This window comes from Dermochelys coriacea, chromosome 3 (assembly GCF_009764565.3).
Source record: "Dermochelys coriacea isolate rDerCor1 chromosome 3, rDerCor1.pri.v4, whole genome shotgun sequence".
NCBI classification, from domain to species: domain Eukaryota; kingdom Metazoa; phylum Chordata; order Testudines; family Dermochelyidae; genus Dermochelys; species Dermochelys coriacea.
This window is the reverse complement of record NC_050070.1, coordinates 179604867-179853240: the sequence shown is the minus strand read 5'-3', so window position 1 is coordinate 179853240 and position 248374 is coordinate 179604867. Positions and strand designations below refer to the sequence as shown.

Genomic DNA, 248374 nt, shown 5'->3' with positions numbered 1-248374 from the left:
TGCTGTCAAAATAGTTGGCCCCCAGATTCTCCACCGTTCCTTTCCCCTCCACCAATATAGAAAAAGATATATCACAAATCAAGAGCTCCAACAATCGTTTATAACAAGATGTAAATTTAAGCAGACATAGTTATACCAGTATATCCCTGTGTGGACACACATTCCCTTAGAAGTACCTTTCTTCAATTTAGCTTATATCATTTGGGAAGGGGCTCAAACTAAACCAAAAAAAGCCACTCATTCTGAAATAAGAATTTCCGCTGATGAGGTTATTCCTGTATAACTGGTAGAACTTTCCTTTGTAAACAGGGCTGGAAGCATGCATGTCACACTGCCATCCTCAGCTTCACACGCTTGCTGGTTCTGTTTATCTGAGTTTGCTGCAGATTAAATTTGACAAGAATGCTGTGATTAAACAAAATAGATCACAAGATTCTCCTAAATTTCAATCCCTTCCCAGCTAACTGGAGTTAACAGGGAAGTGGAGAAATGACACTGACATATCAAGTACACATCTACATCCACTACACCTAGAAACCAAGCTCAAAGTCATTGCTGGTGTAACTCCACTGAAATCAGTTGTTACATCAGGATTGAATTTGTCTCTCCAAATTGGGGGGGGGGGGTAATAGACTTCCTGACTATTAGCTGTGATTTAAAAAGTGAAATTCTCTCAGAAGATAGATCAGAACTTGATTCTGATACTGTGCTCGCTCGCTCTCTCCATTCATGAACCTCCCAGAGATCATCACTAGGAAATTTTTTTGCCTAGAGAGACAAAATATGAGAGCTGAGCCCCCCAGGTGAGTTTTGCTGCTGAATTTTTGCCAATATAACTGCTGCCACCACTGACATTATAGCTGCTGATTTTAAAAATCACATATGTTCCTCTGATATAAAATAAGCCCTCCAAGTTTAGGGAAAGAGGTGTCACATTTTTTAGCTTTTCAGCACTGAGAGGTTGGTTGCCTTTATGTCCCATCCGCTTGCCAGACAGAAAGCAGCTGCTGGAAAGCATGTGATGGAAAGGACCTTGCCAAGGCCAATTCTAGGGATTCTGCTGTGCTAGGAAATCCAGGAAATATAGTCACTTCTCAGCCTGCTGTCACTCACATAAAAAATTATCATTAAATATTTTGCTGTTTCATGCAACTGCTCTTTTTTGCCAATAAAGTAGAATTGGCTGTGGACCTGTCCAACCTTAATTGCATGGCTAACTACAGCACTCTCTCTCTCTCTCTCTCTCTCTCCACCCCCCACAAGCAATGTATGCCAGACCTTTACAGGCAGTTCTCCCTTCCCTAGTTTGTGTATTTGCTCATCTTCCAACTACCTACAATACGACTCCTTTAGCACTTCAGTAAACAAAGCTCCAACTACCTTCCAGAAGGATTATTTACACACCGCAGCTAACTTGAAACTATTAGAAGCCAAATTGTGAAATCCTTGATATTAGGCCTGTCAAGCGATTAAAAAAAATTAGTTGTGTTTAATCATGCTGTTAAATAATAATAGAATACCATTTATTTAAATATTTTTGATGTTTTCTACATTTTCAAATATATTGATTTCAGTTATAACACAGAATACAAAATGTACAGTGCTCACTTTATATTTATTTTTATTACAAATATTTACACTGTAAAAAAACCAAAAGAAATAGCATTTTTCAATTCACCTAATACAAGGACTGTAGTGCAATCTCTTTATCATGAAAGTTGAACTTACACATGTAGAATTAGGTACAAAAAATAAGTGCACTCAAAAACAAACCATGTAAAACTTTAGAGCCTACAAGTCCACTCAGTCCTACTTCTTGTTCAGCCATTCGCTAAGACATGTAAGTTTGTTTACATTAGCAGGAGATAATGCTGTTCACTTCTTGTTTACGTCACCTGAAGCGTACGATCAACAGGTTATCCCAAGAGGAGAAGGCGGGTGGTGGTGGTCGGGGACTCTCTCCTCCGGGGGACTGAGTCATCTATCTGCCGCCCTGACCGGGAAAACCGAGAAGTCTGCTGCTTGCCAGGGGCTAAGATTCGTGATGTGACGGAGAGACTGCCGAGACTCATCAAGCCCTCGGATCGCTACCCCTTCCTGCTTCTCCACGTGGGCACCAATGATACTGCCAAGAATGACCTTGAGCGGATCACTGCGGACTACGTGGCTCTGGGAAGAAGGATAAAGGAGTTGGAGGCGCAAGTGGTGTTCTCGTCCATCCTCCCCGTGGAAGGAAAAGGCCTGGGTAGGGACCGTCGAATCGTGGAGGTCAACGAATGGCTACGCAGGTGGTGTCGGAGAGAAGGCTTTGGATTCTTTGACCATGGGATGGTGTTCCATGAAGGAGGAGTGCTGGGCAGAGACGGGCTCCATCTTACGAAGAGAGGGAAGAACATCTTTGCCAGCAGGCTGGCTAACCTAGTGAGGAGGGCTTTAAACTAGGTTCACCGGGGGAAGGAGACCAAAGCCCTGAGGTAAGTGGGAAAGCGGGATACCGGGAGGAAGCACAGGCAGGAATGTCTGTGAGGGGAGGGCTCCTGCCTCATACTGGGAATGAGGGACGATCAACAGGTTATCTCAAGTGCTTATATACAAATGCACAAAGCCTTGGAAACAAGCAGGGAGAACTGGAGGTCCTGGTGATGTCAAGGAATTATGACGTGATTGGAATAACAGAGACTTGGTGGGATAACTCACATGACTGGAGTACAGTCATGGATGGTTATAAACTGTTCAGGAAGGACAGGCAGGGCAGAAAAGGTGGGGGAGTAGCACTGTATGTAAGGGAGCAGTATGACTGCTCAGAGCTCCGGTACGAAACTGTGGAAAAACCTGAGTGTCTCTGGATTAAGTTTAGAAGTGTGTGCAACAAGAGTGATGTCATGGTGGGAGTCTGCTATAGACCACCGGACCAGGGGGATGAGGTGGATGAGGCTTTCTTCCGGCAACTCACGGAAGCTACTAGATCGCATGCCCTGATTCTCATGGGTGACTTTAATTTTCCTGATATCTGCTGGGAGAGCAATACAGCGGTGCATAGACAATCCAGGAAGTTTTTGGAAAGCGTAGGGGACAATTTCCTGGTGCAAGTGCTAGGGGAACCAACTAGGGGGAGCGCTTTTCTTGACCTGCTGCTCACAAACCGGGTAGAATTAGTGGGGGAAGCAAAAGTGGATGGGAATCTGGGAGGCAGTGACCATGAGTTGGTTGAGTTCAGGATCCTGACGCAGGGAAGAAAGGTAAGCAGCAGGATACGGACCCTGGACTTCAGGAAAGCAGACTTTGACTCCCTCAGGGAACAGATGGCCAGGATCCCCTGGGGGACTAACATGAAAGGGAAGGGAGTCCAGGAGAGCTGGCTGTATTTCAAGGAATCCCTGTTGAGGTTACAGGGACAAACCATCCCGATGAGTCGAAAGAATAGTAAATATGGCAGGCGACCAGCTTGGCTTAATGGCGAAATCCTAGCGGATCTTAAACATAAAAAAGAAGCTTACAAGAAGTGGAAGGTTGGACATATGACCAGGGAAGAGTATAAAAATATTGCTCGGGCATGTAGGAAAGATATCAGGAGGGCCAAATCGCACCTGGAGCTGCAGCTAGCAAGAGATGTCAAGAGTAACAAGAAGGGTTTCTTCAGGTATGTTGGCAACAAGAAGAAAGCCAAGGAAAGTGTGGGCCCCTTACTGAATGAGGGAGGCAAGCTAGTGACAGAGGATGTGGAAAAAGCTAATGTACTCAATGCTTTTTTTGCCTCTGTTTTCACTAACAAGGTCAGCTCCCAGACTGCTGTGCTGGGCATCACAAAATGGGGAAGAGATGGCCAGCCCTCTGTAGAGATAGAGGTGGTTAGGGACTATTTAGAAAAGCTGGACGTGCACAAGTCCATGGGGCCGGACGAATTGCATCCGAGAGTGCTGAAGGAATTGGCGGCTGTGATTGCAGAGCCCTTGGCCATTATCTTTGAAAACTCGTGGCGAACGGGGGAAGTCCCGGATGACTGGAAAAAGGCTAATGTAGTGCCCATCTTTAAAAAAGGGAAGAAGGAGGATCCTGGGAACTACAGGCCGGTCAGCCTCACCTCAGTCCCTGGAAAAATCATGGAGCAGGTCCTCAAAGAATCAATCCTGAAGCACTTAGAGGAGAGGAAAGTGATCAGGAACAGTCAGCATGGATTCACCAAGGGAAGGTCATGCCTGACTAATCTAATCGCCTTTTATGATGAGATTACTGGTTCTGTGGATGAAGGGAAAGCAGTGGATGTATTGTTTCTTGACTTTAGCAAAGCTTTTGACACGGTCTCCCACAGCATTCTTGTCAGCAAGTTAAGGAAGTATGGGCTGGATGAATGCACTATAAGGTGGGTAGAAAGCTGGCTAGATTGTCGGGCTCAACGGGTAGTGATCAATGGCTCCATGTCTAGTTGGCAGCCGGTGTCAAGTGGAGTGCCCCAGGGGTCGGTCCTGAGGCCCGTTTTGTTCAATATCTTCATAAATGATCTGGAGGATGGTGTGGATTGCACTCTCAGCAAATTTGCGGATGATACTAAACTGGGAGGAGTGGTAGATACGCTGGAGGGGAGGGATAGGATACAGAAGGACCTAGACAAATTGGAGGATTGGGCCAAAAGAAATCTAATGAGGTTCAATAAGGATAAGTGCAGGGTCCTGCACTTAGGATGGAAGAATCCAATGCACCGCTACAGACTAGGGACCGAACGGCTCGGCAGCAGTTCTGCGGAAAAGGACCTAGGGGTGACAGTGGACGAGAAGCTGGATATGAGTCAGCAGTGTGCCCTTGTTGCCAAGAAGGCCAATGGCATTTTGGGATGTATAAGTAGGGGCATAGCGAGCAGATCGAGGGACGTGATCGTTCCCCTCTATTCGACACTGGTGAGGCCTCATCTGGAGTACTGTGTCCAGTTTTGGGCCCCACACTACAAGAAGGATGTGGATAAATTGGAAAGAGTACAGCGAAGGGCAACAAAAATGATTGGGGGTCTAGAGCACATGACTTATGAGGAGAGGCTGAGGGAGCTGGGATTGTTTAGTCTGCAGAAGAGAAGAATGAGGGGGGATTTGATAGCTGCTTTCAACTACCTGAAAGGGGGTTTCAAAGAGGATGGCTCTAGACTGTTCTCAATGGTAGCAGATGACAGAACGAGGAGTAATGGTCTCAAGTTGCAATGGGGGAGGTTTAGATTGGATATTAGGAAAAACTTTTTCACTAAGAGGGTGGTGAAACACTGGAATGCGTTACCTAGGGAGGTGGTAGAATCTCCTTCCTTAGAGGTTTTTAAGGTCAGGCTTGACAAAGCCCTGGCTAGGATGATTTAACTGGGACTTGGTCCTGCTTTGAGCAGGGAGTTGGACTAGATGACCTTCTGGGGTCCCTTCCAACCCTGATATTCTATGATTCTATGAAGGTGAGAACTGGTGTTCACATGGCACTGTTGCATCTGGCACCGCAAGATACTTACATGCCAGATGCGGTAAAGATTCATATGTCCCTTCATGTTTCAACCACCATTCCAGAGGACATGCGTCCATTCTGATGACAAGTTCTGCTACATAACGATCCAAAGCAGAGTGGATCGACACATGTTCATTTTCAGCATCTGAGTCAGATGCCATCAGCAGATGGTTGATTTTCTTTTTTGGTGGTTTGGGTTCTGTAGTTTCCGCACTGGAGTATTGCTCTTTTAAGATTTCTGAAAGAATGTTTCACACCTCATTCCTCTCACATTTTGGAAGGCACTTTAAATTCTTAAATCTTGAGTCAAGTACTGTAGCTATTTTTAGAAATCTCACATTGGTACCTTCTTTCCATTTTGCCAAATTTGCAGTGAAACGAATAACATGTGCTGTGTCATCATCCAAGATTGCTATAACATGTAATATATGGCAGAATGTGGGTAAAATAGAGCCATACAGTTCTCCCCCAAGCTGTTCAGTCACAAATTATCTAACACATTTTTTTCTAATGAGTGTCATCAGCATGGAAGCATGTCCTCTGGAGTGGTGGCCAAAGCATGAAGGGGCATATAAATGTTTAGCTTATCTGGCATGTAAATACCTTGCAATGCTGTCTACAAAAGCACCATGCAAACGCCTGTTCTTATTTTCAGGTGACACTGTACATAAGAAGCAGGCTTAACAAGAGTGGACTTGTTGACTCTAAAGTTTTACATTCTTTTGTTTTTGAGTCCAGTTATGTAACAAAAAGAAATCTACATTTGTAAGTTGCACTTTCATAATAAAGAGCTTGCACTACAGTATTGGTATGAAGTGAACTGAAAAAAACATGCCTCTTTCAGAGGGTTGGCTGACTTTGAATATCAGCTGCTGTTATTTTTAATTGGCTCAGCCCTGTTGTGGGCTGGCCTTGGTAGCACCTTCAGTTCATGAATAGGGAATCTGCTAAATGCACATGCAGTTGGGTTGTAATTGCTTCTGTTCTTGTGGTGGGAAACTCTCAGACATCTTGAAAGGTAGAGTTTAACTCTTCTATCCATTCTGTTTTCTGAGATATCCCTTTTGTTTCATCAGGGTTCAACAGGAGCGGAAATTCTGTTTCAAATGAGTCCACACACTTCTATTTTCTCTGAAGGTCCTTCAGCTTTCAAAATAGTCTTTTTAAACTCAAAATATTTTTAAAGTCTTTACACTTAAGTGATCATCAAAGAAGCTATCGTCTTTTTTCTTTTTAGTAATCTTTGGACAGTTCTTCTTGGCTTGCTGAGTTTGGTGAGGGGTTGCTTAGGCATTGCCAGATAACTAATGAATTTCGATATTTTTACACTCAAATGTCTTCTTACATTAGTAACCAGTTTAGAATCAAATGATCTTGCTATATTTGGACATCAAACATCTTACTATTCATATAACAATGAGGCAATTCTTATATGAAGGCTTTCATTTAGATATAAAATATTTGCAAATATCCATCTCAAAAGAAGCTATATCATTGTAAGCATTTGAGGGACAACAAAAGCTTTCACTTTTAAGTGGAAACATGAATTAGAAGTGTCGTCTACAAAACATTCCCTGACCAAAAATGTTCCCCTTAACCTTTGAAGAATAAAGTCTTTTAGAGGGTTTATCAGTTTCAATAAGGATATTTCCAGAATTCTTTGTGTGGGTTTAAACTAGTGGTTTTTCTCTTTGCTAAGAGAGCAGGGGTAAAAGAATCCCATTTTTAAGACTTTATATTAGTTGATAGCTCTGGTAGCATATCTTAAGCATCACTCCTCTTTAAAGTATCCTGAAAAAAACAGCCTCACATTTATGTTTTAGAAAGAGTTCTTGTTGTGTAAAAGAATATCTTACAAAGTCTCTTTTCTTGAGATAAAGACCATATCTATACCAAACTGGTATCTTATAGAAGAGGGATGTGTCCTGTTCTTTGATAAAAACACTTCTGTTGGTTTATGTGCCTTTTGATCAAAGGGTTCCTAGATTTGCCATACATTTACCATTTGCAACAAAGGCTCTTAGTTATTGTGCTTTGTGTAGTATATTTAATAACACTTAGATATATCTTCTAAAACATAGTACAGAAAAAATAGTATAGAATGTTAAAGCAAAATAGAAGTTATAAATCTGTATTTCAGTGTCCCCTTCTTTGACATGTTTCGTCCTTTTCACTGGTTGACAGAAAGCAGATTTCCTAAAAGTTTTCCTTAATTGAACATTTAATATGATTAAATAAGCAATTAAAACAATAATAATAATAATAATTAATAATAATCTCCAAAGAACATGTATATGAAAATATACGAATCCCTTAAAATTCAGTAACAGCACAAGCAAGTTTTGTAATAACCTAACATTACAATAGCAAATTAGAATTTTATTAATAATCATTTTTGCATCTGTAGTGAGATTTATCCCCCACACAACCTATAAAGGGAATCAGTGTCTAAAGAAGACTCTGATATATTTATTTTCAAATCTCAGCCTATCCAGACTCTATGATAAAGATGATTTGCAGTAAACTAACCAATTTCAATTTTACATCTTGCAAGATTTGTAATATAAGCAATCCTATATTTTATGGGCTATCTACTCAGACTCCAGTTGGCAAAAACAGACTTGGTGACTCAATGAATAGTTACAGGTTTGATAAGTCTGAAGGTTTTTGTTCATATATGAATGATAAGCAGCTTGGAGAAGCATAGAAAGCTTTATCAAGATGTTTAAAATCCTCAGTTCGTTTAGTGCTAAAATGTTAACCCTGTTTTTTTTTATGTAGCTAGGCCACCTGGACTGTGTTGTACCTGGGCATATTAACAACCTAACTGTGCACAGATGATTTACCAGAGGAGATGATTTGGGCATGTAGCAGGGAACCTGAGTACTCAATATGGCTGCTTCAAATCAGGGGAATTTTTAAATGTGAAGATGGGCAGTGCTGGAGTTTTCAAAACTTGACCTGCTCTGAGGACTCAGGCTGCCAGGGTATTGTCACTCTAGCTCCATGCTCAACCATTGGACTTTTCATAAACCAGCTTTTCAAATGAAGCTATGATACCAAACACTTTTGCCAAATGCCACAATACCCTTTTTCTACTCTGGACCTGTCATAAATATAAAGGGAAGGGTAAACACCTTTAAAATCCCTCCTGGCCAGAGGAAAAACCCTTGCACCTGTAAAGGGTTAAGAAGCTAGGATAACCTCGCTGGCACCTGACCACAATGACCAATGAGGAGACAAGATACTTTCAAAGCTGGCGGCGGGGGGGAGAAACAAAGGGTCTGTGTCTGTCTGGATGATGCTTTTGCCGGGGACAGAACATGAATGGAGTCTTAGAACTTAGTAAGTAATCTAGCTAGATATGCGTTAGATTATGATTTCTTTAAATGGCTGAGTAAATAAGCTGTGCTGAATAGAATGGATATTCCTGTCTTTGTGTCTTTTTATAACTTAAGGTTTTGCCTAGAGGGATTCTCTATATTTTGAATCTAATTACCCTGTAAGGTATTTACCATCCCGATTTTACAGAGATGATTCTTTTTACTGTTTCTTCTATTAAAATTCTTCTGGTAAGAAACTGAATGCTTTTTTCATTGTTCTTAAGATCCAAGGGTTTGGGTCTGTGGTCACCTATGCAAATTGGTGAGGATTTTTATCAAACCTTCCCCAGGAAGAGGGATGCAAGGTTTTGGTGAGGATTTGGGGCGGGGGAGACGTTTCCAAACAACGCTTTCTCAAAAATAAACCCGTTTGGTGGTGGCGTTTGGTGGTGGCAGTGGAAGTCCAAGGGCAAAAGGTAAAATAGTTTGTAGCTTGGGGAAGTTTTAACCTAAGCTGGTAAAAGTAAGCTTAGGAGGTTTTCATGCAGGTCCCCATATCTGTACCCTAGAGTTCAGAGTGGGGAAGGAACCTTGAAAGGACCAAAAACATTTATTAAGCCAAGAAGGGTTTATGTGGTGACCAGTAGGTAATAGAAAAATCTACATAGACCCAGCAAATGTGCAGAACATCAAAAATACAAATAATTCTCAGATTGGTCAATCCCCCAACCTCACTATGCCTTCTCAGATTAGGTGAAGGGGAAATATTGCAGAAAAGGCATATACAGCAAATCATGGGCTATTCTGGCAAACTTTAACCCCAAATTGCAATATATAATCTAAACATGTAAGATCACATTGGGAACTATCATTTTCCATCAATACTCCAGACTGACCCAAAGAACACCGGCCATGATTTTTAAAAATGGGTTCCTAAAGTTAGGTGCCTAAGTCTATATTTAATTCATGGGAGTTGCAGAGTGCTTGTCACTTTTTATAATAAAGCCATTTGTTTAGGGGATCAAACGTGGGTTGCCCATTACGCAGTGGAGCATGGTCTTTGTCTGCTGAGATGAGGTTCCTTTTTCTGAATTTACTGAAGAAGACGCTGCTCTCATACAGTGTTATGGGAATATTCAACTGACTAGCAAACCTGAGAGGTAATCATTCCAAATAGGCCCAGGGACACATAGCACACTTTCAGTAGCATAGGGGTAATAAAAATAACCTTGTGAAGGATACACCATGCACTTTCTTCCATGACAATGCCACAAAGGATGACTGCAGAATCTGCAGCAGCCTTTCTGGACCCTCCCAGATAATTGTTAGGCCAGACACTGCAACACACTCTGCTCCTTTTCATTCACCCACCTGTGTTTGTAGACACAGGTACAGTACATGGACTAGTGAAGATATTTGCTTCCCTCACCAGCTCCAGTTCCACCCTGACTTAAAATTGCAGTGGGAATGTGGGGAGGCAGAATGTAATTACCTGAACTGGAACTTGGCTAGAACACTAGAATTACCACCTTATTTCGAAAGTTCTTTAAGATTGCTGATGGTCATAAGTAGTCTGGACTTCTGTCTAACACCATATGTGAAAGATGGCACCTCCAGCAGCACAATGCCCCTGGCATGGGACATGGGTTCCATTCAAATACTGCCCCAGTTGACAGAACTCGGTTCCTGAAGTCAGATAGGGTCACTGGATAAGGTGGTATGACTGCAGACCAGGAAAAAGTTTTGGGGTGTTCAGTTGTACACCAGGGAGTTTGAGGTCTACAAAACAGGTCAAATGGGGTTGGAGAGTACAAGGCTCATCAGAGAAGGATTTTATATATATCTATAGCAGTGGTTCCCAAACTTGTTCTGCCGCTTGTGCAGGGAAAGCCCCTGGCAGGCCGGGGCAGTTTGTTTACCTGCCACATCCGCAGGTTCAGCCGATCATGGCTCCCAGTGGCCGCGGTTTGCTGCTCCAGACCAATGGGAGCTGCTGGAAGCGGTGCGGGCCGAGGGATGTACTGGCCGCTGCACAATCAGTGGTTCCCCGCACAAGCAGCGGAACAAGTTTGGGAACGACTAATTGATAGGTATATCACAGGGCCATATTTTGTATGTTTTTTTTCATTTTGGTGAGGGATAGGTGCATAAACAGGAAAAAAAAGCTTAATTAGAAAAAATGAGTGTGTGTAACAGGGCATAGCAGGTCCCCCTTTGCTCATGCCTCTGCTCTGCTCCAAAAAAACACTCAGAGACCTTGTGGTTCAGCAGTCACCAGTGCAGTTTATTTACAGTGTGAAATCCCACTACCTTCTCACCATATACAGCATGGGAGTTTCAGTCTGAAGGACTTCCCAGCCTTTGCTGCCAGGAAAGAAGAGCTTCTACTCTCTAGTTTCCCCCTTTCTGTCTGCCTTGTCTGGCTTCCTTCCTCTGAGGCTTTTATGCAGCCTCAGGCTAATCAGGCTGGCAGCTGTTTCCCCCTTTCCAATCAGGAACAGGTTTCTCTAGGCAGCTCCAATATAACCCCTTTAATTGGAGCTCATGTGACAGAGGGCTGGCTGAGGAGTCCCAGCCCAGCATCCTGATACAGTGCTATGATAAATTTTGTACAAAGTATAAGGTGTCATTTGAAAACTCATAATTTGCTGATCATTATTGTCCTGGTAAAATATGTATGGCAACATTGCATGTAAAGTTATCAGATTCCTCTGTATGGTATTACTAAGACGTGTTATAAGTCCGGTGGAGCAGCCACAATCCAGTTCCCCTGAGACAAAAGTTGACACCTCAGCCAGGTGTCAACAAAATCGAATGGACCATCATCTGGTTAAGTTGCTGTTCTTTGGTAGGAAAGAGGATGTGGGCAAAAATCTACATCTTGACAAAGAAACCGCTGGGGGCTCCTGTCCACACAGATTTTCCATCTCATGAATCTCAGCAGGAGATGATTCTCAAAGGAGAGAGAGAACTGTAAGAAGGGGGTGCAGATGCCCCAAATTATCTCTCCCTTTGTCTCTACCCACAGAATCCATAACACCTGGAGAACAAAGGAAACCGCTTTGGACTGGGGGAGGGATCCTGACTGAAAGAATTTCAGCCATGAAGACTGCTGAAACACATGGTAAGAGAGATTTGGCTTTGAATTCACTTAGCTTGCTAAGTTAGGTATTAGTTGCATTTTATTTTTTATTGTAACCAGTTCCAACTTTTCTGTCTCATTACTGGTAATCACTTAAAATCCACCTTTCTATAGTTAATAAACTTGTTTTACTGATTTATCTAAACTACTGTGTTTAGATTGAAGTGTTTGGGAAAACTTTATTGGGGATAACAGGATTTGTGCATATCATTTTCTGTTAATAAAATTACGGACTTTATATGAGCTTGTATTGTCTAGGAGAGGACTGGACAGTACAAGATGTATCTTTCTGGGGAAAGTTTGGGACTGGAAATTTTCTGGTGTTGCTCTGCAGTGTAATTCATGCGTGACTGGCTATGGCACTCATACAATATAACTGGGAGTAACTTACATGCTGGAGGCTGTGTGAGAGTAGGCCAAGAGTAGCAGTTATCACAGCAAAGCAGTGTAAAAGGCACCCCAGGTTGAAGAACTGAGGGGACACAGGTGTTTATCAGTCCAGATCGTACCCTGGGTAATGTCACAATAAATCAGAAAATGTTTCGCATGTAAAGCGAAACTGGTGAAAAGCCAAACATTTGCCAATTTCACATTGCCTTCAAATGTTTTGTGCAGCTCTTGTCTTCCAGCTTCTGGATGACAGTCTATCTTCAATCCTAGAATCACTTTAAGTCCATGGCTAATCAATCACTCTTTTTCTTACACTAGAAAATTTTGCAAACATATTCGAGTTTACCTATTAGCCAGGTGAAGTGCTTCTCTCCTGGGAGAAGAAACAGTTCATACATTTTGGTTACTTGTTGGCACTCTTCATAAGCTACCTATATAAAATACTAAAAGCTGGCAACAATGTTTGGAAGAAAATGTTCTCCCTCCCAGAGAATAAATGACTGAGCAGAAACTAACAGAATGCCAACATGCAGTGCTAAATTTAAGAAACTGTAACCCATATATTCTCCTGGTCCTCATCGGCTATCAGATGACTCCATTATAATAGTAGATTTTTGATTTAATACATTCCATCTGAGAGGAGTTGTAATTTGAATTATTTAAATTCTCCATCAAGAATGGAAACTGTAATCAAGTCAGTAAAGTTTGACTGAAATACCTGCTGAAATATGTCTCAAATATATTTCAAGATCCTGAATCACTAATGACGGCTTCTCTTTGTTGCTTTCAAGCAGAAATGGTGGGCTAATCTCATTAATGAGAATTAATCGAATAGCTTCACAATGCTGCAAAACATAATAGCTGCCAGCCCACCTCCATTATGAACCATTCCTTTGGCAGCCCACGCTCTTTTGTGCTTGCTAGTTCTTTTGTGTAGCCTGAGCCCACACGCAATTTGACATCACTACTCTAGTGGCTGTGGAAAGGGCAACATTTAAACTCCTCATTTTTCAGAAGCCAGTGAGTATAAAGAATTGAGGCCCTAATTGCTTTAAATGACCATACCTTCTTGTACTTACTGTGTTGCATGTAAAGAGACAATGCAATCTTTAGCAAAATCCTAGCCAAGGTTTTCCCAAATTTTAATACTGTTTTGAGTGGCTGGAACTATGTCTATTTAAATACAATGTTAGACAAACTTACCTTTACTTTTCAATCTGACCCTTAGAATGAACATTCTCATCCTTATGGTTTTAAACTGAAGAGGAGTAGATTTGGTTCCTATCTCTCTCCTCTCCTACTTTCAGAGCAAGAACACCCCACCCCCATTTCTCTTTCTTCCTTTGAGCCAAACAATGTCTCTTACACCTCTGTAACCCTCCCCTTTCAAGAGGAGTATACAAATATTGCTAGAGCATGCAGGGGTGTAATCCAGAAGGCCAAGGCACAATTGGAGTTGCAGCTAGCAAGAAATGGGAAGGGTAACAAGAAGGGTTTCTATAGGTATGTTAGCAACAAAAAGAAGGTCAGAGAAAGTGTGGGACCCTTACTGAATGGGGGAGGCAACATAATGACAGATGTGAAAAAAGCTGAAGTACTCAATGCTTTTTTTTTTTTTTTTTGGCCTCTGTCTTCATAGACAAGGTCAGCTCCCAGGTGCACTGAGAAACACAGTCTGGGGGGAGGTGAGCAGCCATCAGTGGTGAAAGAACAGGTTAAGGACTATTTCTAAAAGCGGGACGTGCACAAGTCCATGGGTTCAGATCTAATGCATCCAAGGGTGCTGAGGGAGTTGGCTGATGTGCTTGCAGAGCCATTGGCCATTATCTTTGAAAATTCATGGTGATGGGGGAGGTCCCGGACGATTGGAAAAAGGCAAATATAGTGCCCATCTTTTAAAAAGGGAAAAAAGAGAACCAGGGGAACTACAGATCAGTCAGCCTCACTTCAGTCCCCCACAAAATCATGAAGCAGGTCCTCAAAGAATCCATATTGAAGCACTAGGAGGAGAGGAAGGTGATCAGGAACAGTCAACATGGATTCACCAAGGGCAAATCATGCCCAACCAACCTGATTGCCTTCTGTGATGAGATGACGGGCATTGTGATATGGGGAAAGTGGTAGATGTGATATAGCTTGACTTTAGCAAAGCTTTTGATACAGTATTCTTGCCAGCAAGTTAAAGAAGTATAGATTGGGTGAATGGCCTATAAGGTGGATAGAAAGCTGGCTAGATTGTCGTGCTCAACGTGTAGTGATCAATGGCTCTATGTCTAATTGGCAGCTGGTATCAAGCGGAGTGCCCCAGGAGTCGGTCCTGGGGCCGGTTTTGTTCAACATCTTCATTAATGATCTGGATGATCAGATGAATTGCACCCTCAGCAAGTTCACAGATAATGCTAAGCTGGGGGGAGAGGTAGATACACTGGAGAGTAGGGATAGGGTCCAGAGTGATGTACACAAATTGGAGGATTGGGCCAAAAGAAATCTGATTAGGTTCAACAAGGACAAGTGCAGAGTCTTGCACTTAGAAAGGAAGAATCTCATGCACTGCTACAGGCTGGGGACCAACTGGCTAAACATCAGTTCTGCAGAAAAGGACTGGGGATTACAGTGGACGAGAAGCTGGATATGAGTCAGCAGTGTGCCCTCGTGGCCAAGAAGGCCAACGGCATATTGAGCTGTATTAGTAGGAGCATTGCCAGCAGATCGAGGAAAGAGATTATTCCCCTCTATTCGGCACTGGTGAGGCGACACCTGGAGTATTGCATCCAGTTTTGGTCCCCCTGCTACAGAAGGGTTGTGGACAAATTGGAGAGAGTCCAGCAGAGGGCAGCAAAAATTATTAGGGGGCTGGGACACATGACTTACGAGGAGAAGCTGAGGGAACTAGGACTATTTAGTCTTCAGAAGAGAAGAGTGAGGGGGGATTTGATAGGAGCCTTCAACTACCTGAAGGAGGGTTCCAGAGAGGATGGAGCTCGGCTGTTCTCAGTGGTGACAGATGACAGAACAAGGAGCAATGGTCTCAAGTTGCAGTGGGGAAGGTCTAGGTTGGATATTAGCAAAAAGAAAAGGAGTACTTGTGGCACCTTAGAGACTAACAAATTTATTAGAGCATAAGCTTTCGTGAGCTACAGCTCACTTCATCGGATGCATTTGGTGGAAAAAAATGCATCCGATGAAGTGAGCTGTAGCTCACGAAAGCTTATGCTCTAATAAATTTGTTAGTCTCTAAGGTGCCACAAGTACTCCTTTTCTTTTTGCGAATACAGACTAACACGGCTGCTACTCTTAAACCTGTTGGATATTAGGAAACACTATTTCACTAGGAGGGTGGTGAAGCACTGGAATAGGTTACCTAGGGCGGTGGTGCAATCTCCATTCTTAAAGATTTTAAGGCTTGGTTTGACAAAGCCCTGGCTGGGATAATTTAGTTGGTGTTGGTCCTACTTTGAGCAGGGGATTGGACTGGATGACCTCCTGAGGTTTCTTCCAACCCTAATATTCTATGATTCTAGGTGGAAAAAGAAAAGGAGTACTTGTGGCACCTTAGAGACTAACAAATTTATTAGAGCATAAGCTTTCGTGAGCTACAGCTCACTTCATCGGATGAAGTGAGCTGTAGCTCACGAAAGCTTATGCTCTAAGTGAGCTGTAGCTCACGAAAGCTTATGCTCTAATAAATTTGTTAGTCTCTAAGGTGCCACAAGTACTCCTTTTCTTTTTGCGAATACAGACTAACACGGCTGCTACTCTGAAACCTGTCATTAGGTGGAAAATGTATCCCAACTCCAACTGATTGCCAGCTTCAAGCTGCCAACCAAATTTAACTATCATCCTAGACTCCCAGCATGAACGCACTCTGTGATCCATTTCATTTCTTCTTTTTCCCTGGCCTGATCTTGCAACCTGTCTAACTTTGCCTTTGCTGATTTCCTGCCTGAGGGAGGGATTCAGCTGTGGAAGAAGACATGGCACAGCAGAAAGGCAGGCTGGAACTGAGGATCCTGGCAGGTGAGAGCAATGGCTGATCAGATCTCACTGTCTGGTCTCACTTCCCAGCAGCTAGGAATACTCTATTCTTCCACTGCGTCCCTTATCTGTTCTTCTAAAATCACAGGAAAATAGCCAGGCCTTAAGATGTTACATACCTAATGATTAACCAGTTTGCTAAGAGTTAAAATAAAAAAGATCACCAACTTGATTCCAAAGGAATAGTGTGCTGGCTTGATGAACTCTGGCTTTTTTGTTTGGTGGGGGAAAAAAAGATTTCCCTAAATAATGTTTCTTGTAAAGGCTGTTAGATTAGTATCAGAGCTCATTTTTGTGGTCTGGATACTGGACGTAGGTATCTTGCACCTAAAGTTAGTTGAGTCTTTGATTCTAGAAAATAAAATAATGTTTGTGACAGGTTCCCCACGGCGTGCCATTTAGAACTGAGATACCACTGAGCCCGCCTCTCCCACCAACCTGGCTTCCTCTTACTCTATGGTGCTGTGACAGGCTCTCAAGCCCCCTTCCAGCACACACGCAGGTAGAGACACACCCAGCTACCGCTATATTCACACAGATGCTGAGATCAGCTCTGAATGGGAGAGCTCAGCTAAGGAATTGCCCAGCACGCAAATGCAAACTATCCTCCTGAGTGAAACCCAAAATTGCATAGTCTTGCGCTGCACAGAGAACTATACAGCGTAAGCTCATAAAATTCACCCTCTCCCTCCATGTGGAGAGAGAGATGCAACAGCTTTCCGCCACAAGTATGCTTTCCATGCTGGTTTTTGAGGCAAAACAAAACAAGTTTATTAACTACAAAAGATAAATTATAAGTGATAGCAAACAGATCAAAGCAGGTTACCTTAGTAAATAAACAAAAGCCGCAAACTGATCTTAACACACTAGATAGGTAGGATATAAATCAGCAAATTCTCACCATGAGTGATACACAGGCTAGCGGATTCTTAAGGCTCAAGTTGCCTTGACTTTCCCAGGTTTTCATATGTTGGCTAAAAATCCTTCCTCGCCTGGGACCATCACTTCCAACAGTTCAGTCTTTGTTCCACGAGTGTTTCCAAGTGTGTTGTTGTAGGGAGAGTGAGGTCCCCCCATGATGTCATTTCCCCCCTTTATATCTTCTCCCCACTTGCTGGAAAGCTCTTTTGCTGTGACCTGGGTCAAACAGTTCCCATTGTGTAGTGTAATCTCTGAGCGGTTTCTATTGTATACAGTTCCTGGAGTAATCCTTGTGCTTGTATGCATTTCCTCAATAAGCCATTAACATTGTTTGGCCTTTTTTTACTGTTGTACCTGAAAGGCTGTTTGTGGGTATTTTCAACGTCACAACATGTGTAGTAACATGTACACAGCCTAACTTCACATACGACAATAGCACATACAATCCAATGAGATATTACTGTCTAGCAGATCAAGATTCTTAGAATGACACATCACAAGGCATACTTTTTATAAGGTATATCCTAATTACATGACAGTGGTGAATAATGGGGTATCAGGGTGTCACAATGTTATCCTTGTACAAATTGTCCTATTGTTCACAAGATGCTTACAATGTCAAGTATTTTCACCATTGTAATGGAGTCCTGAACTGTGATTTTAAATCCCTTCAGTCACTATGGCTGGTAAGGTTTATATTTAGGATTAATTACCAATCCAAAACTGCTGCCACAACCACAAACTAACTCACACCTTCTAATTCCTGTGGTTTAAGGCAAAATAATGTAATTTTTTCCATGTGCTTTTTTTCTTTCAGGGAAGATCAGTTCACATTCTCACATATTATTTAACCACACTTTACTAACTAGGAGAACTCACTAGGCATGCTCAGAGGCCACCACCTGAATCAGGTCCCATTCAAAATCTGGCTGGAGAGCATAGGAGGGCTATTGCCCATCTTATAACTTTTATCCCCAGTGGTTAGAGCACTTTCCTGATATGTGGGGGACACAAGTTCAATTCTTGCCCCTCTGCCAGAGGGGGAGAATGACTGACTCTGCAGTCCAGTGGTTAGGGAACCCACCTGGCAGGTGGGAGACTCAGGCATGGCCTAAACTACAGAGTTAGGTCAACATAAGGCAGCTTACAGCAACGTACCTGTGTAAGTGTGGACACTAGAAAGGCACTCCCGCCGACGTAAGTCGCCCACTCAGTGGCAGATTTAGAGTTAGTGGGGCCCTGTGCACAGCTCCATTTTCAGGACCGCTCCCCTCGGAACCCAGACAAAAAAGAACATTCTCTCATCTTCCCCCCCCCCTCCCATTTTTCATTCTTTTTTTCATCATCCTCATCCTATATCCTAAGTAATAGGATAATAGGAAGGAAATAAAAATAAAGTGAGGTACCTTGATTGAGGCAGGGGGTTAGGGTGCAGGAGGTGGTGAGGGGTGCGGGCTCTAAGAGGAAGTTTGGGTGCGGGCTCTGGGTTGGGGTGTAGGAGGGGGTTGGGGAGCAGCATTTACCTCAGGCTGCGTGGCTCCCAAAGCGACCAACACACCCCTCTGGCAGCAGCTCCTAGGCGGGGGGGTTGGGGGTCTCCGCACACTGTTGCCTGCAGGTGCCATCACCACAGCTCCCATTGGCCGCAGTTCCTAGCCAATGGGAGCTGTGGAGTCTGCACTCGGGGCGGGGGCGGTGCAGTGCGGAGGGAGGGAGGCAGAGCGGGCAGGGAGCTGCCTTAGCCTGCTGTGCTGCTGCTGGCATGTCTCTGAGTGTCCCTTGGAGGGAGGGGGGCAGCGGGTCTCCATGTGTTGCGGAGCTTCTGGAAGCGGCGCAGGGCCACCGGCCACAGCATGCAGGCAGCCTGCCTGCCTGAGCCCTGCTGCGCTGCCGCATTTTGGGGGGCCCCCTGTTGTTGGGGGGGCCTCCTGTTGTTGAGGGTCCCGTGCCACTGCACAGTATGTTTAATGGTAAATCCGCTCCTGCGCCCACTACGTCAACCTAATAACTCCACCTCTGCGAGAGGCGCAGCACTTCGATCGATGAGTGGTGTGGAGAAAGTGAATAAGGAAAAGTTATTTCCTTGTTCCCATAATATAAGAACTAGGGGCCACCAAATGAAATTAATGGGTAGCAGGTTTAAAAAAAATAAAAGGAAGTTCTTCTTCACTCAGCGCACAGTCAACCTGTGGAACTCCTCACCTGAGGAGGTTGTGAAGGCTAGGACTATAACAGGATTTAAAAGAGAACTGGATAAATTCATGGAGGTTAAGTCCATTAATGGCTATTAGCCAGGATGAGTAAGGAATGGTGTCCCTAGCCTCTGTTTGTCAGAGGGTGGAGATGAATGGCAGGAGAGAGATCACTAGATCATTACCTGTTAGGTTCACTGCCTCTGGGGCACCTGGCATTGGCCACTATCAGTATACAGGATACTGGGCTGGATGGACCTTTGGTCTGACCCAGTATAGCCATTCTTATGTTCTTAGTTAGGATGATGCAGTGTCCATATAGGCCCTAGGAAGATGTGGATTTTGAATTGAGACCTCCAATAAGTTTTCCAGAAAAAAATGGAAGATCAGATTTGACATTACTGACATTTCTAAAATAAAAGGCAAGCAGGAAAAACAAACATTGAAAGAGAGAACCTTTCAGGCCTTCTTTACACATCCTACCATAGCAAAAAAGAAAAGCATAACCCATTTAAAGTTGGTCTGCAAAGGAAAATAAATTGTTATACTGAAGTGGGAAATTCACTGAGTTCTAGTTTGCAACCATTATGTTGCAGAGTAGCTGGATAAAGATGGACAACTGGCTTGTCCAAGATGAACAAATGTATCAGCCCATAGCATCCTACTTGGAGGGGTAGAGATGTAGTCTGACATGATTTAGAAAATCATTATAAATTATTTAAAATCTATATGCTTTTAGAAAAGGACTTTTTGGAGAGATGTAAAAAATTTAGTCTAACTGGGATCTGGAATTCCTGCCTGTTTGGTTGATATTGTGAAAGTGGGGCTACATCTATGTAAGTTTTTGCTGTTTTTATCCATCCTTGTTCAAAACCAGTAACAGAAATTATAGATATATTGTAAATAAAAATAGATTATGAAAAAAGCCTTTGTTCATTCTTTTCTAACAAGGAAATAACTCATTTCTGCAGTACAAATCTTTCCTCAGCACTCAGAAGCTGTGAAAATACTGTAATTTCCCAAAACTGTAGTAGAATAAATGATACTTTCCATTTAACTATTACTCTCAGCTAAAATGGGTCTGGGTAGCAATAAACAAGATAAATGTGAGATATACATAACTTTCAGAAAATCAGAAACTATAACACTTAAATGGCAGCTTCCTGCGTTAGGTGTCCCTCTTCCCTTGCCTAGAGGATAATGACTAAAAACAACCACTAAAACCTAAACTGTCACTAGCCACATCTGCATCAGCAACAAACACCTCTCACATAACTACATACCATTTCCCTGAGAGTAGGCTTTCCCCAAGACGCTTGTGGTTAATATGAGTTTGTCTGCACTTAGGGTGACTAAATTGACCGCAGATCGCTCTCTTGTCGACTCAATCCGGTGGAGTACAGGAGAACAGTAAGGGTAGTCAACGGGAGAGCATCTTCCGTTGACATCACATAGTGTGGACCCTGCAGTAAGTAGATCTAAGCTACGTTGATTTGAGTTACGCTATTCACGTAACTCAAATTGTGTAGCTTAGATCGACTTTTCCCTTTAGTGTAGACAAGGCCTATAACTGCAGAAGAGGCCAACCTACGGGGAAGTGCTAATGAATTTTTTTGACTGTAAGTAACAAGGATGAAATTTAGTTGTCAGATGGCAACTTTAATTATACTTGTTTTCTCTTCTTCCTTTCACTATGTCTCCTCTCTTAATTCCCATTTCATCTATTCTGGTCACTTCCCTCCCTTTCAGCCTGTTTTTACACGTTTCTGCCCATTTCACTTCTCCTCTTCCAATACTTTTCCTTTCTTTCGGTCCATTTAAAAATTCTTCCATTTCACCTCCCTCACCCCCATTACCACCAACATCAAAGATGGGGTGAGGGAGGTGAAATAGAAGAACAGATGCCACTATGGCTCCCAGGTTTCCATTCTACATGATCTGATATGGGCCTGTGTTTCCAAAGGAGCTCAGGGCCAAATCTTCAAGTGCTCAGCAATCAAATTTGAGACCAGATTGTCAAAAGAGCACAGAACCCATTTCGGCACCTAAATAAAGATCAGATTTTCCAAAAGTGCTCAGCATCAATAGCTGTAATGGACACCTATGGCCAAGTATTCAAATAGCTCAGTGCCCAACATGCTAAGCTCTTTTGAAATACTGGTCCTGATGACTCAGGCCACATTGCCAATTGCTCCCCTTCGCTGATGTTACATGCATATGGAAACCTGCCATGTCATGAACTTGAGTGCATTAGCTGCCCCCTCATAGCCAGTCCTGGCTCCAAGAGGTCTGGATCAAGAGCCAGTGGAATTAGTATTGTCTGACACATTAAGCTGATGTGTCATAGGTTTGGTATCACAGCTATAGGGAATGAAGAAAGGAAATAGATACAAGAAATCATGTAGCATTTAAACAGGGACTTTCCAGATTTGATATAAGCACAAAATGGGGGAAATTACATGCAGACAGAGATTCTAGGTTTGTAACCATGTTGGAAGCAGTTTCAAACAGGTTACAGACAAACACAGTTGTAATACTTTCTGCAATCACGCGTAACTTGATTACAAACTGTGTTAGTAGAGTGGTCTAGAACAGTTGTTCCCAAGCTTGTTCCGCCGCTTGTGCAGGGAAAGCCCCTGGCGGGCCGGGTCGGTTTGTTTACCTGCCGAGTCGTCAGGTTCGGCCGATCGTGGCTCCCAGTGGCCGCAGTTTGCTGCTCCAGGCCAATGAGAGCCGCTGAAACCAGCGGCCAGTAAGTCCCTCAGCCCGTGCCGCTTCCAGCAGCTCCCATTGGCCTGGAGCAATGAACCATCCGCAGGTTCGGCCGATCGCGGCTCCCAGTGGCCGCCGTTTGCTGCTCCAGGCCAATGGGAGCCGCTGGAAGCAGCGGCCAGTACGTTCCTCGGCCTGTGCCACTTCCAGCAGCTCCCATTGGCCTGGAGCAGTGAACCGTCCACAGGTTCGGCTGATCGCGGCTCTCAGTGGCCGCGGTTCGCTGCTCCAGGCCAATGGGAGCTGCTGGAAGCGGCAGCCAGTACGTCCCTCGGCCTGTGCCGCTTCCAGCAGCTCCCATTGGCCTGGAGCAGCGAACCACGGACACTGGGAGCCGCGATCGGCCAAACCTGTGGACGCAGCAGGTAAAAAAAACCAGCCCGGTCCGCCAGGGGCTTTCCCTGCACAAGCGGCGGAACAAGTTTGGGAACCACTGCTCTAGAACAATTTCATGGTATAGATGGTTGTCTAAAAAAGTGATTGTGCATTCTGGTAACTGAAACCAACCTAGCAAGAACCATGTTAGATAACAGATACCAAACAGGCTCTATCAGTGGTTCTCAACCTATTTACCATTGTGGGCCACATATGCAGCTCTCTATGTGTTGTGTGGGCTGCATCCATAAAATCTATATACTACTGGTATGGCCCTGAGGATGTTACGTGGGCTGCAGTTGTGTGCTGATTGGGCCGCAAGCGGGTCGTGGGTTGAGAACCACTGGGCTATATTCATCCTAGCACATTACTGGGAGGATACCTGGAGTAAAATGTGCTATCTAGTCTATAGTCAAACAGTAGCAATGGTGGAACTGCTAGCGTACACAGGGCTCAAGTATTTTTTACTATTGTGTCTACAGCGTCTTACAATTTTTTTTCTGCAGAAATTTTCGAGTTTTGATCGAAAAATTAAATATCAAAAGTTTTCAGCTGAAAACCAAAAGATTTTGGCCAGAACATTTTGACAAAAAAACAAACCCCCCACACAACGCCAATTTTTCCCACAGAAAGAAGATGCTATTATAGCTATTCATGAAAATTTTCTTTTAAGTCAAAAACTCAATTTTCCATCAAAAATGGTTTTGGTGGAAATTTTTCACCCAGTCTTAATTGTGTCATCTAACTTTGCTCTAAATTAGGCCATGCACTGATAGAATCATTAGCCCTACTTAGTGCTCACACTGCTACCACAACACTATAGACTAGATTTAATAATTTTATTAAGATAATGTTGAACTAAAAATAAAACAGTACAGAGTTTAGGCATAGAAGTTTCTGGTTATCAGGGAATAAGGTACAGATTATCGAGGGGTGCGAAATTCAGTTTAGGAGTGGGTGGCATAAGAAATACATAATCTGAAATCTCCCCAATTGGGGGTAAAAGTTTAACGGGTCAAAGTACAGACATTGAGATATGGGGGTATGTTGTCCATATAATGGCTATGTTCATTGTGGAGTATAGTGAGCGTATACGATGATGAGGATGGATCTACCCTCATTTCGTGGGATTTAATGTTCAGTGAGTTTATGGTTCCAGTTCATATGGTCCAATGGAAAAAGTCTCTCAGTCCCTTTCCCATAGTTGATGCACGATGTCGTACCGGCTCACACCTCCTGGTATTGTCGGTGGCCGGTGATGTGTTCGATGTAGATGTCCCTGGACCATCGGATTGTGTCCAAGACCATGAGGCGCTGCATGAGCCGTGCGTACCGTCGACCGATCCTGCAGGTCCACAGCACACGCTTGTTGCAGGGGTCCCAAGTGCCCAGGGCTCGAACAATCAGGGCATCCATCTGCACCTCGTAGCCCTTCGATCTCATGGTGTCCGCCAGGGGGGCGTATTTTTCCAGCTTACGAGCTCGGGATTCGCGAAAGGCTGGGGTCCTGTTCTCGACAGAGACCGTGATGTCGACGAGGATGATCTTTTTCTGGTCCTCGCTGGTGACTACCACGTCAGGTTGCAACTGGCTGTCCGTCTCTGGGCGACCTCCCCCAGCTGCGGTGCGATGGCTTTCACCAGGCGGTTCTGGATGGCGTTGTGGCGCAGCTGCCAGGCTCTGGAGTGGGGCTTGCAGCTGCACAGGACGTGGGGCAAGGTCTCGTTGGAGTAGCTGCACTTCCTGCAACGCTTGTCTTGGTTCACGTGGTAGATGGCTCCGTTGAGCGGGACACAGTTGAGCCGGGCGCGGTGGATGAACCGCCAGTCGGCAAAATGGGTGAAGCTGCCCCCGACGAGGAAGTGATTGCTGGCATCCCACTTGCTGGTCAGTTCGAAGACTTTACCCTGGTCTGGTTTACACTTCAGGGTTTCCATGTACAGCAAGCGGATGGCCGCCTTCAGGGTCCTCTCCAGCATGCCCCTGGCGCCCGGGGTTAGGATGGTGTGGTCGTCAGACCTGATCTGTGGTACCAGGACTCCCAGCTCCTGGCGCTCCTCGCGCCATTCCCAGCGGCAGCCAATGCGCTTCCCCAGGTGACGCATGGTATTGTGAGCGCGGGACCACAGTGAAGCGACGTCGCCACTGTCCCGTCCAAATTTGCCATCCAGAGAACCACTCAGGAATCTGGTGGTGTCTTGATTGGAGGGGGCTCTGCCGATCCGCTTCTTTGTTGCGTCATGGAGGGCGTTTGCTGTGCAGGCGGAAGGCGTGGGTGATCTCCACGATGTCACACAGGTCACCCATGCGGGGGACATTGGCACCACCATGCCTGTGGGCGATACAGACCAGCTCGTTGCTGCCTCTCTGGGGAAGGAACAGCCACTTCTTCACCAGCTGCCGGACGATCTCGTCTGCCTTGTTGAGGGGTACCTTCACCACGGCGGATCCCCTTAGGACGAACAAGATGCGGGGGATCAGGAAGATGTTTAGGGCATTTATCTTCTGCCACGGTGCTAGCAGGGAGTGTCGATCTTGGCAGGATCCTGCAAGATCTCCTGGATGGTGTCCTCGGGTGTCTGCTGGACACGGAAACCCGTTGGTGTGCCAAGGTGCCGGTATGCCTGCCCCTCTGCCAGGGGGATGATGGGCTCGCCCTGGATTTGGAACCCTGTCGTCTGCACCGAGTCCCTTTTGCTGCCATCGATGTGGAGAGATGCGCACTTCTTTGCATTGAAGCGGAGCCTCATCCAATCGGCAGCTCGACTGGTGGCATCTAGCATACGTTGGAGGTTCTCTGGGTCGTCTGCGGTCAGGACCAGGTCATCCGCGTAAGCCAGGACGCTCAGCCTCTCGCTGTGGAGGTTGAAGCCATCTGTGCCATTGGAGATCGCTCGCAGCAACGGCTCCATGGCGAGGTTAAAGATGATGGGGCTGAGGGACAGCCCTGCTTAACTCCGCTCCGGATCGGGATCTCGGCAGTCTCCCCTTCGACCGAGCGAATGGTGGTGCTGCATCCCTCGTACGCCTCTCGGATCACACGGAGGAAGTTCTCTGGCATCCCAAACTCGTGGAGAGTGGCAAAGATGTGGTGGTGGGGCATGGACCCAAAGGCATTAGCCAGGTCAAGCCATGCTACCGTGCACTGCCTCCCTGCCCTTCTGGCTGTTTCGATGGTGGTTTGGAGGACAAAATTGTGTTCATAGCAGCCCTCACAGGACATAAAGCCTTTCTGGGTGGAGCTGATGGCTCCCCCACTCACCAACCACTCTGTGATCCTTGACGCCAGGCAGCTGGCATAGAGCTTGTACATCGTGGAGCAGAGGGAGATGGGCCTCCAGTTGCTGGAGTTGTTCCGCTCATCCTTCTTGTACACCAGTACCGTCATGGCCTTCTTCCAGGAGCTGGGAGTCTGGCAGAATCGCTTGCACTGGTTGAAGAGCATGGCGAGGACCAGGCACCGGGATCTCGCTTTTTCAGGAGGCTGTAGGGGATGCCATTTTTCCCCGGAGTTGTGTTTTTTGTTTTTGAGAGTCTGGCCATCACTTCCTTGGGCGTAAAGTCAGTTTCCAGGACACCTGCTTCGTCGACACAGGGCAGGGTGGGGAGGCACTCTGGGCGCTGCGCGTCATTCTGGGCTATGCGGTCGAATACATCCTTGAAGTAGCTGTAGAGATGCTCAGATGGGATTGTGCAGTAGGGCGAGGGCTTGTCTAGGATCTCCCTCATGGCTTTGGAGCGGTTTGCCCGGTACAGCTTTTGGATCCTTGAAGCCGCTGCTGGATCGTAGTGGTGGCTGGCGTCTCTACTTCTGGATCCCCTGGTGGTGGTGGTGAGGTTTGGACTAGGCGTTCTGTGGGCAGGCAGAGCGTTCTCCTGGTTTGAACTTCTCCTGGGAATGGTTTCAGCAGACAGTTCTTGGGTGAGCCTGTCTACGAGGAGGTCAAAGTCGTCAAAGGAAGTTGTCGCTTGTAGCTCCTCAGTCCAGGCAGTCTGCCACAGAGTGACAGCCCTCACCACCGGCTGCTGGCCCTCATGGTCCTCGTCTGGTGCAGGCTCAAAGCCTGCATGGTTGGCCTGCTGTCTATCTCGTGGCTTAGGATTCCCATTGGTTGGGTGCTATGGCGGGATCTCTGGCGGGATGCTGGCGTTGGTAGCGGTTGGAGAGACGCGGTCTGGCTCTGGGGTTGCTGAGATACCGCTGGTCCTTCTAGGAGTGGCTGCTGTCTGGGCGGTTGCTGCTGGAGCATGAGATCTCCCGTAGGCAGTGTCCTGCAGAATGGACTCGGGGGCCATGCTGGGCCATCTGGTGATGAAGGCCTAGTGCTTTTCTGTGGCTGCAGGGCTGATTCCTCCAGTAACATCTGGAGTTTGCAGGGCGATCTGAGGCATGGTGCTGGCTTCTCCGGTGGCTGGAGCTCGCAGAGCGGTCTGAGGCTTGGCACTGGCTCCTCTGGCTGCTGGAGCTCATAGGGTGGTCTGAGGTGTGGCTCTCGCTCCTCTGGCGGTTGGATTTCACAGGGCGGTCTGAGGTGTGGCTCTGGCTCCTCTGGCGGTTGGAGTTCGCGGGGCGGTCTGAGGGGTGGCGCTGGCTCTTCTGGCGACAGGATCTCGAGCAGCTATGCACGGTGGGACGCTGATCCTTCTGGGGACGGGGACATGCTGGGCAGGTGGCAAGGTAGTACTGAGTCATCTGAGTATGGAGATTTGCTTGGCGATGTGAGAGGGTGAGACGGGCCTCCTGCTGGCAATAACCTGGGTGATTTTCCCCGAAGCAGCAGGTACCTTCTCGATGGCAGCACCCCGTTGCGCTGGCCTGGCAACGGGGGCAGGCTTCTTGACGGCAGCTTGCACAATCGCTTTTCTTTGTTGAGGCTCAGGAGCAGTGGGCTGGTGCGCAGCAGGAGGGCTGGGAGCTGGGGCAGGAGACTGTTGTTCCCTTGAGGCGTTTCCTGCAGGCGACTTGATGCGTCTTGCATTGCTTCTGCGTCTCGAAGGGCAGGCTGCAGAGGGCACAGCTGAAGGCAACCCGCTTGCTGTGGCATCTCTTCAGGTGCCTGGTGACCCCACCAAGGAGGTGGAAGCTTCGGGGTGGAGAGCAGATGGGGCAGATGAGCACGTCCGCAGCGAGGGGGTACTGCAGGTAGTTATACACTCCACCAGTCACCTTGCCAATAATTTGCTAGAGTGGACACAGCCTGTATTATATCAGTTTTCCTTCATGGTTATAGTTTATTTCCAGAATAGACAGGAAATTTTTAGTCAACCATGCATACTAATAAAAATTGCTGTAGACTACTTTCTAACACTGCATGGGAAAAGAGCCCTGTCCCAAGAACAAATCTAAAGATCTGACTCTTAAGGGTTTTGTAGGGAGTCTTATGAAACCTTAGGTGTGAATGTCTGCCATGCAGAACATTGATCTGGAAAATGTTGGAGACACATCAGAGAGCAGTATACTCCTGAGGGAATTCTGCACCCAAAAAATAAAAATTCTGCACATAATATTTTAAAATTCTGCAAAATTCTTCAAATTTAATTTGTCAATAAATAAATGTGGAGGCTCCAGCATGGCAGTGCGAGCACGGGCGACTGACTGCATGGAGGTGAGAGATCACCCTGCAGGCCCCCCCACTCCCGGACATGAACTCAGTGGTGAGGCTGCACCCGACCCTGACACAGCACAAGGGCTGGGGCTGCCCCAGCGGTCCATGTTCTGGGGGCGGGGGGAAGGGATACAGGGAGATCTCCCAGCTCCATGCAGCCAGTGGCCTGTGTTCCCCACTGCCATGCTGGAGCTACCACATTTATTTATTGACATAATTTGCAGAATTTTGAAATATTGTACACAGAATTGTTATTTTTTGGCACAGAATTTTTAATTTTTTGGTGCAGAATTCCCTCAGGAGTAGCAGGTGAAGCAACTCATCAGGGTTAGTAGCCCCGTGCCAGGCGCAGGTGGGCAGGCTCAGCATGGCAGGGTTGGGTAGATGGGGTGTGCAGGGTCAGACCCAGCACCGGTTGGGGTGTCCCTAGCCCCACCTTTGCCACAGTGATTTACCTCTCTGCCAGCTGCTCCAGGCACCCAAAACGGCATGCCCACACTGATGGGGAGGGGCGTGTGACCACTCTTGTGGCTTCCCTTTGCTTCCCTGTCAAAAAGTCATTTTTCTGCAGGGAAGCAAAGAAATCTGCACAGGACATTAATTCTGCACGTGCACAGTCGTGCAGAATCTGCCAGGGAGTAGTATATTTATATGAGCCTGGGAAGACCAAAGAGCACAAAATACACTATTAAACCTGGTCTTCTTCTCTGGGTCCATCTTCTGGTGCAGTGTTCAAAGACTACTAAAAATCACTTGAACTGTTTAAACTATCCACACTATCAAAAACTAGAACTACAACAAGCAAACAAGAAATCTGGTATAAAAAAACCCCACAAGACAATCTCTTTGAATGGGGTGAACAGTCCAACACCTACAGTTACCCATGGAATAAAAGGGATTGAGGGGATTGCATGGCCTCTTATAACTACAGTTCCAAATGTTTGGTGCTATAAGAGTGAGAGGGCATTCACATGGTGCCAATGGCCACAGACATTTCCAAAGCTCAGCAGAATTGCAGGCTGTGGGGGGGGTCACATTCTGCAACTGGCCATCTCAAATAACTTATTTTTGTCACTGCCATAATCAGGATCACATCTGTTAAGAATGTACCATTTTGATAGTCTGTTTTCAGAACAGAACTGTGTTTTAATCTTGGAGCTGCTACTGTGACTCCACAATTAAGTTTTCTTTCTCTGTACACCAGCAGTCAATTCCATTGTGACGCGCCCTCCTCCCCCCTTCAGGGTGCCTCTTGGAACTGGGCTACCACTGAACCCACCTGAGGTACCAGCCTGGGCTCCTTTTACAGTGTATTACTGATGCAAGCCAGCCAAGCCCTGCCTCAGGCTTCAGATTGAACTTCACCAGCACACATACAGGTAGGGACACACCCAGCTGCAGCGATACACACAGATGCTGAGATCAGCTCTGCATGGAATGACTCAGCTAAGGAATTGCCCAGTACTCAAGTGCACACCCCCTCTAGAGGGTAAACCCAAAATTGCACTGTGTTGCGCTGCACAGAGAACTGTACAGCGTAAGCGCATGAAATTTGCCATCTTCCTCAATGTGGAGAGACATATAGACAGCTTTCTGCCCCAAGTTATTTCCTCACAGACTGGTTTTAGACAAAACAAAACAAGTTTATTAACTACAAACGAAAGATTTCAAGTTATTATAAGTAAGTCTGTCACGGAAGTCATGGATTCCATGACTTTCCATGACCAAGCCAGGCAGCCCCTGGGCCAGCAGCAGGAGTTTGGATGTGTGGGAGGGGACTAGGGGCAGGGGATTGCATGGTGTGTGGGGGTGTTTACCTCAGAGTGGGGAGCTCCCCCTGGCATGGCCTTGCAGCTCCTAGGCCACAGAGGAGCCAGGGGCGGAGGCCCTGCTACCACAGCTCCCATTGGCTGCAGTTATTGGCCAATGGGAGCTGCGCAGTCAGCACTTGAGGTGGGATGGGAGGAACACATGGATGAGCCCCCTTGCCCCTCCACTGCCTAGGAGCTGCAGGGATGTGGAGCTGGGTAGGGAGCCCCTGTCGGGCCCACCAACCCCCCCACTCCCCAGCACCAGCAGGGTCCCGGGCCTCGCACCATGGCCTGGACCACCCTTCCCCCCAGCACCCGCCACCTCCCCCAGCACATGTGGCACCCCCAGCCACCATCCCCAGAGCACCCACGGCCCCCCACCCAAGTTTTAGTTAGGAGTATATAGTAAGTTATGGACAGGTCACGGGCCGTGAATTTTTGTTTACTGCCTGTGACCTGTCCATGACTTTTTACTAAATATATCCGTGACTAAAACATAGCCTTAATTATAAGGGATAGCAAACAGATCAAAGCAGATTATCTAGCAAATAAAACAAACAGGCAATCTAAGCTTAATATACTAAAGAAACTGGTTATAAGTAGCAAATTCTCACCCTAAATGTTTTAGGCAGATTGCAGAGATTCTTGAAGGCAAACTGCCCTCGCTTGCAACTTGAAACTTCAGATATTCCATTCACAGGCTAGACAACCTTCTAGCCTGGGCTCAGTCTTTCTCCCCTAGTTCAGTCATTTAGTTCTCACGTGTTTCCAGCTGTCTTCTTTCTTGGGCAGGGAGTCAATGAAGAACCAACCACAATGATGCCACTTCCCTGCCTTAAATAGTTTTTGCATATGGTAGGAATCCTTTGTCCCCCAGTGTGAATCCCACCCCCAGTTAGTGGAAAAATACTAGTATTATCATGGAGTCCAGTAACAGGTAACTTGATCACATGACACTGCAGCCATAACTCAGAGGCTGTTAGTAGCATCCCCAGAAAGACTTCCGGGTGGGAGATTAGCATCTTCAAAGACCTATTGTTTTCCCTAATGGTCCTTCCCAGTCGGCCATCCAGACTGATTGCATTCTGCCTAGTGGGAGTTTCCCAGGTGTAAACACATTTGTAATAGATGCATAGACAACATTCCTAACTTCAGATACAAAAATGATACATGCATATAAATAGGACAATCAAATTCAGTAAATCATAATCTTTCCAATGATCTCTCACATGACCCATCTTGCATAAAATACATCTTAGTTATGCCATAATCATATCATAACTATATCTCTAAGAAGACTCTCAGGATTGGACCTCAGGAGGCCATCTAGTCCAACCGCCTGCTCAAAGGAGGACCAATCCCCAATTAAATCACCCCTGGCAGGGCTTTGTTAAGCATGACCTTAAAAACCTCTAAGGAAGGAGATTCCACACCTCCCTAGGTAACCCATTCCAGTGCTTCACCACCCTCCTAGTGAAAAAGTTTTTCCTAATATCCAACCTAAATCTCCCCCACTGCAACTTGAGACCATTACTCCTTGTTCTGTCATCTGCTACCACTGAGAACAGCCAGGCTCCATCCTCTTTGGAACCCCCCTTCAGGTAGTTGAAAGCAGCTATCAAATCTCCCCTCATTCTTCCCTTCTGCAGACTAAATAATCCCAGTTCCCTCAGCCTCTCACCTCATAAATCATGTGCTCCAGCCCTCTAATCATTTTTGTTGCCCTCCACTGAACTCTTTCCAATTTTTCCACATCCTTCTTGTAGTGTGGGGCCCAAAACTGGACACAGTACTCCAGATGAGGCCTCACCAATGCTGAATAGAGGGGAATGATCACGTCCCTCGATCTGCTGGCAATGCTCCTACTTATACAGCCCAAAATACTGTTAACCTTCTTGGCAACAAGGGCACACTGTTGACTCATATCCAGCTTCTCATCCACTGTAACCCCTAGGTCCTTGTCTGCAGAACTGCTGCCTAGCCACTCGGTCCTTAGTTTGTAGCCATGCATGGGATTCTTCTGTTCTAAGTGCAAGGCTCTGCACTTGTCCTTGTTGAACCTCATCAGATTTCTTTTGGCCCAGTCCTCTAATTTGTCTAGGTCCCTCTGTATCCTATCCCTACTCTCCAGTGTATCTACCACTCCTCCCAGTTTAGTGTAGTGCCACATCCATCTCCTCCTCCAAAGCTACTTAAGCCTGGTCTAAGAAATTAGGTTGGTATAACTACATCACCCAGGAGTGTGAAAAATCCACGCACCTGAGCGATGCTGTTTTAACTGACCTAACCCCCAGCGTAAAGAGTGCTTGGTCAATGGGAGAATTCTCCTGTCGACCTAGCTACTGCCTCTCGGGAGGTGGACTACCTTCCTATACCAGTGGGAGAACCCATCCCATCAGTGTAAGTAGCTTCTTCACTGAAGCACTGCAGCTTTTTAAGTTTAGATTAGTCCTTAGGTAATACATTGCTGTCTTGCTAATTTCCCACAGACATAATGTACCGCTTTCATTTGAAGGGCCATCTTTGCTGATCTCTTCTCTCTCTCTCTATTCATATCTCTCCTTGACCTTGTCCTTCCTCAGTTACCAGTCTGACTTCATACCTCCTGTTATTGAGAGGACAGGTTACCGAGAAAAGGTGGCATGAATTTTAAAGAGGCCCTGTCAAGAAGTTTAGAGCCAGAATTTAAGATATGTTACCATGAGATTTTACAAAAGCTTATATTAATGTTTTCATGATATTTTAAAAGAAATATTTAAATTAAAATAATTCCTTGAGATTTGGGGTAAAAATTTCAAAAGTGCCTTCAATGGGAGTTAGGTGCCAAGTCTGTGGTTTCCCTCCACAAGTGTTTAGCAACATAGGAGAAGCAAGTGGAAACAATAAGGGCCCAATCCAGAGCCTCTGGTAGTCAATGGGAACATACACATTGACTTCAATGGGATGCGGACTGGGCCTTTTGTTTTGGGCACATAGTGTGATGGAATAGAGAAATATAGATATTAAGAATTAAGAAAAGGTATAATCAAAGGTGGAGAGGGAAGGGAGGAGAAGTCAGGAATATTGATAGTTTGGAGCAGTAGTTCTCAAACCTTTGCATTGGTGACCCCTTTCACACAGCAAGCCTCTGAATGCGACCCCCCTCTTATAAATTAAAAACACTTTTTTTATATTGAACACTATTTTAAATGCTGGAGGTGAAGTAGGGTTTGGGGGTGGAGGATGACAGTTTGCAACCCCCTGAGGAGTCACAACTCCCAGTTTGAGAACCCCTGGTTTAGAGGTCATGGTAGGAGAGCTGAGGAGCAATATGGAGTGAAAGATATGAGACAGCAGAAATTCAGTGATGGAAAGGTCTGTGAAGAAGCAATGTTGAATAAAGATGAATGCAAGGAAAAGGCTGTGATTGTGGGTGGGAGAATAAATCCAAAGTTGCATGTAGAAAGACAAAGTAATGGTGACAAGTTGGAGGTTAATGTGTCTGATAGGAAACAGCATAAAACTGAAATCAATGAAGTTGAGGGTGGGGGATTGAGAAGAGAGGAAGAAAGGTAGCAAGGTGTTCAAATTAAAGAATAACTAGGAGGGGACAGAGTTGAGGGTGGTAGTAAATGACAGCAACATGGAGATAGAAAGCTGAGAGGAGTCTGATGGAGTGGATTCAAAGAAAAAGGAGTGAAACAGAGAAATGGAATGGTTGGAATCAGCATTGTGACAGGAGGAGATCTATGCCATCGGTACACTTTTTCTTGCTAGAAGCTTTGGCTTGTGGTACATGAGTGACAGAGAGGGCAGAATCCAATGTTTCAACATTTTTGATGTGTGAGGTGCAGGAAATAGACCAACAACATAATGGTGAAAAGCAAATTACATTTTTAAAAATTCCTCTTTTAATCATCTAAGGTGACAGTCACACAGGTAAAAGATTCTTTTTGTGTATAAATGTATGATTTTTATTTTCACAGTATTTAATTGGGTTACTTATCTATTGCAACGTTTTCTTGAGAAAAACAAGAATGTAGCCATTAAGATTTCAATGATGGCATTAAAATTCCTAAAAAAAAAAGGATCTTCCAGGACAGTAAGATTAATAAATAAATAATGGGTGAGGTTCTGCCCTGCACTTGGAGTGAGAGCTAAGAGAAGTCCATAGCTGTGTACTGCTCAGAGCAGGAATAAATGACAATGATAAAAACATCTGAGCTTTCTCTATAAGAGTGCTTCCCTCTGTGCTAGACAAATAGTGTAAAAAGACTAAGGGCAGGCCTACACTACGGGGTTAAGTCGACCTAAGTTACACAACTCCAGCTATGTTATTCACGTAGTTTAAACTGACTTACTGCTGTGTCTACACCATGCTGGATCGATGGGAAAAATTCTCCAACTTACCTTATGCTTCTCATTCCGGTGGAGTACTGGAGTCGATGGGAGAATGATCTGTGGTCAATTTAGCACAGGGGTTCTCAAACTGGGGGTCGGGACCATTCACGGGGTCGCAAGGTTGTTACATGTGGGGTCACAGAATCATATAGTATTAGGGTTGGTCATATCAGGAGGTCATCTAGTCCAATCCCCTGCTCAAAGCAAGACCAACACCAACTAAATCATCCCAGCCAGGGCTTTGTCAAGCCTTAAAAACCTCTAAGGAAGGAGATTCCACCACCTCCATAGGTAACCCATTCCAGTGCTTCACCACCCTCCTAGTGAAATAGTGTTTCCTAATAGCCAATTTAGACCTTCCCCACTGCAACTTGAGACCATTGCTTCTTGTTCTGTCATCTGCTGCCACTGAGAACAGCCTAGCTTCATCCTTTTTGGAACCCCCCTTCAGGTAGTTGAAGGCAGCTATCAAATCCCCCCTCACTCTTCTCTTTCTGCAGACTAAATAACCCCAGTTCCCTCAGCCTCTCCTCATAAGTCATGTGTCCCAGCCCCCTAATCATTTTTGCTGCCCTCTGCTGGACTCTCTCCAATTTGTCCACATCCCTTCCGTAGTGTGGGGACCAAAACTGGATGAAATGCTCCAGGTGTGGTCTCACCAGTGCCGAATAGAAGGGAATAATCTCTTTCCTCGATCTGCTGGCAATGCTTCTACTAATACAGCTCAAAATGCCGTTGGCCTTCTTGGCAACAAGGGCACACTGCTGACCCATATCCAGTTTCTCGCCCACTGTAATCCCCAGGTCCTTTTCTGCAGAACTGCTGCTTAACCAGTCAGTCTCCAGCCTGTAGCGGTCCATGGGATTCTTCCTTCCTAAGTGCAGGACTCTGCACTTGTCCTTATTGAACCTAATCAGATTACTTTTGGCCCAATCCTCCAATTTGTTTTGGTCACTCTGGACCCTATCCCTACTCTCCAGCGTATCTACCTCTTCCCCCAGCTTAGTGTTATCTGTGAACTTGCTGAGGGTGCAATTCATCTGATCATCCAGATCATTAATGAAGATGTTGAACAAAACTGGCCCCAGGACCGACCTCGGGGACACTCCACTTGATACCGGCTGCCAACTAGACATCGAGCCGTTGATCACTACCAATTGAGTCTGACAATCTAGCCAGCTTTCTATCCACCTTATAGTCCATACTTCTTTAACTTGCTGAAAATACTGTGGGAGAACATAACAAAAGCTTTGCTAAAGTCAAGATACATCACATCCACCGCTTTCTCCATATGCACAAAGCCTGATATCTCATCATAGAAAGCAATCAAGTTGGTCAGACATGACTTGCCCTTGGTGAATCCATGTTGACTGTTCCTGATCATCTTCCTCTCCTCCAAGTGCTTCAAAATGGATTCCTCAAAGACCTGCTCCATGATTTTGCCGGGGACTAAAGTGAGGCTGTAGTTCCCCGGATTCTCTTTCTTCCCTTTTTAAAATACGGGCACTATATTAGCCTTTTCCCAATCTGGGACCTCTCCCTATTGCTACGAATTTTCCAATATAATGGCCAATGGTCACGAGCTGTCAGCCTCCACCCCAAACCCTGCTTTGCCTTCAGCATTTATAATGGTGTTAAATTAAAAAAACACTTTTTTGTATATTTATGAGGGGGGTCGCACTCAGAGGCTTGCTATGTGAAAGGGGTCACCAGTACAAAAGTTTGAGAACCACTGATTTAGCAGGTCTTCACTAGACCCACTAAATTTACCCCTGGTGGATCGATCGCCATAGCATCGATCCCCGGTAAGTGTAGACATGCCCTTAGTGTAGTGAGGCCCTAATGTAAAGGTAGCTCAAAACAGTTACCACAGGAGGAGTACAATTGTCCTTGTCTTGCACCAAAAGGGACATGGCCTGAATAAGTGGGCATGACCAAGTGATTTGTATATTTCACTTATGCTGAGATACTTCAGAGCTGTGAAATTAGTATAGGGTAATCTTCTCTCTGAAACTGAAGTTAGTCTTGGGCTCCTTTAAGTTCTCCATAAAACAGACACATAGGTGGAGTAACAGGAGACTGATACCCTGGCAGTTGTTCCTCAGCCCTTGCTTGCTGAAACAGTAAAAAATCAGGAACACATTGCTTAAAAAAAATAAATAAAAGCATGCAGTCATTTCAAAACACCCTCCAAATTACCTAAAGTTACTGCTATAAGGAATGCTGTCTTCATAAGACAGATGTTTCAGAGAATGACCTGACAATGGTTTGAAGAGAGGTGCTGTAAATTTTTGTGAGAACAAGATTAACATCTCATGATGGAGATGTTCAGGCACCAGAGGAAACACATGGAACATACTTTTCATAAACATCCCACAGTAGACTAAGTGAAGAATGTCAATCCATGCATTGCATGGTGGAAAGCTGATAAGGCCAATGGACCTTAATAGAAGTCAAAGACATTTTGACCAAAGTGTAGGAGATAATTCTAGATAAAAGTGAAGAATGACCGTCTACTCCCTTCGAGCTTTCCACCTGGAAAATACCTCCCACTTCACTGAACATTTATCTGGTTGAAGGCTTTCCGCTTTCTAATAGGATCTTTGACTTCAACATAATGCTTGCTCTCGTGTTCCCAGCAAATCAGAAGCAAAGCCATCAGCCTAAAAGATTTTGAATCTGGAAAAGATGAGAATGGAGCATGTGTTTCCAGCTAATCAACCAGATTACACACATTCTCTGATAGAGACGACAGCAGTGAGGAAGCCAAGGTGATAGCAGTAGGTAGGACGACAGTAGTCCACAAAGTCTCCATGAATCAGGAGGATCTCAGGGACAATGCATGAATGGAATAGATGCTGGTTCAGGGGGAAAAACTAGTTAAAAGAGGAGGAGAAGGTGGCCTTATTGAGTCAGGTTACCAAGAAAACTCTACACAGGCATCAAGATCCATCCCTGAAAAGAACAAGACTGTCACAGCTGGTACCAGGGTCCTTGGCCTCTGACGTCTAACTTTTCTCAGGAGGTGATTTGGTACCAAAGCCTGGGACACAGTACTTCAGCTTCTATTTAATATATTCATACAGTAAAACTAAAACTATCTCTATCCTGTCTTGCACTGAATTGCTGGTAGATGGCAGCAAATGACAGATTTTTGAACAAAGCCCATTGCCAACTGTGTCCACATATCTATTCGGGGACACCATCATAAGGCCTAATCACATCAGCAATACTATCAGAGGCTCGTTCACCTGCACTTCTACCCATGTGATATATGCCATCATGTGCCCCTCTGCCCCTCTGCCATGTACATTGCCCAAACTGGACAGTCTCTACATAAAAGAATAAATGGACACAAATCAGATGTCAAGAATTATAACATTCAAAAACCAGTCAGAGAACACTTCAATCTCTTTGGTCACTCGATTACAGAACTAAAAGCAGCAATTCTTCAACAAAAAAACTTCAAAAACAGACTCCAACGAGAGACTGCTGAATTGGGATTAATTTGCAAACTGGATACAATTAACTTAGGCTTGAATAAAGACTGGGAGTGGATGGGTCATTACACAAAGTAAAACTATTTCCTCATGTTTGTTCCTCAGACATTCTTGTCAACAGGGAAATGGCCCACCTTGATTATCACTACAAAAGCCCCCCCCCCACTCTCCTGCTGGTAGTAGCTCACCTTACCTGATCACTCTCATTACAGTGTGTATGGTAACACCCATTGTTTCATGTTCTCTGTGTATATAAATCTCCCCACTGTATTTTCCACTGAATGCATCCGATGAAGTGAGCTGTAGCTCACAAAAGCTTATGCTCAAATAAATCTGTTAGTCTCTAAGGTGCCACAAGTCCTCCTTTTCTTTTTGCGGATACAGACTAACACGGCTGCTACTCTGAAACCTGTGCTATATCAGGTTCTTCTTTTACATGACTGCAGAATCTTTGGTTCTCAAAACAAAATAGTGCTACCTTTGCATTAGCAAGAGATCTGAAATTTGTAAATTGATAGGTTTCAAATATGAAATACAACTTTTTAAATGTGTTTTATTCTCCAAGAAGTTTAAGTAGCCACTCCTGACTCTTCCCAACAAACCCCTTGACTAGGGCTGGATTTGTGATAATTCTGGTGGTCTAGGAACAGCTACACCAGCTCTCGATCAGCTGATAACTCTCCAATAATAGTGGAAGTCTCAGAGGACCAGATTTGGCTGCTTTCCAACCACTTCCTGCTACCAGAGTGAAACTAAATGATTGAACATAGGAGAATCTGGTCTACAGGATGTATGGTTATTCACATATGGAACACTGAGTATCATTCACAATCATATTACATTACAAAAATTGTTTCACAGTCAGGGAAAACAATAAATTTTACTATAACACAATGGTATATAAGGCACAAATAAAAACATAGGCAAATTGATTGCATAGGTATCTAAATTAGCATGATTGGCAGAAAGTAATCAAACCTCATTCTGTTAAGGTGGGATTCACCATCTGGTTCTATTACATGCAGTTTTAAGAATATATTTTTTATCATGCAATCAGCATACAGTCTTTAAAGAAGTTCTTGTATTGTTGTTAGTTTTGTGATATAGTGTCTTTTTGGGGAAGCTATGGGAAATAGCAAGGGAATTTGCTCTTTGCTTTAATCTCTCTAACTCATTGGTGGGCAACTTGCGGCCTACAGGCAGCCCATCAAGATAATCTGATTGTGGGCCACAAGACATTTTGCTGATGTTGACCGTCTACAAGCATAGCTGTCCACAGCTCTCAGTGGCTGCGGTTCACTGTTCCCAGCCAATGGGAGCTGTGGGAAGTGGCAGACAGCACGTCCCTGCGGCCCACCACTTCCCGCAGCTCCCATTGGCTGGGAACAGCGAACTGCAGCCACTGGGAGCTGCGGAGGGACATGCCTGAGGACGGTCAATGTCAGCAAAATGTCTTGCAGCCCACAATCAGATTACCCTGATGGGCCACATGCAGCCCGTGGGCTGCAGGTTGCCCACCACTGCTCTAGCTAGAGTCACCTCTTGAGGGAGAGAAACCAGCCGGTTGTGTTTGAACTGAGCTCCATGAAAGAGGGGAGTGTATGCAAGCAGTTTGTGACTAACTCTGTTCAAGGGCTGCTGTATATAGTGTAAAATAAGCAAGTTGTACTAAGAATATGCCTAGACAGCACATCACTGATTTCTCTTCCCACAAGGCCCTGACGTCTACTACTACTTCGTAGAGATGCAACAGTACTGTGGCCTGTGGATCTCTGAGATTCTGTAGAGAGATGGCTATTCATAAGATGCTAGCTCTTCTTGCTACCTGCTAAATTGCATTAAAGAGACAAGGTGGGTGAGGTAACATCTGTTATTGTACTAATTTCTGTTTGGTGAATGAGACAAGCTTTCTGTGTAAGCACAAAAGTTTATCTCGCTCACTGCAGAAGTTGGTCCAATAAAAGATATTACCTCACCCACCTTGTCTCTCTAATATCCTAGGACCGACACAACTGTCAACACTGCATACAAACTGCATTACAGATAGATATAAATACAGTAGAACGTCAGAGTTACAAACACCTTGAGAATGGAGGTTGTTCGTAACTCTGAAATGTTCCTAATTCTGAACAAAATGTTATGGTTGTTCTTTCAAAAGTTTACAACTGAACTTGGACTTAGTACAGCTTTGAAACTTTACTATGCAGAAGAAAAATGCTACTTTTAACCATCTTAAATTAAACAAGCACAGAAAGTTTCCTTACCTTGTCAAATTTTTTAAAACCTTTTTTTAGTTATGTACATTTAACACAGTACTGTACTGTATTTGCCTCTTTCTTTTTTTGGTCTCTGCTGCTGCCTGATTGCATACTTCCCATTCCAAATGAGGTGTGTAGTTGACTGGTCAGTAGGGCTGTCAATTAATCGCAGTTAACTCACATGATTAACTCAAAAAAATTTATCGCGATTAATCGCACTTATAACAATAGAATACTAATTTAAATGTCTTAAATATTTTTGGATGTTTTTCTACATTTTAAATATTGATTTCAATTACAACACAGAATACAACGTGCACAGAGCTCACTTTATGTTATTATTTTTTATTACAAATATATGCACTGTAAAAATGATAAACAAAAGAAATAGTGGCAGGTTTCAGAGTAGCAGCCATGTTAGTCTGTATTCACAAAAAGAAAAGAGTACTTGTGGCACCTTAGAGACTAACTAATTTATTTGAGCATAAGCTTTCTTGAGCTACCTCATACAAGTACTGAATTGCAATCTCTTTATTGTAAAAGTGTAACTTACAAATACAGATTTTTTTTTTGGTTACATAACTACACTCAAAAACAAAACAGTGTAAAACTTTAGAGCCTACAAGTCCACTCAGTCCCACTTCTTATTCTGCCAATCACTAAGACAAACAAGTTTGTTTACATTTACTGAAGATAACTGCTGTCTGCTTCTTATTTACAATGTCACCTAAAAGTGAGAACAGGTGTTTGCATGGCACTTTTGTAGTCGGCGTTGCAAGGTATTTACATGCCAGATATGCTAAACATCCATGCTTTGGCTACCATTCCAGAGGACATGCTTCCATGCTGATGATGCCCGTTAAAATAATAATGCGTCAATTACATTTGTGACTGTATTCCTTGTGGGCCAGGGAGGAGGAAAGGTATGTCTCCTGCTCTGTTACACCCGCATTCTGCATATATTTCATGTTATAACAGCTTGGATGATGACCCAGCACATGTTCATTTTAAGAACACTTTCACAGCAGATTTGACAAAATGCAAAGAAGGTACTAATGTAAGATTTCTAAAAATACTACAGCACTTGACCCAAGGTTTAAGAATCTGAAGTGCCGTCCAAAATCTGAGAGGGACAAGGTGTGGAGCATGCTTTTAAAAGTCTTAAAAGAGCAACACTCTGATGAGGAAACTACAGAACCCAAGCCCCCAAAAAAGAAAATCAACCTTCTGCTGGTGGCATCTGACTCAGATGATGAAAATGAATATGCATCAGTCCCCACTGTTTTGGATTGTTATCAAGCAGAGCCTATCATCAGCATGGAAGCATGTCCCCTGGAATAGTTTTTGAAGCAGGAAGGGACATATGAATCTTTAGAGCATCTGGCAAGTAAATATCTTGCAACGCCAGCTACAACAGTGCCATGCGAATGCCTCTTCTCATTTTCAGGTGACACTAAGGAAGAAGCAGGCAGCATTATCTCCTGCAAATTGTAACCGACCTTGTTTGTCTGAGTGATTGGCTGATCAAGAAATAGGATTGAATGGACTTGTAGGCTCTAAAGTTTTATATTGTTTTATTTTTGAATGCAATTTTTTTGGTACATAATTCTATATTTTTAAATTCAACTTTCATGATAGAGATTGCACTGCAGTACTTGTATGAGGTGAATTGAAAAATTCAATTTTTTTTATTTTTACAGTGCAAATATTTGTAATAAAAAAATAAAGTGAGCACTTTACACTTTGTATTCGGTGTTGCAATTGAAATTAATATATTTGAAAATGTAGTTAACATCCAAAATATTTAAAATAAATGGTATTCTATTGTTGTTCAACAGCGCAATTAATCGCAATTAATTTTTTTAATCATGATTTTTATAATTGCTTGACAGCCCTACTGGTCAGTTAGTAACTCTGGTGTTCATAACTCTAAGGTTCTGCTGTTCCTTAAATATTTTCCTAAAGTTATTTTCAGTGTTAGCAATTGACACAGATGTGTTACCCGATCCCAAATGGAAAAGGACATGAGACTCTGTAAAGGTGTGGTCCACCCAATGAAAAACAGTTGAAGAGCCTGCCCCGAGTCTCCTTATTTATTGGAGATGTTGGAAGGGGTCTTTGCCCCAAGCCCCCTTGCTCCCTGGAGAGGCCAGGGAAGGGAGAGACTCTCCCATACATGCCTTATCAGGGAAGGGAGAGACTCTCCCATACATGCCTTATCCTAGGGGTCTCATACACAGTTATTTGCCGTGGCCTGCCAAGCTCCCTGTGCACCCCCCTATGCAGCCCCTGAGGGTGGAGAGGGGGTGGAGCTAGGGGCAGTGGGGTGGGGGGGTTTGTATTTTTATATGAAAAGTTGTCAGTGATGCAGCTCTCAGGCCAACGTACTAGTCTTAATGTGGCCCTCGTGGTGATTTGAGTTTGAGATCCCTGCCCTATCCCACATCTCCGCACAGGGCCTGCCCTGACACTCCTCACTTTTTCCAGGTGGGGGAGAGAGTTCTTCAGTGCCGGTTAACATGAAGGCGTGCTGGGGGAGAGGACTTCCTGGGAGGGTCAGTGGGTCTCTCTCTCTCCTGGATGTCCGGTGGGGGGCGGGGCTCTCCCGCTCCTTAGGAGGTTGTCTCTGGGTTCAACGGTTGGGGGAGAGTCCCCCAGGCTGGTTGGGGGGAGGGCTCCATATTTGGAGATCTCTTCCCCTGCCGGCGGGGGGGGGGGGTGTCGGGTGTCTCAGGAGTTAGGGGCCGCCCCCACCCCGGTCAGGGGTTGAACAGCCGCCCTCCATCCAGGGCTGTCTCTCCGCGCGGGCTGTGCCCCAGTACTCGGGCAGCGCTGGGGGGCCGCTGTGCGACGGGCGCCGCGAGCCACGTTCTCACAGCTCCCACCACCGGGCCTGGGCAGGGAGCTTCGGGCCCGACACAGGCTCAGCCTGGCACGCGGCCGCTTTTCCAAGAAGCTTGAGCCCCGCGCGCTGCCGTCCGGGCCCCGCCAGCCGAGCCCAGGAGGTTCGCGCGGCGCGCCCCGGCTCCGTAGGTCCCGGGCACTCCCGCAGCGGATCGGAGCAGGCCGGCTCCCTCGCCTGCACCCCACCATGTCCGCCCTCGCCAAGGCCTCCGGCGTCCTCAAGTCGGTGGACTATGAAGTGTTTGGCCGGGTGCAGGGTAAGTGCGGGGGGCGGGCGGAGCGACTCCTCGGCCGGGGGTGGGGGGGAAGTGCATGACGCGGCTGGGTGCGCATGCGCGGAGCTCCAAGTTCATTCACTGCGTGAATGCACTTTGTTGGCTGGGGCCTCAGGCCCCTGCAGCAGGGAGCCTGGGGAACGGGGGCTGGGTAGGGGGTCCCGCTCTTTTTTTCTTAACCTCTCAGGATAGGAGAAGAAGCATTGGGCTTAAATTGCATCAAGGGAGGTTTAGGTTGGACATTAGGAAAAACTTCCTAGTTGTCAGGGTGGTTAAGCACTGAAATAAATTGCCTAGGGAATCTCCATCATTGGAGATTTTTAAGAGCAGGTTAGACAAACACCTGTCAGGACTGGTCTAGATAATACTTAGTCCTGCTGTGAGTGCAGGAGACTGGACTAGATGACCTCTCAAGGTCCCTGCCAGTTCTATGATTGTATAAACGCTTCAAACTCTCTCCGAGTTTGAAATTTGAGAGCTTGAGTTTCACAGCCATACGCTGCGGAATGAGGAGGCTGGATTGTCTATGAAGAACAGAAGCTTTCCCAGAGATGTGCAATAGCACCCCTTTACAATGAACTTGGAGGCAATGAAATTTCGTGTGAAGTGATGCACCTTGAAAGCATCCTGTTGATCGAAGCACCTTTTGCAAATTGTAGCTCCACCAATGGAGTGAAGTTGTTCGGGGAGGGAAAGACTTTATCCTAAAAGAGGTCCACAGCATTAGTAACTAGATGAACCAGCATAATAAACAGAAAAGTTTAAAGATGTTAAAAATTGATAATTAGAAGCGCACTGCTTTGAAGTGATTTCAGGAAGCCCGTGATACAGTTCTGTGGGGCAGACCTAGCTTATTCTAAGAAATAAGGATGTAATAAATGGAGTATGGAAATAAGTACAAAATGTACTTAAAATACTATATGGTCAAGTGTAGTCTAAATTATTTTTATTTTCATTCAGTGTGTTTGGAAGTTAGATAAGAGGTTCATAGAATATCAGGGTTGGAAGGGACCTCAAGAGGTCATCTAGTCCAACCCCCTGCTCAAAGCAGGACCAATCCCCAGGTTGATATCTCGAAGCAGATAAACCTAGAATGGAAGTTTCAGTTCTTCTTTAAGTGTGTGCTCATGTCGATTCCATTCCAGGTGTCTGCGTGCCCATATGCACAGTTGTTGGAAACTTTTGTCTTAGCCTTATCTGTAGGGTTGGCAGTAGCGTCCCCTTGAGTGCCACATTCATGCGTTGGTATATTAGGCGCCGCTGACCCTACACCCTCTTAGTTCCTTCTTACTGCCCAGGGCGGTTGGTTGGAGTGCCTTGTCTTGCCTTTAGCAAGAGCGTTAGCGGTTCTTCATAGTCCTTTGTTCTACCTAATCTGTACATAATTAATAGTAGTTAGTCTTTGTAGTGTTAAATTAGAGTACTTAGAGTCCCACTGGGACTTTGTCCCCGAGCAGGGCATGCCCCACTTGCCTGGCTCCAAACCCTGTGCGTCATGCAGCAGGCCAGTGCTGATCAGTGACTCCCACAACAGCTGCCTGAAGTGTTTGGGGGAAGCCCATAGAAAGGACAAGTGTCGCATTTGTAAGAACTTTTGTCCTCGTACAAAAAAGGAGTGAAGCTTCAATGCGAAGCGCACTGCCAGCACCAGGCTCCACCTGACACTATTCCCCCTTGCTGGTGCCGAAGAACCCCCAGAAGAAGAGGAGCCCCTCGGCACCAAAGGACAAGGGGGCTGTGGCCAAAGGACCTTTGTTAGGCCATATGCTCACTGTAGGGTTTCACGGGGGTACTGCTGAATTCAGACCCCCCCCAGCCTGGTCAGGGATCTACCCCGACCCCGGAAAGCGGCAAAGGTTGCTGGCCTCTGCCAAGGCCATCAGGGCCCGAAGCAGAAAAGTTTATTCGATGGCTAGCCTACAATTCAGGGTCTCTAATCACCAGGCCCTGCTGGGATGCTATAATTTCAATCTGTGAGACTTCCTGAATAAATTCAAAGAGGTCCTCCCTCAAGATCATGCCCAGGAGTTTGCTGTGCTGGTGGACGAAGGCACGGTCGCCGGGGGAGGGGAGGTCCTCCAAATGGCCTGGGACACTACTGACTCGACAGCCAGGGTGGTCGCATCTGCAGTGGCCATGAGATGCAGCAGTCCTCTGGGTTGTCCCAAGAGATGCAGGCCATGATCCAAGAGCTCCCTTTCGAGGGTACCAGAGTCTTCTCCGAGCTCACGGACTCAAGGCTCCATGGACTTGAAGACTCCCGAGCCCCCTACGTTCCCTGGGCTTTCATACTCTGCAACAGTCTAGGAAGCCTTTCTGTCCTCTGCCTCCTCCCCATCAGCAGTCCACGTCCTGGGGAACTCCAAGAGCAGGCTCCTACAGGAGAAAGGATAAGGACAAGGGGCATAAGAAGCGATACCTGTCATCTTCGTGCCTGGCTGCACAACCTGAGCATCCCCAAGGCCAGGGAGGCTAAAAATATTAGTTTTGAGAGTGCTCCTGAGCCAATCTGATGGATCCATCCCTCCCCTTCCTCAACGGCCGCCGCCCTTTCTGGTCGGCCTGGTCCTGTAACACCTTGGACTGTTGGGTGCTCAATACAGTTTCGTCGGGCTATACCCTGCAGTTTATCACCAACCATCTCTCCCACCCCACTTCCCCATCATTCTTCAAAGACCCTTCTCACAAGCAGCTCCTCATTCTGGAGATTGATAGCCTCCTCTGTCTGGGGGCAGTGGAGGAGGTCCCTTGGAACATGGAAGGAAAAGATTCTACTCCCGTTACTTCTTAATTCCGAAGGCAAAAGGGGGCCTCAGACCCATTCTAGACCTGTCTCAACAAGTCTCTCAAGAAGCTGAGGTTTCACATGTTCTCCCTGGCCTCCATCCCCTCCCTGCATCTGGGAGACTGGTATGCCACCCTAGATTTAAAGGACGCTTACTTCCATATTTCCATTTTTCTGGGGGCACCGGCGCTTCCTCCATTTCATGCTGGGACAGTGCCATTTCCAATTCATGGTGATATCCTTTGGTCTCAGCCCCAAGGGTGTTCTCAAAGTGCATAGTGCCGGTGGCTGCTTACCTGCAACATCAGGGAGTCCAAATTTATCCATACCTCGACGACTGTCTAATAAGGGGCCGGTCCTGAGACTAGGTGTGGAGGCATCTCGAGCTGGTCTGTTCCACCTGTCGCGACTTGGGGCTTATAATAAACGAGCAAAAAGTCTAAACCCCAGTGCAATGCATAGAATTTATTGAAGTGGTTCTTGACTCCATTCAGGCCAGGGCCTTCCTCCCCGAGACTCGGTTCCAAGCCAAGGTGGATCTCATCTTGTGTGTACAAGCCCATCCGTTCACCACAACCCACACATGCTTGAGACTGTTGGGACACATGGCGGCCTGCACATACGTAGTCCAGCACGCGCGGCTCCACCTCAGGCTGCTACAAGCTTATGGCTTATGTCCCCAACCAGCACAACCTGGATCGGGTGGTCAGAATTCCAGACAGTGTACTGTTATCTCTCACCTGGTGGCAAGATTCCACGCTGCTATTGGAAGGAGTCCCCTTTGTGGCTCCAGCCGCATTGATGACCCTCGTCTCCGATGGTACGGACCTGGGGCGGGGAGCCCACCTGGGCAATTTCAGTATGCAAGGTCAATGGTTCAGTTACAATTGCTTGTTGCATATCAACGCCAGGAAACTCAGGGTGGTTTGCTGGCTTGCCAAGCCTTCCTACCTCATATACAGGGGAAAGTGGTTCAGGTACTTACAGACAACACAGCAACTGTGTTCTATATCAATAAGCAAGGCAGAGCCAAGTCGACAGCCCTTTGTCAAGAAGCCCTCAGGCTCTGGGACCTCTGTCTGCAATACGGTATACATCTCATTGCAGCGCACCTTCCAGGGGCCAAGAACACCTTGGCAGATCACCTCAGCAGCACCTTCTTGTCTCACCATGAGTGGTCCCTCCATCCAGAGGTGGTCAGTTTTATCTTCCACAAGTGGGGAACTCCCCGGTTGGACCTGTTTGCATCCAGACAGAACAGGAAATGCCATGTCTTTTGCTCAATGAAAGGCTGGGCGGGGGGGGGGGGGGGCCCGGTCAGATGCTTTTCTACTCCTGTGGTTGGGGGCTCTGATGTACGCCTTTCCTCCGGTGCTGTTGCTCCCCAGGGTCCTCTCAAAGATCAGGAAGGACAGAGCAAGGGTGATCCTCATAGCACTGGCCTGGCCACACCAGCACTGGTACAGCATGCTGCTGGACCTTTCGGTGGCAATTACATTCCAGCTGCCTCTCAGGCCGGACTTGCTATCCCAAAACCACAGCAGTCTTCTGCACCCAAATCTGATGGCGCTGCACCTGATGGCTTGGCTGCTGCATGGTTGAACGAGCGGGAGCAGCAGTTCTTGGCAGATGTTCTGCAGATCCTGTTGGGAAGTAGAAAGCCCTCTACCAGGGCAACCTACCTGGCCAAGTGGAAGTGGTTCACATGTTGGACCTCAGAGAAGGGTGTCTAATCCAAGCAGGCCTCATTGCATTCATTCTGGAATACCTTCTGCATCTCAAGCTCCAGGGTTTGTACCTTTCATTGATCAAGGTCCACCTGTCAGCCATCTCAGCATTCCATCTGCCACTTGAGGGCAGGTCTTTGCCCAGGACATTCCTCAAGGGCCTTTAGCACCTCTACCCACATGTCAAGGATCCTGTTCCTCTGTGGGACTTGAAGCTGGTGCTGTCGTAGCTCACGGGTCCCCCTTTTGAGCCTTTGGCTTTCTGTTCTCTCCTTCCCTTGTCCTGGAAGGTTGCGTTCCTGGTCATGGTGACTTCAGCCCGTCGGGTTTCGGAAATTTGACATTGACAGGTCCAAGCCATTCCCTAAGTCTATGCAATTGTTCGTCGCGGTGGCTGACAGGATGAAAGGGCATCCTATATCCTCCCAAAGAATTGCCTCTTGGATCACCGCCTGCATTCGCTTCTGCTATCATCAAGTGAAGGTGCTGCCCCCAGCGATTGTCACCACCCACTCAACCAGGGCACAGGCCTCTTTGGCAGCTTTTCTGGCCCAGGTGCCTATCCAGGACATCTGCAGGGCAACCACCTGGTCATCCGTCCATATGTTTACGTCCCGCTATGCACTGATCCAGCAGGCCCGGGACAATGCTGGCTTTGGTAGGGCAGTACTGCAAGCTGCGAAACTGTGAACTCCGAGCCTACCTATGTAGATACTGCTTGTGAGTCACCTAGAATGGAATCAACATGAGCAAGCACTTGAAGAAAAAAACGGTTATCTTTCATAACTGTTGTTCTTTGAGATGTTGCTCATGTCCATTGCATTATCCGCCCTCCTACCCCTCTGTCGGAATTGCCAGTAAGAAGGAACTGAGAGGGCATAGAGTCGGCAGCGCCTAATATACCAATGCATGAGTGCGGCACTCAAGGGGGTGCCACAGCCAACCTTACAGATACAGCGAAGGCAAAAGTCTCCGACAACTCTGCATGTGGGCATACCCATACCTATAATGGAATGGACATGAGCAACACATCTTGAAGAACAACAGTTACGAAAGGTAACTGGTTTTTCTACATAATTTAACTAAGACAGTTTGACTAAAGAGGAGATGTTGGCAATAGTACAAGACAAACTACAAGGGCATTGCTTAAATTACATGAATATCTTTAGACAGAGAAGGTGGGTGAGGTAATATATTTTACTGGACCAACTTCTGTTGGTGAACGAGTAAGCTTTCAAGCTTACACAGATCTCTTCTTCAGGTCTGGGAAAGGTACTCAGAATACCACAATTCAATTGGTCCAATAAAAGATATTACCTCTTCCACCTTGTCTCTCTAATACCTTGGGACAAACATAGCAACACTGCAAACATCACTATCTTTGTAAGTTATCTGGCAAGTGCAGGTCTCCTGTTTGGTTCTGTCATATTGTAACTCTATTTAAAATACATTGTTGTTAGCTGAAAGTATTGACAACTTGCTCAGATTGTCAGAATATGCACCATAGATAAATCAGTAATAGAGGATCAGCAAAACATTATTTAGTTCTGCATTAAAATTTTTTATAAAAATCACAAACCATATTACCTGGCAGCTGATGGATCAAATTTACATGGTAAAAATGGATATAACACTACTTACTTTGATGGAATTGTATTTGCCTATACCAGTGATAAAGTTGGCCTGATATCTTTTTGATCATGCTTGAGTGGATGGTATGAAGGAAGACTATGGATTATATAGGTATAAACAGGAATAAAAATACAAACATCATAAACTGAATGAGAGAGATCCATGTTACTACTACTTGTTTGTACAATGTCTAGCTCAATGTGGGCTGATACTGGTAGGGGTCACTAAACATTGCTGTAATAATAATAAAATATAAAAATGGAAAAAGTACATAAAAAAATGGAAAAGCACATAAAAATGGAATTCTTGTTTGTTTGTTTAATGCATGATATAACTCTTATCTATTCTGCATAACTAAGGACTCAGTACTTTCTCCATGAAGGTATAAACTGTCTCTGTTCAGATATGCATCCGATGAAGTGAGCTGTAGCTCACGAAAGCTTATGCTCTAATAAATTTGTTAGTCTCTAAGGTGCCACAAGTACTCCTTTTCTTTTTGCGAATACAGACTAACACGGCTGCTACTCTGAAATCTGTTCAGATAGTGTTCTGTAGTTTTCTAAAAAAAAAATGCATAAAAGGTTATATATATTCTGCTTATATATGTTCTCATACATAAGTTTTGCAACCTTAATTTTGTTGAGGGAGTAGGCCACCAGTTGGGTAGCTAAAAGCTTGGAAATATGTTTTTATAATATAGTATTTAGTTCGTACTTGGAGACTGTTGACATTCTGCGTTCTCTAAAGATACTATCTATGCAGGATTTTGACTACAGGTCTTACCTCCTTAGCAGAAGATGATGGAACTCTTCTAGTTTGTGAGTCTTGAGGGCAGCAGTAGTGGGATAGGGAATATGGCTTGCACTCTACTTGTCCTTGTGAGCCTTCTGAACATTCCACTCAGTTTCTTCAATTGCGTGGTAGGCAAAGTTCCCAGAAAGAAAATGCCAATTCTGGATGTTCAACATGAGGCGTTGGTTAAAAAAATAAAAAAAGAGGAGGGGGGGCTCCTGGGATGCTTGCAGAAAAATTAAGTACATGATGCAAGAATCAAGGGGGCCTAGCTTTTCTTTTACCTTCCTACGGTTAGTCTTCAAGGATTAAAACCTGAAGCCCTAGGAGTGTTCTTCTGCTATTTTCAGAGTAGCAGCCGTGTTAGTCTGTATTCGCAAAAAGAAAAGGAGTACTTGTGGCACCTTAGAGACTAACAAATTTATTAGAGCATAAGCTTTCGTGAGCTACAGCTCACTTCATCGGATGCATTTGGTGGAAAAAACAGAGGAGAGATTTATATACACACACACAGAGAACATGAAACAATGGGTTTATCATACACACTGTAAGGAGAGTGATCACTTAAGATAAGCCATCACCAACAGCAGGGGGGGGAAGGAGGAAAACCTTTCATGGTGACAAGCAGGTAGGCTAATTCCAGCAGTTAACAAGAATATCAGAGGAACAGTGGGGGGTGGGGTGGGAGGGAGAAATACCATGGGGAAATAGTTTTACTTTGTGTAATGACTCATCCATTCCCAGTCTCTATTCAAGCCTAAGTGAAAGAAAAGGAGTACTTGTGGCACCTAGACTGCTGAATTGGAATTAATTTGCAAACTGGATACAATTAACTTAGGCTTGAATAGAGACTGGGAATGGATGAGTCATTACACAAAGTAAAGCTATTTCCCCATGGTATTTCTCCCTCCCACCCCACCCCCCACTGTTCCTCTGATATTCTTGTTAACTGCTGGAATTAGCCTACCTGCTTGTTACCATGAAAGGTTTTCCTCCTTCCCCCCCCCGCTGTTGGTGATGGCTTATCTTAAGTGATCACTCTCCTTACAGTGTGTATGATAAACCCATTGTTTCATGTTCTCTGTGTGTGTGTATATAAATCTCTCCTCTGTTTTTTCCACCAAATGCATCCGATGAAGTGAGCTGTAGCTCACGAAAGCTTATGCTCTAATAAATTTGTTAGTCTCTAAGGTGCCACAAGTACTCCTTTTCTTCTTCTGCTATATTGCTAAGAAGTTAAGGTTAGGGATAGAGAATCCTTCAAATCGATATATTCAGAGAAGCAGGATTACAAGTAAGACATTTTCTCTGTCATTATTTGTCCTAAGGAAGACCATAATAAGTAGGGCTGTACCAAATTAATGGCCATGAAAAAAGCATCATAGACTGTGAAATCTGGTCTCCCACCATGAAATTTGTTCTTTTGTGTGCTTTTACACTGTACTCTACAGATTTCATGGGAAAGACCAGTGTTTCTCAAATTGGGGGTCCAGACCCAAAAGGGAGTCACAGGGGGGTTGCAAGGTTATTTTAGGGGGATCATGGTATTGCCATCCTTTCTTCTGTGCTGCCTTCAGAGCTGGCTGGCCGTTGAGCGGTGGCTGTTGGCCAGGAGCCCAGCTCTGAAGGCAGCGCCCTGCCAGCAGCAGCAGCACAGAAGTAAGGGTGGCAATACCATACAACGCCAGCCTTACTTCTGCACTGCTGCTGGTAGCGGCTCTGCCTTCAGAGCTGGTCTCCCAGACAGCAGCTGCTCCTCTCCAGCTGCCCAGCTTTGAAGGCAGCACCGCTGCCAGCAGCAGTGCAGAAGTAAGGGTAGCAGTACCTCAACCCGCATCTACAATAACCTTGTGACACCCTCCCTCCCCAACTCCTTTTTGGGTCAGGACCTCTACAATTACAACACCGTGAAATTTGAACTTTAAATAGCTAAAATCATGAAATTTACAATTTTTAAAATCCGATGACCATGAAATTGACTAAAATGGACCGTGATTTTGGTAGGGCCCTAATAATAAGGTCAAAACATGTATGTATGTATGTATAAACCTGGCTCCTAAGTAGCTATCTGTTTTTTACAAGTGTGATAAGTAGGTATAACCATTCTTTAAAGTTTCATAGAAAATGACTAGAACAAACCTCTAGTACTCAGTTTAGTTTACAGACACACAAATTGGGTAAAGTTGTTAGCAATGGCATTAATTCTGTCAAATTAATCTCTTTTCTTTTCATTTTTTTCTAGGTGTTTGTTTCAGAATGGTAAGGCAGCATGCAGTGTGCCAAGTTTATATTACAACAGTGTAATATTTCCAATGCTAAAAATATTGTAGGAGGCCTATAGTGGAGTACAAAGGAATCCAACTGGCGTTTTCAGTCCTTAGCTGGACAGTTAAGTATCGTGTGGTTTTGTTGTTGTTTTTTTAAATCATAGGTTCTTTTTATAGTAGATACATGGTATAGAATAATCCGACTATTAAAGTAGAATTCTTTTAAGAAAAGTTTATTCATATTGATGTTATTCAATTTGTTTGTATCACAGTAATATCTAGAGCAGGGGTCTCAAACTCAAATGACCACGAGGGCCACATGAGGACTAGTACATTGGCCCGAGGGCCGCATCACTGACACCCCACCCTTGCTGCCCCCGGCCCCGCCCCCACTCCACCCCTTCCATGAGGCCCAGCCCCTACCCCAGCTTTTCCCACCCCTTCCCTGAAATCCCCACTCCAGCTCCACCCCCTCCCTGCCCCCAGGGGGTGCAGGAGGGGTGTGGCGGGGGATCAGGGCAGGGAGTTGAGATGCAGGAGGTGTATAGTGTGTGGCAGGGGGCTCAGGGCAGGGAGTTGGGGTGAGGGGTGCGGCAGGGAGTGCAGGAGGTGTGCAGAGTGCGACCGGGGGTTCGGGTGCAGGAGGGGGCGGGGTGCAGCAGGGGACTCAGGGAAGGGGGGTGGGGTTCAGGAGGGGTTTGGGGGAGAGGGCTCCAGCCTGGCGCGCACTGGGAGCAGGGCAGGCTGCCTGCCTGCCCTGACCCAGTGCCACTCCGAGAAGCGGCCAGAACCTGGGGAAGTGGGGGCAGAGGGCTCTGTGTGTTGCCCTGGCCGCCCCTCCAGGTACCTTCCCTGAAGCTCCCATTGACCGCGGTTCCCCGTTCCAGGCCAATGGGAGCTGCGGGGGGCGGTGCCTGGAAGCAAGGGCAACACACAGACCCCTATGCCCCCCTCCCCCAGGTTCCGGCCGCTTCCCGGAGCGGCGCGGGAGCAGGGCAGGCTGGCAGGGAGCCAGTCCTGCCGCCAGTGCACACTGGGCCGGAACCGCTCTAGGTAAGCGCTGGGGGGGGGGCGGGGGCTGGCAGCCTACAGAAAGTAACCTCATGGGCCGCGTGTTTGAGATCCCGATCTAGAGGCTTCAATCACTGAATTTAAACATCATAAAGGTCTGACAATGTGTTGAATGGAAAACGTTAGTTTTGAGCTACTGAAGCAACGTGTATTCTTTTTTTATTTTTCTTTATGAAAATAAAAGTGCAGTGTTAATTCTTCAGAGAATTAAAGAAATGAAGCTACAGTGCTTATGATTTTTTTTCTGACAGATGATGTCTAATAATCCCATGATGTGGAAGTTTGGTCTCTGCAGCTCAGATCCCACCCAAGCTTCTCCACCAGTTCTGAACCTGTAGCAGGAGCATTACAATTCAAAAGAAAGGCAGAAACTCAGAAAACAAGAGGACACGTTTCACAAAGTGGAAATAGCTAGAATACTGTATTTTCTGAAAATACTGACCTATGTTTAATATTAAACATAAAGCTTTTTCAATATATGGTTATACTTGTAAAACAGCTAAAAGATGAAATGGCTGAAGGACTTAGAGTATAACATATGTCTTGAATTTAGTGACATCATTCATTCTACCCAGTCAGCTCTGGTCTATCTCTGGTACTCTGGGCTCCTGTGCTGAGTTGCCACTCCATCAGATATATGGTCCATTGCTTTGTGCTAAGTTACTGTTAACTTGGAAGTGCGAATCTATGTCTGTGTGTGATTGAAAGTCATGACATCCTCCCATGCCTGCTTTATATTTAAGTGGAGAGAAGTGAGTATTGAGTGTTTTGTGTGAGGAAACAACAAGTCTATGCCTCTCTTATATTTTGATGCTTTATCTGCAGGCAAATATAACTAAATAGACAATTTAAAAATTCTCTTTGTTACTGTTTAACAGATGCGACTGAAGACAGTAAAACACTGAAATTGTACTGATAATGTCTAAACAGGAACAGTTCTCCAGTGAACTAATCAATAATGACTGTTCATTCATAGCAGCCTAGGCCAGCCCAGTTGAGTGAATACGAAGTATACTACAATATAGTCCCCAGAGGCTAATAGCCAAATCTGAGTGCAATATATGCAACTGGATAAAGATATATAAAGAGAGAGCCTCTATGCATACTCTGGTATATTAGTGTATTATTGAGCCACATGTAAAACAGAGTGGAAAACTCCCAACTATATCTTTGAAAACTGCATTAAAGTTCACAATAGTGGTGAGTCTGACTATACTCTGCAGTGCAGCATGTAAACATGAGATGCATGTTTGCACACAGATTGTTTCTCCTTGATTGATTTAGAAAAGATGTAGATAGTTAAAATACCTGTGATATCTATATTTATACAACTGATGTCTGAGAAGTAGAAGAACATGTGTTGGCGAATATTGATTGACTTATTCCATCCAAAGAAGAAAGAGTAATTCTTTGCTGGATTTCAGAGAGGTGGACTTCCTATTCTGTGCAGTTTTGTGGTTTTAGAACATGTATATTTAAAGATACACATACGTTACTTAAGTATGAGAGAGATAGATAATACAGAATAGCAAAACTTAAAAAATAGTGGAGATAAACTGAAGTGGCTGAAGCCAGCTCAGGAAGTGAATAAGTGACAATCAGCATAAATTCACAATAATAATGTATTGCAAAAAGAGTCATATTAACAACTTGAACAATTAACTGGACTTCAATCTTTATTGCTACCACAATTCCCTCTTCTTCAAGTGTTTTGTTCTTCATTTACTTCTCAAGGCAAGTTACTAATTATTTTGACAGTTTGCTTGAAGATGGGATGTCATAGCTCCTTAAGGAAGTGTAGCAAATTCAGAAGTGCTTTAACAAAAGATGAAGTTTTTACAGGCTTTTGTTTTTTGCTGCCAGTGTTATTTCTTCAAAGTGGCAGCTATGGGGTGATGTGGAAGACCCTTGACCTCTGCACAAGATGATAACATATGTTGAAAATTGTTAAAATGGAGAGTATAGATTTTTTTGTCTTCTCCCCAGATGGAACCATCAATAGGTTCTGACATAGCATGAGAAAATTATCCCAAAGAAGCAATACTGCTACTTGCCTTATTGCCTGCAGTGTAACTTGGAAGTGGCGTCAAGGGATGATGTTATGATAAACACTGATAAGCACAAGGGGGATAAGTCTCACTTTCTTGTTGAAAAATTGTCTGCTTCTGCTGCAAGTCCAGAACCGGCAGGAAAATCCTGATGTTTGGGTAGGTGCATTAATATCTACAGATACTTTTTAGGAAGAGTTGGTTTTAAGAAAGTTGTGGAAATGAAACTGGGGCTTTAAGACCACTCATGCACAATATGTGTGTGTCATAACTGCTGGTGCTGAATATACTATTTGTATTTTTTGTTTTATTTTCCAAATCAGTACACAGAAGAAGAAGCTAGGAAAATGGGAGTAGTTGGCTGGGTTAAAAATACCAGACAAGGGACTGTTACTGGCCAAGTTCAGGGCCCAGAAGATAAAGTAAATGCAATGTAAGTACTTCTTTGTCAATGGGTGTTAGCCTCATTAACCTGTCGAATTTGTTAAAATGATTCTGAAGAGAATGTAAAATTAGATTTAAGTATCAGTGACTTACTATAACAATAACAAATCAAGGTTGTTAGAAACATGCCATCTTGACTCCTGAGCAGCCTTCTGGTGTATGGGAGAACTGGGAAGAGGAGCAAAAAGGAATATTAAAAATAGAAAAACAAAAAAGACCTTGAAGTGGGAAAAACAAAAAATTAGAAAGAGGAAAACAGAATAGACAAATTAATAGGATCAGAAAGAAGGAAATGAACAATATGAGGAAAAGACCACCAATTGTGCCAGGACATAGGATGAGGGAAAATGGTGTTGGTGATGGGGAGGAATGTGTCTGCCTACCTGTCCACTGTAAGTAGGGCCTTCCCCTCCAATGACAACTAAAAAGTCTTGGAACCACTGCAATGTAATAGTATTTTCCATGGGTCTTCTGTGAGCGAGTGCCCTAAATGCTACCATTTTTACCAAGATGTCTACCTCCAGCACTAAGCTCTGAGATACTATTTTAAATTTAAAACTTAAAAAAAATTTAAAACTGTATGTTCTTGGTGACAAGTGCTAATCTGTTAGCTTTCATACTGCTTGGATGAATAAAATAGACTTACTTTTCCTCTGGTTCTTAAATTATTATGAACAGAGTAGTAGATATCCTTATATGGAGGTTGCCTAACCTCAGTATACAAACTTTTCTGACCTGTTTTTCAAGGATTCTAGTTCCTCCGTAAGTTGTAGCAGAACTTCACAATTTTGCAAAAGGATAGTCCTCATATTAGAGACTTGTCTTTTGTTGTCCACATGGAAATCCATTCAGATCTGGTGAATTATAAAATGTCAAAATTGCCATTTGCAATCTGTATTATGCCCAGCAGAGGTTGCTGAAGGCTTTCTGCTAAAACTTTTCAAGATACCACATGTACTAGGCATGCTCCCCAGTATCTCTTTTTAGCATGGCACATATAGTATCTCCAGATGGGAATCAGACAAAATAGATCCTCTTCCTTGTCCTACTTGCCCTATCAAAATACACATTGGGCTAGGGGCATTTGCACCAGGCTAGGATCAAGGAGACCTTACACTCATGTTTTCTAACTGCTGTTGGTAATTCGGTTCCTTTCACAATACCTGTCATTGAGCAAGGCCTCATACCACCCTGAGAAGCAACAGAAACTGAAAATAGAATACGGCAGACAAAAGTCTTATTTCATTAGCCACACTGCCTCTTTTTAAGAACCTCCCAAATCTATGTATCTGATTATGCTGTAGGTAAAATGAGGCTACTCCTGCACATGTAATCATTGTTTCAGTATGTTGTGCATTTCCTAATAGGTGGTCCACAAATGATTACAGCCTACTCCTGCTGCCTGTTACTGGAGTTACTCCTTTCACTGTAGTGAGTGCCGACTGTGCTGAAGGTCCAGAGTTCAAACCCTGATGATGATGGATTGGGGTGGATGAGTTACAGTTGCACATAATATAATTTGCTTACCTCACACAGTTAAGTGACTATTATATTTTGGTATTACAGTAGTGCTTACTGCCCTCTACTGCGATTGAGTTCCTACTTTGATAGGCACTCTACAAAAACATAGTAAGAGAGATTCCCTATCCAGAAGAGTTTACAATCAAAATAAGACAGAGAGATGACATAACTTGCCTAAGGTCATATAGCAGATAAGTGACAAAATCCAGATCTTCTGAGTCCAGCACCCTATCCCCTGGGCCACACTAACATTGCTACGATTTTGTGTGGTTTTGGAGTGTTTTTACTTGTCAAATGTGTGAGACATGACAGATGATACTGGTGTTGAGTTTAGTGATGGAAGACAAACCAAAAGAAGTCAGGTGTGTGTGTGTGTGTGTGTGTGAGATGGCAGTTGCTTGGTATAAAGAAAAAAGGAAGTTGTATTAGGCAAGGACAATGATTTAACAAAAGGCACAGTCATGAATGGGATAAAAAAGTCTAAAGGGAGTGTTCAGGAACTTGTTCATTATTGATGTTCAAAATTTTCTCAAGATGTTCTGGCATTTAAAGCTAAACTGAAGAACACTTGTTTGCTTCAGCTCAATAGAAATGGCTGTCTCTGTTGCTCTCAATCCCTGGTTTAGGCAAGACCTAAAGGAACAGGTTTTTAAAAAGAAAGATAGTTTCTGTGGCAAAAAAACCTGTCACTTCTGTCACATGTGCCCTTTAATTCAGAAACACCCTTGCTTCTCAAACAAGATTACCGTCCCCAAAGAGGAGCAGGTGATAACTCTCAAATTGGAAGATAAGGAAAGTGGACAAAGTGACTCCAAAAAGTGTTTGCTAGCTTATTGCAGAGTACTTCTTACTGTAGATGTGTTTCCTAGGAAACAATCAGATGGGTGGCAAGCTTCTTATTTTCCAGAAGTGTGTGACAATATGCCACAAAATATTGCTCGTCCATTGCATATTTTGGATAGGCATTTCCAATATTTAACTCATATTTGCTATTGTGAAACATTTAAAAAGAAAACTAACTATTTTGCTCATTCCAGAAATGTGAAGTTCTTAAAGATTAAGCCAAATTATTTGTCATAGTTATTACTTAATTTATTCCACTTTCAGAGGCTTTCCTAACACACATAGTCAACATCTACATTTTGATATCTGTCCCTTTATGCAAGACAGTGTCATGCCAGTGGAGCTGAAATTTTGGGTGGAAACTGCTATAAGACACTTAACAAATGATATAATGCAGCTCTGATGGTATTATATGAGCTTCCGAGGTAAAGCTTATTACAGTAACTGTAGCTTGTTTTAGTTATGAGGCATTACAAAAGCAATATATGATTGTACATACTTTATTTGCTGTAGCACCAAATCACAATAGGTAAAGCTGAAGACATAGAGCTTGCCTACACACAAAAGTTGTACCACGTAGAGGGGGAATAAGCTATACCAGTGTAAGTCACCTTTATGATGTTAAAACTGCATCCACATTAGAGGTTTTACTGGTATAATTTCAGTAAAAATATCACACATACCCCCAACCAAAATAGTGATATGGTAGAAAAACTGTGTGTAGGCTTGGCCATAGCTTCAAACGTAATCCTACAGAAGCACAAACATTTCAAATTTAGATTTTATGTGCATTTCATTGTTACTAGTATTTTAATGTCAGGAGTATCAAAACCAAAAAAGTAGATACTTCTATAAATCATGGGCTGTTGTGGAACCATTTTAGTAGATTGTGATTGTGTACTTTAGGAAATACTTTGCACGGTTTTATGACACCGTAGCATATAACAACCATTGTTTCATTGGAAAGATTTGTATAACAAAGCGTACTCTGGGTTGGGTGCATTATAGTGTAATGTTACTGTGACAAAGTTCCTCCTCTGCCTTGCTGGGTCCTGCGCTTATTGGCGGATTTGCTCGCCTCAGAGGTTCACAGCAGCCCTCAGTTTGACCACTTCATGGCTCAAATCTGCCGTTCACTCAGCCTCATCACAGGCCAGCATGGGGAAAAAGAAGAAGAACAATCGCCACAGTCTCTGCTGATCTACCTAGTGAATCGGAAAACAGGCCAGGGATCTTCCCCTCTGGTGAAACCCACAGTCCAGTTCAACTCCTCCGGTATCAAGTAGGGAATTGCAGGGATGGGGGGAACCCAGGCCCACCCTCTACTCCAGGTTCCAGCCTAGGGCCCTGTGGGTTGCAGCTATCTATAGTGGCTCCTGTAACAGCTGCGTGACAGCTACAACTTCCTGGGCTACTTCCCCATGGCCTCCTCCCAACACCTTGTTTATTCTCACCACAGGACCTTCCTCCTGATGTCTGATAATGCTTGTACTTCTTAGTCTTCCAGTAGTATGCCTTCTCACTCTCAGCTCCTAGTGCCTCTTGCTCCCAGCTCCTCACACACACACCACAAACTGAAGTGAGCTCCTTTTTAAACCCAGGTGCCCTGATTAGCCTCCCTGTCTTAATTGGTTCTGGTGGCTTCTTGATTGGCTGCAGGTGTTCTAATCAGCCTGTCTGCCTTAATTGTTTCCAGAAAGTTCCTGATTGTTCTGGAACCTTCCCTGTTACCTTACCCAGGGAAAAGAGACCTACTTAACCTGGGGCTAATGTATCTGCCTTCTATCACTTTCCTGTAGCCATCTGGCCTGACCCTGTCACAATACTTATTAGGTAATTTGTAAAAAAGTAACTATACTGTATATATGCAGTAGTAGTTATATCTGGTACTTACATTTTTAATTACATTATTTAAATTAGGAATATGTAGTGTAAGTAAATTATAGAGATCTATACTAAAAGTTTACATAGCCATATTGGATTTTGTATTTAACTCACATATGCATAAAAGGTACTTTGCCCTTTAGTTGCTTTTTAAACCTCTCTATCTTGACCTTATTTTTCTTTGATTAAATATCCAAATCACTAGTCGATGTTATGGAATAACAAGGTCATATTTCTTGTTTTATTTTAGACATTTTTGAGGTACAAAGATAAAAACACTTTTCATTTGGTAAGGTGGTAGTTGTGGAGGTGTGTTCGCTTCCTATAATTTAAAACCTTTGTACTTTTCCTAAACTTTTAAAAAATAGCATATAGGCTCAGCCTATATTAATTTTTAGCCTAAAGCAATGTGTTAAATTTTTATATGTCCTTTAAGAATCATGATTTTTTTAAAATGGAACATTGGCAAACTGTTATCTGTTGTAAATGTATTTTTAAATTCTTGTGAAATAGTTCTGTGAAGAAATAGACTGAGGAACTTTCTAGGATGCTTGTTGAACTCATATTTTTTTAAAATGGTTTTCATACAATATGTATAATAAGAAATCAAAACATATAAATCTGGATTTCGAAAAAGGCCTGCAGTCTCTACCATCAGGAAATGAAAACTTCAAATGCTGCAATGTCTTTAAAAACATGGGTGTGGCTTTTCTTAAGGTTATGGAAATCTGGAATACAGTAGTGGCTGTCATCATTAGGAGGGCTGCCTGGAAGCACAGCCGTCCATCTGTGTTGTTCCCAGGCCAGCTTTCAGGGACATTTTGTATGTGTGTTCATTGCCTCATTCTTGTAATAAGGATGATGGACGGTGAAAGCTTTCTTTTGCCAATTGCATTACATCTAGCCAATTTGAGATGCAGCTTCTGACAACATTTTCTTTTATATGAATAGTTTCAAAACTTTTTTTTTTAAAGTTAAATCTACTTTTTGCAGAGTAAAAGAAAACGGAAAAAGAATATTACATTTCCTGATAAACCATTTAAAAGTTGCATCTTTAGGAATTTAGTTGTGATTAAATAATATGGCTGCATTATGCACAGTAACTATGGTTTTTGTCCTGGTGATTTAATGTCAAGTTGATTTTTTTGGGTTGCAAGATAAATTTTTTTGGGTTGCAGAAATTGTCCACATCTATATTAGCAATTTGTTTAACAGACGAGCTTTGCACTTATTTTCAGGAATAGTTTTGTTAGATTAAATGTTGTTATAATTCAAATGTAATATTTAAGGGGTGATTGTGTAGCTAACTCACAGTGCTTTGCAAGAGGCCTGGGTTTCATTTCCATTCAGAGAGGCAGATTCTCTTTTCACATAAACTGGTGTAAATTTGGAGTATCTCCACTAAAGTCAGTAGAAATACTCTAAAATTTACACACAAGTGTAACTGCAAGCATAATTTGGCCCCTGATTATCTTCTATTCTGTCAGCTGCTAGTGGTCCTCAGAATGCAGTTGGGAGAGGGAATGCTCTGTGTCACCTTATGTCACCATGCCTCAATGGGTCACAGCTGAGAATACCAGATTCAGGACAAACTGCTGAGAAATAGGGCAGACTCACCCCCGAACTGGTGGTTATTCTACCATCAGATATATGAAGCCAGTAAGAAAAGTAAACTTCTGTCTTGCCACACTGGTTAACAAGAAGTTAAAAATGCAGTCATCCTCGCCCTTGCTTTATCACCCAGACACTGGACTCTATGATGAGTGGTTATTGAAAACCAGTTTCATCACATATAGGGTCCTCTAATCCCAAGAGATCAGCCACATATCCAGGTCAATATATAACTCAGATCTTACCCAATAATCACGCTGTTGCCAATTCTCTAGTATCTAATATCTAAAGGTTTATTTATAAGAGAAAAGAAAGAAGAGAGAGTTAAAATTTTTAAGGAAGTCATATACATACAATCATTGCAAAGTTCTTGGGTCAGGTTTGTATGACTGATGTTAAAGACTGCTGGCTTGTAAAGTTTCTGGTAACTTCCAAAAAATTGGAAACTCCTCATTCCATAGTCAATATACTCTTTTTAGTGTAAATCCATAATCCAGAGATCAGAGCAGAAAAGAGGCAAAATGGAGATGGTTCCAGGGTTCTTTATACCATCTCTCATATTGAGGGATTGCTCTCAGTTTTAGTCTGTGGAAAATTACGGGCACAAGATGGAGTCCAGGGTCGCTTGAACAAGGTCTCACTGGGTGGTGACAAGCTTTTTCAATGACTCCTGAGAGCTAAGTGTTTTTTAATGGACCATCATCTTGAATAGCTCATTCACAATGTGCTTGCCGGACTAGATGTAAATTACCTGGTGGGTGTTACCCCAGGAGCAAACACGTTTGAAACATAAATCTATATGAGCTAGTGAACAGGGGACTGCAAACAGGAGTTTGAGAGGGAGACATAATATAATCACTATGATTGCCGCATCGCCAGCACCTCTCCTGTCTCCTCCACCTGCACCTGTATCCAGGCAGACAACCCAACCCTGGATGCCTCTACCCAGATCCTGGTGTGGAGATCCTTCAGAGACTGTTGCCTCCATTTCCTACTCACAGAAAGCCAGGCTGAGGGGACCTTCCAGTGTGAAAGGTGCCTGCTGGTGGAATCTCTCAGGAAGCAGGTGGGAGAGCTACAGGAGGAGGTGGCTAGGCTGAGCAGCATCTGTGCCCATGAGGAATTCCTTCAGAGTATTCAAGTGGAGGCATCCAAGGCTGAGGAAGCTATCCAGCTACAGAGGACTGCTGTCACACCACCGGGGGAAGAGGATATGGCTCTGTTACAGGGCGGACACTGGCCGCTGGTTACTTCTGGCAACAGGCAGTGCTCAACCCCTACTCCCAACCCACCTACCATGGTGATGGAAAACCGATATGCTGCCCTGGCAACAAGTGATGAGGAATCACCCACAAAGGTGGAGTAGGAGAAGCCAAGGCTTCTTGTACCCCCAAGGCTGGGAGGATCTCAGCCACCACTCCCAGGAGGAAGCATAGGGTAGTGGTGGTTGGTGACTGTCTTCTGAGGGGGACGGAGGCACCCATCTGTTGCCCTGACATGGCATCCCAGATGGTATGCTGTCTGCCATGAGCCAGTATCTGAGACATTACAGAGGGATTGTTGAGGATCATCCAGCCCTCTGACTACTACCCCATGCTACTCAACCATGTGGGCACTAATGATGTTGCAAGGTGTGACCCTCAGCAGATCAGAAGTGACTATAGGGTTCTGGGAGTAAGGGTGAAGGAGTTGGGAGTGGAGGTGGTGTTCTCTTCGATCCTTCTGGTCAAGGGTAGGGGCCCAGGCAGAGACAGATGCATCCTGGAGGTGAATCCCTGGCTGCGAAAATGGTGTCATTAGGAGGGCTTCAGCTTCCTTGACCAAGGGATGCTATTTCAAGAAAAAGGACTGCTAAGCAGAGATGGGGTCCATCCATTGAGGAAGGGGAAGGGCATATTTGGATCCAGTCTGGCTAACTTAGTGAGGAGGGATTTAAACTAGGTTTGAAGGGGGCAGGTGACCAAAGCCCACAGGTAAGTAAAAAACATGGAGACTTGGGAGAAGGATCGGAATTTGCGGAGAGCATGGGCTGTTATAGCAAGGATAAAGAAAAGACAAGACAGAACTGGGGCAGGGGGGAAATCGAATCAGTATCATAGAATCATAGAATATCAGGGTTGGAAGGGACCCCAGAAGGTCATCTAGTCCAACCCCCTGCTCAAAGCAGGACCAAGTCCCAGTTAAATCATCCCAGCCAGGGCTTTGTCAAGCCTGACCTTAAAAACCTCTAAGGAAGGAGATTCTACCACCTCCCTAGGTAACGCATTCCAGTGTTTCACCACCCTCTTAGTGAAAAAGTTTTTCCTAATATCCAATCTAAACCTCCCCCATTGCAACTTGAGACCATTACTCCTCGTTCTGTCATCTGCTACCATTGAGAACAGTCTAGAGCCATCCTCTTTGAAACCCCCTTTCAGGTAGTTGAAAGCAGCTATCAAATCCCCCCTCATTCTTCTCTTCTGCAGACTAAACAATCCCAGCTCCCTCAGCCTCTCCTCATAAGTCATGTGCTCTAGACCCCTAATCATTTTTGTTGCCCTTCGCTGTACTCTTTCCAATTTATCCACATCCTTCCTGTAGTGTGGGGCCCAAAACTGGACACAGTACTCCAGATGAGGCCTCACCAGTGTCGAATAGAGGGGAACGATCACGTCCCTCGATCTGCTCGCTATGCCCCTACTTATACATCCCAAAATGCCATTGGCCTTCTTGGCAACAAGGGCACACTGCTGACTCATATCCAGCTTCTCGTCCACTGTCACCCCTAGGTCCTTTTCCGCAGAACTGCTGCCGAGCCATTCGGTCCCTAGTCTGTAGCGGTGCATTGGATTCTTCCATCCTAAGTGCAGGACCCTGCATTTATCCTTATTGAACCTCATTAGATTTCTTTTGGCCCAATCCTCCAATTTGTCTAGGTCCTTCTGTATCCTATCCCTCCCCTCCAGCGTATCTACCACTCCTCCCAGTTTAGTATCATCCGCAAATTTGCTGAGAGTGCAATCCACACCATCCTCCAGGTCATTTATGAAGATATTGAACAAAACGGGCCCCAGGACCGACCCCTGGGGCACTCCACTTGACACCGGCTGCCAACTAGACATGGAGCCATTGATCACTACCCGTTGAGCCCGACAATCTAGCCAGCTTTCTACCCACCTTATAGTGCATTCATCCAGCCCATACTTCCTTAACTTGCTGACAAGAATGCTGTGGGAGACCGTGTCAAAAGCTTTGCTAAAGTCAAGAAACAATACATCCACTGCTTTCCCTTCATCCACAGAACCAGTAATCTCATCATAAAAGGCGATTAGATTAGTCAGGCATGACCTTCCCTTGGTGAATCCATGCTGACTGTTCCTGATCACTTTCCTCTCCTCTAAGTGCTTCAGGATTCAGATATCTTAGATGTCTGTATACTAATGCGAGAAGTATGGGGAATAAACAGGAAGAGCTAGAAATGCTAGTAAATAAACAGAACTATGACATAGTTGGCATCACAGAACATGGTGGGATAATACGCATGACTGGAATATTGGTATAGAAGAGTACAGCTTGCTCAGGAAGGGCAGGCAGGGAAAAAAGGGTGGAGGTGTTGCCTTATATATTAAAAATGTATACACTTAGACTGAGGTTGAGACAGACTTGTTGAAAGTCTCTGGGTAAAGATAATAGAGGTAAAAAACAGGGTGATGTCAGGGTAGGGGTCTACTACAGACGACCTAATCAGGAAGAAGAGGTGAATGAGCCTTTTTTAAACAACTAGCAAAATCATGCAAAGCACAGGACTTGGTGGTGATGGGGGACTTCAACTACTCAGACATCTGTTGGGAAAATAACAGAGCAGGGCACAGATTATCCAACAACTTCTTGGAATGTATTGGAGACAATTTTTTATTTCAGAAAATAAGACTCATAGGCTTTAAGGTCAGAAGGGACCATTATGATCGTCTAGTCTGACCTCCTGCACAACGCAGGCCACAGAATTTCACCCACCCACTCCTGTAACAAACCCCTGACCTATGTCTTTAAACTCGTGGTTTAAAGACTTCAAAGTGCAGAGAATTCTCCAGCAAGTGACCTGTGCCCCACGCTGCATTGGAAGGCGAAAAACCCCCAGGGCCTTTGCCAATCTGCCCTGGAGGAAAATTCCTTCCCGACCCCAAATATGGCTATCAGCTAAACCTTGAGCATGTAGGCAAGACTTACCAGTCAGATACCCAAGACAGAATTCTTTGTTGTAACTCAGATCCCACCCTATCTAGCGTTCCATTACAGGCCATTGGGCATATTTACCGCTAATAGTCAAAGATCAATTAATTGCCAAAATTAGGCTATCCCATCATACCATCCCCTCCATAAACTTATCAAGCTTAGTCTTGAAGCCAGATATGTCTTTTGCGTCCACTGCTCCCCTTGGAAGGCTATTCCAGAACTTCACTCCTCTGATGGTTAGAAATCTTCATCTAATTTCAAGTCTAAACTTCCTGATGGCCAGTTTATATCCATTTGTTCTTGTGTCCACATTGGTACTGATCTTAAATAATTTCTCTCCCTCCCTGGTATTTATCCCTCTGATATATTTGTAGAGAGCAATCATATCTCCCCTCAGCCTTCTTTTGGTTAGGCTAAACAAGCCAAGCTCTTTGTCTCCTTTCATATGACAAAAAGAAAAGGAGTACTTGTGGCACCTTAGAGACTAACAAATTTATTAGAGCATAAGCTTTCGTGAGCTACAGCTCACTTCATCGGAGCTTATGCTCTGATAAATTTGTTAGTCTCTAAGGTGCCACAAGTACTCCTTTTCTTTTTGCGAATACAGACTAACACGGCTGCTACTCTGAAACCTTTCATATGACAGGCTTTCCATTTCTCGGATCTCCTAGTAGCCCTTCTCTGTACCTGTTCAAGTTTGAATTCATCCTTCTTAAACATGGGAGATCAGAACTGCACACAATATTCCAGATGAAGTCTCACCAGTGCCTTGTACAACGACACTAACACCTCCTTATCTCTACTGGAAATACCTCAACTGATGCATCCCAAGACCGCATTAGCTTTTTTCACGGCCATATCACATTGGCAGCTCATAGTCATCCTGTGATTGACCAGTACTCCAAGGTCCTTCTCCTCCTCTGTTACTTCCAAGAGATGCATCCCCCAGTTTATAACAAAAATTCTTGTTATTAATCCCTAAATGCATGACTTTTCACTTTTCACCATTAAATTTCATCCTATTACTATTACTCCAGTTTACAAAGTCAGCCAGATCTTCCTGTATGATATCCCGGTCCCTCTCTGTATTGGCAATACCTCCCAGCTTCGTGTCATCCGCAAACTTTATTAGCACATTCCCACTTTTTGTGCCAAGGTCAGTAATAAAAAGATTAAATAAGATTGGTCCCAAAACCGATCCCTGAGGAACTCTACTAGTAACCTCCTTCCAGCCTGACAGTTCACCTTTCAGTATGACCGGTTGTAGTCTCCCATTTAACCAGTTCCTTATCCACCTTTCAATTTTCATATTGATCCCCATCTTTTCCAACTTAGCTAATAATTCCCCATGTGGAACCGTATCAAATGCCTTACTGAAATCAAGGTAAATTAGATCCACTGCATTTCCTTTGTCTAAAAAAATCTGTTACCTTCTCAAACAAGGAGATCAGGTTGGTTTGGCATGATCTACCTTTTGTAAAACCATGTTGTATTTTGTCCCAATTACCTTAACTCTTTCTCCTCCAAAATTTTTTCCAAGACCTTGCATACTACAGATATTAAACTAACAGGCCTGTAGTTACCCGGATCACTTTTTTTCCTTTCTTAAAAATAGGAACTATGTTAGCAATTCTCCAGTCATACATTACAACCCCTGAGTTTACAGATTAATTAAAAATTCTTGCTAATGGGCTTGCAATTCCATTTGCCAGTTCCTTTAATATTCTTGGATGAAGATTATCTGCCCCCCCCACCCCCTGATTTAGTCCCATTAAGCTGTTCGAGTTTGGTTTCTGCCTTGGATATGGTAATATCTACTTCCATATCCTCATTCCCATTTGTCATCCTACCATTATCCCTAAGCTCCTCATTAGCCTCATTAAAGACTGAGGCAAAGTATTTGTTTCGATATTGGGCCATGCCTAAATTATCCTTAACCTCCATTCCATCCTCAGTATTTAGCGGTCCCACTTCTTTCTTAGTTTTCTTCTTATTTATACGGCTATAGAACCTTTTACTATTGGTTTTAATTCCCTTTGCATGGTGCAACTCTACATGGCTTTTGGCCTTTCTCACTTTATCCCTACATGTTCTGACCTCAATAAGGTAGCTTTCCTTGCTAATCCCTCCCATCTTTCACTCCTTGTAGGCTTTCTGCTTTTTCTTAATCACCTCTCTGAGATGCTTCCTCATCCAGCTTGGTCTACAACTCCTGCCTATGAGTTTTTTCCCCTTTCTTGAGATGCAGACTTCTGATGGAGAAAGCTACTAGGGGAGAGGCTGTTCTGGATTTGATTTTGACAAACGGAGGAACTGGTTGAGAATTTGAAAGTGGAAGGCAGCTTGGGTGAAAGTGATCATGAAATGGTAGAGTTCATGATTCTAAGGAATGGTAGGAGGAAGAAGAGCAAAATAAAGACAATGGATTTCAAGAAGGCAGATTTTAGCAAACTGGGGGAGTTGGTAGGTAAGATCCCATGGGAAGCAAGTCTAAGGGGGAAAACTATTGAAGATGGCAGTTTTTCAAAGAGACATTATTAAGGGCACAAGAGCAAACTATCCCACTTCATAGGAAAGATAGGAAGTATGGCAAGAGACCACCTTTGCTTAACCAGGAGATCAGAAAAGAGTCCTACAAAAATGGAAACTAGGTCAAATTACAAAAGATGAATATAAACAAATACAAGAATATAGGGACAAAATTAGAAAAGCCAAGGCAGAAAACAAGATCAAACTAGCTAGAGACATAAAGGGTAACAAGAAAACAATCTACAAATACGTTAGAAGCAAGAGGAAGACCAAGGAAAGGGTAGGTCCATTACTCAATGATGGGAAGGATAATAATAATAGAAAATGTGATAATGGCAGAGGTGCTTAATGACTTTTGTTTCAGTTTTCACCAAGAAGGTTGGTGGTGATTGGATGTCTAACATAGGGAATGCCAGTGAAAATGAGGTAGGATCAGAGGCTAAAATAGGGAAAGAACAAGTTAAAAGTTACTTTGGCAAGTTAGATTTCTTCAAGTCACCAGACCCTGATAAAATGCATCCTAGAATACTCAAGGAGCTGATTGAGGAGATATCTGAGCCATTAGCAATTTGAAAAGTCATGGAAGATGGGAGAGATTCGAGAGGAGTGGAAAAGGGCAAATATAATGCCAATCTTTAAAAAGGGAAATAAGGACAACCCAAGGAACTACAGACCAGTCAACTTAACTTCTGTAGCCGGAAAGATAATGGAGCAAATAATTAAGCAATCAATTTGCAAACATCTAGAAGATAACAAGGTGATAAGTAACAGTCAGCATGGATTTGTCAAAAACAAATCTTGTCAAACCAATCTGATAGCTTTCTTTGAAAGGGTAACAAGCCTTGTGGATGGGGGAAGTGGTAGACGTGGTATATCTTGACTTTAGTAAAGCTTTTGATACCATCTCGCATGACCTTCTCATAAACAAACTAGGGAAATGCAACCTAGATGGAGTTACTATAATGTGGCTGCAAAACTGGTTGGAAAACAGTTCCCAGAGAGTGTTACCTATGGTTCACAGTCATGCTGGAAGGGCATAACAAGTGGGGTCCCACAGGGCTCAGTTCTGGATCTGGTTCTGTTCAATATCTTCATCAGTGATTTAGATAATGGTTTAAAGGGTACACTGATAAAGTTTGCGGATGATGCCAAACTGGGAGGGGTTGCAAGTGGCTTGGAGGATAGGATTAAAATTCAGATGATCTGGAGAAACTGAAGAAATGGTCTGAAATAAATAGGATGAAATTCAATAAGGACAAATGCAGAGTACTCCATTTAGAAAGGACATCATTTGCACACATACAAAATGGGAAATGACTGCCTAGGAAGGAGTACTGTGGAAAGGGATCTGGGGGTCATAATGGACCACAAGCTAAATATGAGTCAACAGTGTAACACTGTTGCAAAGAAAGCATACATCGTTTTGGGATGTATTAGCAGGAATGTTGTAAGCAAGACACGAGAAGTAATTCTTCCGTTCTACTCTGCGCTGATTAGGCGTCAACTGGAGTATAGTGTCCAGTTCTGGGTGCCACATTTCAGGAAAGATATGGACAAGTTGGAGAAAGTCCAGAGAAGAGCAACAAAAACAATTAAAGATGTAGAAAACAGGACCTGTGAGGGAAGATTGAAAAAATTGGCTTTGTTTAGTCTGGAGAAGAGAAGACTGAGGGGGGACGTGATAACAGTTTTCAAGTACATAAAAGGTTGTTACAAGGAGGAGGGAGAAAAATTGTTCTTCTTAACCTCTGAAGACTGGACAAGAAGCAATGGGCTTAAATTGCATCAAGGGAGGTTTATGTTGGACATTAAGAAAAAATTCCTAACTGTCAGGGTGGTTAAGCACTGGAATAAATTGCCTAGGGAGGTTGTAGAATCTCCATCATTGGAGATTTTTAAGAGCAGGTTAGACAAACAGCTGTCAGGGATGGTGTAGATAATACTTAGTCCTGCCATGCATTCAGGGGACTGGACTAGATGACTTCTCGAGATCCTTCCAGTCCTATGATTCTATATAGCCAATATTCATAACTTCAGATACAAAAATAATACATGCATATAAACAGGATCATCATACTCAGCCAGTCATAACTTTTCCATTGACACTTTACATGACATGCTTTGTTCAAGATTTGTTGCAATTGTCTAACAGTGGCTGTATCAGTGATATAAACAGTCATGTTTCAATCATACAGTATGACACCTAATAGTGATTTTCTTCTAGTTAGTAAGTGGGTAGTATTGACAGAATTTGATGGCATCCTCATCCACTCCTAGGTCAGAAATATTGTGCATTTAGTATGGGACATCAACCCTGGAAGATTTAAAGGTGGGGAAAATGAGTCTGGTCCTGAAAGCTCTGACAGATTTACGGAAGACTCCAGTGGAAAAAGAAACTCATTGAGGTGTCATTCAATTCTGAATAGTGACAATCTGAAGTGTGACAGTAAAAAAAAGCATTGTGGGCTTTCATGTTTATTGTGTTGTCTGTGATTTTCAGAGCAAATATACTCAGTTTACAGGTGAAAAGTTGCTTTTCTAGCCATCAGCTCTACAACTCCAATCTGGAAATCAAGCTGTGTTCTTTCTGGATTGTGTATCACCATAACTTAAGTGTATTGTAGTAAAATATAATTTGAGCTATAAACCTCGAGGTAAAGAGTATTAAATTGGACCTCTGTTATCAATTCTGTGAGTGATGCATGAACCAAAAAAGAATTCAGCTTACTCACATAGATGCATTGGCTCTGCTGTATTAAAAATATAAAAAGTAGTAAACTTGTTTTTGTCATGAAAGTAATCAGATATGACTTGGAATGTGCATGGGAAAGAGATCTGTGAAATAAGGAACAGCCATTTTTAAATAGTTCCTTTTCTGATCATAACTGCACATTAATGTAAAAAGAAAACATTAAAGTAATGCATTGTTGGCTTTTTTTCCAGAATTTTCAGCACTTTTTTTTTCAGCCCAAAGTCACATTCTCCTGGACCTTTACACGTTACTTGTTTTACAAATAAAGGTTTTTGACAAGTATTGGAAAAGAAAGGAAAAGAAAAGAAAGAAATGCATACTTCTTCAAGTGGGCTCACCATCCGAACCTGGAGGGACTTCCTGTAAAGGCATGGCTCCTTCATGGTTCCATCATAATGAACTAACCTGTTTTGAACAGGTTAAACACGTATTACTAAACAGTAGAAGACCAACCACATGCAATGCTTACCTTCCGAAATGGAAAAGGTTCTACATATGGTGCCAAAACAAACAAAGTAATGCAGTTTCTGCTCCTTTGCCCATGATATTGGATTATATCTTGGAACTGAAAAAATCTGGGCTTTGCATTAATTCAGTCATAGTACATCTCACAGGTATTGCCACCTTCCCCCACAAGATTGATGGGGCATCGCTATTTGCACACCCAATTACCAAACATTTTGCACACCCGATTACCAAGAACATTTACCCCAAAGTATGCGCACCCACGATCCTGGGACTTGAACCTAGTATTATGCTGCCTCACTGGGCCTCTATTTGAACCCTTAGTGATGTTCTCTGACACACCTATCAATAAAGGTAGCATTCTTAGTGGCTATCACATCAGCTTGTCATGTGGGTGAGCTAGGGGCATATATACCCTATACCAACATTTTCAAGGACAAGGTCACCTAAGACCTCATCCAAAATTCCTACCTTAAATATCTCTTCTTTCCACATAAATCAGCCAGTCCATCTCCCTCATTCTTCCCCAAACCACACAAGAGTACACAAGATTCAGTACTACGCACTCTTGACGTCAGGCGCGTGCTAGCATCTTTCTCAGGCTTTTCATTTCCACTACAGACATTCTAAAGGCTCCACTTTCTCTACACAAAGACTATCAAAATGGATCTCTGGATGCATTCACCTCTGCTATCAACAAAAGAACCTAAAACCCCCACTGGGGGTCAGAACTCACTCTACCCAATCCCTTTCAACTTCAGTAGCCTTTCTCAACAACATATTGATCATAGACATATGTAGAACAGCCACTGGGCCTCTGCACACACATTTACGAAACTATGCAAATGACCAGAGCTCAAGATCGGATGCACTGTTAGGTATAACGGTGATATCATCACTTACTCAAGCAACTCCGAAGCCCATTCCGTCCAACCTGGGGCACTGCTCTACAATCACCTGAAGTGGAGCACCCAAAGGAACATCATTCGAAGAAGAATCTTTAGCCAAATGTTTATCCTTCAGTATTGACCCTTATTGATCCAGTGGAGTTAACTCTTTAAATAAGTGCCTTTTATGACTCCTATAATTTTTGTATTAGATACAGTTTAAGGCCATGATCCAAAGCCCATGGAGGTGAAAGAAAATATTCCCATTGACTTCAGTGGCCTTTGGATCAGGCCCAAAATCTTGAATTCCACCATTCAGTAATACAGGAGGATGAATGTAATTACTTACAGTCACTTTTATAGATAATGACCTTCTATGTACTGCATTCTGCCTAATATAAGTAGACTTATTTTTTCCTCATTTTATTTTGTTATACTGTTCACTACTTTCCCATAGAGACTCAAGTGTATTACAATGAATAGATTGTACCATCTATTGAGTCTTAGTAGAATGAGTTTCTTGTGATTCCTCTCTGAATATGAAATTAATATTTTTGGAACTCTGTTCTCCAATATGCTGTCTTCCATTGAATTCATATTCATTCGATCTAGGACAGGAAGTGAAGGAAATTGCTATTGACTGATGAAACTTTATTAAATTTTACAAGGAGCTCTGGTTTCTGATTTCCTCAGGAGAATGAGATAGGAGTGCTCCGCAGGCCTTGTGCTCAGTCCTTATGGGGATGGAGCATCTTGCAGTTCTCTTTAGCTTTCTCTGGTGAAATTTAGGTTGTGTCACTGAATATTCCACTCAGCCTCCCAACCTGGAAAAAATGATTAAGTTTTTTAGAACTCTAGAGGCCCCCAGAGGATCTAGTCATAAAAAGAATAAGCCTTTCTTTATGCACGTCCTCTCTCAGTCTTAGTTAAAGTTGATTGTAGTTCAGCAGAGATGAATACATCTAAGAAAAAAATTTAAATGCAAACATCAGTAAGTAGAAAGGTATGACAGCATATGGCACAAGGAGGAGATTTGGGAGTTATCATAAATGTTAGAATCTTTATTCCAGTTTGGTGCTGCGAAGGAAGTAGACAGAATGCTGAGTAACATTGCTTTGGGAAATGGAGTAAAATAAATCAAACAAAGTATAACTGCTATTGTGCAAGACTGATCAGAAACACAATTTTTTGATAAAAGAGTTAGATTTCTACCAAATCCATTCAAATTATGTAATATTTTTATATAAATTATGATCCATCTCTTCTAAATCCTAATCTCTGAATCTGTATTTTGGGGTGTTAGTTCACTTCCTTTCAGTGCTCTGCTTTCTTTGAAGCATATGAGCAAGGTAAGAGAACCAGTTAGAGGGACTAAGCTAGTAGATTCTGCAGTGTGAGAGCAGCATAAGCAATGTTCCTAACCCATAGTGCAGAGGCTGGAATTGTGATAACAGAGAGAAAGGAAAATGAAGGGAAGGCACCTCAGAGAAATCTGTTTATGTGGATGAAGACTAAGCAGAAAAGGAAGGGAGAATAGTAGGAACACAGTGTGGTGAGGAAATGGTTAATGGTCAGACAGCAAAAGGCAGAAAGAAATGAGAAGAGGAGGGAGGCAGGAGGAAAATGTGGCAGAAGAGAAAGAAGATAGAGAAAGCAAGATGAAATGAGAGAAAAGATAAGAGAATGGGATGAGAGCTCAGACAAGAGACCAAGTGAGAGGATAAACAGAGGGAAAAAAGCAAAAAGGGGCAGAGGTGAGGGAATCATAGAATCATAGAATATCAGGGTTGGAAGGGACCCCAGAAGGTCATCTAGTCCAACCCCCTGCTCAAAGCAGGACCAAGTCCCAGTTAAATCATCCCAGCCAGGGCTTTGTCAAGCCTGACCTTAAAAACCTCTAAGGAAGGAGATTCTACCACCTCCCTAGGTAACGCATTCCAGTGTTTCACCACCCTCTTAGTGAAAAAGTTTTTCCTAATATCCAATCTAAACCTCCCCCATTGCAACTTGAGACCATTACTCCTCGTTCTGTCATCTGCTACCATTGAGAACAGTCTAGAGCCATCCTCTTTGAAACCCCCTTTCAGGTAGTTGAAAGCAGCTATCAAATCCCCCCTCATTCTTCTCTTCTGCAGACTAAACAATCCCAGCTCCCTCAGCCTCTCCTCATAAGTCATGTGCTCTAGACCCCTAATCATTTTCGTTGCCCTTCGTTGTACTCTTTCCAATTTATCCACATCCTTCCTGTAGTGTGGGGCCCAAAACTGGACACAGTACTCCAGATGAGGCCTCACCAGTGTCGAATAGAGGGGAACGATCACGTCCCTCGATCTGCTCGCTATGCCCCTACTTATACATCCCAAAATGCCATTGGCCTTCTTGGCAACAAGGGCACACTGCTGACTCATATCCAGCTTCTCGTCCACTGTCACCCCTAGGTCCTTTTCCGCAGAACTGCTGCCGAGCCATTCGGTCCCTAGTCTGTAGCGGTGCATTGGATTCTTCCATCCTAAGTGCAGGACCCTGCACTTATCCTTATTGAACCTCATTAGATTTCTTTTGGCCCAATCCTCCAATTTGTCTAGGTCCTTCTGTATCCTATCCCTCCCCTCCAGCGTATCTACCACTCCTCCCAGTTTAGTATCATCCGCAAATTTGCTGAGAGTGCAATCCACACCATCCTCCAGATCATTTATGAAGATATTGAACAAAACGGGCCCCAGGACCGACCCCTGGGGCACTCCACTTGACACCGGCTGCCAACTAGACATGGAGCCATTGATCACTACCCGTTGAGCCCGACAATCTAGCCAGCTTTCTACCCACCTTATAGTGCATTCATCCAGCCCATACTTCCTTAACTTGCTGACAAGAATGCTGTGGGAGACCGTGTCAAAAGCTTTGCTAAAGTCAAGAAACAATACATCCACTGCTTTCCCTTCATCCACAGAACCAGTAATCTCATCATAAAAGGCGATTAGATTAGTCAGGCATGACCTTCCCTTGGTGAATCCATGCTGACTGTTCCTGATCACTTTCCTCTCCTCTAAGTGCTTCAGGATTGATTCTTTGAGGACCTGCTCCATGATTTTTCCAGGGACTGAGGTGAGGCTGACCGGCCTGTAGTTCCCAGGATCCTCCTTCTTCCCTTTTTTAAAGATGGGCACTACATTAGCCTTTTTCCAGTCATCCGGGACTTCCCCCGTTCGCCACGAGTTTTCAAAGATAATGGCCAAGGGCTCTGCAATCACAGCCGCCAATTCCTTCAGCACTCTCGGATGCAATTCGTCCGGCCCCATGGACTTGTGCACGTCCAGCTTTTCTAAATAGTCCCTAACCACCTCTATCTCTACAGAGGGAGTTCAACCAGGCAAGCTGAGAACTTGACACTTAGTGCCAAAGCACAGTTCTTCATTCCACCTTGATAGACATATGGTTTGTGTAACAAAACAAATATTTGCAGTCCTAAGACTATGCAGAGGCAGTGACATTGTAACCCTGGGGTTGAATTCCTGTATACTGTTGGATGCTGAGATTCTAGAATAGGGAAGTGCACAAGGAGGATAAACTGTTAGTTTAGCTAGATGTTGACCAGAGCCAGTATAGTGTTGGGAAGGAAGTTCTAAACTAAGGAGAGTTGGAGATCTGAATATCCCTTAACTTTCAGAGTCTGAGTGGGGTGAAAGCAACTTGGAGAAGATCTGGTTTGAATGCCTGAGGGCTAAATAATTGCTGGAAGGTCTGGGTGGCTAAAAACACCTATCTGTAGGTATTGAAGAGAGTTTTTCTTTTGTATTTAGGGGCTGAATGTCTATTGGATATTGGAGTCTGTTTCTTATTTGTATGTCTTTGTTCCTTGTCCGTGTTTGTAAACATGAGTGTAAATACATTTCATATTTAATGTTATCCAATAAGTTGCTTAAAAGTGAAGGTGTACAAGGGATAAAATAGCTTTATTTGGTCTGCCTCTGAGAAACACTGCATTAAAGAAAGAAGCATGAGGGGAATTCATGGAGACACACTGTCCTGAGGAAATGAAGCACGTGCTGCTGGTGGTATAAAAACAAGTTATTAAAGAAACTGATCAAAAAGCATGTTAGACTCCTAGACTCTAAGGTCACAACGGACTATTATGATCATCTAGTCTGACCATCTGCACATTGCAGGCCACAGAACCTCACCCACCAGCTACTGTAATAGACCCTTTACTCTGGCTGAGTTACCAAAGTCCTCAAATCATGATTTAAAGACTTAAAGTTACAGAGAATCTGCCATTTACACTAGTTTAAACCTACAAGTGACCCTGTGACCCATGATACAGTGCATGGTGAAAACCCCCCAAGGTCTCTGCCAGTCTGACATGGGGGAAGATTCCTTCCCAACTACAGATATTGCATTCAGTTAGACCCTGAGCATGTGGGCCCAGCGAGACACCTGGGAAAGAATTCTCCATAGCAACTCAGATCCATCCCCATCTAGTGTCCCATCACCGGCCACTGGAGAGATTTGCTGCTAGTAGTCGCGGATCAGCTACATGCCATTGTAGGCAGTCCCATCGTACCATCCCTTCCATAAACTTATCAAGCTCAGTCTTGAAGCCAGTTAAGTTTTTTGCCCCCACTTGGAAAGCTGTTCCAGAACTTTACTTCTCTGAAGGTTAGAAACCTTTGTCCAATTTCAAGGCTAAACTTCGGTAGCTCCAAGTAGATATGTCTACTAATAAAAAGAAAAGGAGTACTTGTGGCACCTTAGAGACTAACAAATTTGTTTGAGCATAAGCTTTCGTGAGCTACAGCTCACTTCATCGGATGCATCTGATGAAGTGAGCTGTAGCTCACGAAAGCTTATGCTCAGATAAATTTGTTAGTCTCTAAGATGCCACAAGTACTCCTTTTCTTTTTGCGAATACAGACTAACACGGCTGCTACTCTGAAACATTTCTACTAATATGTGCAATAAATGTGCTTGTCTTTAAAGCTATAGATAGATAGGCAGAAGATACAAGGGCATATCTAGATTTGTTTTTAACTGAATGAAAATATGGCAACCATAAAATGTTCCCATAGGGTTTTTTATTGTACAGCCATGGACGGTGGGTATCGAAGGCCATGGGATGCTAAGCTGCCCCTAACCCGGCTGTGACCCTGCCCACACTCTGCCCCGAGGCCACGCTCTCACTCCACCTCTCCCCTGAAGCTGGTGGAGGCTCAGCTTCAGCCAGTGGCCTGGAGCTTGGGCTCAGGCCAAGCCAGTGGCCCACGGTGGGGGATCAGGCTAGTCGGCGCAGCTGGGGACGACTGGCCAGCGCTCCTCTGGCCACAGGAGGTTTGGGGGGAAGGCCTCGGGGCTCCGGCAGGCAGGGGGTGGGGCCTCGGGTGGAAGGAATGGGGCCGGGGGGTTCACCCTCCGCCCATGTGTACAACAAAAGTGGGACAAATACAGCCATTTTTTCTATAACCTCAACGAGTCCTGTGTAATCAACCCAATCAGGTTTCACTGTGTAAATGGATGGGGTCTGAATGTGGGGAGAGCTGTTGATGCTGGGGATCCAGTCCAATTTGGATGCACGTATTCACCTTTGTGGGTATTGGCTGTTCAGCCACTCTGGCTTGGGAGGAGGATACTGCCTTCTTTATACATCTCCCCAGAGCCTGGCGTTGCTTTTTGGGCTGTGCATTAAGGTCTGGATTTGCTCCTAATGGCATGGAGATAATACCATTTCCCTAAAGGTATGTTACCAAAAGTCTCTAGAATGACTTTTGAGTTTTCCTACTTTTAAAATGAGCACACAAAAACGCTGCTCTTGGATGTGTACACATTGCTCCAACTGAAAGGACAGGTCCAGTGAGGTTCGAGGGAGACGACATCTCTGACCTTTTGTGTTTCTGAAAAACACTCTCTGGTTGCTTAGGACATTTATTTTTATACATTTAAAATTTAAATTCTCCCACTGAGTCAGGATTTTCTCCATGGCATTTTTTGCCATTTGTATGATGCAGATATGGAAAGTCCATTAAAATTAGTTATGAAAAAAGTCTTTGCAGTACCAGTGTAAAGGAGTTTCTCTTTAATTTTTTCCCTAATTTCTTATTAAATTTTAAAATGATAACATACAGAACAGGAAAGTTCATATAAAGAAACAGACTTTGAGACCAATGTGACAAATGGTTGCTCCTGCACAGTAGCACTTCTTATGGGTGTAACTGCTTGCAGGATCAGGTCATTTAATAGAACTAAGTGAAAATAAACAACTGTTTTTTCAGGTCCCCATTGTGCATGTGCTTAATTTTAAACAGGTGAGAAGACTCAGGGTATTCAGTTGGACTATTCATTTGCTTAAAGTTTAATATGTGTGCAAATCTTAGCAGGATTAGGGCTTTAGGGCTAAATTCTCCCTCTTTTACACCATGTGGGTGAAATCCTGGCCTTATTAAAATCAGTGGTGAAATTCCCAGGATTTTGCCCTGCATATCTTCGCTGAAATCTGTGGGATTAGCAGGGTGTGAATGAGGGCAGGATTTTGCCCTTCACGCATTATTGTAGTTTGATCATCTGCATTTATTTTCTGAGAATTAAATTTTAAAAAATTCTCAGAAGAAAAAGATTAAGTAATTTCTATATTTTCAGGGTAGTCTTTAAAAATGTATGTATTTTAAAAATATATTTTAATTTACGTGGAAAACCTTATGAACCATTTCTAGAAGGTAATATACCAAAAAGTTATATCACTGGGTTAAATATTTGTGCAAAGTATCCTTGAAAATAAATATTTTTATTTATGTTTATTATTAGATAACAGCATTTTGTATGATATAAAAGGCATCTTTGTTTAACACTAGCATTTATTGTAGTTATAGGTGCACTGGCAGTTTTATACAAGTCTTGTACGTAAGACCCTGCTAATTGTACGTTGGTTCTTTTATTTAATAACGCCTACTTTTTAAACTCTAGGTGGACCTTTTTTGTTTTGTAGATATTTGTACTTTTCAACTGTTCATACTTCATTTGAAATATTATAAGCCTATTTTTAGACTATTCTATAGAATCCCTTCTGTTAGTTAGGGGCTTTTCCCCCCCACTGTATTTTATAGTCCTGTTCCCCCATGTTATTACATGTCCACATGGACAGCATACCATTACCCTTCGTCACGAAAAGTTTCATTTCACAGAGTTTTCACCTGTCATTGAGCCTGTGAATAAAGAATAGTAAGGTCACTTTCAAAGCCAATTTAGACCTATAGCAGTGCGTAACTGAGACACAATGTTATGCAGTTTTAAAATAGATTGAGGATTTCCTACCAGTCCAAAATACGTTATTTTAAAAAATGAAATAAAAACATGTATTGTTCCCTTTGCACAAAAGAGAACTGTATAAACACAATATTTTTCCTTACATAATCTTATGATCCTTCTCCTTTATTCCTAAAATGAAGCTAAAGTCTTTATAGACATTGTAGTTGTTGCCATAGCAACTTACAGTGACAGAATAGTTATTCTTTTTCTATGTGGATTTTTTCAAGTTTGAATTCTAACATTTCTCATTTGCAATTATTCATTTACAAAAAAGGAGTAAAGATTAGCATATGTGGATGGCTAAACTTAATTTTTAATAAATTCTGTGACGCCTTGTTAAAGTAGGTTAAAGGAATTGACATGTTCCTAAGAAGTAATACCTGAAATAGATCTGAATGTTTGCTGAAAGCCATTGGTTATCGTTTTTATGAAGTGCCGTACTTAAGCCGTGAATGAGTTCCATCACAGTGTGCAAAATATTGAGTAAATAGTTTAAATCTAATCTCCAAATTTACGTAATATTAATTTTCCTAAATAAGGCAACATCTCCGGGATTAATTCAGACTCATATTCCTCATTTGTTTTAGTTGGAGGTGTAAAATGAAGTGAATGGAAATTCCAATCTATATTTTGAGGCATTTAGACATTTTTTCTTAGTTTTAGAAGGGCTATTTTTATCTTGAGCTCAGTCTAAGAACAGATAGACAGATTATGGGAAGAGGACCAGTACTAAGGTATTTTATACACATCAGTTAAGTTTGCTATAGGCCTGAAGGCAGAAATGAGACTTTAAATGGAATTTGTGTGGACAGGGGAGGGGCTGAAATGAGTATAGGAAGGTTGTATTTTACATAGGGGATCACATGGATGAAGGCTCAGAGGTGATTGTTGAGAAACTGACAAATGAGTGAATGAGGGTGGGAATGTAAATAGAACAGAGGGAGAAAGAGGGGTTGGGGGGGCGGGAGGGGAGACAAAGCAATTTGAGCTTGACCAGGGAGGATAAATAGGGTAATGTGATAATGGATGGGAAACTACTGGGTTCAAAACGGGGAGTGAGTGATACAATCAAAGCAACATTCAAGGAAGACTTTAGTGGCTATAATTTATGTGGACTGAAGAGGGGGGCAAATGTGTTTGTCTAGGAGGTCAGAAAGGAGGATATTTCAATAGTCAAGATGTGATATAGAAAGGAACTGAATGATAGATTTGGTTCTGAGGATGGAAAGTAAAGGGTAGATTTTGAAGATGTTGAGGAAGAGAATCAGCGTCTGGAAATAGCCTGGCTGTGTGGGCAAAGGAGAGGGAAGGAGTAAAAATAATTTCCCAACTGTGAGCTTGAATGGCAAGGAAGACATCAATGGCATCAACAGAGATGATAGAAAAAGGGGGAGTGGCGGTGATAGATGGAGGAGGAGGAGGAGGTGCCACAAAAAGAGACGTTAAAGGAATGGTTGGAGAGACAGGCGAATCGGGAGAGGAGATATCTTATAAGCTCAGTGAGGATAACATGTCAAAAAGGAAAGGATGATCTATAGTGTCAAATGTAGCAAAGAGCATTTGGCAAGGAAAAGATTATATCGTCTTGTATAAGTACTTTTAAAGGACATTTTCAGGCAGATTGTGAGAAGCAATCTTACAATTTTGCAAAACTATATGCAATTGTCTTAAAATAGCCTTAGAGTTTACAGGTGTGTGTATCGTTTATCAAACTTATACTTTAAAAAATTGGAAAAATACACCACAAATGATTTATTGAACGTTTGGTGTTTACTATACCCCATGAACCTGCAAACAAGTGAGCATCTTTCTGCTGTATTTTATATCCAAGTCAGAAAGGGATGGACTGAGATGAAAATAAGAGACAATCTGTAGTTGAGTGCAGAAGCATACAGACATGAAAGAGAAGTTGCAAGTTATACTTGGTTTTCAGTTAAAATAATTCCATATTAATGCCTGCTGTTTATCACATGAAGTATAGGGAAAGTGTTCATTGTATTTACCATTGATACTGAAAACTCATCTAGTTTTTATGGGGTAATGAATATTTCCTATACACACATTTTCCATAATGTCATGATAGTTTATTTACCAGCTTGTAGTGCACTGAACTATTATTTCATACTACATTTCAACTTTATCTGGCTTGATAAGGAGTCAACATTCTACACTAGCATACAATAGATCTTGTTCCAGAATAACTTAGAAATTATATGGGATGAAGGAAGTAATGTTTTTGAAGGAAAAGGAAGGTGGAGGTTGAATATATGGTCTTTAAGCGCTCTTCATTTTGGCCCACACACCCCTTTCACGCAGGAAATTTGGGGGCCCCCACATGAGTGCTGGAACCTGGTTAGCAGTGGAGAGTCCACCGGCACCAGAACTGTGGCCATGCTCCTCCTCTTTCTCCTGGGGCCCTGCCCCCTGGCCATGCCAAAAGCCAGATCCAGGCAGTGGTAAGAGCTGTCCAGGGAGACTGGGCTGCTGTGAGGAACCCCAGACCCTCCATCTGCCCTGGGTGGAGGTTAGGGTGCCCAAGGGCAGCTCCCAGCCCATGTCCCCATCCCCCAGTGCATGCCACTACCAGTGGGCCCTAGGGGCGAAAGCTCTGGTTCGGCCTCCTGTCCTCTCCCTGGGGCCCGCAGAAACGTTCTGCAGGGAGAGGAGGTCCTGCCCCAGCCTGGGAGGAATTGGGGAGCCCCAGGAAGGTTACAGGCAGCGAGGAGCAAAGAAGGAAGGGCTCCTCAGGCATAGCTCCTGCTGTTTACTGGCCTGCCTCAGGGGCTACTTCATTCTATGTGGGCTCGCTCAGTGCCTATGTCCGGCTCCTGCTACCAGGCTGCCCTGCTGGGTCTCACTGTTGCCAGGCTGCCCCCACAGCTGGCTGGGCTTTGTCCCCAAGGCAGCACCATGTGAGGCACTGTTCCTCCTGTCTCCTTTGGCTCGAGGCTTGCAGTTGGAGGTGCAATGCCACCCAACACCCAAACTACACCCATGCCGCTGCTGTTCTGCAGCTTTCCAAGGCTACTGTGCCCATGTTAAAAAGTGGCCAGACCCTCTCTGGCCTTCTGTGGTTCTGGCCCCCCTGGGATCCCAGGGTGTGGAGGGCCCAAATGTTCTTTGTGTCCAGGGCACCAATAAATCTTAATCCAATTCTGCTTCCACACCCCACATAAGGACCAGCATTTTTCAGCTGAGGATCACAAAGCATTTTACAACAAACAGTCTAAATCTGGGTTCTGTTCCAAGCTCTGCAAGACTTTGGTTCTGTGGTCTTGGGCAAGTCATTTAGCCATTGTGCTTCAGTTTCCCCAGTTAAAATGGAGATAATGCTTACCTTATAGGGATGTTGCAAGAGTTAATTAATTAATTTTGTAAAGTGGTCCTCAGCTGAAAAATGTTGTAGAATTGTGAACTATTATTTTTTAGTAGTAGTCACCAGCTGAACAAATAACATTTAGACCACCCCATTTCTATTTCAGAGTTAAAAGCAATTTGTACTATAAGGCTGAATCAGACTGTTCTGTAAACAATAGATAATGCATCTGTTCATCTGGAAACTGGATTTAGAAAATTTTTTAGCTAATTAGAAGGGGTAAATGTTTTTTCTTTAACCCACACTGAACATCTTAAGATATTAATGTCAACAGTTAATAAATCTCTAAACCCCATTAACTAGTTTAAAGTTGAGAACTCCCTTCAGTTTTGAGAATTTATTTATATAATATATTTATATAAAGCTTTTGCTGAACTTTCAAGTGGCAGATTTACAAGGCACAAATGTCAGTCAGGCTCCTAACTTCCACTGAAAGCCATTTGTGCCTCTGAAAAATCTTCTTTACAGTTGATACATTGCTGTGACCCAATGTAATTCTTCTGAGTGATGTTTTCAAAACATTCCAGAACCAGTTTGAAGATGTTTTGTTAGCGCTCATACAGTAGGATGTAGACCAGTTCAAGGCCCTTACTGCTGCTGCTTGCAGGACAAAGATTGTCTCTGAAATATTTTGTGCAACAAATACACCCTTTGCATAAGTAATAGTGAGCAACAGTTCAGTTTAAAATGTTGTTTATAAAGGAGTGATTCTTAATCAAATTTCTACCACAATAGTTGGATTCTGACAGTACTTAGGTTAGTTCTACCTTTGGAAAAAGAGTACTGAGAACTGTATGTTGCCTCCTTGGGACACGCTATAGAACCTATCTTTGACGAAGCTGCATGGGCATCTAAAGTACCACATAAAACAAGTAGCTTTTATTAATGTGAACATTCTAAATATGTTTGTCTGATCAAATGTGCATTAGTTAGTTGTCTAGATCACAGAGTTACTTGCTGAGAAACCTGTTACGTTGATCGAGACATAGGAATGAATAAGGATAAGCACTCACTATATATATCAGAACCAAATATATGGAAACCCTGTCCACAGCCTGCATGTATCAATTTGCAAAGTTTAAAAAACATAACAATAAAAAGCAATTAAGTTGTGCTGCTCTTACAGTGTTTCAGAAATATACCTATGGTACTTTCCATGTTGCTTTTCTGGTATAAGCTTAATGTTTTCTTTCTGAAGTCTGTAGGGTTTCTCCCCAAAAATGCAGATATAGGGATTCTTTGATTTTACCATAATTGCTAGAAGTTAGTATAGAGTTGGAAACATAGGAAGATTGTGGTAGCGATGCTAATTCACTATTTGGAGTTCAGCCTGGAAGACACATCAGAAGGAGAGTTTGGGGTCTCTGACTCATTGACAGTGATACATGAAGTGAGCTGTAGCTCACGAAAGCTTATGCTCTAATAAATTTGCTGGTCTCTAAGGTGCCACAAGTACTCCTTTTCTTTTTGATGATACAGAAAAGAAAGCAAACAAGGAATCCCACATTCAGGTTGGAGTTTCTAGCCAATCCTTGTCTCTGAAGGGCATAAGAGATGAGAATTAGCAAATACTCCAACGTGCTAGAGAGAAAACCAGTGTCAGTTTCCTGATGCAACCATGTCCAGATGAGAATTTGATGGTAACATGTCTATTTAGATGTAGGTGTACCTAAGTAGTACTGTAAAAGCGGCAAAGAGTCCTGTGGCATCTTATAGACTAACAGACATATTGGAGCATAAGCTTTTGTGGGTGAATACCCACTTCGTCAGATGCAAGTGGGTATTCACCCACAAAAGCTTATGCTCCAATACATCTGTTAGTCTATACGGTGCCACAGGATTCTTTGCCGCTTTTACAGATCCGGACTAACATGGCTACCCCTCTGATACTAAGTAGTACTGCAAACTTTAAGTTGTTAGGTTGTACGCTCTTGTGTATACTATATTATGTTATTGTTTGACTGTGTTCTGCTCTTGTTTTATAATCCTCCCATGTTTATTACCCATAGCTCATGAATAATAAACCTGATTTTTTTTGTGTGTTTGTGTCCCCTTTCTTGGTATCTGTTGTTTTATATTTCTGAGGACCAGTCATTAAATAGAGAGGGAACAAGTCTCTGATGACCACTTCTGAATTCTAAAGGATTAGAGGAGATAATCCTTAGCTTATTTTTAAATTCCCAGCAGAAAAACAATATTAAGTTGGAGTTAAAGTTGAGTTTAAGGGGAAAAATCACAATAATGTTATCATTATTCCAAAAGCAAGCATTATGAACCCAGGAAATTCAGAGTTAAGGTTAAATTGGTATAACTGATACTGGAGTCCATGCATCTTGTATGAGACCAGGTGGAAACTCCTATCATTCAAAGTTGTTACTATAATTATTATGGATATAGTGACATAGATATGCATTTGTCTTTATAGAAATACAGAGATCTTACAATTTAAATACGCAACATACAGACAAAGAGCGAGAGGGAGGAAGGTATATCACTTAACATAAGACCTTGTTGTATTTGTTCCTCTTTGTAGTGATGTATTTAGTCATTTAACTCTTAGACTTTTTACAGATCTGAGGCATTAACTCCAGCAGAGGGGGGCATTATATCCCTTCTCTGTGGTAGAGTTACAGCACCTCCTAGGGCTAACAACTGTCAATTTTTTTCTGATACAATCTGTGTTTAATGCTAAGACATTCAGTTTTACTGGGTGATTTTTGATTATTTGACTCTGGACAGACTTGGTTATTTTTATATTTCCCCCATAACTCCAGTCAGATCAAGAATTCTCACTGGCAGTTGCATAAAATTCAGTGATCCTGGAACACTAGAGATGGAAATATTAATGCTTTAATACACACAATCCATTGTAAAGGGGAAAAAATCCTCTGAATCAGTCCATCAAGACTTAGATACATATGCAAGAATTTTATATTATGTGTCTGAGAAAGCATCAATAAATGCAAAAAAGTAAATACTAAATGACTATCTCAGTTTGGAGCTTTTGTTCAGACTGAAGTGCCAGTCCACAAGGCTTATAAGTTTCCATATTTTGGTTATATTGAGAAGTGGATTTCTCATGAGACTAGAAGATTTGTCTAGAAGAGTGGGAGGGAGCCAAAAAAAAAAGTGTGTGACTCCAAACAGCTTTTTGTTGCAGACAACAAACTGGAATCTTTAAAGTCTTGGCAGCTGTGTTGTCATAGGAAAGCCTGCTGATAAAGATTATTTGTAAGGCTTAAAGGATAAAACAAATATAATTCAGAACAGTATATTCCACAACATTTACTTTTAAAAAATAAATAAAGCTTGATATTTAAAAATGTAAAAATGTATTTTCTAGTGTAAAGAAGTCAGGCAAAATCACAAAGTCAAGGGCATTATTATTTGCCAGAAGAATAGCATGGGATTCCTTAACCTTTTATACACATAGCCTTTTGATTGATTAATACTTATGGAGAAATATAAGAAAATGATAAACATTTCTTTCATGATTTCTACAGAGATCTGTAGTTTTCTAATAGCTGCAAGATGTAACATATTTCATCTGCTCTTAAGAATGTTTATTGGATTGCTGGTTGGCATTACCCACTCATGAAGAGTAGCATATGGTACAATGATTCTTAGTTTGTAGATATTTTTACCTGAGTGAAAATCATTGTTCTTAATTTGAGAGAATTTGCCTCCAAAAACAAGCTTTGTTTTTTTAAATTATATTAGTGGCATCTTTTCCAGGATCACAGAGCTGGTTTTTGTTATATATTTTGTATAGAATTTATTGTATGTTGCCAAATCATAGGATGCTTTTTAAACAATGTGACTATAAAGTGATAAAGTATGTTTCCATTCCAAAGAGTTACAGTATGTTAAAAATATCTAAGTAGTCAATATTTAATTTTCATTTAAAAAGCAAAAAAGTCAACGATTGCCTACATGTGCTGGTCAAGGTAAGCAGCATGAGAATCAAACTCCTATAGTCAATCCCATATTTATTGAAAGATTTGCCTTTTAACTTTACAACTTTAAATCCATACAACTTTATGGATTTTTACTCCTCTGGAAATATGTTTCCATAGACATATTGGAAATGTCACCCTCCCAAAACCTCTTAAAAAACAAGCAAGCAAACAAATAAAACCCCAGTTCACTCAAAGAAATCTCATTTCACAGCAAGGATTTAATGAAGACAGGGACCAATATCTGCAACTCCTCTCTGCTAAAGAGCTATCTTTAATTAAAGCACTCTGAGTCTAATCCAAAGCCCACTGAAGTCACTGGAAAGACACTTGTTGTTTCCAACAGGCTTTGGATTGGGCCCTGTGGACCTGCTCTAAACCTCCATCAGCTGATAATAGTTTCCAAGGGACTGTCTGTCAGCTAGGAATTGCTAGAGCACAGCACATTCCTGCCATGGTCTCTGTCTGTCCCTGATACAGTTCCTAACTGGGTTTGAAAGCAGAGAAAAATGTGGCAGAGGAGCCAGTTATACTGGTCTACATCCAAGTGAAACAAAGGGAGCAGAATAGACCAAGGAATCTGAATCCTTTACCTTTTTTCACCAGCTAGGGTGACCAGACAGCAAGTGTGAAAAATCGGGACGGTGGTGGGTGGTAATAGGAACCTATATAAGAAAAAGACCCAAAAATCGGGACTGTCCCTATAAAATCGGGACATCTGGTCACCCTATCACCAGTGCACAATTACTACATTGTTAACACTGTCAGGCTGGAAATCATGTATATTATTTAAAAATATATTCTTACCTGTGCTAAAATAACATCTTAAGAATATTAAACCTGAAGGATGGTAAAAATCTTACTTGCTGTTCCACGTTTATGATGTTTGTTTGCTTTTTATATTTAATTCAACTTCACCAATAGAAACAGGGCACCCAGTTTCACTTATTTTTCTTGGTTTCACTTTCTACTTTATTTTCATGCATTAGCACTGTGCTGCAGGTGAATATCTTAATCATGACATAGAAACAAAACATAGGACTGTTTAATTTAGAGAGGAAATGAATAAACAGGGATATGATAGAGGTATATAAAATAATGAATGGTACATGGAAAATAAATCACATGTTCTCAGTTTACTCTTTCTCATAATACAGGAATGTGGGAATAGTCAATAGGATTGAAAGGCAACAAATTAAGTGATAGAAGGAAATACTTTTTCACACAATGTTTAATTAATGCGTGGAAATAAGGGCCACCAGATATTTTTGAAGCCAAGAGTCTAACAGGATTCAAAACAAGGATTAGACATTTATGTGGATAATAAGAACATAACAGTTACATAAGATAGGATAAAAATGTACAAGAATTACAACTATTTATGCTTTAGGTCATAAGCAAACCACTATCTGTCTGGTGTTAGGAAGAAACATCTATGGTTGGTCTATGGTGATTTTCTCTAGTATCAAGGCCTGGCCACTGCCGGAGAGAGGATACTGGACTAGAGGAAACTCTATTCTTAGCTGATATGGCAATTTCTATGTTTCTAAATCTTAACAATTGTTTTCATTGAAAGAAAGCATTTTCATGTAATGTTTAGTTGTGTACATCTTTTTTTTTTAAATACAAAAGTTAAATTTGTGTGAAAGTTTCTCCTTCTCTCTTTAACATATTTCTCAATTCTCTTCAGTTTGGGCCCAATCCTGCAAGGTACTGAGCTGAACCATTGGGAGTTAAGGGTCCTTCACAGAGATGGACCCTTAATACTGAATCTTGTGACATATTACTAGGATTCATTCCTGATTACCATTTACCACCCACAAAAAAAACGAGGAGTATTGTGGCACCTTAGAGACTAACAAATTTTTGGGCATAAGCTTTCGTGGGCTAAAACCCACTTCATTGGATGCATGCAGTGGAAAACACAGTAGAAAGATATATATACACATACAGAGAACATGAAAAAATGGGTGTCGCCATACACACTATAACGAGAGTGGTCAATTAAGGTGGGCTATTATCAGCAGGAGAAAAAAAACTTTTGTAGTGATAATCAGGATGGCCCATTTCAAACAGTTGACAAGAAGGTGTGAGTAACAGTAGGGGAAAAATTAGCATGGGGAAATAGTTTTTACTTTGTGTAATGACCCATCCACTCCCAGTCTTTATTCAAGCATAATTTAATGGTGTCCAGTTTGCAAATTAATTCCAATTTTGCAGTTTCTCGTTGGAGTCTGTTTTTGAAGTTTTTTTGTTGGAAAATTGCAAATTTTAGGTCTGAAATTGAGTGACCAGGGAGGTTGAAGTGTTCTCTGACTGGTTTTTGAATGTTATAATTCTTGACATCTGATTTGTGACCATTTATTCTTTTGCATAGAGATTGTCCAGTTTGGCCAATGTACATGGAAGAGGGGCATTGCTGGCACATGATGGCATATGTCACATTGGTAGATGTGCAGGTGAATGAGCCTCTGATGGTGATTAGGTCCTATAATGGTGTCCCTTGAATAGATAAGTGGACAGAGTTGGTAATAGCCCACCTTAATTGATTGATCTTGCTACAGTTGGTATGGCAACATCCATTTTTTCATGTTCTCTGTGTATATATATATCTTCCTACTGTATTTTGCACTGCATGCATCCAATGAAGTGGGTTTTAGCGTACGAAAGCTTATGCCCAAATACATTTATTAGTCTCTAAGGTGCCACAAGCACTCCTCGGTTTTTTTGCTGATACAGACTAACACAGCTACCACTCTGAAACCATTTGCCACCCAGTTATCATTTCTCAGAGGGAAGTGCTTTCTAAATCCTGGTGCCTTAATCTCTTAATATTAGGACACCATTCTTTTCATACATATTAACTGAAGAAAGCTTTGATTATCTAAATTCTGTCCTCCATCAGAGAAATACAGTTCTTCCAGATGGAAAACTCCATTTTTATGGGGCTCATAATACTCCTTTCATATCCAACAGAAAGGACTGTTGTTTGCTGGGATTTATAAACAGCTGTAATATGCAAGAGCATAAGCTGGATTGCCTTAAGGAGGCACTACTGAAAGGAATGTGATGGATGACAGCACTTTTCTGAACTTGGGGTAAATTGACAGCTGCTTGGCCTGTGAAGGTTGTCATCAAATTCACTTCCTCTCTGGAAATTAAACTCTTTATGCTGCTTTATCAACAGCATCCGTCCCCACTTCCTCCGTCACCTACCCATACCATCCATGCCACTCCTTAATCAGCCAGAGGGATTGCTCCTGAGCAATGGTGTTAAACTTCAGAGACAGCAAAACACATGCTCACTGTTTCCTATTGTTTATCCCAGACAGGCATTCATGTGTTAAAGTCTGTTTATCATAAAACCCGTTGTCTACGCTAGATATGCTCAATTTTTTAAAGATCTGTATGCAAATAGGGTTCCAGTGAGCCTGTGCAACAAACTGCATTATATTTGTGTGCTTTTCCAGATCTCTCTCTTATACTATGACTTGTCATATTATCCCAATGCCCTCAGAAAATCTCAGTAGTAATCCTCACAACATGTTGTCTGAGACCTACTAGTGGGAGCAAAGCTGATCAAATGCAGTAGTCCTAGTGATGAATTCTGCTAACTCAGTCATTATTATTTCAGTAGTTGTTTCCAGTAGCTTTAATGAACTGTTTCTCCCTCTCACCTAGGAAAAATACTGAATATTGGCATGAATGAAATGAGGAAACTCACTGCTCAATATTAAGAGCAAAGTAGTTAGCATGCTAAGAGTGCCAGGTCATGAATCAAGGTCCTCTAAAGTAGAGACTCTAATTCACTTATACATTAGTCTACCTACTACTCCAGCACATTTTCCTTGCTTAAAGTGCCTTTGTGATCATTAGCAGAGTGTCACAGAGTAGAAGTCTGGATCCTTCCCTTTAAGCTAGAAAAATGTATATTTTAAAAGAATAATACATATTCCTACTAAATAATAAACACAGATTCACTTGGCTGGTTATAAAGACAGAGACTCAAATGAACAAGGGAATATAAAAAAGACTCAAATTCCACCTTGTCAATAGCCTCTTGAAATATTTTCCTTTATTTTTGTAAAGTTCACTTGCCTTCCATATGGTTTTTCTGAAGGATTTAATAGCTAGAGACATGATGGAAACAGAGGTTGAAGTACAGTTGTAAGTCTGTAGTTCTTCTAGCTTGATTAAGCTGTCTGATGTAGCAGTTTTGGATTTGTGGAAGAACAGAGTGCAGTCCCATCATTACGTAATGGTCTCTAGCAGATTAATAATTAAATTAATTGTCTGTGTCTCCTGCCCTTTAGGTCACATAATTAATAAATGCTTTAGAGGAATCAGTAGAGGAAAGAGGAAGGGAATTTAAAAGGGAAAAATGATAGCACAAAATTAAAAATTATTACTAAAAACACAGTGTGGCTTAAATCTAAGTCCCTGCTCAAAGAGTGTAGGAGAGAGATGCCTTTCTGAGTAAGCTGAGTGATAAAATTGTTTTTTTCAAATTCCTTTAGAGGAATTTGATTAACTGGTATAAGTGGCTCTTGTATCTATATCAAGTGAGTGACCCTATAAGGATAGCTCCTCTGCTGTATGCTGACTGCTGGTTTAAACTATTACTGACTGGAATCTAATCTGGAAACTTGCAAACCCTTCTTCTGTGGGTGGGAGTTTCCAGGATAGGGCTGTTTTCCAATAATTTCAGAATTCAAATGCTGTATCCAAACTTTCCTTAAATAAACTAGCAGTATTAATGGAAAATCATTAATAAGAACATGATGAATTATATTTTATGATCCAGGTTCTGCTTGCTGACCCATGCATGTGATCTCTTAGCCAGGCATATAACTCCAGTGGGGCTCTCAACAGGCTCAGGTGCAAAGATCAATGTCCAGGCCCACATCTGTAAACACAGAAAGAGTATTTTTGACTCTATTTATTTACTGTACTTATTAGAGCACAAATATAATTTATGTTTGGTTTTTTTTATTTAAAATTTTAATGGTGCTCGGTTTGATTCTTAGAACCACAGAAATATTTTGTATATTTATATTTTCTTTGAAACAGAATGCTAAGGAATATTTTTGTAAATATCTGATATTTAAATCCGTATTACAAACATTAATTAAAGCTCATAACGACCCTGTGAAGTAGCTAAATATGTGTTATTCCCATTTTCTAGATGGAGAAACTGAGACACAGAGAGGTTCATTATTTGAATTGTTAGCATCACACAGCAGATTTGTGGCAGAATTAGGAATAGAACAAGAAACTCCTGACTTCCAATCCCATGCTCTAATCACTAAACCACAACTCCTTCCTTAGCTATGTCATAGGGTTGTGAGGATTAGTTAGCTAATGTTGGTAAAACACTTGGAAGATTAAAAAAAATCTCTAGAAATCCTAAATATTATTACTACTATTAAAAATATATTGATTTAAGTTATAGGATGTGACAACATGTTTACTCATCTGAAGCTTTCAGAAGTACATTTATCTGTATCAAATTCAATTATCTTTGCATTATTATATTATCAGTGTATTGTCTGGGTTACTTTGAGTCATGATAAGTTTGGTGTTTTGGTACATTTGGTACAAGTAAGAAAACTGTTTAGAAAAATACTATTTTCATGTGAAAATGGGGGAAATAGACATAAGAGTGTGCTCTAGTTCAAATATACCAGAATGCCCTAACACTATTGGTTTCTCATAGTCCTCGTGATATGTCTTATTAATTTGTATTGCATTTAGTGCTTAAATGCCCAACCTAAATGAGGGTATCATAGTGCTAGGCACTGTACGAATTCATAAGAGACAGCCCCTGCCTCAAAGAGATTATAATCTAAATAGACAAGACAGACAAGGAGTGGGAGGTAAAAGTCTCATTTTATAGAGGGGGAACTGAAGCACGGAGAGATGAAATTAGTTGGTCAAGGTCACATAGCAAGTCTGTTGCATGCATGTGAATTCAATCCATATTGCCTGAATCCCAGTCAAGTTCCTTAAACACAGGATCATCCTTCCTTTCTTTGCACCTGTCCTCAATTATATTAGAAAATATAAGCATTTATCTGTATTTGAATATCTATCCTGAAGAAACTGAATGCCTTTTTAATGGTCTTACATGTATAGTAAGTAACAGATATAATTCAGTTATGAACTGTATAAAAGAGTTATTTTTTATGTATACCAGATGGCAAATTTTTCATTTTCCTTGTTATCAAACCCTAACAATTCATAATAACAAATCTGATAATAGCATAGAGAATTTCATTTGTCTGATAGTGATGTGGACAGTATAGAGAGCAAATTCTGAACCACAGCAGTTTACAATGGCACATATGAGCAATTAATCATTTCAGTGAGTACTTGTAAGGGTCAGCTCAGCAGAACCCAAACAGCAGTCAGGATTTATCTCTGCCATGCAGTTGTCTGTACAGCAGATTTCTCACCATTGGAAACCCCTATATAAGTTACCAACATTTGAAAAAACAAAACTCTCATCCTTTCCTGGCATTTTGAATGATGCCTAATATTCTATCAATTATCCTTGTGACTGCATTTAGGGGCAGCTTTTCATCATGTTTATGTTAATGAAAAGTCTGTTAAAATAATATTCAAGTGCATTTGCAGATGGAGTTTAGCTATTGGCCCCAGTCAAGTAGACCCCAAGAGAAGGATCAGGCCCTAAATGATGAATCATACAAGTTTTGAAAAGCTGAATCACAGGCTTTGCCTCTTCCTTTGGGGGTATGCTGTGGTATATGTAAATAAAGTTACACATTATCTATCACTTAAAAATGTTCTAGCTGTCAGGGATGAATACCATGCCTGCTGGACCCAGCTTGACATCATGAAGCAGAGCATACGCCTCCTATGGTAATCATGCTGCTATTGGTTGTCCTCCTCTGCTTCTCCATGCTTGTAAACCCCCGTTCCATACAGGGTAGAAGGTGTGGAGGAATTAGTGATTTTAGAGTGAAGTCCTGCATGGAAATGTATCTGGTCCCAAGGGAAGCACTCCATGGAGAGCATCTACTCCCTGCAGAAAACCGTGGAAGAGGGGCAGTGCTACAGCAGGGTTTAAAAACAGATCTTTCTACAATGGTTTAAATATTGTTTCCTGGCTAATATGGATACTGCATTCTGTGAACCTAATCCTGCAATGGGATCTGCATGGGTGGATCCTTACACCAGTGTAAAATCGAGTTGACTTTAGTGAGATTCTGCACAGGCATAAGGACCCCATCCATGCCAATACCCATTGCAGGATCAGGGCATTTGTTTTCATGAACTATTGTAAAACTGTGTAAATAGAAACTAAAGGTATTTGCCTTAATCCGTTCATACTTGCTGTTCAAACCCAGTGCCATAGGAATGGTGAGATGTGTGGTGTGGGATATTGTACCTAGGACAAACTTTCCCATTCTTCATGGTCATTCTGTGTGATTGATCATCTGACCCAATTAAAAAAAATGAAACAGAATTCTCAGAACACAGAAGACAAGAAATACCAACTCACTGTGATTAATGTAAGCCAGTGTTTCAAATGCTGCAAGCAGTTGCACAGAGTATTATTTGTTTGCAGCAGCAGTTTCCCCTGATAGGCAGCCAGTTGTTATTGGCCCCAGGAATAGGCTCAAAGGACAGAGTCAGGAAGGACAGAGAATTTATAGTGCTTTCAGTAATGCACTGATGTCAATAAAATAGTTTAGCCATATCTGATAGGAAGCAAGTGTTAATTTTAAACAGCTGCCTTTAGGTGGTAATAAGTTCTCTCATCTGCAGCTCCTAAAATGCAATCCAGAATAGTCATGTTCAGCAGGTCACAAGATTAGTTTAGGCATATTCTCAAGTGAAACTTAGGAACAGTGAAATAAACACGAATAGAGGTGACAGAGCCTAGCCTGGGGGTGGAACACACAGTCCTTTCCAAGTTCAGGTTAATGCTGGTCATTTAAATCATAGTAGTCAGTACCCCTTACCCTCTCTCTCAACCATTCCCTTTCTCTCAGAGTGAATCAACACTAAATATCAGTGGCTTTTGGAACCACTTTCAAGGTCACATCTAAATGCAGGATTCCAAAATGACAGGGCTGTCTACCATCTATTTCCAGCTATCGGGGGGGGGGGGGGGGAGGGCACTGTGTACCATGGTTCACGTTTATGGAATAATGTTTCAATTTTAACACCCTTAGTTATAGGACCAATAACAATGTGTTGCTCCTGCCACATATTTAAAGAGAGCCAAGAGATATGCCTGCCAAGGTAATCTGGGGCTCTTACCTGGGTTTAAAATGCATACATTTAATACTCCTGAGGGCATTCTGCACCAAAAAAATTAAAAATTCTGCACAAAGTATTTTAAAATTCTGCAAAATTCTGTAAATTTTATTTGTCAAATAAATGTGGAGGCTCCAGCATGGTATTTGGGAGCACAGGCCACTGGCTGTACAGAGGTGGGAGATCACTGTGCAGCTCCCTCCCCCTTAGGACATAGATTCAGCAGTGAGGCTGCACCCAACCTTGACACAGAGCAAAGACCGGGCCTGCCCCAGAAACACCCCAGGGACCTGCCCCTCCATGCCAGTTGCACCAGGTGTGGGCAGGCAGGCTCAGCAAGGCAGGATCCAAGTGGGAAGGGGCTTAGTGTAGGGGGACCTAGGTGTAGGTTGAGAGGGTTCTGTGTGGGACAATCTGGGTGTGGGTGACTCAGTGGGGGATCTGGATGCACAGGGGCTTGTTGGGGTGTTCTGGGTTCAATGGTAATGGGACTCTTCAGGGGCTCAGTGAGGGGGTGTCTCAGTGGGGGGGGGATAGAACTCGGCATGGGGTCTGGGTTTGGGGAGCTCAGTGGAGGTGGGGTTCAGATGCTGGGGGAGTGGGGCTCAGTAGGGTAGGGATCCAGGTACAGCTGATAGGGGCTCGGTAGGGTGGGAGTGTGGGTGGCTCGTTGGGGTGGTGCAGGGGCAGTGGGGTTTATCGGGGCAGTTCTGGATGCGGGGGGGTGAGGCTCAGTGGGAGGGTCTAGTTATGAGAGGGTCCGGATGCACGGGGGTTGGGTGGATGGGGGAGCATCTACCCGTACAGTGATCCCTCCCACTGCAGCTGCAGAGTGATGGGTGCAGAAAGCGCAGTGGGGAGAGTCAGTTTGCAGAGCTTCCTACAGCGGGGGAGGTACCTGGGGGTGGGTCTGACACAGTCCCAGATGCCGTGCAGGGGAAGAGGAAGTCCCGTCCTCCCCAGCCCAGCCACGACTAGCAGTTGAGACTAGCGCAGGGTAGGAGGCACCAGCAGGGTCTTTCCCAGTTCCGCCTTTTGCCCCACAGTGAGTTATCTCTCTGCTGGCTGCCCTGAGCATCCAAAACATACTTCTGGGGAGGGTCATATGACTGCTCTTGTGGCTTCTCTTTGCTTCCCCATCAAAAAGTCATTTTTCTGCAGGGAAGCAAAGAAATCTGTGAGGGACATAAATTCTGTACATGCACAGTGGCGCAGAATTCCCCCAGGAGTAATTTAAAGCAATGATTTGAGTCCACAGTTTGAACAACATTAAATGAACATTCATCATGTTTATATTATATGTAATTTGACTGGTACTTGATGGTGATGTTGCACATAAAGGAAGAGATTGTTGCCCAGATTCTTTGGACCAGTCAGGTTGAGCTCAGCACAGGTGCAAGTTGGGTGTGAGAGACAAAAATGCCAGTTTTGCAGCTCCCTGATTCAGCCAACTCCTCAGTGCTAGGTAGAGCAGCCTGAAGACTGCTGTATCTCACGCTAGCTGCCAAATGGCACCCTGAGGCCATTACAGCAGACAAGGATCACCAAAGTATAAGGATGCCCCAGCCATGCCCTCGGCACCTGAGGCAAAGTAATGGTGTCAATATCAGCAATTCATCATCACCCAAAAGATTCTTCTATGCAGAGGAAATCCTCCCATGACAAATGAGGTCAGGGTTATGGCTGCTTTGTGCCACCAGAATGGGACCTTTTCTTTTAAGAAAAGACAGAGAGGGACATAAACCAATTTGTATCGGTTCTTGTTTTGTGTCCCCCACAATGTTGTAGAATAAATTGTGTTCCTGTATTCTGAGTGCCTGCCAGTGTGTGTGTGATATATATAAGAGCAGAATCTAACCTTTCATTTTTAAAAAAAGCAAGTTTCCAGCATTCATGGTTGAAAAATCACCATCCAAATATGAACCAAGGCATGCTGTCTTCATAAGTCTGCAGAGAGCATGAAACAGTAACTCTGAGAGGCATGTACTCCTCTACCCCCATGTAATCTAATTGGGATGTTTACTCTAAAGTGTGCTAGTGACATTTTAAATATCAGGACTATTTTAAAGTGCCTTGGGTTTCAGTGAGTTGAAAGCCGCTAAAGAAATATCAAATACAATTAATAGTAATAAATGCATCAAAATTATTACACTAAATGTCTGCATCATACGAAGCAAAATACAAACATTAGTAATTTGATTAGTAAACTGTTCCATTTATTATTTTGCAGCACATGGGGCTCCTTACAGTTAAAATAGAAAAACTGGTCTCTGGCCAGAAGAGCTAACACTATAGATGTGAGTTAATGAGTGAAGGTAATAACAATAGGGAGGGGAGAAGAATGTCATGGGTAACAATAGGTATGTGCATATCTTTGTGTACTCTCTCTCTCTCTAGTATATATATATATATGTATAATTTATATCATAATTATTGACTCATTTGGGGCAATTGCAGAAGATGTGAATGCAAAGAAAGGACTTGGATGAAAAGAGGGGTGTTGTTTGGTAGACCATCATTGGGAGTGTGTTCCAGGAGTTAGGAGGCAGTCTGGAAAAAAAGCACAGAGATGGTTTTAGGAGACAAATGACCTCAATTATTCCATTTCCCCTCTTATTCTCAAGGGGGGCATGAGTGGGAGAGGGGGAATGAGGGTGAGCATAGGATCAGAAGGAAATAAAGAAGTACGTTTATCTCTGGAATGAGACTGGCATAATTGAAGACATAATAAGTGTAAGAGTATATTGGAGCCAGATTGTTTAGTTCTTCTTTGAGTGCTTGCTAATGTTGATTCCATTCTAGGTGTGTGCTTGTCCACGTGCACAGTTGTCAGTATTTTTTGCCTTAGTTGTATCCATAGGACCGGCTATGTAGCCCTCTGGAGTGCTGCGCTCATGCGCTGGTATATTAGGCGCTGCCAGCCCTATGTACTCTCAGTTCCTCCTTACTGCCCTTAATGGTGGGTCAGAGAGCCTTCCCCTTGCCTTACAAGTGGATAGCGGTTTTTCCAGCACTTCTTGACTTCTCTTTGTATATAGTTGCTGATAGTAGTTAATTAGTAATTAGCTGCTGAGTTGTTAGTGTTAGTTTAGCACTCTAGAGTCCCAGCAGAGACTTTGCCCCAGGGTAGGGCATGCCCCATCCCTGGGTTTCAAGCCTTGGTCAGCTTGCAACAAGCCTATGCCTGTCCGTGCCCCCCATAGCAGCTGTCTAAAGTGCTTGGAAGAGTAACACTTAAAAGATAAGTGTCAAATTTGTAAAAACTTTTGGCCCAGGACTCAAAAGGAGCACGACATTTGTTTAAGGGCCCTCCTCATTGGAGCCTTCCCACTCTGATTCTACGCCTAGCACCTCAATGTCAGTGAGGAGCACACCTCCAGCCCCAAGCTCTGCCTGGCACAGTTCCCCTTCACCAGTGCCTAAGAAGCACCTGAAAAAGCGAGGTTCCCTGGCACCGAGCGAGGAGGGACAAAGGGTGTTGGGCAAAGGACCCAGTTCTGGCCACCCATCTACCCCAGAGACTCAAGGTGGTATCTCTTTGGCGGGTCACCACAGCTCCCGCAAGGATCCGACTACGATTCCTGGGAGCAGCAGGGGACCATGGCATCTAGTTGTGCCTTTGACGCCCAAGCTCCTGCAGGCAGCTAGGGACCCAAGAGCCCTTCCGGTACCATCATCACCGTGTACAGCGCTTGTTACAACTGAGGCACCCCAGTCCAAAGGCAAGGTAGCCAGGGAACCACCTCATATAGCGGTGAAACTCCATTGGTCCCCGTAGCAGAGGCATTGTTCCCCGACTCCACAACCGAGATCCCTGACTCAGTAACCCCGTCTCCGGCTAGACAGCCCAGGTCGCCGGCACCGTGCTCGTGGTCTCCACTGACGTGGTGCGGGTTGCCCACAGCGAGGCATCAGTCTCTGTACACTTGGCACCGATACTCCTCTTGCCAGCCGATTCCCGGATGCAGGTCTCCATCAGTACATAGATTCCCGCCAGTGCAGGACTGCTCTCCACCGCAGTATCGATCCCCACATCCCTGGCACCAGTCTACGAAGGGGCATCGATCTCCACACTCAAGGCACCCGGTCCCCCACACCTAGGGTCATCCTCCAGATGGCCCATGGCTCCACTTTAGTCACCGGAAAGGGACTCATCAGGGTTGGAGCGGGACTTTAGCCCCTCATCATGGCAGCAGCAACCATCATGGGCACCGGAGACTGGCTCAGCTCCTGCAGTGGTGGCATGGCAGCAGAGCCAGTAGTCAGCCCAAAGACCCTATTGGAATGCATGGGGCATGCCAATGATGCCACTGCCCTTCTTGCTCCATTTCTCCCAGGCCGCTTTGGAGAAGCAACTGCCCACACCGTCGGCTCAGGACGCGGTGCACAACACGGACTCTGACACTGGGGTAGAGGTGCAGATACCCACTCCAAGGGAGCCCTCCCCTGTGACAGGGGACAGTGTCCCAATCCCCCTGCCCTGTGGTGCAGTCCTCATTTTCGTCACCTGAGGAGATGGTAGTGGTACCCTCACTTGCCAGCTTGCCTGATGACTTTAAGGAACACCAAGCCCTGCTTACAAAGGTGGCATCTAACTTGAGCTTGGAGGTGGATGAACTGGCAGAACAGTTGGACAACCAGTTCGATGTCCTAACTGTGGCAAGCCCATCACATGTGGTGCTGCCTGTCCCTGAGGGGGTACTAAAAATAGCCAAAGCCCTATGGCAAACTCCTTCCTCTATTCCTCCTGCCTCCAGATGGGCAGAAAACAAATATTTCATCTCAGCTAAGGGGTTTGGATATTTGTATACCCATCTACTCCCAGGGTCGCTAGTCATATTGGTGGCCAATAAGAGGGGCAGGCAAGAGCAAGTAAGTTCCTCACCAAAGAACAAAGATGCTAGGAAGCTGGATCTTTTTGGATGTAAAGTTTATTCAACAGCCAGCCTTTAGTTTCAAGTATTGTAAAAAATAGCCTTGTTGGGGACATATAATTTTAATTTGTGGAACTCCCTTAAAAAGTTGAAAGACTCCTTGCCTCCGGACATGGGCCAGGAGCTCACTACCATCCTGGAGGAGGGCACCACTGGAGCCAGGGACTCTCTCCAGATGTCCTGGAATGCAGCCAATTCTGTGGCTAGGGTCGTCACCTTTGCCACCGTTCCTGGCTCCAGTCCTTGGGTCTGTTCCAGGAAATGCAGTCCTCCATCCAGGACCTTCTGTTCGAGGATAGTGGGCTCTTTTTTGGACCAGATGGATGTGAGGCTGCATGGACTCAATGATTCTCGAGCCACACTCTGCTTGCTGAGCCTTCACATGTAGCAGACAGCAAGGAAACAGTTCCGCCTGCCTCCGGCTCCTAGGTCTTGGCCTCTCGGCAAGGCTTCTTAGGAGAAAAGGAAGAGATAAAGCAATATTGCAAGCCCTATGACTGTGAACTGCGAAGCCACCTCCAGCGATTCTACTTGTGAGTCACCTGGAATGGAATCCACATGAGCAAGAGCACAAAGAAGAGAAAACGGTTACCTACCTTTTCGTAACTGTTGTTCTTCGAGATGTGTTGCTCATATTCATTCCATTACCCACCTTCCTACCCCTCTGTCGGAGTTGCTGGCAAGAAGAAACTGAGAAGGCGTAGGACTGGCGGTGCCTAATATACCAGTGTATGAGCACAGCGCTCCAGAGGGTGCCACAGCCAGCCCTATGGATACCAGTAAGACAAAAAATTCTGACAGCTTTGCACATGGGCGTGCACACACCTAGAATGGAATGGGTATGAGCAACACATTTTGTAGAAGAGTTACGAAAAGGTAGGTAACCATTTTTATGAAGCTTTATAGCTGGGGAATAGCTAGAAATAGAAAGATGGTACCAGGGTGTGGTCTGCTCCTGCCTTCTAGCACCACAGAAACTGTCCTAGACTGCATTGGCTATGTATCCATTGTGCCATTTATTTGAATTTTTTCCACTAACAGCCTTACAGTCCCATGCAATAGAACTATTTACAACATCCTTTGTACTTCTGGCCCTCTCCTGAAGACCTGAGAGGCCCAGAGATTTCCATTCCCTGTAGGCTCTGAGAGACTGGGTTCAGCCAACCCTGTTCCTCTATCCTGTGGTATTTGATTCTTGAGCTGCTTTATCAGCCTCGAGCTGATGGTTTAATTGGCTCATCCAGCCCACCATCCTGATTAGCTAATTACCTGTAATTACCTCAGTCAGCTTTCTGTGGGGGAACTAAAGAGTGATCAGAGTGCAGGCTTACCTGTTAACTCCCTGCACTCTGCAACAAAAGGAAATTTACTTTTAGGTGAGTAATTATAAGGACGTAATTGATTAAAAAAATCTGCTGGTGTCATGAGGATCCTCAATGACCACTCTTCAGACATTTTTATACCATTTAAATCAATGGCAGCTTTGCCTGAGTAAGCGTTCAATGATCAGGCCCTTTTTGAGAGTGTTACCAACTCTCACAATTTTTTCATGACTCTTGTAATATTTCATGTTTTTCTTAAAGCCCCAGGTCTTGGAATTATGTTATACTAGGATCTTGGCTTTTATTTAGTTTCTAGCCCTTCTGATTGCAAAGAAAAGCTGAAAACATGAACACCAGAGCCTCAGAAGGCAAATAAAAAGAACCCCAACCTTATTTTGTTTAAATCTCATGGGTTGTTGGGGGTTTTTTTTTTAGCCAATCTCATGATTTTTTGGCACTAGATTCATGATTTGAACTCTTGGAATTGGTGATACTATTTACTGAAAGGGGAACATTTATACTTATTGTGAATGGGTTCCAGCAAATTAGAATGTTTTCTTGTTCTGTGCCATTTCTGTCCAGAGCCATAGCAAGATGATCAGAATGCTATTGTTCCTAACATCTTCTGACACCTTTTTAGGGCTAGTGAATAAAAGGAGTAATGAGTAAAGGAGATAATATGTATTCAGTATTAAGTCATCTAAAATTATGTTTAGGGAATAACAATCCTGACTCATGTTTTTTTGTTTTTGTTTTAAATTAGACCCTGTGTAATTCTTGAGTTAATGTTTAGATGTATGAAGGTTGTTTTTTTAAAGTAGTTTTGACTGAATTTTGAATTGTTCTTCTGGGATGTAATGGGGCCAGTTCAGCAAGTGCTGCCAAACCTGAAGCTGCAGGGAGGAGGCAGGATGAACTGATAGTATAATGTTTACTGCTCATGCATCAGTATAGTATGGTGTGGAATATATACTGATTCATGATTTGAGCTCTAGGTAGAAACTTAAGTTCTCAAAGGGAAAAATACATGCGCCACTTCTGGACACATTTTTGCCTCATCTACCCAGTGGGATTTAACTACAATCTTTACACATGTACACAGCACCTGGCATGGTTCTGAAGTATTATAGGTAGGAGAAGATTGCACAAAAAATCATGGAGGTGGGGAGAGGGCTCAAAGGAATGGCTTTGCAATAGAGTTTAGATCACCTTAATTTCCTGGTTACTGTTTACCCGAGGAAGTAATTATGGGTAAAATTGTTCCTTTATTAATAAAATCCAGCTGAATATATTTAAAATAAAAATATTTTAAAAGAGTTAAATGATATCCCTTAAATTAGGTGAGGTTGTGATTATTGAAATTATTGTGTGATCATCTGATTGAATAGTTAATTATGGTTATGTGTTTCTTTCTCATGTAGACCCAGCCAGATATAGAAACTAAAGCCAGGACTTTAAAAGCAGATAACCTTTATTCTTTTTAATTCTAATAAATGGGAAAAATATTATCCTCCTTCCTTCCCCACACTAACGTTACTTTGCACTGTAGAAATCTTTGGCATCAAAATGGCACCCTGTAGCACCTTTCTCCCAGGCTGTCTGGAAATAATTTTATTTATGGCATTCAGGGTCATTTTCAGCCCATAGTTGTTACATACAAAATCTCCTTTGACTTTCCACACTTAATTTCTGGACCTTTCTTTAGAATGCAAATCATAAATGGTTATCTGTGTATATACAGCATCCTGATGTTAGTGGAGATCTGTGAGCATGGGAGCTACTGTACATGGAGAATCAGAGAAAATCAGTCAGAGCCATACTGATCTGATTTGAAAAATTAACTTTATTAGTAGAGCTGTTGATTAGTCACAGTTAACTCACATGATTAATTCAACAAAATTAATTGCAATTAAAAAATTAATCATGATTAATTGCAGTTTTAATCACACTTAAACAATAGAATACCATTTGAAATTTATTAAATATTTTGGATGTTTTTCTACATTTTCAAATATATTGATTTCAATTACAATACAGACTACAAAATGTACAGTACTCACTGTATTATTTTTATGACAAATATTAGCACTGTAAAAATAAAAGATAGTATTTTTCAATTCACTTAATACAAGTACTGTAGTGCAATCTCTTTACCACAAAAGTTGAACTTACAAATGTAGAGTTAAGTACAAAAAATAACTGCATTCAAAAATTAAACAATATAAAACTTTAGAGCCTACATGTCCACTCAATACTATTTCTTGTTCAGCCAATCACTCACACAAACAAGTTTGTGTACATTTGCGGGAGATAATGCTGCCCGCTTCTTATTTACAATGTCACCTGAAAGTGAAAACAGATGTTAGCATGGCACTTTTGTAGCTGGCATTGCAAGGTATTTATGTGCCAGATATGCTATCCATTTGTATGTCCCTTCATGCTTTAGCCACCATTCCAGAAGATATGCTTCCATGCTGACGATGCTCATTAAAAAAAAAGCATTAATTAAATTTCTAACTGAACTCCTTTGGGGAGAATTGTATATCTCCTGCTCTGTGTTTTACCTGCATTCTGCCATATATTTCATGTTATAGCAGTCTCAGATGATGACCCAGCATGTTGTTCGTTTTAAGAAAACTTTCACTGCAAATTTGACAAAACTCAAAGAAGGTACCAATGTGAGTTTTCTAAAAATAGCTACTTCACTCGACCCAAGATTTAAGAATCTGAAGTGTTTTCTAAAATCTGATCAGGATGAGGTGTTGAGCATGCTTTCAGAAATCTTAAAAGAGTAACACTCCAATGCGGAAACTATAGAACCCAAACCACCAAAAAAGAAAATCAACCTTCTGTTCGTGGCATCTGACTCAGATAATGAAAATGAACATGCGTTGGTTTGCACTGCTTTGGATTGTTATCGAGCAAAACCCATCATCAGCATGGATGCATGTCCTCTGGAATGGTGTTTGAATCATGAATGGACAGATGAATCTTTAGGGCATCTGGCATGTAAATATCTTGCAATGTGCAATCAATTTTTTTAATCAGATGACAGCTCTATTTATAAGACATTACTTTTGCAGCTGTTCAGGTCACTTCATCAACTCTATGTAGCTTTCTGAGTGTGCAAGACTTCTTAGCTGGAGTCAGTTCTTATTCTATACATATAGGGAATTTGCTCCCAAGATCTGGCAAATACACAAGAGAATTGTGGTTAGATGTTGATAGATGTTTGGCTCTGTGTGTGTGTGTGTGTGTGTTCCCTCTGTGTGCCACTCCAGCCCTGCCCAGACCCAATGAGTGAACCACCCAATGACCACAAGATCCGCTAAGGGACGAAGGCACCCAGCCAGGTTTATTGTCGACAAAACATGGTACTAGTATCCTGAAGACTCTACCGGACCACTAATACATGTATGCCCATAATAATGGACCAGTTCAGTGAACAGCAGGACTTTCCATTCCTCCCTAAGGCCAGACAAAGATATGCCCTCTGAGATACAATTTATACCCTGATACAAAAAGTTAGGACTGCCCTTTTGACATAGTTAGTTACTGCCCTCTGTCACTATTTATCATCCATCATTTTGTACATGTTGGTTCAATCGAAACATCCCTATTATGTACTGTGATCCTGACCTTATCTTTTAGGAAGAGTCAGTGTGTTCCTGTTATCCTTGGGGAAAGTTTTTATACAATCCTTGATATAGGGACGTTCTGGTACCACTTAATATCAGGATGTGTTTGCATAAGTACTCTGTGACGAGCACTTCTTAGGACTATGCATTTCTGCAGTATCAGCCCTGTTCTTGCCAGATTCTGTGAGTAGCTCAGGCCTCATACCAGGCCTCTGATACAAGGGCTTATGTCTCAGGCTCTCTTCCTACTACAAAAACCAAGATTAATATCGGGGTTGTATACATGTGTAATTTTCACCATTTCTCTTGTTTCCAAAGTAGTTATCCTGGATGGAGAGCAAGGGTTTGTTATCTGATTTGTGTTAACTGACATTTATCCAGTTAGTTTCATATTGTTGTAGTGTTAGTAGAGGAAAAGGTTTATAAAAGTCATGTTTTTTTCTCAGTTTGTGCTCCCTTGCACAGATCCCAGGTTCCTAGGGGAACAAAATTGGGTATATCTGGAGTTGGCAAAGTTTTTATTGTTGAGTAATCTCTTTTTAAATTTTTCTTTAAAATGTTGTAGGATTTAAGTTAAATAGCCAAGAAACTATTTTCTGGTAGACTTGCAGTGTGTAAATATAGTTAATGTCAGAAAAGTTCTACATCTTTTAGCATGTGGGCTCAGTTTTCTGCTCTGTACCCTTTGAAAAATGGCACTGAAAGTATTTGTTTATTTGATTTACTAAATGCACTTATGATTTCTAGGTCAAATACTGTAGTCATTACACACTTTTTACTCATCAGCCAAAACTCCCATACCATAGAGTTATCAAGAGTTTTCCTGAGTAAAAACATAAGGATTTGATTGCATATACAATATTAGAAACACATTAATTAAGCTGTTAGTTTAATAGTTGAAAAATTGAGTCAATGTCAAACAAAGAAATCAAAATCATTGACCCTAAAAATAAGAAATCTAACCCCCCCTGCACATCACTCATTCAGGCAAAAGCATAATTAAATATATAGGGCATCAGGGAATAACGAAAGAACTAACAATTTTGGTTTCTTGCAGACCAGCAGGAGGAGCGAGTTCCAGAGTCGAGGGATAATAATTTAAAGTGTTAGGGGTAGTTTTTGTGTTTGTGTGTGGGGTATGTGTGTGCGTGCATGTGCGCATGCAACAGTATAACCAGCTGATTGAAAACCTCAAAGAAAAAGAGAAATGATCCATTAATATATTTGTTTAATCAGCCAATTTGCTCTTAGAGGTTTTAAAAAAAACCTTAACTGAGTTGGCTGAACTGGCTTCCTGATGGTTAGTCCTCAGTCTAACTCTTAAGAGGATTACCCAAAAGGAAAAGAATGAACATTATTGAATAGCAATTTCAGAAAATAACAGCATGTATATTTTTCCAAAAAACACCCAAAACATAAAATATTTTATATTATTTTTATTTGTTTGATTTTTTTAAAAAGAGCTTGTCTTTATACTAGGTATTTTATGAAAGATAAAACAACAATGAAAGTAGAAAATATTGAACTTAGATTAGAAGGCCAGATGCTTATGTCTTTACTTGTGTTGAATAGTATTTTTTTTTTAACTCAGTGGATAGAATAAGGGGCTACACAGTACAAGTAAGTGTATTGGAATCTGGCCCTTAGTGAATGAGGGTAATAGTCAGTGGTGAGCTGGAGCTGGTTCGCACCGGTTCGCACGAACCCCCCAGTTGTTAAATTTTGAAACCGGTTTAGAACCGGTTTTTAGAGCGGTGGGTAAACTGTGGCCTGCAGACCACATGCAGCCAGCGGGACTGTCCTTTCCATCCCGCCTGAGCTCTCAGCTGGGGAAGCTCCCCTAAGAATTTTTACTCACCCAGCAGCAGTCCGGGCCTTCGGCAGCAGTTTGGCGTTGGGTCCCTCACTTGCTCCGGGCCTTCGGCGGCACTTCGGCAGAAGGTCCTTCAGTGCCGCCAAAGACCCAGAGCAACTGAAGGTCATGCCACCAAAAGGCTGCCAAAGGCCCGGAGCGACTGAAGGAACTGGTTCTTCAGCTTCTGGCAGCTCATCACTGGGTATAGTGAATAATAATGCACATGGTACATTTGACTTAACAGGACTGTACTGTTTCACCTACCCATTTTAAATCAATCTGAATGCATTTATATATGCTAGTAAGACATGAAATAAATAATGCGTCATATAGGGTTTTCATTTTAGATGTAAACTAATATTTGCAACTAAAGGTCTGCCAGATAGAAAGCAAACTTGTACAAAAATTAAATCTATTTAAATCCAATAAAATATTTCTCACAAGGGTCCTGGTTTCCATGTCAGCCCACCCACTGGGCTCTGTTTCAACTACTATATGCAATGTTGTAGCCATGTTGGTCCCAGCATATCAGAGAGACAAGGTGGGGGAGGTAATATATTTTATTGGGCCAGCTTCGGTTAGTGAGAGGGACAAACTTTCAAGCTTCACAGAGCTCTGAAGAAGACCCATAAAAGATATTACCTCACCCATGTTGTCTCACATTACTACTAGTCAATTTCTCATTTCAGTGTGGACTTTCTGTGGGTGACATAAGAAATAAATAGCCTTTTAAAACTTCACAACCAGTTTCTGTAATCCTTACCCAAGCAAAACTACTAGTGAAGTCAGACTATTTCTCATGTGGGTCCTTAGAATATTAATTTAAAGTTTTTTGCCAGTCATTATTACTAAAAATAAAAATAAAGCTTAAATCCAAGTCCATAGTTTGTAATTTGCTTGACCATGTTCATTCTTTTCAACTTTCAACTAATTGTGAAACAAGATCCTTAGCATCCTTGTAGAGGGGAAAAATACCAAAACCCTGATCACTATAACATTTAATTTAAAAAAAAAGGAACTACACAAGAATGAGGATGTTAATTAGATGGAAATTAAAAAGAGCAGTCACAAGGGTAAAATGTCTACAAGTAGCATGGAGATTTCTTAAAAACACCATAATATAGGCTCTATACCCCAAATCAAAAAAAGACAAAAGAGGACCAAAAGAATGCCACCATGGCTAAACAGCAGAGTGATGGAGGCTGTCAGAGGCAAAAAAGCATCCTTTAAAATTTCGAAGTCAAATCCTAAAACTTCCAGCCAACATGCAGCAGAAGTCCAAAAAGCTATCAGTATGTAAGGGACTATTAGAAAAGTGATAGAAAATAGGAAAGAAAATATTATAATTCCACTATATTAATCTATTCTGTGGCCAGTTCTGGTCACCCCATCTAAGAAAGGATAGAGTATAACAAGAAAAGTTTCAGAGAAGGTCAACTAAGATGATCCAGGGTATGGAATGGCTTCCATAAGAGGAGAGACTAAAAAGATTAGGGCAGTTCAGCTCAGAAGAGAGATGACTAAGGGGGATATGATAGAGGGCTATAAAATTATAAACGACGTGGAAAAAGCAAGTAGAGAAGAACCAGGGGTCACCCAATGAAATTAATAGGCAGCAGGTTTAATACAAAGAGGAAGTCCTTTGTAATACAATGCACATCTAACCTGTGGAATACATTTCCAGTGGATGTTGTGATGGCCAAAAGTATAATTGGGTTAAAAAAAGAACTGGATAAATTCATGGAGGGGGGGGTCCATCAATGACCATTAGCCAAGTTGGTCAGGGATGCAACCCATTCTTGAAGTGACCCTAAATCTCTGACTACTGGAAGCTTGGAATGGAAGACAGCAGAATATCCCTCCATAATTGCTTTGTTCCCTACACTTTGTCTGAAGCTCTGGTATGAGACACTGTTGGAGACAGGATACTGGGCAGAATGGACCATGGTCTGACCCAACATGGCATGTCTTATATTTTTATGTTAAGATTTTTTGGACTCAGAAAATATTTTTTCATGCATAAAAATAAAAATAATTTTCATCACTTTCTATAGGCATTCAAGCCATCTCTGTATTATTTATTAGGATGCTTTTTTAAAAAAATGTGGCTTCAAAGTAGGCATTTTATTAACTGTGTGTCCATTACTGGTTTTGTGGATTGTTTGTGGGTTTTTTAGGCATATACTATCAGCCTTTAATTCGGTGAAAAGCATCTGCTTTCCGATTTTTACACTGAATTTCAGCCATAGTGTATTTAAACATTCTAATTGTGTTTACATAGTGTTCAGTCACACTGCAGAAAATACCAGCCAAACAAGGTTCTCAAACATGAGTGGGGACTCAAATAAAGGGGTAGTCAGCTGTCCTTTCAGAAATTCAGTATACTTAATCCAAACTGGCTTTAGGAGAAAATGCAATGGCTACAGGGCCAAATCTTAGTATTAAAACAGTTAAAAATACATCACATGAATCATAAGCAGGTTGAGAGTTGTAATATGACTGTACTTCGGTCAGTTAGCCTTTAAAAGAAATCCTAAGACATTGGGAATTAATTTCTGTGAAAATTACCCACATCTAATTGAATCTCTTCTCAGTATGCTTGAGTTAACTTCCAAATAGACAGGAATTCTTTATAATATCATTATTCCTCAGCTTGCAGTTTAAAAAGTCCCAGACTACATATAAAGTGCTAAATGGGAGTAGTAAGTGTTCAGAACCTTTCAAGGTTTGGGCCAACTTTGCATTTATATAGTAAAATCCTTCATCCCAAGAATATGAAAAGAAACTTTAAATATGCTGAAAGACCCCCTCCAAATCATAGTTTTTAATATTTAGTACAGATAAAACAAAGATGAAACTAATAGAAAATCCACAGTCCTTGAGGGAATTGAAAGTTCTAAGAGTAAAACTCCTGGAAGGTTTTGCCAATTTTCTGATTATATTTGCAGTTTTATTCTGCCAGTTACTGAGAACTCCTCACCCTGAGGTTTATTAAATTATTTGGCAGACATTTGATACTGTTTCAACAATGTTGTTAACAGCCTCATTCATTCTAAGGTGTATAAATCCGTTTAATCTCTCTTTAAGAAAGGCCATTCATAGAATTTTACTCTTTTGTCCAGGTTTTTGCTAAGGTGTGGTCAAAGATCTGTCATGAGCTGTCATGAGATCTGAAATTTAGTTACCAAATAGTATGCTACTATCAATAAAAAGAAACAATGGGAAAAATAAGTATAATTAAGCTGTCTTTAAATTGCTAAAAATAACAAAGATAGTTAGTCATTAACGTATTACCCTTTTGTTTCATATGCTTTAATCCATCATCACAAAATAGAGTAAAATAACCAAAAACTCATTACTAGGCCTTAAATCAAGGTTAGTAATTCTTCAGATCACAGTAGTCAACACTAATCACAAATCATCTTTCATGTGTTTTGACAGTTTAGGCCCAAAACATTGATCATTTCTCCTCCTCTCTCAGCAAAAAACACTACTGCTATTTTTTTTTTGTGAAGGTCAGACAGTTATGCACACAGGCATACTCCTTCTTTCCAAACCCACAGATCTAGTATTCCTGAATCCAAAGTTGAGGTTTTAAAAGATCAGTTTATAAGATGTCATTGATTTAATGGGGGAACATAACTGTCAAAAATACCTCAGAATCGTTTTATGGCCCTTGGTAGCTGTATAACTACTAGTTCCAAACAACAGTCATTCCTGCTGTGCTTGTCAAATCCTTTCTGCAAGACAAGTAGCTTCACGTTTAAGTGCCCATTTGCATGTACAGTTGTTCATTTTGGGTGCACATATGTGGAATTTAGTGGGTACATCTGTTGAGCACATTTTTGGACATTTGTCTGGGACTATAAAGTGAGTTTTTTACCTGATGCCACCGAAGGAGTAGACAGACCCGCTGAGCATGCTGCTTCTCTGTCCTTTTTACCACTTATATCCTAAATGTAGTAAAATGCATGCAAATCAAATGTATCAGTGCTTAACAAGGAAAAATACTTCTTGCTGACATGACTGAAAACAAATGGAAAATTCAGGACAAAATCAGAGGCGGGGGGGTGGGGGGGAAGAAACCAGTTCTACAAACTTGCACATACTGAGGTGGGAAAATCAAAATCAAGAGTAAATAAAATGGCCAGGAAAATCTCTGCCAGATTGACAATGGTGTTGGACACTATGCTGGAAAAATTGGAAAGTAGTATTGAAATAATGGGTGAGAAATTGTCAATTTATTATTGAATGACATTGCAGTCATGGAATAAAACTTCTCAAACTTAAAGCATGTGTCAAACTGAAGTTATAAAATAATGATGTCAAGATTACACATCTGTTTTACTGTTAATTTACAAAAGCAAAAAAATAGGAATGACTAAATCTATAAAATGAAAAATACTGAGAGAGACAATATTTTATCATGGAAGTTTCCAAGATATTAGCAGGAGGAAAAACTTACAGACTGATATAAAAGAGAAAACATACAACAGCTGTGTAGATTGTAGTATCACAGGGACTGGATTTAAAAAAATCAAGGACTAATTACTCAGAGAGACAGCTATATGGAGCTTTGGATCTGTAATAAGAGACCTCTAATCATCCCACCAACCAAAAAAAAAAATCCAGCATTCTTCCAAGAGACCAGCTTGTCTCCACAGGTAAACATCTAATTACAAAATTACAAAACCTCCTTTAAATAGGAAAAAAACCCAAAGTTGCAGATGTGATCCAGAATGGGTTAAAAGGGCAAGTTAACAAAATATATACAAACTTCTCGGTTAGTCAGAGGAACACTCAGAGGAAAATAGCAGTTACAACATACGCACTAAATGACAGTGAAAGTAAACCTTGTGTTCACTTATCCTAGCATAGATTGCCTCGTTCAATCATGGGGTTATGTGTGCTAAGGAACATATGAGCCGTGTGTAGGGATCTCTTACAGCTTCTCCTCAGATCCCTTTCCCACATATAAGCCAAATGAACTCAAGATTCTTAGTACTGGTAAATAATTCAGTTAAGAAATGGCTACCGCTGAATTTGGAACAATAGAGACCCGCAGTTCTGAGAGGAATCCTCTAAGTGCACAGAAGTGTCAATATGGTGAAAAGTTGTTACTAACAGTTACCAATTATTAATTATAATGGAAGTGCCAACAGTATACTTGGCACTGTAGAAGGCACAAAAGAAAACATGATCCCTTCCCTGCCACAGATTTTGCCTGGTTCCTGTATGGATGCATGTGACAGGTTAGATCACCAAAAACCCCTTTGGGACTGCCAACTGATGTGCTGAGACTACTTCTAACCCGTTTTCCCTGCCAACTTGGGACTCCAGAACCTTGCCTATTTGAGCCAGACACGCTAGCCTGCTGCAAACACAGACCCAGGTCTGAACCATGTCCCCTAAAAGTTGCAAGCTTAACTGAAAACAGTTTAAGAAGTGTTCCTGTCTCCAGCACTCAGATGCCCAGCACAGCTCCCAATGGGGTCCAAACCCCAAATAAATCCGTTTTACCCTGTATAAAGCTTATACAGGGTAAACTCATAAATTGTTTGCCCTCTATGACACTGATAGAGAGATATGCATAGCTGTTTCCCCTCCCCCCCGCTATTAATACATACTCTGGGTTAATTAATATGTAAAAAGTGATTTTATTAAATACAAAAAGTGGGATTGAAGTGGTTCCAAGTAATAACAGACAGAACAAAGTGAATTACCAAGCAAAATAAAATAAAACATGCAAGTCTAGCCCTAATACATTTAAGAAACTGAATACAAATAAAATCTCACCCTCAGATGTTTCAATAAGCTTCTATCACAGACTGGACACCTTCCAACTCTGGGCACAATCCTTTCCCCTGGATTCCTTATTCCAGCTCAGGTGGTAGCTAGGGGATTTCTCATGATTGCAGTCCCCTTTGTTCTGTGCCACTCCCTTATATATCTTTTGCACAAGGCGGAAATCCTTTGTCCCTCTCTGGATTCTCACCCCTCCTTCCAAATGGAAAAGCACCAGGTGAAAGATGGTTTCAGAGTAGCAGCCGTGTTAGTCTGTATTCGCAAAAAGAAAAGGAGTACTTGTGGCACCTTAGAGACTAACAAATTTATTAGAGCATAAGCTTTCCAGTTCAGGTAATATGGTCACATGTCACTGTAAGACTCCAAGCCCTCATTCCTCCCAGCTTGACTCACAGGAAGGCCTGCAAGCAAACAGAGCCATCCACAGTCATTTGTCCTGGTTGATGGGAGCCATCAAGATTCCAAACCATCATTAATGGCCCACACTTTGCATAACTACAATAGGACCTCAGAGTTATATTTCAGATTTCTAATTTCAGATACAAGAGTGATACATTTATACAAATAGGAGGACCACACTCAGTAGATTTCAGAGTAGCAGCCGTGTTAGTCTGTATTAGCAAAAAGAAAAGGAGTACTTGTGGCACCTTAGAGACTAACAAATTTATTAGAGCATAAGCTTTCGATGCATCCGATGAAGTGAGCTGTAGCTCACGAAAGCTTATTCTCTAATAAATTTGTTAGTCTCTAAGGTGCCACAAGTACTCAGTAGATTATAAGCTTTTTAATGATACCTTACAAGAGACCTTTTGCATGAAGCATATCCCAGTTACATTATATTCACACTCATTAACATATTTTCATAAAATCATATAGAGTGCAATGTCACAGTGCATACGGGGAAAAGAAGGCACAATATCCTCTTCTCCCTTTGTATCCCCTGTACACTGGCTTGGTACATAGGGAGTCTTTGCCACATATTTCAGAGTAGCAGCCATGTTAGTCTGTATTCGCAAAAAGAAAAGGAGTACTTGTGGCACCTTAGAGACTAACAAATTTATTAGAGCATAAGCTTTCGTGAGCTACAGCTCACTTCATCGGATGCATTTGGTGGAAAAAACAGAACCAAATGCATCCGATGAAGTGAGCTGTAGCTCACGAAAGCTTATGCTCTAATGAATTTGTTAGTCTCTAAGGTGCCACAAGTACTCCTTTTTTTTTTTGCCACATATGAGGGCTTTGCAGATTTAGCTCTCTGGTTAGCACTTGCCTCTGTAAAATGGGTGGCAAGGAAGAGAGCTATGGCCAGGCTCTTCCCTTCTCCATTGGCTATGAAATGGATGAATGTGGAGGGGAGTGTACACTGCACCTTCTTCTGGAGCTCTTGGATGCAGAGTGCCTCTCCAAAGCAGCGCCGATGGTACTTGTATACATCGGTGATGGGCTTAGGCTGTAAGAACCTGGATTCTGGAGCTCCTACTGGGGCATAGCTGCTCTTTACCAACCATAGGGTTGTGCTTAATATCACAACTTAGGGCTCAGTTAAAAAAGGAGTTTTCTGTCTAAATCAGTGTCTCATCTGTCAGCATAAAACAATACAAATACAATATATTATTATTGCTGTGCTGCTGTTATGCTAAATTGTTATAACCCACAACTGAAACAGAGGCCTATACAACAGAGACAATGCTACACACATATACAATTTAGAATTTTGTTAGAGAATATAACTGTAAGCGTGTGTGACCGTCCCTTCGCAACCACTCCTTCTCACAGTCTGGTCTGCTAGAGTTCTCTCAAAAACAAAGAAAGAGGGAATTAGGGGTACTCAGTAGGCCTTGGCCTTCAAGCAGGGTGGTGCTGCAAACAGTCTGGGCTCTGGCCTGCAGTCCGGCAGAACTGTAGCAGTTTATATGCCCAGCCTTCAAGTAGGGCGGGGCAGCAAACAGTCTGGGCTCTGGCCTCCAGTCAGGCCAAGCTGCAGCCCTAACACAGTTTATGGGGCCCCAGCAGAGATGAGCACCAAGCATAGTCTATGGGGTTAGGGATGCCAACTTTCTAATTGCAGGAAACCGAACACCCGTGCCCTGTCCCTCCCCTGCTCTGAGTGTGCCCCTGCCCTGCCCCTTCTCCAAGGCCCTGCTCCCACTCACTCCCACCTTCCTCTGCCGCTCACTCTCCCCCACCCTCACTTTCACCGGGCTGGGACGAGGTTGGGGTGCAGGAGGGGTTGAGGGCTCCAGCTAAGGAAGCAGGCTCTGGGGTGGGGCTGGGATGAGGGATTTAGGGTACAGGAGGGGGCTGGGACCAAGGGGTTCAGAGTGTGGGAAGGGGCTCAGGGCGACACTTACCTTTGGCGGCACCCAGACGCAGCTGGCATGTCCAGCTCCTAGGCAGAGGGGTCAGGGGGCTCTGCGCACTGCCTGTGCCTGCAGGTGCCACCCCCACAACTCCCATTGGCCGTGGCTCTCAGCCAATGGGAGCTACATAGCCAGTGCTCAGGATGGGGGCAGTGCACAGAGACCCGATGGTCACCTGTGCGCCTAGGAGCCAAACATGCTAGCCACTTCTGGGAGCCACATGGAATCAGGGCAGACAGGGAGCCTGCCTTAGTCCCACTGTGCCACCAACTGGACTTTTAGTGGCCCAGTCATCAATGCTGACCAGAGCCGCCAGGGTCCCTTTTTGACTGGACGTTCCAGTTGAAAACCGGATGCCTGGCAACCCTATGTGGGGCTCCAGCAGGGGTACCTGAAAAGCAAAGGCCTCCTGGCCTAAGGAGGGGGAGTACTGCCACCCCAGAGGTGGGGTGGCAGGGGTAGTGGGATGTGGACCCACCCAACTCCATCACATCCCAGCCCAGGGCCCTACCACCCAAGGGGGAGTCATCCTCAGTCTCTCCGGGATACACTGCCAAAGGTAGCAGTAGCAGCTCCTCAGCGTTGGGAGTGGCAGGGTTCTCTGGAAGCTCATGCAGGTCTCGGGGCAGCAGCGATTCTCCTTGGCGTCCCACTCCAGCAGCAGGGAAGAAGCATCTGTCTCCTTCAGCAGCTCCCTCTCAGCTGAGCTGCTGGGCTCGCCATTTTACTTCCTCTTCCTGTCTTGCCCCTCTGCTTCTGGCATGCGAGGGATGGCCCTCCTAGTTCCACCCACCAAGCGCCTCGTGGCTTTCCCCCCACATCTGCTTCTAAGGGAGACCACACCTCCTCGCTACATTCCCTAACAATACCTTATTTTATATGCAAATGGATGTGGGTAAAAGCTTGGCCCCATTAAAATTAATTGCAAGACTCAGGCTGACTTCAGTGGATTCGGGATTTCATCCTATGCACACAAATTAGGCAGTGTGAAAGTATATCGTTTGGCTCATACTAACATTGTGTGTGTAAAATTACAGGTGGCTCCTGTGTTTAAAAAACAACAAAACAAAATCAAAAAAATGCTAAAAGTGTTAAGCAATGGAGTTGTATGTTTCCATTCCTTGGTCTTGATGTAAGTAACAATGATTGTTGTATTTAAATGTGATGCCCATTGCATCTTTTTTGTGTTTTTTCTATTTTCCTTCAATATCAACAACAAAGAAACACTCAATGTCATTACCATTTTCAGGGTGTTTTATGAGTATGGAAGGTGGCAAAAGTAAATCTCTAGTTGTGAGAAGCATGGATATACAGCTGTGACTATTATTAGCAAATCACACTAAACTGTATCAAAATTCACAGAAGCAGATCTGATATTTAAAATAAATTCTTAGCGTGCTTTCTAGGTACTGGTAATCTTAGAGATTTCCAAATATAAATCTTGGCCCCCACTGCGACCAGATGTAAAGAAAATTCACAGGATGCATATAATGTGCATTGACAAGTGATAAAGCAGCTATGTGGTCATAATTAAGAAACTTCAAGGTCTCACACAGTGAGTTCTCTCCAGGAGAGTTACAAAAGACTAGCGATATTGTGTGTGTTGCTATGTGGTAAGTCATTATTGTCACTTTGTTAGAGGGATATTCTGTGCAAAATATACCAGATTTAAAAACAAAAGCAAAACAAAAAAAACCAAGAGGAAGGGGAGGAAACACACAAATACAGTTGACTTAAAACTGCATATTATCAACTCTAGTATCCTGAATTTTGTCTTAATTTTACAGATGTGAAAGGTTTCTTTTAAACATTTTCAGCACATGAGATGTACGGATGATGGAATTATATATGGCAGAATCAGGCATAACATGACAGAAACCTAGTAAAAGTTCTGAGAGGACTACTTGATGATAATGTATTAATCAGCTAGGATAGTTATGAATTTGGTGGAACTGTGAGCATGTGAACAGGTCCGTGCAGCTGGAGTAATATTGATTTTTACAGTCATTATAGTCTTGAAGTCACTAATATTTTCACCAGCTACTTGCAGATTCCCTGAATATCAGTTCGATATATCATGGTATAACCATGGTATCTCAACTGAACATCACACTAAATAGTTTGTGTACAGGCGAGGTAGCTGTTTGTCCAGCTTAAGTAACATGATGTGGTATGTAAGACTCTGAATCATCTCTGCTGCATGGGGACTTAAATAAGAATCTTCTTGGCCATAAGTTTTAGGCTTCCTTGTAATCATTTCTAAAAACACCATAGAGTTGAAACATGGGGAAATGTCTCTCTTTATGTTTTAAAGGGCTATAATTTTTAAACTAATGTAATCATCCTTCTTTGTTTGCTATATACAACGTGCAGTTCTCTGTTTTCACACTAGATGTCAATCTACTTGCATATGTAGCAGGTAGTGTATATATTTTGTGCATTCTAGATTTTTCTTTCACCCAGTGGACTGTCTGCTATTTCTCCCCTAATTTGGAAAGGGATTTAGATCACTATGCAGAGCAAGGGTTGAATCAGAATTTCAAATATGCATCTTTGCTGGCTAATATTGAATATGATGTCACTTTTGAGCAAGACAGCTGTCACCAGTAATTATTCAGAATTGCCAAATGTAATTAAAGTATTTCAGTAAAGTTGGTTGGAGAATTTTGATTGAAAATTAAATTTCAGCATGAAATGGAAATTAAATTTTGAAAATTTTTTGTGAATTTATTTTTCCATTTTCTGACCAGCTGTAATTTTCAATTTCATGTTGAAATCTATTCCTGATAACTTCTTCTTGCTATGTGAACATAAAGAATGATAAGATAAGCAAAATGGACAAATCTCTCAATGTCCTGTTGGCCTCAGAAAATCTTGGGTTTTCAAAAACAAATTCTGGATTCTCATAAGAACGTAAGACTGGCCATGCTGGGTCAGACCAATGGTCCATCTAACCCAGTATCCATCTTCCAATAGTGGCCAGTGCCAGCTGCTTCAAAGGGAATGAACAGAATGGGCAATTATCGAGTGATCCATCCCGCATTGTTCAATCCCAGCTTCTGGCAGTCAGAGGTTTAGGGACATGCAGAACATGGGGTTGCATCCCTGACCATCTTGGCTAATGCCATTGATGGACATATTCTCCATTAATTTATCTAATTCTTTTTTGAATCCATTTATACTTTTGATTTTTCACAACATAATCTGGCAATGAGTTCCACAGTTTGACTGTGCATTGCTTAAAGAAGTACTTCCTTATGTTTGTTTTAAACCTGCTGCCTACTAATTTCATTTGTGCTTCTGGTTCTTGTGTTATGCGAAGGGGTAAATAGCACTTCCTTATTCACTTTCTCCATGCCATTTGTGATTTTATAGACATCTTGCATACTCCCCATTAGTCATCTCTTTTCTAAGAAGAACAACCCCAGTCTTTTTAATCTCTCCTCAGATGGAAGCTGTTCCATAGTCCCAATAATTGTTGTTACCCATCTCTGTACTTTTTTCAATTCTAATATATCTTTTTTGAGATGTTGGGTGATGTTTCAACAGCATGAAAGCCTGGCTAGTTGGTATCTTTACGATGATAAACATGTTACCAAGCTCTCTGTTCTGCCCCTTCTGGCAAATGGCCTGTTCGAGGCATGGGCACCACAGGAGACAAATTAGAGAGGGAGTGAGAGCATAGCCATTACTGCAGTAAGTATACAGGAGTTACCATGACAGGGAATCTGGGGTGCAAATCATCAGAACAGTGGTTCTTAACCTATTTACCATTGTGGGCTGCATCTGCAGCTCTCTAGGTATTATGTGGGCTGCATCCACACAATCTATATACTACCTATACATTTACACATAAAAAATAAGGTTTAGTATTTGTTATATGACAGCAATGCATTTCAAATCGATATAATACATTGGTCCCCAAACTTTTGAGGGTTGCACCCCCATTTCCCTTGTCCATGCCTCCTCTGCCCCCCAAGAGCCACGGCCAGAATCAGGGCCATGGCTTGGAGGTGGGGGTGGATGCTGACGGGGTAAGGGAGCTGGGACTGGGACGCAGCTGGGGATGTGACTGGGTCCGGGAGCAGGATCAAGGCTGGGGCGGGGCATGGGGAGTGGAGCCACAGCTGGGCTCGCAGCCAGGTGCAGCTCTACTCCTCGCCTTGCCCCAGTCTCGGCCTCAGGCCAGGAATGAAGCCATGGCCAGTGGCTGGGGTCTGGCATGGGGCCGGGAGCGGGCCCGCACTGAGACTGGGGCCAGGCCAGGCATGGGGCTGGGAGCCAGGGACGCAGCTGGGGGCGGGACCAGAGCAGCACTGGGAGCGGGGAGGGGCTAGGTGGCACTCCCTCCCTGCCCCATGGGGGCTGGCCTGAGCCCCAGTGCACCTCCCAGACGTTCCTCCATGCCCCCTAGAGGGTCGAGCCCCACACTTTGAGGACCTCTCATATAGTACCTTTCATTTCAACACTGGCAAATGTCTACCAAGAGCATTTTAAATTAGCAAAACAAGTCAAAACATTAACTGTTAACATTAATTAATTTACTGTAAGAATGGCATGACATGGTGTAGTCCCATCCTCACTTCTGCGCTGCTGCACCCAGCCCCCCACCCAGAGACTGCCTCTAGCCACTCCCCAGACTGCCTCCCCAGCCAGGGAATGCCCCCCCATGGCCTAACCCCCCTGGACTGTTCCCCGTGTACTGGCTGCATCCCTGTTCCCATACCCCAGTCCTCTGTACCCCCCTCCTTACACCTGTTGGTCTTCTACCTTGACTGTACATAGCTCAGCCGTGCAGCTTTCCCTGCCTGCCAGCCAGTGCGATCCCAATGCTGGGGAGTCTGCTCCAGCCAGGGTCACTGGATGGACCCACCATCCTGTGGGGTGGGGGAGATGCTAAGCACCCTGGCCTCACCCTGATGCTGCTAGACCCGATCCTGCCAGGGAAGGGCAGGGCTAATGCTGGCCCCAATCCTGCGCTGCCCATTTTTGCACCCCCCGCTGTCTTTGCACCTGGAACAGGTGCCCCTCCTGCCATGCCCTAGTTAGAGTCCTGAGGATGTCACATGGGCTGCAGCTGTGTGCTGATTGGGCCACAAGTGGCCCACAGACCACAGTTTGAGAACCACTGCAACAGAACTATATTCATTTTTTGTAACTTGTATTAGAAAAGAGATTTTATCTAATGTAGAAGAGTAAAGGCTGTGTCTTTGTTTATTTTCTGTCTAACTTGTATATGTTTGCCTTCCCTGTTAATTCATGTTTGAACCTGTGGTTTTTCTATTAAATAAATCTGTTGTTTATTTTTACCCCAAGCAATCTCTGTTGTGCAAATTGTGTGGAGTGTGGGTTCCAAAGTGAGTTGGTAACCAGGGGGCTGGTTTCATGCCTCTGAGGATGATGAACCAGAGGGGAATGGTCTGAGTGTCTGGTATTTAAGAACTCAGGGTGGATGGATTTGGTGAGACTGAGGAAGGGCTGTTGGTCCCACCCTGCATGAAGTAAGTAAGCTGGTATAAGCCAAGGTGAGAGCATGTGCTTGTGGGCAGGTTACTGGTGTCAGGGATCTGAACCAGAGCAACACAGCATTAAGGTACCCCAAGGCTGCAGGGCAGGCAGTGACAGAACCCTTTACTGATCTGGATGACCCCCAAAATTTCACAATAGCCAATCAGCTTGGGTGACCAAAGCAAATGAACAGAGTAACTTTCAAAAGACTGTAAAGGATCTCAACACATAAAGGAAAAGGAAGTTGTCATTATTTAATATTTATAGTGCAATAATATCCAGAAGTTCCTGGGCTGCTTGTGCTAGGCATTGTACAAACTTATGCAATGATCTTCTCCCAAGAAGTTTACAGTACTTAAAACATGCAGACACAATGTCTGCTCCATAGTTTTCAATGTAAATATTATTTAATTGTGATTTGCAACAAAATTCTCAGTTAGGCACTTCAAAGTGATTAAGCATCACAAAGTTTGTGGGCCTGATTCTTATTTACACTAAGGCCCTTTACCTATCTCTGGCAGTGCAAAGGGGCCTTAAACTGACTGCAAGTTACATTTGCAATCTCTTTAAGGCTTCTTCACAGACTCAGTGTACAAAGTCACTTTAGTTTAATTGGGCCATATATAGATAAAAGATAGATATAAATATATACAGATAATCAAACGATCAAAGGCCAAGTTCTCCCCCTCTTAACTTACCTTTTGTATTCCCTCCATGAATAGTTTCTTTGAAATCAATGGAACTATTTAAGGAGTAATATACTACTCAGTGCAAGTTATAGTTGCAGTTTCTGGCCCAAAATTAATAATGGTGATCTTATTAATTTGACCCTTGTCCTGCCTCACTCTTCATTCCCTCCTTTTTGTTTGGTACCCTCATTCATGGTGTCATGTCTAAAATTAGTTTGCAAGCTCCCTTGGGCGTCTGCTTGTTTGGAATAGCACCTGAAGTACTTTTAAGCACTGCAAAAAAATATAGTTTATTGGGCTAATAGTTTACCTAATTCTTTTCACACAAATAAATATAACATGGTAGGAAACTATTGTTAATATCATATGCAAAAGGTGTTGGCTCAAGCTGGCCTGGTAAGCTAATATTGTTGTACTGCACAACAGTTACAGGCCAGATTTTCAAAAGAACTCAGCTCTATTTGGGCAACAAAATAAGCACAGAATGGGGGGTGCTGGTTAGTCAAAAATTACAGTCAACTAAGAGTAATACTTACCAATGGAATATCAATTTTCAAAGAATTAGAATATAATAAAATGAATAAAGTGTAAAATAGTATACAGGTATTCACCAATCCATTAGCAGTACTGCACTGCAGAGTGGTTGGTTTCTTGAAGCACTTAGGTGTGTAGAAGTAAAGTTTTCTGTACAGTAGGTTATCTTATGACACTACATATCACTATGGGCAGCACATAGCGTACACCCAGATCACTAAAAATATATCTAACACTAAAACTATACTGAACATAATTTAATCTTTGATGATTCAGAAGGCACTTCAGGATCTTGCAGTGTCTCAGGGTCATCATTATCAACATCAATTATCATTGTAGACGTAGAAGGTGTAGGTAGGGTTGCCAGGTGTCCAGTTTTCTACCGGAATGCGTGGTCAAAAAGGGAGCCTGGAGGCTCTGGTCAGCACTGCTGACCAGGCCATTAAAAGTCCAGTTGGCGGCGCAGCAGGACTAAGGCAGGCTCCCTGCCTGCCGTGGCTTCGTGCGTCTCCCAGAAGTGGTGGCATGTCCCTCTTCTGGCTCCTAGGCATACGGGCAGCCAGGGGGCTCCACACGCTGCCCCCACCCTAAGCACCAGCTCCGCAACTCCCATTGGCCACTTTTCTCGGCCAATGGGAGCTGCGGGGGAGGCATCTGCTGACAGGGTAGCATGCAGAGCCACCTGGCCGCGCCTCCACATAGGAGCCAAAGTGGGGACATGCTGCTGCTTCCAGGAGCTGCCTGAGGTAAGCGCCACCGGGAGCCTGCACCCCTGCCCCCTTCCCGTGCCCCAACCCCCTGCCCCAACCCTGAGCCCCCTCCTGCCCTCTGAACCCCTGGATCTCAGCCCAGAGCACCCTCCTGCACCCCAAACTCCTCATCCCCAGCCCCACCCCAGAGCACCCCCAGCTGGAGCCCTCACAGCCCAATGCCCCAACTTCCTGCCTCAGCCCTGATCCCCTCCTTCCCTCTGAACTCTTGGGTCCCAGCCTGGAGCACTCTCCTATACTCCTGTCAAGGTTCCTTCCCCACTCTGAACTCTAGGGTACAGATGTGGGGACCTGCATGAAAGACCCCCTAAGCTTATTTTGACCAGCTTAGGTTAAAAACTTCCCCAAGGTACAAACTTTGCCTTGTCCTTGAACCCTATGCTGCCACCACCAAGCGTGTTAAACAAAGAAGAGGGAAAGAGCCCACTTGGAGATGTCTTCCCCCAAAATATCACCCCAAGCCTTACACCTCCTTTCCTGGGGAAGGCTTGATAATAATCCTCACCAATTTGTACAGGTGAACACAGACCCAAACCCTTGGATCTTAAGAACAATGAAAAATCTATCAGTTTCTTAAAAGAAGAATTTTAATTAAAGAAAATTAAAGAATCACCTCTGTAAAATCAGAATGGTAAATACCTTACAGGGTAATCAGATTCAAAACATAGAGAATCTCTCTAGGCAAAACCTTAAGTTATAAAAAGACACAAAAACAGGCATATACATTCCATCCAGCACAGCTTATTTTACCAGCCATTAAACAAAAGGAAATCTAACGCATTTCTAGCTAGATTACTTACTAACTAACAGAAGTTCTGAGACTGCATTCTGATCTGTTCCCAGCAAAAGCATCACACAGACAGATGAACCCTTTGTTCCCTCCCCTCCCGATATGAAAGTATCTTGTCTCCTCATTGGTCATTTTGGGTCAGGTGCCAGCAAGGTTATCTTAGCTTCTTAACCCTTTACAGGTGAAAGGGTTTTGCCTCTGGCCAGGAGGGATTTTATAGCACTGTATACAGAAAGGTGGTTACCCTTCCCTTTATTTTTATGACAACTCCAAACCCCTCATCCATGGCCCTCCCCAGAGCCCGCACCCCTAGCCAGATCCCTCACCCCCTCCTGCATCCCAACCTACTGCCTCAGCCCAGATCCCCCTCCCACACCCTGAACTCCTTATCTCTGGCCCCACCCTGGAGCCCACACCCCCAGCCCTCACCCTCAACCCCTCCCACACCCCAACCCCTTGAGCCAGCCCGGTGAAAATGAGCAAGTGAGTGAGGGTGGGGAGAGAGAGTGACAGAGGGAGTGGGGATGGACTGAGCAGGTGGCAGAGCCTTGGAGAAGGGACGGGCCATCAGAGGAGGGGAGGGGCAGGGGTGTTCAGTTTTGTACAGGTAGAAAGTTGGCAACCCTAGGAGTAGGAGATTTGGGCTGAATCTGTAATGACCCTATGACACACCCTAGAAGGTGCTTTTTTGAATAAATCCCTGATATTAGCTTGCTTACTTGTCTTCTGCCTCTTTTGCATAAAAGTAGAGCGAAGAATGTGCAATGCATAACCTCCTGGACAGAATACTAGTCCTGGTTACTAGATTGAAGATTTGTATTGAGAGATATCAGAAATGCTACTTAATAGAGATTTCTGGTTGATAAAGTGCCGGATAACACAGCTTTTACTGTAGTGAGATTTTTCACAAGAACTGGGGTGAGATTCTGTGCTGTGTCACTAAGATACACAACAGAACTCACAGTGTAGGAGCAACGGTCTTCAGTAGTGCCTGTGCCAGGGGAACTCTACCCTTGCTGTAATTGGGGCCTTTCGGGCCCCTTTATGCCATCCTGGCCCTCTTACCCGGTGCAAAGAGGCCAATGTAGGGGTGAGAGTGCCCCTGGTCCTTATTTAGATGCTAAAATGGGAGCTGAGCACTTTTGAAAATTTTGCTCCACCTGTGTGCATGCTGAGCACATGAAAATCTGGCACTGTGTTACTGATTTAATGGCCTGGTCCCACAAAAGGACTTACTGTACACATTGCAACACTGAGGGCCCTAAACATTCTCAGTTTCTGATCCAATTGTTATTTAATTAAACTAGAATGACTTCAACAAGAGAGACCTGTATCAGAATATCCATTACGCAGTGGTTAGGGCACTTGCCTGAGAGATGGGAAACCCATTTGCAAATCCTGTCTTCATATGAGGCAGAGTGGTACGGGGGAGGGGGGGTCTCCCACATTCCAGTGCATACTGTAACCACTGGACTAACAGCTGTCTTCTCTCACTCTTGCTTTTCTTCCCTCCCCACACCTGTCATATGTGCAGTTATGCTCTGAACATGCCTACTGGATTGGGCCTCACAGGGAAGATAGGTGGAGAAATGCCTATCTTCACCTGGTTCAAAGATTGTGCTGGGCTGAGGTGTGAGATAGGCATCAGGACACCTGCCTGAGGCAGCAGTAGGCATGCCCAGAGGCAGAAATGTAGGTGCCTATGGAACTTTTACAGCAAAAGCTTAGGCACCGAATGAGTTTAGGTGCCTACAGGTTTAGGTGGCATCCCAGCAGGAGTTTTGTGGATCACAGTGATACCTAAAACTCAATCCCATTGAGCCTTAATCTCATTCTCAGGTGTGCTGTGGAGATGGTTTTCTCAGCCTCTGGGGAGAAAAAGAAATCTTGCATCACTCAATGGAAACCCTTCTGGCTGCTGAGGAGTGATGTTAGTTTTGGTTCAGGCCTATCTTTGCTTCAGAGACTAAGATTCAGATACACCTGAAGACTGTGAAAGTTTGGATATGGGTACTTACTTATTCAGACTTTGCACTTTGAGCCAATCTCTGTTGTGAGCCAACACTCACTGCCAGAATGATGGTGGCTGCACTGCAAGTTAAATCTAGTACAGAGGATATATAACAGAGTAAAATGGAGTAATCTACAGGCCTCTCACAGGGATGTGTAGACTCTAATTCTTGGAAGGGGGAAAAAAAAGAAGAATGTAAAGGTCATTTAAGCATTATCACTTTTCTCTCTTATCTGAGAGTGACAGATTAGTCCTTTCTAGCAAATGCACCATTTAGTATCTTAACAGGATGGTACATTGCACATCCTAAAATGGATTGAACTATTCTCAGAGCTTTTCTTCCACTACCTCCAGCAGAGTGTGTGTGCGCTTATTAGAGAAGAGAAGCAAGAGTCAGAATTCATTAAAGAAAGACAATACTACTCAAAATCCTGCCTACAAAGTTCATTTTCTCACCAAGAATTTTTAAACCTTTCTTTTTTGCCAAATGCTGATTGTAATAGGTTAGCTTTCGTTAAAAGGTTAAGGAGTGTGGCATCTGAGAAGATCTTTGGGAGGTAACAAAATAATCATTTGTATCAAGGTTTCAGTAAAAACATTGCATTTTTCAGTGTATTTTGTTTAAATGAGGCAGTAAGTTGACAGTTTATGGACACGTTTTGTGAAGGCAAATCTCTCTAGGACCATCAGGCAGATACTTCCAAACTTCCTCTTCCTATCTTCCCCCTCCCATTTAGTTTAGAACATTATTGATATACATAACTGACTTTGTCCAAGCTTTTCATTAACTGCTGGCATTTTTAACAGCAGGGCAGTTAGACCTGTTTTCAAGGGACTTGCATGACACAGTGTTAAAAATGCCAGTCTCTGCACCTGGGGTACTCTACTGGTGCTATCAATTCCAGGAGACCAAGGATTATACTTTGACCTGTAATTTCCAGCTCGAGGAGATAAACTTATGTTAGCTCTGATCAAGCTGCAGTTTAGAAGTGTAGCCACGATGTCATGAGTGGCAGGCAGGGCTAGCCACCCCACGTACAATCCCATCTGAAATGCTAGGTATGTAATTGGGTAGCTAAGGCCTCCTTTTACCTATGCTGCTGCAGCCACACTGCTATTTTTAGTGTGCTAGGCTCAATCAGAGCTAGCACAAGTATGTCTACTCAAGCTGGAAATTACACCCTCAGCTTGAAGCATAGATATATCCTTGGGCTCCTAACATCGACAGCCCGGCATTAGTAATAGTAGGACATTTTTAGAAAATGTTCCTAATGTGGAGAGGGCCATAGTGCAAGAAGTGCTTTCCCTAGAGTGTCTCCACCCAACTGGAAGCAGATGGACAAGAAATCGTCAAAAAATAAAAAATAAAAAAAAGCCACTTGCCATGAGATTTCTTGTGCAAGTTTGGAGATTCAGATAGAATCTAAAATACAATATTTGCTTGTCTGTCTGACTTGAACCACCAAGCCTTTTGAGGTTTGCTTATTTCTGTGTCTTCACAATAAAAATTTTAGAATTGCATTTCAATGGCAGGACTTTAAAAATTGTTCATTATTCCAGCTTGCATCTGAAATTCAGTCTCTGCTCACACCTGTAAATAGTATTTATCATGAAATTAGCAATAGAAGTTCCATCTAATCCCACTATGAAAATTCAGTACCTTATAATTATGCTGTAATTATGTACACTTAAGGTATGCAAACAACCTTAACTCTGCCCTGTAGTGAGGCCATATTATAACCATATAATGATTTAGGTATTTTAGTGCTGTTGTTCCAGGATAGACAAAACTAATTTTGAAGACACAATAGAGTTTGTTCTTTTTTTTATGCCTTTCCATACCTCAATATATTTGAATTTCTTTTAAATGTAATCCTGACTCTGAATTTCCTGGGTTTATAATGATTGGTTTGGGTTAATTACAACATCCCTGTAATATACTTATTCTTAAATTACTGATATTTACCTTTAGCCTTATCTGTATCTTAATATAGCTTTTTGTCTAAGAATTTCCATGGCTTTTTAATAATTATTAAAAATGTCATGTATGTCTAATGATTTGAAGATATGTTGTATCAACCTTAAATCAGGTAAACAGATTTTTTACAAGCAAATTAACGAGGACACCAGGGCAGTTCAAAGCAAGCAGAGTGTACTGGTGAATATGACTCTTAATTTCAAATTTACTTATTGGTTTAGGGGGTTGTGTAATAGAAATTGGCACTATGTAAAGGCTTATGTTTCTGCTCTTTAAGGGCTTCCTCTTAACTATGCTCCCATCTCAGCTCCCCTGGTAACACTACCTCAGTGCACAGCAGAGCAAAGGCAGAGTGACATTGGAGTCCTTCCAGCCACTGACACCCAAGTTAATGTGCACACAGAATATTTAAAGTGCAATGATATAGACCAAATATTCTACAGGTAAGAACTTTTGACAAATGTGTCCAGTCTCTCTCATAACATTAGTTCATTACAGTAATTGGATAGTTGGATGCAAATAAGCTGTAGAAGAAAATTGGTGATTGTAACCTCAGAGATTAGGACCAATGTCCCTAATTACTTGAGCTGCTGATCTGACTCTATGTGTAGCCTACATAATCATAACACTTAGATAAAACAGTAATACCTTAGCTTGATTATAACCCACATTCTTTAACTATAACCCATGCACAAGATTTCAAAGAATTATAACTCTACAGAAAGCTTGAAGAGTCTGTGTTACTCAGTTATTAAAATAATTTGAGTTTAAAGAAAGACCAACATGGATACTAAATTTATTAAAGAATTTAATTTTAAATAACTTTAACTCATCAACTTATTAATGGATTTGCTTGTAAACTCTCAGAAAATTCATTCTATGCTCAGAGAGAAAGTGCTGTAAATTTGGAAAGGATATATTGTATTTTTCATACATAACAGAGGTTTAATTCCCACTTTAAATGTAAAGTGGAACTCAACTATAGAGCTTCAACTGGTGCCTTGAGTATTATTATTATTCATTATGTGAACAGCATCCAAAATTTTGGGAGGTGCCTCACAAGCCAAAAAGTCAGACATTATCCTTGTTTCAAAGAGCACAGAACCTAGACTATACGCATATCGCACAAGAAAAGAGGAAAAAAACAAGTAAAAATGTGGTGGAATGAGGAAGGACAGAGCTATATAAATAAAATCATGCAGTGATTTGGTTGGTTTATATATGCTCCTCGGTGTCTAATTTATATATAATATATATATAATTTTAACGAGTTCATTTCCTGGCAGAAGTTCCATAACTTCATGACTTTCATGACCTCATACTCATGGTAGTAACCATTATGCTCAGTAGTAAGTTTTGCAGAATTGTGCCCTAAATTACACCAACAAAAAGAGTTCTAAGATATAATATGCCACATTGCTGGATGAATATCAAAGCTCTGCAGTTTTTTTATTTAAATCATATTTCTTATTGTGTTTTATTTTATCTGTGGAGTATAAATTTCTACCTATGTTATCTCTGTAGCATTTATTATCTTACACTAGCTGGCTCTTGGAATATCTTTATATAATATCTTGGTGTGACTAGTTCAGGGACCAATAACTCTGTCAAAGTGATGCCTTCTGATTACTTAACAGGTTTGAACTACAAAGCTGAATACTTAAAATACTCTTGAGGTACCATTCTGGCAGTGTTATAGGTGCCCTGAACTAACCTCACAAAGATATAAAAGAAACCAGTTGTGAATATAAAATGTCTGGAAAGAGAAATGAAACTTTCCTCTTGACAGTTTAAGGCTAAAGAACAGAGTAGTTGTGGATTTTTGTTTTGTTTTAGCAGTAATCCCTGGTACCCACGAATACTAATCAGAATACCAGCAGATTGAAATCATTGCACTGAGATATCATTTTGAGAAAGGGAGTCTTTTAGGAACTCAGTCACTCATAATGCCAACTCATCAGTGTTTCTGGAATTACTACCACATTTCCAGAGGTTTGTGAACATTTCAGAAATGCTTCTATTCACCTCCTAGCACAAACCCTCCCCTGTACTTACTACTCAAGGTATGTTGAGGGTTTATGTATTCTTCTGTTATAAGAAGGTTTGACTTGGAGCAGAGATCCCTATGTTAAAATATTTAAATAAAGAAATGGGGAGAAAATCCTGCCACTGTTGAATTCACTGGCAAAAATTCCCATTGACTTCAGTGTGCCCAGAATTTCACCCATTTGATTAATAAGTGTGGGGAGGAGACAGTGAAAGTTAAAATAGTTTCCATATCAAACATTTACCATTTGATCCTTGTTTGTGAGATTCCTAGAAAAACTGTATGCAAGCATTTTCAAGCAATATAATAAATACATTAAAAAACTTTAGCAAGTTTGGGCCCAATGCTACAAACACTTAGATATGTGAGTAACATTTTATTAATGTTACTAGACCTGTTGAGCTCAATGAGTAACTCATGCATAAGTATTTGGAGGACTGGGCCCAGAGGCCCTGATTCATCAAGGTGCTGAAGCATTTGCCTCACGTCAAGCATATCAGTAATCCCATTGATTTAGACACTAGATATGCACTGAATGCTGCAAAGTCTCCTACAGAGCCCTTTCTCATTCACTGCCTACCTTACAAGATATGCCTGGTGAGGTTTCGGAAAAGAAGTGATAATGTATTGTATTATGTGACAAATAATATGTGACATTATCCTTAAAGGGCTTGATCCAAATCTTTTGGGAGTCTTTCCATTGACTTCAGTAGGCTTTGAATCTGGTCTAAAGACTGCATCATAATATAGATGCAACGGGGGAAAACTTAAGGTTGCATATGCACTGTTCAGCATTTTCTAACTTTTGAGTACTGAATGGTACCTGTAATGTTCTCTCAAAGTAGAAATTCTTCATTTTTTATAAAGAAATTCCACTTCTGTAACTATTTGGCTATAGCCACCCCTACAATGGCTGGTTCTGTAGAAGTTGCTCCTGCACAGCTCTGTCTCATTTGTTATTAATGTTACTCTCTGAGGCACTTCAGACACCTTCAGATCACCCCTCCAGGTAAGGAATATACAGGCTCACCAGGGTTTCTTTTTGGTTGACCAAAGGGAATGTAGTAGGAAGAAAGCCTGAGACATAAGCCCTTGTATCAGAGGCCTGGTATGAGGCAGGACCTGCTCACAGAATTTGGCAAAAATAGGGCTGAAATTTCAAAAATACATATTTCTAAGAAGTGCTAGTCACAAAGTACTCTTGCAAACACATCCCAATATTAAGCGGTACCAGAACATTACGATATCAAGGATGGTACAAAAACATTCCCCAAGGATAACAGGAACACACTGACCCCTCCTAAAAGATAATGTTAGGATAACAGTGCATAATACAGATGTTTTAATTAAACCAACGTGTACAAGATGATGGATAATAACTAGCCATGTCAGAGGGCAGTAACTAACTATGTCAGAGGGGCAGTACTATCTTGTTTATATCGGGGTATAAAGATGTATCTCAAAGGGAGTATTTTTGTCTGGCCTAGGGAGGAATGGAAAGTCCTGCCATTCACTGAGCTGGTCCATTGTTACAGGCTTACATGTATTAGTGGCCTGGTAGAGTCTGTAGGATACTAGTACCGTGCTTCGTCAACAATAAACCTGGCTGGGTGCCTTCATCCTTAACGGATCTTGTGGTCATTGGGAGGTTTCCTCGAGGTCTGCCATGCCAGCTATCTGCGCAGGGCTGGGGCGGCATACAAAGGGAACATGCACATGCAGCCAGACATCTGTCAACATCAAACCACAGGGGAACACTTTTGAATGATCTGTGGTGGTGCCTCTGCTGTTCTGTCAGCTCCTTCTAGCCGAGAGGGCGAGTGTAAAAATCATGTTGGCCACCTTCCAGGGATGCCTACCACAAAAATCTCTTTTGAACACATGATTCATCTAAAATAAATTTGTCAAAAAAGACCAAATATTAGAAAATCCAAGTAGCAGATATACATAAAGCTATTCATGCAAATTACATTTCCACTTTCAAAAACTGAAATTGTTTTAACCCATAGCAGACAGCACAGTGCAGTTTCATCATTACTTGAAAAGATTTCTGTCAGGAGTTAAGAGTTTTGTGTTCGAAAGGAAACAGCGGTGCTTTTGAAATTCACTGATATGTCTGTTAATAACATGTAATTTCTTTGCACTTGGAATCCTTCAATTTACTAATTGCTTAAAATGTTTAATATACTTTTTGAACCTGTCCAAGTATTTATATCTCCTTAACCAGCAGAGTGCTGCCAGATATTTCTTCATCAAGAATTGAATCTGTGGATCCGCACCCTTTGGAGCATTTCACTTGGTGCCATGAACTTGGAACTCATCAATTACTATTGCAGCTACATGAATGACTCTACTCAGACCCAAGCAGACTCAGCAGATGCCATGTAATTCATTATAGACAGTGTTTGTTTCTCTCTCACAGTGCTGATCTAAGTGTTCTCTGTTGTGACTGTGAGCTTGGAGAATCAGCAATCTATGTGCCATTCTCTACAGCAGACCTTCATTGCTTGTCTCAGTTCCATCTATGAATGGGTCTGAGTCTCATCCTGGAGGCTCTCAGATTCATGAGTCCACTCTTGAGCCTATGTCCGACTCCCAAAGAAGGGCTCATTCATCATCACCTGACACTTCAGCTATAGATTCTCCAGATTACCCTGGGGATGTTTTGCCTTACAGTTCCGCCATTATGGGGTTCCACTGTAAGTCTATTATCCTTATGGGTTTTATACATGGTCATCTTATGTTTAACCATCTAGGGATCCCCAGTTGCAAGATTATCTGTAAAGCCACCTAGATCTCCACCTCAAATGTTTGAGGGAGAGGTCCTTTTTTGAAGGAATTCATATCCACCATTGCTCATATAGATTATGATCTCTCTAAGAGACAGTGAAGAGATGATGAGGGAAGATGCTGATGACTGTCAGGGTGCCCCTGTAAGTTTGTTCCCTCTTTCTTCAGTTTTGCTTTTACTAGGCTCATCAGTCCTATTTGTCCTTTCTTATTCACTCTCATTTCTCTGATCCTTGCCAGCTCTTTGCCACATTTGATTCTGTTTAAAAACACTTCCTCTTGTGTTCCCTTCCTTCTCTCTGCCCAGGATCTACTCCCTCTTCTGGCCTCTAGAACTGTGGACAAGCTTGGGGAAAAGAGAGGTGTGCCTGGTGCATCTTTACAACACAGTGATTCCTGACTGCCAAAATTGCCCCTTGGTTCCACTGGCAGTCAGTGTAAACTAGATCAGCCTTCATGCAGCTCTAAATTGTGTTGTGGTACAGACTAGGGCGAAGACAGCTCTAAGATCAGTGAGAGGCCACTTTTGTACACCTACTTCTGACCTGTGCCAAATGCTTCTTGGGTGCAGCTCAGGATATAGGTCAGTATGTGTGTCTGTTTACCCAACCAAGCTCCTATGAGAACAGTCATGGTTCTTCACTTTAAAGCTAATGGCTTTGTGCACTGTATATGGCTTATAGTAAGGCAACATAACGATTCACATCTCTCAGATCTCTCTTGCTCACAACAGAAGTAATTTGTGCTGAGATGGTGCATAGCGTCCAGTGCTAGGATTGGCAAGTTATATATTAGTATGTATGAGGTCTACACCCTTGTCCCCTGAATTATATCTCTCCACCATGCTTGTTTCTGAAACCCTAAAGAATCTCTGCATGTGTTTCAGAAACAGAATTAAGTTGGCTATCTTCCACCAAGCACCTTGCTGCTGCCTGGCTTTGTCTACATGTTTTCTATTTGGCACATGCATGCACTACCACTGCCATCAATAATTTGACTTTATTTGGTAGAAATGCACAACGTGCCTTTTCTGATAAAAGTATGTGCTTTTGAATTCTGTGAGAGGAAAGAAAACCTGTGGTTCCCATATTCAGTTATCAAATACAATTTACCTTTTGGTACATATAGGACATATTTGCTACTATTGGAGTCAGACAGAACCACCCTTAGAAATTTGGGCTGTCCTCCCACTTCTCAAACATAACCTGTACAGAGCAGATCTAAGGATTAGCAACATGATAAACTGAAGACTAAATTGGCTGCTTTACAATTTGTGTATAAGTGGGGGAATCTTTAGGTTCCCCTCGGCTTCCTGCTGCATTTTGGTCATTAAAAAAAATTGTTTTACTGCTGCTGTTGCAAAGTAGTAGCTATTAATATTTAATTGAATTAGGCCCTGCCAAGTCCTAGCTGTGATCGTGTATCTTGCCTTGTCTAGATTAAAAAGGGTGTTTCCTCTTCATGTCCATGTTTGGTTTCTTTGTCTAAGTAGCTAAATCCAAACCTTGCACATCTACTTACTTAAGGCACTTACTATGTCAATCAAGTATGCCATAATATCCTACCAGCAGCATAGATACTTTTGTAATGAATCAGGCTCTAGAATTATAAAGTCCTGTAAATTAACACCTGAAGAGGACATTAGTTAAGTGGATTCTAACCCTTCATAACTGTGTTCTGTATCTGTTACTTGAACTCATCCTTAAAAGATTTCACAGATGATGCACTGTTAACAGTAATCACTGGAATGGAAATGGGTGCAGTATTTATTAATTTCTGGCTTTGTCTTGTAAGATTAAGAATTTTACATCATGAATAAAAGCATAAAATTATAATACTATTGTCACATTCTGGGTGCGGTCCAGACTAGTGAGGGGTTGTGTCCGCCTGCCCTGTAATCTTGAATGCCTTGAATGCACTGCTTCTGTGGCTCACAACCTAGACACCAGCAGCCAGCCTATGAGCCTGCAGTACATGTGCACAGTACATCCCTGGATTAGCAACACTAACTCCAGTAGTCTGCCTTCAGCATACCAGCCCCACCCTGCCTTTCACCTGCCTTGGTTATTACTTTCAGATTGACCCCAATACACTCCCAGTCCTGAATTTTCCTGAAACTGTGTGCCCTGAAGAGTCCAGCTCTCTCCTGGAACACTCAGATACTTTAAAGAGACAAAAGCAAATTACGGTTTATTGACTTAACAGCGGTAAATATACCCTTCCCTTCAAGCACAGCACAGAGTTGGTTTATTGTAAAAATAAAACAAGTTTATTAACAAAAGGACATATGCTAAGTGATACCAAGTAGAAAGAATAAAGTTAGACAGGGTTACAAACAAACAAAAGTAAAAATATGCTTTTTAATGGCTAAGACCTAATTTAACAAGCTACAATTTTTGCTTAGGGTAGTTCCCTTACCAATCTTCCATTACCAAAGACTTCAGTCCCTTTGTTGAAGGACTCATTTTTCTCAGCGTGCAAGAGCTCTGGCCCCTTGTGCTGGTCTAGTGATGGATAACTTACAAGTTCTCTTTCCTTGCTTATACAGCATCTTCCAAAGTTCAATTACCTTGTTTCAAGAGGCAGGATGGCCTCGTGCGGTTCCTCCCTTCCTGTGATCTTCTCATCCCTCTGCTGATTTGAATATAATTGGGGCTCTTATTGTTTCTGGTCACACCTTCCTTAATTTCATTAGTGACAGGTAGATAGCCTCTTCCCTCCTATCTGGGAGGGAACCTCTTTCTCCCTGTGTTTGGTCACAGACTTTAAAACATAATATCATTAAATATCCATATTTCCTCATGTAGTGTTAATACATACATTTCACAATGATATGAATCACCAGTGTGTCATTAGCTTTCATAAAAGACCTTATTTGATACACTTTTATAATACAGTAATATTGTATACAATCAGTTGATTCCAGTGCTTAGCATTTGAGGTTCAGACCCCCTGTCTTTATAGCCCAGATAAAGTTTCTCTCTTCTCCTGGGATGTAGACACCATGCTTTGTCCTCCCCTACTTATTAGCTTGATAGCTTTGTTTACCTTCTATGTAAATGGACTTTCATTGTTTCTGCCTGAAGACCAAGATGGTCAGAAAAGCAAATACACATTCCTTTGTTTGCCTTAGACTGTGCTTATGCATTGCTTGTCAAGCACATGTTAAGAATATGATTCTAGCACATATCATAACAGGACAGCTGTAAATTGCATCAGCTAGCTACATATTCATAACACCCTGTGCATACATCATACAAGAATATTAATGATCAGTGAGTTATTAGTTTTCCAATATCATCTTACATGCCCCTTTTTAGATACAGATTATGACGACAGTGTGCTAGGTATAGTGAGTGTGTCAAGCTTAATGACTCAGAATAGTGAACCACAAATGGACCTCTATGTCACAACTATGAAAACAAAAGAAAAATTATGGGAATAAACACCTCCAAGATAGAACGGAAATGTCTAAAAACCATTCCTCCTCTGCTTCGCAAAAAGAAAAAAATAAGAGCATTTAAGCAGTAATGGACTCAGAACAGAGTCAGGTTATATTTCTTTTATGATACAGTATCTGCATGAAGAGGCAACATTACATAAATAAATAAAGGCTGTTCTTCCAGTAGGAATACAAAGGAAAATGATGTAATCAGAGCAGAACACTTTTACCACAATAATAAAGCACTTGCATTATAAACTTACTTGTAGAGGTTTGTAACTGAGCCACAAAATATTTTTGCTGAATTATAACTTCCTATACTAGGTTTTAAGACAGAAAAGATTTCCTTTTCAAAATAAATGAGAATTCTTTTTGCCATTTTGGGTTATGGGGGGAATGTTATGATCCCATAACACAACAATGGATGGAAATTTTTAAAGTTATATTTTTCAGGCAACTTGTGCATAGTATAGATTATTCTCTTACTTTAGATGTTATGTTTGTTCTGCAAAACAAGGGAACAATAGGGCTGAATTAAGAATGTCATGGCAACCAGTTTAGAATGTCATTGCTTTTATTAGTTTGTAATTCAGCTTTATTATTTTAAGATTGTTGTACAGTATACATGGTTGAGGTTTTTTTACAGTAGTGCAGGGCAGTTAGTCATATATTTTACTTTAATTTTAATGGAAGATGTGTAGCTAAATCCCCTGAATTTCTATGAAAATCTACATCTATGAATAGAGTACAGTTATATACTAAATAGTTTATAGCATTGTGTAGGTATAGAATAACGCCTATTAACGGAATCAGCATTATTCAAACCCACTATCTAATGAACTGCCAGCACAAGTTCCTGTTGACTGGTTCCTCTTGCCTATTGACTTCTGATTATCAGGGCTTCCAATTTTCCTGCTACATGTGGTGTGGCCCTCACAGTTCAAATATTTGGGTATGTACTCTTTGGGTCAGAAAAAAAAGATGGTCAGGTGATTAAGGTAGTGGACTGAGACTCAAGTTTTGGGTTCATTTGTTGGCTCTGTCACAGACCTTCTCTGTGATCTTAGGCAAGTCTCTTAATGTCTGTGCCTCATTTTCCCATCTGTAAATTGGGTTTAGTAATCCTTCCTTTCTCCCATGCTGTGTCTGTCTTGTCTTGTAAGATTTTCAGGGCAGTGACTGTCTTCTTATATGCATATGTATAGCTTTGCACAATGGAGTCTAATCTCAGTTGGGGCTTCTAGATGCCACTGCAATACAAATAATAGATCATAGTCTTCATGTCTGACCCTTCTGCTGCTCAGGAGGGGAAGGTGCAAAGGATGCTTTAAGCCACTTTCACACCTTCTCTGTTCCGGGGCTTCCAAGATCACAGGGCAGTTCTAAGTTGCACCAGCTAGCTACAACTTGGAACTTGGACAGCTGATTAGGGAGGAGTATAAAAATATTGCTCGAGCATGCAGGGATGTAATCAGGAAGGCCAAAGCACAATTGGAGTTGCAGCTTGCAAGGGATGTGAAGGGTAACAAGAAGGGTTTCTACAGATATGTTAGCAACAAGAAGAAGGTCAGGAAAGTATGGGACCCTTACTGAATGGGGGGCGGGAGGTAAACTAGTGACAGATGATCTGAAAAAAGCTGAAGTACTCACTGCTTTTTTTGCCTTGGTCTTCACAGACAAGGTCAGCTCCCAGACTGTTGCACTAGGCAGCACAGTATGGAGAGGAGGTGAGCAGCCCTCAGTGGTGAAAGAAGAGTTTAAGGACTATTTAGAAAAGCTGGACATGTACAAATCCATGGGGCTGGATGCAATGCGTCCAAGGGTGCTGAGGAAGTTGGCTGATGTGGTTGCAGAGCCATTGGCCATTATCTTTGAAAACTTGTGGCAATCAGGACGATTGGAAAAAGGCAAATATAGTGCCCATCTTTAAAAAAGGGAAGAAGGAGAATCTGGGGAACTACAGCCTCACCTCTGTCCCTGGAAAAATCATGGAGCAGGTCCTCAAGGAATCCATTTTGAAGCACTTGTATGCATAGGTGGTGAGTTATATGGGCCCATGGTGCCCATGCTCCACCAATATTCAGGTACTTGGGCCCGGCTCCACCAATGTTTGGACGTATATTTAATCAGAGCTGTCCCATCCATAGGATGGACTAGGACAACCGCCCCAGGCCCTGCGCTTTGGGGGGCCCCACACTTCAGGAGGATGTGGGGTCCAGGGCAGCCTGGGAGGCTAGGAGGGGACCTGGTGCCGGCAGCAGCATGGCTCTTTTTCTGACTTGATGATTCTTAATACCATGTCAGAGACAAGAAGAACATATCTACTAAAAGGGAATTCCTTGATGTTGTCTTTTGGTTCTTATTTTTGTTAAGAATATTTCTGTCTTAAAGTAAAAAAGTATGATTGACTCAAAAACATTGGAAAATATTTTTAATGCAGGATTTCTACACCTTCCACAGAAAATCATTTAAATAAAATCTTTGGGGTATATTTTCCTTAAGCATGCAAATATTTGCTTGTGTAATTCCCCATGCATCAAGATGAGAATATTACTCTTTTACAATTGTCTCTAGACTTTTAGTGAGGCATATTAGTGTTGCCTTTTGCAGAGCACAGTATTATTGACCAACTGACCTCAAACATAATTTTAGCAACTGTATCCCTTTAGGAGTTTGCTCTCATTATCTGCTTATGTGACTAAAGGGACAGAGTGAAGACACTTATGAAAGGGAAAGCAAAACAGTGAACATTTAAAAGATTCATTTCCTACATTTGCCTGGGAGAAAGTAGTTTTTATTTTCATTTATTCATTCATACACAACTAGACTGATGCTGACTGTTGAGCCATTTATCCAAAATGCTGTTTAATCTAGTATCTGGAAAGTTGCTTATATACACACACACAGTAATTAATGGCAGTTTCAAACAAGCAATCAAAAATCCTCCTCTCATCCTCCTCTAGTGCTGGTCCATATAAGAGGATGACAACTGACTACTGCTATCTGCTTATTCCATTAGCTCAAGTGGCAGAGGTCTATAAGATGCATCTAAAGGTTCCAAACCTGCTGATGAACCATGTGGTGTCAATATGATAACACATGATGGAATTTTGTTCTCTTTTTTAAAAACCTAGGAAATTATGCACAAAAAAGTATATTAAAAGAATATTCTTAGTGTTGAAAAGTCAAGCATTCAAAGTTTAGGCAATCTTAATTCCTATATTCCTAATTTTTTGAAAACTTGACTTTATAACCTTAATAATGTTCTTTTTAACGTAGTTTTCTGTGTGTAATACGAAATATAAATTGAGACGGTGCCTATGTTAAACTGTTTCTCAGCCAACAGAAGGGATTATGCTGGGAGCAGTTTGTTAAACAAAGTATAGGATTTGGCTCTGGCCTGTTTTAACTCAAGAGTTTGTGTTTATCCTTATTTCATATTCTTCTCAGTGTAATCTCTGACTATGATTTTGACTTCTTTTAGAGTAAAGGTCAAAATCTATTTTGCTTAAAAACGTAGAAGTCATGCTGGTGTCACAGGAAACACATGGAGCTCTGATATATTTGCTTTTTCCCTAACTCCTCTTTTTTTTCTGAGAGGTGAACCTCTTTATTTGCTATAAATTAACTGTATGATCCTGAATTTCATTGCAGCTGTTGTATAATTTAAAATTCACATTGACAGAGCTGATGGTAAATGTTGTTTCTGGATACATACATTTTTATTTTTACTTATTGAAAAATGCGTAGGCTGTAGCATACTTTAGGTTAATATACAATGTGTGATAGCACAGAGATTGCTTTGACTAGCCCTGGTCTACACTATGAGTTTAGGTCACATTTAGCAATGTCAGGTTGATTTAACCCGCACCCATCCACACGACCAAGCCTGTTTTGTCGACTTAAAGGGCCTCTTAAAATTGATTTCTTTACTCTCCCCCGCGAGGGGAACAGCGCTAAATCGACCTCACTGGGTCAAATTTGGGGTAGGGTGAATCAATTCGACATTATTGGCCTCTGGGAGCTATCCAGAGTCTCCATTGTGACCGCTCTGGACAGCACTCTAACTCAGATGCACTGGCCAGGTAGACAGGGAAAAACCCCAGAAACTTTGTAAAAAAGAAAAGGAGTACTGTGGCACCTTAGAGACTAACAAATTTCTTAGAGCATAAGCTTTCGTGAGTACAGCTCACTTCATTCGGATTGCAGCTGTAGCTCACAAAAGCTTATGCTCTAATAAATTGTTAGTCTCTAAGGTACCACAAGCACTCCTTTTCTTTTTGCAAATACAGACTAACATGGCTGCTACTCTGAAACCAGAAACTTTTGAATTTCATTTCCTATTTGGCCAGCGTGGCGAGCTGATCAGCACAGGTGACCATGGAGTCCCAGAATCACAAAAGAACTCCAGCATGGACTGAACGGGAGGTACCAGATCTGATCGCTGTTTGGGGAGAAGAGTCCGTGCAGGCAGAACTCCATTCCAAAAGACGAAATACCAATATATTTGCCAAAATCTCCAAGGGCATGATGGACAGAGGCTACAACAGGGACACACAGCAGTGCCATGTGAAAGTTAAGGAGCTGAGGCAAGCCTACCAAAAAACAAAGGATGCAAACGGTCGCTCCAGATCAGAGCCCCATACATGCCGCTTCTATGATGAGCTGCATGCCATTCTAGGTGGAGCCCCTACCAATTCCCCACCACTGTCCATGGACACCTGGAAGGGGGAATCTTACGCAACAGGGATGAGGATTTTGTGGATGAGAAAGATGAGGAGGAGGAGGAGGTTGAGGATAGCACATGCAGGCAAGAGGAGAATCCCTTCTCCCTGGCAGTCAGGAACTGTTCATCACCCTGGAGCCAAAATCCTCCCAACCCTCCCAAGGCGGGTTCCCCGACCATGAAGCTGGAGAAGACACTTCTGGTGAGTGTACCTTTGTAAATATAATACGGGGTTTAAAAGCAAGTGTGTTTAATGATTAATTTGCCCTGAAGACTTGGGATGCATTCACGGCCAGTATAGCTATTGGAAAAGTCTGTTAAAGTGTCTAGGGATGGGGCGGAAATCCTCCAGGGACATCTCCATGAAGCTCTCCTGGAGGTACTCTCTGAGTTAGCCTCAGGAGAGTGATATCATGCATGGTCACCTGGTTGAAATAGGGAAAATTTGTTTAAGGGGACATTCAGAGGTGCCCGTTCCTGCTGGGTTGTTTGCCTTTGGCTGACAGGGATCTTCCCTGATACTAATCACACGGTGGAGGGGGAGGGGTGAAACGATCATCTCAGAGAATTGGGCTGGGGGGTTGGGTTGTGCTGCACATTCACCCTTAAACCGCAGCTCCTCTTTTTAAATGGTCCACGTGTTATGAAGGTTGAAGAAGCTGAAACCCTTTGCCTTACAATGGCTGCCTGCAAGCCAAATTCTGTTGCCCAGCCGAGTGTGTGTGATGTCTCACACCAAACCAGCAGGCACTCAATTTAAGCCCCTGTATAACCACCTGCCCTCCTCCCCAAGTTCCAAATCCTCCTCACCCAGACACCCAAGAATGCGGGGGGGAGGGGGAGAGGGGAGGCTACGGCAGAGGATTGCCCAAGCAACAGAAGGCTGGCATTCAATAAGTTTTGAACTGTAATGTGGCCTTGTCCTTCCTGCCTGCCCTCATCCACCACCCCACCCGGGCTACCTTGTGAGTTTTCCCCCTATTTGTGTGATGAATAATAAAGAATGAATGATTTTGAAACAACAATGACTTTATTGCCTCTGCAAGCGGTGATCGAAGGGGGGAGGTCAGTTGGCTTACAGGGAAGTAGAGTTAACCCAGGGGGCAGGTTTTCATCAAGGAGAAACAAACAGAACTGTCACACGGTAGTCTGGCCAGTTATGAAACTGGTTTTCAAAGCCTCTCTGCTGCACAGGGTGCCTGGCTGTGCTCTTCTAGTCGCCCTGGTGTCTGGCTGCATGTAGTTGGCTGCCAGGTGATTTACCTCAACCTCCCACCCCGCCATAAATGTCTCCCCCTTACTCTCACAGAGATCGTGGAGCACACAGCAAGCAGAAATAACAATGGGAATATTGGTTGTTCTGAGGTCTAATCGAGTCAGTAAACTTTGCCAGTGAGCTTTTAAATGTCCAAATGCACATTCTACCACCATTCTGCACTTGCTCAGCCTATAGTTGAACTGTTCCTTACTACTGTCCAGGGTGCCTGTGTATGGCTTCATGAGCCATGGCATTAAGGGGTAGGCTGGGTGCCCAAGGATAACTATAGGCATTTCAACATCCCCAACGGTAATGTTATGGTCTGGGAAGTAAGTTCCTTCCTGGAGTAGTTCAATCAGACCAGAGTTTCTGAAGATGCAAGCATCATGCACCTTTCCTGGTCATCCCACATTGATGTCAGTGAAACGTCCCTTGTGATCCACCAGTGCTTGCAGCATCATTGAAAAGTACCCCTTGCTGTTTATGTACTGGCTGCCAAGGTGGTCTGGTGCCAAGATAGGGATATGCGTTCCATCTATCGCCTCACCACAGTTAGGGAACCCCATTGGAGCAAAACCATCCATTATGACCTGCACATTTCCCTTGATAGCAGCTCAGTGATGCGTTGGCTACTTACATCACAGGAGATTTGCCCACTCCAAATTGATTCCCGACTGACTGGTAGTTGTCTGGCGTTGCAAGCTTCCAGAGGGCTATTGCCACTTGCTTCTCAACTGTGAGGGCTGCTCTCATCTTGGTATTCTTGCACTTCAGGGCAGGGGAAAGCAAGTCACAAAGTTCCATGAAAGTGCCCTTACGCATGCGAAAGTTTTGCAGCCACTGGGAATCATCCCAGACCTGCAACACTCTGCGGTCCCACCAGTCTGTGCTTGTTTCCTGGGCCCAGAATCAGCGTTCCATGGCAGGAACCTGCCCCATTATCACCATGATGTCCAAATTGCATGGTCCATGATTTGAGAGATGTCTGTGTCCATGTTCTTATTACTAACGTGATCGCATTGTCGTCGCCTCCTCACCTGCTTTTGCAGGTTCTGCGCATACTGCAGGATAATGTGTGAGGTGTTTACAATGCTCACAACAGCAGCGGTGAGCTGAGCGGGCTCCATGCTTGCCGTGGTATGTCATCTGCAGGAGAGCAGAGTTGCAGCGGAAGTGATGGATGACGATGGATTCCACGAGAGTAGATATTTATACAGAATGACGAGAAGACCTGCGAGGTGGATTCATGGCACCAGGAGAGCAGAGTTGCAGCAGAAGTGGTGACTGATGATGATGGTTAGCAGTCCTACTGCACCATCTGCTAACAGCAGTATGGCGTCTGCATGGAAAAAAGGCGCAAAATGATTGTCTGCCGTTGCTTTCACGGAGGGAGGGGCGACTGACGACATGTACCCCAAACCACCCGTGACAATGTTTTTGCCCCATCAGGCATTGGGAGCTCAACGCAGAATTCCAATGGGCAGTGGAGACTGCGGGAACTGTGGGATAGCTACCCACAGTGCAACGCTCCAAAAGTCGACACTAGCCATGGTACTGTGGACGCACTCTGTCGACTTAATGTGCTTAGTGGGACACACACACAATCGACTGTATAAAATTGCTTCCTAAAAATTGATTTCGATAAATTCGACCTAACTTTAACCCCTTAATGTTTCAAGTTGGTCTAGAACTGTTGTCATCAAACAATTTCCTCTGATGGTTATGAGATGTCATAATTTTTCCCCAAAATGATTGGTTTTATGTTATTCTCCTGATTTTTATTTTTTGCAAAAAAGAAAAAACATTTTATATTCTCTGTGTATTTATGCTCTAGAAAACAGCCAAGCAAAATCTTTCTACCAGGGCATATTACAGTGCATCTCCTGAGAGGCTTTATTTCATACAATCCCTTCAATCTTAAGTACATGCTTTTTAGAATAATAACAATGGAACTCTTGGTGATGGCAGCACTAAGTAACTGAAAACTTATTTTGAAATTAGCTATTCCAAATGGTCTTATTCCTTTACTTCCTTGAGAAACTGGTAACTTTGTCATCATGGATTTGTCTCAAATTTCATCTCAAGATTAATGCCAGCAGAGTTGAAAATCAGGAATGTTATAGCAAACACGAGCCACAAAGAGCCAAATCCTGCACACAGCCACATTCCTCCTTCCCCAACCCCCCACAAAAACAACATTGCATGCATGGAAGGCTCTAAATACAGCGGAGCTGCTGTGATTCAGCTCTGCAGGAAGGGTACGCAGCACAAGGGGCATTCACAGGTCAGAGCTATTACTTCATGTCAGCACAAAAGTGGTGGAGTTTGGGGACATGACCAGTTGCTCTGTGGCTATGCAAATTTGCTAGCCAACAATCCCCCCCCCAAAAAAACCCCCCAAACAGAATGAAGGAGACCCAGCTCTTGCAGCAGAGTGGTTCTGTTGGTGCTCCATGACATGTCCTGGGGAGATGGGCAATGATTCAAGTTCCCTGACTTACGCCTTTGTGAAGGCCCATTTACTCAAGTTTTCTGAAAGGATCCACAATTTGTCTCAAAATACCAAACCAACCAAGAGCTCTGCTCCACAACTTGTAATCCTCAGGAGTTCATGAACTAACACAGTGAGTCACAATACTGGTCAATGTTTGTAGTTATTAATGTGGCACTGCTAGATTAGGTCCAAAATGTAGGTTTTATAAAGCATTTTATTACAAATGTTTATTCATAACTTTTTTTAAAAAATCAGTGAAAACAGCTTTTAAAAAAATGAAATGATTCCTAGCATTGTTTGTAAGTCCATGGCACTTACATAGTACTTTACATTTTCAGTTCAAAGACAGTACAAATATTAACTACTTAATCACAGCAGCAGTGTGAAGCTGGTTAGAAACTGATTTTACTGACCATGATGAGTGAAATTTGGAAAAGGAAACAAATGGCATAAGTTATGAAAAACAAATGAGATTTTTGGCAGCCAAGTGAAGCTTCAGGGAAGGGGAATAGTGAAGGCCAACATTTATGTAAAATGTGTGGGTATTGGTATAAGTACAAGAGTAGGCGTTTTCCCTACTCTTAAAAGAACAGTTACCATCATGAAAGTTCCAGAGGCTGCTGTAGAAATAAATCATAACTTGAAAAATTTATAATTTCTGGGAATTAAGGGGGAGATTTCCTGCTCTGGACTTGGAGAATACAGGATGGTTGGGCCTTTTTTTCAGTTTGCCTTGGGAATCACTGCTTGCTCATATACAGAGATCTCTGATCCCCACATGTCTCTCCATTGACTTAAAGAGTTTATTTCATATAGCAATGACTTCTGGATATTAACCCTATCAGTCCCAACAAACACGGTCTAGCTTCTCTGAGCAAAACCCAAACTCAAAATACCTGTAAGCCTGCCTGTATCGAGCAGAAATCAGAGCTTTTGTTGCTTCCTGTTTGGAAAGTGAACCAGCCATTTTAGTCCATCCCTAAACCTCCTGCAGAATAGCCTAGAGGAGAATGGTGCCGAGTTGTGGGACCAGCATGTTATTGGATTGGTTCAATACTACAACCACTTGTTGTCTGCAAACATTAATGTACTGGCTCCTAAACACCCTTCCTCCACATCACCTCACAGACCACTGTGGCTCACTGATGAGCTATGTCAGATGAAGTGTGAAGGCAAGAGATTAAAATGCTACTGGTATAAGACATGATAAAGTCAATAATACAAATATGTGATACTATAAGTATGAAATATAAATCATGTAAAAAACAGTAGTGGGCCACTGAGGACTTTCTAACGGCTGTTGACTTACTTTATGTTGTTCATTGTGATGTGTTTCTTTCTGTATTTTACAGTAACTTGTTAAAATAGTTTTATATCTTCTTTGAACTTGGAAATATGGACCCAATCCTCTCTCATTGTTCTCAGTGGAGGTTTTGCTATTGACTTCAGTGGAAGCAGGATCTGACCTGGAGTTAAATTGGTTTTGACTGTAGTTTTTGAGACTATATAAGGGGTATTTCCCCCTCAGTACAGAACATACTGCTGAAGGACAAAAGCTAATGAGAAGCTATGAAAATGCACAAAAGCAGAGATGGAATTAGGGTGGGTTATGAGCATAACGTAGTAGCAATAAAATCCTTATAAAAAGTTAGTAAGCCTGTGTTTTTGCACATATTAATTTCAGGTAATATATACCGATCCCACATATGTCTGAGTACAGGATAGCTCAGCTCTTTTCAATCTTGGCTCTTTTCCAGTTTTGATTCCTTTTATATCACAGCTGCAGACTAAGAAGAAAACTTCTTGTGTAGACAAGTGGTCCAGGAGACAGACTCAGAGTAATAATAAACATTTATATTACAGCACCTACCTGCTGTTAATGCTTTGCCGTTTCATTTTAAAGACTGAGAAAAACAGAGATTGACTATCAGTGAAATGTATTGGACTTTATTTCAACAAACATAAAAAGCCTTAAAATACACAGCAGCTATTAAATCAGAATATGTCAGCCAAAATTATTCTTAAAATACATTGTTATGCTCTGATAACCTCTTTAAACAGCTTGTAGGTTTGACGTTCAACTTATATTTAATTCTTTTCATAATGATGGTTCACAGCCAACAATGGCAGGCTTTGCCATAGGGAAACTCACAGCAATATTGCTTCTCACACAAATGAATCATTTTTCCTGTGTGCCTACTAATAATAGAAATTAGAGAAACAGGACCATTTGAGATGATAAAAATCCGATTTCAGTGATGTGTGTCAGTGGGGAAGCTAGTGAGCAACCTGAATAGTTCTGAATCAAACCTCTATGGCTCTTTATTAGAGTTCTCAGTTGAAATGACTAAGACATCCTCCAGCAGAGTAGTTTGCAGTCATGACTTGAAAGTCACCTTTAGATATTACAAATACTAAGCACCTATCTAGATAGTGTGTGATCTCTTACTTGCTCAGATTCAAAAATTGCTTGTGACAATTGAACTGATATCCTTGTGGAAGCTGTAAGACCATCAGAGTTAAGGTCTTTTAAGAATGTTCATTCTTACATACATGGAGCTATAAATAATATCCATATGAAATAAATACTAAATTGTGGTGAACATATAAAATATTAACTCTTTAAGGTGTAAAAAGAACACGTACCTAGATTGTCTCTTACACAGGAAATTTCTTTCCCCTGCCAGGAGGCTCAGTCCAATTTCTGTACTTCCATAGGCTCAGACAATAGGGAGAGCATGTTGCAGAGCTGGCACCCCCTTCCCACATCTGCTCGATCTGGGTCCCCTCTGCCTATGGTCAGTATGTAACTATGGGATCACTGGAGTTAAATGCTTGTTTTTATTATTAGAGAGATAGGGTGGGTGGAGGTAATATCTTTTATTGGACCAACTACTGTTTGTGTGAGAGAGACAAGCTTTTGAGTTTACACAGAGCTCTTCGGGTCTAGGAAATGTAGTCAAGAGCGTCACAGCTAAATACAAGGTGGAACAGATTGTTTAGCATAAGTAGCTAACACATATTTCAAGGAACCATTCAAGGTGAAACAATGAGGAGTCCTTGTGATACCTTAGAGACTAACAAATTTATTTGGGCATAAGCTTTCATGGGCTAAAACCCACTTCATCAGATGCATGGAGTGAAAAATACAGTAAGCAGTATATATATATTAAAGCACATGAAAAGATGGGAGTTGCCTTACCAAGTAGGGGGTCAGTGCTAATGAGGCCAGTTCAATCAAGGTGACCCCTCACATGGTAAGGCAACTTAGTTTTCCTTGACTAAATTAGTCATAGAGATCTTAGTTATGTGATTTAAACACACCCACATTTTAATGTTCTTTGACATGTGCTAATCAGCCAGCATCCAGGTGTCAGAGCTGTCTTTTCTTTTCCTACAGTTTGGATTGGTACAGTAACTAATGGCATAAAAACTCCTCTTTTCAAACGTCTTTCTGTCTTTTGTGATTTAATAGGCTGAATGTGAAAAATAATTTTAATCAGACTTCATGAAATGACAATATAGCCTGTGACAAAGTCTGGCTGGATGGCTGTAAGACAGTGGGTGGCAAGCCCCTTATTAGCCCTAGAATGATAAAATCCCTTTTTCCTAGAAGCTAAGAAGTGGCTACCTCGGCTCAGCTAGGGACACTTGAGTCCAATTTAACGGCTGCCTGAGATCTTTCAAAACTCCTCTTCTAGTGAGAGGGAGTCGAGACAAGCTTCTGCAGGGCTAGTGGTAACAGGGAGAAAGGCTGCCCTAGGGTGAATGGCTGCTCTCCTCCCTACAGGGAAAGCTACATAAACTGACTGCCTGAGTAGGGTAAGGACTGACACCTCAGGGCCAATAACAAAGTCAAACCCTCTCAGAGTGTGAGGGGGAGAAGGAGGGAGAGAAAAAGGTATTCCTCTTTGTTTTGTGTTGGAACTAGTTTCTTTTTCTGTTTGGTGGAGGGGCACTCCTTGGGCCTGCCCCAAAACTGTTGGGAAATAAACCCCCACGTGGGAGAATAAACACCATCCAGAGTGGGGCTGGTTTATCCCAGGCTCCCAGCACCAGAGAGGGAAAGCCAAAACCCTTTTTCAGTCTGCAGTATGGGCCTAAGGCTTATCTTGAGTTAGCAAATGTGCTAGAAAGGGAAGGAGCACAGGAAGTAGAGTGACCAGGTGTCCGGTTTTTGACCAGAACACCCCGTCAAAAAGGGACCCTGGTGGCTCCAGTGAGCACCGCCGACTAGGCTATTAAAAGTCCGGTCGGCGGTGCTGCGGCGCTAAGGCAGGCTAGTCCCTATCTGTCCTAGCGGGTACACGCTGTGCCCTGGAAGCGGCCAGCAGGTCCGCATCCTGGGGGGAGGCCACCTGCTCCGAGAACTGGCCAATTGAAGGTGTGGGGGCGTTGCCTGCAGGCGAGACTGGCGCGTGGAACCTCCTGACACCCGCCTGCCTAGGACCCCGATCTACTGGTTGTTTTCGGGGTGCATGCCGCGCATTGCCAGGACAGGCTGCCTGCCTTAGCCCCCCCTGCTGCGCCACTGACCAGGAGCTGCCCGAGGTAAGCCCATGCTCCAACCCTGTGCCCCAACTCCCTGTCCCAGTCCTGAGCCCCCCCCCACAAATCCAGAGCCCTCTCCTGAATCCCAAACCCCTCATCCCCAGCCCCAGCCCAGAGCCCTCACCCCTCTCTGCACCCCAACTCCCTGCCTCAACTCACAGCCCCCTCCCACACTCCAAATCCCTTGTCCCCACCCCCCAGCCTGGAGCCCACTCTTGCATCCCAACCCCTCATCCCTGACCACAGCCCAGAGCCCTCCATCCCTCCCATACCCCAACCCCTGCTTCAACCCACAGCCCCCTCCTGCACTCCGAATCCCTCGGCCCCAGCCTGGAGCCCCCTTCTGAACCCCCAAACCCTTCATTCCCAGCCCCACCCCAGAACCCACACCCCCAGCTGGAGCCCTCATCCCCTCCTGCACCCCAACCCCCTGCCCCAGTCCAGTGAAAGTGAGTGAGGGTGGGGGAGAGTGAACCACTGAGGGAGAAAGAATGTAATGAGTGGGGGGGGGGCTCAGGGAAGGGACGGCTAGGGTGTTCAGTTTTGTGTGACTAGAAAGTTGACAACCCTAACAGGAAGCTTCTTTCTCCTGATAGCCCCAATAGTGTACTGTTGCAACAGGAGGGCATGAAGCACTCCTAGGGCCTGATTCTCGGTTGCCCGATGTAGTCATTTAGACCAGTGCAACGTGGGTGTAAAACACTACCATTCTCAGTGAACTCTTGTGGTAATGAGTTTCACAGATTGACTACGTGTTGTGTAAAAACATCACTTTAACACTACCTAATTTTCTGCAAATGTAGTTTGCTTTTTAAGATGTCAGTGAGATCTGTGAAACAAGCCAAATTTGAAGTTTGTTGCTGAAGCTGTTTAAGCGGAGCAAAATCTCTGACGAGAACATATGGGGAAAATGCTTTTTTTTCTGCTCACATATTCAGAATAGGTCAACCAATTTTGTTCAAACTTTACAAAAATAACATTTAGGCTCTGCAGTGGGTATCAGAATAGAGCAAGTTGTTCTTAGGTTTAAAGTTCCTTCTTGCTGAGAAATTGCTCCCTTTTGATTGTGAATTAATAGATATGGTCTTTCAATATGGGTCAAATGTGTCTAATGAAGCAGGTTTCTAAGGAATGTGTATGTAATGGACTACATTCTCTCCTGATGTGAATGGGGGCAGCTCCATTGAAATCAACAAAGCTATGCTAATTTACACCAGTAGAAAATTTGGTTCAGTATTCATAACATACAGTATGTGATAGGCACATAGAAGTCATATTTCTCATAACATTATGGGTATGTCTACACTACAAAATTATGTCAAATTTATAGAAGTCAGTTTTGTAGAAAGCGTTTTTATACAGTCAATTGTGTGTGTCCCCACACAAATGTTCTAAGTGCATGTAGTTGGCGGAGTGTGTCCACAGTACCGAGGCAACCGTCGACTTCCAGAGCGTTGCACTGTGGGTAGCTATCCCACAGTTCCTGCAGTCTCCACCGCCCATTTGAATTCTGGGTAGAAATCCCAGTGCCTGATGGGGCTAAAACATTGTCGCGGGTGGTTCTGGGTACATATCATCAGGCCCCCGTTCCCTCCCACCCTCCGTGAAAGCAAGGGCAGACAATTGTTTTGCACCTTTTTTCTTGAGTTACCTGTGCAGACAACATACCACGGCAAGCATGGAGCCCGCTCAGCTAACCGTCACCGTATGTCTCCTGGGTGCTGGCAGACGTGGTACTGCAATGCTACACAGCAGCAGTTTATTGCCTTTTGGCAGCAGACAGTGCAGTATGACTGGTAGCTGTCGTCGACATAGTCCTGGGTACTCTTTTAACCAGGCGCCTGGGCAAACGTGGGAGTGACTCAGCCAGGTCATTTCCCTTTTAAGTTTCGTCTCATGGCGATTGAGTCCTACCAGCAGTGCACTGTCTTTTAATCTGCAGCTAGCAGAAAACAATGGCCAGGAGTCATATTGCACTGTCTTCTGCCGAGCACCCAGGAGATGACGATGGCTAGCGGTCGTACTACACAGTCTGCTGCCAGCATGACGTATAAAGATAGATGAAGTGGCTCAAAACAAGAAATAGGCCAGATGTGTTTTGTATTCATTTTCTCCTCCCTCCCTCCCTCTGTGAAATCAACAGCCTGCTAAACCCAGTTTTGAGTTCTATCCTTGAGGTTTTGAGTTCTATCCTTGGGGAGGCCATTCAGTTTCTCGTAAAGCCACCCCCTTTGTTGATTTTAATTCCCTGTAAGCCATGTCGTCAGTCGCCCCTCCCTCCGTCAAGGCAACGGCAGACAATCTTTCCACACCTTTTTTCTGTGCAGACGCCATACCACGGCAAGCATGGAGCCCACTCAGATCACTTTGGCAATTAGGAGCACATTAAACACCACACGCATTATCCAGCAATATATGCAGCACCAGAACCTGGCAAAGCGAAACCGGGCAAGTAGGTGACGTCAGCGCGGTGACGAGAATGATGAGGACATGGACACAGACTTCTCTCAAAGCACGGGCCCTGGCAATGTGGGCATCATGGTGGTAATGGGGCAGGCTCATGCAGTGGAACACTGATTCTGGGCCCTGAAAACAAGCACAGACTGGTGGGACCGCATAGTGTTGCAAGTCTGGGACGATTCCCAGTGGCTGCAAAACTTTCGCATGTGTAACTTTCATGGAACTTTCATGGAACTTTATGACTTGCTTTCCCCTGCCTTGAAGCACAAGAATATCAAGATGAGAGCAGCCCTCACAGTTGAGAAGCAAGTGGCAATAGCCCTGTGGAAGCTTGCAACACCAGACAGCTACCAGTCAGTCGGAATCAATTGGAGTGGGCAAATTTACTGTGGGGGCTGCTGTGATGCAAGTAGCCAACGCAATCAAAGAGCTGCTGATATCAAGGGTAGTGACCCTGGAAAATATGCAGGTCGTAGTGGATGGCTTTGCTGCGATAGGATTCCCTAACTGTGGTGGGGCCATAGACGGAACCCATATCCCTATCTTGGCACCGGAGCACCAAGCCGGTAAGTACATAAACCACAAGGGGTACTTTTCAATGGTGCTGCAAGCACTGGTGGATCACAAGGGACGTTTCACCAACATCAACGTGGGATGGCGGGAAAGGTACATGATGCCCGCATCTTCAGGAACTCTGGTCTGTTTCAAAAGCTGCAGGAAGGCACTTTATTCCCAGACCAGAAAATAACTGTTGGGGATGTTGAAATGCCTATAATTATCCTTGGGGACCCAGCCTACCCCTTAATGCCATGGCTCATGAAGCCATACACAGGCACCCTGGACAGAAGTCAGGAGCTGTTCAACTACAGAAAACTACAGAAATTAGTTAAGGACATTGAAGTCAATGGTAAATGGGACAAAATACAACATGGTTTTACAAAAGGTAGATCATGCCAAACCAACCTAATCTCCTTTTTTGAAAAGGTAACAGATTTTTTAGATAAAGGAAATGCAGTGGATCTAATTTACCTAGATTTCAGTAAGGCATTTGATACCTTGCCACATGGGGAATTATTAGTTAAATTGGAGAAGATGGGGATCAATATGAACATCAAAAGGTGGATAAGGAATTGGTTAAAGGGGAGACTGCAACGGGTCCTACTGAAAGGCGAACTGTTAGGTTGGAGGGAGGTTACCAGTGGAGTTCCTCAGGGATCGGTTTTGGGACCAATCTTATTTAATCTTTTTATTACTGACCTTGGCACAAAAAGTGGGAGTGTGCTAATAAAGTTTGCAGATGATAGAAAGCTGGGAGGTATTGCCAATTCGGAGAAGGATCGGGATATTATACAGGAGGATCTGGATTACCTTGTAAACTGGAGTAATAGTAATAGGATGAAATTTAATAGTGAGAAGTGTAAGGTTATGCATTTAGGGATTAATAACAAGAATTTTAGTTATAAGTTGGGGACGCATCAATTAGAAGTAACGGAAGAGGAGAAGGACCTTGGAGTATTGGTTGATCATAGGATGACTATGAGCTGCCAATGTGATATGGCTGTGAAAAAAGCTAATGCGGTTTTGGGATGCATCAGGAGAGGCATTTCCAGTAGGGATAAGGAGGTTTTAGTACCGTTATACAAGGCACTGGTGAGACCTCACCTAGAATACTGTGTGCAGTTCTGGTCTCCCATGTTTAAAAAGGATGAATTCAAACTGGAGCAGGTACAGAGAAGGGCTACTAGGATGATCCGAGGAATGGAAAACTTGTCTTATGAAAGGAGACTTAAGGAGCTTGGCTTGTTTAGCCTAACTAAAAGAAGGTTGAGGGGAGATATGATTGCTCTCTATAAATATATCAGAGGGATAAATATAGGAGAGGGAGAGGAATTATTTCAGCTCAGCACCAATGTGGACACAAGAACAAATGGGTATAAACTGACCACCAGGAAGTTTAGACTTGAAATCAGACGAAGGTTTTTAACCATCAGAGGAGTGAAGTTTTGGAATAGCCTTCCAAGGGAAGCAGTGGGGGCAAAAGATCTATCTGGTTTTAAGATTCTACTCGATAAGTTTATGGAGGAGATGGTATGATGGGATAATGGGATTTTGGTAAGTAATTGATCTTTAAATATTCAGGGTAAATAGGCCAAATCCCCTGAGATGGGATATTAGATGGATGGGATCTGAGTTACTATAGAAAATTCTTTCCTGGGTATCTGGCTGGTGAATCTTGCCCATATGCTCAGGGTTTAGCTGATTGCCATATTTGGGGTTGGGAAGGAATTTTCCTTCAGGGCAGATTGGAGAGGCCCTGGAGATTTTTCGCCTTCCTCTGTAGCATGGGGCATGGTTGACTTGAGGGAGGCTTCTCTGCTCCTTGAAGTCTTTGAACCATGATTTAAGGACTTCAATAGCTCAGACATGGGTGAGGTTTTTCATAGGAGTGGGTGGGTGAGATTCTGTGGCCTGCGCTGTGCAGGAGGTCGGACTAGATGATCAGAATGGTCCCTTCTGACCTTAGTATCTATGAATCTACAGGCTGAGCAAGTGCAGAATGGTGGTAGAATGTGCATTTGGACATTTAAAAGCATGCTGGTGCAGTTTACTGACTTGTTTAGACCTCAGCGAAACCAATATTCCCACTCTTATTACTGCTTGCTGTGCGCTCCACAATATCTGTGAGAGTAAGGGGGAAGACGTTTATGGCAGGGTGGGAGGTTGAGGCAAATCGCCTGGCTGCTGGTTACACACAGCCAGACACCAGGGCGGTTAGAAGAGCACAGGAGGGTGCAGTGCGCATCAGAGAAGCTTTGAAAACCAGTTTCATGACTGGCCAGGCTACTGTGTGAAAGTTCTGTTTGTTTCTCCTTGATGAAACCCCCTGCCCCTTGGTTCACTCTACTTCCCTGTAAGCTATCCACCCTCCCCTCCTCCCTTCGATCACTGCATGCAGAGGCAATAAAGTCATTGTTGCTTCACATTCATGCATTCTTTATTAATTCATCACACAAATAGGGGGATAACTACCAAGGTAGCCCAGGAGGGGTGGTGGAGGAGGGAAGGACAAGGCCACACAGCACTTTAAAAGTTTAAAACTTATTGAATGCCAGCCTTCTGTTGCTTGGGCAATCCTCTGGGGGTGGAGTGGCTGGGTGGCCAGAGGCCCACACACTGCGTTCTTGGGCATCTGGGTGAGGAGGCTATGGAACTTGGGGAGGAGGGCTGTTGGTTACACAGGGGCTGTAGCGGTGGTCTGTGCTCCTGCTGCCTTTCCTGCAGCTCAACCATATGCTGGAGCATATTGGTTTGATCCTCCAGCAGCCTCAGCATTGAATCCTGCCTCCTCTCATCATACTGCCGCCACCTTTCAGCTTCAGCCCTCTCTTTAGACCGCCACCTCTCCTCCCGGTCATTTTGTGCTTTCCTGCACTCTGACATTGTCTGCCTCCACGCATTCGTCTGTGCTCTGTCAGTGTGGGAGGGCAGCATGAGCTCAGAGAACATTTCATCGCGAGTGCTTTTTTTTCGCCTTTTAATCTTCGCTAGCCTCTGGGAAGGAGAAGATCCTGTGATCCTTGAAACATATGCAGCTGGTGGAGAAAAAAAAAAGGGACAGTGGTATTTAAAAAGACACATTTTATAGAACAATGGGTACACTCTTTCACAGTAAACCTTGCTGTTAACATTACATACATAGCACATGTGCTTTTATTCCAAAGTTGCATTTTTCCTCCCCGTAGCGCATGGCTGGCCCCTCCCCCCTCCCCGTGGCTAACAGCGTGGTATATTTCTGTTCAACCACAGGCAAACAGTGCAGCAGGAACGGGCACCTCTGAATGTCCCCTTAAGAAAAGCACCCTATTTCAACCAGGTGACCATGAATGATATCACTCTCCTGAGGAGAGCACAGAAAGATAAAGAACGGATGTTGTTTGAACACCAGTAAACATACACTGCAATGCTTTGTTCTACAATGATTCCCGAGTACGTGCTACTGGTCTGGAGTGGTAAAGTGTCCTACCATGGTGGATGGAATAAGGCTGCCCTCCCCAGAAACCTTTTGCAAAGGCTTTGGGAGTATATTCAGGAGAGCCACAAATGCCAGGGCAAGTTAATAATTAAACATGCTGGCTTTTAAACCATAGTATTTTATAGTATTTTAAAAAGTACAATCATGAGAGGTCCCTTCTCCACCTGGCGGGTCCGGGAGGCAGCCTTGGGTGGGTTCGGGGGGTACTGGCTCCAGGTCCAGGGTGAGAAACAGTTCCTGGCTGTCGGGAAAACCGGTTTCTCTGCTTGCTTTCTGTGAGGTATCTACAACCTCATCATCAATCATCATCATCATCCCCAAAACCTACTTCCGTGTTGCCTCCATCTCCATTGAAGGAGTCAAACAACCTGGCTGGGGTAGTGGTGGCTGAACCCCCTAAAATGGCATGCAGCTCATCATAGAAGCGGCATGTTTTGGGCTCTGACTCGGAGCAGCCGTTCGCCTCTCTGCTTTTCTGGTAGGCTTGCCTCAGCTCCTTAAGTTTCACGTGGCACTGCTTCGGGTCCCTGTTATGGCCTCTGTCCTTCATGCTCTGGGAGATTTTCACATATGTTTTGGCATTTCGAAAACTGGAACGTAGTTCTGATAGCACGGATTCCTCTCCCCGTACAGTGATCAGATCCCGTACCTCCCATTCGGTCCATGCTGGAGCTCTTTTGCGATTCTGGGACTCCATCATGGCCACCTCTGCTGATGAGCTCTGCATGGTCACCTGCAGCTTGCCATGCTGGCCAAACAGGAAATTGAAAATCAAAAGTTCGCAGGCCTTTTCCTGTCTATCTGGCCAGTGCATCTGAGTTGAGAGTGCTGTCCAGAGCGGTCACAATGGAGCACTCTGGGATAGCTTCCAGAGGCCAATACCATCTAATTGCATCCACAGTACCCCAAATTCAATCCAGCAAAACCGATTTCAGCGCTAATCCCCTTGTTAGGGGTGGAGTAAAGAAATCGATTTTAAGAGCCCTTTAAGTCGAAAAAAAGGGCTTTGTCGTGTGGACGAGTGCAGGGTTAAATCGATTTAATGCTGCTAAATTTGACCTCAACTCCTAGTGTAGACCAGGACTAAAAATAGATATGTGACATATAAATAGATATGTATAATCTTGCTGTTTATTCAATACTCTCAGGATGTCACACCTAGTTTATATCCTTTCCATGTCAAAGACTCTGCTCATTTGTCCTTGTTGTTGACATTACTTTCAAATTGTACCTCAAAAAATTCCTCACTGGATAGTCTATAGAAAAGTGCCAACCATAACTGCAGCAAGATCTGACTGAACCCGCCCACCCCATCTCCCGATGAGAGCATACTTCAGTTTTCATGCCCACCCAGTTCTTGGCCTCTCTCCTTGGACTGTCAATTGGTCTAGGTTGTGGTTGTATTTTTTGTTTTCCTTTCACTCCCTAAGGTGACCTAGTCCCAGACTTGTGACTCTTCTTTGTAGTGGTGTGGTCATCCTGATAAAATGTGTCAAAATTGTATTTCACCTCCAGGGAGTAATGCACTCTCTCTCTCTCTGCCACTTCCCCTTCCCTTCTCCATATATACAGTATAATGTGCTGTATGTTTGGATAGCCATATACACATACACACTTAAATAATGCCCTTTGATCCCAACCTAGCATTTTCTGTTGCTAACAATTTTTTTTTAATACAGTACAGTAGGCATGGTAATTTAAAATTACCCTGACCCACTTTCACTGATCGAATGCATCAGTTTCCATGGCAGCAGCAGTAGAGGGAACTTTAGTTTCAAAGGCTCTGTAGACAGATGCATTCTCCTTCAACAGGCTTCAGGTCCACACAGTTTAGAGCACAATTTTGGAAATCACTTTATAAAGTTGCTAGGCTCAGTATATTTTGGAGATCCTTGAACGCTGTTCTGCATGCTCTCCTTCTCCTCCAAGCAATTAATAATTCTCCCCAAACTTCTCTCTTGGGACCTCTCAACCATTCCAGATTTCTCTAATGCTTTGCATTTGAGAGCCTGTGTTTCCCAGTTTACTTCCCATGAGATGTCCCTGACTGCTTCACTCCCTCCTGCTACTTTCTTCACACCAACACTGGATCTTCTCAGCTTTGTCCCCAGATTCCTTTTTTGTTAGCAGACTCAATATCTTATGCCCAGGGGTGAAAGTAAGTCGAGTGACTTACCGGTACTCTGGGGCCAGCTCTGGCCACCAGAAGGGGCGGGGCCTAGGGTGGAAGGGGTGGGGTTGAGGGGGTCAGAGCCAGCCCCAGCCCACCCTGTAAGGTAAAGTGTCCCCCCCCTGGGTAGCAGCATCAGCCCGGGGGCTATTTAAAGGGCCCGTGGCTCCTCTGCTTCTACCGCCCTGGTCCTTTAAATAGCCGCAGGAGCCCTGGAGTAGCGGCGGCGGGGCTCCAGTGGCTATTTAAAGGGCTTGGGCAGTAGAAGCAGGGGAGCCCCAGGCCCTTTAAATAGCTGCCGGAGCTCTGCAGCTAGGACCCCAGGGCTCCAGCAGCGGGGCTCTGGAGGCAATTTAAAGGGACTGGGGCTCCAGCCACTGCTGGGAGCCCCAGGCCCTTTAAATTGCTCCCTGGGGAAGTGGGGCTGTCCCAGTATGGTGCACCGGCTCTTGCTGGTATGCCGTACTGGGGCGTACCAGCTTACTTTCACCTCTGCCTGCGTCCCTGAGCCAGCGGAAGGGAGAGACGGAGGATTGCTCCGAGGCATAGCTTTTGGGGCAGTTTACGTGGGGCCTATAAGTTATTTCCCATCCTTAACCCACCACTACTGCTGACCCAGCTGGTATGTGCGATTTGCGCTGCTCCTGCCTCCTCTGCTCTACTTTATATAAAACCTAAAGAATCTGTGGAGGAGGCAGAGGAAATAGTGCATGGCAGCTGGCTTAGCAGCGTCTTTGGTCTAGTAACAACTCAGACTTCAGCAGTCTTGCTGCATTCAGCGTAGATGATGACTCAGATGTGAAGATGTCTAGGCCCAGGAGGAGCACTGCCCTTCTGGCCAGGAAATCTAAATTAGTGCCTTGCAGGCGTGGGTGGCAGGTGGAGTCCCCCTTCAGGCAGGTGGAGCCCCCAGATCTGCCCCTTCTGCCTGCACCTCTCCAGGCCACAGCCCCAAGCACTCCCCCCTCAGCCAGAGGAGCCCTGAGTCCCCCGCCCCCTCCACCTGACTGAAGGAGCCCTTGGCCAGACACAGCCACGCCACGCCTCCCTTCTCCGCCCCTCCCTAGAACCCAAGCCACTCAGGAAAAGCCGCAGCATGACAGCCTCTCTCTGCAAAGAAGAACCTGAGCTTTTGATATGCCCCATGCAGGTTCCGGGGCAGCTGAGCAGGCAGTATGTGTTACTCAGCTTCCTGGGTTCATCAGTAATCTCTCTGGAGTCCAGGTTGATTACTTATGAACTCAGGAAGCTGAATAGCACATACTGCCTCCTCAGCCGCCCCAGAACCTGCATGAAGCATAATAAAACAAAAACTTCCCCCACCAAACCTGCAACCGGGTGTCCAGCGGCAAGGGCCAGGGGAGGCAGAACCTCTCCCGGCCTATTATACCCACCGCCCATGCTTGCAGGCAAGAATTGTGTTTAAAAACCTGATCCTCTCTGACCTAGTTTGAATTGTACTATAGATGGGGTCAACATCTCTAGCATGTTAACTTTACCAAAAGCTGTTATGCCGATTTTTTTCAGAGTAGCAGTCGTGTTAGTCTGTATTCGCAAAAAAGAAAAGGAGCACTTGTGGCACCTTAGAGACTAACAAATTTATTTGAGCATGAGCTTTCGTGAGCTACAGCTACTTCATCGGATGCATTCGGTGGAAAACCGAATGTATTATTTGTTTTCCACCGAAAGCATCCGATGAAGTGAGCTGTAGCTCACGAAAGCTTATGCTCAAATAAATTTGTTAGTCTCTAAGGTGTCAGAAGTACTCCTTTTCGCCGATATTTCTGTAAATGTTAATACTCAATTTATGTGATGGTCTCATAACATCTTCTGGTCCTGCCTTATTCTCTGTGTGTGTGTGTGTGTGTGTGCGCGTACATGCACACATAATGTTCATATTAAAAAAAAAAGCAAGCTTATCATAGTGTTGCTAACTCTCCCTATTTTATTGTGAGAGTCCCCCAAATTTTTTCTTTTAAACCCAAGTTCCTGGAGACTATTGATGAAAGGAGAATCTCCACTCTTATTTAAAATAAAAGTAAGTTTCTAGCCCTCATGAGTGTGGAGAAAAGGCTGCAAACATGAACCACGTGCATCCTAAAGACTCGGAAACCAGAAAGCAAAGAAAAAGAATCCCACATTTATTATTTGTAAAGTCTCATTATTTAAAACCAATCTCATGACGTGGGGTCTGAGTCATGAATTTTGAAAGCTTGAGGTTGGCAATAGTGTTTTCTGTTAAGACAACACTATAGGAGTACTTAAATGTTTGAAATGTTGGTTTACTCTCTCACTCACTTAAAAATACAATCTTCAAAATGCAATCTAAAATATTCTATCCTTGCTAATTGAAAACAGTAATGTTTAACAGCTCAATGTTCCCTTTTTCAGATTCTATTTCTCATTCTATATAAAGTGCGTATATACCTCTTGTTACACTGTTGTGCTAGTAAACAACACTGTAGTTAACATGCATGGGTGGCGGGAACAATAGGCCAGGGAAGGCTAAGCCATGGACCCACCACCAGACAGCTGGGCCGCTGTGGCCCTGCCCCTTCCCCAAGGCCCCAACTGCTGCTGCTGTTGGCTGCCTGCTATTGCTCACTGGGTCCCTCCTCCCCTGGGGCAGGGGAGTGAGGAGTGAACGCGGCGAGCCAGCAGTGGATGGGAGAGTCTGGCAGGGGAGTGAGGTGGCTCGGCTAGGCCAGTCTCAGGGGAGCCAGCAGCTCAGGGTGGTGGTGGCAGCGGCTCGGCTCAGTGTGGCTGGGACCGGACTGGTGTTTGGGGGCAAGGGGAGGGGCACCTGTCATGGCTGGAGTAGGGAGGTCGGGGCTCCTCCAGTCACCAGGGGGTTCTCAGGGGTCTTCCTATTATGAGGGTGGCAGGGTTTGGGGCTTTGGCATGTGGGGAGCAGGGCCTCAGGCAAAAGGGACGTGGTCAGCTGGCTAGCCTACCCAAGGTGTGGGTTCACCCACCACCCATGTTAACATGAAAGAGGCAATCACACCTAGGTAGCCCTTTCTAACGCCTGGAGTCCCCAACTCTTTGTGCTTAGATCACCTTCAAAACCTGGTTCCATTTCATTTAACTGGGGTGACCATATTTTCATTCTGAATATGGGACACCTGGTTAAATTACTCATATTCGAGTGAATTCAATGGCAATCTATCAGAATTATGCAGTAAAAACATTCAAAGTAACATCAAGTTGACTGAGCCCCTGTTAAAAAGAAATACTGAGTAGTTGGATTCTTTTTATTTACCTTCTTATCTTTAAGGTTCACATGGAGAGAGGTCACACACACACACACACACTCCCATATACCTCTCTCACACGGGGAGTGGTGATCGACTGACCCTCCCCTCCCTGCCGGGTGCTCTCAGCCCTCCATGCCTGGCTGGGCTAGCGGTCCAGACTTGCCTCTCCTGGTATCTAGCACCGCGTCTTCCCGAGGCAACACGTGGCTAGGGGGGGCCATGCATGGTCACATGCCCTCCCTCCCCAGATTTCTTTCAGGGTTCACAACAGAACATGGCCAGCAGCAGCCTTTTGGCATTATGTGGGAGGGAAGGGATGGGAGCTGCTAACAGCCAAAGGGGTGGGGGAATGACCTGGCCTGTGTCTCTGCAGAGCTCATTTCTTCTCCCCCCAACCCCATGGCTGGAAGCAGCTTTTTCCTTCCTGCCCACACAGTATTGAAAGGCAGCTAACACCTCCAGGCTGCTACTGGCCACCAACATAACCCAGCCGCCTCCTACCCAGTCCAACTACAGTGCAGGCAGGAAGGGATTAAGCCCTAAGGATGCATTGTGCACCAGGACCCAGGGTACCTGACTGCAGGGGCTTCAATGAACCTGGCCACAGAGGTGGCTCAGCAGGGAAGGGTGCCTAGAAAACAGGATAGAGCAACCCCACGCTCCCGGGGGGCAGGACCCAGGGTGGGGCGTGGGGTGAAGAGGGTGCTAAGGCCCTCCCTGGGGGGCTGCTGTGAAGGGCGCAAACAGGCTGGAAATTGCTTCCCCACCACCACTCCAGAACTTAGCTGAGGGGTGGAGAGGCTTCCCTGTGCCAGCGCTGTGCGGGGCTTTGGCATATGCAGAGCTTGGCTCCTCCTGGCCAGCGCCCTGGGCCAGAGTGTCTTGGGCTTTCCTGGGGCACCGGCCCAGCCTGAGGCAGTGGGGGAAAGGAGGAGCCTGCCAGCCAGGCTGCTGGTGAGCTCAGTGCTCCAATCAGGAGCTGGTTCTCTGCACAGTGCTGGGAGTGGGATGCGTCCTGCCGGGGGGGATATGGAGGAGCAGCGGGGCTGGAGGGTGAAGGGGCAAAGCAGGGAGAGGACAGCGAGAGGAGGAGCACGTAAAGGGCAGCAGAGGCAACATGTAACCAGCTGCCACCTGGCTCCTGCCCACACTCACCAGCCACCGCAGCTTGCTGTGTGCAGCCAGTGCCAGACGGAAATGGGAGGGGGGGGTGGGGCCCTGGTGGCCGAGACCTGGCATGCAGCAGGGGCTGCACTCATGGACCAGCAGGGGGGCAGCGGCCCTGCGTGCTGCAACTTCACCCCACCCTCAGCCTTGCACACCCACCCACATCATCGGCCACTGGACCGTCCCCCACTCACCGCTGGTGGGTGGGTGCCTGGCGAGCAGTGACCTGGCCAGCAACAGGAACCGCCAGTACTGATGGTGGGGGAGGGGGAGAGAGACAAATATGGTTAAATATTGTAAAAATCAGTCTGAGTATGGAAATGCCTTCATGCTTGTTTCATCATGGGACAGATGCACTATGTATATATCTGAAATTTTACCTGCCCACAACCTCTCCCAAATTTAATAGATTCATTTTCTTTTTAATTGTAAGTGACCATAGGATTCCTGAAAGATGCTAGGCTGCAAGCCCTGGAGAAGCCCTTTGTCCCTGGAGCAAGTACAAAACATGCAGCTGAAATGTAAATGTTCCCCCCTCCTGCGGTGTTCATTGATCATTCAGTGTTAAAGTGCTTGCAAGAGCTTTGCTTTATTCTATGTCTGGTTCCAATTGGCTGTGCATGACACTAAAAGGTTCATAGCATCATGGGCGCTGACTTCCCCTCTGCCCTGTGGGTGCTTGACTCCACCCCCTGGTCCTGCCCCTGCCTGGCGTCTGGCCCTGCCTCTGCACCACCCTCGCCCCACCCCCATTCCACCCCTTCCCCAAAGTCCCCACCCCACCCTTCCTTTTCCCCCCCAGCCCCACCCCCTTCCTGCCCCCATTCCACCCCCTTTCCCCCAAGTCCCTGCCCTGCATCTTCTCCACCTCCTCCCCTGAGCGCGCTGTGTTCCCACTCCTCCCCCTCCCTCCTGGAAAGTCCTAAGCTCCTCCAAACAGCTATTAGGTGGTGCGGGGGCAGGAAGCGCTTGGAGGGAGGGAGAGGAGCAGGGACATGGCGCACTGGGGTGGGAAGGAGGTAAGGAGAGAGGAGCTTGACTACTGGTGAGTGCGGAGCACCCACTAATTTGTCCCCACGGAGTCAGTGCCTATGCATAGCATGCTTCCCAGATTCTGTGTCTGGGATACACAGCCCTTGCAGGCAGTCCCCAATATCACAACTCCTATCACTCCATAAGCATGTTTGAAACCATTTCCAGAAGGACCACCTAAAGGCATAAGAGGGAAGTTCGACCTCCATACTGTACGCCTCTGAGTCCACCAGTAGTGTTCTTTTTTGTTATGTGGACACCACCAACTCCTCTCACATGGGCCATGGATCAGCCATGAGTCCTTACTGATCTAGCCGGGACTTGAACCAGAGACCTAGAGATAAAAGGCTATATAACCATTGCCATATCTTGGAGATATTGCCTTTGGATCAGTGTTCTAGTACAAACTGAGTTCTAACACACTAGTAACATACATCAATTCCATTATCTTATTGCAAATCATGATTTTGTGCATTAACCACATGCCAGGGACAGATGTCTGAAGTTTCACTCCATTGCTATCTTGATAATTTTTCTATTGTCTGCAAACTTGGCGCCTTCACTGTTCATCATAACAATATATGAACGGCCATACTGGGTCAGACCAAAGGTCCATCTAGCCCAGTATCCTGTTTCCCAACAGTGGCCAATACCAGCTGCCCCAGAGGGAATGAACAAAACAGGTAATCATCAAGTGATCCATCCCCTGTTGCCCATTCCCAGCTTCTAGCAAACAGAGACTAGGGACACTATCCCTGTCCATCCTGGCTAATAGCCATTGATGGACCTATCCTCCATGAATTTATCAAGTTCTTTTTTGAACACCGTTATAATCTTGGCCTTCACAAACATCCTCTGACACACACTGACTGTGTGTTGTGTGAAGAAATACTTTCTTTTGTTTGTTTTAAACCTGCTGTCTATTCATTTCATTTGGTGATGCCCTAGTTCTTGTGTTCTGAGAAAGAGTAAATAACACTTCCTTATTTATTTTCTCCAAACCCGTCATGATTTTAATAGACCTCCATCATATCCCCCCTTGGTTATCTCTTTTCCAAGCTGAAAATTCCCAATCTTATTAATCTCTCCTTGTACTCCTTGAAGTCTTTAAACCACGATTTGAGGACTTCAATAGCTCAGACATAGGTGAGAGGTTTTCCGCAGGAGTGGGTGGGTGAGATTCTGTGGCCTGCGTTGTGCAGGAGGTCGGACTAGATGATCATAATGGTCCCTTCTGACCTAAGTATCTATCTATGAAAATGTATGAAAGCTCTTCCATACCCCTAATAATTTGTGTTGCCTTTTCTAATTCCAGTACATCTTTTTTGAGAAGAGGTGACCACATTTGCATGCAGTATTCAAGATGTGGGTGTACCACTGATTTACATAGAGGCAATCTATCCCTTTCTTAATGATTCCCAACATCGTTAGCTTTTTGACTGCTGCTGCACATTGAGTGGATGTTTTCAGATAACTATCCACACTGACTCCAAGATCTCTTTCTTGAGTGGTTACAGCTAATTTAGACACCCCCCCCCGACCCATCATTTTATATAGTTGGGATTATGTTTTCCAATGTGCATTACTTTGCATTTATCAACCTTGAATTTCATCTGCTATTTTGTTGCCTAGTCACCCAGTTTTGTGAGATCCCCTTGTTAGCTCTCGCATTCTGCCATGGATAATATCTTGAGTAATTTGTATCATCTCGCTAATTTTGCCACCTCGCCGTTTACCCCTTTTTCCAGATCATTATGAACATGTTGATAGGACTGGTCCCAGAACAGACCCTTGTGAAACCACCACGATTTACCTCTCTCCATTTGCTACATGGAATGTTTATACCTACCATTTGTTTCCTATCTTGTAGCCAGTTACCAGTCCATGAGAGGACCTTCCCTCTTATCCCAGGACAGCTTACTTTCTTAAGAGCCTTTGGTGAGGGACCTTTCAAAGACTTTCTGAAAATCTAAGTACACTATATCCAATGGATCCCCCTTGCCACATGCTTGTTGACACCTTCAGAGAATTCTAGTAGATTGATGAGGCATGATTTCCCTTTACAAAACCATGTTGACTCTTCCTTCGACAAATTACGTTCATCTAGGTGTCTGACAATTTTGTCTTTACTATAGTTTCAACCCGTTTGCCTGGTAATGAAGTCAGGCTACCAGGGTCACCTCTGGAGCCCTTTTTAAAAATAGGCATCACACTTAGTTATCCTCCAGTCATTTTGCTACAGAAGTAGATTTAAATGATAGGTTACAAATTACAGTTATTATGTTCTGCAATTTCACATCTGAGTTCCTTCAGAACTCTTGGGTGAATGGCATCTGGGTCCTGGTGACTTATTACTGTTTAGTTTATCAATTTTTTCCAAAAATTTCCTCTAATGACACCTCAATCTGGGACAGTTCCTCAGATTTGTCACCCTAAAAAGAATGCTCCAGTTTGGGAATCTCTCTCACATCCTCAGCCATAAAGACTGATTACAAAGAATTCATTTAGTTTTGTCCGCAATGACCTTTATCCCTTGAGTGTTCCCATGGGCGGTGGGTATCATAGGCTGGGGGAAGGCTGTGCCGGCAGGGGCACAGAAGGGGCAGGGTCTCGGGCAGAAGGGGTGGGGCTGGGGGCTAGCTTCCCCAGTCAGTGATTCATGCACCGCCCATACGTGCTCCTTTAGCATCTCAATTAGCCAGAGGCACCACTGGTTGTTTAGCAGGCTTCCTGCTTCTGGTGTACTTAAACAGAAATTTACTATTTTTTTTTTCGTCTTTGGCTAGCTGTTCTTCAAGTTCTTTTTTGGCCTTCCTCATTATATTTTTGCACTTCACTTGACAGAGTTTATGCTCCTTTCTATTTTCCTCACTAGGATTTAACTGCCATCCTCTTTTCCAGCTCATTAATGAATATGTTGAATAGCACAGGCCCCAGTACAGAACCCCAGTGTTCCCCTGTCTCCATTGTGAAAGGGGATCATTTATTGCTAATCTTTGTTTCCTATGTTTCAACCAGTTACTGATCCATGAGAGGACCTTCCCTCTTATCCCATGACTACTTAGTTTCCTTAAGAGTCTGTCATGATGGACCTTGTCAAAGGCTTTCTGAAAATTCAAGTACCAGTCAATACAGTGATCACCCTTATCCACATGCTTGCTGACTCCCTCAAAGAATTTGAATAAATTAATGAGGTATGACTTCTCATTATAAAAACTGTGTTGAGTCTTTCCCCCATCAAATCATGATTATCTGTATTTCTGTTCTTTACTATAATTTCCAACCAATGTCTCCAGTACTGAAGTTAGGCTCACTGGCCTGTAACTGCCAGGATCTCTTCTGGAGCCATTTTTAAAAATTGGCATTACATTAACTACCTTCCAAAGTCATCTGGTACAGATGCTGATTTCAGTGATAGATTATATATTACCAATAAGTACTAGGAGTACTTGTGGCACCTTAGAGACTAACAAATTTATTTGGGCATAAGCTTTTGTGGGCCAAAACCCACTTCATCGGATGCATGCAGTGGAAAATACAATAGGAAGATATATATACACACCCAGAGAACATGAAAAAATGGGTGTTGCCATACCAATTATAATGAGACTAATCAATTAAGGTGGGCTATTATCATACCATGATATATCATATCATGGGTGAATACCATCAGGTCCTTGTGACTTATTACTGCTCAGTTTATCAATTTGTTCTAAAACCTCTTCTATTGCCATCAATTTGGGACATAATACATGGTATTTGTACATAAATTTCACAATGATACTAATAACTAGTGTGACACTGGCTTTCATTTGAGGCCTCATATGACATTCTTTGGTGAACCAGAGAGTACATAACACAATCTGGATATTCCTGTAACCCCCTTGGCAATGGTCATTAACAGGTTTTGGGGTCATAATGTTCGTAATTGGTGATCTTACTGGAATCCACTGAAGCTTTTGGTGACCACGCGATCGCTGGCTATGTAGCAGTATTCCTTGGTAAACACATTTTAATTCATTGGTCTTCCATCCTACTAAATGTGACATGTCCATATCAAAAAAGTTGCTAAAACCAAAGCAGTGTTGATGGAGATGGTTGGTGGGTTTAGCTATGAACAGCCTCATTGTGAATCTTGTCCTGTCACTTAATATGGAGCAGCTGACAAAGACGATGAGAATTGTAAACACCAAGTGGCCACTCCTCAGCCTTCCTGTTTCACTGCCATACAATAAAGGTGGTGTAACCATGGCTCTATAGATCTTCAGTTTCATAGCAAGTTAGATGTTATAATTGCCCCAGAGGCCACTGAAAGGCCTAAAGCATGGCAGCTGCTGCTGCTACACAAGTGTCCACATCTTTCAGGTATCCTCCAGCACCCATCTTTGATGCTGCCCTAGTATTTGACAGTTGCCATCTGCTCACTATTCCATCTGGATAGGTTAATACTGAGCTGGTTGTAATCTGGAGTTGGAGACTGTGATAGTAATAACCAGGGACTTAGTTTTATCTGCATTAATAACGAGACCTATGTGCTTTGATACTAGTCAAAAGTGTTTTACAAATGAATACATGATATTATATTATGTATTAGTTACATATAAAGGGTTTCAAGGAGGTCTTAAAAAAATAAGATCAAAGATTCTGTACACTTCATATGTCTGACAATTGTAGGGATTCCCAGGGTCTGTTCCCTAGATTTTTGTGACTTTTAATTAAAGCTAGGTGGCATGGCAAAGTGCTGAAAGAACAAATGGTTATTTTTTTAAAAATAATTAACGATTCCATTGGATTTTGAAATTAAGCATAGCAGATAGGAAGGTCCTACAGAGTCCTCCTCTGGGTACCAAAACCTATGTGTTATAAGCACTGGTTCAAAGTAAATTTTTCAAGGTTTTTGCAGGATGGCAGCGTGAAGAAGTTGTGACCACATTGGAGTCACACAACTAACAACCCACATAGCTCCTTGGGAACAATCTCTTTTGGGTCTAACTCTGTGTAAACATTTAGTAGAAATTGGATATTAATTTGATCTACAATAAACAGTTATAGACCAAATCAAGGCTTGTGTCCTCACAGCCAGTTCCTTCTGAACACACATACACCTCCCTAGTTCTGTGTGGTATTTTGTAAGGGACCTTTTCCTTTCCACTTAGCCTCGCTTGAGCCTTCCTATAAGGGCGCTTCTATCTTGGATGCATGCTTCACTAACCCACCAAGTGCATTCTTACAGCTCCTAAAGTTATATCTCAAAACACTTGAGCTCTAGGCACATATTTGCTTTCATAACTAACCTTTAGAACTAGAGATTCCTAACTAACCAGGAATCTCTACACTAGCCTGCAAGGATAACGTTTAGTTGTTCAGGGCCAGGTCATTAATACAAGCATTTAACTAACCATTTTGCTTGCAACACTGAATTGTTTCTCCTGCTGTAATACAAGTAATAGAAAACTCCTTTCTTGTTCCGTACAGCCAGCAAAGGTCTCTGTGGCACTTTCAGATATTACATTGAATTGTCAGAAATTCAGCATAAAAAGATCTCCTATCGGCACTTTTCCCAGGTTCTTGACAGGGCTATAATAAAACACGGCCTATGTCCCAGGTGTATTTCATGCATTGGTTCAAGGTCTAAAGCCTCCATGGATTTGTGGTTCTCGTGGTGGAGATATCAAGATAAGTCTCAGTCAGGGCCGATTCCAGGCACCAGCGAAGGTCTAGGGCGGCCCATAGAAAGGGGCGGCACTCCATCCGTCATCGGGGCGGCACGTCCATGTCTTCGGCGGCAATTCGGCGGTGGGCCCTGCCGCCCTGCAGTTCCTCTTCGGCGGCACTTTGGTGGCAGCTCAACGAGGTTTGGTTTTTTGTTTTGTTTTTTTCCTTCACCGCTTGGGGTGGCAAAAAAGCTGGAGCTGGCCCTGGTCTCAGTGCAAGAATATTTTATTTGTGTAATGCTGAGTTTAACTTTCAGTAAAACTAATCAACAATTTAATTGCTTTAGCTCTTCAAATTCCTATTGAATTGAACAACATCTTATGTTTTAACTGCTTTGTTAAGTGAACAATTACTTAATTAAGACAGTCTTAGTCATGGATAAAAATGTATGTAAAATGCATTCCTCTTTAGATGCAGTACACAGAAAATGAATTCTACTTTGTTATTGCATTTACTTTAGTGGATTCTATTATGATCTAGAATCTTGAGAAATAATTTGATCCTTAGTAAATCTTTGTAGAGCCATTCTAGTAGTAAAACCCAATGTGATTATTAAATCTCACATCAGTTATTTGTATTATTTTCATATCTGTAAGTTCCTAAAAAATAATCACCTATCTTTATATCCTGTTAGTGCACACACAGAATGTACTGGATTTTGTGGAGCAGAGGTATTCATTTTAGACAAAAAGCACAATACTATACAATGTGTAGCCTGAAGCTCTGGCTAAAGCCAGCTTACACTTTACAAGAGTTTGCTCTAACAGGTACTGTGACGGGTTCCCCCCAGATGGGTGCCACCTGGAACTGGGGTACCACTGAGCCTGTGACCCACCAGCCTGGGCTCCCTCTCACACTGTGCTGCTGTGACAAGCTGGAGACCCGCTCCCGATCCTACACTTTCACACAGGCAGGGACACACCCAGCTGCAGTTACATGCAGGCTGTCTGACCAGACACTGCATGAACCAACAATAGAGAGGCTACAGCCAAGATAACCCAGGTACGCAGCCCCCCCACTGGAGTATAAACCCCCAAATTATACCATCTTGCACTGCACAGGGAACCGTACAGCATGAGTTCATAGAGTTCATCCCTCCCTCAATGTGGAGATGAAATGCAACAGGCTGCTGAGCTAAGATTCCCAAGCACTTCATTAAAAATGTACTGGTTTAGATTAAAGCATAAAATAAGTTTATTAATTCCAAAAAGATAGATTTTAAGTGATCTCAAACAGATCAAAACAGATTACCTAGCAAATAAACAAAAAATGCAAACTAAACTTAACATACTAGATAGATTGGATATGAATTAGCAGTTTCTCACCCTGACTGCTGGGGTACAAGCAAGCTTGCAGATTCTTAAGGGACAAGCTGTACTTGCTTTACAGCTTGGAATCCTTAGGTTTTTCATATGCAAGCTAGAAATCCTTTTAGCCTGAGTCCAGCACTTCTCCAGTTCAGTCTTTATTCCTCAGGTATTTCCAGGAGTCTTCTTGTGGAGGAGTGAAGAGCAACAGATAATGTCACTCCCTGCCTTATATAGCTTTAGCATATGGCAGGAACCCTTTGTCCCAAACTCAGTTTGTGGAAAAACACTGATACCCCAAAATGAAGTCCAGAATCATGTGGCCTGGTCACATGACCTTGTGGAGTCATAGCAACCATTACTTACAGGCTGTCTGGAGCACTCTGGGAAGGTGTACCAGGTGGGGCATAAGCTTCTCCTAAGGCCTATTGTTTTCCCTAATGGCTCATTACCCTGAATAGGCCTTTCTCAACCAGCTAGCTAGACTGAAAACATCTTGCCTAGTGAGCATTACCCAAGTGTAACTAAATTTGAAATACAGATACATAGTCAATATTCATAACTTCAGATAGAAAAATGATACATGCATACAAATAGGATAAAAATATTCAGTGAATAATAACTTTTCCAATGACATCTCATGTGACCTGTCTTGCATAAAGTGCATCATAATTATGCTATAATCATATTATAAGAATATTATTATGAAGAATATGGCATACAGGTCAAAGGTACCTCATAGCAAGGTTAAAAAAAAAACCAAACAAATAAAAATACTTTAACAAATTTTATTCTCTCAAATAAATAAGATAAATTAAACCCTTAGGAAGTTTAAGTGTTGATAAATCATTTCAGATCCATTTACTGTGAGTGATGCTAAGAAGGATGATAATTTAGAAAAAAATTCTGCACCATATTTGTACAGTGTATTGTGAAAACAGAAATTTGGAAAGGGTTGCTCATTCTTACCTGGAACAAAGAATTAACTAAAGGCCAGATTCTGCCACTCTTACTCGCACTGAGTAGTATCTTACTCCAGGAGTAGTCCTATTAATTTCAGTGTCATTTGGAGGAAAAACAATGTGTTTATGTAATTAAAGACTGTTCATTACAACACATGCATGCAAGGGCAGAATTAATGTTGCCCAGACAGCCTAAATTCTGGCATTTCCTAACTTTTTAATACTTGACTTTGCAACTCAGTAATGTTCTCTTAATGTAAAAAGAAAAGGAGTACTTGTGGCACCTTAGAGACTAACAAATTTATTAGAGCATAAGCTTTCGTGAGCTACAGCTCACTTCATCGGATGCATTCGATGAAGTGAGCTGTAGCTCATGAAAACTTATGCTCTAATAAATTTGTTAGTCTCTAAGGTGCCACAAGTACTCCTTTTCTTTTTGCGAATACAGACTAACACGGCTGCTACTCTGAAATCTCTTAATGTAGTTTGTATGCTGTTTGATTTAAGGTTTCTCTGACCCCCTCAAACATTCCAGGGTATTGTAATCCTTTCTTGTTACTGTTTTTTTTAATTGTATATAGTCCTGGGGTGCTTGCAATGAGTACTCTATTAACTTTGTAAACACATACTATTATAATGAATGACATAATTAAAATAGGTAAAACTGAGTACTCATTTTAATAAGAAAAGGAGTACTTGTGGCACCTTAGAGACTAACAAATTTATTTGAGCATAAGCTTTCATGAGCTACAGCTCACTTCATCTTATGCTCAAATAAATTTGCTAGTCTCTAAGGTGCTAGAAGTACTCCTTTTCTTTTTGCGGATACAGACTAACTTGGCTGCTACTCTGAAACCTGTCGTTTTAATAATGCACCCTTAAGGAGCCTACTTCAGCTAAAATTTTGTTCAGAGTCTAGATTTAACTGTATGTAATATTCTACAATGTATTTTGAAACACTGACAATTTTATTTACTATTTAAATCGTTTTATCTTGCTTGTAAAGAGAAAAGGGGAAAAACAGCTGAGGGAGATAACAACATATTTGGAAACCATTTATCAGGACTAATTTCCACATTGAAAAGCTGAGCTCCATAAACCCTTTAAATAGAAAGCACAACAGAAGAGCAAATGGCACACATGCAGTTCATTTTATTCTAACATACTTTTATTTTTATTTTATTTTTCAGGAAGGCCTGGCTGAGTAAAGTTGGAAGTCCCAGTTCTCGCATAGACCGAACCAACTTTTTTAATGAGAAGGAGATCTCCAGGCTTGATTTCTCAGGATTTAGCACGAGATACTAATGGAGGAAGAAATCTTTAAGCACAAAATTATAATGCTTCAGCTGCATAGTAATTTCTGTGCCTCCGTGAAATAGCATGACAGTACTTTTTTATGTCTGCTCTCTAAAGTAAAAATACCCCTTTTACATAATGTAGGGCTGTCAGTTACTGTATTAGAAATTTCACAATGTGAATCTTTACCAGCATTGCCAATTTGTATATAATTTACTTAGAAGGAAGTATAAAAAATCAATAAAAATATAGAACTGCAAAATCAGAAAATACTAGTGCACAGTAAAATTTGTAAGACATGATCATAAAGAAACTAGTCTTTGCCCAATAAAATATTTGATTTATATAGATTAAAAACAAACAATTAAAAAACAACTTACATTTCACTGTGACATAATTAAAAATGTTTAAATAGTTTAAGTAATCTTTAAACAGGATCACAGCCACATTCAGTAGTATATCCTATATGCTATGAATTGTAAACTTCTCTTGTATTGTTTGTAATAATTAGTTAATGCTGTAGCAAGTGTTCTAAAATACATGTATTTTGCCTTATAAAATGTACCCAGTCAAGTCTGATTAAAAACTTTCCATAATGATGTCTGGGTAGCTTAAGATATGGGATTTAGAGTTATATAGTCTTTCATAGATCTTTTGTCCAATCCCAGCTAGGATCAATATTGACTAAGTTACTTCCATCTGATTTCTGTATGGTGACCTATATGATATGAGTTGATGGCTTTAGTCTGATAGCTAATGGCCAGGCATTTGCATCACAAAAATCACCACTAACTAGGGTTATCACTTAAGACCTAATCCTGCACAGACTTAACCAAGTACGCCATATTGAGCACTGGTAGTTCCACTGAAGTGAATGCTTAAAGTTAAGCACTTGGATAAGTTTTTTTTGGTATTTAAGGTAAAGAGGCCAAGAAATACATCATTACAGAGGCTGAACTCTCCTCAATCCTAGATATGGTCCTTTCAAATCAGGAGTAAAGCATACTGGCAGGCTTTGTATGGAAACTTATACTGCCATCTCCACTGGCTGATTCATACATGTTCTAGAGATATATAGAGTCAGTCCTGATGGCATTGATACACCACCCTCTTCAAGCATTAAATTCATTTTTTAAATTTCATAACACAACATATTTGAGATTGGCTATCATGTGAACCACAAGATGTACATAGAACTTTGTATTTCTGCTGACAGCCAGATTTATTTTCACTGGGTCTTTTGTACATAAGTCTCTGAAGATTTCATTCCAGTATTACAAAAGTTATTTATAGATTATTATTGTTCAAACTACACACGGCTTTTGTAATTATCCACAAGCACTCTTTGTTGAAGTCATAATGAATAATCCTTGTTCAATTCAAATTGTAAATGGCAAAGACCAAGTGTAATATCAGTTCAATAGCTGAAACATCCTCTGTCTGATGAGTATTTCTTGCATTTCCAAGGCCTAAAAGATTTAAAACTTCTATGACAATACCTATTACACTGATACAACACACAAACCAAAACATTTTCAGCTGGATTGCTTTATTACTGTGTTGAGCAAAGTTATGGAAAGAAAGGCAGAGAGCAGAAAGGACAGTAGATACACATGGAAATGAGCTATAGTTGAAATTAAGGTCCTGATCCTGCAATTGCATCTGTCAAGGCTGATTCCCCACTCTGGGCACTTCAAGTGCAGAAGGTAGGGGCCCGCAAGGATTCTGAAAATTAATTCTGGCCACTCCAGGCTTGTATTAAACTTCCAAGGTTACAGCTTTTCTCTGACCTTGGCTTGGTAGATGCTGACACCACCCAAGTACAAAACCCCGTTGACAGCCCAGGAAGGCGCACTTGGGAATTCCTTCTTGTGGGGTACCTCAAGTCCTTTCACACCCCCACCTCTGGGGAAGAGCTGAGAAGAAAAACAAAGGAAATCAGCTGTTGCCACCAGCTAATTAAACAACGTGTACAAACCTCTTAGGACACAAAAATTCAATTCTGTTCTTAAAAAAAGGTAAATTTTATTAAAAAAACAAAAGAAACAAAATAGGGGAACTTAGGCTATTGCTAGATTTAAAAAGAGCAAATACAAGAATTAAGCATCAAGAATAGTTTCTTGAGGTCCATTTTAAAGGTTACAAGCAAAACAAAAGAACCTGGGGTTAGCACACAGAAGTCCACAAGCCATAAAAAAATTAAAAAAAATAAAATCGCATCTTCCTAGACATTTCCTGGTCTACTTACATATCTGGAAAAAAGAAAAGGAGTATTTGTGCACCTTAGAAACTAGCAAATTTATTTGAGCATAAGCTTTTGTGAGCTACAGCTCACTTCATCGGATGCATTCAGTGGAAAATACAGTGGGGAGATTTATATATATAGAGAACATGAAACAATGGGTGTTATTATACACACTGTAACGAGAGTGATCTCTTAAGGTGAGCTATTACCAGCAGGAGAGCGGGGGAGAAAAAAAACCTTTTGTAGTGATAATCAAGATGGGCCATTTCCAGCAGTTGACAAGAACGTCTGAGGAACACTGAGGGGTGGGGGAATAAACATGGGGAAATAGTTTTACTTTGTGTAATGACCCATCCACTCCCAGTCTTTATTCAAGTTAGTTGTATCCAGTTTGCAAATTAATTCCAATTCAGCAGTCTCTCGTTGGAGTCTGTTTTTGAAGTTTTTTTGTTGAAGAATTGCAACTTTTAGGTCTGTAATCGAGTGACCAGAGAGATTGAAGTGTTCTCCGACTGGTTTTTGAATGTTATAATTCTTGACGTCTGATTTGTGTCCATTTATTCTTTTACGTAGAGACTGTCCAGTTTGGCCAATGTATATGGCAGAGTGGCACATGATGGCATATATCACATTGGTAGATGTGCAGGTGAATGAGCCTCCGATAGTGTGGCTGCTGTGATTAGGCCCTATGATGGTGTCCCCTGAATAGATATGTGGACACAGTTGGCAATGGGCTTTGTTGCAAGGATAGGTTCCTGGGTTAGTGGTCTGTTGTGTGGTGTGTGGTTGCTGGTGAGTATTTGCTTCAGGTTGGGGGGCTGTCTGTAAGCAAGGACTGGCCTGTCTCCCAAGATCTGTGAGAGTGATGGGTCGTCCTTCAGGATAGGTTGTAGATCCTTGATGATGCGTTGGAGAGGTTTTAGTTGGGTGCTAAAGGTGATGGCTAGTGGCATTCTGTTATTTTCTTTGTTGGGTCTGTCCTGTAGTAGGTACTCTTCTGGCTCTGTCAAGAAGAAGAACTCTTCTGTTTCTTCACTTCAGCAGGTGGTTATGTAGTTGTAAGAATGCTTGATAGAGATCTTGTAGGTGTTTGTCTCTGTCTGAGGGATTGGAGCTTGGCTGTAGACAATGGATCATGTGGTGTGGTCTGGATGAAAGCGGGAGGCATGTAGGTAAGCATAGCAGTATTTCCCCATGTTTATTCCCCTCCTCCCCCGCTGTTCCTCAGACGTTCTTGTCAACTGCTGGAAATGGCCCACCTTGATTATCACTACAAAAGGTTTTTTCCCCCCGCTCTCCTGTGGTAATAGCTCACCTTAAGTGATCACTCTGGTTACAGTGTGTATGGTAACACCCATTGTTTCATGTTCTCTGTGTATATAAATCTCCCCACTGTATTTTCCACTGAATGCATCCGATGAAGTGAGCTGTAGCTCACGAAAGCTTACGCTCAAATAAATTTGTTAGTCTCTAAGGTGCCACAAGTCCTCCTTTTCTTTTTAGATTAGATTAGGATAGATTAGATACATAGAGTTCAAGAGCCTACCCCAGTTTTCCTCACTATTCTATTCACTCATATAAAAAAATTATAAGGCTTGATTTTTAGAGCTTCGGAGCATCAAAAAACTCCATCACTGGGCCATGGGTTCTCAGCAGCTCTGAAAATCCAGAAAGTAGATATTGGCTGAGTACATATAACTTAAAAAATTCTCCATACTCTGAAAACTGGTACTATTTAAATGGTGTTAGAACTGTTTTAAAGTCTGTCCTCCCTATTTATAATTTACAGCAAAGTTCTCTTCAAAGTATTAATTTTCTTCACATAATTCTGTCTCTAGTTCTATTTGTGTTCTTTCACAATGTGTTACTGTATGCACCATGAAATTCTAAGGACTAAAGTAAAAATAAATTATGAGCCCTGTGTTAATGAAAACGGGAGCATCCTGCTAAATAGCCAACACACACACACAAACATATATATGCAGAGAGATTTTTGTATGCACAATTTAGCTCAGGGAGTATTCTCATTGCTAAAGTATAAACACTTGAAAAGAGAGGGTGCAAATGGAAATGCTGACCAGTCATGTTAGCCATAGATGTGCATATGGCACTATTAATACTTCCAATACAGAGATAATATTGATATACGGATAGGGAATAACAAACACCATTAAGCTCTGGACTCAAAATGAGAAAGCATTTTAACAGATGGAAGATGGATTAATCTCTATATGCTGCTTATTGTCAGTCCTTACTGTGTACTATTATCAGAGGTAATATGAATATTATGTTACACCTAATCAGTCTTCAGCCATGTTACACAGAAAAGCATGATGGTATTCACTGCCATACTTTCTTTACGTGACACCAATCTGTCACTTGTTATTTTCCTGATGTCCTTTGGAGCTGCCTTTCCCAGCATTCTTTATTCTTAGAATACTGTATGCGTGTTTGCTGGTAGAATCTTCTTACTAGACAGAGAGAACCAGATCAGTCAAAACAGCTTACTGATTAATACATAGGTGCACAGTAGTACAAGCTGAAAAGTACTGTGGATACTGATTTGAGAGGGACATTGGCATGCACTGAAAGAAAAGAGGAAACAGATCTAAAGGGGCCATAATTCAAAAACTATTGCATGCTATATAGAATAGCAATACTGTACTTAGCATTTCTTTAGCACTGGGCATATTCAAAGCACTACATAAACATTATTAACTAATTAATCCTCACCCTAACCCTACCATTTACTGTAGGGGTCAGAAGTGGTTCTATTATTCCTACCTCAGAATTAGAATAAATTGCAGAGATGCAAACATAACTGAATAAGGTTTACCATGCAAGGTCATGGTAGAAGAACGCTATTTTGGCTAAAATAGCTGTTCTCAAAGGATGATGAAGTAGCTGGTTTTCTGGACCATGGAATCTTGCTAGTTTTTAAAATTATGTAAATATCCAAGTCTGGTCAGAATGAATTCCTGGGTACTTGAGAACATGTTAACAGTCTGATTCCACAATTAGGGAGACTGCTTCTACTAACAATATTATATATATATAATATATATATATATATATATATATAGTGCCTTGTATTCCAAATCAAAACTACACACCAGCTTTGAAATGCAGCCACCTCTGGAATGGAGCATAGCAGCCATCTGGTATGCCAGCCACGGAAAATCCCATGGTGCTTTTTTAAAGAGTGGGTATTTGCCCCAATGTCCTTGGCCACAATTTCCCATTCTCCTCACACTAGGCAACATTTATGAAGGGGAATAGGAAATGTTGTCTAAGGACGCTGGGGCTAATACCTGCTCTTTAAAAAGCAAAATGGGATCTTCCATGACTATGCAAACCATCAGGTATCAATTGAAAAACTCCCATGCATAAACTGTATGGTACGTGATTCATTTTCCTCTGAAGGATGGAGACCTTGTTGACATTTCCATCTGTGTTTGGTGAGAAGAATTCAGTCATTTCTCTTGGATGTGTACCTTGCCACAATTACTGATGTCTCTTTGACACTTGATTGGATTCTTGTACTTGCTCAGAAGTAGAATTGGCCGGAGAACAACAATTCCATTGTGTGACTACTTTTTATTTTCTTACATTTGTTTTTTGTTCCACACTGGAATGAAAAAAAACTTTTTGAACATTTTCATGAAATAGAATTGTGTCAACTTGTCCATTTTTGGATGGAAATTATCATGTTTTTTATTCCTCTCTGTCTCTCATCAGAGGCGATCAGCTATTCCACCCTACACCTCAGAAACCTTCCTGTTGAAGATTCTGCTGAAATCAGTAAGTCTCAAAAAAAGTTTCAGCTTTGCCAGAACAGCATATTTTGATAAAAATATATTTAGTCAAAATGTTCCAACCTGCTGTACTCAGAAGCTATAGCTGCCTTGGCTTGTAGTGGCCTGAGTGCCTAGTAGAGTTGAGAGTACGTAACACTAATGCTCAATAGACTTTCCTATTGGCTTTCAGGTATAATTCAAGCTGGCAGTATTAAGCATTAGCTCCCTAAGAAACTGCTTTTACACCTGTGACAGTGGCACTGACATTGGCTGATTTGCTCTTACTAACATTGCTAAGATTCAATACTTCAGGGCCATTTTCAGTGGAAAGCTCTCAAACGCTGAACTCTGTTCCTTCTTTGCTCCAACAGAGCGGGAATGTGTTAACCTTCAGCGCATGGTGCAAAGCCCAGCTTTTTATTCTGAATTTTACCTGTGGGATGAAAGGGGGAGTTACATTTATTCCCATATTTGTTATGGGGCAAATTTTTATTATGTAATATTAAACTATGTTCCTTATCAGAGTGATTTCAGATTATTATGACTATTAGTCTCTGCACATGCTCAAGGCAGCATTTTTAAAATGAAAATAAATACATAGAAACACTAGGGTTAAAAAAAAGGCAACTAAGCATTTAAAATTTGTCTTTTCTCCTGTGTGTTTTCCTTTGCTTTACTGACCAGTTGTGCACATATGTGGTGCACACTTAACCTGACTGCACTACCAACTGTACAAATGTCATATAAATAGAGCATAAAGGCAACCAATAAGTGAAGAGCACTACTATAACAGTTGCGGAGCAGTGGAGTTGCTAGAAAGGCTGGAAGCAGCAGACTTACTACAGGGCTTGACTAACCTTTCTGTTTGCCCTTTCTTCTTTTCTTTCCAGTTACCCCAGTGAAGAGAATAACATGTGTGTGACTAATCAACAGGAGTAAATAGTTTAGGGAATAGAGCACACCACCGACTAGAAACTGAAGGCAGAAGACTACATTCTGCCCTACTGCACTGAGGGCAATGGGGTTGCACAGATATAAATGACAGCAGAATTTTCCCCACTGTATTTAACCTGATGCTGTTTGTGCAGCTGTAATACAACAAGAATTAATTGGCCTTTGTGTCAAGCATGGAAATAGTTCATATTTTAGAACAATCTGAAAGGTTCAAAGCTCCTGGCCTCCCTTTACACATGGTGGCCAGTCTTGCAAGCAGTCCCTGCACCTTCATAGAGCCCTGATGACTTTAAGTTTTTTGGCCGAAAGAAAGTGCAGTGAAAGTAAACGCTTTACTGGTCTAGTTCATCTAGTAGAGTATTAGAAAGCAGAACCAGACTTTTCCTGCAGTCCCTAGTTGAGCAAAATCACAGGAATCATGGCCAATAGGAGCTGCAGGCATGGGCAGCGTACAGAGCCCACTGGCCACCCCTGTCCCTAGGGACTTCAGGGACATGCCGCCTGGCCGGAGCCTGCACCCTGAACACTCTCCTACACCCTAACTCCCTCCCAGAGCCCACACCCCTCCCTCCTTCCCTCCTACACCCCATCCCCTCCCACACCACAACTCCCAGCCCTGAGCCCCCTCCTGTACCCCAACTCCCTGCCTCAGCCCAGAGCCCATTCCTGAACCCCAAACCCCTCATCCCTGGCCCCATCCCAGAGTCCACACCCCCAGCCAGAGTCCTCCCCTCCTACCGTACCCCAACCCCCTGCTCCAGCCCAATGAAAGTGAGTGAGGGTGGGGGAGAGCAAGCACAGAGGGAGGGGGGATGGAGCCTTGGAGAAGGGGCAAGGCAGGAGAGAGACCTCAGGGAAGGGGTCTGGCAGGGGTGTTCAGTTTTGTGTAATTAGAAAGTTGGCAACCCTAATGATATATATTGTGTGGATGCAGCCCACATAACACACAGAGAGCTGCATATGAGGCCCACAATGCTAAATAGGTTAAGAACCACAGATCAAACCCTTTTCAGACTCCAATGCTACAAGTTGCTCTATACCGGTGGACCTCTGAAATCTTGACGTTATTTAAAGAATTAAGGCTGGCCTTGTGAAGAAGTGTAGTGCCCCTTTAAGGGACATGCTGGAGCCTACTACCAAAACAGCCTGGGTGTAATCAAGGAAGCCCCTCTCCCACCCTAAGCCGTGTCTATCTAAACAGGAAAAGAAAGTGGATTAAGAGAGGGTGTTAATGGCTATGTAGGTTGCCTGATCTGCTTGTGTTCTCCAATGGGACTGGCCTCAATGAGCCCAGAGATTTTTCCTTGCTGACTCTCAGTTTAGGAGCTATGAACCAGGGCTCTGAGGTCAGGGTCTTATGAATGCTAAGATTGCGCCTTCTCTGAGACCTGCTTAAAGGGGACATTGTTTTGTTTTGGCTTCCCCTTTACATGCCTTTAATCAGAAGATGTGTGTTTTAAAGGTGTCTTTGTTCTCTTAGCTAAGAAACTTGCAAAATCTGATTTCTTTTTTTTAAAATTGTTTTCTTGCCTGGCTGACTTCTCTTCCCTAAAATCATCATTTTCCTAAAACAACTGTAATTTCTAAAAAGAAAAGAGCAAAGGAGCTTGCTGGTGCAGTCCCCTTTTCCCCTGTCATGATGCCATGCAAGTTTACGCTAAAGTTGTCTATCGAATGTGTACATGAAGAGAGTCTTAGGCCTAAACATTATAAATACTGTGGAAATGGAACTATTACTACCTCCACAGAAAAATGCTCTCTCCAAGACCAGGCTGGGGTTGCTAGAAAGGAAGCAAACAGCGTGTGCCTTGCACATACCTAGGCTGTGGAGACTGGGCTTATATTTATTCATGCCTTACATTTCCATGGTTTCAGAGTAGCAGCCATGTTAGTCTGTATTCGCAAAAAGAAAAGGAGAACTTGTGGCACCTTAGAAACTAACAAATTTATTTGAGCATAAGCTTTCGTGAGCTATAGCTCACTTCATCGGATGCATCGGATGTAATGCATCCGATGAAGTGAGCTGTAGCTCACGAAAGCTTATGCTCAAATAAATTTGTTAGTCTCTAAGGTGCCACAAGTTCTCCTTTTCTTTTTACATTTCCATGGTGACTTTCTTGTTTCTACTATTTCCAAACATATAGTGGTTCAATCAAGGGACAAGAATGGGGACACCTGGGTTCTGTTGCAGTCCTCCCTCTGACTTATGCCCACATTCTGCAGAGGGAACCACCATGTAGACACTAAATTGGGGATTGGTCCTGCTTTGAGCAGGGGGTTGGACTAGATGATCTCCTGAGGTCCCTTCCAACCCTAATATTCTATGATTCTATGATTCTATGCCTGAGCACAGTCCCCTCTACTTCAGCAGAACTCAGCATGGTTTTATAGATCCCTTTGCAGGGCTAGTCTGTGGGTGAGGCATTTTACCACTCTGCCTTGGCTTCCACATGTATAAAGTAGGAATAACAATGCTTATCCACCCTCAGACACCGCTTTGTGATTCTAAGATGAAAGACACTACGTAAGTGTAAAGCTCTTAATTACTAGCATCATGGCACTAGGAAAGGCAGATTTGGTGTGACATTTGTAACTGAAAGCAGTGGATGCTCAGAAGGATATCTGTGTATCTGAAATCTACACTTATTTCCAGGTCATGAGAATTTCATTCAACATCATGACATTGCCATTACTCTGTTGAAGGAGGGGAGGTTGAAATTGGGGCAAAAGCTGAACCTTTTATCATTTTAACCAAGTGGCAAATAAAATCAGTTTAATGAACCTCAGTCAAGATGAATAATATATAATTACAAACAAATGTAGGTATTCTATCTGGGGAATTAGAAAAAGTGTGATCTTGTAAATCACTCTTCCTGAAACTCAGTTTAAAATGATAGAATAAATGTCTTCCTCCTCACAGACATATGACTGACTGCTAGATTATACTGCCTGCATAATGCATTTAAGTAATCAGCATTATGGTATTCAGGCTACGGCTTTACTGTGTTAAATAGTGCCTAAAGTCCTATTCATCTTCTATGTCACTCATTGTTTTGAGTACACATTGCCATTTAGTCATCATTTTGTTTTGAAAGTGTCAGCAAACTTAGATAACTACACAGGTTTTTTCTCTTTGAGTTACACAGTGGCTCGTTATTGGGTTTTAACTGCATCTGCAGAATTTTTCATCTGCGTATTTCCTAGCTAATGCACATAGAGATATTTCTGATAGGTAAAAGCAAGATACTACAGTTATAAACCTTCTTAATCTAGAGATGTGCTATATAATTAACACACTGTATTTTCCTCCTGAATAACTGACATAGTTAAACTGTCCATTCATGCATACGTTATACAGTTAAGCACCGTTTTAACCGTGGGAATGTTATGACTCTAGTTGTGTCTGAATTGGAGGAAAAAGCCATTACAAAATACCAGTGATAAATAATAGCACATTACAAGGACCTTATAATAAGCCCTAAGTGTTCACTGAGTGTAATATGCCCAGAACACTGAGAGGACTGTATCTCTTATTAGTTTCTCTTTCTTTAATTGTATATGCTATATTGATCCCTCCCTGCCTACTTCAACCATATCTCCAGTGGCTTTGCTCCTGGGAATATCTTCTCCAGCTCAAGAATGCCTTGAAGACAGTCTTACTAAGACCCTCTTTCAAGCTAGCCCTCTTACCATATTTTGTTCCTGCTGCTCACCCTTTCAACTCAGGGACTAATTTTGAATGGTGTTGATCACCTGCAGCTCCCATTGATATCAGGTAGAATTGTGGGTATTCAGTACTTCTGAAAATCCTGCCCCACCTGTCTTATTTCTCTATCCACCCCATCTGTGCATCACATAACATTTTGTTTTGCCTCCTCCCCCCTGAACCCTTCCTAGGAGTGCCTACTTTCTAGGTACACAATCCCAGATCTCTGCTCCCACTGCTTAACTAAACAACCCCATAACCTGCACCTACTAGTTGATGAACACACTTTAAGATAGAAGATAGCGCCTGTCCACCAGTTTGTTTACAATGGGTTGCACGATAGGCCAGGTGGGCTTTAGTGGTTAACTTGGTGCTATGACAAATGTTAGGGCTTGTCTACACTAGCACTTTACAGTACTGCAACTTTCTCGCTCAGGGGTGTGAAAAAACACCCTCCTGAGTGCTGCAAGTTTCAGCGCTGTAACATGCCAGTATATACAGTGCACCAGCTCTGGAAGCCACGCTCCCAGTGCTGGTAGCTACGCCCCTCATGGAGGTGGTAGCTACGCCCCTCGTGGAGCTCTCTCCCAGAGCTGTGCTGTGGCTACACAAGGCACATTAAAACGCTGCCGCGGCTTTGTGGAGTCTTCTCAGTTCTTGAAGCAATACAAATGCAGAACAGTCCCTGCCCCTGAACGTGCTTTTTCCCTCTGAAGTAAATGGCAAAACTCCAATTAAATTCAATGGAACATAGGAATTGCCTTCAGGGCAGGGACTCTTCTGCATTTATATTGCAACCTCTCTGCTGAATGGTAACAGAGGTCAGGGCCTTGCAGGTCAGCTTCCCCTTGGAGGAGAAATCTTTTACATGGATTTTGAATATATTCTTAGTACAGCTTGTTTGGTTTACATTACATACACCAGTCCTTGAACAGAGATGGTTAGATGCAGCCTGCAGGCAATTCCCTCTTTTGGCAATCTCAGTCAAAACACCAACATCTGGTTCTCAGGGAGCAAGTCTCCCTCAATAACTTTAATTAGATAGACTAAACCTATGTCTATACCACAGCCTATGTTGGCAAAACTTATGTCACTCAGGGGTGTGAATAATCCACCCCCCTGAGTGACATAAGTTACACCAATATAAGTGTTCATGTGCACACTGCTATGTTGGGTGGGAGAGTATCTCCTGCCGAGTGTAGCATATGCCACTTGTTTGGAGGTGTTTTTTTTTATGCTGACAGGCAAGCTCTCTCCCTTTGGCATAGATCGTCTTCACCAGATGTGCTGCAGCGATCAAGCGTATCAGTACAGCTGCACCACTGTATGTATAGACATACCTGTGGCAGCCTGTAAACTCCCTCACTGCTTGCCAGAGCTGCCCTGAAGAAACCAGCATCAGAAAACCAACAACATACTTTTTAGTCTGACTGAAAACTTGCTTGCACAGCAAGAAAAGAGCTTGGGGTTTAATTGTTTTCTGGCACAGGCATCAAAGTAACAAATCAGGATGGAACACAAAACAGGTCTAGTAACAAATAAATGCCATCAAAGAAATTAGTAGCATAGCAGAAAAATACCATCAGACAAACAATGCTGTCTAAACGTAATTAAAATAGAAATTTTTAAGCCTAGATTCAAAAGAATGGAAGAATCAGTTGTACAGATGTCCTACAGGACATGTCTTATTGATATTTAAAGCACATAGCATGTTTTTTTTTCCTCATAGTAATAGAAAAGAGTTCCAAAAAATGTGTCCCAAGCGAGCAGTAGAACGATATCATGAAAGGGCCCATGGAATTTGGGGGGAAGTAACATCAGGTGAGCTTTTCCAAATGTGAATAGCAGCACAAACTAGGAATTTAAATGAGCCTAAGGGAGTTAGATGCCTACATATCATTGAAACTTACATGACATTTGGATGCCTAACGCTCTTAGGCTTTAACCCCACAAACTCTCAATGGAACTTGTATACCTAAATCACTTATGTGCTTCTGAAAATCCCATTCTTAATCTCTGGCCTTCAGTTTCACTAGCTGCCCAAAGGGGTTGATACTTTTTATTTACATCATACATGTACTCTGAGGCTTAATTGTTTGTAATTTCAGTGAGATCCCTGAATGGAGACATACTGAAATGCAAAGTTTCATCAAAACATGAACTAGAAAGCTGGATTTCTGATCAATTCAATAAGAAAAAATTGCAAGATCTGGCAGTGAAGCTGATAAGAGATATAAATGATAAATTGAGATGCAGGATGAAATAACTTCAGGAAACTAGGAAGTAAATTGAGAGTAAATTACTGAAACAGCAAAAAAAAAAAATCAAATCGTATGGCATATTTAGATCTGAAAGCTCTGATACATCCAGCTAGATAGATATAAGGGCAATAGCTTCAGAGAAGTGCAACAAAAACGCATAAGTGACAGGTCAAAAAGCATATGACTTAATTAAGGCAGCAAACATAAGAAAGTAACAACAGACCCAGGACTACTGCTATCTGATAAGTTACTTGGGATAAAGTCCTGCTAATAAATAGCCTGAAGTAACCAATTACAAGAATTCAACAAATATTAACAAAGACAGAAACAATCTTACCGCTGCCTAGTGAAAAAATAGGTAAACAATCTAATGTGAACTGCAGTTCTTATGTTTCCATATTACACAGGCTCTACTGTTATACTACTATGCTTTAGGATAACTATATATCTATATAGCTATACGGACATCTGATGCTAGAATGGGGACTAATTTATACGTACATGATTTTAATATGTAGATGGTGTTTATATTCCCTGGAATAAACTGCATTTGTCTTTCTGGCTTTGATTGCTTCATCTGCACTCTGCCCACTAATTCATCTCTGCGGGAACTACTTCATATTTCAAACCTTTGAACTCCTTCCAGACATACTTGCCCACTAAAACTTTTATTTCCACACCAATGTGGAATTCCAGGTTTGTTATTAGTTAACATTTTCTCCACCCAAGCCCTACACAGTTGGGCTCATGATACTATGGCAACTTGGAATTTCAAGTGGAGTGATATGAAAAATATACCAATAAACATCTTAAGTATTTCTAAGACTGTTTCCTTCAACAATGGGGTTTAAACCAAAATACAGAATGGTGGGGTTGTGAGGAGTTGATTGGCATTTGTTTCAGTTGAGCTGTTTGGTGGAATGGATGTCCATCCCAAACACAAGCCAATAATCCTTTATATCAAATATACAGGACTGGGCAGTTGCACAACACTTTTCACCTGTAACCATTTTACAAAAGAGGGTAGAATTATTATCCCTATTTTATAGATAAGAAACTGAAGCACAGATAATTCACTAGCTGAGTCAGTGACAATGCTGGGAAGAAAAGATAGGTGTTCTGTCTCCCAATCCAGTGCCCTAGTCACTGGACACCTGCCCACCTCCTCACACACACCTCCTCTTCTCACCCTTTCCCCCAGCTGGTAGTCTATCTATGGATAGATATGATTGGTGATGTCTCCCCCTTTCTCCTTCTCTGCTGCAACTCAATGAAAAGTGTGTAGATCCCCCTCCATCTCACTCCTTTCTCTTCTCTCTCCTTCTGGAATCCCCATCCTCCTCAGTGAGATTGAAACATCGAAGGAAAGTCAGCCAGTCACCCTTTCTCTCTGTCTCTGGTTGGCCTTAACTAGTTGCTGTTCTTAGGGTTGCCAACCCTCCCAGTTTCGCCAGGAGTCTCACAGGAATTAAGACTCTATCTCCTGGAGGCTACAGAAGCCAAACTTGGGAGATTTTAGGCCACTAAAAGTCTGGCAGTGCAGAGGAGCCAAGACAGGTTTCCTACCTGCCCTGGCCTCTGCGCCGCTTCCAGAGGCAGCCGGGCACATCCCTGTAGCCTCTGGGGGGGGGGGGCCAAGAGGGGCCTCAGCATGCTGCACCTCGCCCCAAGTGCCAACTCTGCAGCTCCCATGGCCAGGAACTGTCTCTGAGAAAGCTCCGTAGTAGGTAGGTGATATGGAAAGGGGGGGATTCAGCTGTTGTGACCTGCACTGGATGTGCCATGTTTGTCTTTCTTCCACAGGACAAAAGCGCCTTTGTCTGTACAAAGTGCAGCTGTCTCCATATTGGAAGAGAAGATTGAAGGTCTGGAGCAAACAGGTAACGACCCTGCGTTGTATACGAGAGACCTGAGGATTTTCTGGACCAAACTCAGGATAGCCTTCTAGGGGCCAAAGCTCTAAAGATGTAGAGCAGGTTGCACGAGGAGCCAAGAGGCCAGTGAAGAGCTTGGCAACATGTGACCTCCGAAAGAGGTAAGCGGAATGTCCGGGTTCCAGTAACACAGACACAGGTAACTAACCGCTTTCATGTTCTCTCCACAGGTACCAATGCGGAGAGTGGACCAGATGATACGTCTGGGGGGAGAAAGCGGAAGGAGACTCCGCTGGTTGGGAGGCATGAGATGCGATGTCCTGAGGTTGGAGGTTCCACGACCACCACTCCCAAGAGGAGAAGGCGGGTGGTGGTGGTCGGGGACTCTCTCCTCCGGGGGACTGAGTCATCTATCTGCCGCCCTGACCGGGAAACCGAGAAGTCTGCTGCTTGCCAGGGGCTAAGATTCGTGATGTGACGGAGAGACTGCCGAGACTCATCAAGCCCCTCGGATCGCTACCCCTTCCTGCTTCTCCACGTGGGCACCAATGATACTGCCAAGAATGACCTTGAGCGGAACCTGCGGACTACGTGGCTCTGGGAAGAAGGATAAAGGAGTTGGAGGCGCAAGTGGTGTTCTCGTCCATCCTCCCCGTGGAAGGAAAAGGCCTGGGTAGGGACCGTCGAATCGTGGAGGTCAACGAATGGCTACGCAGGTGGTGTCGGAGAGAAGGCTTTGGATTCTGTGACCATGGGATGGTGTTCCATGAAGGAGGAGTGCTGGGCAGAGACGGGCTCCATCTTACGAAGAGAGGGAAGAACATCTTTGCCAGCAGGCTGGCTAACCTAGTGAGGAGGGCTTTAAACTAGGTTCACCGGGGGAAGGAGACCAAAGCCCTGAGGTAAGTGGGAAAGCGGGATACCGGGAGGAAGCACAGGCAGGAAGGTCTGTGAGGGGAGGGCTCCTGCCTCATACTGGGAATGAGGGGCGATCAACAGGTTATCTCAAGTGCTTATATACAAATGCACAAAGCCTTGGAAACAAGCAGGGAGAACTGGAGGTCCTGGTGATGTCAAGGAATTATGACGTGATTGGAATAACAGAGACTTGGTGGGATAACTCACATGACTGGAGTACAGTCATGGATGGTTATAAACTGTTCAGGAAGGACAGGCAGGGCAGAAAAGGTGGGGGAGTAGCACTGTATGTAAGGGAGCAGTAGGACTGCTCAGAGCTCCGGTACGAAACTGTGGAAAAAACCTGAGTGTCTCTGGATTAAGTTTAGAAGTGTGTGCAACAAGAGTGATGTCATGGTGGGAGTCTGCTATAGACCACCGGACCAGGGGGATGAGGTGGATGAGGCTTTCTTCCGGCAACTCACGGAAGCTACTAGATCGCATGCCCTGATTCTCATGGGTGACTTTAATTTTCCTGATATCTGCTGGGAGAGCAATACAGCGGTACATAGACAATCCAGGAAGTTTTTGGAAAGCGTAGGGACAATTTCCTGGTGCAAGTGCTAGGGGAGCCAACTAGGGGGAGCGCTTTTCTTGACCTGCTGCTCACAAACCGGGTAGAATTAGTGGGGGAAGCAAAAGTGGATGGGAATCTGGGAGGCAGTGACCATGAGTTGGTTGAGTTCAGGATCCTGACGCAGGGAAGAAAGGTAAGCAGCAGGATACGGACCCTGGACTTCAGGAAAGCAGACTTTGACTCCCTCAGGGAACAGATGGCCAGGATCCCCTGGGGGACTAACATGAAAGGGAAGGGAGTCCAGGAGAGCTGGCTGTATTTCAAGGAATCCCTGTTGAGGTTACAGGGACAAACCATCCCGATGAGTCGAAAGAATAGTAAATATGGCAGGCGACCAGCTTGGCTTAATGGTGAAATCCTAGCGGATCTTAAACATAAAAAAGAAGCTTACAAGAAGTGGAAGCTTGGACATATGACCAGGGAAGAGTATAAAAATATTGCTCGGGCATGTAGGAAAGATATCAGGAGGGCCAAATCGCACCTGGAGCTGCAGCTAGCAAGAGATGTCAAGAGTAACAAGAAGGGTTTCTTCAGGTATGTTGGCAACAAGAAGAAAGCCAAGGAAAGTGTGGGCCCCTTACTGAATGAGGGAGGCAAGCTAGTGACAGAGGATGTGGAAAAAGCTAATGTACTCAATGCTTTTTTTGCCTCTGTTTTCACTAACAAGGTCAGCTCCCAGACTGCTGTGCTGGGCAACACAAAATGGGGAAGAGATGGCCAGCCCTCTGTAGAGATAGAGGTGGTTAGGGACTATTTAGAAAAGCTGGACGTGCACAAGTCCATGGGGCCGGACGAATTGCATCCGAGAGTGCTGAAGGAATTGGCGGCTGTGATTGCAGAGCCCTTGGCCATTATCTTTGAAAACTCGTGGCGAACGGGGGAAGTCCCGGATGACTGGAAAAAAGGCTAATGTAGTGCCCATCTTTAAAAAAGGGAAGAAGGAGGATCCTGGGAACTACAGGCCGGTCAGCCTCACCTCAGTCCCTGGAAAAATCATGGAGCAGGTCCTCAAAGAATCAATCCTGAAGCACTTAGAGGAGAGGAAAGTGATCAGGAACAGTCAGCATGGATTCACCAAGGGAAGGTCATGCCTGACTAATCTAATCGCCTTTTATGATGAGATTACTGGTTCTGTGGATGAAGGGAAAGCAGTGGATGTATTGTTTCTTGACTTAGCAAAGCTTTTGACACGGTCTCCCACAGCATTCTTGTCAGCAAGTTAAGGAAGTATGGGCTGGATGAATGCACTATAAGGTGGGTAGAAAGCTGGCTAGCTTGTCGGGCTCAACGGGTAGTGATCAATGGCTCCATGTCTAGTTGGCAGCCGGTGTCAAGTGGAGTGCCCCAGGGGTCGGTCCTGGGGCCCGTTTTGTTCAATATCTTCATAAATGATCTGGAGGATGGTGTGGATTGCACTCTCAGCAAATTTGCGGATGATACTAAACTGGGAGGAGTGGTAGATACGCTGGAGGGGAGGGATAGGATACAGAAGGACCTAGACAAATTGGAGGATGGGCCAAAAGAAATCTAATGAGGTTCAATAAGGATAAATGCAGGGTCCTGCACTTAGGATGGAAGAATCCAATGCACCGCTACAGACTAGGGACCGAATGGCTCGGCAGCAGTTCTGCGGAAAAGGACCTAGGGGTGACAGTGGACGAGAAGCTGGATATGAGTCAGCAGTGTGCCCTTGTTGCCAAGAAGGCCAATGGCATGTGGGTTGTATAAGTAGGGGCATAGCGAGCCGATCGAGGGACGTGATCGTTCCCCTCTATTCGACACTGGTGAGGCCTCATCTGGCGTACTGTGTCCAGTTTTGGGCCCCCACACTACAGGAAGGATGTGGATAAATTGGAAAGAGTACAACGAAGGGCAACGAAAATGATTAGGGGTCTAGAGCACATGACTTATGAGGAGAGGCTGAGGGAGCTGGGATTGTTTAGTCTGCAGAAGAGAAGAATGAGGGGGGATTTGATAGCTGCTTTCAACTACCTGAAAGGGGGTTTCAAAGAGGATGGCTCTAGACTGTTCTCAATGGTAGCAGATGACAGAACGAGGAGTAATGGTCTCAAGTTGCAATGGGGGAGGTTTAGATTGGATATTAGGAAAAACTTTTTCACTAAGAGGGTGGTGAAACACTGGAATGCGTTACCTAGGGAGGTGGTAGAATCTCCTTCCTTAGAGGTTTTTAAGGTCAGGCTTGACAAAGCCCTGGCTGGGATGATTTAACTGGGACTTGGTCCTGCTTTGAGCAGGGGGTTGGACTAGATGACCTTCTGGGGTCCCTTCCAACCCTGATATTCTATGATTCTATGATTCTATGATTCTGTGGGGACGGTGCCTGCAGGCAGGGGCAGTGCGTGGAGCTCCCAGCCCTCTCCCAGGGGCCGCAGGGATATTTCAGCTGCTTCCGGGAAGTGGCGTGGGGCAGGCCAGGCAGGGAGCCTGCCTTAGCCCTGCTGCGCCACCACCTGGGAGGCACCCAAGGTAAGCACCACCCGGTTGGAGCCCACACCTCTCACCCCTGCCCAATCCCCTGCCCCAGCGCTGAGCCGCCTCCTGGAGCCAACACCCCAAACCCCCTACTGCACCCTGAACTGCCTCCCACACCCCAACCCCCAGCCCATATCCCCCCTCCCAGAGCCAGCACCCCAAACACCCCTACTGCATGCCAAACCCCACATCCTACCCCCTTCCCCAGCTTTGAGCCTCCTCCCACACCCCAACCCCCCTGCCCCAGCCCTGAGCCCCCTCCTCCACCCAAACTCCCTCCCAGGGCCCAAGACCAGTAATGCCTAAACCATACAGAGAGGCAAGTGACAGCTTGCAACCCAGAAACTTGATTTGGATTCAGACTCAGAGACAGGATTTTACCTGGCCACACCACATCTTATATAAAGAGATAGGCTATACTTCTGCAACACCTGCTTTTCTTCTACTGGTATAATTTACATATGTCTGACTCAACAGTCCAAAAATGACTGGTCCTTTGGGACTGGGAGTAACCTGAATATTGTTATCTGATTTTTGGTTTAAAGTGCCGATCTATCATATAGCCCAGCTTGCCTGGTTGGCAAGATAGACTGGTGTGATCAAGGGCACTGTCTGTGACTCCCTGATAAAACGTTATAGTGCTTTAGGAGTTATACCTGGTACTGGGTTGGTGAAATCTAATTGTAGACCACTCAACCAGTTTGGAGTTTCTGCCCTGCTTTTTGACTTTCTACCCTGAGGTTGGCACTCATGGCTGTAAGCCACACCACAGAGTGTGACAGATAGGGTGTGGGGGATTAGAAAGCCCTGAAATCAGATGGGAGTTCTCAGACCTTGGTAGCTTATTACACATGATGGAAATGTGGATAAGTACAAGATATCATTCCAAAAGACAGAACGTTCAGCACTCTCAGGCTTCTTTCAGCTGTTTGGCACTTCTCCCCCCCTTCCCACTCAAAGTTTAGCAACCCCAACTGCCTGTGCCAAGGCACTTCTCTTCCCACCAACTTTCTCTCAAGTCCCTTGAGTCTGAGGTCAGCCAGAATGTTACAGTCTGCAAACTCCCAGAAGCCCTTGCAGCTCTCTCCTTTCCTTCTGGGACTTGCCTCTGAATTTCATTTCAAGCTTCACAGCTGATCAGGATGCAGCTTCTTTTATAATGCTGCTCCAGGCACAGCTTCTGGGGGGTGTTTTTTGTTTTGGCTTTTTTCCTCTCTTCTAGCTGCTCTGTTGTAGCTGGCAGCAACAGTAGGTGGCTTTGGCATCTCACTATAATGTAGTTCAGGGCTTCTCTATGGAGTTCCTGCTTTATTGCTACAATCTAGTGCAAAGCCAGTGCTGGGTTTAAGCAGACTAAGCAATTGCTTAGGGCCCCTAGCAGCTCAAAGAGGGCCCCTATTCACTTATTATGTGTTGGTGGGGAGAAGAAATATTCTTGCTTAGGGCCCCCATAGGCCACTGCCACTGATCCCGAGGATATTTGGAGTGGAGGTGAAGTATGTTCTCTGACAGTGTAAGGCCATAGGGATTCTCTTAATCAGGCATGCAGAAAAGAGAAAGTGTTGTAAAATACAAGTTGGAGGTGGAGATAGGGTTAACTTCACTGATCCTAAAGTGCTGCTCTCCCTTCACGTTAAAGTCCTTTCCTGCATAGGAATATTTAAAACAGTCTTATTTCCACACTGGTCTTTGTAGCTTTAGCTGGTGGCTACAGGAAATGCTTGGATATAACAGCCCTAGTTGTACCAGTGCTGCTCCTTCCCACATTCAGTGCATGGAGCACATTCTCCTTCTCCCAGGCTGAGACCTTGTGGAGCAAGTTTCATCCAGGGGAAAATTGTAAGGGACAATTATAAATCCATTAAACACAAGTTTATAGGGAAAGTGATGACATGGCCATCACTACAGCAGCACGTGCCAAAACTATAATTATGTAAATATATGGAGTAGTTTTGGGTAATAAGTCTGCAAGTAATGAGTTGAATGAGCACTGTTTGCAAAGGAAGAGATCAACCTTTCTAGCTATTTGAAACTAGAGAAGCTAATGTTACTGACCTAGAACTAGTTCACTTCTGTACGGAACTCTTTGTGTAAAAGTTTGTTTGATTTTTTTCTAGAGGAAGATAATGATTTAATCGATCAAATAGTTCCTCTCACTATAAACAAACATTTAACATAAATGTTTTTTAAAAAATCCTATACACACATGGAAAGGAAAAATGAAGCTTTTGAATTGACCAATCAGATTAAATTGGTTTAAGGACATAGGCAGGTTGATTTAGGAGATCTGTAGTCTACTTTTCTTGAATTAAATTTAAATCAATATTATCCCTTTCTTAACCCCACTTTGTGGTAACTAAATGCAGTGTTACCTGTTACCTAATTTTAGCTTCAGGGAGATCTCTCAACTTAAAAGAATGAAAAATCCTTCTCTAGATAACTCCTAAAATCCAATTGTTCTTGAAAGGATTTATAGTAAACAATTGAAAAACCAGGTGTTCCACCTCATTACTATAATCCTTTCTCTCTAGGAAGTAATCTCTGTATCAGTCTAACCAGAATATCCAAAACCTTTCATAAAACAACCATAAAAAGTTCTTAATTTAATTTTAATTCATGGTTAAAAACCACAATTGAATAAGAAAAGAAGTACTTGTGGCACCTTAGAGACTAATAAATTTATTTGAGCATAAGCTTTCGTGAGCTACAGCTCACTTCATCCAATGCATTCAGTGGTTTTTTCCATTGAATGCATCCGATGAAGTGAGCTGTAGCTCACGAAAGCTTATGCTCAAATAAATGTGTTAGTCTCTAAGGTGCCACAAGTCCTCCTTTTCTTTTTGCGAATACAGACTAACACGGCTGCTACTCTGAAACCCACAATTGAAATAAATGTCTCTTCTCCATCAGTCAAGTTACTGAATTCATACAATGTGCAGATTTACAATTTCCAGAATTGACATTTTTAATTTTCGGAGAGGAAGGCAGACAAACTTGAACGTCCTCATTTTAAAAAAAGGCAGATACTTCAAAAGTAGGTGTCGTGCTGTTATCACCCACCAGTAACAGGCAATTGAAGGGCTTTGGAAAATGGTTTTCAGCTCTGGGCTCCCTTGAACTGCTGTCGAAATACGTTTTCAACCGCAGCTCTTGCGGGGCTTTATAAAACTGACCGAGGGTTATGATCGGGGATGGAACGGGGAAAACATTTTGCTTATACTGTTTTTTAAACAGCTTTCAATACCAGCTCCGGACCTCTTCAGTTTCTGGACCTACGTATGCTCTGGCCAGCCCAGCGCTTTCTGTTTTTGGCAGGTCTGATCTGACCGGGGCTTTGCCTACACTGGAGGCAACCCGCAAAACAATCCCCTCGGGGACGCACTGGGAGGGGGATTCCCTTGCAAACCCGGCTGCAGCGCCTGGCGGCGGGGGAGGCCGCAGAGCCCGGGCGAGACGGGCGGGGCGGGGCGGGGCTTCCCCGGGGGGGGCGGGGGAAGACTCGAGGGCCGCCCTCCCCCCGCGTCTCCTAGCAACCACGCGGCAACAGAACGCGCGGGCTGGGGCAGCGCCGCCGCCGCCTTCGGAGTGTCGCCCGCGCGCCCGCGGCCTCTGCCCCCCCCTCAGCACCTCTTGCTGCCCGCTGCGTGCTCCCGCCCCTTCCCCACGCTCTCAAGTGCGTCCACCCTCCGTCTGCTCTCTGCCCCCACCTGCATCCCCGTTACCCCCTCTGTCCCCTCTCACTTCCCCCTCTTCCCCAAGGCGCCGGGCTCCAGGGGACAGCATGCACCGCAGGAAGAAGGCGCCCCCGCCCCCGCTGTAAGTGCTGCCTTTGCGGCGGGCTCTCTGGCTCTGCAAGGCCCAGGCTCCAATCCTTGTAACCGCCGGGGGCCAGCCCTGAGGGACGGGCCCTGCAGGAACCGGGCCCTGCGCGGGTGCTGGAGGAGTTAGCACCTGGTCCGGTGCTATTGGGTGTTGTTCTGCCACGGGCTCAGCACCCTCTGCTCAGGCCCCTGGGGACTGAGCCCTTCATAACCTCTGTCCCAGGGCCTGATGCTGCCAGCCTTCGCTTACCTGGGCAGCCACCGCTCCTGCAGTCTTCTGACTGGGAGCCGAGTATTCCTCAAATAAGTAACACTTGCAGGAACAGGATCTAAGTCTTTAGCTGAACTGCTTGATCTTTCTATCTCACGGCACCCTGTGCTATGTACCTACAATCGTGTGTGCGCCTTGGGAGGCTGTAGACGCGTAATGCCACACTGGATCAGATTAATGGTCCATCTAGCCCAGTATCCTTTAGGCAAATGAAGAGATCATGATGTATCCTATGTCATCCAGTCCCAGCTTCTGGCAGTCTGGTTTAGAGATACCCATAGCATGGGGTTGTGTCCCTGACCATCTTGGCTAACAGCCATTGATAGATCTATCCTTCAGGAACTTACCCAGTTCTTTTTTGAACACAGTTATGCTTTTGACCTTCACAACAACCCCCCGGCGATGAATTTCACTGGTTAATTATGTGTGTGAAGAACTAGTTTCTTATGTTTGTTTTAAAACTTCATTGGGTGACCTCTGGTTCTTGTTATGTGAAACGGTAAACAACACTTCCCTATTCACTTTCTTCACACCATTCATGATTTTATAGCTGTTTATCATACCTCTCCGTATTTATTTATTTTCCAAGTAAACAATTCCAGGCTTTTTAATCTCTCCTTATGTGGAAGCTGTTCCATAACCCTAATCATTGTTGTTGCCGCTCTCTATACTTTTCCAATTCTAATACATCCTTTTTAAGATGGTGCAACCAGAACTGCACTCAGTTTTCAAGATGTTTAGTTTTATATTGTGGCATTACGATACTTTCAGGCTTATTATCTATCCCTCTCCTAATGATCCCTAACATTCTGTTAACTTTTTTGACTGCTGCTGCACGGATGTTTTCAGAGAACTATCCACGATGACTCCAAGATCTTTCTTGAGTAGTAACAACTAATTTAGACCCATTATTTTATATGCATAGTTGGGATTATGTTTTCCAATGTGCATTACTTTGCATTTATCAACATTGAATTTCATCTGCCATTCTGTTGCCAAGTCTCCCAGTTCTGTGAAATCTGTTTGGAACTCTTCACAGTCAGCTTAGGACAGGGGCGGGCAAACTTTTCGGCCTGAGGGCCGCATCGGGTTTCTGAAATTGTATGGAAGGCTGGTTAGGGGAGGCTGTGCCTCCCCAAACAGCCAGGCGTGGCCCAACCCCTGCCCCCCTATCCAACCCCCCCCCCGCTTCTCACCCCTGAGCCCCCCCCCCGATCTCCTACCCCATCCAATGCCCCCTGTTCCCTCACAGCCCCCCTGGGGACCCCTGCCCCATCCACCCCCCCGCTCTCTGTCCCTGACCACCCCCAGACCCCCCACCCCTAATTGCCCCCCGCCGCCCTATCCAAACCCCCACTCCTTCCTGACTTCCCCCCCAGGACACCTGCCCCCATTCAACCCCCCTGTTCTCCGCCCTCTGACTGACCTGATCCCTATTCACACCCCCGGCCCCTGACAACCCCCCGAACTCCCCTGTCCTCTATCCAACCTCCCTGCCCCCTTGTCGCGCTGCCTGGAGCACCGGTGGCTGATGGCGCGGCAGCTCCAGGACAGGCAGCCGCACCGTGCAGCACAGAGCACCGGGTCAGGCCAGGCTCTGCAGCAGCGCTGCCACAGGAGTTCGCAGCCCCGCCACCCAGAGCATTGCGCCAGCGGAGCAGTGAGCTGAGGCTGTGAGGGAGGGGGTACAGAAGGGGAGGGCCGGGGGGCTAGTCTCCTGGGCCAGGAGCTCAGGGACCGGGCCGGATGTGGCCCGCGGGCCATAGTTTTCCCACCTCTGGCTTAGGATGTAAGAATTTTGAGTAGTTTAGTATCATCTGCAAACTTTACCACCTCATTGTTTATACCCCCTTTTCCAGATCATTTATGAATGTGTTGAATAGGACCGGTCCCATTACAGATCCTTGCAGGTCCCTGCTATTTACCTGTTTCCGTTGTGAAAACTGATAATTTATTCTTGCCCTTAGTTTCCTATCTTTTAACCAGTGACTGATCCATGAAAGGACCTTCCCTTTTACCTCATGATGGCTTACTTTACTTAAGAGCCTTTGGTGTGGGATCTTGTCAAAGGCTTTCTGAAAGTCCAAGTATACTGTATCCACTGATTTCAGAGTAGCAGCCGTGTTAGTCTGTATTCGCAAAAAGAAAAGGAGTACTTGTGGCACCTTAGAGACTAACACATTTATTAGAGCATAAGCTTTCATGAGCTACAGCTCACTTCATCGGATGCATTTGGTGGAAAAAACAGAGGAGAGATTTATATACACACACAGAGAACATGAAACAATGGGTTTATCATACACACTGTAAGGAGAGTGATCACTTAAGATAAGCCATCACCAGCAGCGGGGGGGGAAGGAGGAAAACCTTTCATGGTGACAAGCAAGGTAGGCTAATTCCAGCAGTTAACAAGAATATCAGAGGAACAGTGCGGGGTGGGGTGGGGGGAGAAATACCATGGGGAAATAGTTTTACTTTGTGTAATGACTCATCCATTCCCAGTCTCTATATCCACTGAATCGTCTTGTCCACATTTGTTGACACCCTCAGAGAATTCTAATAGATTAGTGAGGCATGATGTCTCTTTACAAAATTCATGTTGGCTCTTCCCAAACATATAGTGTTTATCTATGTCTGATAATTCTATTCTTTACTATAGTTTCAACTAATTTGCCTGGTACTGAAGTTAGGTTTACCAGCCTGTAATTGCCAAGATTGCCTCTGGAGCCTTATTTAAAAATCAGTGTACATTAGCTATCCTCTAGTCATCTGATACAGAGACTGATTTAAGCGGTAGGTTACCTACCACAGTTAGTAGATCTGCAATTTCTTCAGAACTCTTGGGTCGATGCTATGTAGTACTGGTGACTTATTGCTGTTTAATTTATCGGTTTGTTCCAAAACTCTTCTATTGACGCCTCTGTCTGGTTCAGTTCCTCAGATTCGTCACCTAAAAACAATGGCTCAGGTGTGGGAGTCTCCTTCACATCCTCTGCAGTGAAGACAAATGCAAAGAATTCCTTTAGCTTCTCTGCAACAGCTTGTCTTCCTTGAGTGCTCCTTTATCTCTTTGACTGTCTCATAGCCCCACTGATTGTTGGTAGACTTTCTGTTTCTGATATCCTTACAAAAACTAACAGCAAAATCATTTTTATCTTTTGCTAGTTGCTCTTTGTCCTTCTTTGGCTTACTTAATTATGCTTTTACACTTTCTTAGGTCTTATGGTCTGAAGGTTTGTTTCTTTTTATTTTCCTCAGTAGGATTTTACTACAATTTTAAAAGGATGTCTTTTTGCCTCTAAACGCCTCTTTTATTCTGCTGCTTAGCCATGGTGGCTTTTTTTTGTGTGTTTTTTTTTTTAATTTGGGGGGTATACATTTCATTTGAGCCACTATTACAGTATTTATAAATAGTTTCCATGCAGCTTGCAGGCATTTCACTCTTCTGACTGTTCCTTTTAATTTCCCTTGTTGTATGCAGTGTTGTATCTGTGTTGGTCCCAGGATATTGGAGAGACAAGGTAAGTGAGGTAATATCTTTTATTGGACCAAATTCTGTTGGTGAACAAGACAAGCTTTGAAGCTACACTGAGATCTTCTTCGGGTCTGCAAAAGGTATTCTGGGCCCTGGTGTACACTACAGAGTTACGGCTAGTATACACTGGCAATGCTAAAGCACTGCCGCAGCACGGCTTTAACGTGGCTTGTTTGGTTGTGGCGCAGCTCTCTCCCAATGCTCTACAAAACTCACCTCCACGAGGGCCTTAGCTACCAGCGCTGGGAGCACAGCTCCCAGTGCTGGTGCACTGTCTACACTGGCGCTTTACAGCGCTGAAACTTGCTGTGTTCAGGGGAGTGTTTTTTTCACACCCCTGAGTGAGAAAGTTGCAGCGCTGTAAATTGCCAGTGTAGACAAGCCCTTAGCTCAATGTAAACTGCCTTGCATTGACTTAACTGTGTAGTGTCTTCACTAAAATTTCACTCCCACCGACATAACTTGCCCACTACACTGATTTAATAACTCCATTGCCACAAGAGGTATACAGTCAATTTTGATGTAGTTAGACCAGGAGTGGAAAACTATGGTGCATCTGGCCCCCCAGATGTTTTAATCTGGCCCTCAAGCTTCTGTCGGGGAGTGGGGTCCGGGGCGTGCCCTGCTCCAGTGCTCCAGCTGGGGAATGCGATCGGAGGTTGGCCCTGCTCCGCGTGGCTCCCAGAAACAGCGGCATGTCCCTCCTCCGGCTCCTACACGTAGGGACACCCAGGGGGCTCTGCACACTGCCCTTTCCCCAAGTGCTGCCCCTGCAGCTCCCATTGGCCAGGAACCACAGCCAATGGGAGCTGCAGGGGTGGTGCCTGTGGACAGGGCAGCTTGCAGAGCCACCTGGCTGCACCTCACCTAGGAGCCAGAGAAGGGACATGCCGCTGCTTCTGGGAGATGCTTGAGGGAAGCACTGCCCGGAGCCTGTGCCCCTAATGCTCTCCCACACCCCAACTCCTTGCCCCAGCCCTGATCCCCCTCACACCCTCCGAACCCCTCCATACCAGCCTAGAGCAACCTCCTGCACCCCCAACGCCTCATCCCCTGCCCGAACCCAGAGCCTGTACTCCCAGCTGGACCCCTCCCCCACCCACACCCCAATCCCCAGCCCCTGAACACCTCATTTCTGGCCCCACCCCAGAGCCTGCACTGCAACCCCCTATTTTGTGAGCATTCATGCCTTGCCATACAATTTCCATACCCAGATGTGGCCCTCAGGCCAAAAAGTTTGCCCACCCCTGAGTTAGACTGATATCAACTGTTGCTGGCTTTCAGAAGCTATTCCACAGTGCCCGATACCGACAATTCAGTTGGTGGAAGTGCTCCTCCTGAGGACACGCACTGCCAACACAAGCAGCAAAGTGTATACATACACAAGTAATGTAATTACTGCAGCAATGGTATGCTGGCGTAAATTAGGTTGGTTTATTTTTGTAGTATAGACTTGCCCTGAGCATCATAGCTAAGTACAAGGTAGAACAGATTGTTTAGCATCGGTAGTTAGTACATATTCCAAGGGACCATTCAAGGTGAAGTTAATAGGCCACTCCACTTTGAATGGTCTCTTAGAATACACGCTATCTACCCATGCTATATCAATCTGTTCCACCTTGTATTAGCTATGATGCTCACCTTTTCCAGACCAGAAGAAGAGCTCTGTATAGCTCAAAATCTTCTCTCTCTCTCTCTCTCTCTCTCTCTCTCTCTTACCAACAGAAGTTGGTCCAATAAAAGATATTACCTCACCTACCTTGTCTCCCTAATATCCTGGGATATCCTGCCAAGTACTGCTACAGGTAAAAGTTGCTTTTTCTTTGGTAACTTTTCCAGTCCAACAAAATATCTTGAAATAAAGACTATTGTATTAGTGAACAGAAATGACATTTAGCATAAAATGAGATTGTAAACTCTTCAGAGAGCTGAGCCACTTCCACTGAAGTCAATGGAAAATTGTCATTTGTGTCTTTCTACTGTGTGTTTGTACAGCTTCCCCACAAAAGGGTCCTTATCCTGATCAGGCCTCTAGGCATTACCATCATGCTAATAAAGTTATTATTAATGTTTGCATACAAAAGTATCTTGTCGGAGACAAAGCTCCTCAATGACTCCTTACTTGTTAATTGCTCTGAATCCAGCAATTATTAGTATGAGATAAGTGATTGATATCCACTGGTAGTATTATGTGGTGGTTTATTCCTGTTCATGACTGGAAGCTATTGCATAAATAAGAAATTTCTTCCTATGGTCTATGGATAAGTTTGGTTCTGAGGAAGGCCCTTTTTGTTGAAACACTAGCTATAACTTTTATGTTAATTATCAGTTCTATTTATTTATTTTTCTAATAAAGTATTTATTCACTTTATTCATTATTCACATAGAAATACTTCTGAGATAGTCTGTTTTTTTTTAATTGGGGTGCTGTTTTCTTTGTAATTTGAATATTTAACTACTTATTCCATTTTATGAAATGGAAACAAGCCTGAATGAAAGATTGCTGGAGAAAAGGAAGGAAAGGAGAAATTTTATTGAGTGTCATTGTCATAAATATAAAGGGAAGGTTAAACACCTTTAAAATCCCTCCTGGCCAGAGGAAAAATCCTTTCACCTGTAAAGGGTTAAGAAGTTAGGATAACCTTGCTGGCACCTGACCACAATGACCAATGAGGAGACAAGATACTTTCAAAGCTGGAGGGAGGGAGAAACAAAGGGCCGGTCTGTCTGTCTGTGTGATGCTTTTGCAGGGGACAGAACAGGAATGGAGTCTTAGAATTTAGTAAGTAATCTAGCTAGATATGCGTTAGATTATGATTTCTTTAAATGGCTGAGAAATTAGACTGTGCTGTATAGAATGAATATTCTTGTCTTTGGGTCTTTCTTGTAACTTAAGTTTTGCCTAGAGGGATTCTCTATGTTTTGAATCTAATTACCGTGTAAGGTGTTTACCATCCTGATTTTACAGAGGTGATTCTTTTTAGCTTTTCTTATATTAAAATTCTTCTTGTAAGAAATTGAATGCTTTTTTCATTGTTCTTAAGATCCAAGGGTTTGGGTCTGTGGTCCCCTATGCAAATTGATGAGGATTTTAATCAAGCCTTTCCCAGGCAGGGGGGTGCAAGGTTTTGGTGAGGATTTTGGGGGGGGGGAAAGACGTTCCCAAACAATGTTTTCCCAGTAAACCGAGTCAAACATTTGGCGGTGGCAGTGAAAGTCCAAGGGCAAAGGGTAAAATAGTTTGTACCTTGGGGAAGTTTTAACCTAAGCTGGTAAAAGTAAGTTTAGGAGGTTTTCATGCAGGTCCCCACATCTGTACCCTAGAGTTCAGAGTGGGGAAGGAACCTTGACAGTCATTAATGTGTAAATGATATTGGCAGCTGTGATCAGAGATAGCGTCCTGAAGGCAGAGTATAAATACAGGAGTAGGAGACTAAGAACAGATCCCTTGGGGACACCAGCTGAGAGAGGATGTAGGAAAAAAAGGTTATTATCCTAGTATGATGTAAAAGATTTATTAGGTAAGTTGGAAGAAACGCATTGGAGATCCAGTCAGAAAAAACATATGTGCCAAGGTGATAGAGATGTGAGGGATCCACAGTGTCAAAAGGAGCTAATAAGTCAAAGAAGATAAGAAGAAAAGTGAGATGTGGGAATTGGCTACAAGTAAGTCATTAATAATTCTAGGGAGCATTGTGTTGGTAGAATGTCCAGGGCAAAAACTGGATTTTGAAGGATCAGGAATAGAATGCTGGGCATTGTGAGGAAGGATTTGAGACTATGCAGTCCAGCCCAAGAATTTAGAATGTGAAATGGTCTTGAGCTCTCATTATCAAGTAAGATACATCCATAAGTTTGATATAAGTTTATTTAAAGGGGATCAGAGTCCTGGGATGCAACTCACATTGTAACAGCCCAGTCAGCAGAAGCTATTTGTACAGCCTCATCCTGATTTCACCTACACAGGTATTTATAATGAGTAACACCAGTGAAGAGAGTAGATATGTTAGTGCAAAAGTAGTGAGAGAGATCCTAATCAGGATGTAGAGTTAAACTCTGCTGTCCTTTATGACCATCTGAATGTAGAGTAACTCCATTGAAATCAGTTTTATTCTGGATTTGGAAAGTCGTGAGTGAAATCAGAATCAGGCCTACTAAGTTCTTAGCAGGTATTTTATTATCCTCTTCTATGTGATATAACTATTATACTATCAACAAATATTGGTATTTGTGTATGGAAATAATCATCTCTTTGTCATGTTATGTCTTTCAGCCCAAATACTTATAGAATATTTAATATTGATATACCAGAAGTAAACATGAAAATAGAAAAGATCAGTGGTGAATATATACCTAAAAAGAATAAACAGTCTTTCCAGCACTCGTATTTACCAGAGTGGCGCAATAATCCCCAACCACGTTATGCAAAATTAATTAACACCAACGTAAGGTTCTTAAATGAACCAATATACTATATGGAAACAGAAGGCACAATGGCTAAAAAGGTAGGAGCATTTTGCATTATCTTTCAAATTAAGGTCATATTCTACATAATATGTACATGTATGTTGTACAAAAGAACTGCATTAACTAATCCTAAGGATCTGAATGAACCTCTCACTAGTAAGGAAATAGAGTATTACGCCTTAAAATCTCTGCTTAACTTACTCTCTTGTGCCTAGGTTTTGCAGCATATATGACATGTAAAATCATCCACTGTGTGAGGATATTTGTATTAGCCAGGCACAAAAAAGGCAAGTTAGCTAAACTCTGATTGTCCTTGCTTTGTAAGTTTAAGTCATATTCTTGGATTTACTTTAGCACACTGTAGTTCGTAATTTAATATGATTCTTTTTGTGTACTAGTATGAAAAGAGAACAGTGATTCTTAAAAAGGGTATTTGTATATCAAATTTCTGTGGCTACATCTACACTTGTGGCAGCATGCAGAGTGCAGACACTGCATGCCCAGCTAGCGCAGGTATAAATAACAGTATAGACAGTGAGACATGGCTTAGAGCAGGGGTCTCAAACATGCGGCCCACAGAGTTATTTGCTGCAGCCCACCAAGCACCCCGTCCCCACCCCCCTGGAGTTATTTCCTGTGGCCGCCAAGCTCCCCTCACCCCCTCTCACAGCGTGCCACATCCCTGCTCCTCTGCCTACCTCCAGGAGCTTCCCGCCACCAAACAGCTGTTTGGTGGTGCTTAGCGCTTTCCAGGAGGGAGGGGAAGGAGTGGGGAGCCGTATGCTCAGGGGAGAAGGTGGGGCAGGGACGGGGATTTGGGGAAGGGGTTGGAATGGGGGCGGGGAAGGGGTGAGAAGAAGCAGGGCATGGGCGGGGCCTCATGGAAGGGATGAGTGGGGGCGGGGCTGGGAGCAGGTGGGGGCTTTTGTACCTTTGTATAAAAGGGGTCAGTAGTACATTGGCCTGAGGGCCGCATCAGTCCTCATGTGGCCCTTGTGGTGATTTGAGTTCGAGATCCCTGACTTAGAGCAAGTGTTCTCAGGACAAATATTTTGGTGGCCTCAGAATGTGGCCACCAATTCTTGCTGGTGGCTGCTCTCACACTTTTTCCTAAAATACTTAATTAGCTTTAGGAAAAACAATTAAATATGCACATAATAGATGTCCAAATCATAATTTATTTATTGCTAGCTAGTAAGTCTGTTGTGAAAAGTGATACTTGTATGTTTGTTAATATCACTTTTCACAACAGACTTAATCAGCCCTGGCAAACCTGGGATGGGAGGCAGTGGAGGGCTGGAGCCTGAAGCCCCACAGCCAGATCCTGAAGCCTGGTGGCCGGGGGACAGGGCCTGGGGATGGAGCTTGAAGTTGTGCAGACGGAGCCTGCCACCCCACCAACCCAGGGCTCAAGCCTAAAGCCTGAGCCCAACTGCCTCTGGAAAGGTGGGGAACTCACTGCCTGCCTGCTCCTATAGCAGTTGTCTCCGGGGGACAGGGCACAACCCCGGATGGTGGCTCCAGCAATCAATACCAAGGCAGTGCATCCAGGAGCAACGGGGGGGAAGGGACCGCTAATTCCCCCCCACCCATCACAGCCCAGGAGGTTGTGGCCACATGTGACCACGGTGGCTGCATTTGAGAAAGGCTGGCTTAGAGTACAGTGCTCTACATGCCTGCACCCCCAGGATATATACCATACATAGCTCTCTACACATCCAAGTAGTGCCTCCCATGTCCACACGGCAATTTTTAGCAGTGTAATGTCCCACTGCCTGAGCTTTCCCCACAGTAATAAAAGGGTCCAGCAGCAGGGAAAGGCTACAGCGGGGGGGAGACTCCATGCTCGGAGCCTTTCTCTGTTGCCTCTCCCTTGCAGGAACCTTTCCTTGACACAGTGGGGGGTGAGAGAGAAGAATTTCAGTGCAGCGCAGAAGAAGAAGGGGGAGAAAGATGCTGGATATCAATGGGGTCATATCAATCAAACTTCAGACTAGGCTGATTTTCTCCTATTTAGGAGTCAGAATGTGCTAAGCAATAGTGGAAGTAGATGAGGGATTTGAAAACTTGTGGAGGACTGAAAGAGACTTGGAGAAGCATTCTATCGGTACTTGCTTTATTACCTAAGTGTTTGTTTGGATAGACATACATTTTTCTTCCCTTTGACTTTAAAGCATCATTGGTGGCCAAGTGGGGAACCATGTGTATATCATTATAGTCCACCTTATGACCGACAGAGCACTCAGAGAATGATTTCCAGAAGCCAACCTGTACATTGTCTTCTCCAACTAAATACAGCAGTAAACTACAGCCTTCCTGTGGAATAGGTAAGAACCTGTAGGGAAGCTCCCCCCCTTCCCTCCGGCCAAGTCAGGTGTAGTTTTTCTCTATATTCAGAATAAACAAATACAGGTAGTGCACTACTTTTGTATGGGATCTTTTGCTGTCTGACTTTGGATCAAGTTTTGATCTCAGTTGCACCAGGGTATATTTGGAGTAACTCCATTAAAGTCTGTTGAGTTAGTCTGGATTTACAACAATGCAACTAAGAGCTGAGTCTCTATCTACCTATCCATCCATATTTCTTGCACTTATCATTATGATGTCTGAACGCTTGGTAAATGTCCATTTAATAACAACCACTGTATATAATGAATACAAATACTTCCTATTGGCTCCCCCTCTTCTTCAGTTTGCAAACAAATTCTTTCAGATTATACAAATTATGGAAATGTCTAATTTTTAAATATAGCTGGGGACTGAATTGCAAACAGTCCTTGAACTATTCCCATCAGTTTCAAATGTATTTGGTATTCGTAATTGTTCTCTAGGTATTTTGGATGAATATTTTGATCAGAAAGAAGCTGTTTGCTCTGACTATTCTCCCTTTGTTTTGTGGTTGGTCACCTAAGTGGTGATCTTTCTACTCCATTAAATGTTCTTTTGTTAAAAAGGTTCAGTCAAGTCAAGAGTGAATAAGATTGAAAATTTTCTGAGCTGTGCCCCAAAACAGGTGTATAGTAACTCCCTTACCTTTCCTCCAGCTGTGTTGTAGAACAAAGTAATGAAAGGAAGCCTTCATCAAATTTGTTAAAATGGCCCAAGTGGGAGCTGAACCTCCATCATGCAGTGTTATAATAGTGACTGAAATTTCAGGATTCTTATCCTCCATAAAATCAGAGAGAGGCATGAGGCAACCAGCAGTGCGCATATATGTGGAAGGGGCCTGGAGTGAGCTAACTGGCCATGATATCTGTATTAGTAATACTCTCATGCCTGGATCTCTCTACATGCTCTGTAGAACTGTGGTACCAGCAAGCAGAGCTGCCTTCATGCTACTGTGATTAAAGTCACTTATTTTTATTTTGATGATTCACGCAATAGCAGCTGCATTTTCTGATTCCATACATATTTCTTCTAAGTGGGCAACTGGTCCTCAGACCAACACCCTTGTTGGATATGCCAGGATTGAAGGGATTGCTGCTTACCACTTTATTATATCCAAGAATACTGCAATGAGAAGAACTTAGCAGCAGTCATGAAGAACAGTAGTGTCAGTGTATTACTGATGAGTTGCATGGTTCTCCACCAAAAAATGATTGATCACTTTAGTGACTATTTAAATGTCAGAAAACCTGACAGAATGAAACAAAGCATTTTCTGTTTAACAACCCAGCATTTTTCTTCTACCAACATTGGTACAGTTAGTGAAATAATACCATTGAAATAAAAATATATGGCCCAGATGCTCTGCTGTACTGAGTTCCCACATGCCAACAGCGAGCCTGGACATGGACAATTTTTAACATGTGGCAAGGGGACTACCCAGTTGGAGAGTTTAACTAGTTCTTGTTCTCTATGCAGCCTGAGCAGCACAAAGGGAGTAGAACAGGCCAGAGAATCTTAGGTTTATGTAGTGCTGAAAAACTCCAAAGCATTGTAGATATTATATGCATAGGCATCACTTCTCCACCTGGCATTAAAAATGGGAACAGGAGCAAGCACAGCTCGCCTTCTCTCTCAAAAGCAGAGGAAAAATTCCCTCTCTTTGGTTTAGCTTGAGGCAATGTTCCCTATAAAAAGAACAGGAGTACTTGTGGCACCTTAGAGACTAACAAATTATTAGAGCATATATGGGCTTATGCTGTTCTTTTTCCGGATACAGACTAACACAGCTGCTACTCTGAAACCAGTTCCCTGTATATTTCCTCTCTTCTGAAGATCTATGCCCCTGCTGACTTTCCTCCCTCAAAGGTGAGAGGGGAAAGAGACCTGCAACTGCTGGCTCTTTCTTCCATCTGGGGGAAGCATAGAGAAGTAGTACATAATACATATATTCAAAATCTCTTTTAAATCCCTGCAACTTTCAACCTACAGGAAATTGCATCAGGTATTGCAAACTCTTGGAGGCAAGAAGCTGCCAAACATCCTAACGTCTGTTTAGTTTTTGGTACAAATTCTCTATCCTTGTCAAGTCTAAACTCTTGCATCTGTTGGAATAGGGGTAGGAGGAAAATGGACATGCTGCTGTGTGTCATGCATGCAAACACATGCGCACTCTTTCTTTTTGGCTGGCTATGTACCTGCTTGGGATGTGAACTCCTTTGGGATACATTTCTTGTCCCCATTCTCTTCTCTTTGCTGAACTGCATCCCCAGCATCATCAAAACCCATGATGGCATCCACCAGAAGTGGTGAGTTTCTCTGACTAGTTTGAACTACTTTAACCACTGCTCCCTACCATTGTAGTGCATTCAACTTTGGTATAGAACAGTAGCTATATTACAAAGCATAGCAATGTAATACAACCATTTAGAACTGGAAATGAGAGTAGATAATATATCCAACTGAAACTGCAAAGGTCTCTAATTTAGATAGGCATATTGTTATTACCGCATTAGAATTCAACCTCTAATGCCCCTGTTATTGCAAAACGTCATGGATGTTTTGTTGACTACATATGCTCAGGACCTCCATTTTAGTGTCCACCCAAAAGAAAGAATTTCCTCCCAGCCCTGTATTGGGACTGTGGTCAGTACTAAGAGAGAGGTATCCCCAACATTGTGGACTTTCCTGGAGTTGTTCTATCCAAATACTGACCACTTGACCATACTTAGCTTATAAGAACTAAGATCACAGCCCAAGATGGTATGACTGAAGGTAATACAACTGGCTAAGTGCTCTCAAGTACTTTTAAAACAGACTTAATTTTAATATTAAGGGTCAATACCATGATGTTAATTTGTCACATATCTCCTATCATTATGACAGCTTCTGTTTTTTTTATTATGTAGACAGCTTTGCACTGAATCCAAACCCCAAAGTAAATCATAACAGGATTTATTTATTTTAAAAATCTTTTAAAGGTTACTGTGTATAGTTTAGCTTGTGTGATGGAATATCTGAGAACGGAGTCTCTACTGCATACAGCTTCTTCTGAGAGGACTGTCGGGGAGTCATTTAGAGCTCTCCCCAGCACAAGTTAGAAGCAGCCTGGGGAGCTGCTCAGATTTGCACCACCCAACTATGATTCCCCATGACTAGCTGGAAACTGCTTGAGCTTCCCAGCCTAAGGCCAGGAACTTGTGGGAATTTTCCACTCCCAGGTGGTGCAAAGGGACCAGATCAGGACAGAGAATCTGCCCCACTCCATTAGCAAAACACTAAAACAACTTATACTTTGTTCAGTTCCAAGTGGTATTGTCCAAACGCAAATATTAAATGAAAAATGAAGGTGTTATTTTATTATTAAGATACACTTAAGAGTTGAGTAAGACAAACAACTAAAGGCAACGGAGCTTAGAGTAAATGTTTGATTGTGGGCCCTGCTTTATCTGCTTTTTTGTCTCTCCAAAGTGGCCCTAAGCTTGGTGGGTCTGGTCCTTGGAAAATCTCCCCTCTGAGCTCATTGGGTGGGGCAGAGCTGCTGCAGCAGCTCCTGTGTAACTCTCTCATCCCCAGCTGCCAGTGTGGAGAGGAGGCATAACTGGAGCCCAGGAATGTGACTGCGGTTCCCCTGTGTGCTGGTGATCCCCAGATGCTGTAACAGTTCCTTAGGGCCATTGTTCCTTAGGGCCATCCCTTAGCTGGCACAAGTTAGAGTAGCCTCAGTCTACAATAAGCTTTGTCAAGGGCCCAGTTTGTTGCATGACAGTCCCAGGATCAAAGGAGTGTAAAAGGCACCATTGTGCCCCTCTGACCCTTTAGTTGCACTGAGTATTGCTCATCTGCAACTGAAGGTCTGGCCCTGAAAGATGGATACAATAACTAGTCTATAAGAATGTTCATACCAATTAAATCTTTTCATCTAATCATTCGTTCATCAACCCACTTAATTAGCCATGGACCCTGGTATTTCAGCTATGCTATGCCTTGCCAAAAATGAAAGTGTTCTTTGTGTAGTACGCCACCCAACAACTGTCTGGCTGCTATCCCTGTAAAATCAACAAATATTTCTCATGCAACAGAGCTGTGTCTACTGGAAAACAATTATTCACTTCTGTTTTTTTAAACCAAGATGAGTTAAAGGCCATATTCTTTTCATCCTGTGCAGTCAGCATTTGATCTATCAAATGCAAGTTGGCTTCTCAGCTCTCTTTCAGGTTTCATTTGACTCATGACACACACTTCATATACACAGAGAAATCACATTTGCTAGAATGTAGTTTGGAAATACATCGGAGGGGTAGCTGTGTTAGTCTATATCCACAAAAACAAGGACAACAACAATGAGGAGTCTGGTGGCACCGTAAAGACTAACAGATTTATTTGGGCATAAGCTTCTTCCATGCATCTGAAGAAGTGGGTTTTTTTACCCACTAAAGCTTATGCCCAAATAAATCTGTTAGTCTTTACGGTGCCACCAGACTCCTCATTGTTTGGTAATATAATCACTCTATATTAAAGGTAGATTTGTAAGATTGAAAATGATGTATTTTAATAGCATAAATGAAATCATACAGTAAGTTGGAGGTAGTGATGAGTCAAATCTGCAAACCACATCTCATGTGGTATAAATGGGCCTGGCTCCGTTGGTTTTATTTGGTCTGCAGTAATTTACATTGGCTCTGGATCTGGCCCTCTACAACCAAACCAAGGAATACACTGAGATAATCATGCTCTGTTTTTACCAACAAAGTGCCTGATTTTGCAACCCCTACTCTCATTGGGTAGGAATTTCTTGCTCATTTCAATGGTAGTAGTCTTATGAGTAAGTGCTGGCCAATGTGAATAAGGTTTGCAGAAAGTAGCCTGTAAATGTTTATTGACAAGTTTTATTTTAAGCAGTGACTTCTGTAGAGGAAGCCTACAGAACATAGGGGGGTTAATTCTCAAAGAAGTATAGGGCAGATTTAGCTGTATGGATCCCACTGAGGTAAAGACCCCTTTTTGCCACTGTGAAAACAGTCATTCGTGGCTGGACATCAGCTTAGGAAGTATACATATTACAAACTTTTCTATGTTAACAGAGTTACCAAAAAATAGATTCAAAGCATTTGTCAGACATAACAGGGCACTCTGCCTATTTTGGTCATGCAGCACATTCTTTCCTATTACTGTTCTGGGGGCTTAATCCTGCACTTAGATGTGCTCTCACAACGCCCATTTACTTGTATGGAAGTGTTGAATGTGTGACAGCGGGCAGAATTTGATTCTGTAGTTTGATTAGCACCTAGAGACACCAACTAACATTTGGGCTCTATTGTGCTAAGTGCTGTGCAGACAAATAGTCGGAAACCGCACCTGCCTTAAGAGTTTGCAGTCTAAATAGATAAGACAAAGGAAGTACTGTTGTCCTATTTTACAGATAGGGAACTGAAACGAGAGATGAAGGGACAGATTTACAATGGTATTTAGGCACATAAAGATCCATATAGATGCCTAGTGGGATTTACAGAAGCTCCTAAGCAGGGTAGGGCCTAACTCCCATTGAAAGACATAGGATGAGGGACCTAACCTGCTCAGATACTTTCTTTCTTTTTTTTTTTTTTTTTTTTTTTTTAAGCTCCACTAGGTGCATATCTGTTTCATTAGGACCAGATTTACAAAAGTATTTAGGCACCAAAGTGACTTGCCCATGATCTCACAGGAAGTCTGTGGCAGAGCTGGGAATGGAGCCAAGGTCTCCTGAATCCCAGTCCACCCTTGTTGGTGTTCTTGCCATTGTTTCAGTTGGTGCTAAGTGTTCCCCCTCCTTCTCCCCTCATTATGTTCTACTTTTCAAAATTTTAGAAAGAGCAAAAATGAATTCAATAGCTGTGTGTTAGACCTTGTCTACGCTACCAAGTTTTGTCAACAAAGGTTATGTCAACACTCAAAAATCGGAATGTTACGTTCACACTCACTCCTTCTGTTGGCAGAGGGCGTCCACAGTTCGGGCACTGTCATTGACAGTGTGTGCAATTCACTGTGGGTACCTAACCCACAGTCCAGCTTGATGCCTTCTGTCGCTAGGTGTTGCGATCCGTTCCGTCTTCCAACAGCACATCTTGGGACAGGGCTCAATGTCCCATGATGCTCTTCTTGCTGTCCCAGCACTCCATGGGCTTCCAGCATTTTGTGGCATTTCTCAATTGCCCTTCTTTGCTGTGCACCCTGGCATCTTTGTGAGAAGGGATGGATCTGCACTGCTCTGTTAACTATCATGAAGACATCGTGGATGGTTAATCATAAAGTTCCTAACTTTAAAAAGACTCCCAGTCGCCTGACATGCTGCATGATATGGATAGGAAGAACTTTAGATTGCTTTTGGTATTCAGAGAACAGCTGGATAGGGTAGACCATTGCTTTTGGGCTCAGGAAACGAGCACTGAATGATGGGATCATATTGTCATGCAGGTATGGGATGATGAGCAATGGCTACAGAACTTTCAGATGCAGAAAGCCACCATCCTGGAACAGTGTGCAGAGCTCGCCCCAGCACTGTGGCGCAAGGACGTTATAATGAGAGCTCCACCCTATCAGTAGAGAAGTGTGTGGCAATCGCTGTGTGGAAGCTGGCAACTCTAGACTGCTACTGATCAGTCGAGAATCAATTTGGAGTCGGAAAGTTGACCGTTGAGGCTGTGTTAATGCAAGTGTGCAGGGCAATAAATTACATCCTGCTACGAAGTACTGTGACTCTGGGAAATGTGCATGAAATAGTGAACGGGTTTGCAGAAATGGATTTCCCTATCGGTGGAGGGGTGATAGATGGCAAACACATTCCAATTTTGGCACCACTTGCGACGGAATACATCAATAGGAAGGGGTACTTCTCCATGGAGTTGCAGGCACTTGTGGATCACTATGGGTGTTTCACTGACATCAGCATGGGGAGGTCCGGGAAGGTGTATGATGCATGCATCTTTGGAAACACTGGCCTGTATAGAAAGCTATAAGCGGGGACTTTTTCTCCAAACCAGAAGATTAGTGGGGGATGTTGAAATGCCCATAGTAATCCTGGGAGATCTGGCATACCCTTGACAGCCATGGCTTATGAAACCTTACACGGGAAATCTGGACAGCAGTAAGGAGTGGTTCAGTAAGAGACTGATTAGGTGCATGATGACAGTTGAATGTTCCTTTGGCAGATTAAAGCCACGCTGGCGATGCCTTTATGGCAAGTTAGACTTTAATGAGGATAATATTCCTGGTGTCATAGCCATGTGTAATATGTTGTATAATCTCTTTGAAGCTAAGGGTGAAAGGTTTGCTCGGGGTGGAGTGTTGAGGCAGACTGCTTGGCTGCTGATTTTGAACAGCCAGATACTAGATAGCTAGAGGAGCCCAGAGGGGGACAATTCAAATCAGGGAGGTTTTGAGGCAACACTTTGAAAATGATGAGAAGGGACCATCTCTAGGGCGGAGAGGATCGTTCAGCCCCCATTGCCCCCTTTATTCCTTGCCTGCCCTCTTTACTGTTTTCCTTTTAATGATTAAAGGCCCAATCCAGCTCCCTCCAAAGTCCATGGGAGTCTTTCCATTGGTGTTAGAAGGAGTTGATCAGGCCTCTTATTGTTGTGAAACTTCAGTATCATTCTGTTTTATCATACAGTTATGAATTTAAAATATTTTTAAAATATCCTCCGTATATGCTCTGCTCTCTTATGAGTATATCCAAGTAAAAACTGGATGAAATAGAAGATGGAACATTAGCAACTTCAAACATCTTGGCACAATGGGAAAATATTGGGTTCTGTTCCCAGCTCTCCACTGACTTGATGAGCAACAAAGATCTTAGCCAGCTCACCACTGTGCCTCAGTTTCCTCATCTATAAAATGTTGACAATGATCCACACCTTCCTTTGCAAAGCTATTTGAGATCATGAAACAAAAAGTGCTATAGAAGAGCTAAGTTATCAATAGGTAGGGCCAATTAACTAATTGTCTTTACATTTTTCTTAGCACAAAGAATAAAATCATTTTTAACTTATACCCTTTAAGAATAATTGAATTTCCACCAAATTTAGGCCTTGATCCTGTAGTGAAGTTCATATCTGCCCATATGGTTCAAGTCACATGATAAAGGTCTTTGTTGTAAACATAAGATTTCAGTTCTGATCCCATATTCAGTGTTTATTTTCAAAATGTGTATCCTAACTGCTGCAGCAATTTAGATCTGTTAACACTGTGCAAATGAAAGTACGTGTGGTCTACATTTTTCAAAGGTGACTAGTGATTTTGGGTGCCCAGTTTGGGATACCTTTAAGGAGCCTGATTTGCAGAAAGCATGAAGCATTTGTTCCCAGAAAATCAGTCCCCTTTAAAGTGTATCAAGGTGGGCATTCAAAATGGGTAGTCCTATTTAAAAATGTAGGGTGTCTAATTGAATTATGCTTTAAAATTATGTATTTATACTGTACATATACAGCATCTTTCAGTATAGCATTTTAGTCTGTGTCATGAAGTAGTAACTGCAAAATTAGCTTGGACAGAACACTGTCGTCTGGATTGAAAATTGGCTACAAGGTTTTAAATAAAGAGTAAAATTAAATGGCAATATATCAAATTGTGGGCAAGTGTCTAAACAGCTACCCTGAGATCTGTGTGAGATCTGGTCTTGGTACTCTGGTGCACAGCAGGAGTTTACAGAATGCACCATTTTTTTAGAAGGTGCTTCCTGGATGTGCCAGGCCCATTCTGTGTTTCAGTGTGAAGAGGGACAGGTCCATTTTTCCCCCCCTTGTGGGGACTCGCAAGGGGGGGAAGCCTTCTTTGCATTCACTCCTGACACCCACCCACAGGCAAGCCAATTGCAATCTGTGTCCAAGATTGTTCTTGTGATACAGAAGGATATAATATTAAAAAGTCCCAAGTGAAGTTAAGTGCTCGGAACTGTATTGTCAGGAACACTTCTGTATATACTAGGTGATCTAACAGGCGTTTTCTATATCTCACTTTGATAATTCTTATACTCAGAATCCCCTTCCAGTTTCTATTTGTCTGGCTTCCATTGTCTCCTCATCCAAATCACTCATTTAAAAACCAAAATACTTACGCAGCATTGCCTATGAAAAATGAGTTCGTTTCCACTCCAAAAAGCCTTTGAATCAACATGATATATATATGCATGTAAAACTGAGTGTCCATACAGTCATGTAACTAATCCATGTCCCTCTTTGCCCGTCCCTTTCCTGGTATATGTTCAATCTTCACTTGTCTGCCAAGCCCATCGCTTATTTTTTAAGCAATTCAGGACAGGCATCTGTCTTTTTTTCTTTTTCTTTTGTGTTTCTGTGCAATATCTAGTACACTTGTGAGTGCTGTTAAACAGTGATTCTGTGCTGTACAACATGAGGCCACACCATACATGTTTGCCCTGACTTTACAACAATATTGGGTTTTTTTTCCCCAGTTCCACTTGCAATTCCTAGAACATCAACAAGTCTTCCAAAAATTTTACAGGAGCGGACCTCCTTTATTCATCAGTACAATGCCAGAAAATCTCCTAATGAACCCATCCGAGGAAAGGTAAGACAATGTGCATCCTGTATGATTAATAGCGTGCAGGAAGCTGGAGGAGTAAGTTTATTCACAAACTTCCGACTAACTGTTTTAAAAGTAAGAAATACTGTCACATGCTTTAGAATTGCCAGGACTTAATATTAATGACACTTTTTAATATAACTTAAACATTTCATTCTGTTTATGTTCATCATAACACCGTGATTTCCAGCACCTATAATAATACATAAATGCCCTAATGATATATGACACAGTTTGGATTTCCAATAGGTCTGTGTCTGCTCTCACTTACATCTGAGGTCAGTGGAGTAAAAATAATGTGGGATCGGAACCATGCCTAATGTGTATTTTGAAGCCATTCCATAAGTAAATATCCAAAAGTTTGTCAGTCTTTGTTGCCTACAAGTTTTTTTTGTGTGTTTCTTACAAATCAATAATTAACTGCGTAGGGGCCTGATCCAAAAGCAATTGAAATCAGTGGAAAGATTTCCATTGACTCCGGTAGGCTTTGAATCAGGCCCAAAATGCAGGATTCCATTGTTGGAAACGTATCATTTGTTCCCACTTCTGGTTATAAAAAAAGAGAACCTTTCTGTGCGACCCTAATGGACAAAGTCATTTGGGTTGCAATCATAAATCTCCTGGCCTACAAAAGCAGCAGTTTAGAATTGTATCCATAGCAACTCACGTAGCAAGAAATAAAATCTGATATGATTAGACTTGCACAGGAGAGCCATATGCAAGTCACACACTCAGAGTGACAGAATGGTGAACCAGAGAAAATAAGATGCATTTTTTCTTTTATTTGTTGTTTCTCTCCAAGTTTTCCTGCTGTGCCCTATTTCATGAATAAAAAAGGCTAACAGGCCAGACAGTATTCCATTGCCTGTAGCTATTGGGAGGGGACCTAGGCTGATGGCCAGTAGAGAGACCAAGAAACAAGTGGATATTTTGCCAGCACTTGAGCTAATAAGTGAACTCAGATCACAGCTGCATTTACTAACTGCTTATGCTCCCCGGGTTAATGTCAACCTTGTTTCCCTTTCTAGCGACATGGAGCTTTCGTGTGGACAGAGATAAAACCAGTGAGTGGGCCAATAGTTCCTCAGGGAACAGAAGTATTCCTGAGTGCTAGAGGGTCATGCTCACTGGAACAAGCAAAAACAGAGAAAGGAAACTCAGTGGAAAGCCAAATGACCTCACCCACTCTCTGCCTGCACAATTCCCAGGAGACATTAGGCTGTGAAACTCACTTATCAAAACCAGACGTCAGGGAAGCAGCCAAGGCATATCCCAGAATCCCTGTGCGAGGACAGAAGAGTTCAGACATTTCTCAGGCAACTGAGGTGGATGTTATCCGTCCTGCTGAGGAAGAGTCTTTATGTCCAGCAATGAAAGGTCCTCTGGATAAATCTCTGGATAGGTTACCTCCTGCACATAAAAACATATGAATCACTGATATCACCATCAGTCACTAAAATGAAGAGAGCCTAGAATCACTATGCAAGCTAATGCATTTGGTTGGTCTAATATCAATAATACTAAACACAAGCTAACAATTCACTGGTGTCAGCAGGAACACAGTACTTCTTTGACAAAACAACAGCTGCACTGTACTTTGATGTTTGTAGAAAACTATATGCCTATAAGAATTATGGGGTGGGTTTGTTTTTTTTTAAGGTGGAATTGATTTCCTTGTTAGGCTGAACACAATCATCTTGATCATATATATTCTGTACTAAGTCTGACTTTCAGTTAATTAACACTTTTGGGTCTGGAAGTGATTATGATTCTTGAAAATGTACTTTTTTTTCAGTAATAGAAACATCAGTTACAGTGTTTGGTTTTATTGCTGATAGCTCTTTTTTTAACATATATAGTTGTGACATGCATTATCTCCTTGGATGCTGCAGTGTGGAGTATGATTTCACACACCATATGGTGTCAGCTTGTGATAAATGGAAACCATTGTGCTTCCATAGGAAACAATAGCAGTCAAGAGAGACAATTTGCTGTAGCCCACAGGAATGCAAAAATAATGTGTGTTGCCATTCTGAACAGCTAACAAGGACAACTTTGAAGTAAACCTTTCTTTCTTTTTGGGAGCAAGGAGGACAGGCATTTTCTTACAGACTTGTGCTGCTGTTCTTGTTTGAATGTGTTTCACATCAAAAATGCAGAAGAGATCTGAATTACTGTATGCTTTTCCCCAATACTAGAGAAAAACCATTAATCCAGAGACTGATGAGTACATTTTTACTGATTGGACTATTTCCCTAATTTTTTAGGGAAATACAGAAAGTTTAGGCTTCAGTTATAACCTACAGTTATTCATCAAACAGTGAAGCAAGTTATTACCTGTAGCTCTTAAACAGCTCCTCTTGTATACTGGAGAGGTTAATGTATGCATTTTACTTCAGTGAGAGCAATAAAAGTTTGATTTCCAACTTTCTGCTCTGAGAAGATGATATAACAATGTTACATGTTCTGTATGTTCTCTTCACAAAGAATAATAGCAAAAATCTGGGAAAATATTCTTTGGAACTTTTTGAAACAATATTTACCAAGGATTGGGCAGGTCCCATATATTATAGCTAAAAGTTAAAATGAACTTCATATATATAGTGCTGATTACTTGTTTTTGCTTGAGCTGAGACTTTAGGAACCAAATTTGGCCTTCAGATATGCATACACAACTTCCACTGATGTTGGTGGCAGCTGTATACAATATGGAAGGCAGAGTCCGGCTCTTTAATGTACATGCTAGCTGTAGTAGTTACATGTAATTCAGAACCTACCATCATTAATATATTAATAACATATTGACATTAGTGGACATAGATATTTACCTATTGGTCGCAACTGTATCATAATATAATTATAATTTTGTTTGTCAATTCTATTCATTACATCTTTTGATTGTCAGTTCACTACAAACGGACAGTTCATCATATAAGCAAAGTGTGGGTGTAGGAAATTAGTTAGAAATGAACAAATGGGATAAAACTGAAACATTTTCTAAAAATGCTAATACAGAAGCGTCAGTTGCTGGACTGCAGTACAGCCACTCTGGGCTATACTGCCCGTGGTTTTTAGCTATAAAGGAAGCATGCCTAGCATCGGAAGGATCACCCCAGTAAAAAACATATGTTCAAATAGAGTGCAGCCAGCATAGAAACTCCTTAAATCATTGCCCTTCTTGTTACTGGCATAGGGAATGGGGCTAGAGGGGAAAAAAGCATGGCCAGAATACCCCTACACTGCACTACCTTTGCCTGCTATTTCAACTTCCTCAAGCCACTAGTAGGCAAAGCAGATTGGAGCCAGCAGGTAGCTGGTTAAACAATCATAGCTATTTTGTGAAGTGCTTTGAGATCTACTGACAAAAAGCATTATGAACATTGGTATTTATTTAATTATTATTTATTATTCTGGAGGGAAAAAATTTGCATACCTGACACAGAAAGCTCTAACCAATGCTCAAGGTTCTTCTGGACAGTTTTTCACATGAAGCAGCAGAAGTCTGGCATCATATTAAATTAGCTATTTCCATAAAACAAAGGAATTTTCAAAACAAAAACTTTGTTACTTTACAGCTAAATTTACTAAGAGCCATTTGAGAGGTCCCATTAAACACAGCCATTAAGAAACAAAACACAAACATTAAAAATAATGGAAAAACATACAAAGATTACATAAATTCTGGCGCTAGCCTAACCTCCAAATCACACATGCATATGTGAATATGCAGATACACCATAAAACAGAAAACTTAGTGTCCAGTACACAAACCAACTTAATTTTGCCACTTCACAAGCCCCTCTACTTAAAAGCTTGAATACCTTTTTCATAAAAAATTGTAAAATGTCTGGCCATACAACCACATACTATCCAAAACATCAAGGATATTTTAAAACCAAAGTCTAGCTGCATCTATTTCTATCAATCAAAGTTTCTGTAACCTGCATCAAGTGCAGTCTGAGTAAATTAATTCCATATACCCTTAATTAGGTAAATAATCATTAGAGGCAAAGATATTCTTGCATCATATTATAAAACAGTTTCCATTATATTAAAATAGGACTGTTCATGTCAAAACAAACCATCAAACTTGATACACAGAACAAATAGTGTACATAGATATATTAAATTATCCAAATATATAATACTAAAATGGTAAAGGATATAGTCAAAGGAAAGACCATCATTAACTGAAATAGTTAACAGTTCTACTCAATTCACACACAACAGTGGAGCTAAAAATGCATAATTTTGTATCTATATAGTTCACTAACACCTGAGTACCTATATTTTATATTCTTTCTGATGAATTCTTCTATCTGAGAGCTACCTTTTGAATATATTAAACTTGTTCTATGCCTCTTGTGGATTTGTTGTCGCCATCTTGCTCCTTTGACCATGTACATTCTGCTGTGCAATTTGGGACCTCTATCATCTGCACACACTTCATTACCTGTGCATTGAACACTTATTGCTTTAACAAATTTCTTTCCAGTTAATGATACTTTTTATTTGCATCAAGCATTAGTGAAAGCATTTTACTAGCTATTATACATATGGAAAAGAATATTGTTTTGTTTAACTGGAAATTGTCTTTAAATTTGTTTTATAAATACTTTGCAAATATCTCTTCTTTCCATCAAACTTACCCATTGCCATTCATATGATAGAATAATGGATAAACACCAATTTAAAAGAGCAATAACTGGGTCCATGGCATCAGGACAATAGGTTGGTCTGAAAAAGATGGGAACCATCTATTTGCTAAATTACCCACTGCAATACACCAGAGCTGATATATAGGACAATTATACTTAATGCACTGAACTTGTTCCCATTTGAGCCAATAGCAAAACTTCCATTGACTTCAAAATGTGCCACATTGGGCTATAGGAAGCTAAATCTTAACTATCAACACTAGTATAAAATGTAGAAAGGGGCTGGGATGGGTGAGTTCCTCATACTAGCTCTATAAGAGTTGGGTTGGCAGGGTGAGCCCATTCAGCTAATTAGGCTGCAGATTGGAGAGTTTTAGGCAGGAGGCAGCTGGTTGGAACAAGGCTCGCTTGCGCAGGAACAGGCGGGACCTAGAAAGTCAGATAGTAGACCTACAGACTAGGCGGCTGGGAAGGGTAACAGGAAGGCAGACAACGGTCACTCTAGGCAGACAACAGTCACACATGTCTACACTATGAAATGAGGTCAAATTTATAGAAGTTGATTTTTAGAAAGTGATTTTATACAATCATAGAATCATAGAATATCAGGGTTGGAAGGGACCCCAGAAGGTCATCTAGTCCAACCCCCTGCTCAAAGCAGGACCAAGTCCCAGTTAAATCATCCCAGCCAGGGCTTTGTCAAGCCTGACCTTAAAAACCTCTAAGGAAGGAGATTCTACCACCTCCCTAGGTAACGCATTCCAGTGTTTCACCACCCTCTTAGTGAAAAAGTTTTTCCTAATATCCAATCTAAACCTCCCCCATTGCAACTTGAGACCATTACTCCTCGTTCTGTCATCTGCTACCATTGAGAACAGTCTAGAGCCATCCTCTTTGAAACCCCCTTTCAGGTAGTTGAAAGCAGCTATCAAATCCCCCCTCATTCTTCTCTTCTGCAGACTAAACAATCCCAGCTCCCTCAGCCTCTCCTCATAAGTCATGTGCTCTAGACCCCTAATCATTTTCGTTGCCCTTCGTTGTACTCTTTCCAATTTATCCACATCCTTCCTGTAGTGTGGGGCCCAAAACTGGACACAGTACTCCAGATGAGGCCTCACCAGTGTCGAATAGAGGGGAACGATCACGTCCCTCGATCTGCTCGCTATGCCCCTACTTATACATCCCAAAATGCCATTGGCCTTCTTGGCAACAAGGGCACACTGCTGACTCATATCCAGCTTCTCGTCCACTGTCACCCCTAGGTCCTTTTCCGCAGAACTGCTGCCGAGCCATTCGGTCCCTAGTCTGTAGCGGTGCATTGGATTCTTCCATCCTAAGTGCAGGACCCTGCACTTATCCTTATTGAACCTCATTAGATTTCTTTTGGCCCAATCCTCCAATTTGTCTAGGTCCTTCTGTATCCTATCCCTCCCCTCCAGCGTATCTACCACTCCTCCCAGTTTAGTATCATCCGCAAATTTGCTGAGAGTGCAATCCACACCATCCTCCAGATCATTTATGAAGATATTGAACAAAACGGGCCCCAGGACCGACCCCTGGGGCACTCCACTTGACACCGGCTGCCAACTAGACATGGAGCCATTGATCACTACCCGTTGAGCCCGACAATCTAGCCAGCTTTCTACCCACCTTATAGTGCATTCATCCAGCCCATACTTCCTTAACTTGCTGATAAGAATGCTGTGGGAGACCGTGTCAAAAGCTTTGCTAAAGTCAAGAAACAATACATCCACTGCTTTCCCTTCATCCACAGAACCAGTAATCTCATCATAAAAGGCGATTAGATTAGTCAGGCATGACCTTCCCTTGGTGAATCCATGCTGACTGTTCCTGATCACTTTCCTCTCCTCTAAGTGCTTCAGGATTGATTCTTTGAGGACCTGCTCCATGATTTTTCCAGGGACTGAGGTGATGCTGACCGGCCTGTAGTTCCCAGGATCCTCCTTCTTCCCTTTTTTAAAGATGGGCACTACATTAGCCTTTTTCCAGTCATCCGGGACTTCCCCCGTTCGCCACGAGTTTTCAAAGATAATGGCCAAGGGCTCTGCAATCACAGCCGCCAATTCCTTCAGCACTCTCGGATGCAATTCGTCCGGCCCCATGGACTTGTGCACGTCCAGCTTTTCTAAATAGTCCCTAACCACCTCTATCTCTACAGAGGGCTGGCCATCTCTTCCCCATTTTGTGTTGCCCAGCACAGCAGTCTGGGAGCTGACCTTGTTAGTGAAAACAGAGGCAAAAAAAGCATTGAGTACATTAGCTTTTTCCACATCCTCTGTCACTAGCTTGCCTCCCTCATTCAGTAAGGGGCCCACACTTTCCTTGGCTTTCTTCTTGTTGCCAACATACCTGAAGAAACCCTTCTTGTTACTCTTGACATCTCTTGCTAGCTGCAGCTCCAGGTGCGATTTGGCCCTCCTGATATCTTTCCTACATGCCCGAGCAATATTTTTATACTCTTCCCTGGTCATATGTCCAACCTTCCACTTCTTGTAAGCTTCTTTTTTATGTTTAAGATCCGCTAGGATTTCACCATTAAGCCAAGCTGGTCGCCTGCCATATTTACTATTCTTTCGACTCATCGGGATGGTTTGTCCCTGTAACCTCAACAGGGATTCCTTGAAATACAGCCAGCTCTCCTGGACTCCCTTCCCTTTCATGTTAGTCCCCCAGGGGATCCTGGCCATCTGTTCCCTGAGGGAGTCAAAGTCTGCTTTCCTGAAGTCCAGGGTCCGTATCCTGCTGCTTACCTTTCTTCCCTGCGTCAGGATCCTGAACTCAACCAACTCATGGTCACTGCCTCCCAGACTCCCATCCACTTTTGCTTCCCCCACTAATTCTACCCGGTTTGTGAGCAGCAGGTCAAGAAAAGCGCTCCCCCTAGTTGGCTCCCCTAGCACTTGCACCAGGAAATTGTCCCCTACGCTTTCCAAAAACTTCCTGGATTGTCTATGCACCGCTGTATTGCTCTCCCAGCAGATATCAGGAAAATTAAAGTCACCCATGAGAATCAGGGTGATTCGATTGTGAATCGATTGTGTGTGTGTGTCCCACTAAGTGCATTAAGTCGGCGGAGTGCATCCACAGTACCAAGGCTAGCGTCGACTTTTGGAGCATTGCACTGTGGAGCTATCCCACAGTTCCTGCAGTCTCTGACACCCATTGTGTTAAGCTTTGTGTCCCATTGTGTTAACCCACTGTGTTAAGCTCCCAGTGCCTGATGGGGCAAAAATATTGTTGCGGGTAGTTTTGGGTACATGTTGTCAGCTGCCCCTCCCTCTGTGAAAGCAACGGCAGACAATCGTTTTGCACCTTTTTTCCATGTGGGCACCATACTGCTTTCAGCAGACGGTGCAGTAGGACTTCTAACTGTCATCATCGAACCACCTCTTCCACTGCCACTCTGCTCTCCTGTTCTTGTCTCGACAGCAAATTTTTCTTTGTTGTCTCTCATGGGCTCTCGCTTCCGCTGCAACTCTGCTCTTCTGCTCTCATGAATCCACCTCGCAGGTTGTCAGCCACCGCTTCCACTGCCACTCTGCTCTCCTGGTGGTCTTGCAGGGCCGCTTCCACTGCAACTCTGCTCGGCTGCTCTTGTCTCACCATAACACGGCAAACATGCAGCCCGCTCAGCTGTTGTGTCCTGGCAGCAGATGGTGTAGTAGGTCTGCAAACCACTGAAAATTGAACAACTGCTTCCGCTGCCACTCTGCTCTCCTGCTTTCCTGCAGACACCATACCATGGCAAGCATGGAGCCCGCTCAGATCACTGCGACAGTTATGAGCATTGAAAACACCTCACGCGTTATCCAACAGTATATGCAGAACCAGAACCTGCAAAAGCAGGCGAGGAGACGATGGCAGTGTGGTGAAGACACTGATGAGGACATGGACACAGACTTCTCTCAAAGCACTGGCCCTGGCAATTTGGCCATCCTGGTGGCAATGGGGGAGGCTCATGCCATAGAAAGCTGATTCTGGGCCTGTGAAACAAGCACAGACTGGTGGGACCGCATAGTGTTACAGGTCTGGGATGATTCCCAGTGGCTGCGAAACTTTCGCATGCGTAAGGGCACTTTCATGGAACTTTGTGACTTGCTTTCCCCTGCCCTGAAGTGCAAGGATACCAAGATCAGAGCAGCCCTCACAGTTCACAAGCAAGTGGCAATAGCCCTGTGGAAGCTTGCAATGCCAGACAGCTACTGGTCAGTTGGGAATCAATTTGGAGTGGGCAAATCTACTGTGGGGGCTGCTGTGATCCAAGTAGCCAACGCAATGAAAGATCTGTTGATATCAAGGGGAGTGACACTGGGAAATGTGCAGGTCATAGTGGATGGCTTTGCTGCAGTGGGACTCCCTAACTGTGGTGGGGCCATAGACGGATTCCATATCCCTATCTTGGCACTGGAGCACCAGGCCAGCGAGTACATAAACCGCGAGGGGTACTTTTCAATAGTGCTGCAAGCATTGGTGGATCACAAGGGACGTTTCACCAACATCAATGTGGGATGGCCGGGAAAGGTACATGACGCTCGCATCTTCAGGAACTCTGGTCTGTTTCAAAAGCTGCAGGAAGGGACTCTATTCCCAGACCAGAAAATAACCATTGGGGATGTTGAAATGCCTATAGTTATCCTTGGGGACCCAGCCTACCCCTTAATGCCATGGCTCATGAAGCCATAAATAAGCAGCTGGAGAATAGTCAGGAGCTGTTCAACTACAGGCTGAGCAAGTGCAGAATGGTGGTAGAATGTGCATTTGGACATTTAAAAGCGTGCTGGCGCAGTTTACTGACTCATTTAGACCTCAGCGAAACCAATATTCCCACTGTTATTACTGCTTGCTGTGCGCTCCACAATATCGGTGAGAGTAAGGGGGAGACGTTTATGGCCGGTGGGAGGTTGAGGCAAATCGCCTGGCTGCTGGTTACGCACAGCCAGACACCAAGGCAGTTAGAAGAGCACAGGAAGGTGCGGTGCACATCAGAGAAGCTTTGAAAACCAGTTTCATGACTGGCCAGGCTACAGTATGAAAGTTTTGTTTGTTTCTCCTTGATGGAAGCCCCCCGTTCCTTGGTTCACTCTATTCCCTGTAAGCTATCCACCCTCCCCTCCTCCCTTCGATCACTGCATGCAGAGGCAATAAAGTCATTGTTGCTTCACATTCATGCATTCTTTATTAATTCATCACACAAATAGGGGGATAACTACCAAGGTAGCCCAGGAGGGGTGGTGGAGGAGGGAAGGACAAGGCCACACAGCACTTTAAAAGTTTAAAACTTACTGAATGCCAGCCTTCTGTTACTTGGGCAATCCTCTGGGGTGGAGTGGCCGGAGGCCCCCCCCCCACCGTGTTCTTGGGCGTCTGGGTGAGCACGCTATGGAACTTGGGGAGGAGGGCGGTTGGTTACACAGGGGCTATAGCAGCGGTTTGTGCTGCTGCCTTTCCTGCAGCTCAGCCATACGCTGGAGCATATTAGTTTGATCCTCCAGCAGCCTCAGCATTGAATCCTGCCTCCTCTCATCACGTTGCCGCCACCTTTCAGCTTCAGCCTGCCACTTACTCTCTTCAGCCCGCCACCTCTCCTCCCAGTCATTTTGTGCTTTCCTGCGCTCTTACATTGTCTGCCTCCATGCATTCGTCTGTGCTCTGTCAGTGTGGGAGGGCAGCATGAGCTCAGAGAACATTTCATCACGAGTGTGTTTTTTTTCGCCTTCTAATCTTCGCTAGCCTCTGGGAAGGAGAAGATCCTGTGATTCTTGAAACATATGCAGCAGGTGGAGAAATAAAAAGGGACAGTAGTATTTGAAAAGACTCATTTTATAGAACAATGGGTACACTCTTCCATGGTAAACCTTGCTGTTACCATTACATACATAGCACATGTGCTTTTGTTCCAAGGTCACATTTTGCCTCCCCCCCACCGCGTGGCTAACAGCGGGGAACTTTTCTGTTCAGCTATAGGCAAACAGCCCAGCAGGAACGGGCACCTCTGAATGTCCCCTTAAGAAAAGCACCCTATTTCAACCAGGTGACCCTGAATGATATCACTCTCCTGAGGATAATACAGAGAGAGAGAAAAAACGGATGTTGTTTGAATGCCAGCAAACACACTGCAATGCTTTGTTCTGCAATGATTCCCGAGTACGTGCTACTGGTCTGGAGTGGTAAAGTGTCCTACCATGGTGGATGGAATAAGGCTGCCCTCCCCAGAAACCTTTTGCAAAGGCTTTGGGAGTATATCCAGGAGAGCCATGAATGCCAGGGCAAATTAATTATTAAACATGCTGGCTTTTAAACCATAGTATTTTATAGTATTTTAAAAGGTACGCTCACCAGAGGGCCCTTCTCCACCTGGTGGGTCCGGGAGGCAGCCTTGGGTGGGTTCGGGGGGTACTGGCTCCAGGTCCAGGGTGAGAAACAGTTGCTGACTGTCGGGAAAACCGGTTTCTCTGCTTGCTTTCTGTGAGGTATCTACAACCTCATCATCAATCATCATCATCTTCCTCATCCCCAAAACCTACTTCCGTGTTGCCTCCATCTCCATTGAAGGAGTCAAACAATATGGCTGGGGTAGTGGTGGCTGAACCCCCTAAAATGGCATGCCGCTCCTCATAGAAGCAGCATGTTTGGGGCTCTGACCCGGAGCGGCCATTCGCCTCTCTGTTTTTCTGGTAGGCTTGCCTCAGCTCCTTAAATTTCATGCGGCACTGCTTCGGGTCCCTGTTATGACCTCTGTCTTTCATGTTCTGGGAGATTTTCACAAATGTTTTGGCATTTCGAAAACTAGAACATAGTTCTGATAGCATGGATTCCTCTCCCCATACAGTGATCAGATCCCGTACCTCCCATTCGGTCCATGCTGGAGCTCTTTTGCGATTCTGGGACTCCATCATGGTCACCTCTGCTGATGAGCTCTGCATGGTCACCTGCAGCTTGCCACACTGGCCAAACAGGAAATTGAAATTCAAAAGTTCGCGGGCCTTTTCCTGTCTACCTGGTCAGTGTATCTGAGTTGAGAGTGCTGTCCAGAGCGGTCACAATGGAGCACTCTGGGATAGCTTCCAGAGGCCAATACCATCTAATTGCATCCACAGTACCCCAAATTCAATCCAGCAAAACCGATTTCAGCGCTAATCCCCTTGTCAGGGGTGGAGTAAAGAAATCGATTTTAAGAGCCCTTTAAGTAAAAAAAAAAAAAGGGCTTCGTCATGTGGACGGGTGCAGGGTTACATCGATTTAATGCTGCTAAATTCGACTTCAACGCCTAGTGTAGACCAGGGCTAATGCATCCTTTTTTAAGATGGTGCAACCAGAACTGCACACAGTTTTCAAGGTGTTTAGATTTATATTGTGGCATTATAATACCTTCTATCTTATTATTTATCTGTCTCCTAATGGTCCCTAACATTCTGTTAACTTTGACTGCCACTGCACATTGAGCAGATGTTTTCAGAGAACGATCCACGGTGACTCCAAGATCTCTTTCTTGAGCGGTAACAACTAATTTGGACTCCGTTATTTTATATGCATAGTTGAAATTATGTTTTCCAGTGTGCATTACTTTGCATTTCTCAACATTGAATTTCATCTGCCACTTTGTTGCCCAGTCACCCAGTTCTGTGAAATCTGTTTGTAACTCTTCACAATCAACTTGGGATGTAACTGTCTTGAGTAATTTAGTATCATCTGTAAACTTTACCACCTCATTGTTTATACCCCCTTTTCCAGATAATTTATGAATATGTTGAATAGGACCGGTCCCATTACTGATCCTTGCTGGTCCCTGCTATTTACCTCTTGCCATTGTGAAAACTGACCAGCCTGTGCTGCTTCCCGCAGCTCCCATTGGCCGGGAATGGCAAACCACAGCCACTGGGAGCTGCGGGTGGTTGTGCCTGTGGACGGTCGTTGTAAACAAACTGTCTCGCAGCCTACCAGTGGATTACCCTGATAGGCTGCGTATGGCCTGTGGGCCACAGGTTACCCACCACTGCTCTGGACCCTATCCCTACCCTGCAGCGTATCTACCTCTCCCCCCATCTTAGTGTCATCTGCGAACTTGCTGAGGATGCAAGTCATCTCATCATCCGGATCATTAATGAAGATGCTGAACAAAACCAGCCCCAGGACCGACCCCTGGGGCACTCCGCTTGATACCGGCTGCCAACTAGACATTGAGCTGTTGATCACTACCCATTGAGCCCGACGATCTAACCAGCTTTCGATCCACCGTACAGTCTGTTCATCCAATCCATACTTCTTTAACTTGCTGGCAAGAATACTGTGGGAGACCATATCAAAAGCTTTGCTAAAGTCAAGGACAGTCTGCCACTCATGATCAGGAACTTGAAACAAGAGAGGGATGACCTGAGAGCCCAGCTGCGGCAGGTGAAGGGTAGGTGATTCAGAGTGGGAGAATACCTGCTCGCCCCTGGGCTGCAGTCTTGCGGGGGAGGTGTGTGAAAAGGTGAGCTCTCCATATTGGCCCTGCTAGAGCTGGGTTGGGCAGGTAGGCCCATTCAGCTAATTGGGCTGTGAACAAGGGAGCTTTAGCCTGGAGACAGCTGGTTGGAGAGAGGTTCACCTGTGCAGAAACAGGCAGGACCTAGAAAGCCAGGTAGTGGACCTGCAGATTAGGCAGCTGGGAAGGGTAACAGAAAGGCAGACAGCAGTCTCTGGGAAGAGAGACAAGGGTTTTGAAGCTGGTACGCTCAGAGATAGAGAAGGGGAATTGGCATGGTAGGAATCAATCATAGAATCATAGAATATCAGAGTTGGAAGGGACCTCAGAAGGTCATCTAGTCCAACCCCCTGCTCAAAGCAGGGCCATTCCCCAATTTTTGCCCCAGATCCCTACCCAGCTCCATGTGTCCCTGCAGCTCCTAGGGTGAGGGGTGGCCGGGGGGTCTCCTTGCACTGCTCCTGCCACAAGCGCCAGCTCCACAGCTCCCATTGGCTGGGAAGTGCAGCCAATGGGAGCTGCAGGGGAGGCACTTGTTGGGTGCAGGCAGCAAGTGGAGCCACCTGGCCCCTCCGCCTAGCAGCTGCAGGGACATGCCAGTGGGAGTCAGGGAGCCCCCCACCATGAGGTAAGTGCCACGCTGCACCCCAACCCCCTGTCCTTAGTCCTGAACCCCCTCCCACACCCAAACTGCTGCTGCTGCCCCAGGGGCTGGCAAGACAGCACCGGCAGCTGCAGAAGTCACTGAGGTCATGGAAAATCCGAATCTGTGACTTTCCATGATCTCCATAACAGACACGCAGCTTTATTTATGCTTACTGTGAGGCCGAAATCCTCCCATCCAGCACAGAGATCAAATTCTGGCAATCAGCGGCAGGTGAAAGGGAAGGAATACTCCCCAAATAGAGTGGCTGCCACTACAATAGTGGTTGTTGTGGCCTGGCTCTAATGCACCCTATCTCAAGTAGGCTCCTCTTACCCTGCCCCTTCCCAGTGTGCTGGTATTCAGGAAGCTTCCAAAGAGCACAGCTGCACACCATGCCGAGGTCATACACCCCCTGTAGAGCCTCCATTAAATCCTGTCCCCCTGTCCCCCGATGCAAATGAACCACAGGGAGTAGGATTTGCTCCTATATAAAATGTCTCATGATAAAATAGCATTTGACCAAAAACCCCTGCCATTGGTGACACAACTCTGGTGAGACCAGATCTGCAACTAGGAAATTTAATTTATAGTAACAATCAGTTTGCTGAAATTTATGTAAGTTTGAAAGTAACTGTATTACAAGCTAGTGAGCATATGAAACTGGATACTAGCTGAAACCTCCCTATCACAGGACAGAAAAAAGCAAAATGTTAATAAGCACCTGGGACAAATCTTCCTCCTCTTCCTGCCTGTCCCCTTGCTTCTCTAATGTAGTCTCTTCTGTACATCCGTGAGCAGAGTTACTGGAATGACAACTTAAATTAAACATTCCCCCAAATTATTATTTGTATTACTGTATCACCTAGAAGTCCAAGTCATGTGGTAGGCACCGAACAAACACAGAACAAAAAGACAGTCCCTGCCCCAAGAAGTTACTATCCAAGAGTACCTCTACAACACAGTTGGGAGGTGTGATTCCCAGCCTGGGTAAACATAGACACGATAGCTCTGCTTGACCAAGCATGATAAAAATTGCAGTGTGGCCATAACTGACAGGTGGTAGCTTGGACTAACCACCCAAGTACAATCCCATCTGATCCCTTGGGTAAATTCTCAGGGGGCTAGCCTCAGCTGCTGCCCTGGCCACCACAGTTATACTGCTATTTTTAGCACATTAGCTTGAATGGAGCTAGTGTATGTATGTCTCCCCAAAGTGGGAATCAGACTTAAGATACAGCAGTTGGATGATATAAGACAAGACTGCATAAAAGTCAACACAAAAGCTTTGGTGTATGGGCTAAGATTTGTGGACTATCAATTTTTTTTCCCTTGTCTCCATGGCATAAAAGCAAGTCAGACTCACAGGTGTTCTAAGATTTGCTGATGGGAGCCATTCTTTTGTTACAGCTCTCTCTCTCTCTGTCTTTCTCTCTCTGGACTGATCCCTCATCTAAACCTGTGTTCTACCTTGAGGTCTCCACGTTTGTACCCGCAACAAGTATCTCACCTTGTCAAGTTTCTCATCCTCTTCCAGCTCCTAGTCTCCCTTCCACCCTCCCCATCTCATTCAGTCACTCCCTCTGGTTCCCACCCTTCTGAATCCAAGTAGGCTGTTTTCTGTATCCTGAAGAAATCCTCACTAGACCCCATGCCTCCCTTCTTTATTGTCCCATCACATTTTTCCCCTTTATCTCCAAGTTCTTTGAATGGGCTGGCTATGCTCAGGGTTCCGATTTCCTCTCCTTCAACTCTTTCCTAGATCCACTCCACTCTGGATTCCACCATCTCTCTGCCACTGAAACTGTGCTCACAAACTCACTAATGACACCTGCCTTCATAACTCTAAGGCTCTCTGTTTCATACTTCTCATTAATCTGTCTTTTGACACTGTCAGATGCTCACTTTGATGCTGTCATTTCTTGGTTCTTTTACTGTAGCAACCTGCATGAAACTTGGAGGTAGGAGCACAGGTTGCAGGAGGGAAGAGTTTGCAGTCAGTCTGTGTGCAAATGGCTGGAATGTCACTGCAGTAGCTTTGTAAATAGTTCTCTTAATTTAGAAACCTTTATATTTTACAACCATGGAGTCCTTTGACAGTATTAACCAGCATGCGGTACACAAAACACTTCCTATGTTATTGATTGTCATCTTCTTTAGCATTACCTCTAAAAGGTTTTCTTTTCCTCCTTTGCTCCCAACTGAAACAGACTCTGCACTCAATGAGGAACCAGCATAAGAATGAAGCAGGTGGGTGATGTTCTTGAGATGGCTGTGCTGCTAAGGAGAAATAATAAAAATGGAAGCCTTAATGCCCATTGTGACATGTCTGTAATGTCAATCCCCTCTGAACAGGTGCTTACCAATGAGGTTGCTACATTTTTCACTGATCTCATATTGCTGACATACTAGCCACCTACCCCTCGCCCCCATCTGTGCAGCTTCATGAGAAAAAGTAATACAGCCTTGTAGCTATTCCATGGAGCCTCCTCTGCAGTGGGGGACCCAGGTTAACCACAGCTAGGAGGGATCCCTATTAGCATAGCTGCACCGCACCAGCCATGGCTCCAGCATCCCAGGCTCTCTGCAGTTTTGTAGTGATCTGTTCATTCCTCCTGTTTTGAGACAAGGCCTCCTGACTCATTCAAGGTGGGTGGGGAAATCCCAGGCCATAATGATACAACAAGGAACTCTTCCAAGGGATCCCCATGGAGGTTTCTTTCCCCTTAGCATTCTCCCAAGAGTTTCAGCATGGGGTGTATATGGAAGTGATTTGGCCCCATGTTATGTAGTTAATAAATGCCTATGCAAAGCAAGGTTTGATGTTAGATTTTTTTTAAAAAATCAGATGCTTCATGAGGAGTCAGAGACTCCAAAATATGAAGAGAATCCTTTATAGTACGTGCTGACATGTTGGGAGATGCGCACAATGAATACTAAAACACAGAAGTTCCTAGTGCTGCTGCCCAGAATCTGCACTTGAGTCTCCAATATGTGCAGTGACTTTTGGAGGCATTGTAAGGAGCTCTACCATGAGGAATTACCATAGAAGCTCTTGTTACAATCTATCTGGGTCACTGATCTGTGAACTAAAAATTCTTCCAGGCAGCAGTAAGAAGACAAAAGGAGCCACAATGTTCTCACAGGTCAACAGCTCAAGCCTGAATTAATTGAATCACCCATGCTGGTGTAGTGGAGGGTGCAAATTACCCCTTACATTAGCAGAAAAGGCTGCATCTGGGGTGGGGGACAGGATTAACTCATGGGAGGAATGAGGCATCGGCTTTACATCCCCACCTCTCTATAGCTCAAACAGAAAGGCAGCATTAGAGTGAGTCTGGCCTTGACTTATGCTGCTTTAGTAAGAGAAAATAAAAAAACAAATGAGCAAGTGTCAGCTCATGACTCCAACTTTAACTGTACTAGTCTCTAATTTTGTGTTTTCCAAGTCTCTGCTGTTGCCTTAAGGGTCTGTTTGCAGAGTTCTTGTAGCTGTGTTGGTCCCAGGATATTCGAGAGACAAGCTTGTCTCTCTCACCAACAGAAGTTGGTCCAATAAAAGATATTACCTCACAAGGGACTGCTCATTTACGCAATTAAATAAATCTCCTTGTGTCAGGTAAAGTGTGATGTAACCTGCTAGGATCCTCTGGAGACTTTTTTAAAATATTGGATATAAGAGAATCAATGACTATTTTGAGGTCCAGTTACTGCCTCCACACTTCTCCCTGCCTGAGTCCCAGCAGAAGCTTCTTCAATAGACTGCTGGGGATGCATGTGGATTCACTCTTCCTGGTGCAGAAAGGTGCAAATTCCACTTTCCAGTGCCAGGTGGGTCTGCTGTTCTCTGGAGAGATTAACCCTTAGGGGGAAGGCAAGTGATGTGTCCAGTGGCCCTGTTAGTGGAGCTACAGTGTTGCTGCACTGTATGAGTACAGCCCCTAGTCACTGGTCAGACTTCCATCCCTGATATCATCACTCACTGTTAGGTTTGCACTTACAGCCTGCAGGACCCAGCTAGAAGGACAGTGCGCTGACACCAACCTCTCTCAGGGCAGAGTTCTAGCAGCCGGAGCCCTGTGCCTTGGTTTGGTTGGTGAAGACTGCATAAATCTGCAGAGAATTTAACTTTCAGTAAGTATGGTCCAGCCACAAAATGGGGGGATGGGGACTTGACTATGGCTTTTTGAAGTGTCTGGCTGCTATGAATATTCACTGGAAAATTCAGTGATGGTTCTGTAGGCTCACTTGCTTTCTTTCCTCCTCCTCCACCCCCAAAAGGCAAAAGGAGTCAGTTATCAACCACGTTTTTAATTTTGCGGGGGAAGGGGTTGCACGCTTTTTTTAATGTTCAGTTTTTAGAAGAGTGTTGAGGGGAACTGGATGATACGGGGATATAGAGTCTTTCACTTGTACGTCTCTGGTTCAGATGTGGCTTAGGATGGATAGCTAGTGGAGTCATTGCCATCTGAAGGTGGTTTGCATCTCTGTGAAACGTAAATGGCTCTGTCTAGTTCCTGATGGATGAGCGTCCACACATTAAGAGCATTGCTCTTGTTGGCATTTTCAGCAGGGAGGTGGAGGAATGGATGAGCTATGGAAACTGAAATACCACCTCAGGCTGTGAGGTCATCCCTGCACCAGATAAGGAAAATATCAAACCATCTCAGTGCCTTGTTAATGTTTAACAGAGTGTATGAGATTAAATATATTTTCTTGAACTACTATATCTCAGAGATTTCCCATTTTAATCAAAACCACAAATCTCAATAGACCAGAATATCACTGAACATCTTAAAGTCTATTCTTCTGAACTCAACTGAGAAGTCATTCACGTTGATGGCAGATGTCCCTCCTTCCCTAAAACAAATGCCAAAACAGCTGAAATCCATAAACTCATGGCTTATTACCAAGAATGATAAGTTGATCCAGCTAATCAGCAGCTATGTGAATGGTACCCTGCCCAGGCTTTGTTTTGCAAAACTACTGCTTTGGGTGAAGCAAGACCAGCCACTACTCATATGGAGCAGATAATGCTTTACCTCTCTCCCTAGGCATGGTCACTTACAAAGAGCTATGAAGCAGCCCTTGATGTCAGTATCTAAGAGTTATATCTGGTAGTCATTTTACGTGCTCACTTAAGCTGCAATACCCTTGTATTTCATAACATATGGAGTGGTATTGTCAGTGTGCATTAGGTGATGGATGGTAAAATTTTTTAATAAAACCTCAGTTATTAGTATGAACAGAAGACACTTTGGAGTAAAGTCAAAATATTCTGTAATGAATCTTTTTCAGTAGAACTTTAATTATGAGCTAGCTCCAATTCTGATTAAAGTCCATGGAGAGGTTCCCATTTACTTTAGTGGGCTTGGCCCAGGTTCTATAACAGTATCACATGTTCTGATCACCCCTCAGGATTGTGGTTTTCATCTGATCTCATATTAGCTTTGTTGTGAAGTGAATGGTTACAGTATAGAGAAAACCTGAGGAATGTAGTCTCAGCTCAACGCAGAGATGTAGTTTCCATTTGTAGTAATGGGGGCGGTCAGGCTAAAACTCCAATCTTTGAATTAAGAATATAGCCCTGTAGGGATGTTTTTTTGGTGCAGAGTGATGGTCCTGAAACAATGATCCATGAAGATTCCTAATATATCTTTCCAATGTCTGTAATTGCTGCTGTTGTGAACAGGAAGGGGAGAGGTTTGTGTAGTCATGAATAGGAGGGGGAAAATCCATGAGACATCCTCTCTATTAAGCTGTGGTCTTGACTGTGGAAAAAGTTTGGGACCTTCTAATGTAGAGTACTGGAAATATATTTTAATGGGTTAATTAATGTATTAGAGCTACCCCTATCCAAGAAAATAGTTTCATTTAGTCCAAATCCTCTCAAAATCCTGCTTAATACATTTGGCTTCTGTTAAACCACATTTATTTACCCTAATGCAGCATGTACAAGAATATTTTTCCCTAAATCAGGAACCTGTTGCATCATTGTTGAAGACTGGGGCTAGTACAAGAAGAAGCAATATTATTTTTAATCTTCATTGATTTACTAAAAAAACAAAGCAAATATACTTTAATCTCAGAATCTTTGAGGCAGTGCAGTCTAGAGTTTAGGGAACTGGACTGGAACTCAAGTGCCCTAGGCTCTATGTCTAGCTCTGGCACTGACCTGCTGTTTGACCTTCACCTTCACCTCTCTGTGCTTCCTTTTTCCTTCCCACCCTTTATCTGGACCATCTGTAAGAGCTCTGCAGTAGGGAGAGATTATTATGGGTTTGTCTAATACAATGAAGCCCTGATCTCAGCTGGAGCTGCTAGGTACTATCCTCGTACAAAGCATGAATAATACTAGAAATCATTAGAAGGATTGCTAAATACAAAAGAGCTATAAGAGTCAATAAAAATATTAGTTAACTAGCAAGGTACAACACAGGCAATTCAAACAATATGTATCCCATGGGTGAGTGAACCTCTGAATAACTGCTGGATAAGAAAAGTGTCTCATTATTCTTTTCATTTCCTTCTCTGCCAAAAACTCCTCAGAACTTAATTTCTTCCTCTGCAGAGTACTAATAATGCGCATAAATGCCCAGAAAGTGTCTCTCAGGCTCATAGCTTCTTGCCATGATCAACAATGAATATTAAGCTGAGGTGAATACATTTGGCCTGAGACACATGGTTTAGTCCTGTCCAACCAATTGGCTGACATAACCATATCTGTTATGAGTGAAGTCACTCTATTTGATCCTGTTTTGTATCCTATTCAGGAATTTTATTGTGCAGACAGATAAGTCGCCTTCAAAAGTTTATTCATGTGTTGTCTGGGTTTGTTAGCATTATTGAAATAAATTATATCTCATGGAACAAAATCTAATCTCTAAAAATAAAGGTTCAAATTTGCAATCTTTCCCAGGATGTTACTTAAAGAAAACCTAACAAAAACCCAACACTTCCTAGACATTTCTATTCCTGTGTGCTTGAGCTGAAAACACAAATAATTTGTCCACTTCCCCACAGGAGTATAATATAGGAGCATTTGGCTAGGGCTCCTATGTATGTCAGAGTAAAATATGAGCATGAGTACGTGATGTGGCTTATTATAAGGAGAAGTATATATACATGCTCATGAGGAATTGGTTTATCACCTTGAATTTTATAAACAGCAGGGCACTCCTATTTGGTTAAATAAACACTGATGCTGAAAGCAAAAGCCCAGCCCAGCCTGAGTAGCTGGGCCATGTGCTGGATGAGATGGAACTCCCCAACCTCCTGTTTCAGGGAGGCTTCTTCAGTGAACATGAAGATATGCTTGGCAGTGGATCTCCCTCCCCTGGTTCATTCTTATCCAGCACATTCCCCTATCTTCTCCCCCTCCTTTAACCCACATCCAGTCCCTCCCTTGAACAATGGGACTACACTGGTTCTGCAGCTCAGGTCCCCTCTGTGTCCATGGAAGAGGAAGTGAGATGTTCCCCAGAGTGCCCAAAATGGCAGAATAAAGGAGCATGGGCCCACCAAAGACTGGAATCTGCTTACTTTGGTACTTAGCCAAGGGTTTTTCATGGCAATCAAATGGAAATGATTTATGATCAATTCCAGGCACTTGGATGCTGTTCCCCACTGAGCTGTAAGAGCAAATGCTTAACAGGAGACCCAGTTGAGGTCAACATCAATCATTGCCTATGATTTTGACTTCCCTTTCACTAAAGATGCAAGTGAAACTCCCTGGCCTTTGAAATACCATTAAGAATTTGGCTACAGGAACAAATCTGTGGCCATATAGGACTTCATGGTATTTTTTATTCTGTATATCATGGTCATGTTGATCTTCACTGCAGCAGGGGTGATTATAATATGCAGGTCCTCTGGCTCCAAAAGGAGAACCTCTTGACTGAAGGAGAATCTCCACAGGGCCTAGGGCACATAGTTGAGCTGTTCTAATTCCATCCAGTAGAGGGTAGTGGGACACACACACTAGCCAGTTCATTAGCCAGCACTTTATGGGATGATTTAATTTCAGATATGAAACATACACATTTTAGATTGTTTCCACTTCTGCCTGGATGCTAATAAGACATCCTCCAAAAGATCAGCCCCATTCTTCAGGGAGAGGACATTTAACCCCCCCCCCCCAAAAACAGCCTCTTCCTAGCAATGAGGATTTCTTACCACTGGAGTTCCTTCCCCACTCAGTGATTAACAATAAGGACTCAATCACTCTGCTCCTATAGAAATCTAGGGCGGTCTTACTTCAATGAGAAGCTAGGCTTAAGCCCCTAGTCTTATCTTCAAAGATTTATAAATTTATATGTTATCCTTCAAGGCTCTCTTCAGGTATAATCTTCTGCCACTCTGCCATAGAGAGACCTACCTCCCTGGAGTGAAGATCACTAGGCTTCCTGACCATGCCCAGTGAAATATGCAGGTGGGATCAAAGTGACCCACTGTGGATGCTATAGGTCACTGTGGGTGGAAAAGAAGTCTTGGGCTCTAAGCAAAAGTCAGTGAGCTTCTGAAGTGTCTAGTCATTGGTGTTTTAAATATGCTGTGTATGGTGCACTCTCTCGAAATGTCAGACTGATGGCCTTGGAGATTGCAATCCCCAGTTCAGGAATCTTTTACAGGCAGGGACTATGCCTTCACTACTGTTGGAAGCACATTGTGGCCACAAGTGGGGAATAATAATAAATTACTAAATCAGTTCCCATCCATTGAAATCACTACGTAGTAATTGCAGCTAAACAATCTGTGGGACAGGGTGGTTTGCCTGTTTTCTAAGGACATTGTAATCAAAACAGCATCATATTTTAATAGCTATTTTCAAATACAATGAAGAAAAAATCCTAGAAAGTATGGCTTCTCTTTTCTCTTGCACAGAACAACTCTACCTTGTAGCACCATAGTGTTGTTGTTTTCTCAGGATAATAGGAGCCCTTACCACCCTGGCCTCTGGTTCACAAATCCTTGTCTGCATTCAACTTTGCTTCACTTTGGGCTTTCCACCAGCAGAAGCCACTGGAGGAAGGTTCTGTTGGTGCAAGGCAGCCTCCACCAGGAGCTTTCAGGGGGCCCAGCAAAACCTGACAAATGACCAGTAGGTAGCATAGCCAGAGGATGTGCAGATTCAGCATGTTGCATCCACTGGCGAATTATCTATAAACATCTCAGCATGGACAAAACCTGCTTCCTTCAGCGTAAGCCCAGCCACCCTTTGCGTCCCCTTGGCTGAACCTCTCCTTCGCCTCCCTGCATATAGCAGACCCTGCTAGGGCAGGGTGTGGAATCTAGCACTATGTTTATCTAAGAAAGGCTTGTGGTGAACTAGGAAAACAGAAGAGTATGGACAGTAATATAAAGTAATGGCCCTGTGCGTTATAACATTTTGCTCAGCTGAAGTTTTTAATTAGGAAACAAGCGTATCACCATTTTTACTACAGATGTAGTGTTTGCTTTGTTTAACCCACTGTCAGCATAGCTCCAGCCATACAGAATTACAGAAATAAATAGGAATTTTAATTAACTAAATATAATTAATTGATTAAATCATTAACTGTTATAATGGATTTATATAATGCTATATGGAAACCTCTGAGTGCTTCACACAATTATACACATTTACAAATTTATACAACTGACATTGTCAATAGTCTTTTCTTACATGATTTATTAGTATTATATATTAATGTAGTGAAGTCAGGATGCCCTGACATCACCACAATAAGTTACCCTGGGTTCATTGACCTCTCTGACCATTGGAGAGGAATAGTTTTTGGAAATTTTGGTTTAACCTAAAGCCTGGTTGAACCAATCCTCTTTGCAGAGAGGAAGGATAGCCTTCTGAGTAAGACACTCAACTGGAACTCAAAAAATTTGGTTTAACATCTGGCCCTGAGCAGCAGCCTTCCTGTGTGACTTTGGGCCAGTCATTTAATTTATCTGTGCCTCAGCAAACCATCTGCAAAACAGGGATAACACTTCCCTCGCTCACATGTTGTTGTGAGGATAAATTTATCCATGGTTGTAAGGCACTCAGGTACTATGGTAACGGGGGCAACATTAGTAGTACATAGAAAGATTGTGCAAGATACATACCTAGCTTTCACTGGTTATGCTGCAAATCTGCTGATATTTTAGAGTGTTAAATAGAGCCAATGAGTTAATAAATGTTTCTGAATCTTCTAAAAATGCTGCCTTCTGATCTCCTAGGTTACAGAAAGAGCTTATGTCACTAACTGGTCAATCAGTGTGCAGTCCTACGAGTGACGTGAATGAGTCTGGAGCATATGCAATTATAGATTATGAGATTTGCAAGGACGGCAGCAAGAATGAAGGGGTGTTCATGCTGCTCCAGTCAATCAAGGATCACTGTGTCTAATCAAGATGTTGGTAGAAATGGGAGACTAGGCCAGTTGTGGAATTGCTTTGGAGACTGTATAATGTAAATCACTGTTTTGATCAGGCCTTTGCTATGATTAACAGTGTAGAAAAATCCCCATGAAAAAGCCAGTTTTGCTTCATACACACATACTGCTGTATTCCTCCTTTGAACTGAGGAGTTTTAGCAGATGTCCTTGGATTACTATTATGCTTTCTTGGTAATGAAGAAAAATAACGAGTCAGTTAATTAAGTCTGAATGACATTGTAAATCCTATTGCAGAACATAAAGCAGCTTCACTTTTTATTTTCCTTTCGACATCCCTGGCTCATGCACTGTTCACCAAAGTAAAGAAAAAGGTACATGTCTGTAACACCCTGTATAATAATTTTAAAGAATTATGGAGAACTGTTGATCACAATAGACAAACCGCTCCGCTTGGTTTTTGCAGCTTCTATAAAAGAAGTTTCCATTTTGTTTATTAGCAAAAAAACAAATGATTGCACTTGGTCAAATACTCCATATAAAGCACGTTTGGTATGTGAGTGTTTGTTCACACAGCTGTTTGAATCTGAGCACATTTGTGCCCCTTTTTATTCAGCCTTTGCAGACATTCGCATATGTGGGATTATATCACCCAAATGTTCAGGGAATGGCTGTTCTTCATATCCGTACCTGTGTTTGAAAGCACAGTGTTATGGGAAACATGCCTGTGCTGGGATTTATATACGTTCTCCCCCTCCACAAGGAGAGGGAAGGGTCATTGCACTTCCTTTTGCAGAAGGAAAAACACTCGCCTCACCCCAGAGGGAGTGCATGAGCTGTCAGTTCTGGAGAGCGGGGCTGGCAGTAGGATCCATTAAGGAAACAGGTTTTTTGAACAAAGTGTTAAAATAATGGGAGAAGATTCTCTCTTGACTGGACCTAGAGGACCTCTGCCAATAGGCACAGAGGGTCTGCTTTGGACTCCCAGGGCTGTTGTTCTAGGGGCCCTGGAGATCTGTTTTTTCCACCAAATCCATCCGATGAAGTGAGCTGTAGCTCACGAAAGCTTATGCTCTAATAAATTTGTTAGTCTCTAAGGTGCCACCAGTACTCCTTTTCTTTTTGCGAATACAGATTAACACGGCTGCTACTCTGAAACCAAGGAAGTTTGGGAGTTCATTGTAACAGGGTAGCTTGCCCTGTGGGCTGCAGAGCCAGGGGGCTAAGCCAACCCTGATTACTAGATGAGCCCCACCTGAGAGGAATCAGGTGTTCCCTGTATAAAAGGAGCCTTCAGGGAACAAGAAGGCCTGGCTGAAGAGGCAGGAGGAGGCTGCTGGTCCATAGGACTAGGAGGGAAGAGAAATAGTGATGGCAGATTTAATGGATGATACTGAAGCTAGTTTAGAAAATGTTGATAGGGATGGCAGAAAGACTGGTTCCAGGTTAGGAAAAAGAAAAAGGTGGATCTGCTTGACTCAGAAGAAGGAGCAGCAAGTAGGAGGACAGGAATGAGCAGTGGAGAAAACTTTATAATTGTGAAATCCCTGGCAAAAGATATGAAGATGGGGGATATTTAATCCCTGGGGAATAGTAAAGTGGGTCAGAAAATGTGCTGGTGATATAGTAAGAGCTAGGAAATTACAAGGTGGCAATTTATTAGTGGAATGTATGAACAAATGGGGAAACTACTTATTGCCTAACCTTCTAGGAAAACTGAAGGTAAGCTCTCAGCTGCCCAAATTTCTGACAGAAACAAGAGGAGTAGATTATGGTGTCCTGCCTGAAATGACTAAGGTGAAATAAAGCAAGGAATAGGTGATAAGGTGACTTGTGATAAGTGGCTAACCAGCTGGAGAGGAGGTGAAAGAAAGATCTCAACAACAGTCTGAGTCACAGAAAAGAGAGTGTGTGTGCCAATCAGCATGACAATAAGGTACCACACTTGCTGGATAAACCTTATCTTCATCCCACTTTGAGATGCTACAGATATAAAGAGGGAAATGAGGTGCAGGAAGTGTGGCAGACAGCATTCCTATGACAACTGTGTGGAAGAGGCAACATTAAAGTGTAGCAACAGGGGAGGAAAACATAGTTCAGCATATGGGGGAATGTACCTTAGCAAAGCAGGCTAGGGAAATACAAAAAAAACCCTAAAATCACTAATAACATATGCAGAAGCTGTCAGGGGACATCAAATTAAAAAGGAGGAAGAAAAGAAGCCCAAAAAGAAATAACAAAATAATGGAAAGGATGTTATGAGTAATATGGGTGATAACAGAAATGACATACTCTTTATGGAGAAAGAGGTTAATAGCATTTATGATTGAAGCAATAAAATGCACATCTCAGACAGAAAAAAGAAAATTACAATTATAGCAGCTGAAAAGTACATGTACATGTTACCAGCCAATCAGTAGAATGATTCCATGCTTTCTAAAACAAAGGATGTGTTGATGGTTAATTGAATAGTGGTGATGATTTTTAGTTGGAATGCGCACAGCCTGATAGCTCATGAGCAGGAATCAAGGTAGAATATTGCTTATGAAAACTAATCCTGACATGCATTCAAGAGACATGGCTGATAGGAAATCTAGACTATAGAGTCCCTGGTGGATATAGGCTGGATAGAGAAGTAGGAAGGGGTGTGTCTTCATTAAGAAGAATCTAAATTATTTTGAAGTAGAGGTGAAAAGGTTTAATATTGAGTATAATACTATTGAGATGCCAATGCAAAAAAATTCTATGTAACTAAGAATATATAACATGTACAATCCATGCAGAAAACTAGTTTCCAAGGAACTGAAGGAGATAATTGCAGGTATCACAAGCTGGTATATAATATGTGGCGATCTAAACAGCCATAACATTGTGGGGGTAATAAAATTAATAATAATGGAAAATGTCCAGAACAATTCATTGATAAAAATAACTTAGTAATTCTGAATGATGGAACACCTACCAGGTTTAATGCAGCTGATGGAAGTTTCTCCTGTCTAGACCTGGGAATAGCAAGCAAATGTAGCTGGGAAATCTCTAAAGAGGAGGGAATGGGAAAGGACACTTCCCAATTCTCATTATATGTCAAGCAAAGGGTAATATTGAAGACATTGATTGTCTCCCTACCTGGGATCTAAAAAAGCTGTTTGGGAACTCTTTACAAACAAAAAGTTTGGAATATGTAAATGAGTGGTGTATAAGTGAGGGCACTGAGAAGTTCTGTAGTAATATTACAAAGTGAATTATAAAGGCAGCAAACCTAGCTATATCTAGGATACTGACTTATCCTAAAGTTAGGAGATGTGTACCATGATGGAATATGTGTGTAAAATAGCAACTAAAGAAAGGAATAAGGCATATAAGCAAGCAAAAAATGATGAATAATGAGGACTTGGTGGAATATAAAAGTAGTAAGACAGTTGGTCAAAATTATAAACAGGGTAAAAAGAAAAAGCTGGAGAAAATACTGTGAAAGAATTAATGAAGATTGGAGGTGTATACGTGACTAGAAAAACGAATGACATATGGCGTAAGAGCTTCATCGTGGAAGGCCATGGAGAAAAATGCTTCAATGTAAGAGAAGCGGAAACTCTGGCAGAAATGTCTGAGAATTAATAATGATGAGAATCCGAGTATAGAGATCCATGAGAGGAAAAGAAAATTCAATGAGGAAAACTGAGATATTGGAGAGGTGGGAGGAAGATGGGGAAACTATGATAGCTTTGTGAAGTTTCCTCATACCACAGTTTTCATTTAAAATAAAGAGCAAAAATTCTGCTTCAGGCAAGTGTGGTGTAAGCTTTCAAATGCTTTAACTCCTAGCCAAAGGGAGGCTGAGGGTGGTACTAATATTGTACAATAGCATATAGGGGGAAAAGGTGAGATGCCAATGGACTGAAGCATGTGGTGATTGTTCCAGTAAGGAAACCAAGCAAGCTGTGATCAAGAATTGATGCATGTAGGCCAACTGCCCTTATAGCATGTGTGATAAATGAAGTGGGTGGGGGGAGCTCCCTTTTATGGACAGCCAGTAGCTAGAAAATCCCTCTGGTAGCTATTCTCTAACCCTTTACAGGTAAAGCAAGTAAAAAGTCTGACTGCATGCATAGGTAAAGGGAAGTGAGTGGGCACCTGGCCAAAAGAGCCAATGGGAAGGCTAGAACTTTTTAAAATCGAAACAAGACTCCCCTTTAGTCTGTCTGTGGTTACTCTCTCCAGAGAGGAGACACAGAGCAGCAATGCTGTAAGAAACTTGTACCAGGTATGAAAAATGAGCAAATCATACCTAGAAACCACAGGTATGTAAGTAGATCAGGAAATGTCTAGGAAGACGCGATTAGGTTTATCTCTTTTATTTCTGTAAGGCTTGTGGACTCCTCTGTGCTAACCCCAGGTGCTTTTGTTTTGCTTGTAACCTTTAAGCTGGACCTCAAGAAAGTTATTTTGATGCTTAATCCTTATGAGTAGTTCTTTTTTAAATATAGCAATAATCAGAGTTTTTAGATGTATTTTCTTTCTTTCTGTTTTAATAAAATTTACTTTTAAAGAACAGGATTGGATTTTTGTGTCGTAAGAGGTTTGTGCACATTGTTTAATTAGCTGGTGGCAACAGCTGATTTTCTTTTTCTTTCTCAGCTCTTCACCTGCGGGGAGAGGGGGAAGGGGCTTGAGGCTCCCTCCCGGAGGAAGGAATTCCCAAGTGCTCCTTCCTGGGTTCTCAAAGGGGTGGGTGGGTTGCACTTGGGTGGTGGCAGCCACTACCCATCCAAGGTCAGAGAAAAGCTGTATCCTTGGAAGTTTAATATAAGCCTGGAGTGGCCAGTATTAATTTTTAGAATCCTTGCAGGCCCCCACCTTCTGCACTCGAAGTGTCAGAGTGGAGAATCGGCCTTGACAGCATGTGTGGATAAAGCCATGGGAAAATGGTAACTGAGAGATGGGTTTCATACTTAGAGAACTAGATTTAGCATGCAGAGTAGGTTTAGGAGGAGCGTGATCATATTGTAAAGATAGAAATGGAAGCACGCGCGCACAAAAAGAAAACTAAGGAATTTATGATAGTAGCTTTTCTGGATATTCAAAAGCTTATGTATGATATGAAGAGAGGGCTTAGGAATAAAATGAAGAATGTATTGGTGGATAAGGGATTCCTTAAGTGTAAGAATTATGCAGGTTGGAATAAGGAAAGACTACAACAGTGTGTGTATATATACACTTATAAAGGGAACCCCAAAGGGGAGTGCCTTCAGTGCTACCGTATTCAGGGTTATGATAAATGATTTTCTAAAGGATGATGAGTGCAGGAATGGGCATCACTTTATTTGCAGATGACTGTGTCATATGGGCCAAAATACAAATGCTGAAATAGCTGCTAAAAGAGTACCATAGAAGATGAGGGTTGGAAAAGACCTCAGGAGGTCATCTAGTCCAAGCCCCTGCTCAAAGCAGGACCAACACCAATTAAATCATCCCATCCAGAGCTTTGTCAAGCCTGACCTTAAAAACCTCTAAGGATGGAGATTCCACCACCTCCCTAGGTAACCCATTCCAGTGCTTCACCACCATACTAGTGAAATAGTGTTTCCTAATAACCAACCTAGACCTGCCCCACTGCAACTTGAGACCATTGCTTCTTGTTCTGTCATCTGACACCACTGAGAATAGCCTCACTCCATCTTCTTTGGAACCCGCTTCAGGTAGTTGAAGGCTGCTATCAAATCCCCCTTCACTCTTCTCTTCTGCAGACTAAACAAGCCCAGTTCCCTCATCCTCTCCTTGTAAGTCATGTGCCAGCCCCATAATCATTTTTGTTGCCCTCTGCTGGACTCTCTCCAATATGTCAACATTCCTTCTGTGGGAGGGGGACCAAAACTGGATACAGTACTGCGGGGTAGCCTCACCAGTGCCAAATAGAGGGTAGTAATCATTTCTCTCAATCTGCTGGCAATGCTCCTACAAATACAGCCCACTATGCTGTTGGCCTTCTTGGCAACAAGGAGACACTGCTGACTCGTATCCAACTTCTTGTCCACTGTAATCCCAAGTCCTTTTCTGTAGAACTGCTACTTAGCCAGTTGGTCCCCAGCCTGAAGGAAGGAATTCTTCCTTCCTAAGTGCAGCACTCTGCACTTGTCCTTGTTGAACCTCATCAGATTTCTTTTGGCCCAATCCTCCAATTTTTCTAAGTCACTCTGGACCCTATCCCTACCCTTCAGCATATCTACCTCTCCCTCAATTTTAGTGTCATCTGTGAACTTGCTGAGGGTGCAATTCATCCCATCATCCAGATAAGTAATAAAGATGTTGAACAAAACCAGCCCCAGGACCAACCCCTGGCGTACTCTGCTTGATGCTGGCTGTCAACTGACATCAAGCCATTGATCGCTATCCACTGAGCCCAACAATCTACCCAGCTTTCTATCTACCTTATAGTCCATTCATCCATTCCATACTACTTTAACTTGCTGGCAAGAATACTGTGAAGCTCTAAGGAGTGTGTAGAATAAGGAAAATTAGGGGCTTTAAAGTCTCAATTGACAAAACTAAGGGAATGATGTTCACAAAAAAGAAAATTTTAAAAAAATTATAAATTGTATCCAAATGGACCGCAAATAAGTACAGTAAAAAGCTTCAAATGTTTAGGCATTTGACATTTGGAAGAATCACACTGAAAATATTGGAGAAAAGAAAAGGCAGAATGAACTTACTTTTAAAGTATTTCTAGAACTCCTGGGGGTATGGCTAAGAAAGCAGTGGTAATGCTATACAGAACGTTAATGAGACCAGTTATTGAGTATGGCTGCCAGGCTTTCAGTTTTCAACAAAAACAAATTTGAGAAAGCTTGACTCAATCCACACTCAGTTGTTGTGAATTGGATGTGATGCCTTCATCAGGGCTTTGGAGCTGGAGCGCAGAGCAGTGGAGCTGCAGGTTTTTGCACAGCTCCAAAGCCCTGGCCTTCATCATAATACTTGCTGTGTGTATTGCAGATAACTGCAGGTGAAATGCCTATTACTTTTAGACTTAACCTTTTGGGTTAAAGACAGTGGAAATAGTGAAGACAGAAATACTAAGCTAACATATGATGAATGCTGGGAATTAAGTGATCAACATGTAATGCAAAAACTCAAAATGCCTCATGTAAGGAGGGTTAAACATGGACAAAGAATCTTAGTGGGGAAAGAAAACCTAAGAGGTTAAAATCCATACCTTTGGAGAAAATGCATCATTCGCTGGAAAGTATTAAGGGAGACTATGCTAGGCTGGGGAAGACACTTAAGGAAATTGAGGCTCAGGTGATCTTTAGCGGGATCTTTCCTGTTCCTAGAGAAGGGCAACAAAGGTGTGACAAGATTATGACTGTCAACAGATGGCTTAGGCAGTGGTGCTATAAGGAGGGCTTTGGGATGTATGGCCTTCACGGACGCATTCACGGACAGAGGACAGTTCTCTCAGTTCTCTCGGGATGGACTTCATCTGAGTAGGGAAGGAAATAGACTTCTAGGATCGAGGCTGGCACAACTGATAAAGAGAGCTTTAAACTAGGAATTAGGGGGAGATGGATGGGAGATGTCCAGGAAATCTCCAAGCCAGATTTTAGCATTGAGAGGGAAGAAGACGAAGTAAGAAAGGATACAGCCGTGGGTAGGAGAATGTATATAAGGAGCGAGGGCGGTGTGGATACTAGTCTAATAGGTTATACTGGCTGTAGAATGACTGTGCCTAATAGGGTACAAAATGTGAGCAAGGCCAAACAGCAAAAATTAAGATGTTTATACACCAATGCGAGGAGCCTAGGTAACAAAATGGAGGAACTAGAGCTACTGGTGCAGGAAGTGAAACCAGATATTATAGGGATAACAGAAACATGGTGGAATAGTAGTCATGACTGGACTACAGGTATTGAAGGGTATGTGCTCTTTAGGAAAGACAGAAACAAAGGTAAAGGTGGTGGAGTAGCATTGTATATCAATGATGAGGTAGAATATAAAGAAATAAGAAGTGATGCAATGGATAAGACAGAGTCCGTCTGGGCAAAAATTACATTGGGGAAGAAAACTAGTAAAGCCTCTCCTACGATAGTGCTTGGGGTGTGCTATAGACCTCCGGGATCTAATTTGGATATGGATAGAGCCCTTTTTAATGTCTTTAATAAAGTAAATACTAATGGAAACTGCGTGATCATGGGAGACTTTAACTTCCCAGATATAGACTGGAGGACCAGTGCTAGTAATAATAATAGGGCTCAGATTTTCCTAGATGCGATAGCTGATGGATTCCTTCATCAAGTAGTTGCTGAACCGACTAGAGGGGATGCCATTTTAGATTTAATTTTGGTGAGTAGCGAGGACCTCATAGAAGAAATGGTTGTAGGGGACAATCTTGGCTCAAGTGATCATGAGCTAATTCAGTTCAAACTAAATGGAAGGATTAACAAAAATAAATCTGCAACTAGGGTTTTTGATTTCAAAAGGGCTGACTTTCAAAAATTAAGGAAATTAGTTAGGCAAGTGGATTGGACTGAAGAACTTATGGATCTAAAGGTAGAGGAGGCCTGGGATCACTTTAAATCAAAGCTGCAGAAGCTATCGGAAGCCTGTATCCCAAGAAAGGGGAAAAAATTCATAGGAAGGAGTTGTAGACCAAGCTGGATAGCA

General features: G+C 43.2%; 2 protein-coding genes and 1 long non-coding RNA gene across 10 annotated transcripts; 2 read left to right on the top strand and 1 right to left on the bottom strand.

Annotated features, from left to right (window-relative positions):
• The first annotated feature begins 10923 nt into the window (after window positions 1-10923).
• Window positions 10924-172757, top strand: ACYP2 (acylphosphatase 2). 8 transcript variants are annotated; one of them, XR_006280307.1, is made up of 6 exons: window positions 42746-43338; window positions 52535-52551; window positions 53882-55837; window positions 56002-56111; window positions 85921-85981; window positions 172533-172639. XR_006280307.1 is itself a non-coding variant. In XM_043511906.1 (5 exons), exons 1-5 carry the CDS (start codon window positions 43269-43271, stop codon window positions 172548-172550), a joined length of 276 nt encoding a protein of 91 aa, XP_043367841.1. In that variant the 5' UTR covers window positions 42761-43268; the 3' UTR covers window positions 172551-172639. The 8 variants fall into 8 exon arrangements, 4 of the variants coding, with proteins under 4 accessions (XP_043367842.1, XP_038253681.1, XP_043367841.1 ...); XR_005292296.2 differs by lacking the exons at window positions 85921-85981; window positions 172533-172639 and adding an exon at window positions 71666-74572 and having other exon boundaries at window positions 42747-43338; XR_005292294.2 differs by lacking the exons at window positions 85921-85981; window positions 172533-172639 and adding an exon at window positions 59570-59857 and having other exon boundaries at window positions 42747-43338.
• LOC122459544 lies at window positions 73572-95084 on the bottom strand. The gene is made up of 3 exons (XR_006280308.1): window positions 94977-95084; window positions 91013-91128; window positions 73572-73650 (listed from the first exon to the last, which is right to left on the bottom strand). It is a non-coding gene; the product is annotated as an uncharacterized LOC122459544 (long non-coding RNA).
• A 9387-nt stretch (window positions 172758-182144) lies between the features above and the next one.
• C3H2orf73 (chromosome 3 C2orf73 homolog) lies at window positions 182145-220702 on the top strand. Its single transcript, XM_043511494.1, is given in 7 exon segments — window positions 182145-182158; window positions 194818-195318; window positions 203403-203634; window positions 205771-205840; window positions 205843-205923; window positions 215433-215548; window positions 216592-220702. Coding segments are annotated over 7 exon segments (1416 nt in total). The 3' UTR covers window positions 216994-220702.
• Window positions 220703-248374: the final 27672 nt, after the last annotated feature.

Excerpts from the sequence above, each read along its gene's own strand:
- ACYP2 (XM_038397752.2), top strand. The coding sequence starts at position 43,269 with ATGTCCGCCCTCGCCAAGGCCTCCGGCGTCCTCAAGTCGGTGGACTAT. Across the intron at positions 56,112-172,532 it reads GAAGATAAAGTAAATGCAAT|GAAGGCCTGGCTGAGTAAAG; the intron begins GTAAGTACTTCT and ends TTTATTTTTCAG.